General features: G+C 44.9%; 3 protein-coding genes and 1 non-coding gene across 7 annotated transcripts; all 4 read left to right on the top strand.

Annotated features, from left to right (window-relative positions):
• The first annotated feature begins 2,489 nt into the window (after window positions 1–2,489).
• Window positions 2,490–23,680, top strand: MYOZ1 (myozenin 1). Its single transcript, XM_038744140.1, has 6 exons — window positions 2,490–2,597; window positions 5,164–5,253; window positions 6,885–7,063; window positions 13,973–14,213; window positions 18,511–18,676; window positions 23,054–23,680. The coding sequence occupies exons 2-6, from the start codon at window positions 5,175–5,177 to the stop codon at window positions 23,283–23,285; spliced, it is 897 nt and encodes a 298-aa protein (XP_038600068.1). The 5' UTR covers window positions 2,490–2,597; window positions 5,164–5,174; the 3' UTR covers window positions 23,286–23,680.
• A 29,341-nt stretch (window positions 23,681–53,021) lies between these two features.
• LOC119926353 lies at window positions 53,022–53,159 on the top strand. Its single transcript, XR_005450238.1, has one exon. It is a non-coding gene; the product is annotated as a small nucleolar RNA SNORA7 (small nucleolar RNA).
• Window positions 53,160–67,860: 14,701 nt separating this feature from the next.
• USP54 (ubiquitin specific peptidase 54) lies at window positions 67,861–211,274 on the top strand. 2 transcript variants are annotated; one of them, XM_038743597.1, is made up of 23 exons: window positions 67,861–68,086; window positions 105,484–106,457; window positions 111,342–111,434; window positions 159,208–159,342; window positions 160,967–161,080; window positions 161,236–161,318; window positions 162,727–162,832; window positions 163,779–163,925; window positions 166,020–166,169; window positions 167,608–167,776; window positions 169,432–169,602; window positions 171,208–171,339; window positions 171,563–171,946; window positions 173,469–173,700; window positions 179,903–180,039; window positions 182,762–182,935; window positions 187,519–187,638; window positions 188,559–188,748; window positions 195,561–196,936; window positions 200,200–200,318; window positions 201,511–201,651; window positions 207,057–207,216; window positions 209,995–211,274. In XM_038743597.1, the coding sequence occupies exons 2-23, from the start codon at window positions 106,311–106,313 to the stop codon at window positions 210,630–210,632; spliced, it is 5,118 nt and encodes a 1,705-aa protein (XP_038599525.1). In that variant the 5' UTR covers window positions 67,861–68,086; window positions 105,484–106,310; the 3' UTR covers window positions 210,633–211,274. The 2 variants fall into 2 exon arrangements, with proteins under 2 accessions (XP_038599525.1, XP_038599524.1); XM_038743596.1 differs by lacking the exons at window positions 67,861–68,086; window positions 105,484–106,457; window positions 207,057–207,216 and having other exon boundaries at window positions 111,350–111,434; window positions 209,995–210,290.
• Window positions 211,275–230,168: 18,894 nt separating this feature from the next.
• PPP3CB (protein phosphatase 3 catalytic subunit beta) lies at window positions 230,169–284,752 on the top strand. 3 transcript variants are annotated; one of them, XM_038744419.1, is made up of 14 exons: window positions 230,169–230,204; window positions 250,854–251,054; window positions 257,483–257,607; window positions 259,446–259,557; window positions 261,481–261,626; window positions 261,930–262,069; window positions 262,166–262,243; window positions 262,350–262,444; window positions 265,205–265,330; window positions 268,365–268,442; window positions 273,375–273,456; window positions 276,964–277,061; window positions 281,620–281,649; window positions 283,124–284,752. In XM_038744419.1, the coding sequence occupies exons 2-14, from the start codon at window positions 251,027–251,029 to the stop codon at window positions 283,303–283,305; spliced, it is 1,320 nt and encodes a 439-aa protein (XP_038600347.1). In that variant the 5' UTR covers window positions 230,169–230,204; window positions 250,854–251,026; the 3' UTR covers window positions 283,306–284,752. The 3 variants fall into 3 exon arrangements, with proteins under 3 accessions (XP_038600347.1, XP_038600346.1, XP_038600345.1); XM_038744418.1 differs by having other exon boundaries at window positions 273,372–273,456; XM_038744417.1 differs by lacking the exon at window positions 230,169–230,204 and having other exon boundaries at window positions 250,927–251,054; window positions 262,356–262,444; window positions 273,372–273,456.
• Window positions 284,753–288,358: the final 3,606 nt, after the last annotated feature.

The following is a 288,358-nucleotide window of genomic DNA, read 5'->3' as shown; positions in this document are numbered from 1 at the left end:
AAAGAAACATTCCAGGTTTGGGGGTTCAAATGACATCCTACAGGACATTGCATGGGTGATGATGACACTGTAGGGAATGGGAAAGGGTGGCAAATCATTCCCCATCTCCATGGGGGGTTAAGAATAAAGGTCTGAAACCGGCCTTCCCGCCAACTCCTAGGTGAAGAGAGAACAGGGAAAACAATTTAAACAGGGTAAAGGCTCTAGTCTGGCTGTACTACCCCACCTCCAATGCCCGGCTACAAGTGGAGCACGGCCTAGTGGAAAGAGCACGGGCCTGAAAGTCAGAGGACCTGGGTTCTAATCCCGACTCTGTCAAATGCTTGCTGTGTGACCTTGGGCAAGTCACCTCATGACTCTTTGCCTCAGTTTTTGAAAGTGTAAAGTGGGGATTCAATACCTGTTCTCCTCCTAAACTGGGAGCAGGGCTGGGAGTGTTGAGTATGAATCTGTGTCTGACCTAAGTAACTTATACCTCTCCCGGCTTTTAGAGCTGTGTTTGACACATAGTAAACGCTATCTAAAACTCAATATGTCCAAGACTGAACTCCTTATCTTCCCTCCCAAGCCCTGCCCTCTCCCTGACTTTCCCGTCACTGTAGATGGCACTACCATCCTTCCCGTCTCACAAGCCCGCAACCTTGGTGTCATCCTCGACTCTGCTGTCTCTCGTTCACCCCTCACATCCAATCCGTCACCAAAACCTGCCAGTCTCACCTCCGCGACATCACCAAGATCCACCCTTTCCTCTCCATCCAAACCGATATCTTGCTGGTTCAATCTCTCATCCTATCCCAACTGGATTACTGCATCAGCCTCGTCTCTGATCTCCCATCCTCCTGTCTCTCCCCACTTCAGTCTATACTTCACGCTGCTGCCTGGATCATTTTGGGCAGAAACGCTCTAGGCATGTTACTCCCCTCCTCAGAAATCTCCAGTGGCTGTCAGTCAACCTATGCATCAAGCAAAAACTCCTCCCTCTCGACTTCAAGGCTGTCCATCACTTTGCCCACTCCTATCTCACCTCCCTTCTCTCCTTCTCCAGCCCAGCCCGCACCCTCCGCTCCTGTGCTGCTAACCTCCTCACTGTATCTCGTTCTTGCCTCTCCCACTGTCGACCCCCGGCCCACGTCCTCCCCCTGGCCCGGAATGCCCTCCCTCCACACATCCACCAAGCTAGCTCTCTTCCTCCCTTCAAAGCCCTACTGAGAGCTCACCTCCTCCAGGAGGCCTTCCCAGACTAAGCCCCCACCTTTCCTCTTCTTCCACTTCCTTCTGCATTGCCCTGACTTGCTTCCTCTGTCCTTCCCTACTCCCAGCCCTACAGCACTTCTGTGAACATCTGTAATTTATTTATTTTTTTATTAATAAGTGTCTCCCCGACCCCCAGACTGTAAGCTCATTTTGGGCAGGGAATGTGTCTGTTAGGAAATGTTTCTATTTATTGTTGTACTGTACTCTCCCAAGCACTTAGTACAGTGCTCTGTACCGTAAGAGAAGCAGTGTGGCTTAGTGGAAAGAGCCTGGGCTTGAGAGTCAGAGGTCCTGGGTTCTAATCCCGGCTCCACCACTTATCAGCTGTGTGACTTTGGACAAGTCATTTCAATTCTCTGTGCCTCAGTTCCCTCATCTATGAAGTGGGGATTAAGTCTGTGAGCCTCACGTGGGACAACCTGATTACCTTTTATCTACCCCAGTGCTTAGAACAGTGCTTGGCACGAAGTAAGAACTTAACAAATGCCAATATTATTATTATTATTATTGTTATGCACTCAATAAATTTGAGTGAATGAATGAATCTCCTTCAGGGCTTTCCTGGAGCTGTTCTTTGTTGATTTCTTTGTTCGTTTGGTATTTGTTAAGTGCTTACTATGTGTCAAGCACATAGATACTAGTTAATCAGGTCGGACATCCAGTCCTTGTCCCACATGGGGCTCATGGTCTTTGTAATTGTCCCAGAGGATAGTTCCCTCTCTAGGTTTCAGTGCTTCCCTCATGGAGCTTCCCCTCAGGACATTTATTTCCCTTTCCACTGAGACTAGTGGGGTCAGCTGCCCCAGCCCTGCTTCGGACAAAGCTCTGATCACCGTCCTCGACTTACCCTCCAGACTGCAAGCTCGTTGTGGGCTGGGTATGTGTCTTATTTTTCTGTCGTACTCTTCCAAGCACTTAGTATAGTGCTCTGCACACAGTTTAGAGCTCAATAAGTACAACTGACTGAGTGACCGACTGATTTACCAGAGAACGGGGCCTCGTGGGCCCTCTCCCGAGGTGGGAGCCTGGAGGTGTCACCTTCTGGGAGTCGTTTGGAAGGAGGGGGTCTCTGCTCCCGCCCCTCTGCTCAGGGTAGGGTTGGTGCTATCTGAGACACTGAGCTACATCCCACAGTCTACTATTAATAACCCCGGATGCCTGTGGGAGCAGCCCCAGGGGTCAGATTCGCGGCATTCGCATCTGCGCTCTGTGCCGGGCAGAACCCTGGGCTCCAGGGGCCCTGGGCTACCTTACAGAGGGACCCGGGCCACTCAGCTCCGCTTCCCGCTGCCGGCCCGAAGACGTGGACAGCAGCGGCTCTGTGCTGCAGCTGTGACATCGTGGTAAGTTGGACTCTCCATACAGACTTTTTATGGGGGAGCTTGGTAGGGTGGAAGAAAATGGCGCTCCATGGAAGTCCTCCGCTCAGGGGTGCAACACCGACAGGAGACTAATTTTGAGAAGTTAGCAAAAGCTGCAGTTGAACGGGCGGATAGAGATTGTGCTGAGTGGCCATTTTTTTACCAGGGCGAGGTACTGCCAGCTTGTGGCTCCGCGCCCAGAGTGAGGGGAGGGAGGAGATATCTCCGGAATAGGGAGAAGAGGAGGCCTGGAAGCTTCCCAGCTCATCCCGTCCCTCCTCCCTGCCTGTCTGAGAGCTCCAGTTACTGTGGATTCCTTCCTCTGTCCAGGAACCCCCAGATCTCCCGAGAGCCTGTCTCCTTAACCCAACTCTCTCCATCCAGAGGTTTGGGGTTCCCTGTTCCCTCTGGGATTAGTAAAGTCTGCTGGGGACAGGTGCAGCCCAACCAGCTCAGTATTTATTCTGGAGACCATTCAAAGTGGGTTAGCTACCTTTTTTTATGGTATTTGTAAAGCGCTTACTATGTGCTAGGCACTATACTAAGCGCTGGGGTAGATACAAGCTAATCAGGTTGGACACAGTCTCTCTGTCCTGCGTGGGACTCATTGTATTAACCCCCATTTTACAGATGAGGTAACTAAGGCACAGAGAAGTGAAGTGATTTGCCTGAGGTCACACAGTAGACAAGTGACGGAGGCAGGATTAGAACCTAGGTCTTCCTGACTTCTAGTCCTGCGCACTATCCATTAGGCCATGCTGCTTCTCTGCTGGGGAATCACATCTGCTTCAGTGTACGTGGCTCAGTGGAAAGAACACTGGCTTTGGAGTCAGTGATCATGGGTTCAAATCCCAGCTCTGCCAATTGTCAGCTGTGTGACTTTGGGCAAGTCACTTCACTTCTTTTAGACTGTGAGCCCACTGTTGGGCAGGGACTGTCTCTATGTGATGCCAATTTGTACTTCCCAAGCGCTTAGTACAGTGCTCTGCACATAGTAAGCGCTCAATAAATACGATTGATTGATTGATTGATTGATTCTCTGCGCCTCAGTTACCTCATCTGTAAAATGGGGATTGACTGTGAGCCCCCCGTGGGACAACCTGATCACCTTGTAACCTCCCCAGCGCTTAGAACAGTGCTGTGCACATAGTAAGCGCTTAATAAATGCCATTATTATTATTATTATCTCCCGCAGAAAGGCGAATCACACAGAAATGATTCGGCCAACTATTTTGCCAAGAGAAGGGGCCACTGTTTCTCTCCCGGAATGAGTCCCCAGTAAGTCTCTGGAAGGGTGTGAAACTCCCCCTGATTTTCCCTCCCAACGAGGGTGACACAAGAGTGAAAAGCGCTGGCCTTGGCCTTTGTGCACAGGGGCCTAGGTGACCCTCCCTCTCCCCAGGTGACCCTTGCCAGCTATGAGTGTTAAGTTATAAATAGTGTGGTATAGGTCGTGTTTTCCTGGGATCCTTAACCTGGGCATTCCCGGGGCCCAAACTCACAGGGTTTAGTAGCTGCCTGGCCACCCTGCTGAGTCCGGAGGAGCGGTGTGATGCAGTGAGGGTAAGTTCCTTGAGGATTGAGATCGGGTCTACTAATCCTATTGTCCTCTCCTGGGTGCTTGGTACAGTGATCTGCACAGAGAAAGCACTCAGTTAATAATGAAGATTGATTGCTTGATTCACTCCCTGAATTATGGGCAGAAATGGGTCATCCCTGCCAACTTGTACTTCCCAAGCGCTTAGTACAGTGCTCTGCACACAGTAAGCGGTCAATAAATATGACTGATTGATTGATTGATTGATTCTCGGCACCATTTCCCTCCCTTCCCTTCTTCGCTGACCACTCGGGGCAGCCCAAGACTAGGTGTGATGACCTTGTATACAATCTTCTATCAGATTTTCTTAAGACACTGAGTCATGCCAGTGGAAAGAACATGGGCTTTGGAGTCAGAGGTCATGGGTTCAAACCCCGGCTCTGCCAATTGTCAGCTGTGTGACACTGGGCAAGTCACTTAACTTCTCTGTGCCTCGGTTACCTCATCTGTAAAATGAGGGTTAAGATTGTGAGCCCCGTGTGGGACAAGCTGATCACCTTGTAACCTCCCTAGCGTTTAGAACAATGCTTTGCACATAGTAAGCACTTAATAAATCCATTATTATTATTATTCCCTATTTGCCTGAGCTTTTAAACCAGTGGTTGGCAACCTTCTTATGTGTAAGAGACAAACTAAATGAAACTTTTGAGCAGTTAGTGTGTAGCTACCCTGTAGCCCTGAGCATCCTGTAAAGTGTCTACTCTGCCCCTCTGCCCCTTATCTTTCCTTCTCTTCCCTTATATGTAGGGGAAAAGATTGTTTTGGAGGTAAGAGAGGTTCCTAAGTGAGCTGAGCTGTGCTGAGCTGAGCTGTCTTTGGGGAGAGTCAAAGGGAGGAGGTGATGAGCTGGAAGGGAAGGATGCAATGTAGCTTGCATATATCTAACCCTCACATGGTTTTTCCTTTGTTCCCTCCTGTTTTGTTTCCCTCTCTTCCTCCCCCCAAACCGAGATTCCCTGCCCATGATGCCTCTCGCAGGAACTCCAGCTCCTAACAAGAGGAAAAAGTCCACAAAAATCATCATGGAGCTGAACCGAGATGGTAAGATGCTTTGGAATTCCAGAATTATCCTGTTCTGGCTTCCTGGTTTAGAGACATATACATATATATATATAGAGAGAGAGAGAGAGAGAGAGAGAGAGAGAGAGAGAGAGAGAGAGAGAGAGAGAGAGAGAGAGAGACAAGTAGTGTGTGTGTGATAGATATATATAGAGAGAGAGAGAGAAAAAGAAAGAGAGAGAGAGAGAGAGAGAGGGAGATGTAATGTGTGTGTGTATATGTGTGTGTGTGTGTGTGTGTGTGTGTGTGTGTGTGTGTGTGTAATGCTTCTCAGAACAGTATCAGGGCTGAGTGAGTTTTGGTTAAGCCAAACACTGAAATCCCCCCCCTCTTGCCTTTCTAGCCCCTCCAGGGACAAAGGATTCTCACCCTAAGCCCAAAAGATGGGCTTCTTGGCCTATCCCTGATGGGGAAAGAGGGGATTTATTCATTCAATCGTATTTATTGAGCAATTACGGTGTGAAGAGCACTATACTGAGTGCTTGGGAAAGTACAACACAACTATAAAGAGCCAAAGGCTGTCTTAGAAAACACATCGTCTTTCAGAACTGAAGCGAAGAAGAGTCCAGCTAATCTCGTTTTCCACAAGGAAGCAGCAGGTTGGATGGCCAGGGCCCAGTTGACCAGGGAGGGAAAGGGTAAAGCGAAGGGCATGGACTCCCTTTCAGCTATTCGAGAGTCCAATCCTGGGTCTGAGGGTGGCAGGGAACCACTGGTTAGGAGCAGTTTGGGAAGCAAGGCGAAGGGGCAATTTCCTCTTTAAGCAAAATCCCCTTCTGATACTTGCAGCCTTCTGACTACGGTTCTGCTTGGCAAACACATCCAGTCCCTCTGACCTCCTTAAATGCAACTCTTCTTTGAGCCTAAATCCAGAACCAGAGATAGGAAAGCACAGAGGGGACAGAGAAGTATGCCTGCATCTCAGAGGCTGAGTGAAGAAGGATTCTGATTCTTGTGTGCAGGGAACATGTCTACAACTCGGTTATATTGTACTCTCCCAAGCACTTAGTACAGGGCTCTGCACACAGTAAGCGCTCAATAAATATGATTGATTTATTGACTGATTGGTTGATTGTTCATTCTTCCCTGGTACTGTGGATTAGATCAGTCTCAAAATGTTCGCGTCTTCCCCTGTCCCATCAATGAGGGTGTGAGCAGCCCTGGGGCAGTCCCGTGCTGGGTACGACCACAGCGGCTCCCAGTCAAAAGGAAAGATGTTGCCTAGTGATAGAGCATGGCCCTGGAAGTCGGAAGAACCTGGGTTCTAATCTTGGCTCTGCCACTTGTCTGCTGTGTGACTTCACTTGACTGCACCTTAGTTCCCTCATCTGTAAAATGGAGATTAAGACTGTGAGCCCCATGTGGGACATGGACTATATCCAATCTGATTAACTTTTATCTACCCCAGTACTCAGTACAGTGCCTGACACATAATAAGTGCCTAACAAATACCATTTAAAAAATAGTCTCCATTCTTAATGTAGATGCTGCCCTGTCCATACCTAATTTCTTTTAGGTCTGCTTGAATGGCTTAACTTCTCTCTCTCTTTCTTTCTCTCTCTCTCATCTCCTCTCTCTTTCCCTCTCTCTCCTTACCCTGGGTCTGTTTCCAGGTGGGCAGGAGGGGTCCCGTCTGAACCTGGGGAAGAAGATCAGCATCCCTAGAGATGTGATGCTGGAGGAACTCTCCCTCCTCACTAACCGTGGCTCCAAGATGTTCAAGCTCCGTAAGAAGCGGGTGGAGAAGTTTATCTACGAGAACAACCCCGATGTCTTTACTGACAGCTCCCTGGTGGGTCCCAGCTTTACCCCAAACCCCAACTCAAACCTGCAAACCATTACCCTGTCCTCTCTAGGAGGGGAGAACTCCTTGCCCTGTGGAGACTGGGTCTAGACCAAGATGCCCAGGATGTCGTCCTTCCCAGTGAATTATTATGGACTGAAACATGTCAAAGAGGGACCAGGCCTCCTGACAGGACCCTTGGGATCAGAGTATTGGGTCTTATTCCTATGTAGTAAGAGGACCATTAAGGTTCTGGAGTAAAGTGTCCCTTTCCCCTGTGGGATTCAGTGAGGGCTGAATGGTGGGCTGATATTCCCAGATTAATTTGGCTCTTCACGCTGTGACTGAGGAGCTGAGTGGAGATGATCCCTTCATTCCCGTTGACCAAAGACAGGGGGTGAGGAAGATACTAGGTGACCCTAGGATTTCCCCAGAACTCCTTCAGTTGTTCTGAAATCCTACCTGTACTTTGGACCAGCTGAGCAGGCTAGGAACAGGCAGGCAGACAAAGTGAGGGATAGACTGGAACCTGGGGCTCAAACAGATCTAGGTCAGAGGATGAGTAGAGCTGGGCCACGTTTGTAAAACGTTAAAAAAATCCGTACATGTGGGGTGATCTCATGGAATTAGGCTGTCTGGTCAACTTCTGCCAGAGCCAACTCAGCAAAGACATTATTTGGCAGAGAAGCCTAGCACAGGCCAGGAATCATGGTGTTCGCCTTTGGACCTGGTGGCGCTGAGCAGGGCTCTCGGCCTCACTTCCAGGAGGTGCAGCCACTTATGTGCGATATTTATTTGCAAGGGTAGCTGTCCCACAGGGATGGTTGGACCTGTGGTTCCTGCGACCTCCATGGAACAGATGTTAATGGGTGAGGCCCTGTTCAGGTATGGTAGAACTCCTGCTTTCCCAGCCATTGATTTCCAGTCCTCATCCCAGTCTGAAATGCTTGCCAAGTAGAGGATTGTTAAGGAATCCGATGTTGACTTTCAACTGGTCCGATCCTGCTCACAGGAATGTGCTCTGGGAAAATCCAATCCAGCGTTCACCATTTTGAACCTTTATAGTTCTGCCCTGATTCTGCAATACATTGCCCAGAAAGCTTGCCTCCTACTCACTTCTCAATGATGGGGGAAGAATCTCTTAGTCTGGGCTCCTTTAATCTGCCCTTAGAAAACAGGCTGGAGATACTGAGAAAAGGTCTTAAAAAAAGGAACAGTCCTTAAAAAGGATGCATCCCATCACTCCTGCTCCTGGGTCACAAAGCTTTCCAGCTGCTGTAGCTTCTCGGGGGTTTTGCCAGGAGATTGGTCCCTGTGAGAGCAGAATAGATGAGAAGAAGGAGATCTAAGAGATTTGGTGGCAAGGATGAGTGGGGAGGAGACTCAGGGAGTGGGGATTGGACCCTGTTTTGGGGTTTAAGGGCCTTACTCACTACCCCCGAGCACTTCACTATCTCTAAGTCCTTAGTTATGGAGACTGCCTTTCCTTCTCCTCGTTCCCAAGCTCTCCCACTGAGCTGCAGGGGTGCTGATTGCCAAGTTCCTTCTCTAAGGAAAAATGAGAACCCAGTGAGGGGTGGGAGAGGCTCACACCCATCTCTGAGAACCTGTCCAGAGGCACCGCTGGCGTTCCTGGGGTGGAAATAGCAGTCCAGGTGGTGGTTTCAATCATTATCCCCTTTTGGATGCAGCCAAGAACGGCCTTCAGCTTCCCTGCTGTGACCTTACTGAGCTCAGCAGGCCCAGGCTCACGGATCATCTTTCACTGACTCTGTCACAGAAGGGAGAGGAAAAAGGACCTAGCTGAGGTCTGAAGGCTGTGTCCCCACCATCTGCCTCACCTTCTCCATCTTGGCTCTGTGTCTCCTCACAGAACGTTGGTCAGGCTTTCCTCTCATAATCAATCAATCAATCAATCGTATTTATTGAGCGCTTACTATGTGCAGAGCACTGTACTAAGCGCTTGGGAAGTACAAATTGGCATCACATAGAGACAGTCCCTACCCGATAGTGGGCTCACAGTCTAAAATAATAATAATAATAATAATAATAATAATAATAACAATAATAATAATAATGGCATTTGTTAAGCGCTTACTATGTGTGAGGCACTGTTCTAAGCACTGGGGGGGATACAGAGTAATCAGGTTGTCCCACATGGGGGTCACAGTCTTAATCCCCACTTTACAGATGAGGTAACTGAAGCACGGAGAAGTTAAGTGACTTACCCAAAATCACACAGCTGACAAGTGGCGGAGCCAGAATTAGAACCCATGACCCCTGGCTCCCAAGCCTGTGCTCTTTCCACTGGGCCACGCTGCTCTCATCATCACCAGCGATGGGCTGAGCATCCTTTGTGTATCTGATCCTATGTTTGACACTTTGGGATCGGAGTTCAGTCAGACACATTAAAGAATTAGGGTGAGAAAGTGGTTCCGGTATCCCTGCAGGGATAGGGGACCGACTCTGAGGGGACAGGAATACGGTCTTGGAGTATTATCATCTTGGTCCAAAAAGTGCCATTTATTATGGGGCATGTGGTTTGTTCCCAGAGTTCCTCTCCATCCCAGGATCCCCAAGGAGTGTGGGATACAGCGAGGGCAGGGCAGTGGGCTGATTTCCCACATTAATCTGGCTCTTCACCCTGTGACCGAGGAGGCGAGTTGGAGATGATCCCCTTGTTCCCGTTGACCAGACAAAAGCAGGCTGTGTACTGAGTACCGAGTACTAGGTGACCCTAGGATTTTCCGAGAGCTCCTTTAGCTGTTCTGAGACCCTACTTGTACTTTGGGCCCACTGGACTAAGGCAGGCTGGAAAGAGGCAGGTAGACAAAGTGACGGACAGTCGAGTAGAAGCCAAAGCCATTTCGACCAGACGTTGGTTTAGAGAAGCAGCTTGGCCTAGTGGACAGAACGCAAGCTTGGGAGTCAGAAGGACCTGGGTTCTGATCCCAACTCCACCACTTGTATGCTGTACGACCTTGGCCAAGTCACTTCGCTTCTCTGGGCCTCGGTTCCTTCATCTATAAAATGGGGATTAAGACTGTGAACCCCACGTAGGACATGGACCGTGTCCAACCTGATAAGCTTGTCCAACCCCAGTGCTTAGTATGTGCCTGGCTTAATAAATATCATTTAAAAAAAAGACAGGGTGGGGTGGAGCAGATGATTGGGTAAAGTTCTCCAGAATCAATTAATCAATCAATCAACTAATTAATCGATGGTATTTATTGAGGGTTTTTGGACAGGGAATGTGCCTGCTAAATCTGCTGTACTCTCCCAAGTGCTGAGTACATGCTCTGCATTGAGTAAGGGCTCAATAAATACCATTGATTGATTGATTGATTGATTGAAGGGCACTGTACTAAGCCCTTGAAGAGTCAGAAGCTGAAACTCACCTCACTGGTGACTCAGCCTCAGTCAAAACTTGGACCAGAAATAAAAGTTAGGGTCACTGGTTCCCCTGATTCCAACCCCCCATGATTTTGGAGACTATCCTCCCCCTTAAGACCATTTGAGGGTTGCTCTGTTCTTCTGCTTAGATCAAGTGTGTCAGTGTGAGGGATTAAAATAAGGCTCTGGGCACTGGCTGTACCATGAGTTCTCTGCCTCAGCTTCCATGTCTGCCTTCCAACAGTCGAGAGAGAGAGGGAGACGAGCAGGCCTCTGTGCTCTACAGACCCGGGTGCTTGAGACCAACTTGGAACTGGGGGAAGGTTGAAAAAAAACCCTATAAAATGCCAGCTCAGGATCTGATTACGAGGGAGGAGGCAAGGAGACCAGGGAAGGCACTGAGACTCTTCTGAAGGCTCAGGCTCAAGGTTATTTTTAAGACAAGTGTCTGTGCCACGTGCTACCCTTTTTGCTGACGCCGCCCATTTCTTTGCCGACACAGGGCCGGTCCCAATGCCACTGCTGGGGCGTTCCCAGGAGGACCTCTTCCAGCTGAGAGATCACTGTTCTCCATCCCAGGGCTTCCCCGCTGGCTTCCAACTCCTCCAAGGACCGGCCCTGAGACCCGGCCCGGTCGCCGGCTCTAGTCTGGGCTTCCCGGTCAGGGGAGAGGGAGTCACTCTTCTGGCTCTCTGAAGTGGGAGGCCTCAATCAATCTTTTTTATGTCTTGTCTAAATTTAGTTGAGGAAACAGGTGTCTCAAAGGCCTGTTTACAAACTTGGCAGGGCCGCCTTGCTTGAAGGGTAGGGACAGGAATGGTGCAAACCTTTAACCTTTTGTAGGACAGGACAATCCCGAAAGGCCCCTTTTCAACAACTTGTACAAATTCTGCTGGGTCAATCAATCAGTGGTATTTATTGCGCACTTACTGTGTGCGGAGCACTGTACTAAACGTTTGAGAGAGTACTATACGAATAGAGTTGATGGACAAGATCCCTGTCTATAAGGAGCTTACAATCTAGAGAGTCACCTTCATCTCTGTGCTGTCGGGCAGCAATCAATCAAAGATACTTACCAAGTATTTGCTGTGTGCAGAGCACTGAACTAAGCGCTTGGGAAAGTACAATACGATAGAGTGGGTGTTGATGCAATCCCTGCCCTCAAGGAACTTACACTCTAGAGAGGGAGACAAATATTAAAATAAATTACAGATAGGGGAAATGATAGAGGGTAAGGGTATGTATGTAAGTGCTGGGGGGATGAGGGTGGGGTGAATACCAAATTTTTACTTGGTTGGATGAATATCAAGTGCCCAGGGAGTACAGCCCCTTGCTCGACAGAGGTGTTTGCTCCCTCGAATAGTGATCAAGCTAGAGAAAACATGTAGAGCAGGGGAAACAGACATGGTGTTTGCATCTCCCTCTAGCCTGGGGAGCCACTTGTCCTAAGGTGAACGGACGTCTCAATTTTTGTAGGTTAGTCCTGGAATTTATGGTTATGTCCCACTGCCCTCTTGAAGTTTTTCAGGACATGTCTACGTCTGGAAAAACTAAAGCTTACCGAGGACACCGTCACCCGGTTAAAAAAAAAAAGGTCTACTAAGACTCAAGTGCATTTCAGCGAGTAGTAGCGGTATTTTAGGAGGGAGATGTGTGCTCACTTTAGCATGAATCAATCTCCCTCATTGCTTGATGGAAAAGAAGAAGGGAGGGAGGAAAGAGGGAAATCTCCACTGCCCGGGGCAACCACTGGCCGGGAGAAGGGCAGAGTGGTCCTCCCTAAATCAAGCAATAGTGAGTTGATTAATTTAATGAGGCCTACTAAGTGCAGAGCACTGTACTAAATGTTTAGGAGGAAACAGTAGAATTAGAAAACACTGTACCTGCCCTCGAGTAGCTTTCGATCCAGTAGGGATTGACAAACACAAAATAATGTATAGGAAAAATGGATACATCGAAGAGCAAGTGTTTAAATAGTAGGGTAGGTAAATCAACATAGACAGAAGTGCTCTGAGTGGGTGTGAGTGGGTAAGGGCATACAAAGTTGGCCCCCAAGTGCCAAGGTGGTAGATGGGGGACTATGACCTGGGGAAATAAATATTACTCTGAGAGAAAGTGGTAACTGCACAGGTTCAACTTGCCCACCATGGTGGGTCAGGCCAATGTAGGAATTATTCCTGGGATGGTGAGAACAGGGGCGGAAGTTGGCAATAGTAACTGAAGATGAGCACCATTGTCCCCTTTCCCCTCCCTCCTCCTAGTGGAAAGAGCATGGGCCTTTTAGACTGTGAGCCCACTGTTGGGTAGGGACTGTCTCTATATGTTGCCAATTTGTACTTTCCAAGCGCTTAGTACAGTGCTCTGCACATAGCAAGCGCTCAATAAATACGATTGATGATGATGATGATGATGATGGGGTCAGAGGACCAGGGCTCTAATCCGGGCTCCGCCACGTTTTTTAAAATGGTATTTGTTAAACTCCTATCACGTGCCGGGCAATGTACAAAGCACTGGAGAAGATACATAATAATTACGTTGGACCCGTCTGTGTCCCAGATGGGACTTACAGCATTACTCCCCATTTTATAGATGAGATAACTGAGGCACAGAAAAGTTAGGTGATTTGCCCAAGGTCACCCAGCATACAAGTGGCAGAGCCCGGATTAGAACCCAAGTCCTCTGACTCCAAGGCCTATGCTCTTTCCACTCAACCACGCTGCTTGTCGCCTCTGTGTGACCTTGAACAACTCACTTAACTTCTCTGTGCCTCGGTTTTCTCATTAGAATGGGGATTAAATCCTACTCTCTCCTGCTTAGACTTTGTGCCCCATGTGGGGCAGGGACTGTGCTTGACCTGATTATTTTGTATGTACCCCATCTCGTAGCACAGTGCTTGCCATTGAGTATGCACTTATCAAGCATCATCATTCAGCGCTTAGAACAGTGCTTTGCACATAGTAAGCGCTTAATAAATGCCATTATTATTATTATAGTCATCATTATTATTGTTATTATTATATTCCCCTTCTTTACTACGCTTTCTTCCTCTCGGCCCCCTCCAGGCCCAACTACCTTAGGTCTCCCTGCAATTTTAAAGCCCACCCCATCCTGCCTAAAACGGCCAGAATTTGATATGGGAAATGGAGTTCTGACTTCACTGTTGGCAGAATGGACTCTGGAACCTCCCTCGAATGTGGGACGACTCTTCAGAGAGAGAGTGAGAGACAGAAAGAGAGAGAGAGGATGATGATACTTGATAAGTGCATACTCAGTGGCAAGCACTGTACTACGAGATGGGGTAGATACAAAATAATCAGGTCAAGCACAGTCCCTGCCCCACATGGGGCACAAAGTCTAAGCAGGAGAGAGTAGGATTTAATCCCCATTCTAATGAGAAAACCGAAGCACAGAGAAGAAAGAGAGCTGAAGGAAGCTCTCTCCTAGTCTCTACTCACAGGTCTGGTCTCAGGGGATTTGTTGAGCCCAAAACATGCCTCGTTCTGTCCTTTCTTATGTTTGCCTCAGGATCACTTCCAGAAATTCATCCCCACCACGGGAGGCCAGCTGGGAGGAGGTGGCCGCCAGGGTATCTCGTACGCCAGTGGACGGATGGTCGGCGGCGTTTCAGCAGGGCAGTATGGATCTGACCAGCAGCAACAGAATCTCCACGGGCATTCTGCTACGCTGGCAGGCCACGGAGGGTCCGGTGGCAAATCCGGTGAAGGGGAAGGGGTTGGAACAGGAAGCAACAGCGCACCAGGAACAGGCAAGTAACTCTGTCCTCCTGGGGGCTTTGGGTATCACTGTCGGGAACTGAGGATAGTGGAAAGGCAATCACCTGTGGGGGAAATGATCAGTCCTCTACAGCTCCTGCCTCAGGGGGATCAAGACATTCCCCAGACTTCCTAGGGGAAGGGAGTTGAAAGCCTAGGAGCTTATCCTTAGAGAAGCACTGTGGCTTAGTGGAAAGACCACGGACTTGGAAGTCAGAGGACATGGGTTCTAATCCTGGCTCCACCATTTGTCTGCTGCGTGACCTTGGGAAAGCCATTTAACTTCTCTGTGCCTCATCTATAAAATGGGGATTAAGATTGTGAGCCCCGCGTGGGACAACCTGATTACCTCATATCTACCCCAGCGCTTACAACAGTGCTTGGCACATAGCAAATGCTTAACAAATGCCATTATTACTATTATCTTTCAAAAATTCCCATGACACAGGGGTTTTTTTTAAAGGGTATTTTTAAGTGCATACTAGGTGTCAAGCATCGTCGCTGCCCCGCATGAGGCTTACAGACTTAGGGAGAGGGGAAACGGGTATTTTACCCCCAGTTTACAGATGAGGAAATTGAAATACAGAGAAGTGAAGTGAATTTCCTCAGACCACACAGCAGGCAAGTGGTGGATGAGGGATCAGAACCCAGGGCCTCTGATTTCTCTACTCTTTCCACTAAGCCATGCTGATTCCCCAGATTTGAGAGACAGCACATAGACCAAACTTACTCTGGAAATCATGTAAGATCATCTTCAGAAGTCTAACAGCCATTGCTGTTTATGAGAGGGTTGATGTATCATTTTCCTGACCCTGGTCACCCATTGCCCGCAGTCTCTCTCTGGCCTAAAATTCCTTCCCCCTTCCAATCCACTGGACCACCACTCTCCCCACCTTCCAAGCCTTATTAAAATCTTATCTCCTCCAAGAGGTCTTCCCTGATTAAGTCCTCATTTCCTCTCCCTGCCTTCCCCTGTACATCACTGTGGCCTTGGATCTGTACTCCTTAAGCATTTGATATTCACCCCACCCTCAGCCCCACAGCATTTATGTGCATACCCTTATTCTCTCCCCATTGCCTTTACCTGTAAATTATTTTAATATCTGTCTTCCCCTGAAGACTGTAAGATGCCCCCCTTTCTGTGATATTTGTTAAACACTTACTATGTACCAGGCAATTTACTAAGCTCTGGGGTAGATACAAGGTGAGTGGACCAGACACAGTCCATGTCCCATATGGGGGTTCACAGTCTTAATCCCCATTTTACAGATAACTGAGGCACAGAGAAGTTATGCGACTTGCCCAAGGTCACACAGCAGACAAGTGGTGGAGCTGGGTTTAGAACCCAGTCCTTCATACTCCAATTCATTCATTCATTCAATCGTATTTATTGAGCGCTTACTGTGTGCAGAGCACTGGACTAAGCGCTTGGGAAGTACAAGTTGGCAACATATAGAGACGGTCCCTACCCAAAAGCGGGCTCGCAGTCTAGAAGGGAGAGACAGAGAACAAAACAAAACATATTAACAAAATAAAATAGGTAGAATAAATATGTACAAGTAAAATAAATAAATAAATGGAGTAATAAATACGTACCAACATATATACATATATACAGGTGCTGTGGGGAAGGGAAGGAGGTAAGGCGGGGGGGATGAAGAGGGGGAGGAGGGGGAGAGGAAGGAGGGAGCTCAGTGTGGGAAGGCCTCCTGGAGGAGGTGAGCTCTCAGTAGGGCCTTGAAGGGAGGAAGAGAGCTAGCTTGGTGGATTCATTCATTCATTCAATCGTATTTATTGAGCGCTTACTGTGTGCAGAGCACTGTACTAAGCGCTTGGGAAGTACAAGTTGACGGTCCCTACCCAACAGTGGGCTCACAGTCTAGAAAGGCCGGTGTTCTATCCATTAGGCCCCCGTTGCTTTCCTTTCCCCATTCCCTTTCCCAGGCCCACCTGACTACTGCCAGAGGGTCAAGATAGCAGCGCCTTTCCAAATCCCCAATGATCCTCTTCTTTATGGTTACTGTCTGGATTCTGAACTCCTTATCCTCTGGGTGGATTGGCAGAGGGAGGGCATTCCAGGCCAGGGGGATTACATGGGCAGGGGGTCGACGACGGGACAGGCGAGAATGAGGCACGGTGAGGAGATTAGCGGCAGAGGAGCGGAGGGTGCGGGCTGGGCTGGAGAAGGAGAGAAAGGAGGTGAGGTAGGAGGGGGTGAGGGGATGAAGAGCCTTGAAGCCGTGATGCGTAGCTTGATTGGTAGCCACTGAAGATTTTTGAGGAGGGGAGTAACATGCCCAGAGCGTTTCTGGACAAAGACAATCCGGGCAGCGGCGTAAAGTATGGATTGAAGTGGGGAGAGACAGGAGCTCCCAGGCCCAAGCTCTATCTACTAAGGGATCTTGCCTACCAACTCGATTATATTGTACTCTCAAGCACCTAGTACAGTCCTCTCCCTGACTTCCCATCACTGTGGATGGCACTACCATCCTTCCCATCGCACAAGCCCGCAACCTTGATGTCATCCTTGACTCCGCTCTCTCATTCACCCCAAACACCCAATCCGTCACCTTCACAACATCACCAAGATCCGCCCTCTCCTCTCCATCCAAACTGCTACCACGTTCCAAGCGCTTAGTACACTGCTCTGCACACATTAAGCGCTCAGTAAATATGATTGAATGAATGAATGAATAAATACAATCACTCATCTCATCCCGACTGGTTTACTGCATCGGCGTCCTTTTCTGATCTCCCAACCTTCTGTCTCTCCCCACTTCCATCTATACTTCCCTCTGCTGCCTGGATTATCTTTCTACAGAAACATTCTGGGCATATCACCCCCCCCTCCTCAAAAATCTCCAGTGGTTGCCTATCAGCCTCCATATCGAGCAAAAACTCCTCACTATTGGCTTCAAAGCTCTCCATCACCTTGCCCCCTCCTACCTCACCTCCCTTCCCTCCTTCTACAGCCCAGGCCACACACTTCATTCCTCTGGTGCTAACCTTCTCACTGTGCCTCATTCTTACCTGTCCCACTGTCGACCCCTGGCCCAAGTCCTACCTCTGGCCTGGAATGCCCTCCCTCCTCAAATCCACCAAACAATCACACTTGCCCCCTTCAAAGCCCTACTGAAGGCTCACCTCCTCCAAGAGGCCTTCCCAGACTAAGCCCCCCTTTTCCTTAGCTCCCCCTTCCCTCCCCATCATCCTGACTCACTCCCTTTGCTATATCTCCTCTCCGCCCCACAGCACTTGTCTATATATGTGCATATCTATAATTCCATTTATTTATATTGATGCTATTGATGCCCGTTTACTTGTTTTGATGACTATCTCCCCCCTTCTAGACCGTAGGCCCATTGTGGGCAGGAATTGTCTCTCTTTATTGCTGAACTGTACTTTCCAAGAGCTTAGTACAGTGCTCTGCACACAGTATGTGCTCAATAAATATGATTGAATACCACTGATTTACTGATTGATTGATTCAGATCACACCTGCCAAATCTCAGAATTTCTCTTACTGCTCAAACTCCTCCTAGGAAATTAGACAATCAAGTGTGGGACAAGAGTGAATTTTGAGTGGTGGGTGTGGAATGAATAGACCACAAGGCCCACTCGTCCTAGGGGTAAGGATGACACCCAGCCTGAAACAATGAAACAACAACAGTCAGTCCCAGGTGTGATCTCAAACACACAAATCCGCAATTTTAGGCATACAGGCACCAGACTGCCGTATGGTCCCATATAAGCAGTCTCAGTCAATTAACCAATCAACCAGATTTATTGAGCACTTACTGTGTGCAGAACACTGCACTAAGCACTTCGGAGAGTACGTTGCAATAGAACTGGTAGACACGACTGCTGCCCTCAAGGAATTTACTCAAGTGTGTCTGCACGTTCCTAATCCACACTTTCTTCCTCCTCCTTTTGGGTTAAGGGTGAGAAGAGTGGTGTCCACTAGCTCCTGCCCTCTTGCCTTTTGGCATGCCTGATGGTATACTTTTTTTTTTTATGGTATTTGCTAAGTGCTTACTATGTGTCAGTCACCATACTAAGCGCTGGGGTAGATACAAGATAATCAGGTTGGACACGGTGTCTGTCCTGTGTGGGGCTCACGGTCTTAATCCTCATTTTACAGATGAGGACACTGAGGCCTAGAGAAGTAAAGTGATTTGCCCAAGGTTGCGCATCTGACAAGTGGAGGAGCCAGGATTAGAACCCAGGTCCACCTCACTCCCAGGCCCTTGCTCTATCCACTATCCATTTCTTTCTCTCCCGTGTCTCCAGGAGATAACGCAGGAGGAGAAGGAAAACACATCACCATCTTTAAGACCTACATTTCCCCTTGGGAGCGAGCCATGGGGGTCAATGCCCAGCAGAAAGTTGAACTCGGTGTTGACTTGCTGGCCTATGGGGCCAAAGCCGATCTTCCCCACTACAAGTCCTTCAACAGGTAAGAATCTGTGGGAACGACAGCAAGGACTGAAGGGGGACTTGGAAAGGTGAAGTGGACTGGGTTGAGTCAGCAAGAGGCAATGTGTTCTCAGCTGGAGTAGAAGCTGAGGGCTAATACTTTGGATTGTGGATTTTGGTCAAATGGAGGCCAGGAGGAGAAAACCTAGGAAGCCCTGGTCTAAGTAAAGACATGTAGACATAAATAGATATATCTATATGTCTATGCTTCTATATATTATATACTTATTTAATATAGTATATATTATAAGTATATATAATAATATATACTATATTATATAAGTATAAAACATATACTTATATACGTATATACTTATACTTATATATATTATAAGTATAATATATATTTTATATTATAAGTATACATAGTTATATATATACTTATGTATATAAGTACGTATACTTATAATATATACTTATATAAGTATACATACTTATATACATGTAAGTATGTATACTTATAATATATACTTATATAAGCATATACTTATACTCCTATATAAGTGTAATATATATTATATAACTATATATACTATATATACTATACTATATACTATATATGCATATATATACTATATATACTCCTATATATTATAAGAATAATATATATTATATAACTATATATACTTATATATAAGTATAAGTATATACTTATATAAGCATATATTATATAAGTATATAATATATTATATATTGTAAGTATATACACATCTATACTTATTATATATATGCTTATGATATATACATGTCATATTATAAGTATACATACTTATATTATTATAAGTATACATACTTATATATGTATATAAGTATACATACATATATACATATATAAGTATGTATACTTATAATATATACTTATATAAGTATATACTCATATATATTATAAGCATAATATATATTATATATTATAACTGTATATACTTATAATATATAGAAGTATAAGTATATATTATATAAGTATATTATATATTATATATTATAAGTGTATATACCTATATATTATTACGTATATATACTTATAGTATATACATGTCATTATAGTTCATGTTTGAACTAAATTGTCAAAACCTGGATGACTGAGGCTTTAGGGCCAGTGACCCCTCTTTTCCAGAAAGGCCTTATACTTAATAATAATAATAATAATAATAATAATAATAATAATAACAATAATAATAATAATGGCATTTGTTAAGCGCTTACTATGTGCAAAGCACTGTTCTAAGCACTGGGAGGGATACAAGGTGATCAGGTTGTCCCACTTGGGGCTCACAGTTTTAATCCCCATTTTCCAGATGAGGTAACTGAGGCTCAGAGAAGTTAAGTGACTTGCCCAAGGTCACACAGCAGACATGTGGTGGAGCCGGGATTCAAACCCATGACCTCTGACTCCAAAGCCTGGGCTCTTTCCACTGAGCCACGCTGTTCACAAGATATTGTATCTTGTGAAGCATTTGTTAAGGGCTTACCTTGTGCCAAGCACTGTACTAAGTCCTGGGGTAGATACAAAAGACAATCAGGTCCCACATGGGGCTCACAGTCTAACTAATCAATCAATCAATCGCATTTATTGAGCGCTTACTGTGTGCAGAGCACTGTACTAAGCGCTTGGGAAGTACAAGTTGGCAACATATAGAGACAGTCCCTACCCAACAGTGGGCTCACAGTCTAAGTAGGAAGGAGAACAGGTACGGAATCCCCATTTTGCAGATGAGGGAACTGAGGCGCAGAGAAGTGAAGTGACTTGCCCAAGGTCACACGGCAGACAAATGGCAGAGCTGGGATTAGAACCCAGGTCCCCTGACTCCCAGTCCCAAGGTCTTTCACTACGCCACACCGTCTTGTGGCCACCCCACAATCTGCCCTTCCTAGGGCTCATATCCTTGCTGACAGAGTTCTGTCATCTTGAACCAGAAGTGAGGATCATCATCATCATCATCAATCGTATTTATTGAGCGCTTACTATGTGCAGAGCACTGTACGAAGCGCTTGGGAAGTACAAATTGGCAACATATAGAGACAGTCCCTACCCAACAGTGGGCTCACAGTCTAAAAGGGGGAGACAGAGAACAAAACCAAACATAGTAACAAAATAAAATAAATAGAATAGATATGTACAAGTAGAATAAATAAATAAATAAATAGAGTAATAAATCTGTACAAACATATATACATATATAGAGGTGCTGTGGGGAAGGGAAGGAGGTAAGATGGGGGTGATGGAGAGGGGGACGAGGGGGAGAGGAAGGAAGGGGCTCAGTTTGGGAAGGCCTCCTGGAGGAGGTGAGCTCTCAGCAGGGCCTTGAAGGGAGGAAGAGAGGATGCCTGTTGAGGCTGACGGGGGCCCCTATGGCCGCAGCTCCCTTCTGACTTTCACTTCTATTTTGTTTATTGGGTATTTGCCCTGGTCCCTTAGGCTGTTCTAATGTTTTAATGTTTCACTGCTCCCATCATCATCATCAATCGTATTTATTGAGCGCTTACTATGTGCAGAGCACTGTACTAAGCGCTTGGGAAGTACAAATTGGCAACATATAGAGACAGTCCCTACCCAACAGTGGGCTCACAGTCTAAAAGGGGGAGACAGAGAACAAAACCAAACATACTAACAAAATAAAATAAATAGAATAGATATGTACAAGTAGAATAAATAAATAAATAAATAGAGTAATAAATCTGTACAAACATATATACATATATACAGGGGCTGTGGGGAAGGGAAGGAGGTAAGATGGGGGTGATGGAGAGGGGGACGAGGGGGAGAGGAAGGAAGGGGCTCAGTTTGGGAAGGCCTCCTGGAGGAGGTGAGCTCTCAGCAGGGCCTTGAAGGGAGGAAGAGAGGATGCCTGTTGAGGCTGACGGGGGCCCCTATGGCCGCAGCTCCCTTCTGACTTTCACTTCTATTTTGTTTATTGGGTATTTGCCCTGGTCCCTTAGGCTGTTTTAATGTTTTAATGTTTCACTGCTCCCAGTGTGTCTCTCTCCAGTCCTCCCCAACCACACTCACCTATTGATAGATTGTGAGTCCCTTGAGGGACGGAGTGCATGTCTAATATCAATCAATCAATCAATCATATTTATTGAGCGCTTACTGTGTGCAGAGCACTGTACTAAGCGCTTGGGAAGTACAAGTTGGCAACATATGTACAAGTAAAATAAATGAATGAATGAACTTGTCGTTCCCCCAAGCGCTTAGTCCAGTGCACACAGTCAGCGCTCAATAAATACAATTGAATGAATGAATGAATGAATTCAATCGTATTTATTGAGCGCTGACTGTGTGCAGAGCACTGGACTAATCAATCAATCATATTTATTGAGCGCTTACTGTGTGCAGAGCACTGTACTAAGCGCTTGGGAAGTCCAAGTTGGAAACATATAGAGACAGTCCATACCCAACAGTGGGCTCACAATCTAGAAGGGGGAGACAGACAACAAAACCAAACATACTAACAAAATAAAATAAATAGAATAGATATGTACAAGTAAAGTAAATAAATAAATAGAGTAATAAATATCCACCTGTATACTCTTTTCCAGCACTCAGTTCAGCATTCTACACATGCCAAACACTTACTGAATGCTATTACTGCCACTACTACTGGAGTCAGATGGTCATGGGTTCACCTCCTGGCTCTGCTGTGTGACCCTGGACAAGTCACTTCACTTCTCGATGCTTCAGTTACCTCATCTGTAAAGTTGGCATTGAGACTGTGAGCCCAACCCAATTCATTCAGTCGTATTTATTGAGCGCTTAATGTGTGCAGAGCACTGTACAGTCACATTTATTAAGTGCTTAATGTGCGCAGAGCACTGTACTAAGCGCTTGGGAAGTACAAATCGGCAACATATAGAGATGGTCCCTTCCCAACAACAGGCTCATAGTCTAGAAGGGGGAGACAGACAACAAAACAAAACATCGATTCCAGTGTTTATTAAAGTGCATGGCACCTAGCAAGCACTTAACACATACCACAATTATTATTATTATTACAGCTTTTACTACTTATACTACTACTGTCAGACCAGAACATAAATATACCTTAACTTCTAACACTGGGGACACCCATGACTCTCCTTCCTCTCCCGCCCGACCCGCTATTGGGGAGGCTCTGCCTGCGGCAGCCAGGAGAAATAAGGGGAAATCACCGTTCCACCTTGGCTATTCACTCTGGAGGTCTGTTGGAATAAATACCTCAAACACCATCCTCAGCCCCACTCGTTTCCGTGGTAGGAGAGCAACAATTGACTCTATTTCCTGAATCTCTTTCCCCTCTAAATCTCCCTTTACTCCTCCTTTGTCAGATGCTGTTTCCATGTGAATAACTTAGGCTTCTCCTCCCCTTTGCTTTCACAGGACCGCGATGCCATATGGTGGGTACGAGAAGGCATCCAAAAGAATGACCTTCCAGATGCCCAAGCTTGATATCGGGCCCCTGCTGCCCGAGCCCCTCTTTCTCTTGAATCAAAGCATCTCCAACAGACCCTCCTTCAACCGGACCCCAGTCCCCTGGCTGGGCTCGGGGGAGCCCAACGAGTACCACATCGAGGTCAACATCCCTCTGGATGGTGAAACGGAGGAGCTGTGATGTGCTTCCCACCTTCCACTCCTCATGCTCTCCCTGAACCTCTGCCTCTGCCTGCCCTGCTCATCAGGGAGGAGTTGACTTGCTGACCACCGTTCCCCCAAATTCCTCCTCTTCTTTTACTTTATATCAGCTGCAAGGCCAGTAGTTCCTAGCTGGAGCTGGATTGACTTGTGTGTTTTCACCAAGAGTGGGAGCGAGGCTGTGCAGGAAAGGAGAGGGGCAGAAACGAGGAGAGTGTATTATTTGGCAGGAGGGGAGAGGGACAGAAAGAGGGAGAGTGCATTTGTCTCATACCCTGCGGGCCGCTCTATGTATGGTGCTTTTAGTAAAGACATGGGGCTGACTGCCTGCTTGTTCCCCTAGCCTGCCTGCTCCACATGGCATCGCCTCTGTTTTTTCGGTAATGTTCAATAAACTTCCTGAAGGAAACAAAATCACATTCTTCTTTCCTGTTTCGAAACGAAAAAGTTCCTTTTGGGGATTTTCAGAAACTGATCAGAGCCAAATAACAGATGACAGTATGAGCTACATGTCTAGGACTTGTGACCACATGCCCTGAAAGAAAACACACACACACACACGCACACACACACACACACGCACACACACACACCGCACCACCCCCAACAGACATTTGCACCAATGCTGCTAGCTTACCCACCACTTGACTTGAGGTTGGAAATTCTGGGTGTTGGATGAATCTGTTGTTGGGGTCAATTCAGTTGGGAGGTAAGTCAGCTCCAACAGCCTGTTGGATCTGGAAGATGACCCTGCACAGTTACCGCTTTGACTCTCCTTTACAGATAATAGGCAGAGCAGGTCGCTGAGAATTAAGAAAATGAATTAACATTCCTGAAAGAGAGGTTGCCTTATTTCTGAAAGGAACCCTGCACTGTGGGCCCTGGTTCCGATTTTCCTAACTCTCATTCACTCATTCATTCATTCACTCATTCAATCGTATTTATTAAGTATTGAGTAGGTGGGTTGAATGAAAGATCCTGGGCAAGTCCCTTCCTTCCACACACTGCCCATTTTTCCACTGGTAAAATGGAATAAACAGTGCCTCTTCTTTGCCCTGGTTCCAATTTTCCTAACTTTTATTCACTCATTCATTCATTCACTCATTCAATCGTATTTATTAAGTATTGAGTAGGTGGGTTGAATGAAAGATCCTGGGCAAGTCCCTTCCTTCCACACACTGCCCATTTTTCCACTGGTAAAATGGAATAAACAGTGCCTCTTCTTTGCCCTGGTTCCAATTTTCTTAACTCTTATTCACTCATTCATTCATTCACTCTTTCAATCGTATTTATTAAGTGCTTACTGTATGCAGAGCACTGCACCAAATTGTTGGGAAAGTACAACACAACAATAACCAGTGACAATCCCTGCCGACAATGAGCTCACAGTCTGGAGGAGGGGAGACCGACATCAACACAAATAAATAAAATTACAGATATATAGAGAAGTGCTCTGGGGCTGAGGAGGGGAGAATTAGCAAAGGGAGCAAGTCAGGGCAATGGGGAAGGGAGTGGGAGATGAGGAAGACTGGGACTTGGACTGGGAAGCCCTCTTGGAGGAGATGTGCCTTCATTAAGGCTTTGAAAGGGCGGAAGAGAAATTGTCTGGTAGATTTGAGGAGGCAGGGTGTTCCAGACCAGGGGCAGGATATGGGCCAGGGGTCGGCGGCGAGACAGGCAAGATCAAGGCACAGTGAGGAGGTTAGCACTAGAGGAGCGAAGTGCGCAAGCTGGGTTGTAGGGGAGAAGCGAGGTGAGATACAAGGCGGCAAGGTGATAGAGTGCTTTAACGCCAATGGTGAGGAGTTTTTGTTTGATATGGAGCTGGATGGGCAACCACTGGAGATTTTTGAGGACATGGGTAACGTCTTGAACATTTTTGTAGACAGATGATCCTGACGGCGGAGTGAAGTATGGACTGGAGTGGGGAGAAGCAGGATGTTGGGAGGTCAGCAAGGGGTCTGATGTAGTAATCTAGTCAGGATAGGATGTGTGATTGTATTAACGTGGTAGCAGTTTAGATGGAGACGAAAGGGCGTATTTTAGCCATGTCGTGAAGGTGGGATCAACAGGATTTGGTGACAGATTGACTAGGTGGGTTGAATGAAAGATCCTGGGCAAGTCCCTTCCTTCCACACACTGCCCATTTTTCCACTGGTAAAATGGAATAAACAGTGCCTCTTCTTTGCCTAATAGGGACATTGTGGGACCTAGAGAGCTTGTATAAATATTTTTATTATTAACTGCAGGATGAAACAGGGAGCATGACAATTCGCAGACAGTGCCAGGCCGGAGCTGGTGGGCAGATCCTGGAGATGATTAATTAAAAATGATTTTGACACACTGGGAGGGTCACCAGAAACCAAGGTTAAAAAGGACGAGACTATTCCTGTTATTTCCATAGGAAAAGACATTACTAAAGTACAGCTGGGCTGAGGTATGGCGACTGTGAATATCCGCTGGGAGAAGTTGCCATTTTATTTCAAACACTCTGATCTCTTTGCTCTGAGGGAAAATCTCCATGTGGCAGATCAGAAGTGATACTGAGTTGAACTGGAAGGGAGCTTGGTCTCATTTCTACAAGGCACTGCCATGCATATGCACTGCCTTTTTACAGCTGTTCCCTTAGTAAGATGGGCAGATGAAGAAATTGAAGCGCAAAGAAGTTGAGACCTTGAGAAGCAGCATGGCCTAGTTGAAAGAGCACGGGCCTGGGTGGTCCTGGGTTCTAATCCCTGCTCTGCCACTTACATGCCATGTAACCTTGGGCAAGCCACTTAATTTCTCAGTGCCTCAGTTCCCTCATCTGCAAAATGGAAATTCAAATAAGTGTTCTCCCTACTACTTAGGCTGTGAACCCCATGTAGGACCTGATTATCTAATATCTATTCTAGCACTTAGTAAAGTGCTTAACAAATACCATAAGTATTATTATTAATAAAGTGCTTGGCACATAGTAAGTGCTTAACAAATACTACAATTACTATTACCTCCCCAAGATCAAACAGCAGGCATTCATTCAATCATATTTATTGAGCGCTTACTGTGTGCAGAGCACTGTACTAAGCGCTTGGGAAGTACAAGTTGGCAACATATAGGGATGGTCCCTACCCGACAACGGGCTCACAGTCTAGAAGACCTTTTGTTTGTCACTGTAGATCACACTGCTTCCACCTTTATCAAGAGTGCTCTACAGGTTGAATTTGAGTCAAAAATGTAGTAATTTTCCTAAAAATGAATATTCTTGGAGGCCTATGGAGGAAGTGCCGTGTAAACCCTCCCAGGACATGCAGTCTCAGTCAGGCCATTAACATTGGATTCAGTCAATCAACCAGTGGTTTTTATTGAGCACTTACTGTGTGCAGAGCATTGTATTAGGGCACGTGGGAGAGTACAGTACAATAGAGTTGGTAGACACAATCCCTGCCCTCAAGGAACTTCCAGTCTGTCTAGACAGAAATTCAAAATAAATTACAGGTAGGAAAAATGGCAAGGTATGAGGATATTTACCTAAGTGCTAAGTTCCCTCTGGGTGGGCGGTGAATATCAAAGTCCTTTAAGAGACACAGTGCACACTGTGTTGAAGGGAGGGTGAATTGTGTGGGGAAATGAGGGGTTTGTCAAGGATTCTTGGAGAAGACATCATCATCATCATCAATCGTATTTATTGAGCGCTTACTATGTGCAGAGCACTGTACTAAGCGCTTGGGAAGTACAAATTGGCAACATATTAGAGATATGATTTTAATAGGGCTTTGAAGATGGGGAGAGCGGTGGTCTGAAGATATTCCTTCATTCATTCAATATGAATTCAGTCAAGATATGAAGGGAGAGGGTGTTCCAGACCAGAGGGAGGATGTGGGCAATTAAATCGGCAGCAAGACAGAGGAGATCAAGGTACAGGGAGTAGGATGAACTTACGTGCTATTACGTACTCTACTATTTATCCATTTCTCCAGTTGAATTTCTCTTTCAATCAATCAATCAATCATATTTATTGAGTGTTTACTGTGTGCAGAGCACTGTACTAAGCGCTTGGGAAGTACAAGTTGGCAACATATAGAGACAGTCCCTACCCAACAGTGGGCTCACAGTCTAAAAGATTTCCTAATCCAATAATTCTGGGTCTGTCCATTTCCCCCGTGAGACTGTAAACTCCTTAGGGGTAAGGACCGTGTCTTGCCTCTATTACACTCTCCTAAACAATTGGCACAGTGCCCTGTAGAGACCGCTCAGTACATAGCTGGCTTACTTTTTCTTTCAGGTGATCCTTCGGTTTCCATTTCTGATCCTACTCTGGCACTCTTCAGGGACAGCTTGGAGAACCTGCTCTGTGCTCTGCACACAGTAAGCGCTCAATAAATATGATTGAATGAATGCCTGCTGTTTGATCTTGGGGAGGTAGTAATAATTATAGTATTTGTTAAGCACTTACTATGTGCCAAGCACTTTATTAATAATAATTATTATGGTATTTGTTAAGCACTACGAGATAGAAATTGGGGAGAAAGCCTGAGTTTCCACCCAGATGTTTCAGTTTCTTAAGATTACAGTATCTCTCTCAAAAAAAACTCTTCCCCAGATGTTGAGCTAGCTCATTCTTCATCACTGGTATTTATTAGGTGCTTACTGGATGCAAAGCACTGTTCTAAGCTCTTGGACAATTCAACCGAGTTGATAGCCACATTCTGGCCCACGAGGGGTTTACAGTCTAGAGAGCGTGGCTTGGTGGAAAGAGCCCGGGTTTGGGAGTCAGAGGACTTGGGTTCTAATCCTGGCTCCGCCAACTGTCAGCTGTGTGACTTTGGGCAAGTCACTTAACTTCTCTGTGCCTCAGTTACCTCATCTGGAAAATGGTGATTAAGACTGTCAGCCCAACGTGGGACAACCTGATCACCTTGTATCTATCCCAGCTCTTAGAACAGTGCTTGACATATAGTAAGCACTTAACAAATACCATCATTTATTATTCTAGACTGTGAGCCCGTTGTTGTGCAGGGATTGTCTCTGTTGCTGAATTGTACTTTACAAGTGCTTAGTACAGTGCTCTGCACACAGTAAGCGTTCAATAAATACGATGAAATGAATGATTATTAAAATTGATGGACATTGTCTTAAATATCAAAAAAAAGTGACAAGACAGTCTGGGTCCTAGTTTCTCCACATAATAATAATAATAATAATAATAGTAATAATGGTATTTGTTATGTGCTTATTATATGCCAAGCACTGTTCTAAGTGCTGGGGGAGATACAGGGTGATCAGGTTGTCCCAGGTGGGGCTCACAGTCTTAATTCCCATTTTACAGATGAGGTAATGGAGACACCGGTAAGTTAGGTGAGTTGCCCAAAGTCACACAGCTGACAAGTGGTGGAGGCGGTGTTAGAACCCACAACCTTTTAGACTGTGAGCCCACTGTTGGGTAGGGACTGTCTCTATATGTTGCCAACTTGTACTTCCCAAGTGCTTAGTACAGTGCTCTGCACATAGTAAGCACTCAATAAATACGATTGATTGACCTCTGACTCTCAAGCCCGTGCTCTTTCCACTAAGCCACCCATGCTGCAGGGAAATAGTGGCTCTGCTCCCACCTTTAAAGCTGCTGCATTCCCCTGTTGTTGTTGGCACTGCTCTCTGATTTGCCCCACTTTCATTCATTCATTCAATCATCATCATCATCATCATCAATCGTATTTATTGAGCGCTTACTGTGTGCAGAGCACTGTACTAAGCGCTTGGGATGTACAAATTGGCAATATATAGAGACAGTCCCTACCCAACAGTGGGCTCACAGTCTAAAAGGGGGAGACAAAACCAAGCATACTAACAAAATAAAATAAATAGAATAGATATGTACAAGTAAAATAAATAAATAAATAGAGTAATGAATATGTACTAACATATATACATATATACAGGTGCTGTCGGGAAGGGAAGGAGGTAAGATGGGGGGATGGAGAAGGGGACAAGGGGGAGAGGAAGGAAGGGGCTCAGTTTGGGAAGGCCTCCTGGAGGAGGTGAGCTCTCAGTAGGGCCTTGAAGGGAGGAAGAGAGCTAGCTTGGCGGGTCTGATAAATGCACGCATCCCCCCACCACCGCCAATCATATTTATTGAGCACTTACTACTACTACTACACTACTACTACTACTAATGGTATTTGTTAAGTGCTTACTGTGTGCGAAGCACAGTTCTAAGTGCTGGGGGGGAATACAAGGAGATCAGGTTGTCCCACGTGGGGCTCACAATCTTAATCTCCATTTTGCAGGTGAGGTAACTGAGGCACAGAGAAGTGACTTGCCCGAGGTCACACAGCTGACAGGCGGCAGAGCCTGGATCCGAACCCATGACCTCTGACTCCCAAGCCCGTGCTCTTTCCACTGAGCCACGCTGCTTCTCGATGCTTACTGTGTGCAGAGCACTGTACTAAGCACTTGGGAAGTACAAATCGGCAACATATAGAGATGATTCCTAACCAACAACAGGCTCACAGTCTAGAATGGGGAGACAGATAACAAAGCAAAACATTCATTCATTCATTCAATCATACTTATTGAGCGCTTACTGTTGCAGAGCACTGTACTAAGCGCTTGGGAAGTACAAGTTGGCAACATCTAGAGATGGTCCCTACCCAACAATGGGCTCACAGTCTTGGAGTTAGGTGTCAATACCATCAGAATAAATTGAATTACAGCTATAGATACACATGATTAATAATGATATTTTAATAATATAGTAATAAGTATGTACAAATGTAATAATAATAATAATGGCATTTATTAAGCACTTACTCTGTGCAAAGCACTGTTCTAAGTGCCTGGGAGATTACAAGGTAATCAGGTTGTCCCACGGGGGGCTCATAGTCTTAATCCCCATTTTCCAGATGAGGTAACTGAGACCCAGAGAAGTGGAGTGACTTTCCCAAAGTCACACAGCTGACAATTGGCGGAGCAGGGATTTGAACCCACGACCTCTGACTCCAAAGCACGTGCTCTGTCCACTGAGCCACGCTGCTTCCCTTAATATACACAAGCCTGTGGTATGTACACAACTACACAAGTGTTGTGGGGAAGGGGGTGGGGCCGATGGGGAGGGGAGGAATAGATGAAAAGGAAGGCTCAGTCTGGGAAGGCCTCCTGGAGGAGGTGAGCTCTCAGAAGGGCTTTGAAGGGAGGAAGAGAGCTAGTCTGGCGGATGTGTGGAGGGAGGGCATTCCAGGCCAGAGGTAAGATGTGGACCAGGGGTCGAGAGCTCATCTCCTCCAGGAGGCCTTCCCAGACTGAGCCCCCTTTTCCTTCTCCTCCTCCCTCCTATCCCCCCCACCTCCTTCCCCTCCCCACAGCACTTGTATATATTTGTCCAGATTTATTACTTTATTTATTTTACATGTACATATTTACTCTTCCATGTATTTTGCTAATGATGTGCATATAGCTATACTTCTATTTGTTCCGACGATTTTAACCCGTCTCTGTTTTTTGTTGTCTGTCTCCCCCTTCTAGACTGTGAGCCCGTTGTTGGATAGGGACACCTGTCCCCCCGTCGACCCCCGGCCCACGTCCTCCCCGGGGCCTGGAATGCCCTCCCTCCGCACATCCGCCAAGCTAGCTCTCTTCCTCCCTTCAAGGCCCTGCTGAGAGCTCACCTCCTCCAGGAAGCCTTCCCAGACTGAGCCCCTTCCTTCCTCTCCCCCTTCTCCCCCTCCCCATCCCCACCGCCTTACCTCCTTCCCCTCCCCACAGCACCTGTATATATGTATATATGCTTGTACGTATTTATTACTCTATTTATTTATTTTACTTGTACATATTTATTCTATTTATTTTATTTGGTTTATATGTTTTGTTTTGTTGTCGGTCTCCCCCTTCTAGACTGTGAGCCCACTGTTGGGTAGGGACTGTCTCTATATGTTGTCAACGTGTACTTCCCGAGTGCTTAGTACAGTGCTCTGCACACAGTAAGCGCTCAATAAATATGATTGAATGAATGAATAGGGACCGTCTCTAGATGTTGCCAGCTTGTAGTTCCCAAGCGCTTAGTCCAGTGCTCTGCACACAGTAGGATCTCAATAAATGCGACTGAATGAATGAGTGAGTGAGTGAATGAATGAATGAATGAATGGATGAGTGAATGGTTGAATGAATGAATGGATGAGTGAGAGATGAATGAATGAATGAGGGAATGAATGGATGAGTGAATGAATGAGTGAGTGAGTGATGAATGAATGAGGGAATGAATGGATGAATGAGGGAATGAATGGATGAGTGAGTGAATGAATGAATGAGTTCAGTGAGTGATGAATGAATGAGGGAATGAATGGATGAGGGAATGGATGAATGAATGAATGAGTGAATGAATGAGTGATATATGAATGAATGGATGAGTGAATGAAAGAGTGAGTGATGAATGAATGAGTGACTGATGAATGAATGAATGAATGGATGAGTGGATGAATGAGTGATGAATGAATGAGTGAGTGATGAATGAATGAGGGAAGGAATGGATGAATGGATGAGTGAATGAATGAGTGAGTGATTAATGAATGAGTGAGGGAATGAATTGAATGAATGGATGAGTGAGTGAATGAGTGAGTGATGAATGAATGAATTAGCGAGTGATGAATGAATGAGGGAATGAATGGATGAGTGAGTGATGAATGAATGAGCGAGTGATGAATGAATGAATGAATGAGCGAGTGATGAATGAATGAGGGAATGAATGGATGAGTGAGTGATGAATGAATGAATGAGTGATGAATGAATGAGCGAGTGATGAATGAATGAGGGAATGAATGGATGAGTGAGTGATGAATGAATGAATGAGCGAGTGATGAATGAATGAATGAGCGAGTGATGAACGAATGAGGGAATGAATGAATGAGTGAGTGATGGATGGATGGATGGATGAATGATGAATGAATGACAGGCCACCCCTCGTCCTGTGAGGCCGCCATTTCGCCTCGCCCCTTCGCCTCGCTTCTCCAACTTCTCGCGAGCGTTCGCGCGGGAGGCTACGGCGCGGAGCCCTCCCCCTCCCGGGGGAGAGAGAGCGAGCGCGAGCGAGAGCGCAAATCTCGCGATAGCTGGTTGCCCTGGCTCCCCGTCGCTATAGCAGCGGCTTGCGGGCGGGGAGGAGGCGTCGGGGCCGGCCGAGGCGGGGAGCGGACGGGGCGGCCGGGACGGCGGAGGCAAGTCGGGGGGGCGGGGGGGGCGGGGGGCCCGGGCTCCGGGGAGGGGACGGGACGGGAGAGGACCAGCCGCACCATCGATCGTATTGATTGAGCGCTTACTGTGCGCAGAGCGCTGTGCTAACCGCTTGGGAAGTCCAAGTTGGCAATCAATCAATCAATCGTATTGATTGAGCGCTTACTATATGCAGAGCACTGTACTAAGCGCTTGGGAAGTACAAATTGGCATCACATAGAGACAGTCCCTACCCAACTGTGGGCTCACAGTCTAAAAGGGGGAGACGGAGAACAAAACCAAGCATACTAACAAAATAAAATAAATGGGATAGATGTGTACAAGTAAAATAAATAAATAACTAGAGTAATAAATCTGTACAAACATATCAATCAATCAATCGTATTTATTGAGCGCTTACTGTGTGCAGAGCACTGTGCTAACCGCTTGGGAAGTCCAAGTTGGTAACATCTAGAGACAGTCCCTACCCAACAGTGGGTTCACAGTCTAGAAGGGGGAGACGGAGAACAAAACCAAACATACTAACAAAATAAAATAAATGGGATAGATGTGTACAAGTAAAATAAATAAATAACTAGAGTAATAAATCTGTACAAACATATCAATCAATCCATCAGTCGTATTTATTGAGCGCTTACTGTATGCAGAGCACTGGACTAAGCGCCTGGGAAGTCCAAGTTGGCAACATCTAGAGACAGTCCCTACCCAGCAGTAGGCTGTCAGTCTAAAAGGGGGAGACGGAGAACAAAACCAAACATACTAACAAAATAAAATAAATAGAATAGATACGTACAGGTAAAATAAATAACTAGAGTAATAAATCTGTACAAACATATCAATCAATCAATCAGTCGTATTTATTGAGCGCTTACTGTATGCAGAGCACTGGACTAAGCGCTTGGGAAGTACAAGCTGGCAACATATAGAGACCGTCCCTACCCACCAGTGGGCTCACAGTCTAGAAGGGGGAGACGGAGAACAAAACCAAACATACTAACAAAATAAAATAAATAGGATAGATGTGTACAAGTAAAATAAATAAATAACTAGAGTAATAAATCTGTACAAACATATCAATCGTATTTATTGAGCGCTTACTGTATGCAGAGCACTGTACTAAGCGCTTGGGAAGTACAAGCTGGCAACGTATAGAGACGGTCCCTACCCAACAGTGGGCTCACAGTCTAGAAGGGGGAGACAGACAACAAAACAAAATAAAATAAATAGAATAGATAGGTACAAGTAAAATAAATAAATAAATAGAGTAATAAATATGTACAAACATATATACATATATACAGGTGCTGTGGGGAAGGGAAGGAGAGGGGGACGAAGGGGATAGGAAGGAGGGGGCTCAGTCTGGGAAGGCCTCCTGGAGGAGGTGAGCTCTCAGCAGGGCCTTGAAGGGACCAGCGGGCTCCAGGCGGACACGCTTGGGACGGCAGACATCAGGGGGAGAGCCAACTTTGGCTTCAAACATCATCATCAATCGTATTTATTGAGCGCTTATTGTGTGCAGAGCACTGTACTAAGCGCTTGGGAAGTACAAGTTGGCGACATATAGAGACGGTCCCTACCCGACAGTGGGCTCACAGTCTAAAAGGGGGAGACGGAGAACAAAACCATACTATCAAAATAAAATAAATAGAATAGATATGTACAAGTAAAATAAATAAATAACTAAATAGAGTAATAAATATGTACAAACATATATACAGACCGTCTTCAAACAGTATCTGCCAAGCGCTTACCAGGTGCCAGGCACTGCACTGATTGCACTTCCCAAGCCCTTAGTACGGTGCTCTGCACACAGTGCTCAATAATAATAACATTTATTAAGCGCTTACTAAATGCAAAGCACTGTTCTAAGCGCTGGGGAGGTCACAAGGCGATCAGGTTGACCCACGGGGGGCTCGCAGTCCTAATCCCCATTTTCCAGATGAGGGAACTACTGAGGCCCAGAGAAGTGAAGCGACTTGCCCTAATAATAATAATAATAATAATGGCATTTGTTAAGCGCTTACTATGTGCAAAGCACTGTTCTAAGCGCTGGGTCACCCAGCTGACAATTGGCGGAGCCGGGATTTGAACCCCTGACCTCTGACTCCAAAGCCCGGGCCCTTTCCACTGAGCCACGCTGCTTCCATAAATACGGTTGAATGAATGCCCTAAATGCTGGGGGAGATAGCACATATCATAATAATAATAGTGATGATGCTTATTAAGCACTTACTATGTGCAGTCCTAGTACAGTGCTAAACGCTTAGTACAGTGCTCTGCACACAGTAAGCGCTCAATAAATACGATTGATGATGATGCAGTTCTAAGCGCTGGGGAGGTTAACAGCAGCTTGTACTTCCCAAGCGCTTAGTACAGTGCTCTGCACACAGTAAGCGCTCAATAAATACGATTGATTGATGGAGCATGGAGAAGCAGCATGGCTTGGTGGAAAGAGCCCGGGCTTTGGAGTCAGAGGTCGTGGATTCATTCATTCATTCATTCATTCATTCATTCATTCAATCGTATTTATTGAGCGCTTACTGTGTGCAGAGCACTGTACTAAGCGCTTGGGAAGTACAAGTTGGCAACATATAGAGACGGTCCCTACCCCACAGCGGGCTCACAGTCTAGTAGGATTCCGACTCCGCCAATTGCCAGCTGTGTGCCTTTTTTTTTTTTTAATGGCATTTGTTAAGCGCTTACTATGTGCAAAGCACTGTTCTAAGCGCTGGGGGGGATACAAGGTGATCAGGTTGTCCCACGTGGGGCTCAGAGTCTTAATACCCATTTTACAGATGAGGTAACTGGGGGCGCAGAGAAGTTAAGTGGAGGAGCTGGGATTCGAACCCATGACCTCTAACTCCAAAGCCCGTGCTCTTTCCATTGAGCCACACTGCTTCTCTTACTTTCGGCAAGTAAGTCTGGGCCTCAGTTCCCTCATCCGTAAAATGGGGATGAAGATTGTGAGCCCCCCCGTGGGACAACCTGATCACCTTGCAACCTCCCCAGCACTTAGAACAGTGCTTTGCACATAGTAAGCGCTCAATAAAATGCCATTATTATTATTATCAGTGCTTGGCACATAGTAAGCACTTAGCAAACACCTTCATTATTAGTATTACAAGGTGATCAGGTTGTCCCACGTGGGGCTCACAGTCTTAATCCCCATATTACAGATGAGGGAACTGAGGCAGAGAGAAGCAAAGTGACTTGCCCAAAGGCACACAGCTGGCAATTGGCGGAGTCGGGATTTGAACCCATGACCTCTGACTCCAAAGCCCGGGCTCTTTCCACTGGGCCACGCTGCTTCAGGTTGGCACAGCCCTTGCCCCACGTGGGGCTCACAAACTTAACCCCCGTTTTACAGATGAGATAACTTTTATTTATTATTTATTCTTTTGGGGGGTTAATGTCTGGGTCACCCCCCTGGACTGTAAGCTCGTTGTGGACAGGGAATGCGTCTGTTCATTGCTATATTGTACACCCCCAAGTACTTAGTACAGTGCTCTGCACATAGTAAGCGCTCAATAAAAACAATTTTCAAAAAAGGGCAGAGAAGTGAGGTGACTTTCCCAAGGTCACTCAGCAGACAAGTGGGGGAAGTGGGATTCGCACCCAAGTCCTTCTGACTCCCTGGACCGGGCTCTGTCCACTAGGCCTAGATGCTTCTGTTTAGAGCCCGGGCTTGGGAGTCAGAGGTCATGGGTTCTAATCCCGCTCCGCCATATGTCTCCCGTGTGACCTTGGGAAAGTCACTTAAATTCTCCAAGCCTCAGTTACCTCCTCTATACAATGGGGATGAAGACTGTGAGCCCCATGTGGGACAACCTGAGCACCTTTTATCCCCCCCAGCAATTAGAACAGTGTTTGGTATATAGTAAGCGCTTAACAAGTGCCATTATTATTATTATTATTATTATTACTGGAGAAACTCTCGGGGTGTTAATGGGTTTTTAGGTTGGGGTGAGGGGAAGGACGATGTAAATTACTTGTTTAGGTTTTTCTAATGGAAAAATATACTGCATTTTAACAGAGGTGAGGGGATGGGGGTGGTACGGCATCTTGGGTTGGGCCTGCCCCTGGGGGGTGAGGGGCCATGGATGGAGTGGCGGGAATGGAATTAAAGGCCTTTTTACCAAAAAAAAAAAAAATCCTAAAAAATGAATTTCCCAATGCTTTGACAAATAGTAGTAGGGAGATAGTGCCCGGAATTGTAGAATACCGAGATGTATCAGTGAAATTTATTTCACTCGTGGAATACCGCTGGAGGGGAAATGAAAGATATGGGGCTCATAAAGAAAAAAGGATTACAGAAATGGTCCCAGTGCGTTTGTAGTTGGGTGCGAAAAACGGGAGGTATAGTAATAATAATTCATTCATTCAATCGTATCTAATGCGTGCTTACTGTGTGCAGAGCACTGTACTAAGCGCTTGGAAGTCCAAGTTGGCAACATCTAGAGACGGTCCCTACCCAACAGCGGGCTCACAGTCTAGAAGGGGGAGACAGACAGCAAAACAAAACATAAATAAAATAAATAGAATAAATATGTACAAATAAAGTAATAAATACGTACAAACATATATACATATATACAGGTGCTGTGGGGAGGGGAAGGAGGGGACTCATTCATTTATTCATTCATTCGTATTGAGTGCTTACTGTGTGCGGAGCACTGTACTAAGCGCTTGGGAAGTCCAAGTTGGCAACATATAGAGACGGTCCCTACCCAACAGAGGGCTCACAGTGTAGAAGGGGGAGACAGACAAGAAAGCAAAACATATTAACAACATAAATAGAATAAATGTGTACAAATAAAATAAATAAATAGAGCAATAAATACGTACAAACATATATACATCTATACAGGTGCTGTGGGGAGGGGAAGGAGGTAAGGTGGGGGGGATGGGGAGGGGAGGAGGGGGAGAGGAAGGAGGGGGCTCAGTCTGGGAAAGCTGTTGATGATGATGATAATGATAATGGTATTTAAGTGCTTACTATGTGCAAAGCACTATTCTAAGCGCTGATGGCCTTTCCTGGGTAATTCTCCTGCAGACACACTGTATATCAGTAGATGCACTATATCATCATCAATAGTATTTATTGAGCGCTTACTATGTGCAGAGTACTGTACTAAGCGCTTGGGAAGTACAAATTGGCAACATATAGAGACAGTCGCTACCCAGCAGTGGGGATATAATAATAATAATGATGGTATTTGTTAAGCGCTTACTATGTGCCAAGCACTGTTCTAAGCACAGAGGGGGATATGAGGTCATCAGGTTGTCCCACGTGGGGGTCACAGTCTTGATCCCCATTTTACAGATGAGGTAACTGAGGCACAGAGAAGTTAAGTGACTTGCCCAAAGTCACACAGCTGATAAGCGGCGGAACTGGGATTCAAACCCCGGACTTCCGACTCCCAAGCCCATGCTCTTGCCACTAAGCCACGCTGCTTTTCTATATATCAGTTTAAAAAGATCACATGGATCAGGTGGTGCATTTCTAATAATAATAATAGTAATAATAATGGCATTTATTAAGCGCTTACTATGTGCCAAGCACTGTTCTAAGCACTGGAGAGGTTACAAGGTGATCAGGTTGTCCCACGGGGGGCTCACAGTCTTCATCCCCATTTTGCAGATGAGGGAACCGAGGCCCAGAGAAGTGAAGTGACTTTCCCAAAGTCACACAGCTGGCAATTGGCAGAGCTGGGGTTTGAACCCATGACCTCTGACTCCAAAGCCCGGGCTCTTTCCACTTAGCTGGCTCTATTTGTACAATACTTACCTAAGAAAACCTTAAGTGTTTATCACCGCAAAGAGAAGAAAAATGTTTGCGTTATTCGATAGGAATTTGAATCGTTTCATAAATTCTAGGTTTAAATCATGGAAAAAAAACCTTTTAAAATCACTGGCGCTTTTTACTGGGTTGAATTTAGTTCGTCAAAGCAGTGAGTAAGAAGGTTGTAAGGCAATGTGGGCCGTGAACACTTTTAATTTGAGACAAAACAAGTTGTGAATGTACTTTTCTGATTGTTCCGCCTACAGATTTGTAAGACTCCCCTCCCTTTTGATTATGTAAGACTAGTATTCCGTTTTGATGAGCACTCTACGTGTCTCTTAGAGTAATGGAAATTGAAACCATTCTCCAATCTTGAGTGGGAATTTTACTTTCCTGGGAAGCATTAAATAAAGATCGTTGTTCCCTTTTTCAGGTTCCCAAATCAGATTTGGTTTTTGAGGGGTTGGAAAAAGATCCCGTCTGTTGTCTATCTCCCTTGTTTTCTTCCCCCTCTTCCCCCCTCCACCTCCCGCCTTACCTCTTTCCCTTCCCCACAGCACCTGTATATATGTATATATGTTTGCACGTATTTATTACTCTATTTATTTTACTTGTACATATCTATTCTATTTATTTTATTTTGTTAATATGTTTTGTTTTGTTCTCTGTCTGCCCCTTCTAGACTGTGAGCCCACTGTTAGGTAGGGACCGTCTCTATGTGTTGCCAACTTGTACTTCCCAAGCTCTTAGTACAGTGCTCTGCACACAGTAAGTGCTCAATAAATACGATTGATTGATTCTGCTCTCAGGCATTTTTAAATATCCTTTAAGTACTTACTATGTGCCAGACACCGTACTAAGCACTGGGGTCGATACAACTTAATAAGGTTGGACTCAGTCCCCGTCCCAGTGGGGCTCAAAGTATTAATCCCATTTTAGAGATGAGGTAATTGAGGCACGGAGAAGTGAAGTGACTTGCCCAGGGTCACAAGCAGACAGGTGGTGGAGCTGGGTTTAGAACTAAAAGCAGTGTGGTCTAGTGGATAGAAGTGGAAGTCAGAAGGATCTGGTCCTAATTCTGGCTTCACCAAGTGTCTGCTGTATGACCTTGAGAGAATCACTTCAATTCTCCGTGCCTCAGTTACCTCATCTGTAAAATGGAGATGAAGACTGTGAGCCCCACGTGGGATATGGACTGTGTCCGACCTAATTAACTTGTGCCTGAACGTAGCAAGCACTTAAAAATACCATGAACCAAACAAAAAATCCCTTACATCGTCTGACTCCCAAACCAATGCTTTTTCCACGAGGCCATGCTGCTTCTCGATTCATTCATTCATTCATTCGTATTTATTGAGCGCTTGCTGTGTGCAGAGCACTGTACTAAGCGCTTAGAAAGTACAATTCGGCAACAGATAGAGACAGTCCCTTCCCAACAATGGGCTCACAGTCTAGAAGGGGGAGACAGACAACAAAACAAAACAAGTAGACAGGCATCAATACCACCAGAATAAATAGAATTATAGAAATATAAACATCATTAATTCATTCATTCAATCGTATTTATTGAGCACTTACTGTGTGCAGGGCACTGTACTCGATCATTCTAATTAATAATAGTAACAATAATAATAATGATAATTGTGGTATTTGTTAACGCTCACTACGTGCCAGGCACTGTACTGGCACACTGGGATGGATACAAGCAAATTGGGCTGGACACTGGCCCTAATTCCAAGTGGAACTAAAAGTTCCGTACCAAGAAGGGGTGGATTTGTGGTTGAAATTGAACTTGGATCCTCCTTCAAGGTTATTTGGGACAATGTAGGTCACATTCTGCGAGAGCCAGAAGAAAGGGGGAGTGCTGAAAGGCGGCATTCTGGATCAGTTACTGACAGTTTCCAGGGATTAGAATAATAATAATAATAATATTATTATTATTGCAGTGTGCCTTATTCTAATCTCTGGCCACAGACTTCTTGTTCTTGCCCCCTCCCTCCACTCTGCTCAGGACGTCCTCTTCACATCTGTGAGATGTGTGAGAATCCCCTTCTAATCAATCCGTAAATCAATTAATCGTATTTACTGAGCGCTTACTATGTGCAGAGCACTGTACTAAGCACTTGGGAAGTACAAATTGGCAACATATACAGTCCCTACCCAACAGTGGGCTCACAGTCTAAAAGGGGGAGACAGAGAACAAAACCAAACATACTAACAAAATAAAATAAATAGAATAGATATGTACAAGTAAAATTAATGAATAAATCAATAGAGTAATAAATATGTACAAACATATATGCATATATACAGGTGCTGTGGGGAAGGGAAGGAGGTAAGATGGGGGGGATGGAGAGGGGGACGAGGGGGAGAGGAAGAAAGGGGCTCAGTCTAGGAAGGCCTCTTGGAGGAGGTGAGCTCTCAGCAGGGCCTTCTAGACTGTGAGCCCACTGTTGGGTAGGGACCATCTCTATATGTTGCCAACTTGTACTTCCCAAGCGCTTAGTACAGTGCTCTGCACACAGTAAGCGCTCAATAAATAAATTGAGAAGCAGCGTGGCTCAGTGGAAAGAGCCCGGGCTTTGGAGTTAGAGTTCATGGGTTCAAATCCCGGCTCCGCCAATTGTCAGCTGTGTGACTTTGGGCAAGTCACTTCACTTCTCTGGGCCTCAGTTACCTCAACTGTAAAATGGGGATTAAGACTGTGAGCCCCCGTGGGACAACCTGATCACCTTGTAACCTCCCCAGCGCTTAGAACAGTGCTTTGCACATAGTAAGCGCTTAATAAATGCCATTAAAAAAAAATAAATGCGATTGAATGAACGAATAGAAAGGGCACAGGCCTGGGCGTCATAAGGACTTGGGTTCCAACCCTGGCTCCGCCATATGTCTGCTGTGTGACCTTGGGCAAATCTCTCAATTTCTCTGGGCTTCAGTTACCTCATCTGTAAAATGGGGATTAAGACTGTGAACCCCTTGTGGGGCAGGGACCGTGTCCAACCTGATTAGCTTGTATCTACCCCAGCGCTTAGACCAGCGTTTGGAACCTAGGAAGTGCTTAACAAGTAATTATTCTTCTCAAGCGCCATCGACTCGTTTCCGATTCATAGTGACTCTATGGGCTTATTTTCTCCAGAACGTCCTATCTTCTGCCATAATTCATAATTATTATTATCTGGTAGATCCCTGCTCTCCCCACCTCATCTTCAGAGCCCTTCTGAAATAACATCTCCTTCAGGAGGCCTTCCCTCATTAATCATCATCATCATCAATCGTATTTATTGAGCACTTACTGTGTGCAGAGCACTGTACTAAGCGCTTGGGAAGTACAAGTTTGCAACATATAGAGACAGTCCCTACCCAAGAGTGGGCTCACAGTCTAGAAGGGGGAGACAGAGAACAAAACCAAACATACTAACAAAATAAAATAGAATAGATATGTACAAGTAAAATAAATAAATAAATAGAGTAATAAATATGTACAAGCATATATACATATATACAGGTGCTGTGGGAAAGGGATGGGGGGGATGGAGAGGGGGACGAGGGGGAGAGGAAGGAAGGGGCTCAGTCTAGGAAGGCCTCCTGGAGGAGGTGAGCTCTCAGATTAATCTTACATCTTTCCACCTTATTTCCCCTCAACTGCCACTTTTTAGCACTTTCTCATCACCTAAGCACTTGGGTACTCAACCCCAGTCACCCACTCCAGCATTTTCGTACTTATCTTTAAAAACTCCTGCTTCCCCCTACCTGTAATTTATTTTAGTGTTTATGTCCCCGGCTAGATTATAAACTCCTGAAAGGGTAGGAATTGTGAGTAGTGCAACGCCCTGCAGATAATAAGTGTCCAATAAATACTATTGATTTTGAATTTGCATGGATCATTTACAATTTCGGCTTATTTTACTTATTTGTAAAATGAGGATAGTGATTCCAGTTCTCCCCGGGTGTAAAGTTGCTCTTTGTTAGCAAACAGCACTATACAGGTATCCTTCCAATTTAAGGAAGACAACACTGATGATCTTTGGGAAGGAGATTGCAGAAAATTGTTTAGTGCAGAGGCCGTCACCGTTTTTTTTTGTGACTATCTTTGGAATCTCATGGTTTAGCTTGCGTTTATCTTCCCCTCCCCAAATTATCATCAGCGGCATTTATTGAGCAGTTATTAGTGTTCTCATCTACCTACCTCACTGGGTTAATTGGAACTGCTTCCCATTAGTGGATAGAGCACAGGCCTGGGAAGTCAGAAGGACCCGGGTTCTCGTCCTGGTCCGCCACTTGTCTGCTGTATGACCTTGGGTAAGTCATTTCACTTCTCTGGGCCTCAGTTCCTTCATCTGCAAAATGGGGATTAAGACTCTGAACCCTGTGTGGGGCGGGACCGTGTCCAGTCTGATGAACTTGTATCCAGCCAAGTGTTTAGAACAGTGCGTCACACATAGTAAGCGCTTAACACCCCTCCCAGCCATGTAGCCCTTTGGTACGTATCTGTAATTTTATTTATTTGACTGATGTATTTGACTAGATGGTAATATCGTTCTGGCCAGGGAATGTGTCTGCTAATTCTGTTGTATTGTACCCTCCCAAGCATTCAGCGCTTAGAACAGTGCCAGCGCTTAGAATAGTGCTCTGCACATAGTCAGCGCCTAACAAATGCCATTATTATTATTATTATTATTTAGTACAGTGCTCTGCACATAGTAAGCACTCAATAAATGCCACTGATTGATTGATTGATTGACAAGGACTGTGTCCAACCTGATTAGTTTGTATCTATCACTGTGCTTAGTACAATGACACATAGTAAATGCTTGATAAAAACCATTAGTAAACTTTTTTTAAGCACTTAATACAGTGCTCTGCACACAGTAAGCGCTCAATAAATACGATTGATTGATTGATTGATTGACTGATTGGAAAAAAGTGGACCAACCGGCCAGATGGAGCCAGATATCTAGGCCTGGCCTGCCTTGGTTCCTGCTTGGGCCTGCTGCTCTCTACAGAACCAGTTTTCTGCCTGGGCTCGCTCTGAAACAGTAGCAGAAGTTCTGCCAACCTGGAAATGAAGTAGGTCAAACTGGAACCGTCCCAGATCCCCTGTGGCTTTAGAGAACTCTAGCACATACCTCACTGGGGAATTGAGCCAGAAACTTGATTATCTTGTACTCCAGTGCTTAGTACAATGCTTGGCACATAATGAGTACTTAATCAATCAATTAATCAATCGTATTTATTATAGAGCGCTTACTGTGTGCAGAGCACTGGACTAAGCACTTGGGAAGTACAAGTTGGCAACATATAGAGACAGTCCCTACCCAACAGTGGGCTCACAGTCTAGAAGGGGGAGACAGAGAACAAAACCATCATCATCATCAATCGTATTTATTGAGCGCTTACTATGTGCAGAGCACTGTACTAAGCGCTTGGGAAGTACAAATTGGCAACATATAGAGACAGTCCCTACCCAACAGTGGGCTCACAGTCTAAAAGGGGGAGACAGAGAACAAAACCAAACATACTAACAAAATAAAATAAATAGAATAGATATGTACAAGTAAAATAAATAAATAAATGGAGTAATAAATATGTACAAACATATATACATATATACAGGTGCTGTGGGGAACGGAAGGAGGTAAGATGGGGGGATGGAGAGGGAGATGAGGGGGAGAGGAAGGAGGGGGCTCAGTCTGGGAAGGCCTCCTGGAGGAGGTGAGCTCTCACTAGGGCCTTGAAGGGAGGAAGAGAGCTAGCTTGGCGGATGCTGGGAGGGAGGGCTTAACAAGCATTATTATTATTATTAATGTGGAAATGCAGAAAGGAAGCTGGCGGCCCCTTCTCTCCTCCCCCTCCGCGCCCCAAGAACATCATCTTCGATGACGAGGAGATGTCCAAGGTGAGGGGATGACGGGCCAGGAGCGGCTGTGATTGAGTGGGGACAGAGCATTCTTTTCGGGCCTGGGGGGAAAATGAACGCGTTCCCACCCTCAAGGAGCATACAATCTAAGCAGGGAGACTTGGCTGACACAGACCGGAGCAAAAGTAACAACAAAGACAAAACAGGGTGGAACTGTGGTGAGGGCGCTGTCCTGGGATAGTCTATTTATTTTATTTTGTTAATGTGTTTTGTTTTGTTGTCTGTCTCCCCCTTCTAGACTGTGAGCCCACTGTTGGGTAGGGACCGTCTCTATATGTTGCCAGCTTGTACTGCCCAAGTGCTTAGTACATTGCTCTGCACACAGTAAGCGCTCAGTAAATATGATTGAATGAATGAATGACTTGGAAGACCGTGAAAGTACCATCAACTCTGATCGTAGTCTCAAATGATAACTGGCTTTTATTATATAAGACCATAAGAATCAGGGAAACAGTGGGTCCGAGGGCACAGGCTTGGGAATCAGAGAACCCACGTTCTAATGCCAGCTCTGCCACTCTTTTTTATGTCGTTTGTTAACACTTTCTACGTATCAAGTACTGTTCTAAGCACTGCAACAGATACAAGCTCATCAGGTTGGATGCGATCCATGTCCCAAATTTACAGATGTGGTAACTAAGGCCCAGAGAAGTTAAGCGACCTGCCCAAAGTCACACAGTAGACGTGTGGTGGAGCTGGTTAGAATCCAAGTCCTCTGACTTCCAAGCCCTTGCCCTTTCCACTAGGCTACTCTGCTTTTCATTAGGCCATGCTGCTCCTCACTTGTCTGCTGTGTGACCTTAGGCAAGTCACTTACATTTTCAGTGCCTTAGTTTCCTCATTTGCAAAATGGGTATTAAATCCCAGTCCCTCCTATTTAGACTGTGAGGCCCATTTGGCACATTGACTGTTAATATGTTTTGTTTTGTTCCCTGTCTCCCCGTTCTAGCCCACTGTTGGGTAGGGACTGTATATGTTGCCAACTTGTACTTCCCAAGCGCTTAGTACAGTGCTCTGCACACAGTAAGCGCTCAATAAATACGATTGATTGATTGACTGTGTCCAATCTGTTTATCTCGTATCTACCCAGTGCTTAGTACCATGCGAGGCACGTACTAAGCATTTAACAAATATAACAATGATAAGATTGATAATGCAAGAAATCAGGGTAGTGAGTTGCATCGTCTCTACCCGTTATGCATATTTGTTATTTATGATGTGTATGATCTCTGAAGAAATAAAACTCTGGAACTGTGGTTTGGGCAGGGAAAACCAAAAGTATTTGCCCAGGGCAAATTTTAACCTTTATCCAAGGGTATAGTTTTCCTTTTAATCATACAAAGAACAATGGGCATTCTTCAGTCTTTTTATTCTCCATTTTTTGCGGAGAGGCTGGAGGAGTATAGTTGTGTGAGCTATTTTTGTTTTCTTCCAGTATTTACATGTTTGGAACTACTTTAAGTGTTGGCTTGAATGCTAAATGCAAGGTATATATTTTTCTATACAGAAGTGAATGACCTGGCATATTCATGCTGTTTGTGCTTTTACAGGAAGCTTTGCTTTTAATCAATCATGTGTATTTATGAAGTGTTTATGGTTTGCACAGTCCTCCTTTCCTAAGCCCTTGGGAGAGTATAGTCGAGTAGGTAAACATAGTTCCTGCCCTCGAAGATTTACCTTCTAGTAGGGGTAGACAGATATTAAAATAAATTACAGGTAGTTCACAGGGTGAATAGAATGCAAGAATATGTACAAAACAAGTGATGTTGCGGTGGTGAGTACCAAAATGTTTTAGAGGTACAGACTTAACTGTATAGATAATGCAGAAGGGAGGGGAAATAAGGTAGGTAGATGCTTTTGTAAATAGAATTGCTGTATTGTACTCTACCAAGGGCTTAATACAGTGCCCTGCACATAGTAGGTGCTCAATAAATACCATTGATATTTGCGTAGCTTTTCACAGGCTTATTTAACAGTGAAAGGGAGATGTTTTTTCCCTTGTGTGAAAGTCTGAATTCTGATCTGTACCTTAATTTTTTTGTGTGTGCTTTTTATCAGGAGGGATTAGATGAAAGTAAATGCAGCTAGTAGCACGGCCTAGTGACAAGAGCCTGGGCTTGGGAGACAGAGGATGTGGGTTCTAATCCTGGCTCTGCCATTTGTCTGCTGTGTGACCTTGGGCAATTCACTTCACTTCTCTGTGTCTCAGTTGCCTCATCTGTAAAATGAGGATTAAGACTGTGAGCCCAACACGGGACAACCTGATTACCTTGTATGAACCCCAGGGCTTAGAACAGTGCTTGGCACATAGTAAGCACTTAACAAATACCATAATAATAATAATAATATTCTGAGGGGTAGTGTATGGAGTATGCCTTGCTAGGCTTAGTGCCCATTGACACATCCAAGTGGATGTTTAATCAATTTGGTAATGTGATGCCCCTGCTGTGTAATATAACTTAAGATAGTTTGGGAAGTCCAGGGAGATATTCATTCATTCAGTTGTATTTATTCATTCAGTCGTATTTACTGAGCGCTTACTGTGTGCAGAGTACTGTACTAAGCGCTTGGGAAGTTCAAGTTGGCAACATATAGAGATGGTCCCTACCCAACAACGGGCTCACAGTCTAGAAGGGGCTTTATTGAGCGCTTACTGTGTGCAGAGCACTGTACTAAGCACTTGGTAAGTACAAGATATGTAAAGGTAAATGCTACTGACAGCTCATTTTTGTTTTTTTTACATACAATTTCATTTTCCCCATCATCATATTTCGAAATCACTTGGAAGGGGTGTTGTCATTAAATACCCGTCAGACGGTATTAGCATACTCTTTTTTAGAAAACTAGTGCAAACTCCCATTGAGTCAGCCGGATTTCTTTCATTCATCTAGTTATATTTGCGTTCAGTCTGTGAATGTTATATCAACTTGCCTACTAGGCAGATTCTAACTGGAGCAGAACCTGGGTGTGAAGATGATTCTCATTCAAGTAGGTATTCTCAGCTCGCCTACTGCTTGACAGATTACTTTTGAGTCACTTGCTGAGTACTCTCTTTGAAGATATTTCCATTTGCTCACCTGTGTCAGAGAAATAACTTGGTTTTATTTTATTTTATTTTATTTTATTTTGTTAGTATGTTTGGTTTTGTTCTCTGTCTCCCCCTTTTAGACTGTGAGCCCACTGTTGGGTAGGGACTGTCTCTATATGTTGCCAATTTGTACTTCCCAAGCGCTTAGTACAGTGCTCTGCACATAGTAAGCGCTCAATAAATACGATTGATTGATTGATTGATTGGAAAAAGAGAGGGGAAGCCCCGCTCTAGCCTGTAAGCTCATGTGGGCAGGGAACGTGTCGACCAACTTGGTTGTATTGTACTCGACCAAGTGCTTAGGGACAGTGCTGTGCACAAAGCAAATCAATCAATCAATCGTATTTATTGAGCGCTTACTGTGTGCAGAGCACTGTACTAAGCGCTTGGGAAGTCCAAGTTGGCAACATATAGAGACAGTCCCTACCCAACAGTGGGCTCACAGTCTAAAAGGGGAGACAGAGAACAAAACCAAACATACAACAAAATAAAATAAATAGAATAGATATGTACAGGCAAAATAAATAAATAAATAGAGTAATAAATATGTGCAAACATGTATACATATATACAGGTGCTGTGGCGAAGGGAAGGAGGTGAGATGGGGGGCTGGAGAGGGGGACAAGGGGGAGAGGAAGGAAGGGGCTCAGTCTGGGAAGGCCTCCTGGAAGAGGTGATAAATGATCGACTGAGTGACTCCAAAAGGGAATGTCAGTACAGGCTATTTGAACAGTGCTTTGCACATAGTAAGCGCTTAACAAATACCATCATTATTATTTTTGCCTCTGTTCCTTATCAGCTAGAATGAGGACACAAGCTACCTGTGTTACTTTTCGAATTGGTGTGTTTATGTAAGATCTGGTATTTTGTAGAACGGAAACTTTTTGAGGGCAGGGATACTCTCCTCAGGATGATAATTTTGTGTCAGGTATTGAGTGGATCTTGCATTCATGGTTTCTGGGTTTTGCGGACAGGGATTATGTCTACCAACTCTATTGTATTGTACAGTGTTCTACACACATTAAGTGCTCACTAAATACCATTGATTGATATCTAACATTGAATTGTAAGCACACAGACATATATAGATATAAGGACAGATATGGGATTCTACACTCTAATAATAATAATAATAATAGTAATAATAATAATAATAATAATAATAATAATAATCCCACTGTTGGGTAGGGACTGTCTCTATATGTTGCCAACTTGTACTTCCCAAGCACACAGTAAGCGCTCAATAAATATGACTGATGATGATGTATGGTATTTGCCAAGCACTCTTCTAAGTGCTGGGGGTAGATTCAGTGCAATCGGTTCAGACACAGTTTCTGCCCCTATTGGGGCTCGAAGTCTAAGTAGGAGGGAGAACAGATATTTAATCCCTATTTTACAGATGAAGAAATTGAGGCACAGAGAAGTCAAGTGACTTGCTCAAGGTCACACACCAGGCAAGTACGTAGTACCAAGCACTTAGTACAGTGCTCTGCACACAGTAAGCGCTCAATAAATACGACTGATGAAGTAGCAGAGCAGAATTAGAACCCAGATTTCCTGACTCTCAGTCCTGTGCTGTTTCCACTAAGCCATGCTGCTTCTCTCTCCTGGGTGTTCTTAAAGTTTTTGGGGAAGTTGAGGTGGACACAGCCTCTCGTGACTTACTTCTAAGTTCTGAAGGCAGATTTTCACGACTTTCCCCCACAGGTGGTGGTTCCTCAGGGGGTCATTTTTTTTCTGTGTATCTTTTTCGTATGAGGAACTGGTTCCTGAGAGAACTTCCTTGAGAATTAACTTTATATCTAGAAGCAAATTACTGAAAGCTGCAGTCCCACCTGTACTTGAATTCACTACCCCCCAAAGATGGGCAATAATATATATACACACAGTATATATATACACAGTAAGCACTCAAATACAGTTGATAATATATCAAGGACTTACATTTATGTGAGCCCCACGTGGGACAACCTGATCACCTTGTATCCTCCCCAGCGCTTACTTGCACCTAGTAAGTGCTTAACAAATGCCATTATTATTATTAGAGAAGCAGCGTGGCTCAGTGGAAAGAGCACGGGCTTTGGCGTCAGAGGTCATGGGTTCAAATCCCGGCTCCGCCACTTATCAGCTGTGTGACTTTGGGCAAGTCACTTAACTTCTCTGTGCCTCAGTTACCTCATCTGTAAAATGGGGATTAAGACTGTGAGCCCCCCTTGGGACAACCTGATCACCTTGTGACCTCTCCAGCGCTTAGAACAGTGCTTTGCACAAAGTAAGCGCTTAATAAATGCTATTATTATTATTATTATTATTATTATTATTATGTACGGGCATCCTGTCTTCCATTTGTGCTGCAAGTCCTCTAGATTGTAAGCTCATTGTGGGCAGGGAACGGGTCTACCAATTCTGTTATATTGTACCCTCCCAAGCGCTTAGTACAGTGCTCTGCACACAGTAAGAGCTCAGTAAATAGGATTGATTGGCTGATTGCTGTAGAAAGGTGGCTTCTTGTTGGGCAGTTATGGTCATTTCATTCTAGTCTTACTAAACATCTTCAGGACAGTCTCTCTACAGTGAACAAAGATAGCTGTTGAACAGAGCTGATAGAACATGTAATGCTCCCTGCGGTTTTAGGTAGAGATACCATATGTGTCATGTGTTAGAACATATGTGGGCCAGAGAGAGGGGAAATAGAACTCACGCTTTTATCCTTGGCCTTATCCTTGACTCATCTCTTTCATTCAAACTACATATTCAATCTGTCACCAAATCCTGTTGGTTCTACTTTCACAACGTTGATAAAACCTGTCTTTTCCTCTCCGTCCAGACTGCTACTAAGTTGATCCAAGCACTTATCCTATCCTGCCTTGACTAGTGCATCAGCCTTCTTGCTGCCGTCCCCGTCTCCTGTCTCTCCTCGCTCCAGCCCATACTTAACTCTGCTGCCCGGATCATTTTTCTAGTAAAAGTTCAGCCTATGTTTCTGTACTCCTCCAGAACCTCCAGTGGTTGCCCATCTGCTGCTGCATCAAACAGAAACTCCTTACCATCAGCTTTAAATCACTCAATCACCCTCCTGTCTTTCGTACTGCGACCCAGCCTGCTCACTTTGCTCTTCTAACACCAACCTATTCATTGTACCTCGAGCTCGTCTATTTTGCCACTGACCCCTCGCCCATTCCTGGCCTGGAACTCCATTCCCCCTTTGTACCCGTCAGACGATCACTCTCCCCACCTTCAAAGCCTTATTAAAATCCCGTCTCCTCCAAGAGGCCTTCCTCAACTAACCCCTCATTTCCCCTACTCTCTGTCCCTTCTGTGTCGCCCTTGCATTTGGATTTGTACCCTTTAAGCACTTGATATTCACCCCACTCTCTACCTGCAAGTAATCCCAGCTCTGCCACTTAGTAATAATAAAAATAATAATAATAGCATTTATTAATCGCTTATTTTGTGCAAAACACTGTTGTAAGCGCTGGGGAGGTCACAAGGTGATCAGGTTGTCCCACGGGGGGCTCACAGTCTTAATAGTGCTTTGCACATAGTAAGCACTTAATAAATGCCATCCTTATTGTTAACAATACCTTCATCATAGTATTTACTGAGTGCTTACTCTTTTTAGAGCACTATACTAACTGCTTGGGAAGTCCACAGTTATTTCAGTAGACATGGTCTCTTACCTCAGAATACTGTCCTATAACGAAAGAAATTAAAATTAGACAGACAGACCCACACGTGTGAACAGAGACTCTCCTTGGGCTGGAAATATCCATAGTTGATTTTAACGTCTGCCTTCCCCTCTAGACTGTAAGCTCGTTATGGGCAGGAAATGTGCCTGCTAATTCTGTTGTATTTTGCTCTCCCATGTGCTTAGTACAGTGCTTTGCACATAATAAGCACTCAATAAATACCACTGATTGGAAGTCCCTCCTGAATGATCTGGGACCAAACCAAATCTGTCCAGGAGACTTCCTTAACATCTATCAGGTGATGCCGACCGGTGGAATACTTCATATACAAGTTGGAACTCCAGACAATGAACATATCACTTTATTTATTTATTTTACTTGTACATATCTATTCTATTTTATTTTGTTAATATGTTTGGTTTTGTTCTCTGTCTCCCCCTTCTAGACTGTGAGCCCACTGTTGGGTAGGGACTGTCGCTATATGTTGCCAACTTGTACTTCCCAAGCGCTTAGTACAGTGCTCTGCACACTCAAGATGTGGTAACTAAGGTCCAGAGAAGTTAAGCGACCTGCCCAAAGTCACACAGTAGACGTGTGGTGGAGCTGGTTAGAATCCAAGTCCTCTGACTTCCAAGCCCTTGCTCTTTCCACTAGGCTACTCTGCCTTTCATTAGGCCATGCTGCTCTTCACTTGTCTGCTGTGTGACCTTAGGCAAGTCACTTACAGTCTCAATGCCTTAGTTTCCTCATTTGCAAAATGGGTATTAAATCCCAGTCCCTCCTATTTAGACTGTGAGGCCCATTCGGCACATTGACTGTTAAAATGTTTTGTTTTGCTCCCTGTCTTCCCCCTTCTAGACTGTGAGCCCACTGTTGGGTAGGGACTGTCTCTATATGTTGCCAACTTGGACTTCCCAAGCGCTCTGTGCTCTGCACACAGTAAGCGCTCAATAAATACGATTGATTGATTGTAAGCACTCAATAAATACGATTGATTGATTGATTTATATCAGTAGCCCTGAGCTACAGGGTTCTTTCCCACTACAATCAGTAGGGGAACCAGAGTTTGAGGATGCCGGCTGAAAGCCTCAGTTTGCGTGATCAGAAGCAGAGGCAAGTCCTAAGCAGCACCGCACATTTCCGATGAAATTTGAAGCAGTGTGGCCTAGTAAAAAGAGCACAGGCCTGGGAGTTGGAGGGCCTAATGGAGGTTCAAATTCCGGCTGTGTTGCTTCACTTCTCTGTGCCTCAGTTGCCTCATCTGCAAAATGGGGATTTAAGACTGTGAGCCCCACTTGGGACAGGGACTGTGACAGTCGGGCCATCAATCGGTGGTATTTATTGAATGCTTACTGTGTGCAGAACATTCTACCAAGTGCTTAGGAGAGTATAATACTGTGAGCCCACTGTTGGGTAGGGACTGTCTCTATGTGTACTTGTACTTCCCAAGCGCTTAGTACAGTGCTCTCCACACAGTAAGCGCTCAATAAATACGATTGATTGATTGATTGATAATACACAGAGATGGTAGACAGATTAAGATTTGCTTGTCATAAATGGTACACACCCTCAGCATATGGCTGTTTATGAGTCTGTTTTAGACCAAACTATTTTATCCCTTCATTTACAATTTTTGGCATCAATGAAATCCAAACACTTTCAATCTGTCAAGCGAAATTTGTGAAACTGAATAAACAAGTGCTGGGTTTATTTCTCCTGTTGACTGAAACAAATGAAACAGTGTGGTTCACGATTACCTAACACTTCCAGTGTTTAACGGTAGCAAAAGCCTGTCACTATATCACTTCCTCTGGAAAGTAAGCAATGTTACCTTATTCCATAGGACGCATCCTTTTAAAACATCATTTAAATACAGAAGCTGCAAAAGCAACGCCATATGGCCCAGGAAATTTGAGCAAGCAATATGTAAGGTCCTTAGATTGTTTTAGAATTTTTTTGGGGGGGGTTTATTTAAATCTCAGGTTGATTTCTGCTCCTTTATGGGAACAGTGCTTCTAATTTGAAGGTAGTACTACTAAATTCTCCTCTCAGGATCGTATCTGGAGAGTTTTCAGCAGTCTACCAGTCTTGGCAATGGGAGGGAGAGTCAAGCAGAGGTATTCCCATTCCATTCCTCGTTTAGGCAGTGGCTAGCGACTAGAAGGCAATCTGCTACAAATCCCGGCTCCGCCACTTGTCAGCTGTGTGACTCTGGGCAAGTCACTTAACTTCTCTGTGCCTCAGTCTCCTCATCTGGAAAATGGGGATGAAGACTGTGAGCCCCATGAGGGACAACCTGATCACTTTGTGCTCAGTGCTCAGCTTTGCACATAGTGAGTGCTTAATAAATGCCGTCATTACAAGCCAAAACTCACCTGTGCTGGGCAGCAGAGGCGTGAGGGAGAGTCGAGGGTATAGAGACTCAAGTTTACTGTGCGGAAGAAGGCGATGATAGAGCACTTTGTATTTTTACCCAGAAAACTCAATGGCCACACTACCAGCATGATTGCACATAGAGGTGGGGGCATTCTAGGAGAGATGTGTCCATGGAGTCGCTATGGGTCGGAGACGACTTGACAGCATCATCATCATCATCAATCGTATTTGTTGAGCGCTGACTGTGTGCAGAGCACTGTACTAAGCGCTTGGGAAGTCCAAGTTGGCAACATATAGAGACAGTCCCTACCCAACAGTGGGCTCACAGTCTAAAAGGGGGAGACAGAGAACAAAACCAAACATACTAACAAAATAAATAGAATAGATATGTACAAGTAAAATAAATAAATAAATAGAGTGACAAATATGTACAAACATATATACATATATACAGGTGCTGTGGGGAAGGGAAGGAGGTAAGATGGGGGGGATGGAGAGGGGCACGAGGGGGAGAGCATAAGACGCGACAAGGCTACCAAACTACCTGCAGGTAGTTCTTCAGAGTTTTTCAGAGTATTTAAGTTCCTATTGTGATTTCTGTAAAGAAGTGAGCAATCACATCTGACAGCTCTGTTGGTGTGGGCAGGAGAGTGAGCCTTTTGACTCCTTTCACCTCCCGTGCTTCCACTGCCATAGAGGAGCTGGAATAATCCATGACACCGTGACATTTTGAGTATTTCGTAACCACTTTTTATGGCATAAATCGCCTAGCTGAGTCATCCAGATGTTATGGGCCGAACATAAGTCTAGAGAAAAGCCAGATGAAATGTATCTACACCAGGAAAGCTGTTCACGCAACCAAAAATTTTTATTGACCGACAGAGAGCTAAATTTTTGAGCAGAAACCGCGACAACACACTGACCAATAAAATGATAGACCAGGAGGTAAATATTGAATCTGTCCAAGGGCAGGCTGCCCAACAGGGAGCAGTCTGCCTTCAGGCTTCAGACCAAATTAAGTATCTGTAATATTACATTGCTGGCTGACTTTCTTTTAGAGGCTAACTTTCTTTGAGAAGCAGCATGGCTCAGTGGAAAGAGCACAGGCTTTGGAGTCAGAGGTCATGGGTTCAGATCCCAGCCCTGCCAGTTGTCAGCTGTGTGACTTTGGGCAAGTCACTTAACTTCTCTGGGCCTCAGTTACCTCATCTGTAAAATGGGGATGAAGACTGTGAGCCCCCGTAGGACAACCTGATCAACTTGTAACCTCCTTAGTGCTTAGAACAGTGTTTTGCACATAGTAAGTGCTTAATAAATGCCGTTATTATTATTATTGGTTTTGAGACCAGGGCTCTCCCCATCTGATTCCATAAGCAGATCTGCCAGCATCCCTTACAACATTAAAGCGCTTAGTACAGTGCTCTGCACATAGTAAGCGCTCAATAAATACGATTGATGATTAAATAGCCAGACAGGACAAGAAAGCAATGAAGCTAGTCAGTCTCCTAGCACTGAAACTATCTGTGCTTACTGCAGCTTATTGCTAGGTGGGACATGTGAGAGAGTGGTTGGCAGTGAGATAGCCGGACAGCTGCTGAACATATTAACTGTTCTATTTATTTTGTTAATGATGTGCCTGTAGCTTTCTATTTATTCTGATGACTTGACACCTGTCCACATGTTTTGTTTTGTTGTCTGTCTCCCCCTTCTAGACTGTGAGCCCGTTGTTGAGTAGGGACCGTCTCTATATGTTGCCAACTTATACTTCCCAAGAGCTTAGTACAGTGCTCTTCACACAGTAAGCGCTCAATAAATATGATTGAATGAATGAATGAATGAAATAACTGAAAGTAATCAATTGGTGGTATTTTTTTGTGCTGTTTTTTAAGTGCTTACTGTCGTGAGCCCCCGGTTCGTACCAACAAGGACTCTCCTGGCCCTGGGGAGCCTCGGTGACACGTATTAGTCATCAAGCCACGCTTTTGATCACCAGGTTACTGTGGCAAGTTTTTTTACTTAGTTTTACCAGCATGAAAGGGAATGCCACATTCATTCATTCAGTCGTATTTATTGAGCGCTTACTGTGTTCAGAGCACTGTACTAAGGACTTGGGAAGTACAAGTTGGCAACATATAGAGACGGTCCCTACCCAACAGTGGGCTCACAGTCTAGAAGGGGGAGACAGAGAACAAAACCAAACATATTAACAAAATAAAATAAATAGAATAGATATGTACAAGTAAAATAAATAGAGTAATAAATACGTGCAAACATATATACATATATACAGGTGCTGTGGGGAAGGGAAGGAGGTAAGGTGGGTGGTGGAGAGGGGGAAGAGGGGGAAGAAAACAAGAGAGATAGACAACGGACAGGATCTTTTTCCGACCCCTCAGAAACCAAATCTGATTTGGGAACCTGAAAAAGGGAACAACGATCTTTATTTAATGCTTCCCAGAAAAGTCTAGAAGGGGGAGACAGAGGACAAAACAAAACATATTAACCAAATAAAATAAATAGAATAAATATGTACAAATAAAATAGAGTAATAAATATTAAGAGCTTACTATGAGCCAAGCACTACGGTGGATACAAGCAAATCAGGTTGGACACAGGCTGTCATTCATTCAGTGGTATTTATTGAGTGCTTACTGTGTGCAAAGCACTGGACTAAGCGCTTGGGAAGTACAAGTCGGCAACATATAGAGACGGTCCCTACCCGACAACGGGCTCACAGTCTAGAAGGGGGAGACAGACAACAAAACAAAACATGGAGACCGGTGTCATAATCGTCCCATGTGGGGCTCACAGTCTCAACCCCCACTTTACAAGATGAGGCAACTGAGGCAGAGAAGTGACTTGCCTAAGGTCACACAGCAGACAAAAGTGACCTTGGGCGTTGACTCCCTAGCCTAGGCTCCTTCCACTAGGTCATGCAGACTGTCTAAACTATGAGCTCCTTGTGGGCAGGGAACACTTCTACCAGCTCGGCTGTATCGTTTCATCCCAGATACCTAGTCCTAGTTACCCTGTAAACACTCCAGTTCCACGAGCCAGTTCCATTGCCTGATTGATTCCAGTTCCGAGCAGAACCATTCCCACTCTGCAATGGGCCCAGCTGTTCCATCTCCAAGGGTGCCAAGCATGGACAGGAAACTAATAGTCCTGGTGCCTGTTAGGCGCTTTCAGCTCGAGTGTAGAACCAGTTCTCATCATAAGGCGCCAATTCTTTGTGTTTGGCTAGCTTGACTGTGTCCACCCATGCGGGGACCTTTAGCTTCCCTGACTTTTTGAGGAAGGCAGCCAGTCCACCAAGGGTCCAATACCAGTCTGTGGTCAAAGGAGCCCGTTCTGCCAATGCTTCTCTTTTGCTTGCTTCTCTCTCTGCGTCTCAGCATGCCTCTGCTGCTTCTTGCTTTCCGTGTGCCTCCTCGGGATTCAAAACCAGCGCCTTTTCTCTGCTTTAGGCGTCACAGCTGTGGCTCTACGTGGCAGTCATTGATCGGTCCAGGCCCGTTACTGGGTAGAACACGCTCTGTGCTCCACATCCACAGGCCAGCCGTCACCTGGCCTCAAGTAGAGCCCATCCATGTCCTCGCCAGCTTATTCCCTGTTGTTGTTCGTGGACTCACAGACAGTCACTAACAAGGCAGCTTGTTGTGGGCTCACCACACTTACTTTGTGTCACGCACTGTTCTAAGCGCTCAGGTGGATACACGTTATTCAGGTTGGACACGGTCCCTGTTCTACATGGGACTCATCGAATTCCTCAACAACAACTCTCTCCTCGACCCCCTCCAGTCTGGCTTCCATCCCGTACATTCCACGGAAACTGCCCTCTCAAAGGTCACCAATGACCTCCTGCTTGCCAAATCCAACGGCTCATACTCTGTCCTAATCCTCCTCGACCTCTCAGCTGCCTTCGACACTGTGGACCACCCCCTTCTCCTCAACACGCTATCTGACCTTGGCTTCACAGACTCCGTCCTCTCCTGGTTCTCCTCTTATCTCTCCGGTTGTTCTTTCTCAGTCTCTTTTGCAGGCTCCCCCTCCCCCTCCCATCCCCTTACTGTGGGGGTTCCCCAAGGTTCAGTGCTTGGTCCCCTTCTGTTCTCAATCTACACGCACTCCCTTGGTGACCTCATTCGCTCCCACGGCTTCAACTATCATCTCTACGCTGATGACACCCAGGTCTACATCTCTGCCCCTGCTCTCTTCCCCTCTCTCCAGGCTCGCATCTCCTCCTGCCTTCAGGACATCTCCATCTGGATGTCTGCCCGCCACCTAAAACTCAACATGTCAAAGACTGAACTCCTTGTCTTCCCTCCCAAACCCTGTCCTCTCCCTGACTTTCCCATCTCTGTTGACGGCACTACCATCCTTCCCGTCTCACAAGCCCGCAACCTTGGTGTCATCCTCGACTCCGCTCTCTCATTCACCCCTCACATCCAAGCCGTCACCAAAACCTGCCGGTCTCAGCTGCGCAACATTGCCAAGATCCGCCCTTTCCTCTCCATCCCAACTGCTACCCTGCTCGTTCAAGCTCTCATCCTATCCCGTCTGGACTACTGCATCAGCCTTCTCTCTGATCTCCCATCCTCTTGTCTCTCCCCACTTCAATCCATGCTTCATGCCGCTGCCCGGATTGTCTTTGCCCAGAAATGCTCTGGGCATGTTACTCCCCTCCTCAAAAATCTCCAGTGGCTCCCAATCAATCTGCGCATCAGGCAGAAACTCCTCACCCTGGGCTTCAAGGCTGTCCATCCCCTCGCCCCCTCCTACCTCACCTCCCTTCTCTCCTCCTACAGCCCAGCCCGCACCCTCCGCTCCTCCACCACTAATCTCCTCACTGTACCTCGCTCTCGCCTGTCCCGCCATCGACCCCCGGTCCACGTCATCCCCCGGACCTGGAATGCCCTCCCTCTGCCCATCCGCCAAGCCAGCTCTCTTCCTCCCTTCAAGGCCCTGCTGAGAGCTCACCTCCTCCAGGAGGCCTTCCCAGACTGAGCCCCTTCCTTCCTCTCCCCCTCGTCCCCCTCTCCATCCCCCCATCTTACCTCCTTCCCTTCCCCACAGCACCTGTATATATGTATATATGCTTGTACATATTTATTACTCTACTTATTTATTTATTTATTTTGTACATATCTATTCTATTTATTTTATTTTGTTAATATGTTTGGTTTTGTTCTCTATCTCCCCCTTTCAGACTGTGAGCCCACTGTCGGGTAGGGACTGTCTCTGTATGTTGCTAACTTGTAGTTCCCAAGCACTTAGTACAGTGCTCTGCACACAGTAAGCGCTCAATAAATACGATTGATGATGATGATATTCTAAGCTCTGGGGTAGATACAAGATAATCAGGTTGGACACAATCTCCGTTCCACATGAGGTTCACAATCTTAATTCCCGTTTTACAGATGAGGTAACCGAGGCCCAGAGAAATGAAATGACTTGCCCAAGGTCACACGGCGGGCAGGTGGTGGAGCCGGGATTAGTACCCAGGTCCCTCTGACTCCTAGGTCCGTGCTGTATCCACTAAGCCAGGCTGCTTCTCTTATTTGCACCCCTTACTCACCCCCCCTGCCCCCGTAGGCCTCACAGCATTTAATAATAATTGTGGTATTTATTAAGCACTTACTATGTCCCAGGCACTGTACTGTCATTATAGTAGCTGTCATCTACCGCTTCCCAGGTCCCATTTCCAACTTCTTTAACCATTTTGATCCCTTTCTCACTTTCCTTCTCTCTTTGATCCACTTTGATCCTTGGGGACTTCAATATTCACATAAATGTTCCTGATGACCCTTTTGCTGCCCACCTTCTATCACTCCTCAACTCCACTGGCCTCTGCTCCACCCCACCTCGCCTCCTCACCAACTCGGACACACACTCAAGCTCATCATCTCTAACCAGTGCACAATCTCTCCCCTCAGCAACTCTGAAATCCCTCTGACCATAACCTCCTGTCCCAAACTCCTCCTTTCCGTAAATCTGTACTCTTTCCCCACAGAATCTTCCGATTTCTGGACCCCATCCGATTTTCTCAACTCATCATGCCTCACCTCGCCTCCTTACCCGAACTACCCTCCTTGATGACCAAATAAACATTTTCAACACCACCCTCTCTACTGAACTCAATTAGGTCACTCCCCTATCCCTTTGTCGATCTCATACCTCTAACCCAGAGCCCTGGATCACCCGCTCAGTCTGCCTCCTTCACTCTTGTGCTTAAGCTGCGGAGCGCTGCTGGCGGAAATCTAAGTATCAGGCTGACTTTGTCCACTTTAAGTTTATCCTTGCGTTCTTCAACTCTGCCCTCTCCTCTGACCAGTGAAACTATTTCTCCACCCTGGTTGACACCCATGCCTGTTGCCCTCACCAGTTGTTCCAGTCATTTAACACCCGTCTCAGGCTCCCTGTTCCTCCGCTTCCCTCAACCCTTGCTCCCAATGACCTGGCCACCTACTTCATTCAGAAAATTGGCACCACCAGGTGTGAGTTCCCTAAAATTGCCCCCGCCCCTCCTCATTCCCTCCCACTTCCGGCACCCTCTTCAACTCTCCCATCCTTCCCAACAGTATCTCTGGAAGAGATCTCCTGCCTCCTCTCAAAAGCCACCCCCTCCACCTGCACATCTGACCCCATTCCTTCACACCTTATCAAAACGCCCCCTCCCTTCTACCCTCCCTAACAGCCGTCTTCAATTTTTCGCTCTCCAATGGCTTCTTCCCCACTGCTTTCAAACACGCCCATGTCTCCCCATCCTAAAAAAAAAACCCCTCCCTTGACCCCACGGCTCCCTCCAGTTATTGCCCCATCTCCCTCCTACCATTCCTCTCCAGACTGCTTGAGCGAGTTGTCCTCACCCTCTGTCTCAAATTCTTCTCCTCCAAATCTCTCCTTGACCCCCTCCAATCTGGCTTCTGTATCCTTCACGCCACAGAAACTGCCCTCTCAGAGGTCGTCATTGTTCTCCTCTTGCCAAATCCAGCGGCCTCTACTCCATCCTAATATTCCTCAACCACTGAGCTGCCTTCAACGCTGTGGACCACCCCCCCTTCTCTTGGAAACGTTATCCAACCCTGGCTTCACTGACTCTGTCCTCTTCTGATTCTCCTCTTATCTCTGGCCGTTCATTCTCAGTCTTCTTTTTGGGCTCATCTTCTACCTCCCACTCCCTAACTGTGGGGGGTCTCTCAAGGTAGAGTTCTGGGTCCCCTTCTATTTTCCATCTACACTCATTCCCTTGGAGAACTCCTTCACTCCCATGGCTGTAACTACTGTTTTAATAATAATAATAATAATAATAATAATAATAATAATAATAATAATAATAATAATAATAATGTTGGTATTTGTTAAGCGCTTACTATGTGCCAAGCACTGTTCTAAGTGCTGGAGTAGGTACAGGGTAATCAGCTTGCCAGTCAATCAATCAATCATATTTATTGAGCGCTTACTGTGTGCAGAGCACTGTACTAAGCGCTTGGGAAGTACAAGTTGGCAACCTATAGAGACGGTCCCTACCCAACAGCGGGCTCACAGTCTAGAAGGGGGAGATGGAAAACAAAACCAAACATATTAACAAAATAAAATAAATAGAATAGATATGTACAAGTAAAATAAATAGAGTAATAAATATGTACAAACATATAGACATATATCCAGGTGCTGTGGGGAAGGGAAGGAGGTAAGGTGAAGGGGATGGAAAGGGGGAGGAGGGGGAGAGGAAGGAGGGGGCTCAGTCTGGGAAGGCATCCTGGAGGAGGTGAGCTCTCAGTAGGGCCTTGTCCCACGTGGGGCTCACAGTTTTAATCCCCATTTTCCAGATGAGGTAACTGAGGCCCAGAGAAGTGAAGTGCCTTGCCCAAAGTCAAACAGCAGACAAGTGGCGGAGGCAGGATTAGAACCCACAACCTCTGACTCCCAAACCCAGGCTCTTGCCACTAAGCCATGCTGCTTCACTTATGCACTTATGTACATATCTGTCATTTATTCATATATTGGAGAAGCAGTGTGGCTCAGTGGAAAGAGCTTGGGAGTCAGAGGTCATGGGTTCAAATGCTGGCTCTGCCAACTGTCAGCTGTGTGACTTAGGGCAAGTCACTTAACTTCTCTGTGCCTCAGTTACCTCATCTGTAAAATGGGGATTAAAACTGTGAGCCCCCCATGGGACAACCTGATCACCTTGTAATAATAATAATAATGATGATGGCAATTATTAAGCGCTTACTATGTGCAAAGCACTGTTCTAAGCGCTGGGCACTGTTCTAAGCGCTTGTAACCTCCCCAGTGCTTTGCACATAGTAAGCGCTTAACAAATACTTTTAGACTGTGAGCCCACTGTTGGGTAGGGACTGTCTCTATATGTTGCCAACTTGTACTCCCCAAGCGCTTAGTACAGTGCTCTGCACACAGTAAGCGCTCAATAAATACGATTGATTGAAATACCATCATTATTATTAATGTCTGTTTCCCCCTCTAGACTGTAAGCTTGTTGTGGGCAGGGAATGTATCTGTTTATTGTTATATTGTACTCTCCCAAAGGCTTAGAACAGTGCTTTGCACACAGTAAGCGCTCAATTAATACGATTGAATTTAGGGGCCAGTGGCCTCCAGCCAGCAGGGCCAAGACTACTGTTCCCCTGGACCCCTATTATGCCCTTCCAACTTTCCTTGCCCCTCCCTGCTTCCTCCCGAAAATGGGCATCCTCGGCTCTGACATCACTCTGGGTGGTCTGGGACATTCCTGAGAGGGGCCTGCAATCAATCAATCAATCAATCGTATTTATTGAGCGCTTACTGTGTGCAGAGCACTGTACCAAGCGCTTGGGAAGTACAAGTTGGCAACACATAGAGACAGTCCCTACCCAACAGCGGGCTCACAGTCTAGAAGGGGGAGACAGAGAACAAAACCAAACATACTAACAAAATAAAATAAATAGAATAGATATGTACAAGTAAGATAAATAAATAAATAGAGTAATAAATATGTACAAAAATATATACATATATACAGGTGCTGTGGGGAAGGGAAGGAGGTAAGATGGGGTAAGATGCATACTTTCAGAAGTCTCCAGGTTGGGGATCTGCACAGCTCTTGCAAAAGAGTCCTGGCTGGGTCAGTTAATATGGCCTTTTTGGGCTGATCCATCTAGGATACGCTTCCCTGCCCCTTTAAATATTGCCAAACTTTCCCGGTGGTGATAGGATTATCCATTCTTTGTTGTAGCCCCTATTGTCCCTTCTCCCAGTGTCCTGATAACTGCTGGAACCCATCCACCCTTCCTCCTCTTGTCTTCTGTTTACTATTGTGTGGCTCCTGGTACCCGCCTTTTGTGTTGTTGTTAATCATAATAATAATACTGATAGTATTTGTTAAGCACTTACTATCTGCCAAGCACCAGGAGTAGATACAAGGTTGGACACAGCCTCTGTCCCACATGGGGCTCACAGTCTAAGTAAAAGGAGTGGGATTTAACCCCCCACTTTTTTTTTTGATGGTATTTGTTAAGGGCTTACTGTGTTCCAAGCACTATTCTAAGTGCCAGGGGAGATACAAGATAATCAGGTTGTCCCACGTGGGGCTCACAGTCTTAATCCCCATTTCACAGATGAGGTAACTGAGGCGCAGAGAAGTTAAGCGACTTGCCCAAAGTCACCCGGCTGACAAGTGGCGGAGTTGGGATTCGAACCATGACCCCCGGCTCCCAAGCCCAGGCTCTTGCCACTGAGCCAAGCTGAGGCCCAGAGAAGTGAAGTGACTTGGCCAAGGTCACACTCATCCATTCATTCCGTCATATTTATTGAGTGCTTACTGTGTGCAGAGCCCTGTACTAAGTGCTTGGGAGAGTACAATATAACAATTACCACACTGCCTGCCCACAATGAGTTTATCATCCAGAGGACAGCAGACAAGTGGCAGGGCTGGGATTAGAACCCAGGTCTTCTGACTCCTAAGCCCGAGCTCTTTCCGCTAGGCTATGCTGCTTCTATGTTTGGGACTGCCAGCAATTGCCTTCTTCCAGTGTTTCCTGTAAATATCATCATCAATCGTATTTACTGAGCGCTTACTGTGTGCAGAGCACTGTACTAAGCGCTTGGGAAGTACAAGTTGGCAACATATAGAGACAGTCCCTACCCAGTAGTGGGCTCACAGTCTAAAAGGGGAAGACAGAGAACAAAACCAAACATACTAACAAAATAAAATAAATAGAATAGGTATGTACAAGTAAAATAAATAAATAAATAGAGTAATAAATATGTACAAACATATATACATATATACAGGTGCTGTGGGAAAGGGAAGGAGGTAAGATGGGGGGATGGAGAGGGGGACGAGGGGGAGAGGAAGGAAGGGGCTCAGTCTGGGAAGGCCTCCTGGAGGAGGTGAGCTCTCAGTAGGGCCTTGAAGGGAGGAAGAGAGCTAGCTTGGCGGATGGGCAGAGGGAGGGCATTCCAGGCCCGGGGGAGGACGGGGGCCGGGGGTCGACGGCGGGACAGGCGAGAACGAGGCCTAACGGTGAGGAGGTGAGCGGCAGAGGAGTGGAGGGTGCGGGCTGGGCTGGAGAAGGAGAGAAGGGAGGGGAGGTAGGAGGGGGCGAGGGGATGGACAGCCTTGAAGCCCAGGGTGAGGAGTTTCTGCCTGATGCGCAGATTGATTGGGAGCCACTGGAGATTTTTGAGGAGGGGAGTAACATGCCCAGAGCGTTTCTGGACAAAGACAATCCGGGCAGCAGCATGAGGTATGGATTGAAGTGTAAATATAGTTTGAGTACCCCAACATTGGCCATAGGACACCTCAACCTTCATGCCTAGCCTGTATAACAGCTAGTCCTTGGACTGTTGGACTTCACCACAAAATAACACTGCTCTAAGCACTGCTCTATGTGAAGCTTCATAATAACCGGTCTCCTATCCCGAGGGTTAGTGTTCTCGACTGACCTTGCTGTAAGGTGCCTTTTTGTACGCACCCCTTGACTCATGCCACGTGTAAACGCCCCGTTTCTTCCAACAGTGCATTACATTTCTCTCTCCAGATGGGTATGCATCGGTGACGTATGTTCCCTAACTTCCCAGCTGTGTTCTCTTCGATATTTGTAGAGGAAGCACACTTTATGGAAGAACGGTGCTTTTTCCTATTTCCAGAGTACAGAGACGTCTATGAAACATTATTTTTAATTCTTCATTAGTTTGGAACTGAACAGGTGAAGTGATCACTAGATCTCTTGCATGGGGTACCCCGTTTTTTATCGAGGGAGGCTCACTGGGAGGACAGTTGACCAAGTGAGGAAACCAGCAGACGGTTCTTTTTTTGAATCCATGTAGATTTCAAATGGGTCACATGAGAAGCCTTTAAAGTCACTGGACTTTAACCAGCTTTGATGACATTTATGATTGATGAGATATTATTGCATCAGGAGTCCAACTGTACAGTTCTGATTGAAGCTGGTTGATCCATTCATTCATTCATTCAGTCGTATTTATTAAGCACTTACTGTGTGCAGAGCACTGTACTAAGCGCTTGGGAAGTACAAGTCGGCAACATGTAGAGACGGTCCCTACCCAACAACGGGCTCACAGGCTAGAAGGGGGAGATGGACAACAAAACAAAACGTGTAGACAGGTGTCAAAATTGTCAGAACAGATAGAATTAAGGCTCTATGCACATTATTAACAAAATAAATAGAATAGTAAATATGTGCAAGTAAAATAGAGTAATAAATCTGAACAAATATATATACAAGTGCTGTGGGGAGGGGAAGGAGGTAGGGCAGGGGGATAGGGAGGAGGAGAGGAAAAAGGGGGCTGAGTCTGGGAAGGCCTCCTGGAGGAGGTGAGCTATAGCAGATGTGCATAATTGTAAATTGTAAAAGGGCTTTCAATTCAGGATTACGGTATTCCACGACAAGCAGATTAAAGATAGGGTCTTGTAGGGAAACTGAGATTTACTCTAAAGCTCTATGCAGTAACTTTCATAGAGCCCAGGATGAGAATAGTGTGAATGCAAGCGCTTAATAAATACGATTGATGATGATGATGATGAATGGTGGCAGAACCTATGTGGCCCAGGAAGGGGGGAACCAGGGTCCCAAAACCCCAGGTAGGGGGAGAGTGCAATCAATAATCAATCAGTGGCATTTACTGAGCACTTTCTTTGTGTGGAGCACCTTGTACTAAGCACTTACGGTATAGTAAGTGCTGTAAGTACAGTACTTACAATATAGTAGTGCTGGGAGAGTGTAGTATAACACCGTTGGTAGACGCATTCCCTGCCCCAAGAAGCGGCATGGCCCAGTGGAAAGAGCATAGCCTGGGGGCCAGGAGGACCTGGGTTCTAATTCTGGCTCCACCACTTGCCTGCTGCTTGACCTTAGTCAAGCACTTACTACAGTGCTCTGCACACAGTAAGCTCTCAATAATAATAATGATGGTATTTGTTAAGCGCTTACTATCATCAATCGTATTTATTGAGCGCTTACTGTGTGCAGAGCACTGTACTATGCTATGTGCAAAGCACTTTTCTAAGCGCTGGGGAGTTTACAAGGTTGTCCCACGGGGGTCTCACAGTTTTAGCCCCCATTTTACAGATGAGGTAACTGAGGCCCAGAGAAGATAAGCGACTTGCCCAAAGTCACACAGCTGACAGTTGGCGGAGCTGGAATTTGAACCCATGACCTCTGACTCCAAAGCCTGTGCTCTTTCCACTGAGTGACGCTGCTTCTCAATAAATATGACTGACTGAATGAATGACCTCGAGCAAGTCACTTCAATTCTCTATGCCTCCGTTGCCTCATCTGAAAAATGGGGATTAAGACCGGGCCCCATTTGGGACACGGGCTGTGTCCAACCTGATTTTCTCGTACCTACCCCAGCGCTTAGTACAGTGCCTGACACATAGTAAGCACTTAGCAAGTACCATAAAGAAAATCTCAAGGCTTTTACAGTCTCATGGGGGAGACAGACATTAATATAGATAAATACATTACGGATGTGTACATAGTGCTGAGGGTGGGGCAAATAAGGGGTACAAATCCAAGTGCAAGGATGACACAGAAGGGAGTGGGATTCTGGAATCGTAGATGGGAGCCAGATCCGGGTTCCTAGAGAGTGGAACTACAATTGGAGCAAGCTTGAGATATAGTGTGGCTCAGTGGAAAGAGCCCGGGTTTTGGAGTCAGAGGTCATGGGTTCAAATCCCAGCTCCGCCACGTGTCAGCTGTGTGACTTTGGGCAAGTCACTTCACTTCTCTGTGACTCAGTTACCTCATCTGTAAAATGGGAATTAAGACTGTGAGCCCCCCGTGGGACAACCTGATCACCTTGTAACCTCCCCAGGGCTTAGAACAGTGCTTTGTGCATAGTAAGCGCTTAATAAATGCCATCATTATTATTATTATATAGAAATAGGGCAAGAGGAGTAGGACCAGTGGTAAGTCTTGGGGCCCAGGAGGTAGCTGGAGGTGGTGATTCATTCATTCACTCATTCAATCGTATTTATTGAGCGCTTAAGGTGTGCCGAGCACTGTACTAAGTGCTTGGGAAGTACAGGTTGGCAGCATTTAGAGACGGTCCCTACCCAACAGTGGGCTCACAGTCTAGAAGCGGGAGACAGAGAACAAAACAAAACATATTAACAAAATAAAATAATTAGAATAAATATGTACAAATAAAATAATCATGTTTATTGAGCGCTTACTGTGTGCAGAGCACTGTACTAAGCGCTTAATGGTAGTAATGCCAGAGATGGTACCTGTTTAGTATATTTTACTTGTACATATCTATTCTATTTATTTTATTTTGTTAGTATGTTTGGTTTTGTTCTCTGTCTCCCCCTTTTAGACTGTGAGCGCACTGTTGGGTAGGGACTGTCTCTATATGTTGCCAACTTGTATTTCCCAAGCGCTTAGTACGGTGCTCTGCACACAGTAAGCGCTCAATAAATATGATTGATTGATTAGTACAGTGCTCTGCACACAGTAAGCGCTCAATAAATACGATTGATTGATTGATTGATCCCAGAACTCACCTTGGGGCTGAAAGGGTTTCCCAAATCAGAGCTTCTTTCAGTAGAGCCTGGTTCTTTTGCAAAGGGCTATTCCAGTCTAGTTGAAGGAAGAGCTATTAAGCGGATACCATCCTCCAAGCACCCTAATTAAAAGTAAGCAGAGGACCCTCTCCCTTCCCCCTTTCCCGCTCCCCCTTAAAGATGGCACTGTTTCCGCCTTCTGTCAAATCCCCCCGGAGAAAGAGGCAAATGGGCGATGGTCACGAAGTTGCCGCTTGATCAAGTGAGCTGTAAATGGAGAAAGTGGTCCTTTTCTCGTTTAAACCTAGAGAAGGAAGGCAAAGACGAAGGGTTTCCGGGGCATCACTTCCCATTCGACATGGATCTGACCCACATTAGTCCGTTACAGAAGACGGCATGGCAACGGCGGCTTAAGCGGCTTTAACGGTCTGTCGCTAAGTAGAAAAGGGGACATTTAGGAGTGGAGTAATCTCCAGAGAGGCTGGCGATGGCAATAGTGGAGTAGCGCTGGCAGTGTGTGTCGCTTTAAGGATATAATGCTGGAGGAGGGGCAGCTTCCTGGGAATCAGGTGCATGTTTGAAGGGATGAGCTCATCTTTCCTACTCCACCTGCCCGAGACGCAGAGCTAGTCACTGTTTTCCCACTTGCAGGCCTTCCAGCTGGGAGGAGGCGGAAGCGGACGGAACTCCAGGCACTTTGTGAGTAGCAAAAGATAGAACCACGGCCAGAATCTTTGGGAATTTCCAGCTGCGATTTACAGGTTGAAGGTGACACATACTGGCATATCCATCTTTCATTTTTCCGAGTTGACGAGCTCTCCGCCGACGGAGGGGGAGAGCCTGCGGTCTGGGGTTCAAGTTCCATGTCGGAGGTTCCCCTGGCAGTCCCTTTATATAGTCTGTTTACCTGAGTGTCGTGTTGGCCTCATTTCCTCCGTAAAACCGCCGGTCTCGGGCCTTTTCGTATTTTCAAAGAGCCAGCGAGGGACTGGGAACATTTGAAGCTTCTCAGAATTGGCTGACGGAGCTTGGTTTTTCTTAATTCACCCCAGATTTTTCGATTAGTGGAAGTGAAGGTTTTGGGAAGGAAATCATTGATTCAATCAAATTTATCGAGCGCTTACTGTGTGCAGAGCACTGAACTAAGTGCTTGGGAGAGTACAATACAACAATTAACTGACACATTCCCTGTCAATGGTGGTGACTGGTGGAGAAATACTCTTGTTTTAATCCAGGGAGTTTTGAGGTGTGCCTTTTCTCTGGCATGTCATTGGCACTCTGATGCTTGTGGTCTGTGGGTAACTGATTGGGTGGGGACAGTGTGGAGATCATATTTGTATATGCCTTTTAATCAATCAATCAATCGTATTTATTGAGCGCTTACTGTGTGCAGAGCACTGTACTAAGCGCTTGGGAAGTACAATTTGGCAACATATAGAGAGGGTCCCTACCCAACAGTGGGCTCACAGTCTAAAAGGAAAACCCAGTGTGTGCTAAGTTATAAGATGCTCCAAGCTATCGGTTGGAAGATTGTAGAGAAGCTGTGAGTTTGTTATGAAGTCACATTTACAGCTTCTTTTTACCCCCTCATTTCCCTTTCTCTCGTCTCTAAATTAATTCCCTTCCAGGATTTCCTTTTTGAAAGAATTCCCTGGAGTGTCTCTTTGTAAGTCAGTCTTTCAGTTCAAGCTTGGGAATTGTTAGCAGTGTCGGTTAAAACTAAATACGGTAGAAATAGCTCTCCTCTGTGTTAGTCTGAATCATTCCTTTTGAAAAATTAGGGGTAGGCTTCAGTTAGTCTGAAGAAGAGTTTCACATTTTTACTGAGTCTTAAGAGGAAGGCTTACTATAATAATAATAATAATAATGGCATTTGTTAAGCGCTTACTTTGTGCAACGCACTGTTCTAAGCGCTGAAGGGGGATGCATCGTGGTGAGGTTGTCCCTCGTGGGGCTCACAGTCAATCCCCGTTTTACAGATGAGGGAACTGAGGCTCAGAGAAGTTAAGTGACTTGCCCAAGGTCATACAGCAGACATGCGGCGGAGCCGGGATTCGAACCCATGACCTCTGACTCCAAAGCCCATGCTCTTTCCACTGAGCCACGCTGCCTCCCTGCTACTATTCACATATAAATTTTACGGTCTCCCGACTAATAATAATAACAATAATAATGATGGTATTTGTTACGTGCTTACTCTGTGCCAAGCACTGTTCTAAGCGCTGGGGGAGATGATACAAGTTTATCAGGTTGTCCCAAGTGGGGCTCACAGTCCATTTTACAGATGAGGGAACTGAGGCACAGAGAAGTGAAGTGACTTGCCCAAGGTCACAAAGCTCACATGTTTTGTTGTCTGTCTCCCCCTTCTAGACTGTGAGCCCGTTGTTGGGTAGGGACCATCTCGATGTGTTGCCAACTTGTACTTCCCAAGCGCTGGCTCTGCTGAGAGCTCACCTCCTCCAGGAGGCCTTCCCAGACTGAGCCCCTTCCTTCCTCTCCCCCTCGTCCCCCTCTACATCCCCCATCTTACCTCCTTCCCTTCCCCACAGCACCTGTATACATGTATATATGGTTGTACATATTTATTACTCTATTTTATTTGTACATGTCTATTCTATTTATTTTATTTTGTTAGTATGTTTGGTTTTGTTCTCCGTCTCCCCCTTTTAGACTGTGAGCCCACTGTTGGGTAGGGACTGTCTCTATATGTTGCCAATTTGTACTTCCCAAGCGCTTAGTACAGTGCTCTGCACATAGTAAGCGCTCAATAAATACGATTGATTGATTGATTGATTAGTACAGTGCTCTGACACAGTAAGCCCTCAATAAATACGATTGAATGAATGAATGAATGAATGTGGTAGAGGCGGGATTAGAACCCATGACCTCTGACTCCCAAGCCCTGCTCTTTCCACTAAGCCATGCTGTTTCTCTCACTACTATTGTTAGTGTGAAATTCAAAGGCTGGGTGAAGGGGTTGTCATAGTGGGAGACATCTGCAGCTGAATCTTAAGGAAGAGCCAAAAAAAAAAAGTGTCGCGGAAGAGAGCATGCCTCAAAGTTGGAATCAAATCTCCGCCAAGAGGCCTTCCCTGACTGAGTGCTCATTTCCTCTTCCCCCTCTCTCTTCTTTTTTTAAAAATGGTATTTGTTAAGTACTTTGTGCGAGGCACTGTACTAAGTTCTGGGGTAGATAACTGTCCTGTCCTGCACAGGACTCACAGTCTAATCCTCATTTTACAGTTGAGGGAACTGAGGCCCAGAGAATAATAATAATAATAATAATGGCATTTATTAAGCGCTTACTATGTGCAAAGCACTGTTCTAAGCACTGGGGAGGTTACGAGGTGATCAGGTTGTCCTACAGGGGGCTCACAGTCTTCATCCCCATTTTACAGATGAGGGAACTGAGGCCCAGAGAAGTGAAGTGACTTGCCCAAAGTCACACAGCTGACATTGGGCAGAGCCGGGATTTGAACCCATGACCTCTGACTCCAAAGCCCGGGCTCTTCTCCACTGAGCCACGCTGCTTCTCAAGCGACTGGCCCAAGGTCACACAGCAGATGAGTGGCAGAGCCGGGATTAGAACCCAGGTCCTCCTGACTTCAAGCCTGTGCTCTATTTATCAGGCCACATTCCTTCTCTTCTGTGTCATATGTGCACTGGGGTATCCTTTATGCACTTAATATTCATTCATTCATTCAATCGCATTTATTGAGCGCTTAGTGGGTGCAGAACGCTGTACTAAGCGCTTGGAAAGTACAAATCGGCAACGTATAGAGACGATCCCGACCCAACAACGGGCTCACAGACTAAAAGGGGGAGAAAGACAACAAAACAAAACAGAACAAGTAAACAGGTGTCATTACCATCAGAATAAATATCCACCCCACCCTCAGCCCCAGAGCACTTCTGTACTATATATGGATATATCCGTAATTTTTTAATGTCTGTAATAATAATAATAATGATGATGGTATTTGTTAAGCGCTTACTATGTGCAAAGCACTGTTCTAAGTGCTGGGGAGGTTACAAGGTGATCAGGTTGTCCCATGGGGGGGGCTCACAGTTTCAGTCCCCATTTTACAGATGAGGTAACTGAGGCACAGAGAAGTTAAGTGACTTGCCCAAAGTCGCACAGCTGACAGTTGGTGGAACCGGGATTTGAACCCATGACGTCTGACTCCAAAGCCTGTGCTCTTTCCACTGAGCCACACTGCTTCTCGGTATTCCTCTGCGGACTGTAAGCTTGTTGCGGCCGGGGAATGTGTGTGCCAACTCTGTTATATTGTACTCTCCCAAGTGTACTAAGCACAGTGCTCCGCACACAGTAAGCACTCAATAAATACCATCGGTGATGTAGACTGTAAACTCCTTGAGTTTTCAGGGCAGGTAACGTGTCCGTCGACTGTTGCCAACTTGTACTTCCCAAGCGTTTAGTACAGTGCTCTGCACACAGTAAGCGCTCAGTAAATATGATTGAATGAATGAATCATCATCATCATCATCAATCGTATTTATTGAGCGCTTACTGTGTGCAGAACACTGTACTAAGCGCTTGGGAAGTACAAGTTGGCAACGTATAGAGACAGTCCCTACCCAACAGTGGGCTCACAGTCTAAAAGGGGGAGGCAGAGAATGAATGACTGTATTGTACTCTCCCAAGTGCTTAGTAGTCCTCTGCACACAATAAGTGCTCAATAGAGCACTGTGTGACTGTGCTGTGTGACTTTGGGCAAGTCACTTCATCATCATCATCATCATCATCATCATCAATCGTATTTATTGAGCGCTTACTATGTGCAGAGCACTGTACTAAGCGCTTGGGAAGTACAAGTTGGCAACATATAGAGACAGTCCCTACCCAACAGTGGGCTCACAGTCTAAAAGGGGGAGACAGAGAACAAAACCAAATATACTAACAAAATAAAATAAATAGAATGGCTATGTACAGGTAAAATAAATAAATAAATAAATAGAGTAATAAATATGTACAAACTTCACTTCTCTGTGCCTCAGTTACCTCATCTGTAAAATGGGGATGAAGACTGTGAGCCCCCCGTGGGACAACCTGATCACCTTGTAACCTCCCCAGAGCTTAGAACAGTGCTTTGCACATAGTAAGCGCTTAATAAATGCTATAAATTAAAGATACCCTTGATCGATTGGGCCTGGGAACTCGGAAAGACTGCCAGATGGCCTGCCGCTCCCCTTTCCTGCCCTTAATAAAGTCAAATCCCACAGGCCGGCCGGCTCAGCCCCATCTGTCCTGTTTGGGTCGGACCCTTCCAGCTGTTGGGTCCCGGGGGGATCTCGGCCTGGTGGAGGAGAGCTCCCAGACCCCTGGGGGGCCTGAGGAGAGGGGGACGGGGAACATTTTCCAGAGGGTGAGGTCCTGGAGACAAGAATCTGAGCGGGGATGGCCTCCGGGAGAGCATTCTGGTTATTATCCGCCAAGCTCGCTCTCTTCCTCCCTTCAAGGCCCTGCTGAGAGCTCACCTCCTCCAGGAGGCCTTCCCAGACTGAGCCCCTTCCTTCCTCTCCCCCTCGTCCCCCTCTCCATCCCCCCCACCTTACCTCCTTCCCTTCCCCACAGCACCTGTATATATGTATATATGTTTGTACATATTTATTACTCTATTTATTTATTTATTCTACTTGTACATATCTGTTCTATTTATTTTATTTTGTTAGTATGTTTGGTTTTGTTCTCCGTCTCCCCCTTTTAGACTGTGAGCCCACTGTTGGGTAGGGACTGTCTCTATATGTTGCCAATTTGTACTTCCCAAGCGCTTAGTACAGTGCTCTGCACATAGTAAGCGCTCAATAAATACGATTGATGATGATGATGATGATGTTGGGTCCCGGGGGGATCTTGGCCTGGTGGTCGAGAGCTCCCAGACCCCTGGGGGGCCTGAGGAGAGGGGGACGGGGAACATTTTCCAGAGGGTGAGGTCCTGGAGACAAGAATCTGAGCGGGGATGGCCTCCAGGAGAGCATTCTGGTTATTATTATTTGGGAGTAGAACACCAATTTACCAATCAGTGGTGTTTAGTGAGTGCTTACTATGCAGAGTACTAGTCTGAGAAAAGCCATTAATTGATCGGTGGTATTTATTGGGCACTTCCTGTGCACTGAGCACTGCTCTAAGCACTTGGGAGATGACATTGGAGTTCATGTACCTGATCCCTTTTAGACTGTGAGCCCACTGTTGGGTAGGGACGGTCTCTATATATTGCCAACTTGGACTTCCCCAAGCGCTTAGTACAGTGCTCTGCACACAGTAAGCGCTCAATAAATATGATTGATGATGATGATGATTCTGGTTGCCAAGTGTTGGGGACGGGAGCGCAAAACTGCACCTTCTCCTTTCTGTAAGACCTCAGCCTCCTCCCCGGTGACTGGCCACCAGACCCACTGGCCAAAGGCACCTCAGCAAACGCCAACACGGTTTTGACCCCTGTCTACTTGTTTTGTTGTTGTCTGTCTCCCCCTTCTAGACTGTGAGCCTGTTGTTGGCTGGGGACCGTCTCTAGATGTTGCCGACTTGGACTTCCCAAGTGCTTAGTACAGTGCTCTGCACACAGTAAGCGCTCAGTAAATAGGATTGAATGAATGATGGAGAAGCAGCGTGGCTCAGTGGCAAGAGCCCGGGCTTTGGAGTCAGAGGTCATGGGTTCGAATCCCGACTCCGCCACATGTCTGCTGTGTGATCTTAGGCAAGTCACTTAACTTCTCTGGGCCTCAGTTACCCCATCTGTAAAATGGGGATTAAGACTGTGAGCCCCACGTGGGACAACCTGATCACCCTGTACCCTCCCCAGCGCTTAGAACAGTGCTTTGCACATAGTAAGCGCTTAATAAATGCCATTAAAAAAAAAATGATGGGCCAATTTTGGCTTCTACGGAAATCTAACTTTCCACAAGAGTGCTCTAGAACGAGGAGGAAGTGGTCAAAGTAATGAACACATGGCCGCTGCACAAACCGAGCCTTCTGACACCCCAGAGTCCTCTGTGGGGTCTGCTGCACCCCAAAGTCCTCTAGACTGTGAGCCTGTTGTGGGCAGGGATTGTCTCTATTGCTGTATTGTACTTTCCAAACGCTTAGAACAGTGCTCTGCCCACAGTAAGTGCTCAATGAATACAATTGGATGAATGAATGAATGAATGAATGTTGAGCCACCCCAGTAGGGCAGGATAGGCAGGGCTTGCTGCTAATGAAATAGCCTGGGGCAGCTTCTTGCCCTGCCTTGAGGTTGCCACTGTTCTATACCCTTTCCCTCCCCCTGGAATTAATAATAATAATGATGGCATTTGTTAAGTGCTTATTATGTGCAAAGCACTGTTCTAAGCGCCGGGGGGGATACAAGGTGATCAGGTTGTCCCACGTGGGGCTCACAGTCTTTATCCCAATTTTACAGATGAGGTCACTGAGGGTCAGAGAAGCTAAGTGACTTGCCTAAGGTCACACAGCAGACATGTGGCGGAGCTGGGATTCGAACCCATGACCTCTGACTCCCAAGCCCGGGCTCTTTCCACTGAGCCAAGCTGCTTCTCGAATTAGCTCCTCAAATCGGCCTTCCCAGACTGAGCCCCTTCCTTCCTCTCCCCCTCGTCCCCCTCTCCATCCCCTCCATCTCACCTCCTTCCCCTCGCCACAACACCTGGATATATGTATATATGTTTGTACAGATTTATTACTCTATTGATTTATTTTACTTGTACATATGTATTCTATTTATTTTATTTTGTTAGTATGTTTGGCTTTGTTCTCTGTCTCCCCCTTTTAGACTGTGAGCCCACTGCTGGGTAGGGACTGTCTCTATATGTTACCAACTTGTACTTCCCAAGCGCTTAGTACAGTGCTCTGCACACAGTAAGCGCTCAATAAATACGATTGATGATGATGATGATGATTAGCAGGCGTTTGTTCTCGATTCAGCTCCCTGCCCTGTCCGAGTCTGACGTCTGCTGCTGCTGCCCCCGCCACGGGCACTCCGTTGTTTGCCAGTTGGCAGCCGCAGCTACTGTGGCTGGAGATGAGTAAGAATTATGGTACATGTGAAGTGCTTACAGCCCGTAAGTTAGTGGACAACCAAGTCAATGATAAAATTCGACTCTTGTCAACCAGAAAGACAAAGATGATCATTGGTATTGTTGAGGCGGGCATGAACCATAGCAAGCAGCATCCTAACCCCTAGAGCTTTGTCAAGCATGTAACAGGTACATGGTACTTAAAGCATTGGCGTCACTGTGCTTCGATCATGTCTGTCCCGCCGTCGACCCCTGGTTCGCGTCCTACCTGTGGCTTGGAACGCCCTCCCTCTTTAAATCTGCCAAGCAACGACTCTTCCCCACCTCAAAGCCCTATCGAAGGCTCACCTCCTCCAAGAGGCCTTCCCAGACTAAGCCCCCCCTTTCCTCAGCTCCCCCCGCTTCTGCATCACCTCAACTCTCTCCCTTTGCTCTTCCCCCCACAGCACTCTTGTATATATGTATATATCTATAATTCTATTTATATTGATGCCCGTTCACTTGTTTTTGATGTCTGTCTTCCCCCTTCTAGACTGTAAGCCTGGTGTGGGCAGGGATTGTCTCTCTTGCTGGATTATACTTTCCAAACGCTTCGTACAGTCCCCTGCACACAGTAAGCACTCGGTACGATCGAGTGAATCCAAATTTATCTAGTCCTTGTCCCACATGGGACATACTAAGCGCTTAGTACAGTGCTCTGCACATAGTAAGCGCTCAATAAATACGATTGATGATGATGATGATGATGTGTTGGCGGGGGGGGGGTGTGGCGGTGACAGCATCCTAAGCTTTTGCGGCTGTTATGATGGCATTTATTAAGCGCCTACTATTTATTTATTTTATTTGTACATATTTATTCTATTTGTTTTATTTTATTTTGTTAATATGTTTTGTTTTGTTGTCTGTCTCCCCTTTCTAGACTGTGAGCCCGCTGTTGGGTAGGGACCGTCTCTCTATGTTGCCAACTTGTACTTCCCAAGCGCTTAGTACAGTGCCCTGCACACAGTAAGCACTCAATAAATACGATTGAATGAATGAATGAATGAATGAACATGGGGCTCACAGTCTGTAGGAGGGAGTGTAGGACTTAATCGTCATTTTCCAGATGAGGGAACTGAGGCACAGAGAAGTTTAGCGAGGTGCCCCCCCCCCCCCGTAGACGTGCGTCAGAGCTGGGATTAGAACCTGGGCCCTTACTCCCAGGACCGTGTTCTAACCATTAGACCACCCTGCTTCAGTGCTCTGCACACAGTAAGCGCTCAATAAATACGATTGATTGATTTATTCTCTATTGAGATTTCATTGGGTTGGAAGCTGTAGCCGGGCCAGTTTCGGGGTCACGGTGCGTGGCTGTTGTGCCACTCAATCGTGGATCTTTGTGTGGAGCCCGGAAGGCACTGGTGCCTTTGTACCCCTAAATCTCCACCTCACCAGCCTGACACCTACTACCAAGCACTTAGAACAGTGCTCTGCGCACAGTAAGTGCTCAATAATCAATCAATCATATTTCTTGAGCGCTTACTATGTGCAGAGCACTGTACTAAGCGCTTGGGAAGTACAAATCGGCAACATATACAGTCCCTACCCAACATTGGGCTCACAGTCTAAAAGGGGGAGACAGAGGACAAAACCAAACATACTAACAAAATAAAATAAATAGAATAGATATGTACAAATAAATATATGCTCAATAAATAGATATGCTCAATAAATACGATTGATTGATTGACACAGTCTTCACAGCTCCACCCTGGCAGGAGCTGAAGACGAGCAGCAAGAGATACTTGCGACCGCAAACTCTGGAGCAGATCTGTGGGTTGGCGCGTATGTCTGCGCTTGTGTCCGTGCCTCGGGGAAAGCTGTGTGTGGGAGCATGTTTTTTGTGGATTTTACAGACACAGAGGAGACAAGTAAATTGTGCAAAAAGATGATTCAGACGTCATCATTAGGTAACGAAGACAGGAGAGTGAGAATTACGTGGCGAGTGCAGAAAGTGATTGGTAAGCCTTAACGAAGAGTAATTTACAGATGACGTACTTAAAACCTGTGACCTTCACAGATCTCAAATAATGTCAAAAGGTATTCCTTAAGCGATTTACTTAATCACACCCTGTGCTTGTGATTGCGCACACCCGGACCTACAGACAACGCCACCGTCCTTCCTGTCTCACAAGCCCGTAACCTCGGCATTACCTCATCTCATCTCTGTCAGCCCATGTACTGAATTGTCACCAAATACCATCGGCGCTACCTTCACAGCGTCTCTAAAATCTGCCCTTTCATTCATTCAATCATATTTATTGAGGGAAGCAGCATGGCTCAGTGGAAAAGAGCATAATAAATATGTACAACCATATATACAGGTGCTGTGGGGAAGGGAAGATCACGGACTTTGGAGTCAGAGGTCATGGGTTCAAATCCCGGCTCCGCCAATTGTCAGCTGTGTGACTTTGGGCAAGTCACTTAACTTCTCTGTGCCTCAGTTCCCTCATCTGTAAAATGGGGATGATGACTGTGAGCCCCCCGCGGGACAACCTGATCACCTTGTAACCTCCCCAGCGCTTAGAACAGTGCTTTGCACATAGTAAGCGCTTAATAAATGTCATTGTTATTTATTGAGCGCTTACTGTGTGCAGAGCACTGTACTAAGCGCTTGGGAAGTACAAGTTGGCAACATATAGAGACGGTCCCTACCCAAAAGTGGGCTCACGGTCTTTCCTCTCCATCCGAGCTGCGACAAGCATCAGCCTCCTCGCTGACCTCCCTTACTCCTGTCTCTTCCCTCTCCAGTTCAGACTTCACCTTGCTGCCTGAATCATTTTTCTGGAAAACGTTCAGTCGATGTCTCCCCACTCCTTCGAAACCTCCGGTGGTTGTCCATCCACCTCTACAGCAAAGGGAAACTCTTTACCATCAGCTTTAAGGCACTCAATCAACTCTCTCCCTCCTAACTTACCTCGATGATCTACTACGACTCAGTCTATACACTTTATTCCAACCTAATGCCAACCTGCACTCGACAATTTGCCCGCATCCTCCTTGGGCGCGGAACTCTCTCCCCCTTCGAATCCAACAGTCCGTCATTCTCTCTACGTTCAAAACCCTAATAAGGGAAGCAGCGTGGCTCAGTGGAAAGAGCCCGGGCTTGAGAGTCAGAGGTTGTGGGTTCTAATCCCGGCTCCGTCACTTGTATCCACATGTTTTGTTGTCTGTCTCCCCCTTCTAGACTGTGAGCACGTTGGTGGGAAGGGACCGTCTCTATATTTTGCCAACTTGTACTTCCCAAGCGCTTAGTACAGTGCTCTGCACACAGTAAGCGCTCAGTAAATACAATTGAATGAATGAATGAAGTGTGACCTTAGGCAAGCCACTTTACTTCTCTGAGCCTCAGTTACCTCATCTATTAAATGGGGATTAAGACTGTGAGCCCCATATGGGACAACCTGATTACCTTGTATCTACCCCAGTGCTTAGAACAGTGCTTGGCACATTGTAAGTGCTTAACAAATACCGTAATTATTATCATTGATAGCCCCTTCTAGACTGTGAGCACGTTGTTGGGTAGGGACCGTCTCTATATGTTGCTAACTTGTACTTCCCAAGCGCTTAGTACAGTGCTCTGCACACAGTAAGCACTCAGTAAATACAATTGAATGAATGAATGAAGTGTGACCTTAGGCAAGTCACTTTACTTCTCTGAGCCTCAGTTACCTCATCTATTAATTGGGGATTAAGACTGTGAGCCCCATGTGGGACAACCTGATTACCTTGTATCTACCCCAGTTCTTAGAACAGTGCTTGGCACATAGTAAGTGCTTAACAAATACCACAATTATTATCACTGATAGCCCCTTCTAGACTGTGAGCCCACTGTTGGGTAGGGACCATCTCTATATGTTGCCAACTTGTACTTCCCAAGCGCTTAGTACAGTGCTCTGTACACAGTAAGCACTCAATAAATACGATAGAATGAATGAATGAATGAATGAATGAAACCACATCTCCTCCAATAGGTCTTCCCTGATTAAATTCTCATTTCCCTCTCTTCCCTTCTCTTTACACTTAGCTGAGTACCCCTTAAGCACTAAGCTTCATCTCTTAGCCCTACAGCTCTTATATGCATATCCTTAGACTCTTCTATTTCACTATCTATAATTTGTTTTAATATGTGCCCCCCTTTAGGCAGCAAGCTCCTTGTGGGCAGGGATCATGTCTACCAACTCGATTGTACTCTCCCTAGCTCTTATTACAGTGCCCTGCCCACAGTAAATCATCATCATCAATCGTATTTATTGAGCGCTTACTATGTGCAGAGCACTGTACTAAGCGCTTGGGAAGTACAAATTGGCAACATATAGAGACAGTCCCTACCCAACAGTGGGCTCACAGTCTAAAAGGGGGAGACAGAGAACAAAACCAAACATACTAACAAAATAAAATAAATAGAATAGATATGTACAAGTAAAATAAATAAATAAATAGAGTAATAAATATGTACAAACATATATACATATATACAGGTGCTGTGGGGAAGGGAAGGAGGTAAGATGGTAAGGAGGTAAATGCTCAGAAAATACCAATGATTGATTAATAATGACTGGTATTCGTTAAGCCTATTCTCTGTGTCAAGCACTGTACTGGGATAGATACGAGGTAAGAAGATCAAACAGTCCTGTCCCAAACAGTGCTTATAGCCTAGGGGGAGGGAGAACAGGTATTTAACCTCCATTTAACAGATGAGGAAACTGAGGCCCAGAAGAGTTGTGACTTGCCCAACTTCACAAAGCACACAAGTGACAGAGCCTGTATTAGAACTCAGTCCTTCGGAATCCCAGCCCTGTTCTCTTTGCCCAAGGCCATGCTGTTTCTCCAGTTTCTCTAATGTAATTAGGAGTGATTAGGAGTGTTTTTTGCTCAGAGTAAGTATTTGGGAATGGGAAACTTGTAAATTTGACATAGTCCTTTTCAAGTGAAACAGATTTTTGGTAGAAAAGATTTCTTGTTTTACTGGTTCCCTGCATCTATTTTTAGCTTTTCCAATCAGTGTGAGCTGCAATTTTTCTCACTCCTATGTAGGTAGTATTTGCTGGCCTGTGTGCCTCTGTCTTACAGAGGTATTGAAGGGAATCGGCTTTTTGTTTTAAAATTTTGCAAGTATATAATGCCAAAGAAATTCCACTAAGCTTCTTGAGGTTAGGGATTGGGCCTACCTACTTCACTTTCCTCTCCCAAGTCCTTAATATAGTGTTTTGCATCTACTAAGCACTCAAATATCATTGATTGCACCAAATCTTCCTTTGTAAAAGTGGTTTGAGTATTTAGGAGGAAATTGTATGTAATTATCATTATTTCCAGGACTCAAGTGTTGTCCTATTTGACCACCCGAAGACATTTACTCCTTCAGATTCTTTTTGGCCCTTCCTGGCAGAATCTGAATTTTGTTTGCCACCTCTTCACCAATATCATTGGCTCTTGCTGATGTTTTTGCTACTTAGGGTAAGATTAAAGGGACAGTTTATCGTTAACCTTAATTGAGTACAGTGCTCCGCGCACAGTAAGCGCTCAATAAATACAGCTGAATGAATGAAAAATGTGTTTCCCTTTTGATTAGTTTTACTCTTCCCTTCTTCCCTGCTCTCTTCTAGGTCTTTGTGTCTTCATCTTTTAGGAGCAAGTCCATTTCTCAACTTTGCAGAACTAAATCTGGAATCTGGGAGGAGTGAAAGGACGGTGGCAAGGGAGAGGGAGGAATTGTGGAGGAGTGGGATTGTTATATCAAAGGGATAAAGTTGGACAGCTGTGTATGCATGGGGGAGGCGACTGACTGGTGGAACCTCCCACCCAAAGTTCAATAACTTTAATACTACTAATAATGGCATTTGTTAAGCACTTACTATGTGCAAAGCACTGTTCTAACTTTCATCTTTGGGCCTGGATAAGTTACTGTTAAAGTTTAGAAATGCCTGTTTTTGTTAGTTCGGGATTAGTTTCTTGGTCTTTGATTTTTTGATGTGTTTTTACAGTTGGGATTAGGTTCACTAGACTGCATTTCTGTTTAGTATGGATGGATAAATGGTTTGAGAGAAATCATGTGGTCAGTGTTAAACTCATTTATTTTCACATTCTATTAAATTTCTTATGGGTCAGGGTGATTTGCCTCATTAGTTTGGCCAGAATCAGTCGCTGGTATTTATTTTACTGTGTGCAGAACGCTGAATTAAATAATTAGAAGCAGCATGGCGTAGTGGATTGAGCATGGGCCTGGGGAGTCAGAAGGTCCTGGGTTCTAATCCCACCCCCACCACTTTTCTGCTGTGTGACCTCGGGCAAGTCACTTGACTTCTCTGTGCCTCATTTACCTCATCTGTAAAATGGGGATTGAGACTGGGAGCCCCATGTGGGACAGGGACTGTGTCCAACCTGATTTGCTTGTATCCACCCCAGCGCTTAGTACAGTGCCTGCCACATAGTAATCGCTTAACAAATGCCACCATCATTGTTATAGTTACTTCTGTGCCTCAGTTTCCCTTTCTGTAAAATGGGGATTAAGACTGTGAGCTCTGTGGGGCATGGACTGTGTCCAACCTGATTACCTTGTATCTACCTCAGTGCTTAGAGTGCAGGGCACAAAGTAAGCACTTAACAAATACCATTTGGAAAAAAAGAAAGCGCTTGGGAAAGTACAATACAATAACAATAATAATGATGGTATTTATTAAGCGCTTATTATGTGCAAAGCACTGTTCTAAGCACTGGGGAGGTTACAAGGTGATCAGGTTGTCCCACACGTTCCCAGCCCAGAAGGAACCTCCAGTCTAGAGGGGGAGACAGATATTAAAAGCAAATAAATATGCATACATAATTGGGGAGGGTGATGTAAAAGGGGATGGATCTAAGTGTATAGGTGACACAGAAGAGAGAGGGAGTATGGGAAAAGAGGGTTTAACCTGGGAAGACCTCTTGGAGGAGTGTGACTTTAATCAGCTCAACAAATACGATTGAATGAATGAATGAGTGGAGAGAGACAGGAGGCAGGGAGGTCAGTGAGGAGACTGTTGCAGAAGTCAAGGCGGGATAGGATAAGTGATTGGATCAGAGAGCTCTTAGAGGTCACATTCTCCTTCTCTAATTTCTGTCGAATGTTCCCAGTGGGCTCTCATCATCATCATCATCAATCGTATTTATTGAGCGCTTACTGTGTGCAGAGCACTGTACTAAGCGCTTGGGAAGTACAAGCTGGCAACATATAGAGACAGTCCCTACCCAACAGTGGGCTCACAGTCTAAAAGGGGGAGACAGAGAACAAAACCAAACATACTAACAAAATAAAATAAATAGAATAGATAGGTACAAGTCAAATAAATAAATAAATAGAGTAACAAATATGTACAAACATATACATATATACAGGTGCTGTGGGGAAGGGAAGGAGGTAAGATGGGGGGATGGAGAGGGGGACGAGGGGGAGAGGAAGGAAGGGGCTCAGTCTGGGAAGGCCTCCTGGAGGAGGTGAGCTCTCAGCAGGGCCTTGAAGGAAGGAAGAGAGCTAGCTTGACGGATGGGCAGAGGGAGGGCATTCCGGGCCGGGGGATGACGTGGGCCGGGGGTCGATGGCGGGACAGGCGAGAACGAGGCCTAACGGTGAGGAGATTAGCGGCAGAGGAGCGGAGGGTGCGGGCTGGGCTGGAGAAGGACAGAAGGGAGGTGAGGTAGGAGGGGGCGAGGGGATGGACAGCCTGGAAGCCCAGGGTGAGAAGTTTCTGCCTGATGCGCAGATTGATTGGGAGCCACTGGAGATTTTTGAGGAGGGGAGTAACATGCCCAGAGCGTTTCTGGACAAAGACAGTCCGGGCAGCAGCATGAAGTAGGGATTGAAGTGGGGAGAGACACGAGGATGGGAGATCAGAGAGAAGGCTGATGCAGTAGTCCAGACGAGATAGGATGAGAGCTTGAATGAGAAGAGTAGCGGTGTGGATGGAGAGGAAAGGGCGGATCTTGCCGATGATGTTGATAACAGCCTTGTTGCTCCTTATTTTCACTTTTCAAATGAGGATGGCAAATAAAGAGAATCATTGTCAAAGGAGGAAGCCATTTATCATCCACTTGCTTCCTTTCCTTTCGGGAGCAAACTTAATGATGACTGTATGAATTTTATGAGTGTCTATTCAGCATTATTTTGGCAAAATGAGGGATCTTTTCCTCCCCCAGATCTCCTTTGTCATTGTTTTCTCAGCACTTTTGTACCCTCAACTTCCTGTTGCAGTTTTGTACGTGTCAATTTATATGGTCTACTATTTGAGCATTGAGAACATTATGAGGCTAGGGTACCTGTGGCTTCCTTGACTGAGCCCTCTTCTTTTCCCACTCGCTTCTGCATCACCCTGACTTGCTCTCTTTATTTTCCTTCCCCCCGCCTAGCCCCACAGCACTTGTTTCTGTATCTGTAATTTATTTATTTGCATTAATGTCTGTCTCCCCCTCTAGACTGTAAATTCATCGTGGACAGGGAATGGGTCCTTTTTTTTTTGTTATTTTGTATTCTCCCAAACGCTTTATACAGTGCTGTGCACACAGTAAGCGTTCAAAAAACATGATTGACTATTGCTCACTGGTGAATTCTGTAAACTCCAGCTGCTTGGAGAGGAACGTGAAGTTCTCCCCGTAGCTGGAATGTTTTGCAACTCTTACTGTACTCATTGTTATCCTTGCATTTTTCTTTTCAATGTAATTTTTAGCGCTTCACCTCTCAACATGTGACCATTGCCAGTCCTTCCCCCAGTCCTTATTCTTAGATCGTGAGCTCTTTGGAGGGCAGTGAACCTGTCTAATTTTCATCTCATCTGTAAATTCCATTGCTATGACCACGACTATTACTGCTACCACTGGTAATGCTACCCTCAATCCTCAGTGGGACCAGAGTAGGTCCTAGATGTTCATCTCGTAAACATCCTTACTCTGGGCTGCTGAAAGGGAGAGTAGGCTCTTTTCTGGTTTAATCCGGGCTTTTTTTCTTATCTGGTTTTTGTTTCAAGCTCTGGCTGCATTTCCAGCCTGTGCAGAGCTCCAAATTGGGATTGATGCAAACATGGAGTCCATGCCAGACCACTGAAATTTGGTCAGAAAAGTACTGTAATAATAACGTCTTTTATTTGTAGAACACTTGTTATTATACTAAAGCACTTTCACATTGATTATCTCGTTCTATCCTCACAATATCACTGGGAGGTAAGGAGAGGTAGGTATTTTTATCTCTATGTTACTGCCTATTTTGGGAATGAATATTATTTGCTTATCAAAGGTGTTGTTTTCTTAGGCGGTTTTCCTGAGCCTCTTTGTTTTGGGATTGACTCTTGTGATTGTAAAGGGGGTAGCAATAGTAAATGATTTATGATCTTTTCCCTCAGTACTGTCTTCAAAATGCTTCTTTTTTCTTGAATCAAATGTGTACATTAGCTATTATCCACAGAGGCTAAGCAGCTTATTTTCTCATGTGGGGCGCTTTGCAGTCACCAAATTACGTCATCTCTAGGATTTACTGTACGATCAGTCAGTCTGTCATATTTATTGAGAATGTATTGTGTGCACAGTGCTGTACTATGGGCTTGGGAAAGTACAGTATAACAGAGTTGGTAGACACATTCCCTGCCCACAACCAGCTTACAGTCTAGAGGGGAAGACAGACATTAATAGAAATATGTATGGCTATATACGTATGTGCTGTGGGGCTGAGGGAGGGATTTAACTGAAAAATAGAATGGTATGGTGCTGCACCTTGATTGCAGTCTCTCTCATTCCTTCTTTCCTTATTTATTTAAGTCCTGAATGTTCAAAAAACACAACCCCACATGAGCATGACTACCGAGCGAATATAGATGTGATCTTGGGTCTTGTTGCTCATGAACTCAGTTATCACCCTCGTATAAGGAAAATGGGTATATGTACTAGATTTCATTGTTTTTTAGGGGGCTTTAAAATTGTGCAAGTTAGGCATAGTCCTTATTTTCTTGACTTCAAGATTTATATTCATAGATTTGTGGGAGATACTTTCTTAAAAAAATGGTATTTTTCTTCCCTCCCAAACCCTGTCCTCTCCCTAACTTTCCCATCACTGTGGACGGCACTGCCACCCTTCCTGTCTCACAAGCCTGTAACCTTGGTGCTATCCTTGACTCCGCTCTCTCATTCAGCTCACATATCCATTCCGTCACCAAAGCCTGCCCGTCTCATCTTCACAACATCACCAAGATCCGCCCTTTCCTCTCCATCCAAACCGCTATCACCTTAGTACAATCACTTATCCTATCCCGACTGGATTACTGCGTCAGCACCCTTTCTGACCTCCCAACCTCCTGCCTCTCCCCACTTCGGTCTGTACTTCACTCTGCTGTCCAGATTATCTTTCTACAGAAGCGTTCTGGGCATGTCACCCCCCTCCTCAAAAATCTCCGGTGGTTGCTCATCAACCTCTGTATCAAGCAAAAACTTCTCACTGTTGGCTTCAAAGCTCTCCATCACCTTGCCCCTCCTACCTCACCTCCCTTCTCTCCTTCTACATCCCAGCCCACACATTCCGCTCCTCCACTGCTAACCTTCTCACTGTGCCTCGTTCTCACCTGTCCCGCCATCGATCCCTGGCCCATTTCCTACCTCTGGCCTGGAACGCCCTCCCTCCTCAAATCTGCCAAACAATCACACTTCCCCCCTTCAAAGCCCTACTGAAGGCTCACCTCCTCCAAGAGGGCTTCCCAGACTAAGCCCCCCTTTTCCTCAGCTCCCCGTCTCAATCCCTTCACTCTGCCCTCTCCCCACTCCGCAGCACTTGTGTATATATGTACCTATCTATAATTCTATTTATTTATATTAATTCCTGTCTACTTGTTTTGATGTGTATAAATCTATAATTCCATTTATTTATATTGATGCTATTGATGCCTGTTTACTTGGTTTGAAGTTTGTCTCCCCCCTTCTTGACTGTAAGCTCGTTGTGGGCAGGGATTGTCTCTTTAGTGCTAAATTGTACTTTCCAAGCGCTTAGTACAGTGCTCTGCCCACAGTAAGCCCTCAATAAATTTGATTGAATGAATGAATATTTAAGTGCTTACTATGTGCCAGGCACTGTATTAAGCTCTGGGGTAGGTACAAGCTAATCAGGTTGGACACAGTCTGTGTCCCTCACAAGACTCACAGTCTTAATCTCATTTTACAGATGAGGTAACTGAGGCACAGGGAAGTTGTGACTTGTTCTGGTTAGGTACTTATTCTGAGTTTTTTGCTTTCACTGTTTTTATTCTTATGTACCAATTCCATTGCATATTTTACTTTCCTAAGTACTTAGTACAATGCTGTGCACGTAATAAATGCCCAATAAATGCCGCTGATTGGCTGAAGAAGAATCTTGAAATTCAGGATCCTGTAACCTAGATTTGTTTACATTGTTTTAGCTGTAAGTGGCGTTACTGCCGCCAGTTCTCAGGGTGATTGGGTTCTAGAATTTTTGTCCGACGTTTGCTTCCAGAGCAGGGATGAGTAAAATCCATCCTGCCAAGTGATTCACTCTGGCCTGCAGGCTGGATCTTAGCCGCCAATTGGCTCCAAACTTTTGAGCCTGCCACGGATGCTGCCAGCAACTGCCCCCCTCATCCCTAGCTATTCCCCCCCAAATTGGTGGACAGAGTGGGACCGCGGTGTCGCTATGACAGACTTAAAGTTGGTTCGTGCCGCCGTGGGCAAAAGTGCGGCCATTTCACCTCTCAAATCATCTGTCTCCTATCATCAATCGTATTTATTGAGCGCTTACTATGTGCAGAGCACTGTACTAAGCGCTTGGGAAGTACAAATTGGCAACATATAGAGACAGTCCCTACCCAACAGTGGGCTCACAGTCTAAAAGAGCCCACAGAACCTACCACTCTCTCCTGTGATAACTGGAATAGTTTGGGCGCGGGGCACGTTTAGTTGGAAAATTCAATCGGTGAATTGTACAATCTTGCCCAAATAACAGTACAGTCCTTTTCCAGAGCAGAGTGGCCAGCTGACACTCCTCAGTCTCACAGGCCCCCCATCCCCTAATGGGATATCCAGCAAAACCCTAGTGTGGGTCCCTGACTTTTCTCACACTCCCTTCATTCTCTTGGGAAGTTTTTCCACTGACAAGGCTCTAAATATGTGAATGACTCCTAAGTCTACCTCTCCAGGCTCATTCCAAGAATCAGAATTGTCCATCGCCAATGGAGAAAAGAGCGTGTGTGTGTGTAATACGTCGAGTCATATTCAGTTTTGCACAGCCACAATGAGCATACAAAAGGAACCTACCAACACACATGAAAGAGAATAGAATATAATTTCAGTGGTGGTATTAATTTTGTTAGGCCTTTATTTCTGATTCAGGAAGAAAACGGACAGTAAAGTTTAGTTTCCTGTACCGACTGAAAGAATCTGCCGCTAAGGTGGTATGGGTTGTTATTGTTATTACTGTTATTATCATTTATATGATCATGCCACTATTATTAGTGAAGCAGCGTGGCTCAGTGGAAGGAGCCCGGGCTTTGGAGTCGGAGGTCGTGGGTTCAAATCCCGGCTCCGCTAACTGTCAGCTGTGTGACTTTGGGCAAGTCACTTAACTTCTTTGGGCCTCAGTTCCCTCATCTGTAAAATGGGGATGAAGACTGTGAGCCCCCCATGGGACAACCTGATCACCTTGTAACCCCCCAGTGCTTAGAACAGTGCTTTACACATAGTAAGCGCTTAATAAATGCTATCATTATTATTATTAACAGCAATAGTGGTATTTGTTAAGTGCTTCCTGTTGCCAAGCACTGTGCTAAGATCTGGAGTAAATGCAAGATAAACAGGCCGAACACATAATAATAATGATGGTATTTAAGCGCTTACTATGTGTGAAGCACTGTTCTAAGCACTGGGGGGGGGGGGGAATACAAGGTAATCAGCTTGTCCCACTTGGGGCTCACAGTCTTCATCCCCATTTTCCAGATGAGGGAACTGAGGTCCAGAGAAGTGTCTTGCCCAAAGTCACCCAGCTGACAAGTGGTGGAGCCGGGATTAGAACCCATGACCTCTGACTCCCAAGCCGAACACATCCCCTGTCCCACTTGGGGCTCACTGTGAAAGGGGAGGGAGTGTTATTTTCTTTTCACTTTAAAGCTTACCCCAGCCTTCTTGGTAAAAATAGTAATTATTAAGGCATTTATTAAGCCTCTTATGCTCAAGTGAGCTTGGAGCCCTGGTTTGTCACTAAATTTCGATATTCCTTTCTTTGGTTCAGGCCTGTGAATTATGTGGTGAAAATGGCAGTAGTTTGGCACCAACTTGCTGAGATGGAAAATAGAGGTCTGATAATGGAAGCTGGAGCAGATCCCAAAATGCTGTCTTTTGGTCATTGTTTAGAAAGCAGAAGTCTTATTTTGCTTGAACCATAGGGTCATTCAGCAGTGCTTCTTTTTTCCCTTCTGTTGCTCTTTGTGGCAGTTATCCTTTCCTTGCCATCGTACAAGCTCCGGGAATATCCAGACTCCGTTCCAGTCATGTGCTTGATGTATGCACTGGTACCACTCAGTACTGCTCGGCTAGTGTCCTGGCAGAAGCGCACGACAAAGCTGTTGGCATTCTCCTCCCCTCCAAACTGAATCATCATCATCATCGATCGTATTTATTGAGCACTTACTGTGTGCAGAGCACTGTACTAAGCGCTTGGGAAGTACAAATTGGCAACATTGAATCCCACCATGAACCTTTGTATTCGTTGCAGTTGAGATTTGGTTTTTTGAGTGAGACTAGTTACATTTAACAGTTGCAAATGTTGCCGGTCATCTCTGGCTTTGGAAAAGCTCTTGTTTAAAACGGTAAAGACAGAGGGGGGAAACGCCCCAATTGTCTGCTGCGTGACCGTGGGCAAGTCACTTCTCTGTGCCTCAGTTCCCTCATCTGTAAAATGGGGATTGAGACTGTGAACCCCACAAGGGGCAAGGACTGTGTCCAACCTGATTTGCTTGTATCCACCTCAGCGCTTAGCACAGTGCCCGGAACATAGTATGCACTTAACAATTACCACAGATATTGTACTCTCTCTCATCAGCCTCTGTTAGGGGAAAGTGCATTCTTGGTGGCAATGGGTCCCACACTTTTTGTCATGCGACCCATTCATTCACTCAGTCAGTCATATTTATTCATCATCATCATCAATCGTATTTATTGAGTGCTTACTGTGTGCAGAGCACCGTACTAAGCGCTTGGGAAGTACAAGTTGGCAACATATAGAGACAGTCCCTACCCAACAGAACTTACTGTGTGCAGAGCACTGAAGTAGCGCTTTGGAAAGAATAATACAACACTAAACAGTGACATTCCCTTGCCCACAAGATCCTCGCCACCCAAGCTAGTTGTCGGCAATAGGAAATAATAATAATAATTATGGTATCTGTTTAAGAACTTACTATGTGCCAAGCATTGTACTAAGGCTCCTCCACTTGTCTGCTGTGTGACCTTGGGCAAGCCACTTAACTTCGCTTAGTGCTCTGCACACAGTAAGCCCTCAATAAATACAATTGAATGCATGAGCTTCGCTGTGCCTCAGTTACCTCATCTGTAAAATGGGGATGAAGACCGTGAGCCCACGTGGGACAACCTGATTACCTTGTATCCACCCCAGCGCTTAGAACAGTGATCGGCATATAGTAAGCGGTTAACAAATCCAAATGCCGTAATTATTATACAAGCAAATCGGGTTGGATGCAGTGTACTGAGGCAGAACTCCCTCTCACTGGTGGTACTAAATGGTGCTTTCAGTAAGCGCTCAATAAATACGATTGATTGATTGATTGATTGATTGCTGGGATCCCGAAATCCCATGCTCTGGAGGGTCTGGGCAGTATCTGGGGAAAGGGAAGGAAAGGAAAGCCCGATGGGAAGGGGCTCCCTGTTTTTGTTGCCAGTGATGGTCAGTGTTTGGAAGCTCTTGGTGCCCAGTTAGGCTGGACTATAAAATGGTGGGACCAGGCTAGAGCAAGCCTATAGGGCCTCCATTCCAGACCTACTTGGGTAATAATAATAATAATAAAAATAAAATAATAATAATAATAATAATAATAATAATAATAATTTTGGTATTTGTTAAGCGCTTACTATGTGCCAAACACTGTTTTAAGCGCTGGGAGAGATACAAGGTAATAATAATATGGCATTTATTAAGCGCTTACCATGTGCAAAGCACTGTTCTAAGCGCTGGGGATGTTACAAGGTAATCAGGTTGTCCCACATGGGGCTCACAGACTTAATCCCCATTTTCCAGATGAGGGAACTGAGGCCCAGAGAAGTGAAGTGACTTGCCCAAAGTCACCCAGCCGATTAAGTGGCGGAGCTGGGATTAGAACCCATGACCTCTGACTCCAAAGCCCGTGCTCTTTCCACCGAGCCACGCTGCTTCTCTATAGACAGTGAGTGTTGGCAGGTATGGTGTCTTTGGCACCGCCATACCCAATTCCTGCTTCATCCGACCACCGAGACCTGCCGCATGGGAAAGGGGCTGCCTATCCTCCGTGCCACCTGGAAAATGGGGATTAGGGGTCTGTGGGTGACCTTGGGGCACTGAGGAATCGGGCGACAGCACTGTCGTGCTCACTATTTTTATTGCTGCCCTGCTTTTCTTACGTTGCTTTGTTTTCATTGCTCTTTTACAATGTTTCTTTGTGTATTCATTCCCTGCTTCCTCTAGCCTTTTCTCGTGGGCGCTCTGTGGGCCAGGGACCATTTCTGAACTTATCCCCTTTTGACCTTTGCCCACCACCTCCACACAGTGCTCTTCCTTCCCTGGTCCTCTGTGCCCACGGTGCACGTGACTGACTGAATGAATGAAGTTACTGTTCCGGGTCTCGCCAACGCCACGGGGACTGTAGTGTATGTGCCACCCACCCCTGGCAGTGAAGCCAGGGCCACCAGAGCCACAAGGCTTAGAAACCTTGTGTTCTAGAAGCTGCAAAAGTTGTCTGAGTGGTAGGGCAAGGGCCTGGCCAACAAAGAAGCAGCGTGGCTCGGTGGAAATAATAATAATAATGGCATTTGTTAAGCGCTTACTATGTGCAAAGCACTGTTCTGAGCGCTGGGGAAATACAAGGTGATCAGGTTGTCCCACGTGGGGCTCACAGTCTTAATCCCCATTTTACAGATGAGGTAACTGAGGCCCAGAGAAGTGAAGTGACTTGCCCAAAGTCACCCAGCAGACATGTGGTGGAGCCGGGATTCGAACCCTTGACCTCTGACTCCAAAGCCCGGGCTCTTTCCACTGAGCCAAGCTGCTTCGGCTTTGGAGTCAGAGGTCGTGGATTCAAATCCCGGCTCCGCCAACTGTTAGCTTTGTGACTTTGGGCAAGTCACTTAACTTCTCTGGGCCTCAGTTCCCTCATCTGTAAAATGGGGATTAAGATTGTGAGCCCCACGTGGGACAACCTGATCACCTTGTATCCCCCCAGCGCTTAGAACAGTGTTTTGCGCATAGTAAGCGCTTAACAAACACCATTACTATTATTATTATTATTATTATTATTAAAGAAGGGATCCTTTTTCTCTTTCCCTCTCAGAATGATTGTCCTGTATTGTCACCTGAGAGCCTGCATAACAAGCACTGCTGTCCCTTTTCAATCAATCAATCAATCAATTGTATTTATTGAGCGCTTACTGTGTGCAGAGCACTGTACTAAGCGCTTGGGAAGTACAAGTTGGCAACTAGCTCTCTTCCTCCCTTCAAGGCCCTACTGAGAGCTCACCTCCTCCAGGAGGCCTTCCCACACTGAGCCCCTTCCTTCCTCTCCCCCTCGTCCCCCTCTCCATCCCCCCCATCTTACCTCCTTGCCTTCCCCACTGCACCTGTATAGGTGTATATATGTTTGTACATATTTGTTACTCTATTAATTAATTTATTTATTTTACTTGTACATATCTATTCTATTTTATTTTGTTAGTATGTTTGGTTTTGTTCTCTGTCTCCCCCTTTTAGACTGTGAGCCCACTGTTGGGTAGGGACTGTCTCTATATGCTGCCGACTTGTACTTCCCAAGCGCTTAGTACAGTGCTCTGCACACAGTAAGCGCTCAATAAATACGATTGATGATGATGATGATGATTCAGCACATGTATGATGCCTATAGGCCATCTGCCTGCCTAAGTTTGAAAAATACCCATCTGTGGTCTCACTTATTGAAGTCTTATTTCCCAGGAGGACCAGTGACCACGATGGCTTTTATCTCCTCCCTTTCTGAACTTGTAAGAAGTTTGTCTCCCCCACTCTAGACTGTAAGCTTGTTGTGGGCAGGGACTGTCACTGTTTGCTGTTGAATTCTACTTTCCCAAACACTTAGTACAGTGCTCTGTACACAGTAAGCGCTTAATAAATGCAATTGAATGAATGAATGTAGGTAATGAGAGGGTTATCAGTGAAGGGACAAAGAGTGAAAGATGAAGGCAGTTTTCCAAGTGCTCTAAATCTCTTGCTGAATTGTACTTTCCAAGCGCTTAATACATTGCTCTGCACGCAGTAAGCGCTCAATAAATAAAACTGAATGAATGAAAGTTTGCTGATTATTGGCATCGCAGAGAAGGATAGTTGACTTTTCCCTCTGTGGTCAGAACAGTATTGGCTTTTCCCCGAGAGTCCTTCCTGAAGCATGAAGTGGCTAAGATGGTTACACCTATTTAAAAAATTAGTATTATAGTAATTTTTGATATTCACCCCACCCGTAGCCTCATAGCCTTACGTACACATCGTAATTTATTTTGATGTCTGTCTTCCCTTCTAGATTGTATGTTTATAGTGAGAAGGGAGTTTTTCTACCCACTCTGTTGTATTTTACCCTTCCAAGCTCTTAGTAATAATAATAATGATGGCATTTGTTAAGCATTTACTATGTGCAAAGCACTGTTCTAAGCACTGGGGAGGATACAAGGTGATCGGGTTGTCCCACGTGGGGCTCACGGTCTTGATCCCCATTTTCCAGATGAGGTAACTGAGGCCCAGAGAAGTGACTTGCCCAAGGTCACACAGCTAATTGGCAGAGTCGGGATTAGAACCCATGACCTCTGACTCCCAAGCCTGGGCTCTTTCCATTGAGCCACCTGCACACATTAAACGGTCAGTAAATATCATTGATTGATTGACTGAAGAGTTACAGTTAGAGGAAGGAGCTACGTACCAAGCACTTGGGAATGCACAACAGAAGCGCTCAATAAATATAATAATAATAATAATAATAATAATGATGATGGCATTTACTAAGCGCTTACTATGTGCAAAGCACTGTTCTAAGCGCTTGGGGAGGTTATAAGGTGATCAGGTTGTCCCGCGTGGGGCTCACAGTCATCATCCCCCTTTTACAGATGAGGTAACTGAGGCTCCGAGAAGTTAAGTGACTTTCCCAGGGTCACCCAGCAGGCACGTGGTGGAGCCGGGATTCGAACCCATGATATCTGACTCCAAAGCCCGTGCTCTTTCCACTGAGCCACGCTGCTTCTAGACTAAATATGACTGAATGAAAAAGAATGAATGAATATGCTCCCTGACCACAGGAGCAGACACTCTAATGTGGGAGAGAAAGGCATTAAAACATTTACTAGTAGAGTTTTCTGAAGTAATAATTGAGTGCACATTTGAATAAGCACATGTACATAAAGGCTGAGGATGGGAATAAATAGGTATACAAATACTAAAAAAATTAAAAAAAAATATTGGTAGTATTTACTATGGGCCAGGCACTGCTCTAAGTGCTGGTGTATATATGCTTGTACACATTTATTACTCTATTTATTTATTTATTTATTTTACTTGTACATATCTATTCTATTTTATTTTGTAGTATGTTTGGTTTTGTCTCCCCCTTTTAGACTGTGAGCCCACTGTTGGGTAGGGACTGTCTCTATATGTTGCCAATTTGTACTTCCCAAGTGCTTAGTACAGTGCTCTGCACACAGTAAGCGCTCAATAAGTATGATTGATGATGATGATAAAAGATAATCGGGTTGGAGGCAGTCCCTGTCTCACATGGGGCTCAAAGCCTTAATCCCCATTGTACAGATGAGGGAACTGAGGCCCAGAGAAGTTAAGTAAATTGCCCAAGGTCACACAGCAGACAACTGGCAGAGTCGGAATTAGAACCCAGTTCTTTCTGACTCTCAGTCCTCTGCTTTATCCGTTAGGCCACACTGCTTCTGTAGAGCTGGCTGGTTAGCTGATACTATTCAGGATGCTGGGAATTAACTGGGAAAGGCTTGCTGAAGGAAGTGAGATTTCAGAAGGATTTTGAACATGGAAAGAGCTGTGGTCTGTGGGATTTTGCTGTGGAAAGCCGGAGGGGACCGGGGAGGGAATGGGAGAGCTTTATTTCAAGCTCATGGAAGTAACAAGTCCTGATGATAGAGGATGAGAACCAGTTTTGCTTTTCATTCCCCTTCCCCTCTCTTTTCAGATACAAAACTAGCTTGAGCCTGTATATATGTATATATGTTTGTACATATTTATTACTGTATTTATTTTACTTGTACATATCTATTCTATTTATTTTATTTTGTTAGTATGTGTGGTTTTGTTCTCTGTCTCCCCCATTTAGATTGTGAGCCCACTGTTGGGTAGGGACTGTCTCTATATGTTGCCAATTTGTACTTCCCAAGCGCTTAGTACAGTGCTCTGCACACAGTAAGCGCTCAATAAATATGATTGATGATGATGATGACGATGATAGAGGATGAGAACCAGTTTTGCCTTTCATTCCCCTTCCCCTCTCTATTCAGATACAAAACTAGCTTGAGCCTGTATATATGTATATCACCTGTATATATGTATATATGTTTGTACATATTACTCTATTTTACTTGTACATATCTATTCTATTTATTTTATTTTGTTAGTATGTTTGGTTTTATTCTTTGTCTCCCCCTTTTAGACTGTGAGCCCACTGTTGGGTAGGTACTGTCTCTATATGTTGCCAACTTGGACTTCCCAAGCGCTTAGTACAGTGCTCTGCACACAGTAAGCGCTCAATAAATACGATTGATTGATTGATTGAGCCGCATAGTTCCTGTGATGGGAAAACCGAGTAATTTTTATACCTCTGATCACAAATCTACATGAAATTCTTCCTGTTGTGCTTGAGAGTTGGAAACTACCAAAGTCCCATGCTCAGGAAACCATACAGAGTTGAGGAACTCTGTCTGATGGAGAGTTGTTTATCAATCAATCAATCAATCGTATTTATTGAGCGCTTACTGTGTGCAGAGCACTGTACTAAGCGCTTGGGAAGTACAAGTTGGCAACATATAGAGACGGTCCCTACCCAACAGTGGGCTCACAGTCTAGAAAGTCAAGTGTGAAGCAGTGGGAGTGGAGAAAGAACAATCAATCAATCAATCAATCATATTGATTGAGCGCTTACTGTGTGCAGAGCACTGTACTAAGCGCTTGGGAAGTACAAGTTGGCAACATATGTACAAGTAAAATAAATAAATGAATGAATGAACTTGTCGTTCCCCCAAGCACGTAGTCCAGAACAAAGAAATCTGTAACTGACTGTGATCAATTAATTATAAATTCCACCGCACTCCGATAACCAGCCCATAAATCAGCAAAAGGCTGTTGGGGTTATGAACTGTTATCTTGCATTTTCAAACTTAAATCAAAAGCAAATATTGTGTGACGCTTTAATCAGGAGTGTTCTATCACTTAGAGGAACACCACTGAAGGAATCTCAAGCCCGATAAACTTTAAAAAGAAAGTAAGAAAAATGCAGACCATTACCACGAATGTTGCTCAGTATTTTGCCCCTTTCATCATTATGTTTGGCACGCGATTTGGCCTCCTTCCTCATTTCCCATTCCTTTAATCCGAAAAATTATCCCCCGCAGGTCCTGGCCGTCTCTCTCATTATATATAAAGGCAAGTTTATATAAATTTACATATAAACTGTGTATATAAAGGCAAGAAGCAGTATGTTCTAATGGATAGAGAACGGGTCTGGGAATCAGAGGACCTGGGTTTTTATTCCGGCCACGGCATTTGTCTGCTGTGTGACCCTGGGCAAGTCACTTAACTTCCGTGCCTCAGTTACCTCATCTGTAAAATGGGGATTGAGATTGTAAACTCCATGTGTGCATGGATTGGGTCCAACCTGATTATCTTGTATCTATCCAGCGCTTAGTACAGTGCCTGGCACATAGCAAGCACTTAACAAAAACCATTACTATTGCTAAAATGGGGATTAAAACTATGAGCCCCATGTGGGATATGGACTGTGTCCAACCTTATTAGCTTGTAACCACACCAGCACTTAGAATCATCATCATCATCATAATCATAATGGCATTTGTTAAGCACTTACTATGTGCAAAGCACTGTTCTAAGCGCTGGGGGGGGGGGATACAAGGTGATCGGGTTGTCCCGCGTGGGGCTCACAGTCACCATCCCCATTTTACAGATGAGGTAACTGAGGCTCCGACAAGTGAAGTGACTTGCCCAAGGTCACACAGCAGACATGCGGCCGGAGATGGGATTCGAACCCACGACCTCCGACTCCAAATCCCGGGCTTTTTCCACTGAGCCACGCTGCTTCTCTACAAGGTGATGAGGTTGTCCCACGTGGGGCTCACAGTCTTAATCCCCATTTTATAGATGAGGGAACTGAGGCAGAGAGAAGTTAAGTGACTTGCCCAAGGTCACACAGCAGACATGTGGGGGTGGGTGGGATTCGAACCCATGACCTCTGACTCCCAAGCCTGCGCTCTTTCCACTGAGCCACGCTTAGAACAGTGCCTGGCGTGTGGTAAATGCGTAACAAATACCCAAAAAAGAAAGAGAAAGAAAAGTTTTATAGTTTTAGGTTACTCCCAGTCCAAAAAAGTTAGGCAGACGATTGAGGCAGCGTGGCCCGGTGGATAAAGCATGGGCCGGACCTGGGTTCTAATCCTGCTTCTGACACTTCCCCGCTCTCAGACCTTGGGCAAGAAGCCTCTTAACTTCTCTTTGCCTTGGCTTTCTCTACTGCAAAATGGGAATTCAGTACCGGTTCCCCCTCCTACTTAGATTGTGAGTGTGATGTGAGTCAGGGATTCTAATTAGCTTGATTAATTTATATCTACCCCAGCACTTGGGAGAGTGGTTGACACATACTAAGCACTTCGTAAGCACAATTGAAAAAAAAAAAAAACAAGAGTTTAAGCAAAGGCTGAATTTTGTAAGCTCATTCTAAGCAAAATTCTAATTTTGTAAGCTCATTCTACAGAAAGTGACGGTCTTCACTATTTCAAACCGTCTCACAAACATTTTGTGGGTTCAAAATTGAGGGGGCATACTTGGCGGCTGCTGCTGCCTCCGTCATCTCCAGTAAGGAGGCCGTATTGCTTTAAGGCCAGGTTGTTGTCTGTTTTATTTTCAAAGAACTATAGAATTCATATTTGTACTTCCCAAGCGCTTAGTACAGTGCTCTGCACATAGTAAGCGCTCAATAAATGCGATTGATGATATTATTGGACTAGTTTGTAATTTTATTCCAGCGCTTAGAACAGTGCTTTGCACATAGTAAGCACTTAATAAATGCCATCATTATTATTATTACTTGATAAATGATAAATTGCCATTATTGTTATTATTATTAGATAAATGATAAATAATACACACTTTCAAGGAATTTTTACTCTACCTTCCTTTGTAGCAGTGTGTGACCACTGGCTTTAAAATTGTTGTACCCATGTGATCCCAGATTACCTCACTGATGTCAGTAAAACCCAGTTTCAGGTTAGCAAGGAAATGGGGTGCACAGCTCAGCAGCTGTATTCCTTAAGAAGGAGAAAAATAAATGGGAATTGGCATCCCACTTGTTTATGTCTGGCCCAGGAAAAATTTAATATAAATAATAATAATAATAATAATAATGATGGCATTTATTAAGCGCTTACTATGTGGAAAGCACTGTTCTAAGCGCTGGGGAGGATACAAAGTGATTAGGTTGTCCCACGTGGGGGCTTACAGACTTAATCCCCGTTTTACAGATGAGGGAACTGAGGCACAGAGAAGTCAAGTAACTTGCCCAAAGTCACACAGCTATAAATGACATTGCAGCATTGTATAAAGCCTTGGCCAAGTAAGTAGCATGGCTTAGTGGATAGAGCATAGGCTTGGGAGTCAGGAGGACCTGGGTTCTACTGCTGGCTCCGCCACGTGTCTGCTGTGTGACCTTGGGCCAGTCACTTCACTACTCTGTGCCTGTTACCTGCTCTGTAAAATGGGGATAAGAGTGTGAGCCCCAATTGGGACGGGGGACTGTGTCCAACCTGATTAACTTGTATATCCCAGTGCTTAGAGTCAATCAATCAATCAATCATATTTATTGAGCGCTTACTATGTGCAGAGCACTGTACTAAGCGCTTGGGAAGTACAAATTGGCAACATATAGAGACAGTCCCTACCCAACATTGGGCTCACAGTCTAAAAGGGGGAGACAGAGAAAAAAAAAAAACAGTGCTTGGCACATAGTAAGCGCTTAACAAGCACCGTAATTATTTGTTATTTAAGTAAAAATGATCAATTAAACGAGAATAGGACGGGGACTCCTCTGATTGGTGGCTGTCCATCTTCTTCAAATGCTGTCAAGTCGTTTCCAACCCCTAATGACTCTGTGGACCCACCTGCTTCAGAATGTCCCATCTTCTGTCATAAAGTCATTTTGGTATGTGTATCCAGAGAGTTTTCTTGGTAGAGATATGGAGGTGGTTTACCGTTGCCTTCTTCCACGCGGTGAAACCCCGAGTCTCTGCCGTTGTCTTTGATCCGCGTTTTGATCGCCTTTCATCTGCCTTTGACTGTTTCCCACACCACTGCTCACCAGTACAGGTGAATCCTGCCTCTGCCACTTGTCTGCTGTGTAACCTTGGGCAAGTCACTTAACTTCTCTGAGCCTCAGTCACCTCACCTGTAAAATGGGCATTAAGACTGTGAGCCCCACGTGGGACAACCTGATCACTTTGTATCCCCCCAAGCGCTTAGAACAGTGCTTTGCACATAGTAAGCGCTTAACAAATGCCAACATTATCATTATTATTATTATTAATCCATTACCCATAGGACTCATTTTATGCACGTAAATTATATCCTCCCTTCAAAGCCCTACTGAGAGCTCACCTCCTCCAGGAGGCCTTCCCAGACTGAGCCCCCTTTTTCCTCTCAATCAATCAATCAATCAGTCGTATTTATTGAGCGCTTACTATGTCCTCCCCATCCCCCCTGCCCTGCCTCCTTCCCCCCGCCACAGCACTTGTATATATAGTTGTACAGATTTATTATTCTATTTATTTTACTTGCACATATTTAATATTCTGTTTATGTTAATGATTTGCATATAACTTTAATTCTGTTTGTTCTGACGATTTTGACACCTGGCTCCATGTTTTGTTTTGTTGTCTGTCTCCCCCTTCTAGACTGTGAGCCCGCTGTTAGGTAGGGACCGTCTCTATATGTTGCCGACTTGTACTTCCCAAGCGCTTAGTCCAGTGCTCTGCACACAGCAAGCGCTCAATAAATACGATTGATTGAATGAATGAATGAATATCATACAAATGACTTTATTTGCCCTTTGGGGTTTTTGGTTATCATCTTTTTGAGTGGAGAGTGAAAGAGTGGGTGGGCAGATGGGCACCGGTAAAGGACCCATTATATTTTCTTGCTAGAATACGGGGGAGAAGCAGAGCACAACTCTGACCACCCCTGCATTTAGAATTTGGGTAGTGTGTCTTAGAATATTTTTTGCTGGGATGCAGCAAGCTCTCAAAAGGTTGAGCCCGCCACCCCGGCACGTAAGGATTTATATCCATCCTCAGCACTTGGGAACATATACGGTTTTTACATTCTATTATTCCAATTGCTCTATTTTAAACTGGTTTTATGTCTGTTTACAAGTCTCTTGTGGGCAGGGAATGTCTCGTATAGTTTTATTGGACGTCTCTTGAGTACGGTGCATTGAACCCAGTGGGAGATGAATCAATCAATCAGTCTGTGGTATCTGTTGAGCACTTTCTGTGTGCAGGTAGTAGTAGTAGCGGGTTTATTATGGATATTTCTGAGGCTGTTTTGGGGGGCACAGATCGGGCATTAGTGAGTACAGTTTACCGAGGAAGCTCCTTTTCGTCCTTTCGTTAGCTGATATGATCATTGTTGTTCATGACCAGCAGCTTTTAATTAATGCCTGTTGGGGGACTCAGCACAATAAGATTGCTCCTGAGGGATTGCTAATACCATTTGGTTCAGTATCATCTGCTAACTTGGTGAACACAGACTCCTTTATTTAAAGTACAGTGCTATAACCTGAAAGGCAACTGCTGACTTTTCTATGAGAATACATTCCTTGCTCTCTCGTACTGAAGTGAACAAAAAGGAGCGGGAGGCAGAGTTGATTAGGAATCCTTACATGGGATCATAATTTCTTTTCTCAGAAGTCTTTAGGAGACGGACAATGTGAAGAGTTATTTGGGACTAAGCTTTTCTTGGCTCTGAAACCAGAATTTCAGGCTATCGAGATTATGGAACTCTTCTCTTGACACTTCTCTGGGTTATTTGCTTCTGATTGCCTTGGCTTTGTTTCCTTTGGTTTTCCTCTTCCAGTTTCTGACACACCTAGGTTTGGTAGAAAGGACACTTGCCCGACCTTATCCTATTCAACTAGGTAAAGTCTTGGAATCTTTACCTGCCATCAAACTCCTTTTCCTCCCGATTGCTCCTTAGTCCTGAGAGTGCTTCACAGGGCGACGTGACTTTAGAAAAATCCCCAAGTGGATACTGGAAACGGCACCCATCTGCCTGAGAACAAAGGGGAGTGTTGTTGCAAGAAATTCCTGTGCTTTTAGTTCTTCAGGAATGCGGCTTGGCCAGTCCAGTGATGTTCAGAGGACTTGAAAAGGGGCGTGTATTTGGGTGTGTTCTTAGAGTTGGGGTCTTGTGGTCTCTGTGAGTAACCTCGGGTAATTGAAATTGTGGTTTCGTCTCTCACTGTGATTCTGGGGTAGCTAGGGCGTAATTTAAGATAACATGTTTCTTAACCAAGGCTGCAGAACATTAATGTCATTGGCAGAGGGTAATGAAGCTTCACCAGGGCCTAGCAGAAAAAGCACACGACTTGTGAAAGCGGTCCAATCATTTAACCTCCCTGGGCCTCATCATCATCATCAATCGTATTTATTGAGCGCTTACTATGTGCAGAGCACTGTACTAAGCGCTTGGGAAGTACAAATTGGCAACATATAGAGACAGTCCCTACCCAACAGTGGGCTCACAGTCTAAAAGGGGGAGACAGAGAACAAAACCAAACATACTAACAAAATACAATAAATAGAATAGATATGTACAAGTAAAATAAGTAAATAGAGTAATAAATATGTACAAAAATATATACATATATACAGCTGCTGTGGGGAAGGGAAGGAGGTAGGATGGGGGGATGGAGAGGGGGACGAGGGGGAGAGGAAGGAAGGGGCTCAGTCTGGGAAGGCCTCCTGGAGGAGGTGAGCTCTCAGTAGGGCCTCGAAGGGAGGAAGAGAGGTAGCTTGGCGGATGGGCAGAGGGAGGGCCTCAGTTTCCTCATCTTCCATTCATCATCATCATCATCATCAATCATATTTATTGAGCGCTTACTGTGTGCAGAGCACTGTACTAAGCGCTTGGGAAGTACAAGTTGGTAACATATAGAAACAGAAATACCTATAGAGGTATGGGCAACATATAGAGACAGAAATAGAAATATAGAGACAAAAATAGAGAATGAAATACCTTCATTTGTTCATTGTCGTATTTATTAAGCGCATTTATTCAGCGCTTACTCTGTGCAGATTACTGTACTCAGTGCTTGGAGAGTACAATTCGGCAACAGATAAGAGACAACCCCTACCCAACAACGGCTCACAATCTAGAAGGGGGAGACAGACAACAAAACAAAACAAGTAGACAGGCATCAATAGCATCAAAAATAGATAGAATTATAGATATATACAAATCATTAATAAAATAAATTGAGTAATAAATATGAGCAAATATGTCACCTGTAAAATGGGGGTAAGATTCCTGCTCTCTTCACCTCTTAGAGCGTGGGACAGGGAGTATTCAAAGTGATTATCTTGTATCTACCCCATTGCTTAGCATAGTGCTTTGCAGCACAGGGAGCACTTTAAAAATGCTATTAGCCTGGCATCATGGTTAGAACAAAGGCTGGGAATCAGGAGACCTGAATTCTGAGCCTGGGCTCGGCTACTCTCCTGCCGTGTGAGCTTGGGTAAGTCATTTAACTTCTGTACCTCGATTTCCTCATCTGTAAATTGGGGATTTGATGCCTGTTCTCCTTCCCGCTTAGAGCTTGAGCCCCTTGTAGGACAGGGGTCGGGGCCAATCTGATTATCCCGTATCCACCCCAAGGTTTTGCTCAGTGCTTGGCACTTAGTAAGCACAGAACAAATACCTTATTATTATAGAATTAGGTTATGATGCCATAGGAGTGGCTCTTGTGATCAGAAGGCTGTTTGAAGAAATCTAAGGGCTCTCTCAAAGACTGGGAGTTGAAAGGGACTTGGCAGAGCTACTGGTGATGGGGAAGGCCGAGAGGCTTGTGGAGAGGGAGAAGAGCTAGAGGGAGAGTTAACCTAGAAAAACTTGGAAGGGAGAGACAGATGGGTCAGTGAGAGACCTCCAGCCCCCTTGAAGCATCTCTCCAAAGCGCGCGTGCGCTCGCTCGCTCTCTCACCGACTTCCTCCCCAATCTTCCTGCCATTTCTTTAATGGGAGCAAGAAACCCTTGACATATGCTGGAGGTCCTGCTACTAACCAACATCCTTGTTGGGTTGTTTTGGTAGACCGTAGGAGCATATATGTTGCCAATTTGTACTTCCCAAGCGCTTAGTACAGTGCTCTGCACATAGTAAGCGCTCAATAAATACGATTGATGATGATGATGATGATGAGCATAAAGCAGCATGTAACCATATAAGCTAGATCTGACAAGAAGGAACAGATAGGTGACTCTTCCTGGGAAGATCCTTTTTTGCCCTACATGCAAGGCGGGCCCATTTTGAAGGAGGGTTCCCTTTGTATTAGCAATGAAAATGTCGCAGTCGCTCGAAGGAATCGAGTGCTTACTGTATGCAGAGCATTTTGAAGCGCCTTATGAACTCAGGGTGTGAAAAGGACATGCAATATTCACAGGCCTACATTAGTTCCCGAGCCAATTCCCCCGTCCTCCCTGAGTTTTAGTCTCAGAGTTTGGGCCCAGGAGACTATTCCCTTTGAAGTGGTCTGCTCACGGTATATTGCACGTGCAATGAATACGACTGAAGAAGGGGCCCCTAGAATCTGGGAATAGCTGTGCTTTGTGCCCTTGACTATATTCATCCTTTCCCTTTGAAGAAGGGTCCCTTTCAAAACCCAAAGTATTGGCTGTATTGAGGAGGTACAGATTTCGCAGTTTTCTAAAGGGTGTCTTTAGGGATGGAATCCGACTTTTCTTCTGCTATTTTGTTTTCTCCTTCCTCCACCTACCAGAGTATTTGTCTCAGTTTAGAATCCTCATTCGCTACCTTGTCACTGGAGTGAACTTCTTGAAGATTCTCCTTTAAATCACTTTCAGCGAATTGCTTTTTCCTAGCTAGTTTTCCTTTATCCGTGAAAGGAAAATGCCTTTGTTTACAATTATAGGAACTGTAGTCTTAATGCTTGAGAACTTGACTCCCATGGGTTTGCTGTTTAAATCTCAGAGCCAGGTTCCTTGAGTGTTTTGAAGTTTGGATGAGAGAAGGGCTTAGTGGTAAGAGCCTGGGCTTGGGAGTCGGAGGTTGTGGGTTCTAATCCCGGTTCCGCCACTTGTCAGCTGTGTGATTTAGGGCAAGTCATGTGTATATGTTTGTATGTATTTATTATTCTATTTATTTTTTATTTGTACATATTCTTCTATTTATTTTATTTTGTTAATATGTTCTGTTTTGTTCTCTGTCTCCCCCTTGTAGACTGTGAGCCCACTGTTCAGTAGGGACCGTCTCTATATGTTGCCAACTTGTACTTCCCAAGCGCTTAGTACAGTGCTCTGCACACAGTAAGCGCTCAATAAATACGATTGAATGAATGAATGAATGAAAAGTCACTTAACTTCTCCGTGCCTCAGTTCCCTCATCTATAAAGTGGGGATTAAAACTGTGAGCCCCACGTGGAACAACCTAATTACGTTGTATCTCCCCCAGCACTTAGAACAGTGCTTGGCACATAGTAAGCGCTTAACATACTTTCGTTATTATCAATCAATCAGTTGTATTTATTGAGCGCTTACTGTGTGCAGAGCACTGTACTAAGCGCTTGGGAAGTACAAGTTGGCAACATAAGTGTTATTATAATACTGTTAACTGGTTGGGAGGAATGGAATTCTTAAAAGATGACTTGCTGTTTTTGATATAGTTTGAAATGCTGCCTGCTTCAGTTCCTGTGAAGGAATTTGGGCACCTTTAGATAGGGGATTTTGAGTTATTTTTGTAGGGGAACCTTTTGATATAGAATTTGGTGTTATTTTTGTAGATTTCGGATGCTCTTTTTTCAAGAATGAGGCCTAACATCTGTGGGTTCAGGGATGTGGTACAGCAAATCGTCATCAAATTATTTGGATAAGAAGGCAAGGGGATATTTTGCTGTGACCCAAATCTGCTCTCAAACTCCAAATCTGAGGAAATGCAAGCACATCCATGGGATGTTTCTCACAGATGTAACACTTCTGCTAAGAACAAAATCCAGGCAATAAACCTGTGTGTATAATTATTCATATTTAATATACTCATTTGAAAAATGATCACCAGATACTAAGTTAAAGGTTGTGGATGAGTGTTTCCAAGGAGATATTTTGAGGTTTGTTCCTGAAAAGTTGTGTTTTTATTTTTTTAAATTCATCTAGATTAATTTAATTCTCAAATTGAGTAGAGTCCCCAGAATACATGCTTGAGGTTTTTTCCCCCGTCTTTGGTATGATCGTTTCAGGTTTTTTTTTGTTTGTTTGTTTCCCCAGGTTTCAGGTTTATAATGGGAGGTGAGGCAGTCATCAATGGTTTTGGCAGAACACTACAAAGCCAGCAGAGTCATTAAGTGACGCAAGCTTTTGATTATTTTTTTTTCCCCCTTCTCTCTGAAGTACTTTGGCAAGGCTGGCCGTCCCAGTCGCCGAAGAGAAGCAACAACTTCTGAAGATCTGTATGGGATGTTAGAAGAATTTATTGGCAAGGTTAAAAAAGAAAAAAAAAATCCCGAAGCACTCTAATTCCGGAGCTGTTGTGGAATCTTCTTTTGTCAATCTGTCAGAACTTAAGTTGCCACTCAGACTGCACATAATGGAACAGACCACCAACCAGCAGGAAAGGTTTTGTTTGATTCCTGTTCCTTCGCTGGTCACTTCGACTCGTGGATTTTTTTCATCCATCCAAGGGGAGCATTTCAAAAGGCACTGACAGAGAGGGAGGGAAGGACCCTTTTGGATCCTGGATGCTGCTGGATTTGAGGATTACAATATCTTCACAAATCCTCTGTGGGAGCTGCTGCTTGAACTGGGAAAGGAGGTAATATCAAAACATCACATTCAGAAGAATATGGCTTTCCTCTTTGTGCATTCCTTCTGCGTGGATGTAAGATTCGTGCCGGCAATTGGAGCCGTCGAGTGAACGTTTCGTCAGCTGAATTTAGAAGACTGCATTTCTCTCCCTGGACTGCACGTGCACGGATAGGGCAGGTATAAACACTTCAAATCACGTTCAAGAACATTGGACTACTCTCAGCTGGAATAAAACGTTCAAGCACTGAAAGACATTTAACCAAACGGATATAAAGCTGATCTTGGAAAAAATGTCTTGGAAGAGGAATTATTTTTCAGTGGGGCGAGGGAATGTTCAGGGAATGTTCACCCCTCGCAGTATGACCTCCATAGCCCCCAGTAAGGGCCTGATTAATGAGCCAGGACAGAACAGCTGTTTTCTGAACAGCGCCCTGCAGGTAAGGAACCCACCCATAGTCTCCTCGATAAACTCAATTTTCTTATTGCTGTTGTCACATTTCAGTCGCTTCATTTCAGTTTAAAGCTGTCAGAGTTCCGATCGTCCCTTTGGTCGGCGTAATAAAAACAACATGTTCTTAAGTCTGTGTAATTGAAGTTTTACTGGATTATGATGTGTTCGGCCCCTAGTTCCACATTCTGTTTTGTAAAAACCAAGATCAGTTGTTTATCAAATTGTCTTTCTCCAAAACGGGTGGAGAACAGGTCAGAGGGACTCGATCTGGGCGTCCGGAGTGTAAGAGAACCTCTCAATTCACTGGAGCCTTTTAGCGTATCCCTCTGCACAAGCTCAGTGTTCATCATCATCATCATCAATCGTACTTATTGAGCGCTTACTATGTGCAGAGCACTGTACTAAGCGCTTGGGAAGTACAAATTGGCAACATATAGAGACAGTCCCTACCCAACAGTGGGCTCACAGTCTAAAAGGGGGAGACAGAGAACAAAACCAAACATACTAATGAAATAAAATAAATAGAATAGATATGCACAAATGTTCAAGCGGTTAGCTTGGTGTTTTGCTCATTCCCTCCAAACATTCTCATCTGTATTGGTTCATCGGTCAATCGGGTCAGACCTTCCTAAAAGTAGGGAGTGAAGTAACTTTTTTAGAGGTGATTATCCACAGCGCATTATCATTTTATCGTGTTCCTCGTCGGGAGGACCGAGAACTATGAAGTTTGAGCACTCTTAGGTTTGAGCAGCTGTAGAATTTCCTGGTTACACCCTCCTGGGGCTGTCCCAACGATTTCCCCTCCCCCTCTTCTCAATTCCTTTCAGTTCTTCAGAATGAAAGGAAATGAAGTCTGTTCTGTCCTCTCAGGAAGAGGGATATACCTAGCCTAAATGTTAACTTTACTGTACTCTTAAAAATTAAATGAGGAAGTAAAGTGTGGCCATGACTTTTTTTTTTGGTAGTGTTCGACAGACTGAAGGAAAGGCAATCGGTTGATCAGTGAATGGTATTGAGCACTTGGTGTGTGCAGAACACTGTACTAAGCACTTAGGAGAGTACAGCAGAATTGTTAGGCGTGCTTCCTTTCCACAGTGAGAGTAAAGTCGAGAGGGTGAGCTTACAGTCTAGAGGAAATGACATACAAAATACAAAATGAGAAGAATATTTCAAGAACAAATCTACCAACTCTGTTATAATGTGCTCTCCCATGCACTTGGTGCTCTGCTCTGTGCACAGTAAGCATTCAATAAATACGGTGGATTGATTTCAAAGAATAGTCCTAAACTTATAGAGATGATCTTTCTAAACATGTTCCTTTTTTGCTAACATCCCCAATGTGATGCATTTCAAACTAGCCCCCCCCGCCCCCTGCAAAAAAAGGAAAAAAGAAAAAAAAACAGCCTCTTGGCGAGGTGTTGGAGATGCAGGCCGAGACAGATAGGCAGGTGCAGGGAGTGAAACGCAGCTCTTACTGTTCCTCTTTCCTCGCTGTCGTAGTTGCCACAATAATAATAATAATGATGGTATTTGTTAAGTGCTTACTGTGTGCTGAGAACTGCGCTAAACGCTGGGGTAGATACAAGGAAATCAGATTGTCCCACGTGGGGCTAACAGTCTTAATACCCATTTTCCAGATGAGGGAACTGAGGCACAGAGAAGTTAAGTGGCTTGCCCAAGGTCACAGAGCAGACAAGGGGCAGAGCCTGTGTTGACTTCATGATTTTCTGACAGTTGTTTTCTTTCCCAAAAGCTTTTGGTTTTCTTTTAATAACCATAAAATGTGAGTTTTCTTGTAAGACCTCTACTCAGAGTAAAGCAACAGTTTGGCCACTTTCTGACAGTTATTTTTGTTACGGTCACCATGGCTGAAATAAGGACTAGCGGGAGCCTTAATGATGATGATCATCATCGTCATCATCAATCGTATTTATTGAGCGCTTACCATGTTCAGAGCACTGTACTAAGCGCTTGGGAAGTACAAATTGGCAACATATAGAGACAGTCCCTACCCAGCAGTGGGCTCACAGTCTAAAAGGGGGAGACAGAGAACAAAACCAAACATACTAACAAAATAAAATAAATAGAATAGATATGTACAAGTAAAATAAATAAATAAATAAATAAATAGAGTAATAAATTTGTACAAACATATATACATATATACAGGTGCTGTGGGGAAGGGAAGGAGGTAAGATGGGGGGGATGGAGAGGGGGGATAATAATTGCGATATTTAAGGCACATAGTAAACACTGGGATAGATACAAGATCATCATCATCATCATCATCAATCGTATTTATTGAGCGCTTACTATGTGCAGAGCACTGTACTAAGCGCTTGGGAAGTACAAATTGGCAACACATAGAGACAGTCCCTACCCAACAGTGGGCTCAGGTCCCACGCGGGGCTCCCAGTTTAATTAGGAGGGAGAACAGGTTTTGAATTTCCATTTTGCAGATGAGGGAACGGATGCACAGAGAAATTAAGTGACCTACCCAAGGTCTCCTAGTAAGTAAGTGATGGAGCTAGGATTGGAACTCAGGTCCTCTGATTCCCAGGCTCATGCTGTTTCTACTAGGCCATGCTGCTTCCCCTATGAGGGTCTCTTCTCCTCCAGACCCTGAAGCCTGCCTTGGGAATGAGGGCATGCTCTCCATCCCCTCGCCCCCTCCTACCTCCCCTCCCTTCTGTCCTTCTCCAGCCCAGCCCGCACCCTCCGCTCCTCCGCCGCTAATCTCCTCCCTGTTAGGCCTCGCTCTCGCCTGTCCCGCCATCGACCCCCGGCCCACGTCCTCCCCCGGGCCTGGAATGCCCTCCCTCTGCCCATCCGCCAAGCTCGCTCTCTTCCTCCCTTCAAGGCCCTACTGAGAGCTCACCTCCTCCAGGAGGCCTTCCCACACTCAGCCCCTTCCTTCCTCCCCCCCTCAATCCCCTCTCCATCCCCCCATCTTACCTCCTTCCCTTCCCCACAGCACCTGTATATATGTATATATGTTTGTACATATTTATTACTCTATTTATTTATTTATTTATTTATTTTACTTGTACATATCTATTCTATTTATTTTATTTTGTTAGTATGTTTGGTTTCATCTCCCCCTTTTAGACTGTGAGCCCACTGTTGGGTAGGGACTATCTCTATATGTTGCCAATTTGTACTTCCCAAGTGCTTAGTACAGTGCTCTGCACACAGTAAGCGCTCAATAAATACGATTGATTGATTGATTGATTGATTGGGCCGTCTGTGCCCCCTGAAGACATTCCTGTTCCCTGAGGACCTGGACCTCTTTTCAGGAGGCATTGCAGAAGAAACCTGCTGGTGGGGCAGCTCTTCATACATGGTGCACCTGAGAAGCAGCAAGGCTCAGTGGAAAGAGCCCGGGCTTGGAAGTCTGAGGTCGTGGATTCAAATCCCAGCTCTGCCAATTGTCAGCTGTGGGACTTTGGGCTAGTCACTTAAATTATCTGTGCCTCAGTTACCTCATCTGTAAAATGGGGATTAAGACTGTGAGCCCCACGTGGGACAACCTGATCACCTTGTATCCCCCCCAGCGCTTAGAACAGTGCTTTGCACATAGTAAGCGCTTAATAAATGCCAAGCAGCGTGGCTCAGGGGAAAGAGGCCGGGCTTGGGAGTCAGAGGTCGTGGGTTCAAATCCCAGCTCTGCCTATTGTCAGCTGTGGGACTTTGGGCTAGTCACTTAAATTATCTGTGCCTCAGTTACCTCATCTGTAAAATGGGGATTAAGATTGTGAGCCCCACGTGGGACAACCTGATCACCTTGTACCCCTCCAGCGCTTAGAACAGTGCTATGCACATAGTAAGCGCTTAATAAATGCCATCATTATTATTATTATTATTATTATTATTGTTAATGAAACTGACCGGCCCCCACTCAGCTGCTATCTCCACCATCTTGTTAGCCACCCCATCTGTCAGTTTACATTTTCTACTTCAGTTTCCTTTCTAAATGAATTTTGCTAGGTGACCGGACCTCCCACAGCCAAGCACTGCCAAAACTGCCCCATTCCCACCCAAGTCCCTCATATCTGCCCCTGCCTAGGACATTTCTACTTCCGAGTTGTTGGCTGCTCATCTTAAGGAACAGGTAGGATGATGAACTTCTTGAGTTCACAACTCTGGGTAGGATGGAGAGCCCTGCACCTAAGGTGGTGAAAATTGGCTGGTCTTGAGATGAGACCCAGCTAGATACTCAGTAATTCCATATTCTAATTCTATAAAATATTTATTTTATTTTGTTAGTATGTTTGGTTTTGTTCTCTGTCTCCCTCTTTTAGACTGTGAGCCCACTGTTGGGCAGGGACTGTCTCTATATGTTGCCAATTTGTACTTCCCAAGCGCTTAGTACAGTGCTCTGCACACAGTAAGTGCTCAATAAATACGATTGATGATGATTCTCCTTCCCTTTCCAGGGAAAAGAGAGCAGCAAAGAGAAGGTAAGAAGGAGGGAGAAGGAAAGGCCTTCTTGCCTCCTCATCCTGTTCTTTGCTGCCCTGTTCCCCTGTTCCTTCTCTCATCTTGTTGGGATCACCGTCCTGTTAGCAATTGGCGGTTCTCTCCTTTAGGGAAAGATAAAATAAACCTGGATTTTCTTTTTATGCCTTATCTTTTTCCTCCCCTGTCAAACGGCTTTCCAGACAAGATGGATCTCTTGCCCGTTTTGACTCTCAAGTTGGAAAAAAAACCCCTCACATCAACTCTGTAGGGTTGAGTAGGTCAACACTATTCATTTTGGGTATTTTCTACTGAAAAGAGCATCTTCTACTCCATTTTCTGAAGCGAGTTGATAGAAATGTGTGAATTTGTTTCTGTGCAGGCTGACAATTGTTTCCTGTTGGATTTTTAGGTTTTGTGGCACTTGGATATTTTTCGACGCAGTTTTAGGCAACTCACAACCCACAAGTGTATGGGAGATTCCTGCATCTTCTGTGCTCTCAAGGTGAGTGCTTTGAATTCTCCCTCCATCTTCTGATTCCCTAAGAAAACTTACCAAATGACAGATATCAGAATGGTGTGGTGACTTGTTTTGGTTAATCTGCATTTTGTTAGAGAATCTAATCAATCATACTGAATAGATTAGCATGCAAATTAGTAAAAGAACAATAAAATTGCTTAGTCTTTAACTCATCTAGAAAGCGTTTCTTGTTCCAGGCTGGTTGTTAGAGCTTTTCAAACTTCATTTGTATGCCTTTTTTGCCTAGAATCTTTCAAACAAAATTTAACTGCTGTTTATTTTTTTGTCGATGTTGCTGTTCATTCAGCCATATTTATTGAGTGTTTATTGTGTGTAAAGCTGTGTACCAAATGCTTGGGAGAGTACGATATAACAATATATAGACACAGTCCCTACCCAGAATGAGCTCACAGTCTGGGAGGGAGACAGACATTAACACACACACATAAATAATAAATAAATTACAGATACATATATTAAGTGCTGAGGGATTGGGAGTGGGGAATTAATGAAGGGAGTAAGTCAGGGCGAGGCAGAATATAATGGGAGAAGAGAGGAGGGCTTAGGGAAGGCTTCTTGGCGGAGGTGTGCCTTCGATAAAGTTTTGAAGGGAGGAGAGCAGTTGTCTGCTGTAAATGGTGATTTCAGTCAACTGTTAACTGTTCAGATCCTGAGGTATAGATAGTTCATTCATTCAGTAGTATTTATTGAGCGCTTACTGTACTAAGCACTTGGAAAGTACAATTCGGCAACAGAGACAATCCCTACCCATCACTGGGCTCACAGTCTAGAAGGGGGAGACAGACAACAAAAGAAGTAGATAATCAATCAGTCAATCAATCAATCAATCAATCGTATTTATTGAGCGCTTACTTTGTGCAGAGCACTGAACTAAGCGCTTGGGAAGTACAAGTTGGCAACATATAGAGACAGTCCCCACCCAACAGTGGGCTCACAGTCTAAAAGGGGGAGACAGAGAACAAAACCAAACATACTAACAAAATAAAATAAATAGATATGTACAAGTAAAATAAATAAATAAATAAATAGAGTAATAAATATGTACAAACATATATACATATATACAGGTGCTGTGGGGAAGGGAAGGAGGTAAGATGGGGAGATGGAGAGGGGGACGAGGGGGAGAGGAAGGAAGGGGCTCAGTCTGGGAAGGCCTCCTGGAGGAGGTGAGCTCTCAGTAGGGCCTTGAAGGGAGGAAGAGAGCTAGCTACAGATAGCATACAGATAGTATGCTGTATTCCGTAAAACCACCAAGACAGTACATCTCTTGTCCGAGCCAACGTTTCAGAATAAAGTGAAAGCTTATTTAATGACTGAAAGAAAACTGATTTTGTAGGGCTGCCTTAGATTTTCCAAAGTGTTTCTAGAGGCAGACATTTTGAGTAACTGGAAAAGTCAGCGGGAGACAAGATGATGAAACATTCAGCTTGGGTTTGCTCTTATTCAGCTGCTAAAAATTTCTGGGAAATTATAAAATTTAAGGGACGGTTTGGGACCTTCTCAGAGCCTCTGGGGCTTAGGGCCCACTGGAGCACCTGCCCCACTTGCCCTAGCGAGTGGGTCTCTGAATACTAGTCAGAGAGCAGTGATCGCATACGCTGCCCTGAGTCACCCCTGCTTCCTAGGTGGGGCTTCCCCACGCTGGCTGGCTCCCTGCCTCCTGTCTCTCCCCACTCCAGTCCATTATGTTGCCAATTTGTACTTCCTAAGCGCTTAGTACAGGGCTCTGCACACAGTAAGCGCTCAATAAATACGATTGATGATGATACATTACTCCGCTGCCCGGATCATTTTTCTCCCCAAGACATTCAGGACACGTTTTCCCCTCCCATTCTCATTCACCTCCGCGCGAAACGTTAAATCCATCGTTCTGCCTCTGGCCTGGAATGCCCTCCCACTTCATATAACAATAATAGTAATAATGATGGCGTTTGTTAAGCGCTTACTATGTGGAAAGTACTGTTCTAAGCGCCAGGGAGGATACAAGGTGATCAGGTTGTCCCCCGGGGGGCTCACAGTCTTCACCCACATTTTACAGATGAGGGAACTGAGGCAAAGAGGAGTTAGGTGACTTGCCCAAGGTCACACAGCTGACAATTGGTGTAGCCGGGATCTGAACCCATGACCTCTGACTCCCAAGCCCGGGCTCTTTCCATTGAGCCATGGTTACCTCCCCAATTGTCTGACAGACAATGACTCTCCCCACCTTCAAAGCCTTACTGAAGGCACATCTCCTAGAGGCCTTCCCTGGCTAAGCCCTCATTTCATTTTCTCCCACTCCCTTCTACTTGCCACCTTTATTCTCCACCCCGGCTCAGTCCGTAATTTATTTATATATATATATGTCTAAATATAAATATATTTATATTATATTATATACTATAATATATATTTATATTAATGTCTGTCACCTCCCTGTCGACTTTAAGCTCACTGTGGGCAGGGAACATAATAATGATAATGATGGCATTTATTAAGCGCTTACTATGTGCAAAGCACTGTTCTAAGCGCCAGGGAGGATACAAGGTGATCAGGTTGCCCCACATGGGGCTCACAGTCTTCAGCCACATTTTACAGATGAGGGAACTGAGGCAAAGAGGAGTTAAGTGACTTGCCCAAGGTCACACAGCTGACAATTGGCAGAGCCGGGATTTGAACCCATGACCTCTGACTCCCAAGCCCGGGCTCTTTCCATTGAGCCACGGTTACCTCCCAATTGTCTGACAAACAATTGTCTAACAGACAGTGACTCTTCCCACCTTCAAAGCCTTACTGAAGGCACATCTCCTAGAGGCCTTCCCTGGCTAAGCCCTCATTTCATTTTCTCCCACTCCCTTCTACGTCTCCCTGATTTGCCACCTTTATTCTCCACCCCGGCTCAGTCCGTAATTTATATATATATAAATATAAGTATATTTATATTATATACTGTAATATATATTTATATTAATGTCTGTCTCCTCCCTCTCGACTTTAAGCTCGCTGTGGGCAGGGAACATAATAATGATAATGATGGCATTTATGAAGTGCTTACTATGTGCAAAGCACTGTTCTAATAATAATAATAATGTTGGCATTTGTTAAGCGCTTGCTGTGTGCAGAGCACTGTTCTAAGCGCTGGGGAGGATGCAAAGTGATCAGGTTGTCCCATGTGGAGCTCCCAGTCTTAATCCCCATTTTACAGATGAGGTAACTGAGGCTCAGAGAAGTGAAGTGACTTGCCCAAGGTCACACAGCAGATAGGTGGCAGAGCGGGAATTCGAACCCACGACCTCTGACTCCAAAGCCCGTGCTCTTTCCACTGAGCCACGCTGCTTCTCTAAACACTGCTTCTGTAAGCGCTGGGGAGGTTACAAGGTGATCAGGTTGTCCCACCGGGGGCTCACAGTCTTAATCCCCATTTTACAGATGAGGTAACTGAGACCCAGAGAAGTGAAGTTACGTGCCCAAAGTCACCCAGCTGACAATTAGCGGAGCTGGGATTTGAACCCATGACCTCTGACTCCAAAGCCCGGGCTCTTTCCACTGAGCCATGCTGCTTCTCAGTGTGTTCTATTATTATATTGTACTCTACCAAGCACTTAGTACAGTGCTCTGCACACAGTAATCGCTCAATAAATATGATTGATTGGTTGATTGATTGGGGTTTGGGGCTGTTGGGAAGGATCGGGACTGGGTGGCCTAAACTGAAACTCAACTTAAACTCTGAAGAGATGCCTCCATGCAGGATGGTGGGGGGAAAGAAATAGCAAGGGGGCTTGAATTAGGATATATGATTGCTTCCACAATTCTCCTACTTTATCCTGGGAATGTGTCTGTTAATATTGTACTCTCCCAAGTGCTTACTACAGTGCTCTGCACACAGTAAGTGCTCAATAAATACGATTGACTAACAGACTGGTGACCGGGTAAGTGTCACCCTAAGGAAGAATACCTCTTGCTGCAAGGTACAGGAAGGCAAAGTCAAAGCAGCGTAGCTTGTACTTCCCAAGCGTTTAGTACAGTGCTCTGCACACAGTAAGCGCTCAATAAATACGATTGATTGATTGATTGATTGAGAGCCAGGTGCTGGGAGTCAGGTGACGTGGGTTCTAATCCCGGATCCACCACTTGTCTCCTGTGTTACCTTGGGCAATCCACGGAGCCTCAGCCTCTGTGCCTCAGTTACCTCATCTGGAAAATGGGGATTAAGATTGTGAGCCCCACGTGGGACAACCTGATTACCTTGTATCTAACCCAGCGCTTAGAACAGTGCTTGGCAAATAGGAGGTGCTTAACAAATACAATTATTCTTATTAGTAGTAGTATTAGTAGTATATTATTAGTAGTTTAATGTTAGTTAGAAGATGGTAGCGGAATTGTAAGAGATTTAAGTGTGGCACATCTACTTATTAAGCCAGTTCCCTAGTTTGAAAAGCCCCACACCAGACTAATTGCCCTGGGCCCCTTAATCCCTTACTGATCACTCTACATTTTGGCAGTTGACACAACAAAGTTTCTTCCTCACCTGAATAGAATATCTTGAGAAGCAGCATAGCTCAGAGGTCATGGGTTCTAATCCTGGCTCCCCCACATGTCCGCTGTGTGACCTTGGACAAGTCACTTAACTTCTCTGAGCCTCAGTTACCTCATCTGTAAAATGGGGATTAAGACTGTGAGCCCCACGGGGGACAACCTGATCACCTTGTATCCCCTCCGTGCTTAGAACAGTGTTTTGCACTTAGTAGGTACTTAACAAATGCCATCATTATTGTTATTATTATTGAAATATAAGGATTGAGCTAATGAAAGCGAGTCTTTTTTTTTTTCCAGGAGTCAGATTGGCTTTCTTGGGTTTTTTTTGCTGCACTGACAAGGAGCACTCTTTGTCCCTAACTTGTGTATTTATAGCTCCTTGCCAATTTTAATAAATGATTAATTTTGGCGAAGTTGGAATCAAGATGATGAACTGCATCATTAAATTCTGTCAAGAGCAATTTGTTATTAAGGCCCTGTATAATTAAGTCACGCTCGTTTTGGGGATGACTTCCTAACATCTCCCGTGACCCTCCTCCTCTGAAAGTCAGCAAAATCAGCAAGCGAGCAGTGCCCTGAAAATCAAGTAATAGCTCATCATTATCCTGGAGAGCAGATGCCCTAGGATGGATCTAACAAGAGTGACCCTGAAATCAAGTGGCAAATTGCAGCACAATAAGATGCCCGCTGGAATATTGTAGTCTTTTACTCAGTTGCAAGTAAAGGAGCAGCATGGCCTAGTGGATAGAGCAGCCTGGATCCCGGGCTCCATCACTTGGGCAAGTCACTTCATTTTCTGTGCCTCAGTTACCGCTATGTCAAACGGGGATTGATTGTGAGCCCCACGTGTGACATGGACTGTGTCCAACCTGATTTGCTTATATCTCCCCCGGCACCGAGTACAGTACCTGACACATAGCGAGCGCTTAACAAATGCCATAAAAAAAATGAATATGTTAGTATTATCTGTGTATTTTTCAAGTATTCTGAACACACATTTTGAAGCAGTGAAATGCTCACGCAGCAGCTCAAGCTTACTTGGTTTACGAAAACAATGTGCAAATTGGATCGGCTCACTCTTTCTGGACTTCAAACTGTTTCTCTAAGAGTAAGAGAACAAAGAAAACTTGAACCCGAGATGTTGGTGATGGCTTGTGCTTAAAGCCCACACTTTTATTTTCATTTGTTTTAGCCTGTGAGCCCACTGTTGGGTAGGGACTGTCTCTATATGTTGCCAATTTGTACTTCCCAAGCGCTTAGTACAGTGCTCTGCACATAGTAAGCGCTCAATAAATATGATTGATGATGATGATATTTGTAGGCTACAAAGTCTGGAAGTCCAAGTGGACTGTATTCAGATCATAGATCCTCTGCTGGGAAGAATTGATAAACCATCCCATTTTATCAGTATTTATTGAGCACCTCATGGGAAAGCACAGAAGTGGTGAAAGTTCTCTAGAGTCATACGTTGTAATGGGGGAGGCATACAAAATTAGTTCCAGCTATGAATACCGAAGAACTAGAGAAGATCGTATAATTTGGGCTGCTGAAATAGGAAGGCCTGTTATTGGAGGATATGGGATTCTTGGAGGGTTTTGAATCTAGGCCAGAGAAAATCAATCAATCAATCATATTTATTGAGGCTTACTGTGTGCAGAGCACTGTACTAAGCACTTGGGAAGTACAAGTTGGCAACACATAGAGACAGTCCCTACCCAACAGCGGGCTCACAGTCTAAAAGGGGGAGACAGAGAACAAAACCAAACATACTAACAAAATAAAATAAATAGAATAGATATGTACAAGTAAAATAAATAAATAGAGTAATAAATATGTACAAACATATATACATATATACAGGTATGAGCAATGGAATGGAGGCGGGAAAGTCAAGAGAAAGATACAGGTAGGTTTACTAGGAAGGAACAAAGGGAGGAAGTTGGGGAGTAGTGAAAGGGAGAAGTATATAGGGTGGGGAAATTGGTGGAGAGCCCTGAAGCTGATTGTGAGGAGTTTTTGCTTGATATGGAAGGAAATATGTTGCCAACTTGTACTTCCCAAGCGCTTAGTACAGTGCTCTGCACACAGTAAGCGCTCAGTAAATACGATTGATGATGATGAAATGGGAAGCTCAAAGGCATTTTTGATGAACAAAGAGATGTGCGCTATATGATGTTTCTAGAAGATGGTGACCCCTCTAGATGAGAGGCTCCTTACGGGCAACGAACGTGTCTACCAATTCTTTCAATCGGTCAGTGGTATTTATTGAGCCCTACTATGTGCTGAGCACTGTACTGAACGCTTGGGAAAGTACAATACAACAGAATTAGCAGACATGTTCCCTGCCTACGGTGAGCATATAGTCTAGAAGGACTTTGTATTGTACACTCTCCCAAGTGCTCAGCTCAGTAGTCTGCACACAGTAAGTGCTTGATAAATACACTCGATTGTAGGAGCAGGTTGTATAGATTGGATGGGGGAGAGGCACAGGCAGGAAGACCAGTAAAAGGAGGCCGACTGAACAATCTAGCTGCAAAACTAGAAGCCAAAACTTGAAGCCGGATGGAAGCTGTTTAGGTTGCCATTAGAGGTTTTTGAGGGACGAAGATATGAACAGAACAACGTATTAGTGAGATGGTACAGGCTGGAGAGTAGAGTATAAACTGAAGAAGGGAGAGGGTGGAGAGAGGGAGACCAGTGAGTAGGCTGGCACATTCCTATCATGCTTCTTCCAAGCCAATGCTACTCCGGTCATTTCCTTTCCACTTCATTCTGAAAAGATTGTTGTCCACACACTTTGACATACTTTCACGTTGGAAAACGATCTGCTAGGAGGTGACCCTAGGTTCATTGACGCAACTCTTATAGCTGCTATCTAATCAGTTAATCATTCGGCCAGATTTACTGAGTGCTTACTGTGTGTAGAGCACTGTACTAAGCACTTGGGAGATACGTTAGTAGGCACATCCCTTATAAAAACTCTCACCCCTTCCCTTCTCCCCTCCTTAACTTCCGTCTTCAACTGCTCGCTCTCCAACGGCTTCTTTCCCTCTGGCTTCAAACATGCCCATATCTCCCCCATCCTTAAAAAAAAAAACCCTCCCTTGACCCCACTGCCCCTCCAGCTATCAGCCTATCTCCCTCCTATCCTTCCTTTCCAAATTCGTAGAGCGAGTCGTCTACACTCGCTGCCTCGAATTCCTCAACTTCCGTCCCCTCCACTCCACCGAAACTGACCTCTCAATGACCTCCTTCTTGCCAAATCCAGTGTTTCCGACTCTATCCTAATCTTCCTCGACCTCTCAGCTGCCTTTAACACTTTCGACCATCCCCTTCTCCTAAACCCTTTATCCAACCTTGCCTTCACGGCTCCGTCCTCTCCTGGTTCTCCTCTTATCTCTCTGGCTGTTCATTCTCAATCTCCTTCGTGGGCTCCTCCTCCCCGTCCCATCCCCTAACTGTAGCGGTTCCTCAAGGATCAGTTCTTGGTCTCCGTCTGTTCTCCAGCTACACGCACTCCCTTGGTGAATTCATTTGCTCCCACAGCTTCAACTATCGTCTCTACTCAGATGATACCAAAATCTCCATCTCTGCCCCTGCTCTCTCCCCCTCCCTCCAGGCTCGCATCTCCTCCTGCCTTCAGGACATCTCCATCTGGATGTCTGCCCGCCTCCTAAAACTCAACATGTCCAAGACTGAACTCCTTGTCTTCCCTCCCAAACGTCTGTTGACGGCACTACCATCCTTCCCGTCTCACAAACCCGCAACCTTGGTGTCATCCTTTGACTCCGCTCTCTCATTCACCCCACACACCCGATCTGTCACCAAAACTTGCCGATCTCACCTTCATAACATCGCTAAGATCCGCCCTTTCCTCTCCATCAAACCGCTACCTCGTTCATACAATCACTCATCCTATTCAGACTGAATTACTGAATTAGAGAAGCAGCGGGGCTCAATGGAAAGAGCCCAGGCTTTGGAGTCAGAGGTCATGGGTTCAAATCCCGGCTCCACCAACTGTCAGCTGTGTAACTTTGGGCAAGTCACTTCACTTCTCTGTGCCTCAGTTACCTTATCTGGAAAATGGGGATTAAGACTGTGAGCCCCCCCGTGGGACAACCTGATCGCCTTGTAACCTCCCCAGTGCTTAGAACAGTGTTTTGCACATAGTAAGCGTTTAATAAATGCCATTATTATTATTATTACTGCATCAGCCTCCTTTCTGGTCTCCCAACCTTCTGTCTCTCCCCACTTTAGTCTATACTTCACTCTGCTGCCCGGATTATCTTTCTACAGGAACGCTCTGGGCATGTCACCCCCCTTAAAAATCTCCAGTGGTTGCCTATCAAGCTTTGAATCAAGCAAAAACTCCTCATTATTGGCTTCAAAGCTCGGTGCAGGATGGAGGACTGAGCCCCCCTTTTCCTCTGCTCCTCCTTCCCTCCCCATCGCCCCTACTCCCTCCCTCTCCTCTACCCCCCTCCCCACCCCACAGCACTTATCTATATATATATATATATATACATATTTATTATTCTATTTATTTTATTAATGATGTGTGTGTATCTATAATTCTGTTTATTTTCATTGATGCTGTTGATGCCCGTTACCCTTGCTTTGTTTTGTTGTCTGTCTCCCCCCTTCTAGACTGTGAGTCCGTTGGGAAGGGATTGTCCCTATTTGTTCATTCATTCAATCGTATTTATTGAGCACTTACTGTGTGCAGAGCACTGTACTAAGCAGTTGGGAAGTACAAGTTGGCAAGAGAAGCAGCGTGGCTCAGTGGAAGGAGCACGGGCTTTGGAGCCAGAGGTCAGGGGTTCAAATCCCGACTCCACCACATGTCTGCTGTGTGATCTTGGGCAAATCACTTCATCATCATCATCATCATTCGTATTTATTGAGCGCTTACTCTGTGCAGAGCACTGTACTAAGTGCTTGGGAAGTACAAGTTGGCAACATATAATCACTTAACTTCTCTGGGCCTCAGTTACCTCATCTGTAAAATGGGGATTAAGACTGTGAACCCCACGTGGGACAACCTGATCACCCTGTATCCTCCCCAGCGCTTAGAACAGTGCTTTGCACATAGGAAGCGCTTAACAAATGCCAATTATTATTATTATTATTATTATATGGAAATGGACCCTACCCAACATTGGGCTCACAGTCTAGAAGGGGGAGACAGAGAACAAAACAAAACATATTAACAAAATAAAATAAATAGAATAAATATGAACAAATAAAATAGATAGAGTAATAAAATGTGCAAACATATATACATATATACAGGTATGTATACAATATATACATATATTTGTTGATGAATTGTACTTTCCAAGCGTTTAGTACAGTGCTCTGCTCACAGTATGTGCTCAAAAAAATACAAATGAATGAATGAATGAATGCCCACAAAAAGCTTATAGTCTAGAGGAGGAACTTACATTCAAAAAGTGATGAAGTTCATAGATTTTCCAGATGTAATAACATATATGTTGAGATACTCCAAAGAAGGAAGATTACTTTTATAATTTAGGGGAAATGCCTTATGACTTGTTTAAAGGGATTGCCATCCTGCCTTCTTTCATAGAAGCAGCATGGCCTAGTGAAAGGAGCACAGGCTTGGTTGTCAGAGGACCTGGGTTCTAATTCTGGCTCTGCCACTTGCCTGCTGTGTGTGACTTTGAGCAAGTCACTTCTCTGCCTCAGTTACCTCATCTGCAGAATGGTGATTCAATACCCATTCTCCCTTGTATTTAGACTGCAAGGCCCATGTGGGACCAGATTATCTTCTATCTACCTTGCGTTTAGTATAGTGCTTGGCACATAGGTAAGCACTTAATAAAACTGCTATTATCGTTATTATTATTATCATGGCAGTTAATGCTGTCTTGGGGTGTGTTGATGTGTTCTTCTTGCATTGCTTTAGCAAACCTGGCCAAATCTAGGCTAGTCACCATGCAAAACTTTAATCTAGGTAGACTTTTGGGATTTTTTATTTTGTTTATGATTTCTTTACCTGTATAAGTGATGCTATGAAAGATATGAAATTTTATTTTCAAAGTGGTTAGCTGCTAATAAGTGTTGCATAATGCTAAACCATTATGTTGTGGTTTGTATGCTGTCCAGGTCTTGACAATAGTATTGTTTATAAAATGTAATTTATAGAGCTTAAAGAAAAGGAGTAGAACTTGGAATAAAAATTGACACATCAAATCTGTAGGTGTGAAAGTGTTGCAGTTAGCCCTGAGAGGTGGCCAGTGTGGCTGAACTCTGATGTAAATATATTTTTGTAGTGCAGTTGTCATATGAGTCTACTTACTGTTTTGCAGTACCATCCACTACTCATTTAATTTGAACCATTTGTATGGAAAGAATGGTGGTCTTCAGCAACTTCAAGGAAATTGTTTCTTTGCCAGTATTTATTAAGCTTTATAAAGGAGGGAGTCCTTTTCAGTCAATCCGTGGTATTTATTGAGCCCTTACTGTTTGCAGGGCACTGTACTAAGCACCCGGGATAGTGCAATACAATAGAGTTGGTAGACATGTCCCCTGCCCACAGTGATCTTACAGTTTAGAGGGGGAGGCAGACATTAACATAATTAAATAATAAATTTAGGAGTTGAGCTCCATGCTCATTTGGGCTTTCCTCGAATAGTTGTTCTAGAGGCCTGCAAGTGTTTCATCGTGCGTTGCATGCAATATTTACTGAATCTGAATATATGCACCTGTATATATGTATATATGTTTGTACATATTTATTACTCTATTTATTTATTTATTTTACTTGTACATATCTATTCTATTTATTTTATTTTGTTAGTATGTTTGGTTTTGTTCTCTGTCTCCCCCTTTTAGACTGTGAGCCCACTGTTGGGTAGGGACTGTCTCTATATGTTGCCAATTTGTACTTCCCAAGCGCTTAGTACAGTGCTCTGCACATAGTAAGTGCTCAATAAATACAATTGATGATGATGATGATCTGAATGGATAAATAGAAGCCCATGGTGCAGTTTACCACCATCTAAACTTGTACTTCCCAAGCACTTAGTACAGTGCCCTGCACACAGTAAGCGCTCAATAAATACGATTGATTGATTGATTGATCTAAACTCCCAGATTACCTTACTTGTGAGGCCGCCGATTTTTAATCCTGGCCGTCACATGCTCAAAGTACAGAACTCACATTCATTATTCATCATGAATCTGATGTTTTTCTCCCCTAGTGCTTGACTTTACTTTGGTCTTGGCTTATTTATTTATCTCGGTTCAAAGGAGGAAATCCGTTCTCTGTACTTAGTATGCCACAAAGATTTTGTTCTCCTTCCAGGGATTGTACTGGAGGGTTAGCGGTGCCAGGATGTGGGACAGAATGTTTTTTGTTCCATGGAAGAAGAATGCAGCATTGATGGATTCAGTTCATCAAGACCTCTCAATTAATGATATTTCTTTGGTGTATGTGAGTTTAAGGCCACAAAAGCAGGAAGAATTCACATTTTGTAAAGGTAAAATGTATAAGCATTTGACTTAAATAAGCCTAATTGGGCAGGAAGAATGTGGCTCTGATTGCTCTTCGTCAAGGCGGTGAAAAATTCTAGCTGAGAGTAGGGTTTTTCAGATTTCAGACCTCTCGCCAACCCTACCATAGCATAATTTACTGTTTGTGAATGTGAGTGGAGAAGAAAAACACATAGAGTTAATATGAGCACTCCTATGTTACGGCATATGACAAACAAAAAGGATAATAATGATAATAATCATGATATTTAAGTGCTTACTATGTGCCAAGCACTGTTCTAAGTGCTGGGGGAGACACAACGTTATTAGGCTGTCCCAGGTGGGGCTCACGGTCTTCATCCCCATTTTCCAGATGAGGTGACTGAGGCCCAGAGAAGTGAAGTGGCCTAGAGGGAAAGTACCAGCCTTGAAAGGCTGGAGACCTGAGTTCTAATCCCCCCTCTGCTATGAAAACTAAAAAAAAATTGTAAGTATACCAGAGTGTTTAAAATAAATCACCTAAGAGGGGTGAGATAAAATTTTAAGCACTTAGTACAGTGCTCTGCACATAGTAAGCGCTCAATAAATACGATTGATGATGATGAAGTGACTTGTCCAAAGTCACCCAGCTGACAAGTGGCAGAGCCGGGATTAGAGCCCACCGCCTCTGACTCCCAAGGCCGGGCTCTTTCCACTAAGCCACGCTGAGATACTACAGTAGATACAGTACGGTGCTTGGCACATAGTGCTGAACAAGTATACAATTATTGTTACTACTATTATTAAAAGTGCACTTTTTTACCGATTAAAAATTGGGTGACATGATAGTAGTAGGAGTAGAAGTGACGGTACTTATTGAGTTGCCCTAGGGTTATAATACACTGTACCAAAGCCCTGGGAAAATATAACACAAACGAATCAGTTGTACTTGTTGAGTGCTTACTATAATAATAATAATAATGATGATGGCATTAATTAAGCGCTTACTATGTGCAAAGCACTGTTCTAAGCGCTGGGGAGGTTACAATAATACTAATAATAATGGCATTTATTAAGCGTTTACTGTGTGCAAAGCACTGCTCTAAGCGCTGGGGAGGTTACAAGATGATCAGGTTATCCCATGGGGGGCTCACAGTCTTAATCCCCATTTTTCAGATGAGGTAACTGAGGCACAGAGAAGTTAAATGACTTGCCCAAAGTCACACAGCTGACAAGTGGCGGAGCCGGAATTTGAACCCGTGACCTCTGACTCCAAAGTCCATGCTCTTTCCACTGAACCATGCTGCTTCTGCTATGTGCAAAGCACTGTTCATTCATTCAGCTCATTCAATCGTATTTATTGAGCGCTTACTGTGTACAGAGCACTGTACTAAGCGCTTGGGAAGTACAACTCGGCAACAGATAGAGTTCTCAGCGCTCGGTAGAATACGTGACAGCCAAGTTGGCATGCATATTCCCTGCCCACAGAGAGTTTATAGTCCAAAGGAATAACACATTCCTTGCCCACAAGGAACTTGAAATCTAATGGGGGGGTAGAGAGACAAGCATAATATTTACAGGTAGAATGATAAGAATAAATAGGGCTGAGGCTAGGCATAGATATATTTATGAGTCCTGGAGATGGCTGATGAATTGGTATACTTTGAGCCAGGGGCAAGAGGCTGGACAATCAAGAGCATGCTTTTTTGGGACCTTTTTGGGGGGAGGGGTGGGGATATGTTTTTTAATAGAATTTGTTAAGCATTAGAACGAATCTGTAATTTATCTATATTAATCTCTGTCTCCCCCTTTAGACTGTGAGCTCGTTGTGGGCAGGGGATATGTCTGCCAATTCTGTGGTATTATACTCTCTCAGGTGCTTAGTACAGTGCTCTGCACACAGTAAGCACTCAGTACTATTGAATGATTAATTACTATGTGCTAAGCACTGGGGTTGAAACAAGCTAATCAGGTTGGACACGGTCCCTGTCCCGCATAGGGCTCACAGTCTTAATCCCCATTTTACAGATGAGGTAACTTTTTTTTTTTAAATGGTATATGTTAAGTGCTTACTATGTGCCAGCCACTGTACTAAGCGCTGAAGTCGCTGTACTTGTATTAAGCGCTTGACTGACTGTGTCAGCACTCGAGGTGATGTTACAAGGAGTTCTAGACAGAAATGGCAACATTGGAAAGCGATTAAAAACGTCTGAAGCATGGGGAGGAATCTTCAAGAATAAAATGATACATCTAGTACCTAAAACTTTCCTTTTTCAGAAGGTTCCTCATTCTTTACAAACGATCTCTCATTCATCCTCCTTGAACTGTGAGGACTCTGAAGTTGTCATTCCCATTTTACAGAAGGAACTTGAGGCCCAGAGAGGGTGACGTGCCGAAGGTCACACAGCAAGTCAGGCCCGGGAACGGAACTTAGAGAGTCTATCAATTCATCAATCAATCGTATTTATTGAGCGCTTACTGTGTGCAGAGCACTGGACTAAGTGCTTGGGAAGTACAAGTTGGCAACATATATCATCTATCAGCTTCAGGGTCTAAGCTGCTTCTCCAAGCAGAGAAAGGACTGAGGCCCAGAGAAGTGAAGTGACTCGCCCAGGTTCACAGAGCAGAGAAGTGGCGGAGCTGGGATTAGAACCCGGGTCATCATCATCATCATCATCAATCGTATTTATTGAGCGCTTACTATGTGCAGAGCACTGTACTAAGCGCTTGGGAAGTACAAATTGGCAACATATAGAGACAGTCCGTACCCAACAGTGGGCTCACAGTCTAAAAGGGGGAGACAGAGAACAAAACCAAGCATACTAACAAGATAAAATAAATAGAATAGATATGTACAAATAAAATAAATAAATAAATAAAGAGTAAAAAAATATGTACAAACATATATACATATATACAGGTGGTGTGGGGAAGGGAAGGAGGTAAGATGGGGGGGATGGAGAGGGGGACGATGGGGAGAGGAAGGAAGGGGCTCAGTCTGGGAAGGCCTCCTGGAGGAGGTGAGCTCTCAGCAGGGCCTTGAAGGGAGGAAGAGAGCTAGCTTGGCGGATGAAAAATATGGAACGCTTCACGAATTTGCGTGTCATCCTTGCGCGGGGATGTCAGGTCTTTCTGACACCCAGGCTCTTGCTGTATCCACTAGACCATGGTTGAAGATTAACTAGAGAGGAAAGAAGAAAGTCAGCTGAGGAGTAGCAGATGTGGCAAGCAGATGCATAAATTGGGGACAGTTGATGGATAACTTTGAAACCAACTGGAAGGAAAGTTTGCTCGATGCGGAGGGAGAGGGCAGGCCAATGAAGGGCTATAGGAAGTGGAAAATCGGTGCTGAATGGCGCTTCAAGAAGATTGGTGTAGCAGCACATAACGTAGTTTGAAGAGTCAGGGAGACCAGTGGGGAGACAGATGTGGTATTCTAGCTGGGATATCATCATCATCATCAATCGTATTTATTGAGCGCTTAGTGTGTGCAGAGCACTATACTAAGCGCTTGGGAAGTACAGATTGGCAACATGTAGAGAGACAGTCCCTACCCAACAGTGGGCTCACAGTCTAAACGGGGGAGACAAAACCAAACATACTAACAAAATAAAATAAATAGATATGTACAAGTAAAATAAATAAATAAATAGAGTAATAAATATGTACAAACATGTATACATATATCCAGGTGCTGTGGGGAAGGGAAGGAGGTAAGATGGGGGGGGATGGAGAGGGGGACGAGGGGGAGAGGAAGGAAGGGGCTCAGTCTGAGAAGGCCTCCCAAAATCATGCATCCTCCAGTCCATAAGCTCACTGTGGGCAGGGAATGGTTCTACCAATTCTGTTACATTGTACTCTCCCAGTCCTTAGTACGGGGCTCTGCAAAGAGTAAGTGCTCGATTAATCGATTGATTGATACATCACACTACCAACTGGCAATTGGAGATAAAAATCAGATATTTTAAGAGTCACCCTTCTGCAAATTCTTAGACCACTGCTTTATATCACTAATCCTTCTGAAAATGCCTATTCTTCCCTAGAAGATGCATCTTTTGATTCTGTCTTTCTGATTTTTCCCTGTTTCTGTATTAGCGATCTCTATCGTTCTCCTCCAGCTTTGTATTCTTGTTGCCCTGTTATTTCCTCTGGGTGTGTGTTTGTGAGTGTGTGTATGCCTTGGTGAATGTTTGTTGATGCGACCGTCTGTGTGTTCCTCTGTCTTTGGATATGCCCTCTGTTTTATATGTTTAAACTTGAGGTCATTGCTGATGAGCTATCTTTCCCCTCATCTTCCCGTAAGGAACCAGGGTGTCTGGCTGAGCTCAGAACCGTAGGCAATGGGGAGAAAGGTTGGGAGCACAGATGAAGGAAGTAAATTTTGCCAAAAAAAACCTATTGATTGACCAGAGCAGGGTTTGTTCTCTTTCCCAGTTGTGGCAGGGGGTTTTCTTTCTGCTAGCTTAGGAGTCCGCAACCTTTTTTTGTGCGGAAGCGTCAGACGCAATGAAACCTTCGGGCAGGGAACGTATCTACCAACTCTGTTACTGTACTCTCCCTAGCGCTTAGTACAGGGCCCTGCATACAGTAAGTGCTCAATAAATGCAATTGATTGATTGAAGTTAGTGTTCAATAAAGGGGAGGAAAGGGAGAGGGTGGAAAGGTAGGAGAGGGAGGAGAAGAGAGGGAAAGATGGAGAGAACAGGCGTATTTGGGACTTGGGGAAGAGTAAGTGTCAGAGTGGGAGCACATGGTGCCTGCTGTTGTTACATAATAATAATAATAATCTTACCTCCTTCCCTTCCCCACAGCACCTGTATATATGTATATATGTTTGTACATATTTATTACTCTATTTATTTATTTATTTATTTTGCTTGTACATCTCTATTCTATTTATTTTATTTTGTTAGTATGTTTGGTTTTGTTCTCTGTCTCCCCCTTTTAGACTGTGAGCCCACTGTTGGGTAGGGACTGTCTCTATATGTTGCCAACTTGTACTTCCCAAGTGCTTAGTACAGTGCTCTGCACACAGTAAGCACTCAGTAAATATGATTGATTGATTGATTGATTAAGGGCTTACTATGTGCCGAACACTGTTCTAAGTGCTGGAGTAGATTCATTCATTCATTCATTCAATCGTATTTATTGAGCGCTTACTGTGTGCAGAGCACTGTACTAAGCTCTTGGGAAGTCCAAGTGGGCAACATATAGAGACAGTCCCTACCCAACAGTGGGCTCACAGTCTAGAAGGGGGATCAAAACCACGGCCTGAAGCAGATATAAGTTAGTCAGGATGGACACAGTCCTTGTCTCACATAGGATTTATACTATTAATCCCCATTTTGCAGATGAGGAAACTGAGGCACAGAGAAGTTAAGTGACTAGCCTAAGGTCACACAGCAGGCAATTGACAGAGCCAGGATTAGAACTCAGGTCCTCTAACTCCCAGGCCCAAGCTCTTTTCCACAAGGCCATGCTGCCTATGTATTAGCCTACATTTGCTTGGTTTTTTTCCAGTAAATCAAAGCTTTAAGGACAGGGCTAATTTCTCTCTGTTTCCTAAACAACTAAAACAGTGCTTGACCCAAGAATAGACATTTCTTACATACTTCTGACTTAACCACTTCCAAGGCTCACCTACTCCTCCCCGGCTACTCATTGCCGATGAAGCCCCAGCTGGACTGAGAATCAATCAATCAATCAATCGTATTTATTGAGCACTTACTGTGTGCAGAGCACTGTACTAAGTGCTTGGGAAGTACAAGTTGGCAACATATAGAGACAGTCCCTACCCAACAGTGGGCTCACAGTCTAAAAGGGGGAAGGAGAAGGAGGGTGTCGTAGTGAAAAGAGCTCGTGCCTGGGGGGTGGTCCGAGGACCTGAGTTCTAATTCCACCTCTGCCGCTTGTCTGCTGTGTGATCTTGGACAAGTCACTTAACTTCTCTGTGCCTTGGCTACCTCATCTGTAAAATGGGGATTACATTCTACTCCCTCCTTACTTAGACTGTGAACCCCATGTGGGACAGGGATTGTGACTGACCGGATTATCTTGCATCTACTCCAGTGCTAGGGTAGTAGAGTGCCTGGCACATAGTAAGTGCCTAACAGATTAAAAACAAAACAATCCTCACAGATAGTATCTTCTGTTGTGATTTCTTTTCTAATTTTCTACCATCACTTCTCAGTCAGTGTGTCCCGAAGCAGCTGCCTCTCTCTGCGTACTGTCTGAAACTGGCCGTGGTATGGAGGAAGAGCAGGGGAGGGGAACTTTGGGTTCTTGAGCCACGTGTGGATTTTCATAATACCAGATGTGGCTCGTCCCTGTGAAGGCAACCACGCTAATTCTTCATCACAACTTTCTGGCCACTCGCCGCCAAGCTAGAAAGGGACTATGGGGGAGTCAAGACGGAAGCTCTAGTCCTTGACCCTGGCTGGCATGATGAGGCCACTGCCTAAGGAATGATGGGAGACCCCATTGTCTTCCCCTAATTCATTCAGTCATTCAATCGTATTTATTGAACGCTTACTGTGTGCAGAGCACTGTACTAAGCACTTGGGAAGTACAAGTTGGCAACGTATAGAGACGGTCCCGACCCAACAACGGACTCACAGTCTAGAAAGGGGAGACAGACAGCAAAACAAAACATGTGGACACGTGCCATGTCGTCAGAACAAATAGAATTAAAGCTAAATGCCCATCATTAACAAAATAAATAGACTAGTAAATCATCATCATCAATCGTATTTATTGAGCGCTTGCTGTGTGCAGAGCACTGTACTAAGCACTTGAGAAGTACAAGTTGGCAACGTACAGAGACGGTCCTGACCCAACAACGGGCTCACAGTCTAGAAAGGGGAGACAGACAGCATAACAAAACATGTGGACACGTGCCATGTCGTCAGAACAAATAGAATTAAAGCTAAATGCACATCATTAACAAAATAAATAGAATAGTAAATATGTACAAGTAAAATAAATAATTACAGGGCAAGCTGCAACTGCTCCTCCCCTCTCTCTCCCATCTCCCAAAACAGCAGCGACACCAAAGCCAGCCAAGCTGGGCAGCAGTGTGGCCTTTTAGACTGTGAGCCCACTGCTGGGTAGGGACTGTCTCTATATGTTGCCAATTTGTGCTTCCCAAGCGCTTAGTCCAGTGCTCTGCACACAGTAAGCGCTCAATAAATACGATTGATGATGATGATAGAGCATGGGCCCGGGTGTCAGAAGGACCTGGGTTCTAATCCCAGCTCCGCCACTTGTCTGCTGGGTGACCTCGGGCCGATCACTTCACTTCTCTTTACCTCATTACCTCATCTGTCAAATGGGGATTAAGACTCCGAGCCCCGGGTGGGACAGGGACTGTGTTCAAATTTATTATCTTGTATCCACTCCGGCCCTTTCCCCTCTCAGGATGGCACCCGGAGAGTTTCCAGTCCTCTACCAGTCTCCGCTACAGGAGGGAGAGTCGAGCAGAGGCCTACCCATTCCATCATCATCATCATCATCAATCGTATTTATTGAGCGCTTACTATGTGCAGAGCACTGTGCTAAGCGCTTGGGAAGTACAAATTGGCAACATATAGAGACAGTCCCTACCCAACAGTGGGCTCACAGTCACAGTCTATTCCATCCCTAGCTTGGGCAGGGGCTAGTGAGTGGAAGGGAATCTGCTACAAGTCAAAACTCATCCATGCTGGGCAGCAGAGGCATAGGAGAGAGTCAAGGGCGGAGACTGCGGGGACGAAGGCAATGGTAAACAACTTCTGTATTTTTGCCAAGAAAATTCTGTGGATCCACTACCATCATCATCATCAATCGTATTTATTGAGCGCTTACTGTGTGCAGAGCACTGTATGAAGCGCTTGGGAAGTACAAGTTGGCAACATACAGAGACGGTCCCTACCCAACAGTGGGCTCACAGTCTAAAAGGGGGAGACAGAGAACAAAATCAAACATACTAACAAAATAAAATAAATAGAATAGGTATGTACAAGTACCAGAATGATTGCAGATGGAGGTGGGGCGTTCTGGGAGAGATGTGTCCGTGGCGATGACTTGACAGCATAAAATATGACTCCAGCACTTAGTACAGTGCCAGACCTAGTTGGTGCTTAACAAATACCATAAAAAGGGGGCAACACTGTACCCTCGTCATCATCATCAATCGTATTTATTGAGCACTTACTGTGTGCAGAGCACTGTACTAAGCGCTTGGGAAGTACAAGTACACCTCCCAAAAGTGCTGTGCTTTGAAACTAAAGTTGGCAGCAGCAGTGGTTAGCTGCGTGCCGGGCAGATAGAGTGGAGGGGAAGGACCTTATTATCTTGTATCTATCCCAGCGCTTGGCCCATAGTATCAATACCCCAATCATTATTAGTTCTGCCATAACAAGTGTTTTCACTGTTAGTTTGGGTAGACTATTGTGAGTCCTGCCTCTGGCCTGGAACTCTCTCCTTACCTTACAGACTATCATCATCAATCGTATTTATTGAGCGCTACTGTGTGCAGAGCACTGTACTAAGCACTTGGGAAGTACAAATTGGCAACATCTAGAGACAGTCCCTACCCAACAGTGGGCTCACAGTCTAAAAGGGGGAGACGGAGAACAAAACCAAACATTCTAACAAAATAAAATAAATAGAATGGATATGTACAAGTAAAATAAATAAATAAATAAATAAATAAATAAATAAATAAATAGAGTAATAAATATGTACAAACATATATACATATATACAGGTGCTGTGGGGAAGGGAAGGAGGTAAGTTGGGGGGGATGGAGGGGGGACGAGGGGGAGAGGAAGGAAGGGGCTCAGTCTGGGAAGGCCTCCTGGAGGAGGTGAAAAAATGTGGAACGCTTCACGAATTTGCGTGTCATCCTTGCGGTGGATCTCTCTCCCCACCTTCAAAGCCCTATTAAAATTACATCTGCAAGAGGCCTTCCCCTGCTAAATCCGCATTTCCTCTACTCCCTCTCCCTTCTGCATCACTCTTGCACTTGGATTTTTACCCGTTATTCACCCCACCATCGGCCCCATGACACTTATGTACGTATCCGTAATTTATTTTAATGTCTGTCTCCCTCTGTAGACTATAAGCTCCTTCTGGGCAGGGAACATGTTTCCCAAGCACTTAGTACAGTGCTCTGCACACACTAAGCACTCAATAATTACAATTGATAGTCTGATGGGGAAATTCTGGCTTTTAGAAAAGGAAGAAGAAATGGTTTGGACACCTGTCTCCAAGTTTTGTTTTGTTGTCTGTCTCCCCCTTCTAGACTGTGAGCCCGTTGTCGGGTAGGGACCGTCTCTATATGTTGCCGACTTGTACCTCCCAAGCGCTTAGTACAGTGCTCCGCACACAGTAAGCGCTCAATAAATACGATTGAATGAATGAATCTGCCCGACATTGGACACTTTAACTGTTACAGCACAATTTTTCCTTTTCAGTGGGTTTTGCAAGAGCACAAATCTATATTTTGCTAGAAGTAGATGTCACTTTGAAAAGATGTTTGATTTATATTTATTCATTTAATATGGTATACTTGTGAATTGATTTGCCCAAATAATTATGGTGCTTTATGTGGGTTAATCCATGGAAGTTTTTTTCCTGTCAGTCTGACTTTGCTGTAAGACCCATCCTATCAGTATATCTAAGTACATCTTACAGTATATCTTTTAGACTGTGAGCCCACTGTTGGGTAGAGACTGTCTCTATATGTTGCCAATTTGTACTTCCCAAGCGCTTAGTACAGTGCTCTGCACATAGTAAGCGCTCAATAGATACGATTGATGATGAAGTACAGTTACTTCTGCCACAATGTGGAATTAGCAGTCAGCCCACATCTGATGCTGCACACATATTCCTAACAGTCTCTTCCAACACTATGCCATAGTCTATCCAGAAAGGGGCCTGCCGTCAGATTCCCTAATCCTGCCATCATATCCTATCCAAAACACATAGTGAAAGTACATCCTAGAGCAGAACTAACAATCCCTTTGCTTACCAACCTCAAATTTAGAGACATGTATATGGTTATAGACAAAGGTATGGTTATATGGGAGTAAAAGAGGCAGAACTCTACCTTTTTTGGCCAGTGCTTTTCAGAGATTCCCTCTTTCAATATTGCCGGCTCTTTTTATTAACGGTATTTCATTCGGTGGTGTTTACTGGGTGCTTACTTTGTGCAGAGCACTGTACTAAGCACTTGGGAGGGTACAGTATAACAATCAGCACACTCATTCTGAAGGGTTGGCGGCGAGATAGACGAGATCGAAGAACAGTGAGAAGGTTAGCATGGGAGGAGTGAAGGGTTCTGGCTGGGTTTTAGTAGGAGAGTAGCCAGGTGAGAAGGAGGGGGCAAAGTGATTTGAGTGCTTAAAAGCCAACGGTGAGGAGTTTTTGTTTGATGTGGAAGTGGTTGGGCAGCCACTGGAGTTTCTTGAGGAATCAATCAATCAATCAATCGTATTTATTGAGCGCTTACTGTGTGCAGAGCACTGTACTTAGCGCTTGGGAAGTCCAAGTCGGCAACACATAGAGACAGTCCCTACCCAACAGCGGGCTCACAGTCTAGAAGGGGGAGACGGAGAACAAAACCAAACATACTAACAAAATAAAATAAATAGAATAGATATGTACAAGTAAGATAAATAAATAGAGTAATAAATATGTACAAACATATATACAGGAATGGGGAAACATGGCCTGAACATTTTTATAGAAAAATGATCCAGGCAGCAGAGTGAAGTATGGGCTGGAGTGGGGAGAGACAGGAGGCTGGGAGGTCAGTTATCAGGGCAGGATAGGATAAGTGATTGGATTAATATGGTAGCAGTTTGGTATTATAAAGCGCTTACTATGTACCAGGCACTGTACTATGTGCTGGAGTTAATCAGGTTGGACCACAATCCCTGTTCCACAGGGGACTCACAGTCTTAATCCCCGCTTTACAGATGTGGTAACTGAGGCCCAGAAAGTTAAATGACTTGCCCAAGGTCACCCCGCTGGCATTCATTCAGTCAGTCATATTTGTTGAGCTCTTACTGTGTGCAGAGCACTGTACTAAGCGCTGGGGAAGCACAAGTCGGCAACATACGACGTGAGGCGGAGGCAGGTTTAGAACCCAAGTTGTAATATAGACTAGACTGTGAGCCCGCTGTTGGGTAGGGACTGTCTCTATGTGTTGCCGACTTGTACTTCCCAAGCGCTTAGTACAGTGCTCTGCACACAGTAAGCACTCCATAAATACGATTGATTGATTAATATGTGCCCAGATTCCCCCTGAAAGGGACTATCAAGTACAGGTCTCCAGGGGTCAATCTGATCCTGGACACCATGTGCACATCATCCCCCTTGCTTATCATTTAATTTATAGCGAGGAAAGCATGGTCCAATTTTAGGCTGCTGCTTCTAGAAGTTTGTACATATTTATTACTCTATTTATTTTACTTGTACATATCTATTCTATTTATTTTATTTTGTTAGTATGTTTGGTTTTGTTCTCTGTCTCCCCCTTTTAGACTGTGAGCCCACTGTTGGGTAGGGACCGTCTCTAGATGTTGCCACCTTGTACTTCCCAAGCGCTTAGTACAGTGCTCTGCACACAGTAAGCGCTCAATAAATACGATTGATGATGATGATGATGATGTTGGGTAGGGACTGACTGAATGAATGAGCTTATTCCTGTATTTTATTTGTACATATCTATTATTTTATTTATTTTGTTAATGATGTGCATCTAGCTTTATTTCTATTTATTCTGCCGACACCAGTCCACACGTTTTGTGTTGTTGTCTGTCTCCCCCATCTAGCCTGTGAGCCCGTTGTTGGGTAGGGACCGGCTCTATATGTTGCCAACCTGGACTTCCCAAGCGCTTAGTACAGTGCTCTGCACACAGTAAGCGCTCAGTAAATATGATTGATTGATTGATTCTAAAATACCATAGACTTTAGAACCAATTAAAAAAGTAGCCAAAACTGTGAAAGAAATAAAATGGGGTCCATATGAAAAAGGAGCCTAGGTAGAAATGATTTTAAATGATAATAATAATACCAGCAACAATGATGGTGGTATTTGTTAATAATACTAATAATACTAATTATTTGAAAAGCAGCATGTCATAGTGGAAAGAGCACGGGCTTAGGAGTAAGAGGATGTGGTGTCTAATTCTGACTCCGCCACTGGTCTGATGTGTGACCTTGGGCAAGCCACTTAACTTCTCTGTGCCTCAGTTCCCTCATCTGTAAAATGGGGCTTAAGATTGTGAACCTCACGTGGGACAACCTGATCACCTGTATCTACCCCAGCGCTTAGAACAGTGCTTGGCACATAGAAAGTGCTTAACAAATACCAATATTATTATTATTATTATTATTATTAATTGGTAAGTGCTTACAAAATGCTGAACACTGTACGCAGCGCTGGGGTAGATAGAAGACGATCGGGTCCAACTTGGTTTTCACAGCCTAAGCAGAAGGGAAAACAGAATTTTGAAGATGTGGGAACTGAGGCATAGAGAAGCTAAGTGGTGGAGCTGGCATTAGAGAAGCAGCGTGGCTCAGTGGAAAGAGCCTGGGCTTTGGAGTCAGAGGTCGTGGGTTCAAATCCCGGCCCCGCCACTTGTCAGCTGGGTGACTTTGGGCCAGTCACTTCACTTCTCGGCCTCAGTTACTTCATCTGGAAAATGGGGATTAAGACCGTTAGCCCCACGTGGGACAACCTGATCACCTTGTAACCTCCCCAGCGCTTAGAACAGTGCTTGGCACATAGTAAGCGCTTAATCAATCAATCAATCGTATTTATTGAGCGCTTACTGTGTGCAGAGCACTGTACTAAGCGCTTGGGAAGTACAAGTCGGCAACATATAGAGACAGTCCCTACCCAACAGTGGGCTCACAGTCTAGAAAGGGGAGACAGAGAACAAAACCAAACATATTAACAAAATAAAATAAATAGAATAGATATGTACAAGTAAAATAAATAAATAAATAGAGTAATAAATATGTACAAACATATGTACATATATACAGGTGCTGTGGGGAAGGGAAGGAGGTAAGACGGGTGGGATGGGGGGGGTGAGGGGGAGAGGAAGGAGGGGGCTCAGTCTAGGAAGGCCTCCTGGAGGAGGTGAGCTCTCAGTAGGGCCTTGAAGGGAGGAAGAGAGTTAGCTTGGCAGATGGGCAGAGGGAGGGCATTATTATTAGAACCCAGGCCCTTGTAATAATAATAATAATGATGGCATTTATTAAGCGCTTACTATGTGCAAAGCACTGTTCTAAGCGCTGGGGAGGTTACAAGGTAATCAGGTTGTCCCCCGTGGGGCTCACAGTCTTCATCCCCATTTTACAGATGAGGTAACTGAGGCACAGAGAAGTTAAGTGACTTGCCCAAAGTCACACAGCTGACAATTGGCAGAGCCGGGATTTGAACCCATGACCTCTGACTCCATAGCCCGGGCTCTTTCCCATTGAGCCATGCTGCTTGTACTCCAGGGCCCATGCTCTATTGTTGTCACAACGACTGAGCCCCCTCCTTCCTCCCCCCCTCCTCATCCCCTCCGCCCTACCTCCTTCCCCTCCCCACAGCACCTGTATATATGTTTGTACAGATTTATTATTCTATTTATTGTACTTGTACATATTTACTATTCTATTGATTTTATTTTGTTAATATGTGTTGTTTTGTTGTCTGTCTCCCCCTTCTAGACTGTGAGCCCACTGTTGGGTAGGGACCGGCTCTAGATGTTACCAACCGGTACTTCCCAAGCGCTTAGTCCAGTGCTCTGCACACAGTCAGCGCTCAATAAATACGATTGAATGAATGAATGAAGGAGGTGCAGCCTGGCAGAAAGTTCAGGAGCCTGGGAGTCAGAGGACCTGGGTTCTAATCCCAGTTAGTTGCCTGCTGGTGACCTTGAGCAAGTCATTTAACTTCTCTGTGCCTCAGTTTCCTCATCTGGAAAATGGGGATTAAATCTGTGAGCCCCACGAGGGACAACCTGATCACCTTGTAACCTCCCCAGCGCTTAGAACAGTGCTTTGCACATAGTAAGTGCTTAATAAATGCCATTATTATTATTATAAAATGGGGATTCAGTATCTGTCCTCCCAACTATTTAGATAGTGAGCCCCATGTGAGACAGGTACTGTGTTCAACATCTAATTAACTAGTACCTACCCCAGCTCTTAGTGCTTGACACTTAGTAAGTGCTCCACAAATACCATCATTAAGGAATGACATGATTATATCAATTGATCAATCAGTACTATCTATTGAGCATTCATTCATTCAATCAACCGTATTTACTGAGCGCTTACTGTGTGCGGAGCACTGGACTAAGCGCTTGGGAAGGACAAGTTGGCAACATATAGAGACGGTCCCCACCCAACAACGGGCTGAGCACTTACTGTGCTCAACAAATACCATCATTAAGGAATGACATGATTATATCAATTGATCAGTCAGTACTATCTATTGAGCATTCATTCAGTCAGTCAACCGTATTTACTGAGCACTTACTGTGTGCGGAGCACTGGACTAAGCACTTGGGAAGTACAAGTTGGCAACATATAGAGACGGTCCCCACCCAACAACGGGCTGAGCACTTACTGTGCTCAAAGCACTGTACAAATCGATTAGAAGAGTGCAGTATAACTGATAGACCTGTTCCTTGCCCACAACAAGCTTCCAGTCTAGAGGGGATGAGAGACATTGAAGTAAATTATGAATATGTACATAAGGGCTATGGGGTAGAGAAGCAGCGTGGCTCAGTGGAAAGAGCCCGGGCTTGAGAGTCAGAGGTTATGGGTTCTAATCCCGACTCCGCCACTTCAATCAATCAATCAGTCGTATTTATTGAGCGCTTACTGTGTGCAGAGCACTGTACTACGTGCTTGGGAAGTACAAGTTGGCAACATATAGAGGCAGTCCCTACCCCACAGTGGGCTCACAGTCTCTGGGCCTCAGTTACCTCAGCTGTAAAATAGGGATTGAGCCTCTGAGCCCCATGGAGGACAACCTGATCACCATGTGTCCCCCAGCACTTAGAACAGTGCTTTGCAAATAGTAAGCACTTAACGAATACCATCATTGTTATTATTATTATTATCTAGGGTGGGGTGAATAAGCAGTAAATACGATTGAATGAATGAATCAGTGGGTAAATTGGAACAGGCCAAATGCTTAGTTAACACAGAAGGAGGGGCAGTGGCTCAGTGGAAAGAGCCCGGGCTTTGGAGTCAGAGGTATTGCAGAAACGGCGGCTTCATATCCATCTCCTCTCATAATAATAATAATAATAATAATAATAGTGGTGGCATTTATTAAGCACTTACTATGTGCAAAGCACTGTTCTAAGCGCTGGGGAGGTTACAAGGTGATCAGGTTGTCCCACATGGGGCTCACAGTCTTCACCCCCATTTTACAGATGAGGTCACTGAGGCACAGAGAAGTGAAGTGACTTGCCCAAAGTCACCCAGCTGACAAGTGGCAGAGCCGGGATTTGAACCCACGACCTCTGACTCCAAAGCCCGGGCTCTTTCCACTGAGCCACGCTGCTTCTCTCACGGTATAGGCCATATCCCTTCCCCACAGCACCTGTATATATGTATATATGTTTGTACATATTTATTACTCTATTTATTTATTTATTTATTTTATTTGTACGCATCTATTCTAGTTATTTTATTTTGTTAGTATGTTTGGTTTTGTTCTCTGTCTCCCCCTTTTAGACTGCGAGCCCGCTGTTGGGTAGGGACTGTCTCTATATGTTGCCAATTTGTACTTCCCAAGCGCTTAGTACAACTCTCTCCTTGACCCCCTCCAGCCTGGCTTCCGTCCCCTTCATTCCACGGAAACTGCGCTCTCAAAGGTCACCAATGACCTCCTGCTTGCCAAATCCAACGGCTCATACTCTGTCCTAATCCTCCTCGACCTCTCAGCTGCCTTTGACACTGTGGACCACCCCCTTCTCCTCCACACGTTATCTGACCTTGGCTTCACAGACTCCGTCCTCTCCTGGTTCTCCTCTTATCTCTCCGGTCGTTCTTTCTCAGTCTCTTTTGCAGGCTCCTCCTCCCCCTCCCATCCTCTTACGGTGGGGGTTCCCCAAGGTTCAGTGCTTGGTCCCCTTCTGTTCTCAATCTACACTCACTCCCTTGGTGACCTCATTCGCTCCCACGGCTTCAACTATCATCTCTACGCTGATGACACCCAGATCTACATCTCTGCCCCTGCTCTCTCCCCCTCTCTCCAGGCTCGCATCTCCTCCTGCCTTCAGGACATCTCCATCTGGATGTCTGCCCGCCACCTAAAGCTCAACATGTCGAAGACTGAGCTCCTTGTCTTCCCTCCCAAACCTTGTCCTCTCCCTGACTTTCCCATCTCTGTTGACGGCACTACCATCCTTCCCGTCTCACAAGCCCGCAACCTTGGTGTCATCCTCGACTCCGCTCTCTCATTCACCCCTCACATCCAAGCCGTCACCAAAACCTGCCGGTCTCAGCTCCGCAACATTGCCAAGATTGGCCCTTTCCTCTCCATCCAAACCGCTACCCTGCTAATTCAAGCTCTCATCCTATCCCGTCTGGACTACTGCACTAGCCTTCTCTCTGATCTCCCATCCTCGTGTCTCTCTCCACTTCAATCCATACTTCATGCTGCTGCCCGGATTATCTTTGTCCAGAAACGCTCTGGACATATTACTCCCCTCCTCAAAAACCTCCAATGGCTACCGATCAATCTGCGCATCAGGCAGAAACTCCTCACCCTGGGCTTCAAGGCTGTCCATCACCTCGCCCCCTCCTACCTCACCTCCCTTCTCTCCTTCTACTGCCCAGCCCGCACCCTCCGCTCCTCCACCACTAATCTCCTCACCGTACCTCGCTCTCGCCTGTCCCGCCATCGACCCCCAGCCCACGTCATCCCCCGGGCCTGGAATGCCCTCCCTCTGCCCATCCGCCAAGCCAGCTCTCTTCCTCCCTTCAAGGCCCTGCTGAGAGCTCACCTCCTCCAGGAGGCCTTCCCAGACTGAGCCCCTTCCTTCCTCTCCCCCTCGTCCCCCTCTCCATCCCCCCGTCTTACCTCCTTCCCTTCCCCACAGCACCTGTATATATGTATATATGGTTGTACATATTTATGACTCTATTTATTTATTTATTTATTTATTTTACTTGTACATTTCTATCCTACTTATTTTATTTTGTTGGTATGTTTGGTTCTGTTCTCTGTCTCCCCCTTTTAGACTGTGAGCCCACTGTTGGGTAGGGACTGTCTCTATGTGATGCCAATTTGTACTTCCCAAGCGCTTAGTACAGTGCTCTGCACATAGTAAGCGCTCAATAAATACGATTGATTGATTGATTGATTGATTGCTCTGCACATAGTAAGCGCTTAATAAATACGATTGATGATTGATGATGATGATATAATGGCCAGCACCCACCCTTTCCCAAGGGTCTGAAGGGTCCAGAATACAGTGAGGCCAAAGAAGAGTTTCTTTTTTAAAAGGGACACATGCCGGGGTAGAAAAAGGACAATGCGAAGGGGAAAGGGAGTTGTTTCTTTAAAATGGGAGGGAGCCAGGGCCTGGGGGAAGGGGCGGGGTGGGAGTTGTCTATTGAATAGCCAACTCAATTCAGTTGCCTAGTTTCTGCAGCACTTGGGAGAGTGCAATAGCAGACAATCAGCCCCAAGTACCATCTTATCGGTCCTTCTCCCCTCTTTTTCTTTTTCCTTTCCCCCTTACTCTTCCTGTTGCTTTGTTTAAGTCTTTGGGGTAGTAGCCTCACCCCTGTTTGCTATTTGGAGATTGCGACACTTATGCAAAAAAGAGGGGCAGTTTATGCAAGTCGATATGGTAGTTGTAAACGGGGACACGAACTGATCTGTTTTTTGTAGATGTAATGTTTTCTAAGACTAAAGATAGATTGGACAATTCAGTAAAAAGAGAGGCAAGTGATTTGAATTTCAAAGACGTCAGTGATAGAAAAGAAATCGAATATAAGCTTTCATTTCTTGAAACTCAGTCCCTGCCAAAGTTAAAGAATTTTAGAATTCCAGAGAGGTTACTCAGCCTGTTGAGGCCTTGATGTAGACTTTTCTCTGGTATCCACCTTTTTTCACTCTCCTGAGGCTTATCTCTTACAAGGTCTCCTGTCACCTCCTCCTTGCCAAATCTAATGTACTCTATTAATCAGACAGTGGTATTTATTGACTACTTACTCTGTGCTGAGCATCGTACTGAACACTTAGGAAGGAAGGTACATTACAGCGGAGGTTTTTTTTTATAATGGCATTTATTAAGCGCTTACTATGTGCAAAGCACTGTTTGGTAGACAGGTTCCCTGCCCACAACAAGCTTAAAGTCAGTTCTACTCTATCTTAATCCTCCTCAACCTCTTGGCTGTCTTTGACACGGTGGATCATCATCATCAATCGTATTTATTGAGCGCTTACTGTGTGCAGAGCACTGCACTAAGCGCTTTGGAAGTACAAGTTGGCAACATATAGAGACAGTCCCTGCCCAACAGTGGGCTCACAGTCTAAAAGATGATGGATCATTCCCCTGTCCTGGAAACACTACCTAAACTTGATTTTACCACCACGGTTCTCTTGTTACCTCACTGGCTGCTGTTTTTCCATCAGTCAGTGGCATTTATTGAGCCACTTGCTGGGCACAGAACACTGTACTAAGCACTCAGAAAAGTACAGTACCGTGCTGCTTCTGATGGGTTACACGTTGGCAGTAGAGGGTCACAGTACTTAGTGAGTGTTGGAGACAACGGGACCGCAAAAATAGTAGATTTTGCCCTACCAAGGAATGCCCGCTCTACCAGAGATCACGACAGGGATAGAAGGATCAGAGGCGACCAGAACATGTCTACCAGCAGCGTGGCTCAATGGAAAGAGCACGGGCTGTTGAGTCAGAGGTCATGGGTTCAGATCCCGGCTCTGCCACTTGTCAGCTTTGTGACTTTGGGCAAGTCACTTCACTTCTCTGTGCCTCAGTGACCTCATCTGTAAAATGGGGATTAAGACTGTGAGCCCCCCGGGGGACAAGCTGATCACCTTGTAACCTCCCCAGTGCTTAGAACAGTGCTTTGCACATAGTAAGCACTTAATAAATGCCATTATTATTATTATTATTACAGTAAATGGAGTTGGTATATGTGATCCCTGTCCACAAGGAATTTACAGCGTATGGGGGAGACAAGACATTAAAATAAGTTTCAGATAAGAGTGCTAGAAGAGTATCAGAATATTTGCACATTTATGGCAGTGCTGTGGCACTGGGGTTTTTCTGCCCCTTTCGCCAGTTCTTCCTTGGCCTCACCCACTAATGGTTGCTGTTCCCAGACTGAGCCCCTTCCCAAACTGAGCCCCTTCCTTCCTCTCCCCCTCGTCTCCCTCTCCATCCCCCACATCTTACCTCCTTCCCTTCCCCACAGCACCTGTATATATGTATATATATTTGTACATATTTATTACTCTATTTATTTATTTATTTTACTTGTACATATCTATCCTATTTATTTTATTTTTGTTAGTATGTTTGGTTTTGTTCTCTGTCTCCCCCTTTTAGACTGTGAGCCCACTGTTGGGTAGGGACTGTCTCTATATGTTGCCAATTTGTACTTCCCAAGCGCTTAGTACAGTGCTCTGCACATAGTAAGCACTCAATAAATACGATTGATTGATTGATTGATTGATGGATTGATTGATTGTTCCACCAGGCCCTATTCCAGAACCCTGTATTCTTCTCTCTGTACATTTACTTTTCCCAGAAGCTCATCTGCTTGCAAACTTTCCACTTCCACCGATTTGTAGATGATTTCCAAATCTACCTCTCCAACCCCTCTCTCACCTAATCTACAATTCCACATTTCCTCTTGCTCACCAGCACCTCAAATTCAACACGACTAATTCTGAACTCAAACTGATTCACTCAACATGTCTAATTCGTGTCTAATTATCGTCTATCTCACCTCTGACCCCTCGCCCTCCTCAAATCTGACATTCTCCCCACCCTTCAAAGCCTTATTGAAGGGGCATCTCCCCCGAGAGGTCTTCCCTGACAACACTCCCCTTTCCTCTTTTCCTACTTCCTTCTGCATCACCCTGACTTGCTCCCTTTATTCATCCCCCTTCCCGTCCCCACAGCATTCATGTACGTGTCTGTAATGTATTTATATTAATATCTGCCTCCCCCTCTAGACTGTAAACTCACTGTGTGCAGGGAATGTGCCTACCAACTCTGTTCATTCATTAAATCATCTTTATTGAGCACTTACTGTGTGCAGAGCACTGTACTAAGCACTTGGGAAGTACAAGTTGGCAACATATGGAGATGGTCCCTACCCAGCAATGTGCTCACAGTCTAGAAAGGGGAGTATTGTACTTTATTACTCTATTTATTTATTACTCTATTTATTTATTACTCTATTTATTTTACTTGCACATATCTATTCTAATTATTTTATTTTGTTAATATGTTTGGTTTTGTTCTCTGTCTCCCCCTTCTAGACTGTGAGCCCACTGTTGGGTAGGGACTGTCTCTATATGTTGCCAACTTGTGCTTCCCAAGCGCTTAGTACAGTGCTCTGCACACAGTAAGCGCTCAATAAATATGATTGATGATGATGATTTATCACTCTATTTATTTATTTATTTTGCTTGTATATATCTATTCTAATTATTTTATTTTGTTAGTATGTTTGGTTTTGTTCTCTGTCTCCCCCTTCTAGCCTGTGAGCCCACTGGTGGGTAGGGACCGTCTCTATATGTTGCCAACTTGTACTTCCCAGGCACTTAGTACAGTGCTCTGCACACAGTAAGCGCTCAAGAAATACGATTGCTTGATTGATTGATTGCTCTGCACACAGTAAGCGCTCAATAAATTCGATTGATCCTAGACATTTCCCTATCTTTCAACTCTCACATTCAGTCACATGTTAAATTCTGCCCATTTTGCCCATATCCACCCGAAAAGGTACTACCTTGTTGAGATGGAACTGCACTTCCCATCTTCGTCTTACCTCACGGCACACTGATGCCCAGATCATCTTTAAGAATGAGCTTGGCTTACATCTTGCCCCTCTTCTACAACTTCCAGTAGCCGCCCTTCTACCTCCACATCAGGCAAAAACTCTTCAAAGATGGCCTCAAAGCCAACTATCAGCTTTCTCCATTTTACATATAAGCTCTTTTGACCTGGGACCTCGGTTCTCCTCACCGTACCTCGTTCTCACCTGTCCCGCCATCGAACCCCGGCCCACGTCCTCCCCCGGGCCTGGAATGCCCTCCCTCTGCCCCTCTGCCAAGCTAGCTCTCTTCCTCCCTTCAAGGCCCTACTGAGAGCTCACCTCCTCCAGGAGGCCTTCCCAGACTGAGCCCCTTCCTTCCTCTCCCCCTCGTCCCTCTCTCCATCCCCCCCATCTTACCTCCTTCCCTTCCCCACAGCACCTGTATATATGTATATATGTTTGTACATATTTATCACTCTATTTATTTATTTATTTTACTTGTACATATCTATTCTATTTATTTTATTTTGTTAGTATGTTTGGTTTTGTTCTCTGTCTCCCCCTTTTAGACTGTGAGCCCACTGTTGGGTAGGGACTCTCTCTATATGTTGCCAACTTGTACTTCCCAAGCGCTTAGTACAGTGCTCTGCACACAGTAAGCGCTCAATAAATACGATTGATGATGATGATGATGGGTGCATACCTCACTTCCTACTTTCTTCTCTAGCTAATCTTCCAGAGGTTGCATTTTCCAATCCTCCCAAACTCTACTATCTATACCAACAATTCCAACTCATCACTGAAAGGGTCTCTCCAGCAAAGAACTCCCGTATCAAATGTGCCAAACCACAGCTCTTCCCATCTTTAAAGCCCATCTAAAATCTCACCCCTTTTAGGAAGTCTCCCCTGATTATTTGGCAACACCCTAGTCGAGTATAGCCAACAGCCATCTTTAGCTTTTAAATATTTAATTCCAATCCTCAGCACTTATGTGCATATACATAGTCATTTGTATATTCAATTATGTATTCCTGTATTTCATCCTGACCTTTATGTTACTCCCCATTAGACCAATGTTCTTTCTCACGTTCCCACTATTTATAATTAGATTGTAATCTCCTTTTTAAAATGTACGGTATTTGTCAAGAGTTTACCATGTGCCAGGCACTGTACTAAGCTCTGGGTTAGATGCAAGTTAGTCAGATTGGACACACATGGGCTCGCAGTCCTAATCCCCATTTTACAGGTAAGGTAACTGAGGCGTGGAGAAATGAAGCGACTTGCCCAGGGTTATGCAGCTCCTTGAGGGCTGGGGAACTTGTGCTTTGACTTTCTTGTACTCTCCCAAGGAACTGATACAAATGCATTGTAATCAGTAATATTCACTAGGTATCATTGGTTTGAAAGAGCGGGACATGGCATGTAACTCTGTCCTGGTGGTCTTTCACATGAACACAGCTGCTTTAGGATTAGCTTCGGTCCATGAAAAACTTTCTAAATTTCTTTTAAGAACAGAAATATAAAGAAGTGTTTGCAATAAACTTCAGAAGAAGAACCCTCTCTTGACCCCACCTCACCTTCTAGTTATCGTCCCATATCCCTCCTACCATTCCTTTCCAAACTCCTTGAACGAGTTGTCTACACGCGCTGCCTAGAATTCCTCAACAACAACTCTCTCCTCGACCCCCTCCAGTCTGGCTTCCGTCCCCTTCATTCCACGGAAACTGCGCTCTCAAAGGTCACCAATGACCTCCTGCTTGCCAAATCCAACGGCTCATACTCTGTCCTAATCCTCCTCGACCTCTCAGCTGCCTTTGACACTGTGGACCACCCCCTTCTCCTCAACACGTTATCTGACCTTGGCTTCACAGACTCCGTCCTCTCCTGGTTCTCCTCTTATCTCTCCAGTCGTTCTTTCTCAGTCTCTTTTGCAGGCTCCTCCTCCCCCTCCCATCCTCTTACTGTGGGGGTTCCCCAAGGTTCAGTGCTTGGTCCCCTTCTGTTCTCAATCTACACTCACTCCCTTGGTGACCTCATTCGCTCCCACGGCTTCAACTATCACCTCTACGCTGATGACACCCAGATCTACATCTCTGCCCCTGCTCTCTCCCCCTCCCTCCAGGCTCGCATCTCCTCCTGCCTTCAGGACATCTCCATCTGGATGTCCGCCCGCCACCTAAAGCTCAACATGTCGAAGACTGAGCTCCTTGTCTTCCCTCCCAAACCTTGTCCTCTCCCTGACTTTCCCATCTCTGTTGACGGCACTACCATCCTTCCCGTCTCACAAGCCCGCAACCTTGGTGTCATCCTCGACTCCGCTCTCTCATTCACCCCTCACATCCAAGCCGTCACCAAAACCTGCCGGTCTCAGCTCCGCAACATTGCCAAGATCCGCCCTTTCCTCTCCATCCAAACCGCGACCCTGCTAATTCAAGCTCTCATCCTATCCCGTCTGGACTACTGCACTAGCCTTCTCTCTGATTTCCCATCCTCGTGTCTCTCTCCACTTCAATCCATACTTCATGCTGCTGCCCGGATTATCTTTGTCCAGAAACGCTCTGGACATATCACTCCCCTCCTCAAAAACCTCCAATGGCTACCGATCAATCTGCGCATCAGGCAGAAACTCCTCCCCCTGGGCTTCAAGGCTCTCCATCACCTCGCCCCCTCCTACCTCACCTCCCTTCTCTCCTTCTACTGCCCAGCCCGCACCCTCCGCTCCTCCACCACTAATCTCCTCACTGTACCTCGCTCTCGCCTGTCCCGCCATCGACCCCCGGCCCACGTCATCCCCCGGGCCTGGAATGCCCTCCCTCTGCCCATCCGCCAAGCTAGCTCTCTTCCTCCCTTCAAGGCCCTGCTGAGAGCTCACCTCCTCCAGGAGGCCTTCCCAGATTGAGCCCCTTCTTTCCTCTCCCCCTCGTCCCCCTCTCCATCCCCCCGCCTTACCGCCTTCCCCTCCCCACAGCACCTGTATATATGTATATATGGTTGTACATATTTATTACTCTGTTTATTTATTTATTTATTTATTTTACTTGTACATTTCTATCCTACTTATTTTATTTTGTTGGTATGTTTGGTTCTGTTCTCTGTCTCCCCCTTTTAGACTGTGAGCCCACTATCGGGTAGGGACTGTCTCTATGTGATGCCAATTTGTACTTCCCAAGCGCTTAGTACAGTGCTCTGCACATAGTAAGCGCTCAATAAATACGATTGATTGATTGATTGATTTATAAAAATGAATGTGTTCTAAAATAGGGCATTTACACAGTCTCTCAAGTCTGTGGAGGACAAATATACAATAATAATAATAATGGCATTTATTAAGCGCTTACTATGTGCAAAGCACTGTTGTAAGCGCTGGGGAGGTTACAAGGTGATCAGGTGGTCCCACAGGGGGCTCACAGTCTTAATCCCCATTTTACAGATGAGGTAACTGAGGCACAGAGAAGTGAAGTGACTTGCCCAAAGTCACCCAGCTGACAATGGGCGGAGCCGGGATTTGAACCCATGACCTCTGACTCCAAAGCCCGGGCTCTTTTCCACTGAGCCACGGCAGCCAACAATCCCTATGAGCCCACTGTTGGGTAGGGACCATCTCTATATGTTGCCAACTTGTACTTCCCAAGTGCTTAGTACAGTGCTCTGCACACAGTAAGTGCTCAATAAATACGATTGATTGATTGGGAAAGAGTAACGGGGAAGGGGGATGAAGTGCCTCAATCACTTCATCTGTAAAATGGGGAATCAAAAGACTGTGAGCCCCACATGGGACATGGCAACAGGTTTTAGAGATAACAGGGATTAGTACAGTGCTCTGCACACAGTAAGCGCTTAATAAATACGATTGAATGAATGAATCATCAGTGGTATTAATGAGCGCTTATAGGAGAGACTTAACACTTCTTTTCCAGTCCCCAAACCTGAAATCATTCCGAAAATATAATCACCCTGGGCTTTGAAGAGCATGGCGGCTTTTTCAGTTTTATTTCATGTAATAGGGATGTAACAGTGCAGGAGCTTTCTGTTGTCTGCTACTCTAAGATACGATTGAATGAATGAGGTAAGAGCAGCCCAGAGAATAATAATAATGGAGAAGCAGCATGGCTCAATGGAAAGAGCCCGGGCTTTGGAGTCAGAGGTCACGGGTTCATATCCCAGCTCTGCCAACTGTCAGCTGTGTGACTTCGGACAAGTCACTTCACTTCTCTGGGCCTCAGTTGACTCATCTGTAAAAATGGGGATTGAAACTGTGAGCCCCCCATGGGACAACCTGATCACCTTGTGATATCCCCAGCGCTTGGAACAGTGCTTTGCACATTGTAAGTGCTTAATAAATGCCATAATTAATTGGAACAGTGCTTTGCACATGGTAAGCGCTTAATAAATGCCATTACTAATTAATAGTAATAATGGCATTTATTATGCCCTTACTATGTGCAAAGCACTGTTCTAGGCGCTGGGGTAGATACAAGGTTATGTGGTTGTCCCACGTGGGGCTCACAGTCTTGATCCCCATTTTGCACTGAGGTAACTGAGGCCCAGAGCTGTTAAGCGGCTTGTCCGAGGTCACACATCAGAAGCAGTGTGGCTCAATGGAAATAATAATAATAATAATAATAATAATAGTAATAATGGCATTTATTAAGCGCTTACTATGTGCAAAGCACTGTTCTAAGCTCTGGGGAGGTTACAAGGTGATCAGGTTGTCCCACGGGGGGCTCACAATCTTAATCCCCATTTTACAGATGAGGTAACTGAGGCACAGGGAAGTGAAGTGACTTGCCCAAAGTCACCCAGCTGACAATTGGCGGAGCCGGGATTCGAACCCATGAACTCTGACTCCAAAGCCCGGGTTCTTTCCATTGAGCCACGCTGCTTCCCCTTTCCCGGGAAAGAGCCCGGGCTTTGGAGTCAGAGGTCAGGGGTTCAAATCCCGGCTCCTCCACTTGTCAGCTGTGGGACTTTGGGCCAGTCACTTCGCTTCTCTGGGCCTCAGTTCCCTCATCTGTAAAATGGGGGTTAAGACTGTGAGCCCCACATGGGACAACCTGATCACCTTGTAACCTCCCCAGCACTTAGAACAGTGCTTTGCACATAGTAAGCGCTTAATAAATGCCATTATTATTATTACTATTATTATTATAACAGTGCAGGAGCTTTTTGTCGTCTGCTACTCTAAGTCCTTCTGGGAACTTGCAGGGAGAAGTGCCTTGCCACTCCTACTTGCTCTCATTCTTGCTCGTGGAGCTCTGCAGTCGGAGGACTCCCAGTTGTTAATCTTTGTCTGAACTGCCACCTGTTCTGACTTCCGAACAAAGTGTTCTTGCCTTTTTATGGTGTGCCAAGCATCACCCCTCTGGGAAAGGTGGGAGGGGGAAAAAAGACAAAAATGAGGCCGGTTCAAAGCTCTTGCATTCTGTCTGAGTGACACACAGGCGTCAGTGTGCTGGTTCAACAGAGGGGCTTTGTGCCTCAGCGACTCCGTACGCTACAACCTCGTAGACTGTGAGACATAAGCGGCTTTAGCCCTAGTCATCATCATCATCATCATCAGTCGTATTTATTGAGCGCTTACCCTTCCCATCAAAAGCCGAGCAAGACCAGCAGCAGCGATTCAATAAGAAAACTAAGATGTTGCCGAAAGAGGTATTTAAGATCGTCTCGTTCGGGATAAAAAATTGCCAGCAGTTATAGACCAGCGGCTGTGAAGGGACCGAGGTAATTTCGGAGCCTCATTAGATCCCTGCAGCTGCTGCTTCGGCTGCAGACTTCAGGACAGGGACCAGTCGGTCAATCAACCAGGTGTGTTATTGAACGCTTACTATGTGCAAAGCACTGTAGTAATAATAATAATGATGATGGCATTTGTGAAGCGCTTACTATGTGCAAAGCACTGTAATGATAATAATAATGATGATGGCATTTGTTAAGCGCTTACTGTGGGCAAAGCACTGTTCTAAGCGCTGGGAGGATGCAAGGTCATCAGGTTGTCCCACGTGGGGCTCACAAGTCTTAATCCCTGTTTTACAGATGAGGGAACTGAGGCTCAGAGAAGTGAAGTGGCTTGCGCAAGGTCACACAGCAGACATGTGGTAGAGCCGGGATTCGAACCCGTGACCCCTGACTCCAAAGCCCGGGCTTTTTCCACTGAGCCACGCTGCTTCCTGTACTAAGCACTTGGGAGAGTACAGTATAACAAAGTACCCGTCCCCGGCCCACAACAAGCTCACAGACTAGAGCGGGAGACAGACATTAATATAAATACATATATTTATGTATAATGTATAATATTCATTCATTCATTCAGTCGTATTTATTGAGTGCTTACTGTGTGCAGAGCACTGTACTAAGTGCTTGGGAAGTCCAAGTTGGCAACATCTAGAGACGGTCCCTACGCAACAGCGGGCTCACAGTCTAGAAGCAGGAGACAGACAACCAAAGAACATATTAATAAAATAAATAGAATAAATAAGTACAAGTAAAATAAATAAATAAATAGAGTAGAAGCAGCATGGCTCAGTGGAAAGATCCCAGGCTTTGGAGTCAGAGGTCATGGGTTCAAATCCCGGCTCCGCCAGTTGTCAGCTGTGTGACTTTGGGCAAGTCATTTAACTTCTCTGTGCCTCGGTTACCTCATCTGGAAAATGGGGATGAAGACTGTGGGCCCCCATGTGGGACAACCTGATCACCTTGTAACCTCTCCAGCGCTTAAAACAGTGCTTTGCACATAGTAAGCGCTTAATAAATGCCATCATTTGTACTCCCCAAGCGCTTAGTACAGTGATCTGCACACAGTAAGCGCTCAGTAAATACAATTGATTGATTGATTGATTGATCATTATTATAAATGACATAAATTGCAGGTTCAGTGCTGTGGGGCTGAGGAAGGGGTGGATAAAGGGTGCAAATAATAATAATAATAATAATAATAATAATAATGGCATTTATTAAGTGCTTACTATGTACAAAGCACTGTTCTAAGCACTGGGGGGCTACAAGGTGATCAGGGTGTCCCACGTGGGGCTCACAGTCTTCATCCCCATTTTCCAGATGAGGTAACTGAGGCCCAGAGAAGTGAAGTGAGTTGCCCAGAGTCACAAAGCAGACAAGTGGCGGAGCCGGGATTTGAACCCATGACCTCTGACTCCAAAGCACGGGTTCGTTCCATTGAACCACGCTGCTTCTGGAAGTGCACGCTGGAAGTGCAAGAACCGTGCAGAAGGTAGTGGGAAAAGAGGAAATGAGGGCTTAGTCCGGGAAGGCCTCCTGGAAGAGATGTGCCTTCAATCAGGCTTTGAAGGTGGAGAGACGGAGAAGGACCTGGGTTCTGATGGCGGCTCCACCACCTGTCTGCTGTGCGACCTTGGGCCTCCGTTCCCTCATCTGCAAAATCATCATCATCAATCGTATTTATTGAGCGCTTACTATGTGCAGAGCACTGTACTAAGTGCTTGGGAAGTACAAATTGGCAACATCTAGAGACAGTCCCTACCCAACAGTGGGCTCACAGTCTAAAAGGGGGAGACAGAGAACAAAACCAAACATACTAACAAAATAAAATAAATAGAATAGATATGTACAAATAAAATAAATAAATAAATAAATAGAGTAAAAAATATGTACAAACATATATACATATATACAGGTGCTGTGGGGAAGGGAAGGAGGTAAGATGGGGGGGATGGAGAGGGGGACGAGGGGGAGAGGAAGGAAGGGGCTAAATGGGGATTAATAATAATAATAATAATAATAATGATGGCATTTGTTAAGCGCTTACTATGTGCAAAGCACTGTTCTAAGCGCCGGGGGTGGGGGGGGGGGATGCAAGGTGATCAGGTTGTCCCATGTGGGGCTCACAGTCTTAATCCCCATTTTACAGATGAGGTAACCGAGGCGCAGAGAAGTTAAGTGACTTGCCCAAGGTCACACAGCAGACAAGTGGCGGAGCTAGGATTCGAACCCTTGACCTCTGACTCCAAAGCCCGGGCTCTTTCCACTGAGCCACGCTGCGTGAGCCCCATGTGGGACAGGGACCGTGTCCAACCCGATTGACTTGTATCCACCCCAACACGTAGAACAGTGCTTGGCACACAGTAATTATGACGCTCGTTGAGTACTGACTATTATTACTAGGTCCTCGGACACCTAGGCCTGTGCCCTCTCCACTAGGTCACACCGCTTGTTGATGGCTGGGTTGTTTAACTTGCTTCCAGATCATTTTGAATAGCACTGTCGTGTTTTAGAGAAGCAGCGTGGCTCAGTGGAAAGAGCCCGGGCTTGGGAGTCAGAGGTCATGGGTTCAAATCCCGCCCCTGCCGCTTGTCAGCTGTGTGACTCTGGGGAAGTCACTTCACTTCTCTGGGCCTCAGTTACCTCATCTGTAAAAGATTGTGAGTCCCACATGGGACAACCTGATCACCTTGTATCCTCCCCGGCGCTTAGAACAGTGCTTTGCACATAGTAAGCGCTTAACAAATACCAAAATTATTATTATTATTGTTATTATTATTGGGAAGCAGCGTGGCTCAGTGGAAAGAGCCCGGGCTTGGGAGGCAGAGGTCGTGGGTTCAAATCCCGGCTCCGCCACTTGTCAGCTGGGTGACTTTGGGGAAGTCACTTCACTTCTCTGGGCCTCAGTTCCCTCATCTGGAAAATGGGGATGAAGACTGTGAGCCCCTCGTGGGACAACCTGATTACCTTGTATCTACCCCAGCGCTTAGAACAGTGCTTTGCACATAGTACGCGCTTAACAAATACCAACATTATTATTATTATTTCCATCCCCCCATCTTACCTCCTTCCCTTCCGCACAGCACCTGTATATCATCATCAATCGTATGTATTGAGAGCTTACTATGTGCAGAGCACTGTACTAAGCACTTAGTATGTTTGTACATATTTATTACTCTATTTATTGATTTATTTATTTTACTTGTACATATCTGTTCTATTTATTTTATTTTGTTAGTATGTTTGGTTTTGTTCTCTGTCTCCCTCTTTTAGACTGTGAGCCCACTGTTGGGTAGGGACTGTCTCTAGATGTTCCCAACTTGTACTTCCCAAGCGCTTAGTCCAGTGCTCTGCACACAGCACTCAATAAATACGATTGATGATGATGATGACGATGATTATTTCCCCAGGCTAGATCTAGGCCTAGGGGTGCATTGGAGAATATTGGCTGGCACTCCAGGAGGCTCTATATATGCGTGCCCCGCCACCTCTATACCTTGTAGCCTCCCCCTGATCGTGCTGCAGCCTGGGAGAGCATACTGAACCAAGTTTTATCCAGATTGATTTGATTAGACAAAATGCGGTATTCACATCCAGTCCAACTCCTAGAGAGTCCGCCACAGTTTCTACCTCATCCGAGGAGGGTTGAGGCTACACTTGAAGATTAAATTGAGTTTTGTCGGCCTAGGGTGGGAGTCGGCTGTAATGGACTGAGCCCGTGGTAAAGCTGCTCGCCCATTCGGGAGCTGGCAGAATGTGGAGCGGCCCACTTGGGTCTTCTGCTCCGTTTGGGAACACGGGAGACTCTCTTGGCCCTCCTTCTTTTCCCCATCAGTACCTCCCTTCAATCCCTCTCAGGGTCGCACCTGGAGAGTTTCCAGTACTCCTTCAGTCTCGACTACGGGAGGGAGAGTCAAGCAGAGGCATTTCCATTCCTCGCTTGGGCGGTGGCTAGCGAGTGGGAGGCAATCAGCTACAAGTCAGAGCTCACCTGGGCCGCAGAGGCATGGGAGAGAGTCGAGGGCAGAGGCTCAAGTTTACTGAGTGGAAGGAGGCAATGGAAACCACTTCTGTATTTTCACCAAGAAAACTCTTCAGACGCACTACCAGAACGATGGCAGGTGGAAGTGGGGAGTGGAAGCGGCGTTCTGGGAGAGATGTGTCCATGGCGTTGCTATCATCATCATCATCATCAATCGTATTTATTGAGCGCTTACTATGTGCAGAGCACTGTACTAAGCGCTTGGGAAATACAAATTGGCAACATATAGAGACAGTCCCTACCCAACAGTGGGCTCACAGTCTAAAAGGGGAAGACAGAGAACAAAACCAAACATACTAACAAAATAAAATAGAATAGGTGTGTACAAGTAAAATAAATAAATAGAGTAATAAATATGTACAAACATATATACATATATACAGGTGCTGTGGGGAAGGGAAGGAGGTAAAATGGGGGGATGGAGAGGGGGACGAGGGGGAGAGGAAGGAAGGGGCTCAGTGTGGGAAGGCCTCCTGGAGGAGGTGAGCTCTCAGTAGGGCCTTGAAGGGAGGAAGAGAGCTAGCTTGGCGGATGGGCAGAGGGAGGCCATTCCAGGCCCCGGGGGAGGACGTGGGCTGGGGGTCGATGGCGGGACAGGCGAGAACGAGGTACGGTGAGGAGATTAGCGGCGGAGGAGCGGAGGGTGCGGGCTGGGAAACAACTTGAGGTGCCGTGCACAGACCAGGCCGTCTCCCCCGTTGTTCCCGGGACCACACAAGACCAGGACGGTGGGGGGGGCTGCTGGGGAAGGAGTCAGGGGGGTAGGCCTTGGCGATGGCCGTGGCACAACTCAGTCCAGCAAGCTCCATCAGCTGGTCCACACTGAACCGGTATTCGGTGAACAGGTCCTGGTCCACTGCCTGCGCCTCTTGCTGGTTGCTATGGGGTGGAGACGACTCAACAGCATAAAACAATCAATCGATCGTATTTATTGAGCGCTTACTGTGTGCAGAGCACTTTACTAAGCGCTTGGGAAGTACAAGCCTTCCCTTCAGGTGGCATCCCTTGTTCCCTGACCATGCCCACCCTCCCACTGCGCATGAAGCAGGAGAAGCCCAGCCTAAGCCATGCGTATTAGCACTTCCTTAGAAATGCCTTCTTGGAGTGGTCAGCCTGAAGCGGCTTTAGCTGGGGCTTTGAAAAGTCTGGAGACAGGAGATGAGCAGCAGTAGTATTTATTGAGCACCTAAATTGTGTAGGGGATTGTTCTAGGTAGTGGCAGAATAGGGAACACTCCCTGCCTTTAAGGAGTTTACAGCCTGAAGGATGAAGAAAAGGAGATATGAATGGTCAGAAATTCAATATTTTATAGGAGGGGGATAAATCTGGTGATTATAATGAGCTAGGGGAATGGCAGGACTGACAAAAGCAGCGAGATTGATCTGATTATACTGTCTGGAGGAGGTGGTGGGTTTTGGAGGAGGGAAGGGACAGGATGAGGAGAGGTTGAAGTGAGTGGATATTACAGACCTGGAGAGGAAAAGCATAAGCAATCAATCAATCAATCAGTCAATCGTATTTATTGAGTGCTTACTGTGTGCAGAGCACTGTACTAAGCGCTTGAGAAGGACAAGTTGGCAACATGTAGAGACAGTCCCTACCCAACAGTGGGCTCACAGTCTAGAAGGGGGAGACGGAGAACAAAACCAAACATATCAACAAAATAAAATAAATAGAATAGATATGTACAAGTAAAATAAATAGAGTAATAAATATGTACAAACATATATACATATATACAGGTGCTGTGGGGAAGGGAAGGAGGTAAGACGGGGGGATGGAGGGGGGTGAGGGGGAGAGGAAGGAAGGGGGCTCAGTGTTGGAAGGCTTCCTGGAGGAGGTGAGCTCTCAGCAGGGCCTTGAAGGGAGGAAGAGAGCTAGCTTGGCGGATGGGCAGAGGGAGGGCATTCCAGGCCAGGGGGAGGACGTGGGCCGGGGGTCGACGGTGGGGCAGGCGGAGGTTGGAGGTAAGGAAAACTGAGCTGGGGAAGACTGGAAGGTGGATTATTCAATCGTATTTATTGAGCGCTTACTGTGTGCAGAGCACTGTACTAAGCACTTGGGAAGTACAAGTTGGCAACATCTAGAGGCGGTCCCTATCCAACAGTGGGCTCACGGTCTAGAAGGGGGAGACAAAGAACAAAACATATTAACAAAATAAAATAAATAGAATAAATATGTACAAATAAAATAAATACATAAATATTCATTCATTCAGTCAGTCATATTTATTGAGTGCTTACTGTGTGCAGAGCACTGTACTAAGTGCTTGGGAAGTACAAGTTGGCAACATCTAGAGACGGGCCCTACCCAACAGTGGGCTCACAGTCTAGAAGGGGGAGACAGAGAACAAAACATATGAACAAAATAAAATAAATAGAATAAATATGTACAAATAAAATAAATACATAAATATTCATTCATTCAATCATATTTATTGCGCGCTTACTGTGTGCAGAGCACTGTACTAAGCGCTTGGGAAGTACAAGTTGGCAACATCTAGAGACGGTCCCTCCCCAACAGTGGGCTCACGGTCTAGAAGGGGGAGACAGAGAACAAAACATATGAACAAAATAAAATAAATAGAATAAATACGTACAAATAAAATAAATACATAGAGTAATAAATACGTACAAACATATATACATATATACAGGTGCTGTGGGGAGAGGAAGGAGGTAAGGCAGGGAGAGGGAGGAGAGGATTATGAAGGGAGGAGAGGAGGAGAGGAGAGGATTAAGAAGAATAAAGAATGAAGTGAAAGAAGAGAGTATCTATCTATATGTATGTGCACTGGAGTTCACTGAGAAGTGGAGTGACGTGCCCCAGTTTGCATTTTAGAAAATTGATACCGGTTTTGAAAAATGATACAGGCAGAACTGTAGGCCTCTCGGTTATGTAACGTCTGCTCTGCACAAACCCAAGCCAGACCATATCCTGAAGCCTAAACCCATCCATTCGCGGCACTTGGTTTCCTGCTCAGTCTCAAAGCCAAGAAAGACCAGGTTTCCCTCATACTAAGGACACTAGGTTTATTGAGGCAGTGGGGCCTGGCCTCCGCTAAACCAGTGCACACCTCTTAGCCAGGCCCCACTGGGTACACTGGGGGGAAGGCCCAAACATGGTGTATTCTGGCTTTGCCTGGCTCCGTTTTCACTTCTTGGAGCCCCCTAAATGAGGCTGTTCAAAGCTGGGGCAGCCTTGAGGCCTGAGATGGCTCTGGAGAGGCCTCACTCTGCTCGTTCCAAGGAACTGGTCTTGATTCCTCCTCACCCTCCTCACCCTGGGCTTCAAGGCTGTTAATCCCCTCGCCCCCTCCTACCTCACCTCCCTTCTCTCCTTCTCCAGCCCAGCCCGCACCCTCCGCTCCTCTGCCGCTAATCTCCTCACCGTTAGGCCTCGTTCTCTCCTGTCCCACCGTCGACCCCCGGCCCACGTCATCCCCCTGGCCTGGAATGCCCTCCCTCCGCCCATCCGCCAAGCTAGCTCTCTTCCTCCCTTCAAAGCCCTGCTGAGAGCTCACCTCCTCCAGGAGGCCTTCCCAGACTGAGCCCCTTCCCTCCTCTCCCCCTCGTCCCCCTCTCCATCCCCCCATCTTACCTCCTTCCCCTCCCCACAGCACCTGTATAAATGTATATATGTTTGTACGTATTTATTACTCTATGTATTTATTTTATTTGTACGTATTTATTCTATTTATTTTATTTTGTTCATATGTTTTGTTCTCTGTCTCCCCCTTCTAGACGGTGAGCCCACTGTTGGGGAGGGACCGTCTCTAGATGTTGCCAACTTGTACTTCCCAAGCGCTTAGTACAGTGCTCTGCACACAGTAAGCGCTCAATAAATATGATTGAATGAATGAATATTTATGTATTTATTTTATTTGTACATATTTATTCTATTTATTTTATTTTTTTCATATGTTTTGTTCTCTGTCTCCGCCTTCTAGACTGTGAGCCCACTGTTGGGTAGGGACCGTCTCTCTATGTTGCCAACTTGTACTTCCCAAGCGGTTAGTACAGTGCTCTGCACACAGTAAGCGCTCAATAAATACGATTGAAAGAATGAATGAATGATTTTGACAGGATTTGACTTGGGCCGAGAGTACGAGCTCTGGATTGATGGATGAAGACTTTGCAATTTCAAGTTAATATGAATATAAAATTAAGTTAATTTTAACCTTCCGTTTTGCAAGGTTTCCCTTTCCTGTCTCACCCCTTCCTCTCACCCACTTTTCTTTTTCTCCAGTTTGAGAACCATGCGAATCTCTGGAGGGACAGAAATCGGAAGCTTCCTTCCAGCAGAGTTTCCCTGAACTTGGGACAAGTGGCACTGTGGGGTGGAGAACAGCCTTGAGCTTCAGGATAATAATAATAATAATAATGATAATGGCATTTATTAAGCGCTTACTATGTGCAAAGCACTGTTCTAAGTGCTGGGACTAAGCTAAGCTAAGGATCTTCCCCAACCTCTTGGCAAGCTCAGTCCCAGAAGTCCCTTCTGTCCATGAATCAGTCACTTAACTTCTCTGGGCCTCAGTTCCCTCATCTGTAAATTGGGGTTTAAGACTGTGAGTCCTATGTCGGACACGGTCTGCGTCCAACCCAACTATCTTGTATCTACCTCAGTGCTTAGAACGGTGCCTGGCACACAGCAAGTGCCTAACAAATACTAGAATTATTACTATTAACCACTGGTATTTATTGAGTGCCTACTGTGTACCGTTGGGAGAGTACAATACAACAGAATTAGCCGACACATTCCCTGCCCAGAAGGAGCTTACAGTCTTCAAGCTTTTTAGTAGAACTACAGGCTTATTTTTAGTATGAAGCTGATTTCCTCCACTTGGTCAAAGCGCACTGCACATACACCATCTATGGGTATTGCTTAAAGGAATCAAAACTTTATTCTCTCCCCTTTTTCTTCTCCTCCCAAAAGGGTATCTTCAACCAGTTTCAGTGTAGCAGTGAGAAAGTGCTGCCCTCTGACACACTCCGCAGTGCCCTGGCAAAGACCTTTCAGGATGAGCAGCGGTTCCAGTTGGGAATCATGGATGATGCAGCCGAGTGCTTTGTGAGTATCCCAGTGCAGTCTCTCTTTGGCGTGGGGTCCACGTCACTGACTTGGAAAGCGCAGAGTCTCTCTGCCGTCTCTTCCCAAGAACGTACTTCAGTTGTTGTAGGGGAAAGAGGCTTTCTGGAAGATAATGTTTATGAATCATCATGTCAGAGGTGCCAGAGTCTGTGACCCAACCCACAACGGAGATGGGGGAAGTGATTGTGAAATGTTGGCTGTAGAGAATGCCCATTTGGACTCATTCCTGGAGAGAACAGCTCACCAGGCCCCACGGGACAGGTGTGGCATTCTTACTACATGCTGACTTTTAGACTGTGAGTCCACTGTTGGGTAGGGACTGTCCCTATATGTTGCCAACTTGTACTTCCCAAGCGCTTAGTACAGTGCTCTGCACACAGTAAGCGCTCAATAAATACCATTGATTGATTGATTGACACCTAGGAGTGACTCTCGGTGGTTACAGTCTGAGAGACTTTGGAGGTGGTCATTGACCTTGGACAGAAGTGATTGTAAAACAGTGCCATAATTCTCCTTTATTAGAGGGCCAGAAGGAGACGTACAGGCTGTTTGAAAGTGTCATCTTTAATGGGCTTCATTCTTTAGCTAATGGCTCATCTCTGTATTAGTAAGTAGGGGAACCTGCGGATCTGGGCGTGCAAAGCGACTCTCCAATATCCAACAAATGGGGGATCAGTGGGCGTCGTACTGGCTTTTATGATGTGCTGTCTAAGAGATCGATTCATTTGCGTATGGACTCCTTAGCTAATTATGCCTTTATACTTTAGTAGCCGTAGCAAGAGTGCTGCCTGCCGATCTGAGCATATGCAGTTATTGCAGTTTGCCATTTGGTATGAGATTTGCCTAGGTCAGCAGCGACAGACAGCATAAGAAAAGATGACCTCAACAATGCCAGCCTCACCAAACTCAAGCGTGACTCACCAAAGAACCTTTTTCTTGACACAGGGATAGGATCTTATCATCTGTAGCGTCCTCCTCAAAAGCAAAGAACGGCAATGTGTATGTGACAGTAAAGGAAGGGGATGTTTAGGAGTAGGGGTAAATAGAGACTGAGATAGGGTCTTCCCCTGCCTCTCCTCCCTATCACAGAGATTGTACCAGTGACGAAATTCATTTCAGCAGCGGCATCAGACCCTCCTTGTCAGTTCCACTGCCTCTGATGCTGCAACCCCATCATTTCAGAGGTGGAAAGAAGGAAGTAGAAAATGCTAAATGTCGCCGTTGCAAAAAAGAACAGGAATGATGGGTACGGATGGAAGAAAGTGGCAAAAAGGGAAAAGAAGAAGATGAGGGAGGTGGAGAAAAGAGTAAGGAAGGCAGGTGCCGGGAAGAAAGTTGGGTGACAGGAGGGAGATGGGGGTTAGAACAAGGGAGAGAAAGAAACCAGAGAGTGCTGGGAAGTGATTGTGTGCAGAGAGGTAGGGGAGAGAAGTGGATAAAGAGCGTGACAGAAAGGGAAAAGTGGCAGTTGGGGGGTTTCAGTAGGAAGGCAGGGGAAGTGTAAAAATCCCAAAGACCTCCTGAAGACCCCTAGTAGTTCATTTGTACATTTTTTTCTACTTCACAAGTTGTGTAATCAGCGCTACATTTACTTCCCTGGCAGGAGAACCTCCTGATGCGGATTCACTTCCATATCGCAGATGAGACCAAAGAAGACATCTGCACTGCTCATCACTGTATTTCTCACCAGAAGTTTGCTATGACCTTGTTTGAGCAGGTGAGATGCTGCCGCCTCATCCTCCTCCTCAAAGGCCTGGCCCTCAAGATTTTTATAACTGTTTATGATGATTCGGAGAGTTGACCAAGGGGCATTATTTTAAGGTTCCAGTAATAATAATGGCTGCTTTGTTGTGCTTTCCTTTTCCTATTCAGTGTGTGTGTACTAGTTGTGGTGCTACCTCTGATCCACTGCCTTTTATCCAGATGGTACATTACATCTCCACCACTTCCCTTTGGTGAGTTTCAGAAGGTTTATTGGGGTAGGGTGTTGGCCCTCATTGATGCAATTGGTTTTGGATCTATCCTGTTCTAAGTAACTTGGGCCCTGCTGTCAGGAGACATTGCTACATTATAGGTGGGCCTTAAATATTACGAAAGAAAGGATGGTTTCTTGCCTCAGCCCTCCTCTCTATCGTAAGGCTCTTGATTGTATTCCCTAGTACTTCATTACAGAGGAGTTGTAGAATGGGAGCTCTCCCAAAGAGGCAGAGTTTGGGGTTGATTCTGAACCATCCTGACTGTTAGAAAAAATCAGTTTTGGAAGAAGTGAAGATTGATGCTAGGAATGGGCCGATTGAGTTTCAAAAGGAATATGGGTAGCCCGAGTCACTTGTATAAGAAACCCCAGTTTCAGAGTGCCTGGCCTTTTGGTACCAAGTAGTAGACAGAACATCCTCAGATAGTATGCCCCCACAATTTCCTTTTATCTGTATCTCCTTCTAGCTGAGACCTAGGGAAGGAGAGAGAAGGAGTTCTCTTCCCCAGCAGCAGAGTCCTCCGAGTTCACCATCTTTCCTTCTCAGCTCCACGGCTCAGCTAAAAAGTTTGGGGCTGGAATCCCTAGATCCTCAGGTTGCAGTGTCAGGGTGAAGCTAGGTATCCTCCCTGTAATAATAATAATAATAATGATAATGGTATTTGTTAAGCACTTACTATGTGCCAAGCACTGTTCTAAGCACTGGGATACAAGGGAGTCAGCCATGTGGGGCTCACAGTCTTAGTCCCATTTTACCGATGAGGTAACTGAGACACAGAGAAGTTAAGTGACTTGCCCAAAGTCACACAGCTGCCAAGTGGCAGAGCCAGGATTCGAACCCATAATCTCTGACTCCCAAGCCCGGGCTCTTTCCACTAAGCCACGCTTCTTTGTAGACTGTAAGCTCGTTGTGGGCCGGGCACATACCTACCATAATTTATTCATTTATATTAATGTCTTTCTCCCCTCTATACTGTAAGCTGTTGTGGCCAGGAAATATGTCTACCAACTCTGTTAGATTTTACTCCCAAGCCCTTGTACAGTGCTGTGCACTCAGTAAGCGCCCAGTAAACAAGATTGATTAATTGATAAGTTATTCAGTCAAATTTCTCTAGTGAGAGTTCACCTATTTATGTCTTGAGCTCCAAGACTGTGCAGAGAGCCCAGAAAATAAGTGAATACAAAGATTGGATCAAACTTGTTGGATGAATAACTTGACATATTTTTCCCTCCATAGCTCGTTATGGGCAGGGATTGTGTCTACTAATTCTGCTGAATTATAGGCTCCCAAGCACTTAGTACAGTGCTCTGCACATAAAAAGGGCTCAGTGAATACCATCGATTGATTGATTGATTGATTCCAACCTCCTCCATTTTCTACCCTGAAGCAATCAGGCGATTTGCATGCTGGAAAGACGAGAGAAGCCTTCCCCGGGCATGTTTGGAGAACTGCTTCAGAATGCCAGTACCATGGGAGATTTGCGGAACTGTCCGGTTAGTAAATCGATGGAGAGGGCGCGGCTCTGAGGGAGTATGAGAGAGGCAGAAGATTGGGGTGGAGGTAAGCGGGACAGAGTACTAAGGACGTAGTAGGAATGAGTCAGGGGTAGTAGGCTTGATAGTGCTGGGTGTGTGGGGCCCTGAAGAATTTGCACGAGGATCGGGAAGTGAGAATGGGAGAGGCAGGAGTTGGGCGGTCATTCACCCTGTAATTATCTAGAGTATAAGCTCATTGTGGGCAGGGAGTGTGTCTGTTTATTGTTATATTGTAATCTCCCAAGCTCTTAGTTCAGTGCCCTCAACACGCTAAGCGCTCAATAAATACAATTAACTGACTGACTAAATCTGCGAGGTTTTTTTTCTGCCCAGACTTGCCAGCCTTTATTTTCAGACTTTGGAGTTAATTAACATGTCGGTGGACTCACGTGGAAACAGGATAGTAAAAAGTAGGAAAGAACAGCTCGTCTGCCGCCTGACAAGATGGTCCTTCTTTTCCTTCTTGATTCTTTATTCTCCCTCTCAATCTTCCCACTTTCTATTCCACCCTCATGGTCTTTTCCGTTAGTAACAGAGGCATCTCCTTCAGCATCTTAATTCCCAGTAGGCAGAAGAGATCCACTGATGCAGTTGGGACAGTGGTCCTCCCTTTCACTTTAAACCCCTCTTCCACTTAGAACCAAACGCTTCAAAGGGGAAAAGGGAAAGAGGAAGCGAACAGAGTGGAATGATGAACATATTTACTATACTATTTATTTTATTTTGTTAATATGTTTTGTTGTCTGTCTCCCCCTTCTAGACTGTGAGCCCACTGTTGGGTAGGGACTGTCTCTATATGTTGCCAACTTGTAATTCCCAAGCACTTAGTACAGTGCTCTGCACACAGTAAGCGCTTAATAAATACGATTGAATGAATGAATGAATGATGGCACATGTTTTTCAGAGCAACTGCGGAGAAAAGATCCGAATTCGCCGGGTCCTGATGAACGCTCCACAGATCATCACCATTGGACTGGTGTGGGACTCGGGCCACTCAGATCTGGCGGAAGATGTCATTCACAGTCTGGGCACCTGTCTCAAACTTGGAGATGTGAGTCTAATAAATTAGTCATTTGTATTAATGTCTGTCTTCCCCTGCCCCGAAGACTGTAAAGACATCGTGAGCAAGGAATGTGTCTACCAACTCTGTTGTATCAGACTCTCTCAAGCACTTAGGACAGTGCTCGGCACACAGCAAACTTTCAGTAAATACCATTGAATGATTATTTATCCATTAAATGAACATAGATCATTTAAGAGCCATGCACTGTACTAGGTGTTGCAAATTTAGGGTTGAGGTGAGAGTTCAAAAAACAAAAGAGACACAGTCTCTCTTCAGAGCGTTAGAGTTTCAGCAGTAATTTATTTGATTGCCGACTGTTGCGGACTAGATGCCTGTGGATCGTGCAGAGTAAATAAAAGACAAGATCCCTGACCATTGAGAATCACCTTGGAGACAATAGATGAATGCTATAATTAAGAGTGAGAGAAGTGGGGGCAGTAATACATAAACAAAAACATAAATATATGTAATATTAATAATGATGGTATTTGTTGAACACTTACTGTGTGCCAAGCGCTGTACTAAAAGCTGAGGTAGATACAAGGTAAGCAGGTCCCACTTGGGGCTCACAATCTAAGCAAGAGAGAGAACAGGTACTGAATTCCCGTTTTGCAGATGAAGGAGGGACTGAGGCACAGAGAAGGTAAGTGATTCGCCCAAAGGCACGCAGCAGGCAAGTGGTAGAGCTTTGCCATTTCTCTTGGCTCTAACAATGTGGTGGCTGTATTAAGTGTTGAAATGTAAAGCTGTTTTTGAGTTTTGGCAGATTGCCTTGTCCTTCTTAGAGTTTTCCTTAGTTGTAGGAGATCTGCAAATTTTTTATGGTATTTAAGTGCCCACTGTGTGCCGGGCCCTGTACTAAGCTCTGGGGTATATACGAGTTAATCAGGTTGGACACAGTCTTTGTCCTACACGGGGTGCACAGTCATGAGCCCCATTTTCCAGATGAGGAAACTGAGGCCAAGAGAAGTGAAGTGATTTGCCCAAGGACACACAGCAGACAGGTAGCAGAGCTGGGATCAGAACCCAGGTCCTTCTGACCTCCAGGCCTGTGGTCTAGGGGATTCGAGATTCAATCACTGTTCTCCCTCCCTCTTAGACTGTGGGACAGAGACCATCTACCCATTGCTTAGTACAGTGTTTGGCACAAAGTAGGTGCTTAACAAATGCCATCACGACTATATATTAAGAAGGGGGCAGTAGCAGGTGATGAAGGTTCGATAGGACTGTGTTTGAAAGACTTGGGAGCCTGTGGAGGAAGATCATCAGAACTTCCTCTTCAAGTGTGTTTGTCTTTCTAATTATCTATGCCCTTAATTTTTGATTCTTGCATTTTTAAAATGCTCTCGTTTTCTGGGATTCATTTCTCTTGTCTTTCGGTCCTCTCCCATCTAGGTTTTGAGTCCCTTGTAGGACTGGGACTGCGTCTGAACTGCTTATCTTGAATTTTCCTCAGCACTTTGCACATTGTATGGGGCACAGTAAGCATTCAATAAATACCATAACTCTAACCAGCAGTCAGAAGGTGATAAATATTTGACTAAAGTGATAGACATGGGTAATGACTTTTGTGGAGAATTCTAAGCCAACTGTAGAGTTGGCCACGGAGGTTTCAGATAACCCTAACTCAGTTACCACAACAAGACTGTTTCTGGAGAAAGAATATTCTGGAAAATAGGTGTATCTTTGAGACAACTGGCATGTAACTTGGAGGGGCGGGACAGAAGGAATATATTGATGTGAAAGGTGGCAGACAATGACATCAGTTTGTCCCTGCAGTAGACATCTAGTTTGTGCCAGGGTGCCCAAAACAGAAAGAAAACTGGGTTAGAGAGGGGCATACTGTGGTTATGTCCTTCCCATCTTCTTTACTGCCCCATATGCAGTTTCCACTTACACACAAACCAGGTGAAAATCACTAGCTCTGTACCTTTTCAAGCCAGTCGGATAATTTTGTTTTAGCTACGGGAGAGGATTCAGAGAATTAACAATTTAATTTAGGACTATTCATGAAATAAAATGAGATTCTCTGATGGAATGCTATATCTAAGTGAATTATTTTTCCTCCTCCTTTTTCCACAGTTGTTTTTTAGAGTGACAGATGACCGGGCTAAACAGTCTGAACTCTATTTAGTGGGAATGATCTGTTACTACGGCAAACATTACTCCACTTTCTTCTTCCAAACAAAGATCCGCAAGTGGATGTATTTTGATGATGCCCATGTCAAAGAGGTAAGAAACTGTAAAAGTAAAAAGAAGTATTCAAAATGATACCTAGAACTAAGATTCATTCATTCATTCAATTGTATTTATTGAGTGCTTACTGTGTGCAGAGCACTGTACTTAAGCGCTTGGGAAGTACAAGTTGGCAACATCTAGAGACGGTCCCTACCCAACAGTGGGCTCACAGTCTAGAAGGGGGAGACAGAGAACAAAACAAAACATATTAATAAAATAAATAGAATAAATATGTACAAATAAAATAAATAAATAAATAGAGTAATAATAATTCACCTGTCAGCAGATGGGCCTCCTGCTTAGCTTGTGAGCCCTACCTGGGACATGGTCAGTGTCCAACCTAGTTATCGTGTATCTACCCTGTGTGTAGTGCAGTGCTTGGCACATCATAAGTGCCAAACAAATAGCATAATTATCATTATTTTTATTGTGCTTAGAACAGTGCTGCACACAGTAAGTGCTCAATAAATACGATTGAATGAGTGAATGACCAGATCTATGTGAGGAGTGCCTTTGTTGGTGCTATATTTTGATGTCTCATAACAAACCCATCTCCAGGTCAGACAGTTGGTCCAGGCCAAGAGATCAGCAGAGGAGAAGAAATTTCAGATGCTAGAACTTTCCATTGTAATACCCAGAATTTCACAGCAAAATCCTCAGTGGGGAATAAGGTGACCAATACTTGCCTCATCCAGCCCCTTTGTCCAAAATTGAGCAGCCTCTAAGGTTTCTTTATATTCAGGGACTTTTAAATGGCACCTGGGAAATCGGAATCCAAGACATGTCAACTTCTGACCTCAGGGAAGGCTAGCATGGTTTGGGTGGCCTCAATAAATGAACCTTTTTTTCCCAGCATTAGCTGAAGCTGTTGGATCTTTCTACCTAAATAACATGGAATCAATCAATCAGTCAGTGGTGTTCACTGAGCACTTACTATGTGCCGAATACTGTACTATGCACTTGGGAGAGTCCAATACAACACGAATTAGCAGAACTGTTCCCTGTCCCTAACCAGTTTACAGACTAGAGGGGGAGGTGGACATTAATGTAAATAATTTATAATATATAATTTAAAGCGGTGTACATAAATGCCGTGGGGTTGAGGGTGGGGTGAATATCAATTACCCAGAGGTCACAGATAGAGGTGCATAGACGGGAGAGCAAGCTGGGGAAAAGAGACCCAAGATAGTAGGGTCATTTGGATCCTGAGGTTCATTATCTTTCACCCATCCTTCACCAAATTTTCAAAGTGTTAGTTCCCCTGCATGAGATTGCCATGGAAGCATGAAATAGAAATATTATTTTTTTCCCTTTCCTATTCTACTCCAACAGTAAGTGTAATGCCAGTTAGAGGCCAGATGAAAGCAGGTAAAATTTGTTGAAAACAAAAATGTAACTAGAGTATGGATTTTTGCGGGGGGTTCGGGTTTAGATTGGACCAAAGTGGAAGGATGTGGTCACCAAGTGCATCAAGGGACATTATCAGCCTTTGCTGCTGCTCTATGCAGACCCCAGGGGAACCCCTGTTTCCACTCAGGACCTTCCTCAACAAGTGGATCTTCAACAGTTGAGCAAGACATGTTATGACAGCGAGGATTCAGGTGAGCTGGCCGACTCTTTTCCTTTCCCCTACAGTGTGGAGAGGCCAGGAGAACTCGGTAGGTAAGGCTCCTGTTCAGTGGTAACGTGACCCAACTTGGGCCAGAAAGATCTTTAGAAAATGAGAAATGGAAACCACTAGAGATGCTGTCATCAAGTGCGATTCTGGACCCAAAGCGTTGTGCCAGTGTCCTTGGGGAATGTTCTTATCTGCATGGGAGTTCAAATGGCCCTTGTCGATCTCTAAAAGCATTGGGCAGCCTGTCCTTTCACTCCATTCAGAGGAAATACAAAGCCAAATGGGGTTTATCTAAGGAAGCAGACCTATTTTAAAAAAACAACCTTTTAGAATAACAGTAGGTAAAAGATAATCTTCAATAAAGAGTTGATGTGCAGTGGGTAATTAGATTTGGCAGGGTGCAGCAGAGTCAGATTGTAAGTAATGTCAATAGATAAAGGGTGCTTCCCATCGGTAGTAGAGACCATGTTAATTTGTGTTAGGTAATAAAGAATAGGGAAGCTTTACATATAGATATGTATGTAAATGCTGAGTGTCGAGGGAGGGGTGAATAAAGTGAATACAATCACTTCTCCTATCCTGTCTTGATTATTGTATCAGCCTCTTGCTGACCTCCCAGCCTCCTGTCTCTCTCCACTCCAGTCCATGCTTCACTCTGCTGCCTGGATCATTTTGTACAAAAACGTTCAGAACATGTTTCCCCACTCCTCAAGAAACTCCAGTGGTTGCCCATCCACCTCCACATCAAACAAAAACTCTTCACCATACTCAATCACCTTGCTCCCTCCTAATTCACCTCACTACTCTCCTATTACTACAAGCCAGCCTGCACATTTCGCTCCTCTAGCTGTTCCTCGATCTGGTCTATCTCGCCGCCGACCCCTCATCCCCATCGTTCCTCTGGCCTCGAACTCCCTCCCTCCTCAAATCTGACAGACAATTTCTCTTCCCCCCTTCAAAGCCCTATTAAAGGCACCTCTCTTCCAAGTGGCCTTCCCTTACTAAGCCCCCCTTTCCTCTTCTCCCACTCCCTTCTGCGTCACCCTGGCTTGCTCCCTTTATTCATCTCCCCTCCCAGCTCCACAGCATTTATGTACGTATCTGTAATTTATTTATTTTTATTAATATCTGTCTCCTTAAAGTAGTGAAGGGATGTAAGGAAGCTAAATGGGACATGATGACTTGGAAATTTGGATGAGGTCAAAAGATCAGAGGCCTCTATCAGGGAGTAACACAGATTTACGGGGAAGAGGCTTGTGAGAGATAAGGCAGTTGAGGTTGTGGTCAGCTAGAGGGATTTCAGAATAGATGAGGGTAGAGATTGTATAGTGACAAGAGAGGATGAGATTGACTGTGTGTCCAAGTTGGTGAGTGGGCGAGTGGAGTGGAGCAGGAGGTCAGAGGAGTCGAGGAGTAATAGAAAGCAGGCAGCAGAAGGGTCAGCAGGAACATCCATGTGGATACTGAAGTCCCCAAAGATCAGTGGAGGGATGGAGAAAGAGAAAGAAGGAATGTGAAAAAAGGATCCAAATGGTTCAAAATGTTGGAGGCGGGGCCTGTGGGCCTTAGCTGACCGTGGGACCTCTCCTTCCTTTCTTCCCCTTCTGTTTCCTGATTTGCCTGATCACCTTCTTCCAGGGAGGGAACCCTCCATCTCGAGTGACACCCGTACGGACTCCTCAACTGAAAGCTATCCATACAGACACACTCATCATGAGTCTGTGGTCAGCCACTTCTCCTCTGACTCCCAGGGGACAGTCATCTATAATGTGGAGAATGATTCTGCCTCCCAGAGTAGCCGGGACACAGGTAAGACTCCTTTCGAAGAGATGTACGCTGAATATGCTTCCCCCAAATTCTCAGAAGAGGAACACAACCATATAACTTTCTGACAACCTTGGCTTCACTGGCACAATCCTCTCTTGCTTCTCCTATCTCTCAGGCTGCTCATTCCTATTTGTAAATTATTATTTTATCTCTCTCTCGTTCTCACTCTCTCTCTCTCCCTCATATTGTAAGCTCCTTGTGGGCAGGGAGAATATCTTCTACTTCGAATGCAGTCTCCCAAAAAATTAGAGCAGGGCCCTGCGGAAAGTACTTCGCACATAGTAAGCACTTAACAAATGCCATCATAAAAAAAGAAAAGTAAGCACCCAATCCATACTACTGATTGGTTAATTGTAACACTATGGAATATCACAGGTAGAGAATTTAGGCTGTGGTTGGCATGTGCTACATCATTCTCCTATAACACAGGGTTATATTCTTGAAAAACCCCATGTTAAGAAAAATGTGTAGTATTGTATGCTCAGGTGTTGCACTAAAACCATTTCTTCTGACACTGCAGTGCACTGTATCCAAACAAGTTTGCATTTTAAGGGGAACACTTCCTAACACTCTAGCAACTTTCTAGCATAGATGTGTAGTGAAATCAAATCATATTGTAGAACTAAGTGTCCTGTTTTATTGTTTCATTCGTAATATAAGCTATGTCACAGGAAAGAGAAGAGGAGAGCAAAATGCAGAAACAATAGAGTAGACAAACTTAGTGGAAAGAGCACGGTCTTGGGAATCAGAGGATGTGGGTTCTAATGATGATGGCGTTTATTAAGCGCTTAACTATGTGCAAAGCACTGTTCTAAGCGCTGTGGAGTTTACAAGGTGATCAGGTTTTCCCATGGGGGGCTCACAGTCTTCATCCCCATTTTACAGATGAGGGAACTGAGGCACAGAGAAGTGAAGTGACTTGCCCAAAGTCACACAGCTGACAGTTGGCGGAGCTGGGATTTGAACCCATGACCTGTGACTCCAAAGCCTGTGCTCTTTCCACTGAGCCACACTGCTTCTCTAATCCCTTCTCTTCTAATCCCACCTCCGCCACATGCGACCTCGGGCAAGGCGCGTAACGTCTTTGTTCCCAAGCACTTAGTACAGTGCTTTGCACACAGTAAGCGCTCAATAAATACGATTGATTGATTGATTGTCCCTCAGTTTGCCTCATCTGTCAAATGGGGATTAAGACTGTGAGCCCCACGTGGGACAACCTGATTGCCTTGCCTCTACCCCAGCGTTAGAACACTGCTTGGCACATAGTAAGCGCTTAACAAATGCCATCATTATTGTCATTATTCCCTGCCCGATTTTAAGGAGAGGTGCTTGTCCGCCTATTGGGAAGCCTCACAGAGCACAGGTCTCCATCAGGTGTGGGTTCCCAGAGATTGTCAGTCTAGAGATCTTCTGTGGGTCTTTTGGCAAGTTGTTTGTTGTTTCAATTAGATCGCCAAGAACCATCCGTGTACTAGGCGTGCTAGTAAGCTGCTGAGAATTGGAGCACGTTTGATTTGATCTCCGGATGTAGACTGACTCATCTGAGAGCACCAGGTGCCTGACCTACTTACTTTCCTCTTCTTTCAGGCCACTTGACTGACAGCGAGTGTAATCAGAGGCACATTTCCAAAAAAAGCTCCCTGATGGACCGCAAGAGGAGTACAAGCCGGCCCAGGAGGAAAGGCGATGAGGCACAGTCGTCTGGATATCACAGTGAAGGCAAGGGCTTTCCGTTTTCCTTCTTTTTATCTCTTGCTTATTGATGGATTATTACTGATTGATTCATTGCCACTTTCTCTGCTCACTGACTCTGGACCTTCTCGAGCTTGGCTTGCCTTGCACGGTAGAGGGTTTGAAGGATTGGCAGAGGGAAAATTTCTGCACTGCAGGGGTAACCTTAGGTCGTCTGTGTATGTGTGTGTGTTTTTTCTGGGATCACTAGGAGAAACCCTGAAGGAAAAACAAGCCCCTAGGAATGCCCCCAAACCACCCAACAGCAGCAGCAGCAGGCTGAAGGAACTGAAAGAGACCGTCAGCAATATGATCCATCATAGACCAGCCTTGCCCTCCCCGAACCAGCAGGGCCCGCTTCTTGGAGGGAGAAGAGGGGATCAGACGGAGAAACTCCCTCCCAGAAACCTGACCTTGCCCGTTCAGGACTGGGAATTGGAGAATAACAGAAGCGAGTCCCGATCCGGCTCATCGGGCAAACACCGCCCAACTTGGAGACCTAAAAGGGAATCTTTGAACATCGATAGCATCTTCAGTAAGGATAAGAGGAAGCACTGCGGCTATACGCAGCTCAGTCCCTTCTCTGAAGACTCGGGTGAGAGGGGATTTATGTATTTATACTTTTTATTTATTATTTATTCTTTTTGGGGGTGTTAATGTCTGGGTCCCCCCGCTAGACTGCAAGTTCGTTGTGGGCGGGGAATGTATCTGTTTATTGTTACATTGTGCACCCCAAGTGCTTAGTACAGTGTTCTGCAGGCAGTAAGTGCTCAATAAATATGATTAAAAAAAAGAGAGAAGAGGCGGCGTGGGGATCATCGGTACAAGGTTACCAAATCAGATGGGCAACCTGATGATTCTATTGTTTCCCCTACTCATCATCATCATCAATCGTATTTATTGAGCGCTTACTATGTGCAGAGCACTGTACTAAGCGCTTGGGAAGTACAAATTGGCAACACATAGAGACAGTCCCTATCCAACAGTGGGCTCACAGTCTAAAAGGGGGAGACAGAAAACAAAACCAAACATACCAACAAAATAAAATAAATAGGGTAGATATGTACAAGTAAAATAAATAAATAAATAAATAGAGTAATAAATACTCCCTCTCCATTCTGTGTCACCCTTGCACTTGGATTTGTACCCCGTAAGCGCTTGATGATATTCACTCCACACTCCGCGCTACAGCACTTAAGTACATATCCCCTAATTTATTTTAATGTTTGTCTCCCCATCTACACTGTAAGATCTTTGTGGGCAGGGAATAGATCTACCAATTATATTGCATTGTGGTCTCCCGAGCACTTAGTGCAGGGCAGTGCACACAGTTAGTGCTCAGTTAAATACCATTAATTGATTGATTGATTTGTCAAGAGCTTCCTATGTGTCAAGAAGCATTCCAAGGGCCGGGATTGATACAAGTCAGTCGGGTCGGACACAGTCCCTGTCCCAAATGGGGCTCACAGTCTACGTAGAAGTAGTAGTAATGGTAGTAATGGTGTTTATTAAATGCTTATGGGGACAGGGACTGTGTCCGACCTGATTGACTTGTTTCTACCCCAGAGCTTAGGATGGTTCTTGAACAAGGGCAAGAACGATCTTCCGTAGTGTAGTGGTTATCACATTCGCCTCACACGTGAAAGGTCCCTGTTTCGAAACCGGGCCGAAATACTAGATTTTCTTCCAGACTGTGAGCCCGTTGTTGGGTAGGGACCGTCTCTATATGTTGCCAACTTGTACTTCCCAAGCGCTTAGTCCGGTGCTCTGCACACAGTAAGCGCTCAATAAATACTATTGAATGAATGAATGAAAGTAGGGGAAATACCTCCTGGAGGAGATGTGGTTTTAATAAGATTTCGAAGATGGGGAGAATAGTGGTCTGTCGTATATGTAAGGGGAGGGAGGATTTGGGCAAGGAGTTGGCAGCAAGACAGAACCAAGATGCAGTGGGTAGGGTGGTGTTAGAGAAATGAAGCGTGCGGGCTGGGTTGTAGTAAGAAATCAGCCAAGTAAAATAGGCATACATATGTAACTGAGCTGTGCCAAAGGCTATTCTCTTCTGAAATGAGATGGAACTAAGTCAACTCCGATATCCTCATTCCTTATTTTTGTAGCCACTGAGCCTGCCCAGAATAAACTGAATGAACCGGTTACCCGAGAAACCAGAAACAACCAACCAAATATGCAGTACAAGAACTGGAGTCTGGGTCGGACAGCTCCAAACGCGATGGACCAGCATCCTCGACTGATTCAAAGGATGGAATCAGGTTATGAGAGCAGTGAGAGGAACAGCAGCAGCCCAGTCAGCCTGGATGTAGCCTTGTCAGAAAGCTCCAGCACTTACAGGTACAGTTCCATCTTCCAAGTACTGACTATCAGGTGATATCTCTGAGGTGGCTTTCGTGTGAGTCTGTGACCCAGAACCGGGACCTCTTTAATAATAATAAAAACCAGTAACAACAATGGTAATGATGTTTGTGAAGCACTTACTACGGGCCGAGCACTGTTCTAAGCACTGGGATAGACTCAGCATATGCAGGTCAAACTCAGTCCTGGTCCCACATGGTGGGACTTACAGTGGAAAAAGGGGAAGGAAAGCAAATATTGAACCCATATTTTACAGATGAGGAAGCTGAGGCACAGAGAAGTAAAGCGACTTGCCCAAGGTTACACATCAGTCCAGTGGTAGAGTTGGGAGCTATAACCACCATCCGAACCCCCCACCCGGCCCGCCCCGAGTCTGAGAGCCCTTGGGATTCATCATTAATTAATTAATTAAGAGCTGGGAACCATAACCATTTTAGTCTGTGAGCCCACTGTTGGGTAGGGACTGTCTCTATATGTTGCCAATTTGTACTTCCCAAGCGCTTAGTACAGTGCTCTGCACACAGTAAGCGCTCAATAAATACGATTGATGATGATGATAACCCACCCCCGAGTCTGCGAGCCCTTGGAATTAGCTGTTAATTAATTAATTAATTATGGGATTTGTTAAGCGCTTACTATGAGCCACACACTGTACTAAGCGCTGGGGTGGATACAAGTGAATCGGGTTGCACATAGCCCCATGGGGCTCACAGTCTCAATCCTCATTTTCCAGATGAGGGAACTGAGGCCCAGAGAAGTGAAACGACTTGCCCAAGGTCACACAGTAGACAAGTGGCAGAGTCGTGATTAGAACCCGTGACCTTCTGATTCCCAGGCCCGGGCTCTATCCACTGCGCCACGCTGCTTCGCTTGGGTTGCTGGAGCTAGTTCACCCATTAATCTCAGATCTTTGGCCAGAAAAATCCAAAGCAGAAGCAGCACGGCCTAGTAGAAAGAGCACAGGCCTGGGACTCAGAGGACTTGGATTCTAATCCTGGTGCTGCCAGTTGCTTTGCTGTGTAACCTGTGCCTGGTTCTTCAACTGTAAAATGGGGATTCAGTACCAGTTCTTTCTCCTATTTAGACTGTGAGCCCATGTGGGATAGAGACCCTGTCATCATCATCATCAGTCGTATTTATTGAGCGCTTGCTGTGTGCAGAGCACTGCACTAAGCGCTGTCAACTTGATTAATCTGTTCCTATTCCAGCACAGTGCTTGGCATATACTAAGGGCTTAACAAATAGAATAGCAGTCATCATCATTCATTCAGTCGTATTTATTGAGCGCTTACTGTGTGCGCAACACTGTACTAAGCGCTTGGGAAGTCCAAGTTGGCACCATATAGAGCCGGTCCCTACCCAACAGCGGGCTCACAGTCTAGAAGGGGGAGACAGACAACAAAGCAAAACGTATTCACAAAATAAAATAAATTGAATAAATATGTACAAGTAGAATAAATCATCATCATATTAAAAGACATCCAACTTCTTGAGAGTTTCTTATTTAGCAGTACCCTCTGCTGGCTGGCCAAGAAAATGATTAAATATAAGAAAACTCACACTTTTATGGGGTAAGCAGAATTTGCAGTTGAGAAGCAAAGTGGCCTAGTGGAAAGAGCACGAGCTGTATTTACCCCAGTGCTTAGTACAGTGCCTGGCATATAATAAGTGCCTAACAAACACCATTTAAAAGGGGCAGTAAAGGAAGCAGCATGGCCCAGAGGATAGAGCACGGGTTTGGAAGTCAGAAGGACCCGGGTTTTAATCTGTGTGACCTTGGGCAAAGTCACTTCACTTCTCTGAGCCTCAGTTCCCTCATCTGTAAAATGGGGATCAAGACTGAGCCCCAGCTGGGATAAGGACTGTGTCCAAACCCGATTCACTTGTATCCACTCCAGTGCGTAGTGGACAGTGCCCGGCCCAAAGGAAGCGCTGAACAAATACTATAGTTAATTGTTATTATTCAGTAGAAAAAAATCCAACCCCAGACACCATCTTGCTGGAATGTCAGTTGCAACTCAGAAAGATTCCCAAGAAATTTCATTTTACTCGGTGTTAATGATGGTGATGATGACAGTGATATAGTCTCTCATCAGCCTTGATCCCAAGAAAAATTGAGTAATAATAATAATAATAATAATGGCATTTGTTAAGATTGTGGTTGTTGTTGTTTCTAGACTGTGAGCCCACTGTTGGATAGGGACCGTCTCTATGTGTTGCCAACTTGTACTTCCCAAGCGCTTAGTACAGTGCTCTGCACACAGTAAGCGCTCAATAAATACGATTGATTGATTGATTAAGTGCTTACCATGTGCAAAGCACTGTTCTACGTGCTGGAGTACCTGCACTGGGTCTTTATTATAGTGGTAGTGGCTTGCTCAGCCCCACTGTCACTGTCATCCCTCCCAGGCATGTCCCTGCTGGAACATGAAGTGCAACAAGTACATTAGTACAGCTCTCTGCACACAGTAAGTGCTCAATAAATACGATTGAATGAATGAATAAATGGACAGGGCACAGCACATCGTAGTCTTGGTCCGAGTTTGCCAGCTACTACTAGAACCAGGACTAGAATCCAGAACTCCTGATTTCCAAACTAATTACCATTAATGTTGTGATTATTAGCTTGAGGGTGGGCTCACTGAGGCCTTGACTTGGTTAAAAGGGCACTGGCAATTGTGTGGGTTTTAATTTTTCCTTTCCTTCCCTGACTCCCGTCTTCCCTTACCTCCAGCTGTCCTTTCATTACCATTGTCACTTCATTACTTCTGATTTCCAGCGACATGAATGATGATTCTCCTCTAGACTGTAAGCTCATTGTGGGCGGGGAATGTGTCTGTTTACTGTTGTATTGTACCCTCTCAAGTGCTCAGTACAATGGTCTGCACACAGTAAGCGCTCACTAAATAGTACTGAATGAATTTCAGTAATTTCACAGAACAATTTGTTCCGTGGCTGAATGTACCTCAGTGAACTGCAAATGCAGCAGTAAAGAACAGCAGCTGTTGGCTGCTGAGGGCATATGGGTATGACTTTGGGCAAGTCACTTCACTTCTCTGGGCCTCAGTTCCCTCAACTGCAAAATGGGGATGAAGACTGTGAGACCCCCGTGGGACAACCTGATCACCTTGTATCTATCCCAGTGCTTAGAGCAGTGCTTTGCACATAGTAAGCGCTTAACAAATGCCATCATCATCATCATATTCTTTACAGTCGTGGACCCTGCCTCACCTTCCCAAAACATGGGAAAAAGCTAATGAGACCACATGGAACTACTTAGGTAACATCTGTGGTCTACTGTTTCTCAGTGAATGAGGCAAGCATCACAATAAGAAATATCATTATCGGGTCACAACAATGATCCTTCCTATCCAGTATTCTGTCTCCTTTAACAGCAACAGGATCAGTCAATCAATGGTATTTATTGAGCACTTACTAGGTACAGAGCAGTGCACTAAGCACTTGGGACAGTACAATACAACAGAGTTAGCAGGGATGTTCCTTGCCCACAGTGAGCCTACAATCTAGAGAAAGTTGGAGAAGGAGCCCACTTTTAGACTGTGAGCCCACTGTTGGGTAGGGACTGTCTCTATATGTTGCCAATTTGTACTTCCCAAGCACTTAGTACAGTGCTCTGCATATAGTAAGCGCTCAATAAATACGATTGATGATGATGATGAAGGAGATTACTCTCCTTGCCATCCATCCTAATGGTGTGGGATGTATCACCTAGCATCCCTAATTGTTTCATCTAATAACTCATTCAATCAGTGAGTCATATTAGAGTGCTTAGTACTACTACTAATAATCAATAATTTTGTTATTTGTTAAGTGCTTACTATGTGCAAAGCACTGTTCTAAGCACTGGGGAGGATACAAAGTGATCAGGTTGTCCCATTTCAATCAGTCAATCATTTTAGAGTGCTTACTACTAATAATAATAATTAATAATTTTGTTATTTGTTAAGCGCTTATTATGTGCAAAGCACTGTTCTAACCACTGGGGAGGATACAAAGTGATCAGGTTGTCCCATGTGGGGCTCACAATCTTAATCCCCATTTTACAGATGAGGTAACTGAGTGCAGAGCATTGTACTAAGGGTTTGGGAGAGTACGATAAAACCATATAACAGAGTTGGTAGAAACAGTCCCTGCCCACAGTGAGCTTACAGTCTAGAGGGGGAGAAAGACATCAATATAAATAAATAATGGATATGTACATGTGTTCAAAAGTGCTGTACGTAACCCATTATGAACTTCTTGTTATTTTGCTCTTCCCAAAGGATCTAAGTTTCTACCAGAGATTCATTTTATGCAATGGGATTATTAAAATGCAAAAAATAGGAAGGACATAACCCTTGACCTTTGCTACTCTCTTCACCTCAATACTCCCTTAGTGTCTATGTTGCATAAAATAAAGCCTAAATAATTACTCCTCCTCCTACTGCTGCTGCTGCAACTACTGCTACTATTACCTCCACCGCTACCTATCCTTTTTCCCAAGTGGTTGTACAAGAGAGGTAATTAAGTGTCTGGGTTAGAAGGTATGAATTCAGTGTGTGGGAGGGTGAGGGTGGGTTCACCGAAACGTTATGAATCATTTAGCTTTCAGTACTAATTAGGAGTGGTTGCCGCGCCGACTCCTTATGTCGTCAGAGTGGTACTATAATTGAGGAATCCTTAGTAAGGCAATTTCTTTCAATAGAGCTCTACCTCCCTCTAGATTGTAAACTCGTCTTTAGACAGTAAGCTCATTATGGGCAAGTAATATGTCTGCTCTATTGTTCTATCGTACCCTCCCAAACGCTTAGTAATAATAATAATAATAATGATGGCATGTATTAAGCGCTTACTATGTGCAAAGCACTGTTCTAATTGCTGGGGAGGTTACAAGGTGATCAGGTTGTCCCACGGGGGGCTCACAGTCTTAATCCCCATTTTACAGATGAGGTAATTGAGGCCCAGAGAAGTGAAGTGACTTGCCCAAAGTCACACAGCTGACAACTGGTGGAGCCGGGATTTGAACCCCTGACCTTTCATTCATTCATTCAACTGTATTTGAGTGCTTACTGTGTGCAGAGCACTGTACTAAGCACTTGGGAAGTACAAGTTGGCAACATATAGAGACGGTCCCTACCCAACAGCGGACCACAGTCTAGAAGGGGGAGACAGAGAACAAAACAAAACATATTAACAAAATAAAATAAATAGAATAAATATGTACAAATAAAATAAATAAGTAGAGTAATAAATACGTACAAACATATATACATCTATACAGGTGCTGTGGGGAGGGGAAGGAGGTAAGGTGAGGGGGAGGAAGGGGAGAGGAAGGAGGTGGCTCAGTCTGGGAAGGCCTCCTGGAGGAGGTGAGCTCTCAGTAGGGCTTTGAAGGGAGATACATCACTTCTCTGGGCCTCAGTTTCCTCATCTGTAATATGGGGATTCAATACCTGTTCTCCCTCCTGCTTAGCCTGCAAAGTGTGTCCGATCTGAGAAACGGCGTGGCTTGGCAGAAAGAGCCCGGGCTTGGGATTCAGAGGTCGTGGGTTCTAACCCCGCCTCCGCCACTGGTCAGCTGTGTGACTTTGGGCAGGCCACGTAACTTCTCGGTGCCTCAGTTCCCTCATCTGTAAAAGGGGGGTTAAGACCTCTGACTCCAGAGCCCGTGCTCTTTCCGCTGAGCAACACTGCTTCTAAAATAATGATGATGGCATTTATTAAGCGCTTACTATGTGCAAAGCACTGTTCTAAGCATGGGGAGGTTACAAGACGATCAGGTTGTCCCACGTGGGGCTCACAGTCCTCATCCCCACGCTGCTTCTCTGAGCCATGCTGCTAGCGTGGCTCAGTGGAAAGAGCCTTGGCTTTGGAGTCAGAGGTCATGGGTTCGAATCCCGGCTCCGCCACTTGTCAGCTCTGTGACTTTGGGCAAGTCGCTTCACTTCTCTGGGCCTCAGTTCCCTCATCTGGAAAATGGGGATTACGCCTGTGAGCCCCACGTGGGACAACTTGATTACCTTGTATCTACCCCAGCGCTTAGAACAGTGCTTTGCACATAGTAAGCGCTTAATAAATGCCATCATTATTATTATTATTATTCTCTGCACACAGTGAGTGCTCCATAAATATGATTGACTGACTGACTAACTCCTAATCATCTGACTTGTGTCTTTTTCAGAGATCCTAATGTGAAGAGAGCTGCTGGGATGATTCCGGCCTGGCGAAACATCCCCAAGTCACAAAGCAGCAGCAGCGTCCTGGAGGTGGAGTCTACCCCATCTTCACGGGGCTGGACAAAGAGCCAGCAAAGAACCAGTAAGAGAGAGAGAGCTTAAAATACAATGTGTTTTTCAATATAGATATCAGTCTGGAAAGACCAAAGCTGAGAGGAGACACGAGTAAAGTTTAAAGAGTCGTGAAAGATCTCATTACTCAGAAAATGAAGTTTCTGTTCACCAGAGCCATCAAAATGTAGACTAAGGGACGTCCATTGAAGATTGAAGTTAGCCTATTTAAAGCAAATAATGATAAATTGGAAATGGTATGGAATTTCCCAAGAGGTTGGGTAGTGAAACAATGTCAGGGTTTGAATAAATTCATGGACAAGTGATTTCTGGTGGGAAAATTGGTCCGTTAGATGGTGTCCATAACTAGGATAGTTTTCAACCCCCAAGCAGAAACAGTACAGCTCTGGGCTGGATCACCAATTAGTCTGACCGAGAATGGTGTTTCCTATGTACTTAAGCATAATGTTTTGGAGTAGATTATTGCAGGGTGTTTGCAAGGGAGAGAATCAGAGTGCAAACCAAAGTGGGGCTCCAGGTTGCCTTTACTACAATCCTGTTCTGGTCTTGGAATGCAGATGTGGAAAAACATTTTAACAGAATGAACTTGTCTTTCGCAGTTGAAAACCTGGTAAAGACAACCCACCCCTTCTCAACAGGGCCATCGTTGACCTAAGTGTTAGCCATGCAGGGTTGTAAGTTACAAATGTTTGGGTCTAAGTGCTGAACTTAGCTTTTTGAAAGTGAGAAGGAAGCAAAGAGGCAATTTGATTTAAAAAACAAACAACCACCAAAAAATCCCAGTTGAAAAGAGAAGGTGGTTCTCAGTCATGAGAAGGGTCACTTAAAACCTGCTTTTCTGAAGGAGAAACTTCTAGGATAGATTCATTCAATCATATTTATTGAGCGCTTACTGTGTGCAGAGCACTGGACTAAGCGCTTGGAAAATACAGTTCAGCAATAGAGACAATCCCTGCCCACAGCGGGCTTACAGATGTGTGCCCTAGTAAAATTAATCAGTTTGTTGAGCACCTTCTCTGCAGTTCTCTATACTGTGTTATTGGGAGAGTACACTAGAAGTAATAGATGTGACCCAGATCTAACCTTGGCTTCACAGACTCCGTCCTCTCCTGGTTCTCCTCTTATCTCTCTGGCCGTACATTCTCCATCTCCTTTGCGGGCTCCTCCTCCCCCTCCCATCCCCTTACTGTAGGGGTTCCTCAAGGATCAGTTCTTGGTCCCCTACTCTTCCCCAACTATACTCACTCCCTTGAACTCATTCACTCCCATGGCTTCAGCTATCATCTCTATACAGATGACAGACAAATCTGCATCTCCTCCCCTGCTTTCTCTCCCTCCCTCCAGTCTCGTATCTCCTCCTGCCTTCAGGACATCTCCACTTGGATGTCCGCCCACCCCCTAAAGCTCATGTCCAAGAATGAGCTCCTTATCTTCCCTCCCAAACCCTGTCCTTCCCTTGACTTCCCATCACTGTGGACGGCACTACCATCCTTCCCATTTCACAAGCCCACAACCTTGGTGTCATCCTTGTCTCCACTCTGTCATTCACCCCACACATCAAATCCATCACCGAAACCTGCCGGTCTCACCTTCGCAACATCGCCAAGATCCACCCTTTCCTGTCCTTCCAAACTGCTACCTTGTTGGTTCAATCTCTCATCCCATCCTGACTGGATTACTACATCAGCCTCCTTTCTAATCTCCCATCCTCCTGTCTCTCCCCACTTCAGTCTATACTTCACTCTGCTGCCCGGATTATCTTTGTACAGAAAAGGTCTGGGCAAGTCACTCTCCTCCTCAAAAATCTCCAGTGGTTGCCTATCAAGCTTCGAATCAAGCAAAAACTCCTCTCTTTCGGCTTCAAAGCTCTCCATCACCTCAGCCCCTCCTCTCTCACCTCCCTTCTCTCCTTCTCCAGCCCAGCCCGCACCCTCCGCTCCTCTGCTGCTGACCTCCTCACTGTGCCTCGTTCTTGCCTGTCCCGCCATCGACCCCCGGACCACATCCTACCTCTGGCCTGGAATGCCCTCCCTCCACACATCCACCAAGCTAGCTCTCTTCCTCCCTTCAAAGCCCTACAGAGAGCTCACCTCCTCCAGGAGGCCTTCCCAGACTGAGCCCCCTCCTTTTCCTCTGCTCCTCCCCCCCATCACCCCCACTCCCTCCCTCTGCCCTACCCCCTAACCCCTCCCCACAGCACTTATGTATATTTGTACATATCTATTACTCTATTTTATTAATGATGTGTATATATCTATAATTCTATTCATCTCTTCTAATTGTATTGACACCTGTCTACTTGTTTTGTTTTGCTGTCTGTCTCCCCGTTCTAGACTGTGAGCCTGTTGTTGGGTAGGGACTGTCTCTATCTGTTGCCGAATTGTACTTTCCAAGCGCTTAGTACAGTGCTCTGCACACAGTAAGTGCTCAATAAATACAATTGAATGAATGACTGTACCCCTGCCCTCAAGGAGTTTACAGTCTTTTCAGATATTCTTTATGAAAACAGTTACCCCCACGGTGCTTCCCGAGTAACAGAATGCAATCAGCAGGCCAAGAAATATAACATTGGATTTACTGGATACTTTACATTGGAGATGGGGTCAATTGATTTTCATCCATTTGTGACGTAGGTGGGAAGGTGTCTTTCCCCCAAGAAATATAACATTGGATTTACTGGATACTTTACATTGGAAATGGGGTCAATTGATTTTCATCCATTTGTGACATAGGTGGGAAGGTGTCTTTCCCCTTGAAGAGCGAGTTGGATGAGCTCCAGGAGGAAGTAGCGAGGAGGGCCCAGGAGCAGGAATTACGCAGGAAACGAGAGAAAGAATTAGAGGCAGCCAAGGGCTTCAATCCGCATCCCAGCCGCTTCATGGACCTGGATGAGCTGCAGAATCAGGGTAACTGTGGTACACTTTTGACTGGTGGCGGGGAGGACTTGGAGAGGTGAGGAAAGCGACTGGGAATCAACCAGGCTCTGCTTTTTCCCTGTCGCGTCTTTCTAACTTTCTTTGTCAACCCAGTTCTCATCAAACAGGCAATTGAGTTTCCTCATTGGGGAGGCACAAAGGGTGAGAGTATTGGCATTAATGACCCAAAATGTAGGGAGAAGCCCCAGTGGTAGCTAGGATCAGTTTTCATGGCAAGAACCTCTCATAGTTAATTCTAAAACAGGAACTGAGCTACAGAAAAGAGAAGCACACAGCAGGGTAGTGAGGTTTAGTTCCTAATTTTACGACAATTAAAAGCTGTGGGTGTTTTGAGCTGAACAAGTTTTCTTTTGTCTCCATGTTGTTCAGCAATGTGGAAACTGGTTCTAATGTACCCATGGGCTTTCTATCAGGATTATTATTATTGTTATCAGTAGGAATAATAACAATAATAATATTGTTCTACTTGTTAAGCACTTCCTATGTGCCAAGGGCTGAGATAGATACAAGTTAATCAGGTTGGACACAGTCCCTGTCCCACATGAGGCTCACACTCTTAATCCCCATTTTACAGATGAAGTCACTGAGGTTCAGAGGTTAGTGACTTGCCCAAGGTGACACAATAGACAAGTGGCAGAGCTGGGATTAGAACCCAGGTCTCTCTGATTCCTAGCCACACTGCTTCTGGACGTCCCCTTGAGCAGATCCGCACCAGTCAACACATTTGGGATTGGAATCTTTAACAAGAAGTCTGTGCTTTCCTTTTGTCTTCAACCAGTCAATCCGTGGTATTTGTTGAGCGCTTACTGTGTGCAGAGCACTGTTCTAAGCACTTAGGAGAGTCCAATATAACAGGGTTGGTAGACATGTTTCCAACCCACAATGGGCTTAATTAAGTCTAGAGTCTTGACTTCCTGTTTTGGTTCCTGTTTTGTATACTGTTGGGGACGGTTCTACCAGTGTTGTGCCCACCAGGTGAGATGATATATTGGTATATAATCTAATATTAATAATGATAACTGTGGCATTTCTCAAGCACCAAGCGCTGTTCTAAGTGCTGGAGTAGATACAAGTTAATCAGGTTGTATAACTGTACAACTGTTGTACAACCGTACAACTGTACAAGGTTATACAGTCACAATAGGAGGGAAAAGAGGGATTTAACCCCCACTTAACAGATGAGGAAAAGGAGTCACAGAGAAGCTAAGTGATTTGCCCAAAGTCACACAGCAGGCAAATGGCCGTGCTTCTCCAAGTTCAAAGTTGGAAATTGAGATTTATAGAATGAGTGCTCTGGGCTTCATTCGTTCATTCATTCAATCGTATTTATTGAGCGCTTACTGTGTGCAGAGCACTGTACTAAGCGCTTGGGAAGTACAAGTTGGCAACATGTAGAGACGGTCCCTACCCAACAACGGGCTCACAGTCTAGAAGGGGTAGACGGACAACAAAACTAGAATGGATTCAAGTCAGGCAGTTGCTTTGGTGATCTTTCCTTAATTTTCAGATCAACTTGGGGATGATAATAATGATGGCATTTGTTAAGCGCTTACAATGTGTGATACACTGTTGTAAGCGCTGAGGGGGATACAAGGTGATCAGGTTGTCCCACATGGGGCTCACAGTCTTAGTCCCCATTTTACTGATGAGGTAACTGAGGTTCAGTGAAGTGACTTGCCCAAAGTCACACAGCTGACAAGTGGCGGAGCCGGGATTAGAACCCATGACCTCTGACTCCCAAGCCCGGGCTCTTTCCACTGAGCCACACTGCTTCTCCTGTGTGGATGTAGGTGATAGGTAGAGAAGCAGCCTGGCCTAGTGGATAAAGCACCGGCCTGGGAGTGAGAAAGACCTGGGTTCTAATCCCAGCTCCGCCACTTGTCTGCTGCGTGACTCTGGGCAAGTCACCTAACTTCTCTGTGCCTCAGTTACCTCTAAGAGACTCTGTCCATCCCGATTTGCCGTTACCCACCCCAGCGCTTAGGACAAGGCCTGGCACGTAGTAGGTGCTTAACAAATACCGCAATTATTAATTATTGTAATTAAATGCACAATACCAGAAATAAGAAAACCCATTTGAAGAGCTATTTTAATTGCCTCGTTCACCCCATTTCATGTGATGTTACCTGAGCACAATTCTCTCAGGTGCCACTTTATCTTGTTTTGTAGAAACACTTGGGAGAAACACATTGCATACATTTGTAACCCACTTTGAAGAAGAACATCCAGAACTGGAGCTCAGGAGACCTGAGTGATATACCTTCATCTTACTAGGGGAATTCATGGGGCCTCAGTTTCTCTTTCTGTAAAGGCTGTTATTCATGATTGCCGTGGCATAACCAAACCCTTGTGTGAAACTTTCTGCCTCAGAAATGCAGTTTTATTTTAATGGTGCTCTACAGGCTCCTCCATTCACCAGTAAATACTCAGAAGCAAGCAGGCCCAGAGAGTAACATTTTCCCGCTTTTCCACCTCGTTAGTTCACATCATTTAATCTCTCACATTTCTAAAAATATCAGTCAGCTTGTCCCATTCTTCCCTTCTGACTGCTAGCCATAGAACTATTTAACACCCTTATTTCAGTCTGCCTCCTTAGAAGAGATCCTGGTCCATTTTTTCTTCACTAAATTTGGCATCAGAAAAATACGAGGGGTAGGGACATGGTAATTCCGGTGATACTCATAAGCCATTCTTGACAGTGGTATTCAGCCAAAATTTTCCCAGATTTGATGCGTAGGCTATTTGATCACAATCCTATCGTTTTAAAATTTTATTCCCGGCCTGCTGTTTCCAGTTATCTATTATTACCTTGATTTATTCACCCCGTTAAAAGGGCAGGCAAGCCGCAGTCTCTGGCATACACTGAATCAATTCAGTTGAAACATAGAAAACCCTGAGATCCTGCAAGGAGAGCCCTTGGGAATAATCTGAAGAATGGAAGTGGTGGGAGCTTTTGTTCCCAGAGCCTTGGTGTTTATCTTATTATAGGCTCCTTCTAACTGCCAGGGTTCTGCTTTTAGTTGGGGAGTAAGGTTTCGGGGCTTAGGTGAAATGCTCCTTCCCTTCCCCACAGCACCTGTATATATGTATATATGTTTGTACATATTTATTACTCTACTTATTTATTTCTTTATTTTACTTGTACATATCTATTCTATTTTGTTAATATGTTTGGTTTTGTTCTCTGTCTCCCCCTTCTAGACTGTGAGCCCACTGTTGGGTAGGGACTGTCTCTATATGTTGCCAACTTGTACTTCCCAAGAGCTTAGTACAGTGCTCTGCACACAGTAAGCGCTCAATAAATACGATTGATTGATTGATTGATTGCTAGGATGTTTCTCTTGGGACTCTGTTTTTCCATATCATGATAAGAGATGCAAATTGCACGTGGCGAATATCCAAGAGACTGGGACAGCAACCGTTCAACTCTGGAGCCTCAGAGCAGAGCCAGTCCTTACGAGTAGTGTGGCCTAGTGGAAAGGGCACAGACCTGGGGACCAGCTGTCTGCTGTGTGGCTTTGGGCAAGTCACTCCCTTTCCTCTGCCTCTACTTCATCTGTAGAAGGGGGATTAAAATTGTGAACCCCATGTGGACATAGACTGAGCCCAACCCGAGTAGCTTGCCCAGTACACAGTAAGTGCTTTTTTATGGTATTGACTGAGTGCTTACTATGTGCCAGGCACTGTAGATACAAGCTAATCAGGTCAGGCACAGTCCGTGTCCCAGGTGGGCCTCACAGTCTTAATCCACATTTCACGGATGAGGTAACTGAGGCACAGGCAAGTGGCGGTGCCAAGATTAGAACTCAGGTCCTTCTGACTTCCAGCCCTGTGCTGTATCTACTAGGCCACACTGCTTCAAGCTGCTACTTGGACCCCAGTTGTCCCCACAATAAGTTCATTCATTCATTCATTCAATCGTATTTATTGAGCGCTTACTGTGCACAGAGCACTGTACTAAGCGCTTGGGAAGTAGAAGTTGGCAGCATATAGAAACGGTCCCTACCCAGCAGCGGGCTCACAGTCTAGAAGGGGGAGACAGACAACAAAACAAAACATATCGACAAAATAAAATAAATAGGATAGTAAATATGTACAAGTAATTTGTGATGTCAACCAGCTCCAGCTGCAATGTGACTTTGACATTTGCAGGCAAATCGTGTGAGTTAGAAAATGAATCTGGGATCCCTTTCTGTGACCTCTTCCCTACCTGCTCTTCTACAGGGTCGAAAACCCATAAACAAGTGAAGCTGTCTTTACACGGTCTTTTCCTCCTTAAACAACCCTGCCTGGAGTCTGGACAGCTGATGGCCGCGGCATAAACCTTGCTCGTGTCATCAGTGGTGGGGTTCATTGCGGGAAGACTTGCTCGTTAAGTCTGCTCCAACGGTTGCTTAACAACCAATGAGGTGCATACCAGAAAAGGTACAGCCTCCTCTCCCATTTCCCGTAGCTCAGTAGCAGGCATCCTCTCGTCATCGAAAACCAAGAGGAAAAGTAGGACAAGCCAAGCCCCAAAAGTAAGTGGAAATGCTAAGTGCTGGCCATTGCAGGGAGGAGCGATGGCTTTGAGAGGTCCATGCAGGAGGCAGACGCGGTCTTCGAAGAATCGCTGCACCTGGAGCAGAGGGGAGATTGTGCTGCTGCTTTGGCTCTCTGTAATGAAGCTATCTGTAAGTAACTCTAACCGCTTCAGCTATCGGGCTTTAGACCGTTTACTAATTTCACAGGAGATACTTTAATGTCAACACTTAACGGGTTTAAGAGTCGTAATCATGACTTCGAGAGAAGCCACCTTCCCCTTGCCCAGCTCCCCCTGGCTTTCTTCTCTGCTCTGGAGCCTGGGCTACCAGCATGACTCTCTGACCTCCAAGATCCAGAGAACGACTTTTCCCCAGGCAGTTATCGTAAATGCCATAATTAGACCAGAGCACGTGAACAGCCAGCTCTGTCTTCCCGACCTAATTTCCCGATTCGAATTTTCTGCAGAGAGAACGTTAGGACATAGAAGAAAAAGAATCTCTGCTATCGGGGCACAGAAACACTTCTGCGACCGAGGGGAATCGCTAGGGCCGCAAATGTGTGTCTCTTTGCAGCTTTGGCGGGACCTTATCCGCACCCCTCCAGCCTTCCGGATGAATATGGTCACGAGAGGGCTCGGAATACAGAACAAAGCTGATCCCATAATGCGGAGAAAGACCACGTCCTCAGCTGAGGTGGTCATGATTGGGTTTAGATCTGCCCTTCTACCGAGGGAAAGGAAAATTGGGGACCGTGCTGTAGAGGCCAAAGTCTAATGACCCAGCCGAGCTGGAGTGCACAGAGGGGCGAGCTAAAGGGAAGAAGGCTTCAAACTGAATTAATTTGGGTTTTCTTTATTTGAAGTAACATGTTTGGCCACCTGGCTCCCATGAATGTGCCTTCGTAGCGGGAGCCCAGCTCTCAGCATGGTCTGCGTCCTTTGTCCCCGCTACATTTTGCGTTTCATTTATTGCATTTCGTTGCGCATTTTTGGTTCAATTTTATTCTTTTTTTTTTTGTTTTTCGTGTGTGTGTGTGTGTTGTTTCTGCTATGTTTTCTTTTGCATTTTAGCTAAACTAAGACTTGCCATGCATGGCGCCAGCTCTAGCACTCACAGCAGAGCCCTAGTCGATAAGAAGCTGCAAATCAGTGTCCGAAAAGCCCGGAGCCTCCAGGAGCGCATGCAGCAACAGCAGTCATCGCTGCCACCGCCATCGGCCAGCTTGCCGCCTCAGGGGGGGCCCCCGACTCAATCAACAAGGTAGTCCCTGTGAGTTGCCGTTAGCCCACTGGCTAGCAGTGGAGGTAGCGACTGTGTGGTTGTTCAACAGAAGACGTTGAGAAGGAGCGTAGCTTAGTGGAAAGAGCACAAGCTTGGAAGTGAGGTTGTGGGTTCTAATCCTGGCTCCAACCCTTGTCAGATGTGTGACTTTGGGCAAGTCGCTGAACTTCTCTGTGCCTCGGTTACCTCATCTGTGAAATGGGGATTAAGACTGTGAGCCCCGTGTGGGACAACCTGATTACCGTGTATCTACCCCAGTGCTTGGCACATAGAAAGTGCTGAACAAATACCACTATTATAATTATTATTAGTTTCCCTGGTGCCTTCAAGGAGGAGAGACCAATGAGGAAAAAAACCCTCTTCTAGTTGATCGCTGAGTGAAAGAGCACGTTAAAGGTAGTAAACGTGTGGTTCCGAGGCGAGAATAGAAAAAGAGTGCACCCAGTAGGAGAGTCAGTAAATTTGTTTCTAATTTAGAGGTTGGGAGGTAAAGATTTCTGCAAATGAACTAATCGCAAATTTAAAAGAACAGCCAATTGGCGAAATTATCAATCAGTCTGTGGTATTTATTGAGTGCTCTGTGTGCAGAGCTCTTTATTGAGTGCTTGGGAGAGGCAGTACAACAGAGTTGCTAGAAACATTCCTTGCCCTTAAGGAACTTACGCCGCAGAGGGGGAGACAGACATTAAAATGCATGACTGATATTTACGTAAGTGCTAGGAAGGAGAGGGTGGGGTGAATGTCAACATATATAAGAATTCTAGCAGACTCTTTTAAAGCCTGCTTGGTTTATTTGTCAGGTCTACAATTCAAGAATTGTTTCGGCATCAATGAGAATAGTCATCCTGATGAAACAAGCTGTTAGCGTTGGTTAATTTTGAGGGGCCTGATGAACTGACAGTCACTACCCTGCTACACAGTTGCATTAGTCATCCCTTTTTAAGTGGGTAGGGATTGCCTCCATTTATTGCCGAACTGTGCTTTCCAAGCACTTAGTACAGTGCTCTGCTTACTGTGTACTGCACACAGTAAGCGCTCAATAAATACGATTGAATGAGTGAACGAATATTTGTCTTTTACCGTAGCAAAATGAACTTTATTTAGGAGTTTGATGTTCAAAGACTCTTAAACAAGCTACAGGCTTCTTTAACGAGTTTCTGCTGTAACAGCTAAAGCTTAATAGGCGAGCTTGTAATAGTGCAGGGATTTTCATTCTTTTTATAAAACTGGACCATGACTGCAGGGGTTAACCTGCAATAGCCCTTTCCCTCTGAACCTTCTAACCCCCTCCCCCCTCCCCCCAACACACACACACACACACACACACACACACACACACACACACACACACACACACACACACATATTCAAGGTGGTAAAGTTGGGCCCAGGCCTTGTCCCACATGAGACTCACAATCTAAGTGACTCTGTGCCCACACATCCCCTACACATAATATTTATGGTATTTGTTAATAATAATAATAATAATAATAATTTTGGTATTTGTTAAGCACTTACTATGTGCACAGCACTGTTCTAAGCGCTGGGGGGATACAAGGTGATCGGGTTGTCCCATGTGGGGCTCATGGTCTTAATCCCCATTTTACAGATGAGGTCACTGAGGCCCAGAGAAGTGAAGTGACTTGGCCAAAGTCACACAGCTGACAAGTGGCTGAGCCGGGATTTGAACCCATGACCTCTGACTCCCAAGCCCTTGCTCTTTCCACTGAGCCACACAAGCACTTACTATGTGGCAGACAATGTACTAAGACACATTGTGGGCGTTAGGGGGGACATAGTGGATAGAGCATGGGCCTGGTCATGGATTCCAATCCTGGCTCCACCATTTGTCTCCTGAGTGACCGTGGGCAAATCACTTCACTTTTCTGGACCTCACTTACCTCATCTGTAAAATGGGTATTAAGATTGTGAGCCCCATGTGGAACAGTGTGGCTTAGTGGAAAGAGCACAAGCTTGGGAGTCAGAGGACATGAGTTCTAATCCCAGCTCCTCCACTTGTCTGCTGTGTGACCTTGGGCAAGCCACTTAACTTCTCTGTGCCTCAGTTCCCTCATCTGTAAAAAGGGGATTAAGACTGTGAGCCCCATGTGGGACAACCGGATTACCTTGTATCTACCCCAGTGCTTAGCAAATACCATAATTATTATTATTATTATTAACAGGGACTGTGTCCAACCTGATTACCTTGGACCTACCCCAGTGCATAGTACAATGCTTGGCACATAGCACTTACAAATACCATAATAATAATAATTATTATTACATGGCTCCAAACACATTCCCAGCCGCATATACTCAGTCTCTTCATCTCTCCATTCCTCGGCCTCTTCAAATATAAAATGAGAAAATATAATTCCTGTCTCTTCCTACTTCAGAGATGTGAAACTGTCTGAGACAATTAGAAATAAATACATTCAGGGCATTATACTCACCATCAAAACAACGTTATTGTTGTCATCAGAATAATTACTGATCATAAGAAATCCCATTCATTTTGAACACCTCAGCTAACGAAAGAGAAATCCACCTGTAGACCTCACTTGTTGCCCCCATTGCCCCAAAGAGAGAGAGTATGTGTGCTGCTGTATTATCAGTTGGAACTGTAATCAGTTCTTTCTTGCAGGTACTTAGTTCCAAACTCTTCATTATTAGACCAAAACTTGTCAGTCATTTCACGAGAAGCAGCGTGGCTCGGTGGAAAGAGCATGGGCTTTGGAGTCAGAGGTCATGGGTTCGAATCCCAGCTCCGCCCCATGTCTGCTGTGTGACCTTGGGCAAGTCACTTCACTTCTCTGAGCCTCAGTGACCTCCTCTGTAAAATGGGGGTTAAGACTGTAAGCCCCACGGGGGACAACCTGATCACCTTGTATCCCCCCAGCGCTTAGAACAGTGCTCTGCACATAGTAAGCGCTTAACAAATGTCATTATTATTATTATTATTGTTATTAGGACATAGTAAGCGCTTAACAAATGCCATTATTATTATTATTATTTATGACGGGAGTCTCCCTCCTGGCCCCCTGCATTGCACGTTTAATAATAGTAGTACTGTTACTACTACTAATAATGATAATTTGAGATGGGGCAGTCAGATCAGACAGAGCCCGTCTTCCACATGGGGTTTACAGTCTCGGGGAAGGAGAACAGGTATTTATTTCCATTTGACAGCCGAGTTACGTGACGTGCCCAACATCGTACAGCAGGCAAGTGATAGAGCTGGCTGTAGTAGCCGAATCTTCAGACTCCCGTCCTCTTTTCCACTAGGCTGCTCTGCCTCACTTTGGAGAGGGGCCCGCAGAAGGTTGCAGTCATGTCTTGCTACTCACTCATGTGAAATAGGAAACACAGGTATTTGTAACGTTAAGACCTTGATTTTGGAAGACAGACTCAGAGATTCCCTCAGCGTGGCTCAGTGGAAAGAGCCCGGGCTTTGGAGTCAGCGGTCATGGGTTCAAATCCCAGCTCCGCCACTTGTCAGCTGGGTGACTCTGGGCAAGTCACTTCACTTCTCTGGGCCTCAGTTCCCTCATCTGTAAAACGGGGATTAAGACTGTGAACCCCCCGTGGGACAACCTGATCACCTTGTAACCTCCCCAGCGCTTAGAACAGTGCTTTGCACATAGTAAGCACTTAATAAATGCCATTATTATTATTATTATTACTGTGTGCCGGGCACTGGACTAAGAGTTTGGGAGAGTACAACTCAATGTTGTCACAGGCACATTCCCTGCCCACGGTGAGCGTTCAGTCTAGAGGGGGAGACGGACTTTAATAACAATAACTAAATTACATGTATGTACATAAGTGCTGTGGGGCTGGGAATAGGGGTGTGAATGAAGGGAGCAAGTGGGGGTGACACAGAAGGGAGTGGGAAAATAGGAGTCAGGGAAGGACTCCTGGAGGAGACGTGCCTTATTGGCTTTGAAGATGGGAAAAGTAGTTGTCTGTCGGATATGAAAAGGGAGGATGAGCCAAGCCAGAGGCAGGGCGTGGGCGAGAGGTCAGTGACAAGGTAGACGAGATCAAGGTATTATTGTTTGTATGTTTTATTCTAATTTGAAGTGAACAGGTAACTTTTAGCTGCAGAGGTTGAAGGTCTAAAGGCCAACATCCTATGGTTAGCTTCCATTCTTAGCACTTGAAACGGACAGTGTTAAGCAGAACACCTGTTTATAGTTTGCTCTGCATGAAAGTGAGTAAGCTGTTCAGAAGCCATGAACAAATTTGCTTTCTAGGTGAACAGTTCTTATTTCTTGCTTAGTCGTAGAGTGGCGACGGTCATAGCCATAATAAAGCACAAAGGTATTACAGATATTTTATCTTTTATTTAGCCCTGAACTCTTTTCTTTAGCCCCTTTATCCAGAATAGTAATCGTACCGTCTACTTGATAGTCTTGTTTTTAAAATCAAAATTACTAAGCAGAATATAGGGTAACTTGCAGTCACTTAAAAAATGAGTATATAATAATAATAATAATAACGATCGCATTTATTAAGCACTATGTGCAAAGCACTGTTCTAAGTGCTGGGGGGATACAAGTTGTCCCACACGGGGCTCACAGTCTTCATCCCCATTTTACAGATGAGGGAACTGAGGCCCAGAGAAGTTAAGTGACTTGCCCAAAGTCACACAGCTGACAAGTGGTGGAGCCGGGATTTGAACCCATGACCTCTGACTCCAAAGCCCGGGCTCTTTCCACTGAACCATGCTGCTTCTATATGATGATAGTTAAATTGTTTATAACATATTCTTAAACTCTTGAGTATTAGAGTGAGTGACGTCTTGAGTGTTCATAAAATGGAGTTGATTAGTATTAGGTCAAAGGTACAAAACAGTAAGCGATTAAATACAAATGGCTTATTTGTATATACAATTTGCATATACAAATAAGCCATTAAAAAATATTGGTAGCTAATAGGAGAGATCCATCAAAGGACCGTAAATAAGACTACCAACCCCATATTTAATAAGAAAATCTCACTTTAAATGTAACAGGAATATGAAAGTTATGCCTTCTATTTTATTTCTCACTCAAACATCATTCCAGTGAAAATACATAAAATATGTATTCGTTCGTAGCAACTGTGAAGTTTTTCCACATAGTTTTTCCATCTTTTCTAGCGCACCTCTGACAGTGATGATGATGGTATTTATTAAGCGCTTACAATCTGGAAGCAAGCCCTGAATTTCAGCATTGTAAAACTCCATGGGACAAAATTGCAATCAGTCCCCAGCCTCCTTCACAGCAATGCATTCCTCAAAATATTGTCATCACAGTCCATTCTTTAGCTGTCCAAGGAGATGGTTATCCAAGGGAGCAAAATCTAGACACTACCCAAAGTGGGGAAAGGCATTCCACATCAAGCCTGCAACACATCTGATGTGTGCTGACTGACTGGTCTGAGGCTGGACATTATAAAACAGGACAAGTGTCTTCATATTCATGGCTTTTCAGTTTCCTTAATAATGCCTTGATGTACGTTTTACGCTTACGGTAGCACCTATTGGCAGAAATTTCACCAACAGGACACAACTCAGCAGGCCACAATTTTATTGGCAGAGGGCTGCATCCTCAACTGGCGATATTTAATAATGGTGAATCCAGATTTCTCACTGTCAGCCGTGTGGCATATGAAGAGTTGCAAACAGATGGACGTTTGATTTTCTTTGGGCTCAACCATCAGCCTTCTTTGGAGCCTAAAAACGCAAATCCTGGGAGTGTGTGAGTCCTAGATGGATAGCTGCCTCTGGTTCTCCAGCACTCAGTGCCTTACAGCTCGTGTATTATGAGGTTGTAGTACTGTTTAATAAGTGCAACAATTTGTAGTGCTGTTTAAAAGTGCAACAATCCCACCTTTGTTTTCCACGATCATTACTGTCACAAGCAGACTATAATCTAGGCTTCTCATCTATATCAGTATACTCACTCTTGAAACTCACTGCCAACAACTAAAGTTGCCAATGTCAACAACAGTATGTCTTCATATTCGCTGGAGAAACTCTTCCCCAGAAGTCACTTTAATAGTTGTTCTTTGCTTCGCAACAAGCACATCTAGCAAGGAACTGATTTTTAACATGTCATAAGAAGTTTCCCCTTAATAATAGTGTTACACTGCTAAGAAAGGCTGGGCCTCACACACAATGCGAGATTACATTGCTTTTCTATGACCCTTGGGTTATGAGGTTTAAAACAGAGGCATTACTTTCATACCAGTCTTCATAGTGTACTTACATTGAATTACAACAACTGACTTCCTTCTCTACTGTTCGTCGCCATGAGCCACTGTGGTCAGTCACTTCAAGTGCGAACCTCTTCCTGAATATTAGCCTAGGTTCTGTTTGATGCGAGTCATTTCTAGGCCTCGCTTTCCCTTCATGTCTTGTGCACGTGAGCTCAGCGATCTTTTTTTTTTTAATTTGCAGGCTGATAGTAAAACTTATCTGTAGCATTATTGTGGAGGGTCCTTGGAGCTATTGTCGAAGCGAGTATGTGTATGTGCTTCTGCAAGTGCTATCTTCATCTGATGAAAATGTGACAAGGGAAAACAATTTGAGCAGGGAAAAATGCCTGAGTTTGTCCTGTGTCTTTGCTTCTCCTTGAGGCTCCTTAAACTGTTTCCTCTTTCTGTGCTTCTTTATTCCTGGGTAAACTTTGGAAGTGTCGTGGCTGTCTTAATAATGAGGGAGGAATTTGCCCTTCTCTTTGTGATCAGATTTCCCTGTCAGTCAGAGACTGCTGATGACTGTTTCTTCTTCGCGTGTGTTTCAGTGAACAGCCTGTCCCGCTCCAAGTACTGCTGAGCCAGGAGGTGCCTCTGGAGCCCGGCACAGAAGCAGAATCTGGGGCCAGTTCTTTGTGCCACCCACCACCTTCCTGCCACGATTCATGCTCTTTTTTGTACTCAGATTCAGCCTCCCCTTCTGCCTCCCAACACAGTCTCCCCCCCGAAACCGTTCGTAGCATTCGAATTTCCTCCGTTGATTTCGGTGGCCCTGCTCCCAAGGCCCTCCACAGGCAGGGCTATCCGGAGGGATCCGAGAGGAATGCTCCCGGCTTACAGCTAACCGGGGCCCCTGGCCAAGGTGGGAAGGGCGGTAGCCGTCAGCCGCAAGTCCAGAATGGGAGGGCCGCTTCCCAGCAGACGAAGCCCGGGCCTGCGGCTCTGCGGCCACCGAATCTGCCCCAGCTGCAGTCAGCCCAACCGGCCTCCCCGGGCACGGGAGAATCCCGCAGTCCCGAGTTCATACCGACCAACTCTCCAGTGTGGCCCGGTGTCCCCGCTCCAGGGACCTATCACCCCGTCAGCCCTGCTGCTTCCTCCCCGTTACCTCCCCGCCCTCCTAATCCTGTGCGGAAAACGAACAGGTACCTCCGAGCCCCCGGCCACGAGACTTTGCTACCCCCGCGAGAGGCCCAGGGTGGGGAGGAACCCGGCAGGCCGGCGGCCCCGGTCTCCAAAGGACTCGTCCGCTCCTTGACGGAGCAGTTCCAGAGACTGCAGAGGGAGGGTACTTCTGAGAGGAGCTGCACGGATTCAGGCCCACGGGAGAAGAAGCTGCCACCAAGAATGACCAAGGAGACCTCCCCTTCCGGCTACAAGCCACTTCTGAGTGCAGGGAATGGAATTGGGTCCTCGGAAAAGCTGCCTTCCTCTTTGAACAGTCGAGACGGACTGGTTTCTGGACGGGGTCTGACCGGCCATCACAACCTCCCCAGGAACACCGACAACCCCGGCGATGAGATTGCCAGAAGTGGAGGGCGCGTTATTCCAGATCGATTCCAGTATCAAGGAAGACATATCGAAGGCGATGGGAAGCAGATGGAGCCCGGCAGCAGCGTCAACTTGGCCGCTTCCCTGCCTGTGGGAGACAAGACCGCAAGACTTTATGCATCTCATCCAGACTGCAGGAACGTCGAGTGGCTCCCCGTGTTAGCCAGGAATCCGTCCCCTTGTGATCCTCACGCAATCCCGGCCTTCTCAGAGCGGAGCCATATCCTCCTCCACCCACAGTGGAATCAGGATACCGAGCAGGAGGCATCTGAGCTTGAGTCTCTTTATCAGGCCAGTCTGCAGAAATCTCAGGCCAGCCGGCCTGGATGGGGAAAGCTGGACGGGCCCCAGCAGCTGCTGCTCAACCAGCCAGGTGACAACAATAATAATAATAATAATAAAAATAATAATAACAATAATAATAATAATGGTATTTGCTAAGCACTTAGTACATGCCAAGCACTCTTCTAAGCACTGGGGTAGATACAAGGTAATCAGGTTGCCCCACGTGGGGCTCACAGTCTTGATCCCCATTTTACAGATGAGGCAACGGAGGCCGAGGAGAAGTGAAGTGACTTACGCAAGGTCACACAGCAGACAAGTGGCAGAGCCGGGATTAGAACCCACGTCCTCTGACTCCCAAACCCGGGCTCTTGCCACTAGAGCATGCTGCTTCTTTAAGAACAGTGGGATTTGTTAAGCGCTTACTATGTGCTGAGCACAGTGCTAAGTGCTGGAGTCGATACAAAACCATCCGGTCCCTTAAGGGGCTCACAGTCTAAGGAAGAAGGAGAACAGTTATTGAATCCCCATTTTGCAGATGAGGAAACTGAGGTCACACAGCAGGCAATTGATGGAACCGGGATTAGAACCCACCTTCTCTGACCCCCAAGCCCACGTTCTTTCCACTAGGCCACCCTGCTTCAGCCATTGGTAGGGGAACCAAAGCATTACTGGGTGGTTAGGGACAGCTTCTGAAACTTGGGCTTATCAAGGAAAATGAGAATGGAAAAGGTCCAGTATCATCATTCGTATTTACTGAGTGCTTACTGTGTGCAGAGCTCTGTACTAAGCGCTTGGGAAGTACAAGTTGGCAACATATAGAGACAGTCCCTACCCAACAGTGGGCTCACAGTCTAAAAGGAGCAAGCTTGGCACTGCTCTGCTGTTGCTTGTAATTGTGATATGAAGTAGGAAATGGTGAAATTTCCGAGGTGGAGACATCCTCTAGACAAGTCTCAGTTTCCCCCTCCTGCTTGGGTGAGATAGGAGAATCCTAAGAGGAGTGTACCTACGGAAAGGCTCAGAGCTTCCAGTTTCTTATAGAGACGGGGGAGTCTGCTGCAAGCTGAGGGCTTGGGATTCTGTCATGCAGTTGATTCCTATTTTACACAAAGTTCATTTCTGATCTCTAAAGTGTGGTACATAGAGAACGGAATCGCTGTGGACTGTCAACTTCTTGTAGGGAGCGATAGTGTCTACAACTCTGTTATACTTTCCCAAGCGCGTAGTACAGTGCTTTACAGGCAGTAGGTGCCCAATAAACACCCCTAATCGATTGATTGGAATCTCAGGCACTTCAAGAGGGTATACTTTGGCAGAAGTTTCAAACTCTGTAATTCACCCAATTTAAAAACAAAACATGTTTTTACTACATGTTTTGGATAGAATGCTGTTCAGGAATTGGGGGAACTTTCTTCCAAAATACTTGGAGAGAAAACCCAATTGTGATGTTGGAGAGAACAGTTTTCATTCATTCATTCATTCAGTCGTATTTATTGAGCGCTTACTGTGTGCAGAGCACTGTACTAAGCGCTTGGGAAGAACAAGGTGGCAACATATAGAGACGGTCCCTACCCAACAACGGGCTCACAGTCTAGAAGTTTTGCCCACCTGGCACAGGCCAAGGCATGTACTATAGAGTGAGTTTTCCTTAATACAAGTTTTGACAGGGGTGTAATCCCAGACAATAGGAGAATTGAGTATACCCTTTCTAGATCGGGGACATGGGTACAGTAGCCAGTAGTGGACTGCCCTTGTGTGGCCAGTGCCTTCAGAAACTGTCAGGTTCAAAGCCAGTAGGTGTTTTTTTGTTGGGGGATGAAGGTGGGATTTTTATTTTCCAAAAGAGTTTTACATTTCCCAAGTCAATGAAACTGCAGAGTTTGATTTTTCCACTTAGGTCTTTCCTTTTAAAAATGTGTTTGGTCTACCCTTAATCAATCAATCAGTCAATCAATCGTATTTATTGAGCCCTTACTGTGTGCAGAGCACTGTACTAAGCGCTTGGGAAGTACAAGGTGGCAACATATAGAGACAGTCCCTACCCAACAGTGGGCTCACAGTCTCAAAGGGGGAGACAGAGAACAAAACCAAACATACAACAAAATAAAATAAATAGAATAGATATGAGCAGGTAAAATAAATAAATAGAGTAATAAATATGTACAAACATAAATACATATATACAGGTGCTGTGGCGAAGGGAAGGAGGTAAGATGGGGGGATGGAGAGGGGGACGAGGGGGAGAGGAAGGAAGGGGCTCAGTCTGGGAAGGCCTCCTGGAGGAGGTGAGCTCTCAGTAGGGCCTTAAGGACTTGCAATGTGAGAAGGGAATTACAAAAATGAATATACCTGCTATTCAAGAGTTCCATCCGAGACCTTCTGATTGCACAGATGGTTAAAAAGATTAGATATGGATAGATTTGAACTGGGGGCTTATCAGTCAATGGTATTGAGTGCTTACTATATGCAGAGCTCTGTACTAATTGCTTGGGAGAGTATGATACAACAGAAGTCTGGGGTTGACCTCAAAATTGACTTCTCTTAGGTCGAATCGGAGCAGGCTCCTCGCTTGTGGTTCCCTTCTTCCTCAACTCTTATTTTTCAGGAGCTGGAACCTGAATCTCCTTCCTTTGAATCTCCCACAAACGATACGCCCCAGGCCTCGGTCTCCTGGCCGTGGGTGGGAGGGCTGGTTGCCATTTGGTTCGAGGACTTCTGTAGTATTTGTCAGAGTTCCAACTTCTTAGTAACTTCAGAATCCAGGTGACCCAGATTTGGAGGTTTGGTTGACCTCATGTGAGTGGGTTTTGCTCCTTTTGCTATTATACTCCAGAAAGCAGACTTGTGTGAGTGTTGCATATTTGTATTTGGGGTCCAAAGATTCTTAACAATGTTCGGCATGTTTCCAGAAATCAAATGAAATGAAAAATGAGTTGGCAAAGCACAAGGTTTAGAGGAAGTAAATTCTCCTCTTATACGACATTGTGTTCTTTTGAGAGTCTCGTGTCCTGGGAACTTCATTGTCCTCAGTTTTCTGGCTGGGCCAACTGGTTCCTGCGATAATAAACAATTCCTAATAGGCACTGGGAAGCATCTTGCTTTGGTTCTAAAGCAGAAGGAGACTTTTCTCCTGACATCATCATCATCATCAATCGTATTTATTGAGCGCTTACTGTGTGCAGAGCACTGTACTAAGCACTTGGGAAGTACAAATTGGCAACATAAGCGCCCATTTGTCATAAACATAATGACATCATTAATCAAAGTGAAGAAAGCTCACAAATGTGTACTTTCCACTGAGAGGAAATGTGGGATTTAGTCTGTCGGTTTTTGGGTATTTTTTCCCCCCAGGTTTCATGCACCCAGCTGGGCGGAAGCTGCACTCAGCCCCCGGCCTCAATCTCTCCAAAACACCAACGTCGGAGCTGGAGCACATTCTCTGTGGAACATCTGTGTCTTCTTATTCCAAGGTAGCAGCTGGAGAAAAGAGGGGAGGTTGGGCACTTGGGAGAAGTGATTCTTCTAGCTAAAAGGGACAGGCAAGAGACGTATTTAGTGAATCCCTTTGGACCTAGAAAAAGTTGGAATCCAAGTGAGGGCTCTCATGAAGTGCCAAGGAAACCAGAAGAGTCAGAAGGACCTGGGTTCTGTTTCCAGCTCTGCCCCTGCCTGCTTTGTGACCTTGGGCAAGTCGCTTAACTTCTCTGTGCCTCGGTTACCTCATCTGTGAACGGGAGTAAGACTGTGAGCCCCATGTGGACTGTGTCCAACCTGATGTGCCCCCTTTTAGACTGAGAGCCCACTGTTGGGTAGGGACTGTCTCTATATGTTGCCAATTTGTACTTCCCAAGCGCTTAGTACAGTGCTCTGCACATAGTAAGTGCTCAATAAATACGATTGATGATGATGATGATGATGAGCATGTATCGACCGCAGTGCTTAGTACAGCGTCTGGCACGCTGTGAGCGCTTAAAAAATACCATTTAAAAAAACCGAAAAGAAATAAACAAAAAAACCCCAACTGCTTGGATACCTTTAAGTGAGGATTTCAGTGGGGAGAAACCCTGTAGGTGCAGATCCCACCCCCCGTCTTTTTTTAAAAAAATAATGATATTTATTTAGCGCTTACTATGTGTCAAGCAATGTTCTAAGCGCCGGGTTAAGCTCCCCCCTTTTAGACTGTGAGCCCACTTTTGGGTAGGGACTGTCTCTATATGTTGCCAATTTGTACTTCCCAAGCGCTTAGGACAGTGCTCTGCACATAGTAAGCGCTCAGTAAATACGATTGATGATGATGATGATGGGGTAGATGCAAGTTAATCAGGCTGGATACAGTCCGTGTCCCACCTGGGGCTCACAGTCTAGTAGGAGGAAGAACAGGTATTGAATCTCCCCTTGGAAGTGGAGAAAACCAAGGCACATAGAAGTTAAAGTACTTACCCAGGGTCACACAGCAGTTAAGTAGCGGAGCCAAGATTAGAACTCAGGCCCTCCGGCTCCATCCGGGGCCCGTGCTTTGTCCACTTGGCCACGCCGCTTCCCTTTTCCTGGTATCCTCTACCCTTCCATCCCCAGGCCTCAGGGAGCGTGGTCGGAAGGACGAAACTGTGCTTGTGGAGCAGCCCTCCAGTCTGATGCCGTCTGTCTCTCGTTTATCCGAAGGCTGACCAGAGCAGGGACCCCAGCAGGGAGCGTGAAGAAGAAGAGCTGTACAGTGCGGAGAACTTCCGTCGGATTGCCCGCAGTCTCAGTGGAACTGTCAGCTCCAGTAGAGAAGAGGCCCTCGTTGTGTCTCAGAGCTTTGTAAGTAGGATGAGCCGCTGCACTTTGACGGGCAGGTTGAATGGAATCTCTCCCCTACTCTCCTCTCCCCTAATAATAATAATAATAATCGCATTTATTAAGCGCTTACTATGTGCAAAGCATGTTCTAACTGTACAAGGTGGGTACAAGGTGATCAGGTTGTCCCACAGGGAGCATCTCAGTCAATCCCCATTTTACAGATGAGAAGCAGCGTGCAGCGTGGCTCGGTGGAAAGAGCCCGGGCTTTGGAGTCAGAAGTCATGGGGTCAAATCCCCGCTCTGCCAATTGTCAGCTGGGTGACTTGGGGCCAGTCACTTCACTTCTCTGGGCCTCAGGTACCTCATCTGGAAAATGGGGATTAAGACTGCGAGCCTGATGACCTTGTAACCTCCCCAGCGCTTAGAACAGTGCTTTGCACATAGTAAGCGCTTAATAAATGCCATAATTATTATTATTATTATTATTATTAGATGAGGCAACTGAGGCCCAGAGAAGTGAAGTGATTTGCCCAAAGTCACACAGCTGACAATTGGCAGGGTTGGGATTTGAACCCATGACCTCTGACTCCAAAGCCCGGGCTCTTTCCACTGAGCCACGCTGCTTCTTGCTGCTTCCCCTGCTCTTAGAGAGGAATATTCAACATATATGTGGGTGTGCTTATGTCCTGTATGTGAACGCGCGCGTGCGTGCGCGCGCGCGCGCGTGTGCGCGCACACACACACACACACACACACACACACACAATCTTCCCAAGGTAAATTAAGTTTTGCCCTTGGAGTGTATTTCTCCTTGGCTTGTGTAATGCTCGTGCTATGATTTCCCCAAGGAGAGGGCCAGAGACGAAGCTCCTTGTGGGCAAGGTACATGTCATTTCTTCATTTTGAACTTCCTGAGTGCCTGGTAAAAATAATAATAATGATGGCATTTATTAAGCTCTTACTATGTGCAAAGCACTGGTCTAAGCACTGGGGAGGTTACGAGGTGATCAGGTTGTCCCACGGGGGGCTCACAGTCTTAATCCCCATTTTCCAGATGAGGGAACTGAGGCCCAGAGAAGTGAAGTGACTTGCCCACAGTCACACAGCGGACAATTGGCTGAGCCAGGAATCGAACCCATGACCTCTGACTCCAAAGCCCGGGCTCTTTCCACTGAGCCACGCTGCTTCTCTGCTGTACAGTGCTCTGTGCAAGTGGGTACTCAATATTCAATATATACTATTAGTCGGTCAGTCAACCGTATTTATTGAGCGCCTACTGTGTGCAGAGCATTGTACTAAGCCCTTGGGAGAGTACAATATATAACAGACACATTCCGTGCCCACAAGAAACATACAGGCCTGCCCGGGGGGGTGGGTTAGGGGGTGGACAGACATTCATAGAAGTAATTAAATTACTACTAGTTACGCGACCCCCCCGAGCTCACCTCCTCCAGGAGGCCTTCCCAGACTGAGCCCCTTCCTTCCTCTCCCCCTTGTCCCCCTCTCCATCCCCCCATCTTACCTCCTTCCATTCCCCACAGCACCTGTATATATGTATATATGTTTGTACAGATTTATTACTCTATTTATTTATCTTATACATATCTACTCTATTTTATTTTGTCAGTATGTTTGGTTTTATTCTCTGTCTCCCCCTTCTAGACTGTGAGCCCACTGTTGGGTAGGGACTGTCTCTATATGTTGCCAATTTGTAGTTCCCAAGCGCTTAGTACAGTGCTCTGCACACAGTAAGCGCTCAGTAAATACGATTGATGATGATGATAATGATGATAAAAAAGGGAGCAAGTCAGGATGACACAGAAGGGAGCTGAGGAAAAGGAAAAGAGGGCTTAGGGAAGGCCTCTTGGAGGAGGTGTGCCTTCAATAAGGCTTCGAAGGTGGGGAGAAGTAACTGTCCGTCAGGTAGTACCAGCGTGGCTCAGTGGAAAGAGCCCGGGCTTTGGAGTCAGAGGTCTTGGGTTCAAATCCCGGCTCCACCCCAAGTCTGCTGTGTGACCTTGGGCAAGTCACTTCACTTCTCTGAGCCTCAGTTCCCTCATCTGTAGAAATGGGGATTAAGACTGTGAACCCCACGTGGGACAACTTGATCACATTGTATCCCCCCCAGCACTTAGAACAGTGCTTTGCACATAGTAAGCGCTTAACAAATGCCATCATTATTATCGTTATTATTATTACCACAGTACTATTAGTACTATACTACTGCTATTACTAATCTTCTTACTTCTGCTACCTGTGTGGTATTGTAAACGTCTTTGGTCAGAAAACCTCAATTCAGGAAACTTGAGCGAAGGAACCCTGAGATGCCAGGATAGTCAGGGTGATAACTATTCCTCCAGACAAACAGTGATAATAATAATAATAATAATAATAATAATGGCATTTATTGAGCACTTACTATGTGCGAAGCACTGTTCCAAGTGCTGGGGAGATTACAAGAAAAGCAGCGTGACTCAATGGAAAGAGCACGGGCTCTGGAGTCAGTGGTCATGGGTTCAAATCCTGGCTCCACCAATTGCCAGCTGTGTGACCTTGGGCAAGTCACTTAACTTCTCTGGGCCTCAGTACCCTCATCTGGAAAATGGGGATTGACTGTGAGCCCCCTGTGGGGCATCCTGATCACCTTGTATCCCCCCCAGCGCTTAGAACAGTGCTTTACACATAGTAAGCGCTTAATAAATGCCATTATTATTATTATTACAAGGTGATCAGGTTGTCCCACGGGGGGCTCGCAGTCTTCATTCCCATTTTCCAGATGGGGGAACTGAGGCCCAGAGAATCAATCAATCATATTTATTGAGCGCTTACTATGTGCAGAGCACTGTACTAAGCACTTGGGAAGTACAAATTGGCAACAGAGCAGTGAAGTGACTTGCCCAGAGTCACACAGCTGACAAGTGGCGGAGCCAGGATTAGAACCCATGACCTCTGGCTCCCAAGCCTGGGCTCTTTCCACTGTTGCCAACTTGTCCTTCCCAAGCGCTTAGTACAGTGCTCTGAAGACAGTAAGCGCTCAATAAATACGATTGACGACGACTGAGCCACACTGCTTCCCGGGAAGTCTTCTTCGGGAATTTGGCCAACAGAGGACCGACTCTGACCGTGTTGAGGAGGGACGGTGTGTTGTCGACAAGGCCATGTTGTCTGACCTCAAATCTCCCACAGAAAGACTCCAACTGACGGCCAGTATTTGTTTTAGGGAAAAATGGTGGGGTTTTGGTTTAAAATTCTCACTTCCCACCGGCTTTTCACGGCTGAAGAATTGAGAACCCCACTTGATGACGGAAGTGGAGTGCTGAGACATAATGGAAGAGGTGGGGGGGCTAGGGGCAGGTCTGCGCTCCTTCGCATTCGTGCCAGAGTAAGGCAAAAAATAAAACATAGTGCAGAAAATAATAATAATAATGTTGGCATTTGTTAAGCACTTACTATGTGCAGAGCACTGTTCTAAGCGCTGGGGGGGACACAGGCTGATCAAGTTGTCCCCCGTGGGGCTCACAGTCTTCATCCCCATTTTGCAGATGAGGTAAATGAGGCTCAGAGAAGTGAAGTGACTTGCCCAAGGTCACACAGCAGACATGTGGCGGAGTCAGGATTCGAACCCGTGACCTCTGACTCCAAGGCTCGGGCTCTTTCCATCAAGTCTGGCATAGAAAGTCAGAGGTCCCGAGTTCTAGCCCTGGCTCTGCCACCTGGCTACTGTATGGCCTTGGGCAAGTCTCTTTTCTGCCCCATGCCTCAGTTTCCCCATCCGTAAAATGGGGATAATAATGCCTGAACCCGACCTCACAGGATGTTTTGGCAGTTTCAGCGCTTTGTACAGTGCCTGGCACATAGTAAGCGCTTAACCAATACCATAGTTGGGTTTTTTTTTTAATATACCTGGGGATGGAGGATTGATTCTCTATGGGGTTTTAAATCAATCAATCAGTAATAATTATGATGGCATTTATTAAGCGCTTACTATGTGCAAAGCACTGTTCTAAGCACTGGGGAGGTTACAAGGTGATCAGGTTGTCCCACGGGGGGCTCACAGTTTTAATCCCCATTTTACAGATGAGGGAACTGAGGCCCAGAGAAGTGAAGTGACTTGCCCAAAGTCACCCAGCCGACAATTGGCGGAGCCGGGATTTGAACCCCTGACCTCTGACTCCAAAGCCCAGGCTCTTTCCACTGAGCCACGCTGCTTCTCTATCAGTCGTATTTATTGAGCGCTTACTGTGTGCAGAGCGCTGTACTAAGCGCTTGGGAAGTACAAGCTGGTAACATATAGAGACAGTCCCTACCCAACAGTGGGCTCCCAATCTAGAAGTTTAAAGTTTTGGAGTATCTTGTTAAGACTAGCTGTGGAGCAGTTAAGACAGTCCCTTCTGGTTCATCAAATATTTTTTTTTCCAACTTGGAAAATAACTTAATCATGGAATATTTTATTTGCTAGCTGCAGAGGCACTTTGCAATTGAGCTAGCAGATGGTTCCAAATAACAGCCAAGCTGAAGGCATCTAGTACATTCAAGACTCACTGGAATGAGCAATGTTATCATCATCATCAATCGTATTTATTGAGCGCTTACTGTGTGCAGAGCACTGGACTAAGCGCTTGGGAAGTACAAATTGGCAACGTATAGAGACAGTCCCTACCCAACAGTGGGCTCACAGTAGAAAAGTTTAATGTTATTAATATAAAATACTATGTGCTCTGCACATAGTAAGCGCTCAATAAATATGATTGATTGACAAAATAAATATTATGAGGATGCTTCTGAGACCAGTCATACTTCTCTGGGAGTACAATCCAATTAAAGTTCTAATATTCTTGTAAATGTCTCTTTAGGACGATTTAGGGGCAGTGATGCTTGGGAAAAGCTTATCTAAGTGTTCTGGCCAAAATGAAGGATGATAATCTAGCCTAATACTGTTCTAAAATGTTGAGAATGCTTCCTCCTAAGCTCCTTGTATAAGCTCCTAGTACATATCTATTCTATTTATTTTATTTTGTTAGTATGTTTGGTTTTGTTCTCTGTCTCCCCCTTCTAGACTGTGAGCCCACTGCTGGGTAGGGACCGTCCCCATATGTTGCCAATTTGTACTTCCCAAGCGCTTAGTACAGTGCTCTGCACATAGTAAGCGCTCAATAAATACGATTGATGATGATGATGTTTGTATTGAGAAAAGGCCTTTGAATATATTCCACTTCCAAGTGTGCTTGGGATTCCAAATACCCTTGCGTGTCAGGGAAAACGTACGTCTGAAACTTTCCGCATCTCTTTTCCTGGAGCAGTAACGTATACTCCTTCCAATTCCTCCTTCCCTGAATCCTGTAGTCCTTGCTGTATTTGCCCGACTGTAACCAGCTGTACGTTAACCGGCAATTTTGTGGCTTTCTTTTGTCTCGTTAAATTATAAGGAAGCGTCAAATGTGAGGAGAAAGCCGGCGGAAACAAGGCACCGTTCTTCCAGCTCCTCTTCCCTCTCTGTCTCCCGCGATCCTCCTGTGTTTTCCTTTGACCCCACCCAGCTGCAGCACCTGTCCCGGGATGTTGTTGGGGAGATCCCTAAGCGCACAGGTAAATCAGGATGCTCCAACCTCACGTGGGCTGGAGAGGCTCCTGCTGCCAGATCCTTTTTGGATCTTGGAACGTTGTCCGGAGCGCTGCGTGAAGAAGTCCAAGGAAACCGAGAAATCCAGGGAAGCAGCATTGCCTAGCGGATAGATCCCGAATCCGGGAGGCGCAGAGTGCCTGGGTTCTGATTCCGGCTCCACCGATCGTCTGCCGTGGGATTTTGGGAAAGTCGCATCACCTCTAATAATAATGGCGGCATTTGTTAAGCGCTTACTATGTGCTAAGCACTGTTCTAAGCGCTGGGGGGGATGCAAGGTGATCCCACGTGGGGCTCACAGTCTTCATCCCCATTTTACAGATGAGGGAACTGGGGCCCAGAGATGTGAAGTGACTTTCCCACGGTCACACAGCAGACATGTGGTGGAGCCGGGATTCGAACCCATGACCTCTGACTCCAAAGCCCGGGCTCTTTCCCCTGAGCCACGCTGCTTCTCGGTGCCTTGGTTACCTCACCTGTAATGTGGGAATTGAGGCTGAGTCCAGTGTATCTGATTAGCTTGTATCTACTCCAGCACTTAGTACAGTGCCTTCCACATAGTAGGCGCTTAACAAATACCATAAAGTGGGTTGATTTTTCTGGAATTGGACATCGGACAGCCCAGTTTATTTGGACATTTCTGGGGGCTTCAGCCTGTATATCTGGTGGTAGGAAGCTTAGCTGTATATATGTGTATATATATATGTGTATACATATGTATATATGGTTGTACATATTTATTACTCTATTTATTTATTTATTTATTTTACTTGTACATATCTATCCTATTTATTTTATTTTGTTGGTATGTTTGGTTCTGTTCTCTGTCTCCCCCTTTTAGACTGTGAGCCCACTGTTGGGTAGGGACTGTCTCTGTGTGTTGCCAATTTGTACTTCCCAAGCGCTTAGTACAGTGCTCTGCACATAGTAAGCGCTCAATAAATACGATTGATTGATTGATTGATTGATTGATTAGCTGACTCTATAGAAAGGGAGTAAGTATCTAGGAATCCTCCAACTTCTACTCTCGCAGCAGCAACTGAGGGCATGGGGGTGGGAGGGAGAGAAGAACCGAACAAAATGCTCCAGGAGAGGAAGCAGATCTATCGACGGCCTGCCGGTTGGGAACACTGAATTCATTTTTCATTTATTGTAACGGAGAGCTTGTGAGGTCAACTGGGCTCCGTAAGATCAATCATAAGCGTGGTGTTTAGGAGGCCAGAAGGATGTTCTCATCAGTCAGTGACACTGCCAGTTGAGTTTCTAAATAATTTCGTGTCCCTGTCTGCTATTCTAGCAGATCACAGTGTACTTGCCTGTAAGACATGACTCAGAAATGGTCTTTACATGGGTCCCCATCAGGGTGTAGGGGTTAGTTTCTGGGTAGTTTGGGTGGAATGATTTATTGAAGTGAAAGGCCCGATCATGTCCCTCCTCTTTCCTTGCCTCACTCCACTCCCTCAATCAATCAATCAATCAATCGTATTTATTGAGCGCTTACTGTGTGCAGAGCACTGTGCTAAGTGCTTGGGAAGTCCAAGTTGGCAACATATAGAGACAGTCCCTACCCAACAGTGGGCCCACAGTCTAGAAGGGGGAGACGGAGAACCAAACCAAACATACTAACAAAATAAAATAGAATAGATATGTACAAGTAAAATAAATATGTACAAACATATATACATATATACAGGTGCTGTCCAATCCCACAGGTCTGGAGCGCAGCTGAATAGGAGCCAGAGCCCTAAAAGGGCCAGGTCATAATAACAGGGCCCGATTTGAGCCTCCTCTAGCCAAAGGTGTGGCCATTCCCACCAAGCGCAACAACTGTGGCTGTGCCAAGGGCTTGCAAACATTCCTTTTTTGTGTGTGTGTGTGTGGTATTTGTAAAGTGCTTTCTACATGCCAGGCACCCCCGGGGGAGATACAAGCTGATTAGACTTTTAGACTGTGAGCCCACTGTTGGGTAGGGACTGTCTCTATAGGTTGCCAATTTGTACTTCCCAAGCGCTTAGTACAGTGCTCTGCACACAGTAAGCGCTCAATAAATGCGATTGATTGATTACGTTAGAGTCTGAGGTAACTGAGGCCCAGAGAAGTGAAGTGACTTGCTCAAGGTCACACAGCAGGCAGCAGGTGAGGAGGAGCCGGGCTTAGAACCCAGGTCCTTCTCATCATCATCATCATCATCAATCGTATTTATTGAGCGCTTACTATGTGCAGAGCACTGTACTAAGCGCTTGGGAAGTACAAATTGGCAACATATAGAGACAGTCCCTACCCAACAGTGGGCTCGCAGTCTAAAAGGGGGAGACAGAGAACAAAACCAAACATACTAACAAAATAAAATAAATAGAATAGATATGTACAAATAAAATAAATAGAGTAAAAAATATGTACAAACATATATACATATATACAGGTGCTGTGGGGAAGGGAAGGAGGTAAGATGGGGGGGGATGGAGAGGGGGACGAGGGGGAGAGGCTCCCTGGCCGGTGCTCTACCCACTAGGCCAAGCTGCTTCTCCTGTTCCAGGTTCGAGGAATCACTATCGTGTGCATGCGCAGTTGTGCCCTTACTCGGAGTTGACTCTTTGGACCGGGGTGGGTCGGCATTCCCGGGGCTCCGCTCGGTCCAAGTTGGGACCGGGGATTCCGGTGCTGCCGAGGGCATCTGCCGTCCGCGGGGTTATGAGGAATGGGGAAGCAGGACGTGTTCAACCGTGGCTTACTTCCCTCCCCAGGAGATCGGGACGGTGTCCGGAAACTCGCGGCCGTGTCTGACGGGGACGAAACGTCCCGAAGCGAAGAGCTCGCCTCCGTGGCCCCGAACTACAGGAGCCTGCCGCATTCCCGGAGAGTCCCCTCCTCCGGACAGCTGCAGCCCCTTGACGGCCCGTCCGTGGGAGGAGGGATCCGGAGTAACCCAGACCACTGGCTGCAGCAGGTGAAGCCCACCTCCCGAGAAACGGCCACGCTGCCCGAGAGGCGGCAGGGGCACCGGCGTTACCATCCCCAGCCCCGCAGTGGGCCCTGGGAGAGTCCCAACTTCCAGCAACGCAAGTATGAGGACTTTCCGGCCCAACCCAAAGCCCCCGCACCCCCCAGCTTAAACTCGTGTCGCACGCAAATGCGCCAGGAGCCGCCTTGGGATTCCGGGGCCCCTCAGAGCTATTTGGGGCACCCCCTAGCCCGGACCCCAGGCCCCCGGAGAGTGGATATGCCCCCAGATGATGACTGGAGGCAGAACAGTTACATCCCGCAACCTGGCCGGAGCAGGACGCTGCCTGGGACTACGGCAGAGGGGCCTCTGACTGCCGCCTCCGATTCCCATCGCAGGATGCTAGCCCGGACGGCGGCCCTGCAGAACAGCGGATGGTGACGGGGTCGGAGGCCACGGCCGGGATTCTTCCCTCACGGCTGACCGGGTGCAGGAGCATCCTCGAACACCGCCGCCAGAACCCCTTTTAATACCTGGGCCGTCTTCGTCTAAACGTACAGCCGGGTGTGAGACGCGGGCCCCGCGTCCCGGTACCAGTGAGGCGCTCCCGCTGGTTTCCGGGAGGGAGCCAGCCTGGCTGTCGGGACGATGCTTCAAAATCTGTTCCGTCTCCCCCAGCAGAAGGTCGTCAGAGACAGTGAGATCCAGGCCAGATTCTCCACTCATACAGTGATGAGTTTGAGGACTACCCCGGAATGTCCCACTGGCAGTTCCTCAGTTTCCCCAAGTCCCCTGCCCCACGATGGAGCCCGTGGGGAGCCCCCCCGCCGTCCGGAGGGCTGGAATTCGTTAAAAGACCTGTTCTGTGAACTGTGAAAAATCGCTTCTTTATGAGGTACCCAGGGCCCCCCACACCCGTTAACCACGCTGACCCTTCACGACCAGGCAAGCTAACACTACTCACAGCAGCAGACGTCATTGTTATTGTTCCGTGCTCAACTCACCGTTGGAAACACACAGAGTAAGTTGAACTATTTTAGGCCAAATGTGTTTTGTAAGTATTTTTCAAATAAATCTATGAAATCCGTGAAATAAGTCTATGTAGTCACCTCTAGCTCTGCAACGCGCTTCCGTCTTAGGTTTGTCTTAACCGTGGTGGGTGCCCATCTCTGAGCCTTCCTTCCTTCTGCCGGGGCCGGCGAGAGAAGCAGCTCCCGCCAAGCTGGTGCTGCCCTGTGCAGGCGTTAGCCAAGGTAATGTAAACCGGTGATGACCCGTTGTTGGGTAGGGACCATCTCTATCTGTTGCCAGCTTGTACTTCCCAAGCGCTTAGTCCAGTGCTCTGCACACAGTAAGCGCTCAATAAATACGATTGAATGACTACGGGAGCTAGGGGCACAAACCCAGCAAGCCCCGCAACCTTGGCATTATCCGCAACTCAGCCGTCTTTTCAACCCACCGATCCAGTCCGTCACCAGATCCTGTCAGTTTCAGTCAATCAATAGTATTTATTGAGTGCTTACTGTGTGCAGAGCACTGTACTAAGCGCTTGAAGGTGAAGTTTCACCTTCACAACATCTAGGATCTGCCCCTTCCTCTCCATCCAAACTGCATTATGCCGTTCATTCATTCAATCGTATTTATTGAGCACTTCCTGTGTGCAGAGCACTGTACTAAGCGCTTGGGAAGTACAAGTTGGCAACAGATAGAGACGGTCCCTACCCAACAGTGGGATCACAGCCATTCCAAGCACTCGTCATCCCCCACCTCGACTCTAAATACGATTGAATGAATGAATGAATTACCTCTTTCCCCTCCGCGCATCGTCAATCGTATTTATTGAGCGCTTACTATGTGCAGAGCATTGTACTAAGCGCATCACCTGTATATATGTATATATGTTTGTGCATATTTACTACTCTATTTTATTTGTACATATTCTATTTATTTTATTTTGTTAATATGTTTGGTTTTGTTCTCTGTCTCCCCCTTCTAGACTGTGAGCCCACTGTTGGGTAGGGACTGTCTCTCTATGTTGCCAACTTGTCCTTCCCAAGTGCTTAGTACAGTGCTCTGCACACAGTAAGCGCTCAATAAATACAGTTGAATGAATGAATGACTTCTGGCATTAGCCTCCTCACTGGCCTCTCTGCCTCCAGCCTTTCTCCTGTGCGATCCACTCAGATCATTTTTCTGAATCGCACGCTTCGAAAGCCACCAAAGTTTGTCCCTCCCTCTCCGCATGAAGCAGAAACTCTTCAGCACTGGTTGTGAAACATTTAGTTGGCTCTCTCCCTCCTACATTCATTCATTCAATCATATTTATTGAGCGCTTACTGTGTGCAGAGCACTGTACTAAGCGCTTGGGAAGTACAAGTTGGCAACATACAGAGATGGTCCCTACCCAGCAGCGGGCTCACAGTCTAGAAGGGGGAGACAGACAAGAAAACAAAACATATAAAACATATAAACATAAACAAAAACATAAAACAAATAAAACAATAAATAAAATAAAATAAAACAAATAAAACAAAAAATATAAACAAAACAAAACAAAACAAAACATGTATCCCATGAGGGGCTCACAGTCTTAATCCTCATTTTACAGATGAGGGAACTGAGGTGCAGAGAAGTGAAGTGACTTGCCGAAAGTCACACAGCCGACAAGTGGCGAAGCAGGATTTGAACCCATGACCTCTGACTCTTTCCGCTGAGCCACGCTGCTTCTCTATCAAGGACTTAGGGGTCTTGGACTTAAATGGGGAGGTGATGCAGAAGCAGGGGATTAGGTTGGGAGGATAATAATAATGATGATTTTTTAAAAAATGTCATGGGGGGACACAGTTCGCTCCTTTTAGCAAGGGGAAGACTTTGTTGTATTCTCCCAAGCGCTTAGTACAGTGCTCTACACACAGAAAGTGCTTAATAAATGTGGCTGAATGAATGAAGGCGTGAATAAATGAAGCAGGGCATAGAATCTAGCACCACTGATGAATCAATGGTATTTATGGGCTGCCTACTGTAGACAGGTCACGGCACTAAGATTTTTTTTAATTTGATGACATTTGTGAAGCGCTTACTATGTGCAAAGCACTGGTCCGAGCGCTGGGGAGGTTACAGGGTGATCAGGTTGTCCCACGGGGGCCTCGCAGTCTTCATCCCCATTTTACAGATGAGGGAACTGAGGCCCAGAGAAGTGAAGTGACTTGCCCAAAGTCACACAGCCGACAAGTGGCGAATCAGGATTTGAACCCATGACCTCCGACTCTTTCCACTGAGCCACGCTGCTTCTCTATCAGGGACTTAGGGGTCTTGGACTTAATTGGGGAGGTGATGCAGAAGCAGGGGATTAGGTTGGGAGGATAATAATAATGATGATTTAAAAAAAAATAAGTCATGGGGGACATAGTTCGCTCCTTTTAGCCAGGGGAAGACTTCGGAAGTTTTGCTGGTGGAGAGGGAGGGAGGGGCCTCTAGGGAGTGAGGGGTTAAAAACGGCAGCGAGGGAGGGCAAGGGAGTGGGAGCAAATGCCTCTAGAATGGAAATCCCCCCCCATCTTACCTCCTTCCCTTCCCCACAGCACCTGTATATATGTATATATGTTTGTACAGATTTATTACTCTATTTATTTATTTATTTATTTATTTTACTTGTACATATCTATCCTATTTATTTTATTTTGTTGGTATGTTTGGTTTTGTTCTCCGTCTCCCCCTTTTAGACTGTGAGCCCACTGTTGGGTAGGGACCGTCTCTCTATGTTGCCAATTTGTACTTCCCAAGCGCTTAGTCCAGTGCTCTGCACATAGTAAGCGCTCAATAAATACGATTGATGATGGTGATTGATGATGATGAAATCTGCCCCACTCTAGATTCATTCAATCGTATTTATTGAGCGCTTACTGTGTGCAGAGCACTGTACTAAAAGCTTGGGAAGTACAAGTTGGCAACATATAGAGTTGGTCCTTACCCAACAACGGGGATCCTGTCTACCCATTCTGATGTATTGAACTGTCCTGAGCACTTAGTATAGTGCTAATCTCCTCACCGTACCTCGCTCTCGCCTGTCCCGCCATCGACCCCCGGCCCACGTCCTCTCCCGGGCCCGGAATGCCCCCAATCCCTCTGCCCATCCGCCAAGCTCGCTCTCTTCCTCCCTTCAAGGCCCTACTGAGAGCTCACCTCCTCCAGGAGGCCTCCCAGACTGAGCCCCAACCTTCCTCTCTGCCTCGTCCCCCTCTCCATCCCCCTCATCTTACCTCCTTCCCTTCCCCAAAGCCCCTGTAAATATGTATATATATATTTGTACATATTTATTACTCTATTTATTTTACTTCTAAATATCTATTCTTTTTTTTTATTTAGTTCGTATGTTTGGTTTCGTCTCCCCCTTTTAGACTGTGAGCCCACTGTTGGGTAAGGACTGTCTCTATATGTTGCCAATTTGTACTTCCCAAGTGCTTAGTCCAGTGCTCTGCACACAGTAAGCGCTCAATAAATATGATTGATGATGATGATGATGCTCTGCACACGGTAAGTGCTCAGGGGCTCAGCCTGGGCACCATCCCACATTTCGAACCTTTACTTCCCTCTCAGTTACTAAGTGAGCCAGAGGAGGGGTGGGGAGGAAATGTGGATTTCAAAGTCCCCGACCTCCCTTGTTGAGTCAGAGGTGCCAGATTTTTATTTTGAACACGTGGAAATCAGTCAATCAATCAATCGTATTTATTGAGCGCTTACTGTGTGAAAGTCCCTGTCCCACAGGAGGCTCACAACTGACCCTTGGTATAATCCCGGAGACTTTGGGACTCAGAGCCTGTGTGAAAGAATTGATTTTAGTGTTAATGGTTTTGCCCTACGCCACTTACCCTGCCCCGTCTTTGCCCGTCATGGCCCCACTGGGACACAGGGTGTGAACAGTATCATCAATCGTATTTATTGAGCGCTTACTGTGTGCAGAGCACTGTATTAAGCGCTTAACAGCATATAACGACAAGCAAAGATGCTGTGTATTACAAAGTGCACACCAAGGTTTTTTCATGTTTAGGACTCATTTATGGCCCAGGTGACCTCGCACTAGTGCCGGTACTGGGTCATTCATTCATTTAATCGTATTTATTGAGCGCTTACTGTGTGCAGAGCACTGGACTAAGCGCTTGGAAAGTACTCCCCCTTCTCCCCCTCTCCATCCCCCCCGCCTTACCTCTTTCCCCTCCCCACAGCACCTGTATATGTGTATATATCATCATCATCGTCAATCATATTTATTGAGCGCTTACTGTGTGCAGAGCACTGGACTAAGCGCTTGGGAAGTACAAGTTGGCAACATATAGAGGCAGTCCCTACCCAACAGTGGGCTCACAGTCTAAAAGACTGTTTGTACATATTTATTACATATTTATTACTCTAGTTATTTTATTTGTACATATTTATTCTATTTATTTTATTTTGTTAATATGTTTTGTTCTCCGTCTCCCCCTTCTAGACTGTGAGCCCACTGTTGGGTAGGGACCGTCTCTAGATGTTGGCAACTTGGACTTCCCAAGCGCTTAGTCCAGTGCTCTGCACACAGTAAGCGCTCAATAAATACGATTGAATGAATGAATGAAAGTACAAGTCAGCAATAGAGACAATCCTTGCACACACTGGGCTCCGTAAACAGTAAGTGCTCAATAAATACGATTGAATGAATGAATGAATGAATGAATGAATGAAAGTACAAGTCAGCAATAGAGACAATCCCTGCACACACTGGGCTCCGCACACAGTAAGCGCTCAATAAATACGATTGAATGAATGAATGAATGAAAGTACAAGTCAGCAATAGAGACAATCCCTGCACACAGTAAGCGCTCAATAAATACGATTGAATGAATGAATGAAAGTACAAGTCAGCAATGGAGACAATCCCTGCACACACTGGGCTCCGCACACAGTAAGCGTTCAATAAATACGATTGAATGAATGAATGGAAGTACAAGTCAGCAATAGAGACAATCCCTGCACACACTGGGCTCTGCACACAGTAAGCGCTCAATAAATACGATTGAATGAATGAATGAATGAAAGTACAAGGCAGCAATAGAGACAATCCCTGCACACACTGGGCTCCGCACACAGTAAGCAATCAATCAATCAATCAATTGTATTTATTGAGCTCTTACTGTGTGCAGAGCACTGTACTAAGCACTTGGGAAGTACAAGTTGGCAACATATACAGACAGTCCCTACCCAACAGTGGGCTCACAGTCTAGAAGGGGGAGACAGAGAACAAATAGATACGATTGAATGAATGAATGAATGAATGAATGGGCTTACAGTCTAGAAGGGGGGAGACACATTAAAACAAGTAAACAGGCATCAATATAAATAAACAGAATTATAGATAAATACATAAGTGATGTGGGGCAGGGATGGGGGGTAGAGCAAAGCGAGTCAGTCGAGGTGACGCGGAGAGGAAAGGGAGTTGAGGAAAAGGGGGGCTTGGTCAGTGAAGACCTCCTGGAGGAGGTGAGCCCTCAGTTGGGCTTTGAAGGGAGGGGGGAGCGATTGGTAGATTTGAGGACATTCGGGGCCAGAGGTAGGATATCGGCCGGGCGAGAATGAGGCACAGTGAGAAGTTTAGCACCAGAGGAGCAAAGTGTTCGAGCTGGGCTGTAGAAGGAGAGAAGGGAATTGAGGTAAGAGGGGACGAGGAGATGGAGAGCTCTGAAGCCAATAGTGAGGTGTTTTGGCTTGATACGGAGGTTGATAGGCCACCACCGGAGATTTTTGAGGGGTGGGCCGACACGCCCAGAGCATTTCTGTCAAAAGATAATCCGGCCAGCAGAGAAGTATGGACCGAAGTGGGGAGGGACAGGAGGTTGGGAGGTCAGAAAGGATGCTAGTGCAGTAATCCGGTCGGGATAGGATGAGCGATTGTACTAACGTGGTAGCGGTTTGGATGGAGAGGAAAGGGTGGATCTTAGGGATGTCGTGAAGGTGAGACCGGCGGGCTTCGGTGATGGCTAGGAGCCGGAAGACAGATGCCTTGCTTGTAGATGCTGAATCTTCCATGCCTCTATTAGCCAACTGAGTTCTCCTGAGTCCTGCTGGGCCTGTCTGCCAATAATAATAATAATAATAATATTTATTATTAATAATTATTATCATTACTATTAATTATTAATAGTATTTATTTATTAAGTATTTATTAAGTACTTACTATGTGCCAAGCATTGTACTAAGCACTGCGGTAAATACAAGATAAGTTTTTTTGATGGTATTAGTTAAGCGCTTACTAGGTGCAAAGCACTGTTCTAAGCACTGGGGAGTTTACGAGGTGATCAGGTTGTCCCACGGGGGGCTCACAGTTTTAATCCCCATTTTCCAGATGAGGTAACTGAGGCACAGAGAAGTGAAGTGACTTGCCCAGAGTCACACAGCTGACAGCTGGTGGAGCCGGGATTTGAACCCATGACCTCTGACTCCAAAGCCCGGGCTCTTTTCACTGAGCCACGCTGCTTCTCAATTAGTTGTGCACAGTCCCTGTCCCACATGAGGCTCACAGTCTCAATAGGAGGGAGAAAAGGAATGAATCCCCATTTTACGGATGGGGAAACTGAGGCACCGGTAAACTGAGTGGCTTGCCCAAGGCCACGCAACAGGCAGGTGACAGAGCTGGGATTAGAATTCAGGTCCTGGACGCCCAGGCCCGTGTTCGAAAGATTGTCACACTGCTTCTAAATCTAATTCCCAGTAAGAGCTAATTCGATTTTCCAGTCAAATTCTCAGGGCGACTTACAGGGGCGAGCCACCGATTCTCTTGCGCAGTGATGATAATAATAATAATAATAATAATAATAATAATAATAATAATAATAATAATAATAATGGCATTTGTTAAGCGCTTACTATGTGCCAAGCACTGTTCTAAGCGCTGGGGGGAGGATACAAAGTGATCAGCTTGTCCCACGTGGGGCTTCCAGTCTTCATCCCCATTTTAATTATTATTATTATTATAATGGCATTTGTTAAGCGCTTACTATGTGCAAAGCACTGTTCTAAGCGCTGGGGGGGATACAGGGTGATCAGGTTGTCCCACGGGGGGCTCACAGTCATCATCCCCATTTTACAGATGAGGTAACTGAGGCTCAGAGAAGTTAAGTGACTTGCCCAAGGTCACACAGCAGACATGTGGCGGAGCCGGGATTCGAACCCATGACCTCGGACTCCAAAGCCCGGGCTCTTTCCACTGAGCCACGCTGCTTCTCTGCATAGAATAACAATAACAATTTTAATAATAATAATGCTTTCTTTCAAAGGTAGGAATGGGTATTGTTCTCTTGTTCACTCGACGTCTGCAGATGCCAGAAGATTCGTAATTCAGTGGTTTCAGGACGAAACGACTGGAGATTGAGGGGGATCTCAGAAAAGATTTAAAAAGGAAATCAATCAATCATCATATTTATTGAGCGCTTACTATGTGCAGAGCACTGTACTAAGCGCTTGGGAAGTACGAATTGGCAACATATAGAGACAGTCCCTACCCAACATTGGGCTCACAGTCTAAAAGGAAAGGAAAGGAAAGGTTGATATGATCCAGATCCTAATTTAGAGGGCCAAAGGATGCAGCATGAACCCATATAGACTGTCTCTTACCCTGGGTGGGCGCATATTGACTTTACTATTCAATTTTTCACCCCACTCTCAGCCTCACATCAGTCGTATTTATTGAGCGCTTACTCTATGGAGAGACTGTACTAAGCACTTGGGAGAGTTCAACATACCAGTGTTGGTCAATATGTTCCCTGCCTAATAATAATAATGGTATTTGTTAAGCTCCTACTATGTGCCAGGCACTGTACTAAGTGCTGGGGGTGGATACAAGCAAATTGAGTTGAACACACTCCCTGTCCCCTGTGGGGCTCACAGTCTCCATCCATCCCCATTTTACAGATGAGGTAACTGAGGCACAGAAAAGTAAAGTGACTTGCCTACAAGGAGCTTACGGTCTAGAGGGGGAAACAGACGTTAAAATAACGGATTGTAGACTTGTGCCGAGAAACAGTGTGGCCTGGTGGAAAGAGCACAGGCCCAGGAGTCCGAGAACCTGGATTCTAAACCCGGTTCTTCCACTTACTTGCTGTGTGAGCTTGGACTTGTCACCTAACTTCTCTGTGCCTCGGTTTCCTCATCTGCAAAACGGGGATTCAATACCTGTTCTCTCTCCTACTTAGACTGTGAGCCCCGTGTGGGACCTGATTATCTTGTATCTACCCCAGTGCTAAGCAAGCGTGGCTCAGTGGAAAGAGCACGGGCTTCGGAGTCAGAGGTCATGGGTTCAAATTCCGGCTCCGCCACTTGTCAGCTGTGTGACTTTGGGCTAGTCTTGTACTTGTACTTCCCAAGCGCTTAGTACAGTGCTCTGCACAAAGTAAGTGCTCAATAAATACAACTGATGATTGATTAGTCACTTCTTTGTGCTTCAGTTACCTCATCTGTAAAATGGGGATGAAGACAGTGAGCCCCCCGTGGGACAACCTGATCACCTTGTAACCTCCCCAGCACTTAGAACAGTGCTTTGCATATAGTAAGTGCTTAATAAATACCATCATTATTATTACAGTAGTTGGTCCAAAGTATGTACTCAACAAATACCACAAGGATCATCATTATTATCCTTTAGTAATGGTTAGCACTCTGGACTCTGAATACAGCGATCCGAGTTCAAATCTCGGTGGGACCTGAATCTTAGGGTAGAGAAGCAGCATGGCTCAATGGAAAAGAGCCCGGGCTTTGGAGTCAGAGGCCGTGGGTTCAAATCCCGGCTCCGCCAATTATCAGCTATGTGACTTTGGGCAAGTCACTTAACTTCTCTGTGCCTCAGTTCCCTCAACTGTAAAATGGGGATGAAGACTGTGAGCCCCACATGGGACAACCTGATCACCTTGTATCCCCCCCAGCGCTTAGAACAGTGCTTGGCACATAGTAAGCACTTAACAAATACCATCATTAGTATTATTGTCTCCCCCTTTTAGACTGTGAGCCCATTGTTGGGTAGGGACTGTCTCTATATGTTGCCAATTTGTACTTCCCAAGCGCTTAGTACAGTGCTCTGCACACAGTAAGCGCTCAATAAATACGATTGATGATGATTTTGGAAAGGTTAAACAGGCCCGCGGGCCCCTCTTGGATCCCCAAGGCCCAGCGTGGGAAAACTGGGAAGAAAGTGTGCAGCAGTTTGGTCGAGGAGGTATTGGAGGGACAAAGGGAAGAAGCTCAACTATTCCTGGCCTCATTTCTGAGGGATTTCATCCACTTCCTTTGGACACATCCCTTGGTCCTCCAGAGAATCAGGCAGATGGTCACGACATCTTCCGCCCAGATGGTCTCGGACAAGAACCTATCTCCGTTCTTTAGGCTTGCGAGGTTGACCTGCAGCTGTTGAATGATCTCGGCCCAGTCCGGGGCCAGAGACGGAAAGCAGCTGGACCCCGGGAGGGCAAACAGAGGTAAGTGGTTGGGGGTTGTCTGGCTCCACGTGCGAAGACTGCGGTGACTGCAGAGCTGCGTCAGAGTGGCTGAAACCTGGGGCCTGCTTTAGTCTTTTCTTATGTGGTAGGGTATTTGTTACGCGCTTACTATGTGCCAAGTACTATATCAAGCGCTGGGTTAAATTCTCCTCCTAGGGCTCCTTTTCTGCCTCCCACCCCCTAACTGCGGGGGTCTCTCAAGGCTCAGTTCTGGGTCCCCTTCTGTTCTCCATCCCACTCCCTTGGAGAATTCGTTGGATCCTCTATGAGGATGATACCCAAATCTACATCTCCACCCCTAATCTCTCTCCCTCTGCAGTCTGGCGTTTCCTCCTGCCTTCAAGACATCTCTATTTGGATGTCCTCCCGTCACCTCAAGCTTAACCTAGACTGTGAGCCCACTGTTGGGTAGGGACTGTCCCTATATTTTTTTTTTCATAATGGTATTTGTTAAGCACTCACTACGTGCCAGGCACTGTACTAAGCCCTAGGGTAGTTAAAGAGAAGCAGCATGGCTCAGTGGAAAGAGCATGGGCTTTGGAGTCAGAGGTCATGGGTTCAAATTCTGGCTCTGCCAACTGCCCGCTGTGTGACTTTGGCCAAGTCACTTCACTTCTCTGGGCCTCAGTTACCTCATCTGTAAAATGGGGATTAAGACTGTAAGCCCCCCATGGGACAACCTGATCACCTTGTAACCTCCACAGCGCTTAGAACAGTGCTTTGCACATAGTAAGCGCTTAATAAATGCTATTATTATTATTATATGTTGCCAACTTGTACTTCCCAAGCACTTAGTACAGTGCTCTGCACACAGTAAGCGCTCAATAAATACGATTGATTAACCTGTCCAAAACAGAACTCCTTATCTTCCCACCCAAACCCTGTCCTCCCCCTGACTTTTCCATCACTGTAGACAGCCCCACCATCCTTCTTGTCTCACAAGCCCATAACGTTGGCGTTATCCTTGACTCCTCTCTCTCATTCAAGACACATATCCAATCCATCACTAAATCCTGTCAGTTCCAACCTCACATCGCCAAAATCCACCCTTTCCTCTCCATCCAAACTGCTACCATCTTAATGCAATCATCATCATCATCAATACTATTTATTGAGCACTTACTGTGTGCAGAGTACTGTACTAAGCACTTGGGAAGTACAAGTTGGCGACATAAGTTGACAATCACTTATCCTATCCTACCTGATTACTGTATTGGCCTCCTTGCTGACCTCCCTGCCTCCTGTCTCTCCGCCCTCCAGTCCATACTTCACTCTGCTGCCCAGATCACTTTTCTACAAAAACACTCAGGACAGGTTTCCTCACTCCTCAAGAAACTCTAGTGGTTGCCCATCCACCTTCACATCAAATGAAAACTCTACACCATTGCCTTCAAAGCACCTAATCACCTTTCCCCCTCCTACCTCCATACTACTCCTATAATAATGGCATTTATTATAATAATGGCATTTATTAAGCGCTTACTATGTGCAAAGCACTGTTCTAAGTGCTGGGGAGGTTACAAGGTGATCAGGTTGTCCCACGGGGGGCTTATAGTCTTCATCCCCATTTTACATTTTTCATCCTACTCTCTACTCTTCTAATACAGCACACGCATGCACATGTGTGCACATCCCAGCCATCACACTTCGCTCCACTATTCCTAACTTTTTCACTGTTCCTCGGTTCGTCTATATCTTGCCACCAGCCTTTTGCCCACATCCTGCCTCTGCCCTGGAACTCCCTCCTCCTTCCTCAAACCCAACAGACAATTACTCTCCCCCCTGCTCAAAGCCTTAATGAAGGTACATCTCCAAGTGGCCTTTCCTAAACCCTCCTTTCCTCTTCTTCCACTCCCTTCTGAGTCACCTTGGTTTGCTCCCCTTATTCATCCCCCGTCTCAGCCCCTCAGCACTTAGGTACATATCTGTTATATATCTATTTACATTAATGTCTGTTTCCCCCTCTAGACTGTAAAGCTCACTGTGGGCAAGGAATGAGTCTGCTTATTGTTTTACTGTACTCTCCCAAGTGTTTAGTACAGTGCTTTCCACACACTAAGCACTCCATACATACAATTGAATGGATCATCATCAATCGTATTTATTGAGCGCTTACTATGTGCAGAGCACTGTACTAAGCGCTTGGGAAGTACAAATTGGCAACATCTGGAGACAGTCCCTACCCAACAGTGGGCTCACAGTCTAAAAGGGGGAGACAGAGAACAAAACCAAACATACTAACAAAATACAATAAATAGGATAGATATGTACAAGTAAAATAAATAGAGTAATAAATATGTACAACCATATATACATATATACAGGTGCTGTGGGGAAGGGAAGGAGGTAACATCATCATCATCAATCGTATTTATTGAGCGCTTACTATGTGCAGAGCACTGTACTAAGCGCTTGGGAAGTACAAATTGGCAACATATAGAGACAGTCCCTACCCAACAGTGGGCTCACAGTCTAAAAGGGGGAGATAGAGAACAAAACCAAACATACTAACAAAATAAAATAAATAGGATAGATATGTAGAAGTAAAATAAATAATAAATAGAGTAATAAATATGTACAACCATATATACATATATACAGGTGCTGTGGGGAAGGGAAGGAGGTAAGATGGGGGGGATGGAGAGGGGGACGAGGGGGAGAATGGATGAATAAATGAATGAAGGTAGATACGAGTTAATCAGGTCAGACACAGTCCCCTTCCCACCTGAGGGTCACAGTCTAAGCAGGAGAGAGAACAGGTATTGAAGCCCCATTTTCCAGATGAGCAAACTGAGACCCAGAAAAGTTGTGACTTGTCCAAAGCCACACAGCAGGCAAGTGTGGCAGAGCTGGAATTAGAGCCTGACACCCAGGCCCATGGTCTCTCCACTAGGCCTCACTGCTCCTCTAATAGCTCAGTAGAAAATCCTCCAACACGTGGACTGAATACATATTTGAGGAACATTATAGTTCTTCCGATATTTCCTAGGGTGTCTATTCATCATCATCATCACCATCATCATCAATAGTACTCGTTGAGTGCTTAGTATGTGCAGAGCACTGCACTATGTGCTTGGGAGAGTATAGCACTTAGCTGAAATGTTTTCTGCCCAGAATGAGCTTACATTCTAGGAGGTGGAGACAGACATTAAGATAAATAAAGGCTTCGTATCTTTCCACCGATTATATTAGAATGTACAAGATAGAAAGTGTGTAATGAGCCCACTGTTGGGTAGGGACTGTCTCTATATGTTGCCAACTTGTACTTCCCAAGCGCTTAGTACAGTGCTCTGCACACAGTAAGCGCTCAATAAATACGATTGACGATGATAATGCAGTACCCTGATTCTTCTGGATTGATTTGCTCTCCATGAATTAAAATGTGGGTTTTTTTGTCTTTTGTTTCCTTCACTCTAGTTGGGTTTGAAATCCTAAATAGAAAGACAGAGGGTGTCAAAAAAACTGCCAATTTTGGCCATCTTTGCTGAGAGAAAATGAATGTCTACAGCAGGGGTGGCCAAACTTTGGTTCTTCTCCCCTTGCTGTCTCTTGCTGTGTAGCTTGTTCATTCATTCATTCATTCAATCGTATTTATTGAGCGCTCACTGTGTGCAGAGCACTGTACTAAGCGCTTGGGAAGCAGCGTGGCTCAGTGGAAAGAGCCCGGGCTTTGGAGTCACAGATCATAGGTTCGAATCCCGGCTCCGCCACATGTCTGCTGTGACCTTGGGTAAGTCAATCAATCAATCAATCGTATTTACTGAGCGCTTACTGTGTGCCGAGCACTGTACTAAGCGCTTGGGAAGTACAAGTTGGCAACATATAGAGACAGTCCCTACCCAACAGTGGGCTCATAGTCTAAAGGGGGAGACAGAGAACAAAACCAAACATACTAACAAAATAAAATAGTAGAATAGATATGTACAAGTAAAATAGAGTAATAAATAAGTACAAACATATACATATATACAGGTGCTGTGGGGAAGGGAAGGAGGTAAGATGGGGGGATGGAGAGGGGGACGAGGGGGAGAGGAAGGAAGGGGCTCAGCCTGGGAAGGCCTCCTGGAGGAGGTGAGCTCTCAGTAGGGCCTTGAAGGGAGGAAGAGAGCGAGCTTGGCGGATGGGCAGAGGGAGGGCATTCCGGGCCCGGGGGAGGACGTGGGCCGGGGGGTCGATGGACAGGATGAGGGGAGGAGAATGGGGGTGTGAAAAAGGGGAGGGAGGAAGGGGGTAAAGAAAGCCTGGGAGAGGAGAAAGGGGTGTGTGAAAGAATAATGGGGTGTAAAAAAAACTGAGGAGAAGAGGGTGTGAAAAGGAACTGGGGGAGAGGGGAATGGGGGTGTGAAAAGGGGCTGAAGAGAGGGGAATAGGGGTGTGGAAAGGAGCTGGGGGAGAGGGGAATGGGGGTGTGAAAAAGGGCTGGGGAAAGAGGGGAATGGGGGTGTGAAACGGGGCTGGGGAAAGAGGGGACTGGGAGGGTGAAAAGGGGCTGGGGAAAGAGGGGAATAGGGGTGTGAAAAGGGGCTGGGGGAGAGGGAAATGGAGGGGCGAAAAGGGGCTGGGGGAGAGGGGAATGGGGGTGTGAAAAGGGGCTGGGGAGGAAGAAGGCGGTGGTGCGGGGATCGGGGGTCTAGGTGCCTGGGTGCGCTCCCCGGGCCCTTTCCTTGCGCACATGTGGGCATCTAGCTTTCATTCTATTTGTTCTGACGATTTTGACCCCTGTCTACTTGTTTTGTTTTGTTGTCTGCCTCCCCCTTCTAGCCTGTGAGCCCGCTGTTGGGTAGGGACCGGCTCTAGATGTTGCCGACTTGGACTTCCCAAGCGCTTAGTCCAGCGCTCTGCACACAGTAAGTGCTCAATAAATACGATTGAATGCGCTTTGCACATAGTATGCGCTTAATAGATGCCATTATCATTATTATTTGTTATTATTATTAACACCATCATCATTATTATTATTGTTAGTTGCGGAGGGTGCACCCAGCTCTCAGAACAGTGCTTTGCATATAGTATGCACTTAATAGATGCCGTCGTCCTTATTATTTATGATTATTATTATTAACAAACACCATCATTATTATTATTGTTCGTTATGGAGGGTGTGCCCCGCGCTTAGAACAGTGCTTTGCACATAGTATGCGCTTAATGGATGCCGTCATTATTATTATTATTATTATTATTATTATTATTAACACCGTCATTATTATTGTTCGTTATGGAGGGTGCGCCCCGCGCTTAGAACAGTGCTTTGCACATAGTATGCGCTTAATAGATGTCATCATCATTATTATTATTTATTATTATTATTAACAAACACCACCATTATCATCATTATCATTGTTAGTTACGGAGGGTGTGCCCAGCGTTTAGAACAGTGCTTTGCACATAGTATGCGCTTAATGGATGCCGTCATTCTTATTATTTATTATTATTATTATTAACAAACACCATCATTATTATTATTCTTGTTCGTTATGGAGGGTGCACCCAGCGCTTAGAACAGTGCTTTGAACAATTATTGTTAGCTTTGCACATAGCGTGCGCTTAATGGATGCCGTCATTCTTATTATTTATTATTATTATTATTAACAAACACCATCATTATTATTATTCTTGTTCGTTATGGAGGGTGCACCCAGCGCTTAGAACAGTGCTTTGAACAATTATTGTTAGCTTTGCACATAGCGTGCGCTTAATAGATGTCGTCATTATTATTATTATTATTTATTATCATTGTTAACAAACACCATCATTATTATTATGATGATTATTCTTATTTTTTACGGAGGGTGCGCCCAGCGCTTAGAACAGTGCTTTGCACAATTATTGTTAGCTTTGCACATAGCGTGCGCTTAATAGATGTCGTCATTATTATTATTATTATTATTATTATTAATTATTAACAAACACCATCATTATTATGATGATGATTATTCTTGTTCGTTATGCAGGGTGAGCTCAAGAACAGTGCTTTGCACATAGCATGCGCTTAATAGATGTCGTCATCATTATTATTTATTATTATTATTATTAACAAACACCATCATTAGGATTATTCTTGTTAGCTTTGCACATAGCGTGCGCTTAATAGATGGCGTCGTTATTATTATTATTTATTATTATTATTATTATTATTAACAAACACCATCATTATGATTATTGTTAGCTTTGCACATAGCGTGCGCTTAATAGATGTCGTCATTATTATTATTTATTATTATTATTAACAAACACCATCATTATGATTATTGTTAGCTTTGCACATAGCGTGCGCTTAATAGATGTCATCATTATTATTATTTATTATTATCATTATTAACAAACACCATCATTATGATTATTATTGTTAGCTTTGCACATAGCGTGCGCTTAATAGATGTCGTCGTTATTATTATTTATTATTATTATTTTTATTAACAAACACTATCATTATGATTATTATTGTTAGCTTTGCACATAGCGTGCGCTTAATAGATGTCGTCATTATTATTATTTATTATCATTATTAACAAACACCATCATTAGGATTATTATTGTTAGCTTTGCACATAGCGTGTGCTTAATAGATGTCGTCGTTATTATTATTTATTATTATTATTATTAACAAACACCATCATTATGATTATTATTGTTAGCTTTGCACATAGCGTGCGCTTAATAGATGTCGTCATTATTATTATTTATTATTATTATTAACAAACACCATCATTATGATTATTGTTAGCTTTGCACATAGCGTGCGCTTAATAGATGTCGTCATTATTATTATTTATTATCATTATTAACAAACACCATCATTAGGATTATTCTTGTTAGCTTTGCACATAGCGTGCGCTTAATAGATGTCGTCGTTATTATTATTTATTATTATTATTTTTATTAACAAACACTATCATTATGATTATTATTGTTAGCTTTGCACATAGCGTGCGCTTAATAGATGTCGTCATTATTATTATTTATTATTATTATTATTAACAAACACCATCATTAGGATTATTATTGTTAGCTTTGCACATAGCGTGTGCTTAATAGATGTCGTCATTATTATTATTATTTATTATCATTATTAACAAACACCATCATTATGATTATTGTTAGCTTTGCACATAGCGTGCGCTTAATAGATGTCGTCGTTATTATTATTTATTATTATTATTATTAACAAACACCATCATTATGATTATTGTTAGGTATGCACTTAGCGTGCGCTTAATAGATGTCGTCATTATTATTATTTATTATCATTATTAACAAACACCATCATTAGGATTATTATTGTTAGCTTTGCACATAGCGTGCGCTTAATAGATGCCGTCATTATTATTGTCATTAACAAACACCATCGTTATGATGATTATTCTTGTTCGTTACGGAGGGTACGCCCAGCGTTTAGGACAGTGCTGTGCACATAGTATGCTCTTAGTAGATGTCGTCATTATTATTATTAATTATGATGATGATGACGATGATGATTATCGTTCGTCAGGGAGGGTGCGGCCGGCTCCTCGGGCTGAGGGGAGGAGGCGGCCGTGAGGGGAGGGCGCGCGCGCGCGCCCGCACGCCCTCAAGCACGCGCACGCCCTCAAGCACGCGCACGCCCTCGAGCACGCCCTCAAGCACGCGCACCCGCCCGCCCACGCGCACGCCCTCAGGCTGAGGGGAGGCGGCCGTGAGGGGAGGGCGCTCGCGCGCACGCCCTCGAGCACGCGCACGCCCTCAAGCACGCCCACCCGCCCTCAGGCTGAGGGGAGGTGGCCGTGAGGGGAGGGCACGCGCGCCCGCCCGCCCTGAAGCACGCGCACGCCCTCAAGCCCGCCCGCCCGCCCGCCCTCAAGCACGCGCACCCGGCCTCGCGCACGCGGCCTCGCGCACGCGCCTGCCTTCGCGCCCCCGCCCGCCCACGCGCACGCCCTCAAGCACGCGCACCCGCCGTCAAGCACGCCCGCCCGCCCTCAAGCACGCACACGCCCTGAAGCACGCGCACGCCCTCAAGCCCGCCCGCCCTCAAGCACGCGCACCCGGCCTCGCGCACGCGCCTGCCTTCGCGCACCCGCCCGCCCACGCGCACGCCCTCAAGCACTAGCACCAGGCCCCCGGGCCCGGAATGCCCTGCTCTCTCTGCCCATCCGCCAAGCTAGCTCTCTTCCTCCCTTCAAGGCCCTGCTGAGAGCTCACCTCCTCCAGGAGGCCTTCCCACACTGAGCCCCTTCTTTCCTCTCCCCCTCGTCCCCCTCTCCATCCCCCCGTCTTACCTCCTTCCCTTCCCCACAGCACCTGTATATATGTCTATATGGTTGTACATATTTATTACTCTATTTATTTATTTATTTTACTTGTACATTCCTATCCTACTTATTTTATTTTGTTGGTATGTTTGGTTCTGTTCTCTGTCTCCCCCTTTTAGACTGTGCGCCCACTGTGGGGTAGGGACTGTCTCTATGTGATGCCAACTTGTACTTCCCAAGCGCTTAGTACAGTGCTCTGCACATAGTAAGCGCTCAATACGATTGATTGATTGATTGATTGATAGCACCCGCCCTCAAGCCCGCGCGCACGCCCTCTCGCACGCGCCTGCCCTCGCGCCCCCGCGCATGCCCTCAAGCCCGCCCTCAAGCACGCGTGCCCTGAAGCCCTCGCGCCCACGCCCACAAGCCCGCCCGCCCTCAAGCACGCGCGCACGCCCTCGCGCACGCGCCTGCCCTCGCGCCCACGCCCGCCCACTGCCTCAAGCTCGCCCGCCCGCTCTCGCGCACGCGCCTGCCCTCGCGCCCCCGCCCGCCCGCGCGCACGCCCTCAAGCCCGCGCGCCCTCAAGCCCGCGCGCCCGCCCTCGCGTACGCGCCTGCCCTCGCGCCCCCGCCCGCCCGCGCGCACGCCCTCAAGCCCGCCCGCCCTCAAGCCCGCGCGCACGCCCTCAAGCACGCGCCTGCCCTCGCGCCCCCCGCCCGCCCACGCCCTCAAGCCCGCCCGCCCTCAAGCCCGCGCACCCGCCCTCAAGCACGCGCCTGCCCTCGCGCCCCCCGCCCGCCCACTGCCGCAAGCACGCCCGCCCGCCCTCAAGCACGCACGCGCACGCGCGCCCGCCCTCCCTCGCGCCCGCCCTCCCTCGCGCACGCGCGCCCGCCCTCCCTCGCGCCCGCCCTCCCTCGCGCCCGCGCGCCCGCCCTCCCTCGCGCATGCGCGGCCTCCCCCCCGGCCCCCCCCCCCCCGCGGCGTCGCGGTGCACGCCGGTCGTCGCGGCGCGGTGAGGAGAAGGCGGAGGGGGCCTCCGCCATGTTGTCCGGCGGTCCCGTCCCCCCGCGCCCCCCGCGCCCCCCGCGCCCCCCGCGCCCCCGGACCCGCGGCCGCTGTAACTGCTCCCGCCCCCGGCATGGCCGCCCCGGACCCGGGCCCGGGCCCCGCCGCCGCCGCCCCCGCCGCCCCCGCGCCGCCGCTCCCTCCTCCGCCTCCTCCGCCGCCGCCGCCGCCCCCGGCCGGCCCGGACCGCGTCGTTAAAGGTGAGAGCGCCGGGCGGGGCCCACCCGGGGGCCTCAGGGGAAGGGGGGGGGGGGGGGGCTCCCGCCTTCATTCATTCATCCACCCATTCATTCATTCAGTCGTATTGATCGAGCGCTTACACTGTGCTGAGCGCTCATTCAATCGGATTGATTGAGCGCCCACTGTGTGCGGAGCGCTGGGCTGAGCGCTTGGGAACGACAGGTGGGCCACAGAGAGAGACGGTCCCGACCCGACATGGGGCTCACAGGCTACAAGGGGGAGACAGGCCACAAAACGAGACATATTGAAAAAATAAAATCATTCATCTGTCCATCCATTCATTCATTCATTCATTCGTGTTTATTGAGCGCTTACTGTGTGCGGAGCACTGGGCTGAGCGCTTGGGAAGGACAGGTGGGCCACATAGAGAGACGGTCCCTGCCCGACAGCGGGCTCACAGGCTAGAAGGGGGAGATAGACATCAAGACAAGACATATTAGCAAAATAAAATCATCCATTTATTCATTCAATCGTATTTATTGAGCGCTTACTGTGTGCGGAGCACTGGGCTGAGCGCTTGGGAAGGACAGGTTGGCAACAGAGAGAGACGGCCCCTACCCGACAGCGGGCTCACAGGCTAGAAGGGGGAGACAGACAACAAAACAAGACATATTAGCAAAATAAAATCACCCGTTTGTTCATTCAATCGTATTTATTGAGCGCTTACAGTGTGCAGAGCGTTCCTTCAATCGTATTGATTGAGCGCTTACTGTGCGCGGAGCACTGGGCTGAGCACTTGGGAAGGACAGGTTGGCAACATATGGAGACGATCCCTACCCGACAGCGGGCCCACGGGCTAGAAGGGGGAGACAGACCACAGAACGAGACATATTAGCAAAATAAAATCATCCATTTGTTCATTCAGTCGTATTGATTGAGCGCTTACTGTGTGCGGAGCACTGGACTGAGCGCTTGGGAAGGACAGGTGGGCCACATAGAGAGCCGGTCCCTACCCGACAGCGGGCTCACAGGCTAGAAGGGGGTGACAGACAACAAAACAAGACATATTAGCAAAATAAAATCACCCGTTTGTTCATTCAATCGTATTTATTGAGCGCTTACAGTGTGCAGAGTGTTCCTTCAATCGTATTGATTGAGTGCTTACTGTGCGCGGAGCACTGGGCTGAGCACTTGGGAAGGACAGGTTGGCAACATATGGAGACGATCCCTACCCGACAGCGGGCCCACAGGCTAGAAGGGGGAGACAGACCACAGAACGAGACATATTAGCAAAATAAAATCATCCATTTGTTCATTCAATCGTATTGATTGAGCGCTTACTGTGTGCGGAGCACTGGACTGAGCGCTTGGGAAGGACAGGTGGGCCACATAGAGAGCCGGTCCCTACCCGACAGCGGGCTCACAGGCTAGAAGGGGGTGACAGACAACAAAACAAGACATATTAGCGAAATAAAATCACCCATTTGTTCATTCAATCGTACTGATCACTTACAGTGTGCAGAGCGTTCATTCAATCGTATTGATTGAGCGCTTACTGTGTGCGGAGCACTGGACTGAGCGCTTGGGAAGGACAGGTTGGCCACATAGAGAGCCGGTCCCTACCCAACATGGGCCTCACAGGCTAGAAGCGGGAGACAGGCAACAAAACGAGACATATTGAAAAAATAAAATCATTCATCTATCCATCCATTAATTTATTCAATCGTATTTATTGAGCGCTTACAGTGTGCAGAGCGTTCCTTCAGTTGTATTTATTGAGCGCTTACTGTGTGCAGAGCACTGGACTAAGCGCTTGGGAAGGACAAGTTGGCAACATCTAGAGCCGGTCCCTACCCAACATGGGGCTCAAAGGCTAGAAGGGGGAGACGGGCAACAATACAAGACACATTAACAAAATAAAATCATTCATTCATTCATTCAATCGTATTTATTGAGTGCTTACTGTGTGCGGAGCACTGGACTGAACGCTTGGGAAGGACAGGTTGGACACATAGAGAGCCGGTCCCTACCCGACAGTGGGCTCACAGGCTAGAAGGGGGAGACAGACCACAGAACAAGACATATTAGCAAAATAAAATCATCCATTTGTTCATTCAATCGTATTGATTGAGCGCTTACTGTGTGCAGAGCACTGGACTGAGCGCTTGGGAAGGACAAGTTGGCAACATCTAGAGCCAGTCCCTACCCGACAGCGGGCTCACAGGCTAGAAGGGGGAGACAGACCACAGAACAAGACATATTAGCAAAATAAAATCATCCATTTGTTCAATCGTATTGATTGAGCGCTTACTGTGTGCGGAGCACTGGACTGAGCGCTTGGGAAGGACAGGTTGGCCACATCGAGAGCCGGTCCCTGCCCGACATTGGGCTCACAGGCTAGAAGGGGGAGACAGACCACAGAACAAGACATATTAACAAAATAAAATCATCCATTTGTTCATTCAGTCGTATTGATTGAGCGCTTACAGTGTGCAGAGCGTTCATTCAATCGGATTGATTGAGTGCTTACTGTGCGCGGAGCACTGGACTGAGCACTTGGGAAGGACAGGTTGGCAACATATGGAGACGATCCCTACCCAACAGCGGGCCCACAGGCTAGAAGGGGGAGACAGGGAACAGAACAAGACATATTAGCAAAATAAATTCATCCATTCGTTCATTCAGTCGTATTTATTGAGCGCTTACTGTGTGAGGAGCACTGGGCTGAGCGCTTGGGAAGGACAGGTTGGCAACATCCAGAAACGGTCCCTGCCCTACAGCGGGCTCACAGGCTAGAAGGGGGAGACAGACCACAGAGCAAGACATATTAGCGAAATAAAATCACCCATTTGTTCATTCAATTGTATTTATTGAGTGCTTACAGTGTGCAGAGCACTGGACTGAGTGCTTGGGAAGGGCAGGTTGGCCACATAGAGAGACGGTTCCGACCCAACAGCGGGCTCACAGGCTAGAAGGGGGAGACAGACAACAAAACAAGACATATTAACAAAATAAAATCATCCATTCATTCATTCAATCTTATTTATTGAGCGCTTACAGTGTGCAGAGTGTTCATTCAGTCGTATTGATTGAGCGCTTACTGTGTACGGAGCACTGGACTGAGCGCTTGGGAAGGACAGGTGGGCCACATAGAGAGCCGGTCCCTACCCAACAGCGGGCTCACAGGCTAGAAGGGGGAGACAGATCACAAAACAAGACATATTAGTGAAATAAAATCACCCATTTGTTCATTCAATCGTATTGATTGAGCGCTTACAGTGTGCAGAGCGTTCATTCAATCGTATTGAGCGCTTACTGTGTGCGGAGCAGTGGACTGAGCGCTTGGGAAGGACAGGTTGGCAACATCTAGAGCCGGTCCCTACCCGACAGGGGGCTCACAGGCTAGAAGGGGGAGACAGACAACACAAGAAGACATTAACAAATAAAATCATCCATTCATTCATTCAGTCGTATTTATTGAGCGATTACAGTGTGCAGAGCGTTCATTCAATCGTATTGATTGAGCGCTTGCAGTGTGCAGAGCGTTCATTCAATCGGATTGATTGAGCGCTTACTGTGTGCGGAGCACTGGACTGAGCACTTGGGAAGGACAGGTTGGCAACATCTAGAGCCGGTCCCTACCCTACAGCGGGCTCACAGTCTTGAAAGGGTAGACAGACAACAAAACAAGACATATTAACAAAATAAAATCATTCATCGATACATTCAGTTGTATTTATTGAGCGCTGATTGTGTGCGGAGCACTGGACTGAGCACTTGGGAAGGACAAGTTGGCAACATCTAGAGCCGGACCCTACCCAGCAGCGGGCTCACAGGCTAGAAGGGGGAGACAGACAACAAAACAAGACATATTAACAGAATAAAAGCATTCATCCATCCATCCATTCATTCATTCAATCGTATTTATTGAGCGCTGACTGTGTGCGGAGCACTGGACTAAGCGCTTGGGAAGGACAGGTTGGCAGCATATAGAGACGGTCTCTACCCAACAGCGGGCTCACAGTCTAGAAGGGGGAGACAGACAACAAAACAAAACATATTAAAATAAAATCATCCATTCAGTTGTATTTATTGAGCGCTTACAGTGTGCAGAGCATTCATTCAGTCGTATTTATTGAGCACTTACTGTGTGCGGAGCACTGGACTAAGCGCTTGGGAAGGACAAGTTGGCAACATAGAGAGACGGTCCCTACCCAACAGTGGGCTCACAGGCTAGAATCCCAAAAATCCTCAAAAATCTCCAGTGGCTCCCAGTCATCCTGCACATCAGGCAGAAACTCCTCACCCTGGGCTTCAAGGCTGTCCATCCCCTCGCCCCCTCCTACCTCACCTCCCTTCTCTCCTTCTACTGCCCAGCCCGCACCCTCCGCTCCTCCACCACTAATCTCCTCACCATACCTCGCTCTCGCCTGTCCCGCCATCGACCCCCGGCCCACGTCCTCCCCCGGGCCTGGAATGCCCTCCCTCTGCCCATCCGCCAAGCCAGCTCTCTTCCTCCCTTCAAGGCCCTACTGAGAGCTCACCTCCTCCAGGAGGCCTTCCCACACTGAGCCCCTTCCTTCCTCTCCCCCTCGTCCCCCTCTCGATCCTCCCATCTCACCTCCTTCCCTTCCCTTCCCCACAGCACCTGTATATATGTATATATGTTTGTACATATTTATTACTCTATTTATTTTACTTGTACATATCTATTCTATTTTATTTTGTTAGTATGTTTGGTTTTGTTGTCTGTCTCTCCCTTCTAGACTGTGAGCCCACTGTTGGGTAGGGACTGTCTCTATATGTTGCCAGCTTGTACTTCCCAAGCGCTTAGTACCGTGCTCTGCACACAGTAAGCGCTCAATAAATACGATTGATTGATTGATTGAATGGGGAGACAGACAACAAAACAAGACATATTTACAAAATAAAATCATTCATCCATCCATCCATTCATTCAATCGTATTTATTGAGCGCTTACCTGTGTGCGGAGCACTGGACTGAGTGCTTGGTAAGGACAAGTTGGCAACATAGAGAGACGGTCCCTACCCAACAGTGGGCTCACAGTCTAGAAGGGGGAGACAGACAACAAAACAAGACATATTAACAAAATAAAGTCATTCATCCATCCATCCATTCATTCATTCAGTCGTGTTTATTGAGCGCTTACTGTGTGCAGAGCACTGGACTAAGCGCTTGGGAAGGACAAGTTGGCAACATAGATGGTCCCTGCCCAACAGCGGGCTCACAGTTTAGAAGCAGGAGACAGACAGCAAAACAAGACATAGTAACAAAATAAAATCATTCATTCATTCAATCATATTTATTGAGCGCTTACTGTGTGCTGAGCGTTCATTCAATCGTATTTATTAAGTGCTTACTGTGCGCAGAACACTGGACTAAGCGCTTGGGAAGGACAAGTTGGCAACATAGAGAGACGGTCCCTACCCAACAGTGGGCTCACAGGCTAGAAGGGGGAGACAGACAACAAAACAAGACATATTAACAAAATAAAATCATCCGTTCATTCATTCAATCGTATTTACTGAGCGCTAACTGTGCAGAGCATTCATTCAGTTGTATTTATTGAGTGCTTACTGTGTGCAGAACACTGGACTAAGCGCTTGGGAAGGACAAGGTGGCAACATAGAGAGACGGTCCCTGCCCAGCAGCGGGCTCACAGTCTAGAAGGGGGAGACAGACCACAAGACATACTAACAAAATAAAATCATCCATTCATTCATTCGTATTTATTGAGTGCTTACAGTGTGCAGAGCATTCATTCAGTCATATTGAGCACTTACTGTGTGCAGAGCACTACTAAGCGCTTGGGAAGGACAAGTTGGCAACATATAGAGACGGTCCCTACCCAACAGCGGGCTCACAGTCTAGAAGGGGGAGACAGACAACAAAACAAGACATATTAACAAAATAAAATCATCCATTCATTCATTGTCGTATTTATTGAGCGCTTACAGTGTGCAGAGCGTTCATTCAATTGTATTTATTGAGCGCTTACAGTGTGCAGAGCGTTCATTCAGTTGTATTTATTGAGCGCTTACAGTGTGCAGAGCGTTCATTCAGTTTGATTGAGTGCTTACTGTGTGCGGAGCACTGGGCTGAGCGCTTGGGAAGGACAAGTTGGCAACATCTAGAGCCAGTCCCTACCCAACAGCGGGCTCACAGGCTAGAAGGGGGAGACAGACAACAAAACAAGACATATTAAGAAAATAAAATCATCCATCCATCCATCCATCCATGCATTCATTCAATCGTATTTATTGAGCGCCTACTGTGTGCGGAGCACTGGACTGAGCGCTGGGGAAGGACAGGTTGGCAACATCTAGAGCTGGTCCCTACCCGACAGTGGGCTCACAGGCTAGACGGGGGAGACAGACAACAAAACAAGACATATTAACAAAATAAAATAGAGTAGTAAATATGTACAAGTACAATAAATGAGTAATAAATATGTATAAACATATACAGGTGCTGTGGGGAGGGGAAGGAGATAGGGTGGGGGCGATGGGGAGGGGAAGGAGAGGGCTCAGTCTGGGAAGGCCTCCTGGAGGAGGTGAGCTCTCAGTAGGGCACTGGACTAAGCGCTTGGGAACAACAAATCGTCAATAGATAGAGGTGGTCCGTACCCAGCAACTCACAGTCTAGAAGGGGGAGACGGACGACAAAAAACATGGAGACGGGTCAAAATCGTCAGAATAAATAGAATTGTAGCTCTAGGCACATCGTTAAATAAAATAGATAAAATAAAAAGGTAATTTTAAAATAATAAAATAAAAAGTAGTAAATATTCATTCAATCGTATTTATTGAGCGCTGACTGTGTGCAGAGCACTGGACTCAGCGCTTGGGAAGGACAAATCGGCAACGTCTAGAGCCGGTCCTGACCCGACAGCGGGCTCACAGTCTAGAAGGGGAAGACGGGTGACAAGAATCATGGAGATGGGTCAAAATCGTCAGAATAAATAGAATTGTAGCTCTAGGCGCATCATTAATAAAATAAAATGTAGTAAATATTTATTCAATCATATGTATTGAGCGCTGACTGTGTGCAGAGCACTGGACTAAGCGCTTGGGAAGGACAAGTCGTCAACATCTAGAGCCGGTCCCGACCCGACAGCGGGCTCACAGTCTAGAAGGGGGAGACAGATGACAAAAAACATGGAGACGGGTCAAAATCGTCAGAATAAGTAGAATTGTAGCTCTAGGCACATCATTAATAAAATAAAAAGTAGTAAATATTCATTCATTCAATCATATTTATTGAGCGCTGACTGCGTGCAGAGCACTGGACTAAGCGCTTGGGAAGGACAAGTCGGCAACATCTAGAGCCGGTCCCGACCCGACAGCGGGCTCACAGTCTAGAAGGGGGAGACAGACCACAAAACAAAGCAAATTAACAAAATAAAATAGAATAGTAAATATGTACAAGTCAAATAAATAGAGTAATAAATCTGTACAAACATTTATGCAGGTGCTGTGGGGAGAGGAAGGAGGAGCCCCCTTCCCTCACGGCTGCCTGGGGCTCCGGGCTGAAACCCAGCGCTCCCGGTTCGGCCTCCCTGCCTTCTCCGGAAAGGAGCCCCATCACACTGCTCATAATAAGAATAATAATAATGTTGGTATTTGTTAAGCGCTTACTATGTGCCGAGCACTGTTCTAAGCTCTGGGGGAGGTGCAAAAGTCATCAGGTTGCCCCCCTCCCTCGTGGGGCACAGAGTCTTCATCCCCATTTGACAGATGAGGGAATAATAATAATGATGGCATTTGTTAAGCGCTTACTATGTGCCAAGCACTGTTTTAAGCACTGGGGAGGTTACAAGGTGATCAGGTTCCCAGACTGAGCCCCCTCCTTCCTCTCCCCCTCCCCCCCCCGCCCTACCTCCTTCCCCTCCCCACAACACCTGTATATATGTTTGTACAGATTTATTACTCTACTTATTTGACTTGTACATATTTACTATTCTATTTATTTTATTTTGTTAATATGTTTTGTTTTGTCGTCTGTCTCCCTCTTCTAGACTGTGAGCCCGCTGTTGGGTAGGGACCGTCCCTATATGTTGCCAATTTGTACTTCCCAAGCGCTTAGTCCAGTGCTCTGCACACAGTAAGTGCTCAATAAATACGATTGAATGAATGAATCAGGTTGTCCCATGGTGGGGGCTCACAGTCTTCATCCCCATTTGACAGTTGAGGTCACTGAGGCCCAGAGAAGTGAAGTGACAGATGAGGGAATGATAATAATTATGATATTTATTAAGCGCTATGTGCCAAGCACTGTTCTAAGCACCAGGGAGGTTACAAGGTGATCAGGTTGTCCCATGGGTGGCTCGCAGTCTTCATCCCCATTTGACAGATGAGGTTACTGAGGCCCAGAGAAGTGAAGTGACTTGCCCAAAATCACACAGCTGACAAGCAGTGGAGTTGGGATTAGAACTCACGACCTCTGAGTCCCAAGCCCAGGCTCTTTTCACTGAGCCACGTTGCTTCTCTCACAGCTCACAGTCGTCACCCCCCATTTTAATAATGATAATAATAATAATGTTGGTATTTGTTAAGCGCTTACTGTGGGCAAAGCACTTCTAAGCACTGGGTCAGGTTGTCCCACGGGGGGCTCACAGTTGTCACCCCCATTTTAATAACAATAATGGTGGTATTTGTTAAGTGCTTACTATGAGCAAAGCACTGTTCTAAGCGCTGGGGAGGTTACAGGGTGATCAGGTTGTCCCACGGGGGGCTCACAGTTTGAATCCCCATTTCACAGATGAGGATACTGAGGCCCAGAGAAGTGAAGTGACTTGCCCAAAGTCACCCAGCTGACAGTTGGCAGAGTCGGGATTTGAACCCATGACCTCTGACTCCAAAGCCCGGGCTCTTTCCACTGAGCTACGCTGCTTCTCGAGAAAGGAGCCCCATCAGACCGCTCATAATAAGAGTAATAATAATGATGGTATTTGTTAAGCGCTTACTATGGGCCAAGCACTGTTCTAAGCGCTGGGGGGGATACAAGGTCAGCAGGTTGTCCCACAGGGTGCTCACAGTCGTCATCCCCAATTTAATAATAATGTTGGTATTTGTTCATTCAGTCGTATTTATTGAGCGCTTACTGTGTGCAGAGTAGCGCTTACTATGCGCAAAGCACTGTTCGAAGCGCTCGGTAGGGTAAAAGGTGATCAGGTTGTCCCATGTAGGGTTCACAGTCATCATCCCCATTTTAATAATAATAATAATGTTGGTATTCGTTAAGCGCCTACCGTGGGCAAACCACTGTTCTAAGCAATGGGGAGGATACAAGGTGATTAGGTTGTCCCACGTGGGACTCACAGTCGTCATCCCCATTTTAATAATAATTATAATAATAATGTTGGTATTTGTTAAGTGCTTACTATGGGCAAAGCACTGTTCTAAGCACTGGGGAGAATACAAGGTGATCACGTTGTCCCATGTGGGGCTCACAGTCTTAATCCCCATTTTAATAATAATAATAATAATAATATTGGTATTTATTAAGCACTCACTATATGCCAAACACTGATCTAAGCGCTGGGGGAGATACAAGGTGATCAGGTTGTCCCATGTGGGGCTCACAGTCGTCATCCCCATTTTAATAATAATAATAATGTTGGTATTTGTTAAGTGCTTACTATGGGCAAAGCACTGGGGAGGATACAAGGTGATCAGGTTGTCCCATGTGGGGCTCACCGTCTTAGTCCCCATTTTAATAATAATAATAATAATGTTGGTATTTAAGTGCTTACGATATGCCAAGCACTGTTGTAAGTGCTGGGGGAGATACAAGGTAATCAGGTTGTCCCACGTGGGGCTCACAGTCTTAATCAATCATATTTATTGAGCGCTTACTGTGTGCAGAGCACTGTACTAAGCGCTTGGGAATTTCAAGTCGGCAACACATAGAGACAGTCCCTACCCAACAGCGGGCTCACAGTCTAGAATCCCCATTTTAATAATAATAATAATAATGTTTGTATTAAGCGCTCACTATATGCCAAGCACTGTTCTAAGCGCTGGGGGAGATACAAGGTGACCAGATTGTCCCACGTGGGGCGCACAGTCTTCATCCCCATTTTTCAGATGAGGGAACTGAGGCACAGAGAAGTGAAGTGAGCCTACCTTGTAGACTGTGAGCCTGTTGTTGGGCCCGTTGTTGTCTCTCTATGTTGCCGACTTGTGCTTCCCAAGCGCTTAGTACAGCGCTCTGCACACAGTAAGCGCTCAATAAATACGATTGAATGAATGGAGTGACTTGCCCAAAGTCACACAGCTGACAAGTGGTAGAGCCGGAATTAGAACCCATGACCTCTGACTCCCAAGCCTGGGCTCTTTCCACCGAGCCACGCTGGTTCTCTGATGCCGCCTCAGTCATCTCAGAGCTGCCCAGCCCGCGCCCTCCAAGCCCTACTGAGAGCTCACCTCCTCCAGGAGGCCTTTCATTCATTCATTCAATCGTATTTATTGAGCACTTACTGCGTGCGGAGCACTGTACTAAGCGCCTGGGAAGTACAAGTCAGCAACGTATCGAAACGGTCCCTACCCAGCAACGGGCTCACAGTCTAGAAGGGGGAGACAGACAACAAGAGAAGACGTATAGACACGTGTCAAAATCGTCAGAACAAATAGAATTAAAGTTATATGCACATCATTAACAAAATAAATAGAATAGTAAGTATGTACAAGTAAAATAAATAGAGTAATAAATCTGTACAAATATATATACAAGTGCTGTGGGGAGGGGAAGGAGGTAGGGCGGGGGGGGTGAGGAGGAGAGGGAAAAGGGGGCTCAGTCTGGGAAGGCCTCTTGGAGAAGGTGAGCTCTCAGTATGTATATACGTATAATTCTGTTTATATTGATGCCTGTGTACTTGTTTTGATGTGTATGTATCTGTAATTTCATTTATATTGAGGCCTATTTACTTGTTTTGATGCGTATGTATCAGTAATTTTATTTCTAGTGAGGCCTGCTTATTAGTTTTGATGTGTATGTCTATAATTTTATTTATTTATATTGAGGACTGTTTACTTGTTTTAATGTGTACATATCTCTAAGTTTATTTATAATGAGGCCTCTTTACTTGTTTGATGTGTACGTATCTATATAATAATAATGGCATTTATTCAGCGCTTACTATGTGCAAAGCACTGTTCTAAGCGCTGGGAGGCTACAAGGTGATCAGGTTGTCCCACGGGGGGGCTCACAGTCTTCATCCCCATTTTCCAGATGAGGTACCTGAGGCCCAGAGAAGTGAAGTGACTTGCCCAAAGTCACACAGCTGACAGCAGAGTCGGGATTTGAACCCATGACCTCTGCCTCCAAAGCCCAGGCTCTTTCCACTGAGCCACGCTGCTTCTCTTTATAGTGAGGCCTATTTCCCTGTTTTAATGTCTGCCTTCCTCTTCTAGACTGTAAGCCCTGTGTGGGCAGGAATTGTCTCTGCTGAGACAATTCGGTATTGCTGAATTGTACTTTCCAAGCGCCTAGTACAGTGCTTTGCCCACAGTAAGTGCTCAATAAATACGATTGAATAAATATCAGCCGGGGCCCCAGCCGGGAAGGAAGCGTTGGCCCGCCCCAGGGAGCTCCCGTGCGGCCACTGGGCCTTCCCACCTGGATGTCCTCATGCCCTGCCCCGGGGGGAGGGAAGAATATTCATCATCATCATCATCATGATATTTGTTAAGCGCTTACTATGTGCCAAGCGCTGGGGGAGATACAAGGTCATCAGGTTGGCCCACGAAGCAGCGTGGCTTAGTGGAAAGAGCCTGGGTTTTAGGAGTCAAAGGTTGTGGGTTCTAATCCCGGCTCCACCACTTGTCAGCTGGGTGACTCTGGGCAAGTCACTTCATTTGTTCATTCAGTTGAATTTATTGAGCGCTTACTGTGTGCAGAGCACTGTACTAAGTGCTTGGGAAGTACAAGTCGGCAACATATAGGGACGGTCCCTACCCAACAACGGGCTCACAGTCTAGAAACAGGCTCACAGTGTCTGTGCCTCAGTTACCTCATCTGGAAAATGGGGATTAAGACTGTGAGCCCCCCCGTGGGACAACCTGATTACCCCGTATCTACCCCAGTGCTTAGAACAGTGCTCATCAATCAATCAATCAGTCGTATTTATTGAGCGCTTACTGTGTGCAGAGCACTGTACTAAGCTCTTGGGAAGTACAAGTTGGCAACATATAGAGACAGTCCCTACCCAAGCACTTAACAAATACCAACATTATTATTATTATTACTGTGTGCAGAGCGCTGTATTAAGCACTTGGAAAGTACAGTTCGGCAACAGATAGAGACAGTCCCTACCCAACAACGGACTCAGTCTAGAAGGGGGAAAAAATAACGATGGAATTTGTTAATAGCTTAATGTGTACCAAGTACTGCTGTAAGCGCTGGGGGAGATACAAGGTCATCAAGTTGTCCCACCTGGGGCTCACAGTCCTCATCCCCATTTGACAGATTAGGTAACTGAGGCACAGAGAAGTGAAGTGACTTACCCAAAGTCACACAGCTGATAAATGGCAGAGGCGGGATTAGAACTCAAGACCTCTGACTCCTAAATCCTGGCTCCTTCCACTAAGCCACAAAGGAAGGGGCAGGGCCGCTCGCGGTTCAGGTCCTAAGCAGATCGCTGTGGGCAGGGAATGTGCCCGTCGCTTCTTGTATTGTACTCTCCCCAGCTCTTAGTACGGTGCTTTGCACCCAGTAAGCACTCAGTAAATGCAATTCAATCAATCAATCAATCAATCATATTTATTGAGCGCTTACTGTGTGCAGAGCACTGTACTAAGCACTTGGGAAGTACAAGTTGGCAACATATAGAGACGGTCCCTACCCAACAGGGGGCTCACAGTAAATGAAATCCTTCTATAATCTTTATTATTGTTACTACTGTAAAAATAATAATAATAATGGTACTTGTTAAGCACTTATTCTGTGCGAAGCACTGTTCTAAGCGCTGGGAGGGGGATACAAGGTGATCAGGTTGTCCCACATGGGGCTCACAGTCTTAATCCCCATTTTACAGATGAGGGAGCTGAAGCACAGAGAAGTGAAGTGACTTGCCCAAAGTCACACAGCTGGCAAGCGGCGGAGTCGGGATTAGAACCCATGACCTCTGACTCCCAAGCCCGGGCTCTTTCCACTGAGCCATGCTACTGACCAAGTTTGTGGTCACGGCTCAGGTACTATCAAACAGTTGCATTTATTGAGTGCTTAGTTTGTGCCATACTAGCCAAATACCATTATTATTATTACTACTATTATACTGTGAAGGATACTATAATTTTAAAGCTGATTTTTATAGCATCATACTGTAATAATGGTGCTTGGTTAGTACCTGAGCTGTGACCACAAACTTGGTTGTTAATAGTAGGAATAGGGCCGGGTGAATGGAGGAAAGTAGGAAAGGGCAAATGAACTAGACTAGGGGGTTTTATTGGTGGTTCTTACCCAATGCACACCAAGCAGTTAATTCTAGATATTTCTGAAGATTTCTTGACAGCGATTTAAGGCTTTCAGAGATCCTTGGGAAAGCCCGTAGGCTTTTAAATAGTATCATTTTAATGGCCTAAATCTTTCCTCAGTAGGTCGAGAACAGTTTATGAAAATAATTTCTGTCACTTGATCAGTCCACTTAAAGACTCTTGAAGGGATCATTTACCCTGCTTATTTGATTACTTTTAGGGAGTCATTTTCACTTTTGTTGCTTCACTCGCACGCTGAAACAGGTATTCCACACTAAATACTGCTATTATTAGTATTTAAGTGCTCCCAAGCAAAGCTCTAAGCAGTGAGGTAGATAAGAGGTAATAAGGTCAGACGGAGTCCCAATCAGTGATAGTGAGTGCTTACTTTGTGCAGGGCACTGTACTGAGCATTTAAGGGAATACAACAGAATTGGTAGACGTGATCTTTGCTGTCAAGGCTCTTACATACTGGTGGAGCTGGACAACAGGTATTTCGTTCCCATTTTACAGCTAAGGAAACAGATACAGAGAAGTTAAATGACTTACCCAAGGTCACGAAGCAGGCAGGTGGTGGAGCTCAAATTCGAACCCAGCTCTTCTGACCCCCAGGCCATTGCCCTTTCCATTAGGCCATACTGCTTCTCTAGGGAAAAAAAATACTGCTTTTATTTACAAATAATAATATGAACGTTTCAGGATCTGCAATTAAAAAGATGTTAGGTTTCCCTCAGATCTGCAGTTTTTTAGGATTTTTTTGTACTTTTAAAAATCTCCACTCTGAGTTTTGGATCACCTAACGACTTCATTAGGGATGATTCTGGACTAATATATGCGGGAAGATTATATTACTCCAAGTTGTTAGAAATGCACTTAGAGTCTTATGCGTTTTCCACCTTTTCTCCCTCCACTGGAGATCGTGTTCATTTTTGCTTTCTCTACTCATGCATTAGTGCGTGAGCCCGGGCTTTGGAGTCAGAGGTCATGGGTTCAAGTCCCGGCTCCGCCAGTTGTCAGCTGTGTGACTTTGGGCAAGTCACTTAACTCCTCTGTGCCTCAATCACCTCATCTGTAAAACGGGGATGAAGACTGTGAGCCCCCGTGGGACAATCTGATCACCCTGTAACCTCCCCAGTGCTTAGAACAGTGCTTTGCACATAGTAAGCGCTTAATAAATGCCATTATTATTATTATTAGTAGTAGTAGTAGTAGTAGTAGTAGTAGTAGTTTGGACACTGCTATTATCCCTCAGAAAGAAGAGCCTAAGCTTGTGAAAGTAACTGGTACAAAAAGTGAACATTTCTTAAACTACTGCCGCTGCATTTTTGTACCACCTGTATTCACCCCACGCTCAACCCCATGGCATTTATGTACATAGCTATAAATTATATATTATAAATGATTTATTTATCTTAATGTGTCTCCCTCTATAGACTGTAAGCTCGTTGTGGGCTGGGAACATGTCCACCAGCTCTGTTGTAGGGTACTCTCCAAAGTGCTTAGCCTAGTGCTCCGTATGCAGTAAGTGCCCAATAAATACCATTGGCTGATTTCTTGATTGAGACCTTTGGTCACTTAAAGATACTACATTGAGTTGACCATGTACAGTTTTGTACACTTGGTCTGTCTTTAGTCTTGCAAATCTTAGTATCCCATAGAAGGAGCGTGGTGAAACTGCCCATCTTTTCCATACTGGTGTTGAGAAAGGCCAGGTCTCTGGGAGCCAATTTGTTAAGTCCATTCTGTGTCTTTCCTCTTCCTTGGTGAAAGCTAAAGTCTAATTTGAATGAATGCCACTTCCCCAAAGACTTGTGCAGTAGGGTCTAAGGCTACTGGATTTCTGATACTGAAGTAACCCCCCATGGCAGAACAGCCCTTCCAGTTTATTTTTCGGATGAGCTGCCCATCCTTTGTGGAGGTAGGCAACTGGAATTACTTATTGACTTCTGGCTCACCTAATCATAAATCTAATCAGTGTAGTGTGCCTTATTCTGGAGTGGACAGCCTAGCTGATGGAGGAATTCAGTCTTATAAGTAGACTTGGTTGGAAAACTCCTTATTCTGGAGTGGACAGCCTAGCTGATGGAGGAATTCAGTCTTATAAGCGGACTTGGTTGGAAAACTGCTTAGGTTTTTCTTTCCCAGGATTTTCTTTCTAATGTCTGTTGATGAGTTTGATGGCAGGAAGTATCAGAAGCCTAAGGTCCACACCATACTAATTGAAGTATATATAGTTCCCTTAATTTCATGGCTCCAAACACTTTATAATAGGAAATTTGGGGCAAGTATGGGAGATATCAAGTGTGAGTGGCCCTTAACTTTCATTTTAATTTTTCCTTCTTTGCCATGTCTACTATAGTACTCTGGTTATATAGGTCTTCTAGTCTTCTAGACTATGAGCCCGCTGTTGGTTAGGGACCGTCTCTATATGTTGCCAAATTGTACTTCCCAAGCGCTTAGTCCAGTGCTCTGCACACAGTAAGCACTCAATAAATATGATTGAATGAAGGAATGTAGGTATAAGCTTCCATATTTGTGGCACTGATGGGCAAAGCCATTCATTCTTTGGGAAGGACAGAAAGCCCCAGCCTGCTGCCCCAACCCCTGGGAGCTGGATGATGATGATGATGATGGTATTTTTTAAGCGCTTACTATGTGCAAAGCACTGTTCTAAGCGCTGGGGGGGATACAAGGTGATCAAGGTGTCCCACGTGGGGCTTACAGTCTTCATCCCCATTTTACAGATAGGGAAACTGAGGCTCTGAGAATTTAAGTGACTTGCCCAAGGTCACACAGCAGACATGTGGCGGAGTCGGGATTCGAACCCATGACCTCTGGCTCCAAAGCCCGTGCTCTTGCCACTGAGCCACGCTGCTTAGCTGGAGAAAGGCTAGAGGTGAAGTGGAGATTTTGGTTTAACTCTTGCCCCTGCCAGCAGGAAGGAGGAGTCCATTACAGCTGCTTTTCTAGGACTGGGCATGGGAAACTCCTTTCGTCTCTGCCCCAAACTCTCTGAGGAGGAACTGTCTGTCCACCTCACCTGTGCCCAATCTGCCTAGAAAGAAAAGAGACCACTGGGGTCTGGGCAGGGGTCGGAGCTCCAAGGCCGAACTTTTGCATTACTTTCTGGCTAGCAGGCAGAGAGCCACGGCAGTGGAATCAGCGTACTTGTGGCAATAGATGAGGCCATGGGCTGCTAATCCTGTTTGGAGAGCAGCATCGTGACTGTATGGCACTGTAGACATCTCCACTGGCACCAGGTGAGAAGAATTTCTCCAGAGAATGCTAGGAAAATAGTGGCAGAGGTGGAAGAGAAGTGTTCCTTAATTATTACTGGGTGCAGAACACTGTACAAAGTATTTGGGAGAGTACAGTAGAACAATAAACAGACACATTTCCTGCCCACAATGAGCTTACAGTCCAGAGGGGGAGACATGTTAATATAAATAAATTACGGATATGTACTGTGGGGCTGGGAGTGGGGATGAAAAAAGGAGGAAGCAGTGCAAAGGGGAGAGGAAGAAAAAGAAAAGGGAAGGGAAGGTCTCTTGGAGGAGATGTGCCTTCAATAAGGCTTTGAATGAGGGAAGAGTAATTGTCTGCCAGATATGAAGAGGGAGGGTGTCCCAGGCCAGAGGCGGGACGTGGGCGAGAGATCGGCCGCGAAAAATAGACAAGATCGAGGTACAGTGAGTAGGTCGTCATTAGAAGAGTGAAACAAGGAAAGTTAACGGTTCAGAATCCCTAATGCCTGTGGTCCCAGATGTGGCGTGTCTGTTAAAAAAAAAAAGTTAATATTTATTAAGCTGTACTATGTTCCATGCACTGTGCTCAGTCCTGGGGTAGATACAAGATAATTTGATCAGATGCAGTCGCTGTTTTACATAGGGCTGACAGTTTTAAGAGGGAAGAAAACAGGAATCTTATCGACATTTTAATAATAAAGAAACGGAGGCATAAAGTGTTTGGGTGCCTTGCCCTAGGTGACAAAACAGTCAAGTGACAGAGCTTGGATAAGAACCCAAGTCTCCTGACTCCGAATCCTGTGCCCTTTTTTTCTAGGCCATGCTTCCATATCCCTTGTGTCTAGCTATCTATATGGAGGACACCATTAAAATTCTTGAAAAACTCTATTTACTAGAAATATTTCAATATTTAATGAACATTACACTTTAGGAAACCTTTAGGTTATTTATGCTGAATTAAGCCAAGAACAAAGTATTCCTTGCACTTCTCGGTGTATTTGTGCAATTTAATTTATGATTCATTCAGTTTACAAGCTCATTTCCTATTGTCTATACGTTTAAACTATGCGTTGGTGCAATATTTGTGTGTACTTGGATTCAGTACAAGTTAAACGTATTTCCTGTTCAGATATATTTGAGTTCTGACTAGCATTCTATGGACATTGAACATTAGGAATAATTGAAGCTAACTAATTCTTGTGTATGGTGATCTATATAGGGCTATTTTGAAATTATGAAAGAAGCACGAGACCTATACCTTGTCCACAAGGAACTCTGAGGAAAGTCAGACGTAAAAATATTCACAAACCATAGAATCAGAATAAAATTGAATGTTCAGTCAACTATATACATGAGTAAGTACTAAGGATGGGCATAAACAAACGCATAAATGCAAGAGGAAGCTGAGGGATTGCTAAGAATTGGGGTATTTATGATGTAGTTGGAGAATGTTTATTGGAAGAGTTGAAATTTTAGGAACCTTTGAAGATGCAGGGAGTTACGGTCTGGTGGATTTGTGCATAAGGGAAGCAGTGTGGCCTGGTGGAGAGTGGTGTTTATTAGGTGCTTACTATGTGCCAAACACTATACTAAGTGCTGGGATAGATATGAGATAATCAGGTCCCACATGGGGCTCACAGTCCAAAGTAGGAGGGAAAACAGGTACTGAATCCCCATTTTGCAGCTGAAGAAACTGAGGTACAGAGCAGTTAAGTGACTTGCCCAAGGTCAAACAGCCGGTACGTGGTGGACTCCGGATTAGATCCCAGGTCCTCTTGCTCCCAGGTCCTCTTGCTCTCCTTTCAGTCAGATTTATTGAGCGCTTACTGTGTGCAGAGTACTGTACTAAGCCCTTGGAAAGTACAGTTCGGCAACAGATAGAGACAATCCCTACCCAACAATGGGCTCACAGTCTAGAAAGACTTTGGAGGAGGCCATACCATTTTCACAGTACCAGCAGTGTGACCTTGGACCAATCACTTAATTTTTGTGCACCCCACTTACCTCATCTGTAAAATGGAGATTAAATCCTTCTCCCTTATGTGTAGACTATGGGCCCCATATGGAACGGGGATCGTTTCCAACCTGATGCATCCACCCCAGCACTTAGTAAAGTGCCTGGCCTGTAGAAAGCACATAACAAATACCATTTAAATTAAAAATAAAAAATAAAAAAGGAAGTTCCAGGCCCCAGGGATGACTCAAGCAAATGCTTAGAGACTGAGAACTCAAGTGTATAGTGACATAATAGTAGGGAAAATAATAATGATGGCATTTGTTAAGCGCTTACCATGTGCCAAGCACTGCTCTAAGCGCTGGGGTAGATACAGAATAATCAGGTTGTTCAATGTGGGGCTCACAGTCTTCATCTCCATTCTACAGATGAGGCAGCTGAGGCCCAGCGAAGTGAAATGACTAAGGTCGTCTGCTTTTTCATACACTTTGGAAATACCAGAATGGCCGCACCAGCATTTATCGATTTATTGGTGTGTTATTCTGGTGGTTCCTCCTTACTTTCACTAAAGATTGAATCAAGGAGAGTATGACAAAACACTGGAAGATGATCTTACTGCCGATAGTCAATCCATCAGTGGTATTTATTGAGCACTCTCAATATTTATTTATTGAGAGTACACATTATTGTGTACTCTCCCAAGAGCTGATTACAGTGCTGTGCACACAGTTAAGCCTCAGTGAATATGAGTGATTACAGAGCACTGTACTAAGTGATTGGGAGAGTAAAATAAAATGGAGTTGGTAGAGAATTCCTGTCCTCAAGGAGATGACAGTCTAGTTGGGGAGACTGACATTAAAATAAATTACAGACAGGAGAATTAGAGTATTAGGATATGTACCTAAGTGTGGTAGTGCTGGGGTAGGGAAAGCATTAATGCTTTATGAGTGATTTGTATAAAATATTGTGTCCAGTTTTTGCTCATTGCGATTGAAAAGGTAAATAGGGCGACTGGAGCAGAAAATAGGCCATTAGAAGTATAGGCTAAATAAATTGTGTTTGTCTAGAGAAGGCTTTGAGGGGTTCTAAGTGGTTCTACTTAATGTCTAGTGAGAACTGAATAAAAAGAAATTAATTCAATTAAAGTATGAGAGATTTTGGGTGAGCATAAGGAAGAACTACTTCTGGATAGGAGATAAAATACTGGTATAGTCTACTACTGTGGGAGGTTGTAGAGCCACTGTCCTTAAAGGTAATTCAGGGTCTATCATGAATGGTTTAGACATTCACATACATCTGTTTTCATAATCTTAGAAATGCCTTTTTATGTCTCATCCACTAGATTTTTGAAAGTCCTTTTTGGCAGGAATCTATTGTACTCTCTCAAATCCTTAGTACAACGTTGTGCGCACAGTAAGCCTTTGATACCATTGATTATCATTTCTCTCTTAACATGTGATATTTTAGTCTCATATAAGATTATAGTGAGCTCTTTAGGGGCAGGGATTGTCATTGTTTATTGTTGTATTGTTCTTTCCCAAGCACTTAGTACAGTGCTGTGCACACAGTAAGTGCTTAATAAATACAATTGAATGAATTTTCCTTTTACTAAACATTAAAATACAGTAACTTTGTTATTTGTATTTTTTAAAGTTTTACATATTTTATCACCGTCTATTAGCATTGAGCTCTGATATTGCCAATTGTGCTGTGCTGGTTTCTGTGTGAGTCACGTTAGACACAGTCCCCGTCCTCTAGAATAGACTGTAAGCTTTTTGTGGGCAGGGTATGTGTCTGTTATATAGTTATATTGTATTCTCCCAAGCACTTAATACAGTGCTCTGCACACAGTAGGCGCTCAGCAAATATGATTGATTGATTGTCTTTTGTGATGACTTGATGGTTAATTTTTCTAGCGCAATTGCCTGTTTTCCTGAAATACATTCCTGATAAAATTTTTCTTCTTGTTCCAGCTGTCCCTTTTCCCCCAACACATCGCTTGACGTCCGAAGAAGTGTTTGACGTAAACGGAGTACCTAGGGTTGACATTTTGAAAAATCATTTAGTAAAAGAAGGTCGGGTAGATGAAGAAATTGCACTTAGAATTATCAATGAAGGTGCTGCCATCCTGCGAAGAGAGAAAACAATGATAGAAGTAGAAGCTCCAATTACAGGTACTGTCCCTTGTTTGTGTTTGAGGCACTACATTTGGCTCAAGAGCTTTTCTTCTATATTGTGTTAGATTAAGACGAATGGGCCCTAAGAGGATTGTATTAAATTAATTGATTTGGGTGAAAATTGCAACTAACTCTCCTGGAAGCGCTTAGTCCAGTGCTCTGCACACAGTAAGCGCTCAATAAATACGATTGAATGAATGAATGTTTTATAATTTTTGCATGGCATTTCCTTAATCACAATTGCTTGGCTCAACAGCTTGATTTGTAGGACAGTGATCTTATTGCAGAACTTCCATCCTAAAATACAGTTAGTCCAATTATAATGAGCTCCCTCAAAGAAAGTTTCTCTTCAGTCTTATCATAGCTGGGGCCCGCTGAATGTATTTTCTATCCGGAATTTATGTGCTCTTACCATTTGAAAAGGAGTAGAGATGTCACTGCGTTGGTTGCCACCCGCTGTGTGATTTGCTGGGAAGCACTACCTAGATGGTGGTTAACTGTGGAGCGTGGTATTTACTTCTGAGATCAGTCGAGTTAGAAGAGCTGGGTGGGTGTGTGGCAGTTTTCGTGGCAGTTATATGTCATAGAAACCACTATGACAGTGGGCCAAATAAAGCCATTGGGCTTTTAGATCAGTCAACGTGAAAGAAGGTAGAAGGGGATTGGCTGCTAACACTATAGTCATGATTAGACCTGAAGGTGGTCACTGAAGGCATGCAAAGATACTGGTCCTCCTTGGATGTATCATGGCATCCCTTTCACAGGTTATGCAACTTAATTTAATGATATCTTAAGGAAACTTTTGTGGGAATTTAGGAAACCTAGAGAGTTTCACTTGGGGAAACCCTGACTCCCTCCTCTCACCCTCCTGGAAACACAGGCTCCACTTGCGAGGCACAGGACTTGGCGTAGGAGGCACGGCGGAGAGAGGCAGGTCATTTCAAGTCGAAATTCCAGACAAAAATGCATCCAGTGTGGTATTCATACTGGAGCGTGGCTCAGTGGAAAGAGCACGGGCTTTGGAGTCAGAGGGCATGGGTTCGAATTCTGACTCCACCACATGACTGCTGTGTGACCTTGGGCAAGTCACTTAACTTCTCTGAACCTTAGTTACCTCATCTGTAAAATGGGGATTAAGATTGTGAGCCCCACATGGGGCAACTTGATCCCCTTGTATCCCCCCCATCCCTTAGAACAGTGCTCTGCACATAGTAAGCGCTTAACAAATGCCATTATTATTATTATTATTTGCCACCTTATTTGCCCCATAACCTCTCTCTTTAATGAACTGCCAAACGAAACCACTGACCATCCTGTGGCCTTCCAATCGTGGCAGCCAGGCTCCTGCCCCAGACATATCCCACGCATGCCTGTGGGCCTCAGGGATTTAAGCCGCAGCAGCCAGTTCCTCAGGGCTTCTTTCTCCACCAGACTGCCAAGTGAAACCCCCGGTAACTCTTCCCACCTTTCCATCGTGACATTCAGGGTCCCACTATACTGACACGCCTTGTGCATGCCAGGCCGTGGGCATTTAAGCTGTAGCAGCGGCACCCTCAGCTCTTTACATCAAGCAGCCAAATGAAACCACTTGTAAATAACTTGCTGTTTTCTCACGAGATCTAGGGCCTTTGCCCCTGACATCCCCACCGTGCCTGCAGGGCCTTGGGAGATTTAAGCAGTGGCAGCAAGCAGCCTCTGTAAATTGTAGAAGACTCCTAGAGGTCCCCTTTACCACTCTTCTAGTTGAACTTTGTATTTTTACATTGCCTTTATGTTTATATTTATATTCATCTCCGACTATCTGTCGCCAAACCCTACCCCATCTTATTTTTGGATTGCGAGGCTCTGGAGGGCCAGGGTGTGTGTTTAGCTCTCACCTGGGTATTTTTCCCAACATTTAGTGCCATGCTGCACACACTGTAAGTGCTTAATGAATAGTATTACCATTACTGTACCCTCAGAGCTTGCATCGTTTGGTAAACAGTTGAAACAATTGCCTCAAGTCATCATCAATTGTATTTATTGAGCGCTTACTATGTGCAGAGCACTGTACTAAGTGCTTAGCACTGTACTAAGCACTTAGCACTGTACTAAGCGCTTAGCACTGTACTAAGCGCTTGTCAAGTCATGTCACCATAGGGGTAGAGGTAGAGGGCAGCAGGGACACAGCAGCAGGATGGTGTTGGTGGTTAAAAATTTTAAAGGGCTCCATATTGGGAGCAGAACCTATGTGAACAGAGGCTTGGGATAGGGGATAATAATAATAATAATAGTAGCATTTGTTAAGTGCTTACTATGTGCAAAGCACTGTTCTAAGCACTGGTGGGGGAATACAAAGTGATCAGGTTGTCCCACGTGGGGCTCACAGTCTTGATCCCCATTTTACAGATGAAGTAACTCTGAGTCACAGAGAAGTGAAGTGACTTGCCCAAGATCACACAGCAGACATGTGGTGGAGTTGGAATTAGAACCCATGACCTCTGACTCCCAAGCCCGTTCTCTTTCCAATGAGCCACGCTGCTTCCAATGCATCCCACCTTACCTGGCCCGGCAACTGTGCCTCAGTTTCTTAGTCTGTAAAATGGGGATGAAATGCTTGTTCTCCTTTCCTTCCTTAGACCGTGTTGACTCTGGAGCAAAGTTGGGGTGGTCCAGGAGTTCCCCTGGAGAAACATGCTAGGGCTTTGAAAGGACTTCCGTATGACATTGTTATAGAGTGTTGGGAGTACACAGAGTATAAATTAAAGGTGTAATATGGGGAAGGCATTTATTCCCTTGTCTCAGGGGCTGAGGCTGGCCCTGCATGACATCAGGGCAATTTCCAAGGCTACCAGTTACTTGCATTTCATAATAATAATAATAATAATAATGTTGGTATTTGTTAAGCGCTTACTATGTGCAAAGCACTGTTCTAAGCGCTGGGGTAGATACAAGGTAATCGGGTTGTCCCACGTGGGGCTCACAGTCTTCATCCCCATTTTCCAGATGAGGTAACTGAGGCCCAGAGAAGTGAAGTGACTTGCCCAAAGTCACACAGCTGACAAGTGGCGGAGCCGGGATTTGAACCCGCGACCTCTGACTCTTTCCACTGAGCCACGCTACTTCTCTGTGATGCCATAAGAACTGTGGGCCAGCCGAACCACTGCAGCTCTCTGACCCTTAACCCAACCAAAATCTTCTTCATTTGCAAGGCCTTTAGGTAGGACTCAGGGACTATTCATTCAGTCAGTCAGTCATATTTATTGAGCGCTTACTGTGTGCAGAGCACTGTACTTAGCGCTTGGGAAGTACAAGTTGGCAACATATAGAGACGGTCCCTACCCAACAGCGGGCTCACAGTCTAGAAGACTCACATGTACTATAATGGGAAGTTTTCCTTAATACATTCATTCATTCATTCATTCAATCGCATTTATTGAGTGCTTACTGTGTGCAGAGCACTGTACTAAGCGCTTGGGAAGTCCAAGTTGGCAACATATAGAGACGGTCCCTACCCAACAGTGGGCTCACAGTCTAGAAGACATGATTTGTCAGGAACAATAACTCTGATACAAAAAGAGAACTGAGTATACTTTTGGAAAAAATGCACTCCACATCTCCCAACACCATTAAGGGCTACGGAAATCTTAGAAAGGAAGTGTGGCCTCGTGGATTAGAGTACCGGCCTTGGAGTCAGAAGGACCTGGATTCTAATTCCGGCTCTGCCACTCCTCTGCTATGTGATCTTGGACAAGTCGCTTCACTTCTCTGTGCCTCAGGCTACCTCATCTGTAAAAATGGGGATTAAGACGGTGAGCCCCACGTGGGACAAGGACTGTGTCCAACTTCATTTAGCTTGTATTGACCCCAGTGCGTAGTGTAGTGCGTGGCACATAGTAAGGGCTTGACAAATACCATTAAAAAAATCTTAAATGAACTGCATACATAATAAACTGGGAAAAGGTGTCACCTTTAAGTGATCCACTGGACTGACTTAAATTTGGCAGTTTTGTGCAGTATGGGGCAGGAGAGATTGATTTTTAACATATATCAAGAACACCTATGCATTCCCATAGGGTGTCCCTAGGGAACACCTAGGCTTTCCCAGAGTGAGCCCCCTCCATCCCCCCCCACCTTACCTCCTTCCCTTCCCCACAGCACCTGTATATATGTATATATGTTTGTACAGATTTATTACTCTATTTATTTATTTTCCTTGTACATATCTATTCTATTTATTTTATTTTGTTAGTATGTTTGGTTTTGTTCTCTGTCTCCCCCTTTTAGACTGTGAGCCCACTGTTGGGTAGGGACCGTCTCTATATGTTGCCAATTTGTACTTCCCAAGCTCTTAGTACAGTGCTCTGCACACAGTAAGCGCTCAATAAATACGATTGATGATGATGATGATGATGATGACGACCATCTCTATATGTTGCCAACTTGTACTTCCCAAGTGCTTAGTGCAGTGCTCTGCACACAGTAAGCACTCAATAAATACGATTGATTGAATGAATGAATGAATGAATGAATTTGTGAGTACGCGTCACTCTGCCAGAATGCATGTGTTTGTAAGCTTCTTAAGGGCAGGAAGCGATTCATCTGCCTCTCCCCTTCCACCCAAAATGCTTTACTGCTGCTCTGGGATATATTGACTCCGGTGAATAACTGTGTACGATTATCCCAGCTGGCTGTTCCGGCAGGCTGGTTCAGTAGGCATGTGTGGAGCATGGACCGGGTGGCTGGAAAAGTTTGAAAGAGAAAAGATGGCTTGGAAGACAGTAGGAGGCAGCTGAATGGAGTCTTTGTTGTGGAGTTGCTAAATCTGGATATGGGGCGGCTTGGTTGGGAAGATGTGTATGTGGTTGAGGGTTGCCTTAGTGAAGGAGTATGGGAGTGACTAAGTGGGATGTATATGGGAGATTTTGAGGAGGTGTGGCCATGTGAGAAGGCAAATGGTTTAGTGAATAAATTTGAGTTGTAGAGGGGCTTAGTGAGTGAGAATAGGTACTGACTGACTTGGCATGGCGTGCATGGGTTTGGAATCTATAGAAATAATCAATCGATGGTATTTATTGAGCACTTACCGTGTGCAGAGCACTGCACTAAGCTGTTGGGGAGTACAATACAAAAGTCTTGGTAAGCACGATTCCTGTCCACAAAGAGCTTACAGTCTAGAGGGATCAGTCAGTGGTATTTCAGTGAGTGGTATTTATTGAGTGCTTACTGTGTGCAGTGCAATGGACTAAGCGCTTGGGAGAGTAAAATACATCAGAGTTGGCAGACACGATCCCTGCCCACAATTAGCTTACGGCCTAGATAATAATAATTGTCGTATTTAAGCATTTGCTGTCTTATACATTGTACTAAATGCTGGAGTAGGTACAATAATGATAATAATAATGATGGCATTTATTAAGCGCTTACTATGTGCAAAGCACCGTTCTAAGCGCTGGGAGGTTACAAGGTGATCAAGTTGTCCCACTGGAGGCTCACAGTCTTAATCCCCATTTTACAGATGAGGTATCCGAGGCACAGAGAAGTTAAGTGACTTGCTCAAAGTCACACAGCTGACAATTGGTGGAGCCGGGGTTTGAACCCATGACCTCTGCCCCCAAAGCCCGTGCTCTTTCCACTGAACCAGTTGGACACAGACTTCTGGTCTAAGTAGGAGGGAGAATAGGCACAGAGAAATGAAGTGACTTGCCCCAAATCACTCAGCAGGTCAGTGGCAAAGCCGAGATTAGAACTCAGGTCCTCGGGCTTCCAGACCTGTGCTCTTTCCACCAGAGCATATTGCTTCTCATCATCTGTGCCTGTCACCATCTCCCTCACCATAGGTAAAACCAGTCATTCCACTAGGATGCTTTATAATTGACAAATTAGAAGGTATAGTATTAGAAATGTTTAAAGTTAAGATTAAAGTGAGAACTGTAAAGTCCAGCACGGACCTTTACAATATTTGAAATTAGCGGTCAATGTAGATGTTTTTGTGGGAAAGTTCTGTCACTATTTTTAAGTCTTGGTCACTTCTTTGGGTCACCTATCACCCGACCTTTTGGTTTGTTCATTAAGAAGGCTTAGTGTGAATTTGTTTATCCTTCTGTTTTAAACTATCTTCACAGAAACTCTATCTTAATATAAAAATGCCATTTTAATACAATATAGTAATACTCAAAAATAAGCCCTTTCCTGATTTCTCTTTGAGATAAACTCCTAGGAAACACACCACAGGTTTTTCCTTTTTTATCCTTTGAATGTCGGCTTGAGACACAGGGTTTATCTGTGAAATTTGATGCCTGTATGATCTTGTGCTTGAAGAAACATGATGATAATTCTTATCACAACCCTTTGTAGACCAATTTCCTTCTCAAACTTGACCGTCATACATGAACATTAGGCATTTTTTTTCAGTTTGGGGGTAAATAATTGTCTTCTTTCCGCAGTTTGTGGTGACATTCACGGTCAGTTCTTTGATCTGATGAAGCTATTTGAAGTGGGAGGATCACCTGCAAACACAAGATACCTCTTCCTTGGTGACTATGTGGACAGAGGTTATTTTAGTATAGAGGTAACCGTATTTGTTCATTCGTGTTAAGTCTTACCATTTCTGTTTTATTCATTGCTGGGTAAAATACATGTCATAAAATATTTGAGCCCTGACTTTCCTTCTTCATCATGAAGTTTGGTTTAAACAGGAACATTAAGTGTTATTTTTGCTGCCTGCGAATTGGTCAAAACATTTTTTTCTCCAGATTCATATGCCCACTTGCCCATAACTGCTGTTTTTGAAAATAGAAAATTTGAACTGCATGATCAGCCATCGTCTTTGCTACCAGATTGCCCTAGCGTTCTGAGAGGGCTAATTTTGTTCATTTCTCCTGCCTCTCTGGATTCCTGTGAGCGAGTGGTCTGAATTTCAAGATTACTGCGAAGGGCAACTGCCCTCTTTGGGAGTCAGCTGGATTGATCTCAGTAAAATTGTATCCCCATCATTAGAAAGTGTTATAGTAATTTTTGTCATTAAGTGCTTGGAACCTATCTGGAAACTCTGAGTGGTTTGGGTTTTACTGATTGCAGTGGCTGAGAGACAAGCTGGAAATTCTGTACCTTCTGAATCAAGCCTGTAATGGGAGAGTGTTGCTCTCTCATTTTGGGAAGTGTAGCAGTAACCAAACAGAAAGGTGTCAAATCTGTTGACCATTACCTCTTTTGGCACATACAGCCCTGATCTAGGAAATTTGGCAGAGTGGTTTCCTACTGGTGTGTGTGGGCTCTCATTAAAGGACTTCACAGCTGTCCCTTAAAACAGCATTGGCTAAGTTTGGGAAGGAAGATCGTGAAAAAGGCTCAAAGTAGAAATAGGGTAGATTAACACCAAGGCTTTCAAAAATAACCTTAATTCTTTGGGGTTTTTTGTATCTTTTTAAGCCATTTTTTTTGCGGGGGGATAAGAATTCTTTGAATATTTTGGTAGATCCGTCCTTCCTCAAAAATAAGTTATCTATTTGTTCGTCATTACTGCATTCAAACTAGTGTTTCAAAAAGGGGAAAAAAACATCCCTTGCCAAGAGCCTATAAAAACTTCTTGGTGAAGATTGTCATCTTCAAAAATCAGATAAGAGCAGAGAAAGAAGTAGAATTTTGCCATTAATCAACAGCCAGTTTTCTTTGTCAGTCCATCAAAATTTACTAGACCCTCTTTTGCTTGAAATTCTCCTAAGCACTGTGAGTGTTACAAAGAATGTGCAGATCTCTTCCACATATTTGGCCGCTTTCTACTTAGTCTTGGATTTACATTTGTTTTAATTGGGGGAGGTTGGGGAGGACTAAAACTTTGAGCATGCCTTGTTACGTAGTTTGGCCATTGCCCTACTGTGCCTTGAACATGTGCAAAGTCTGTTCATCTGTGGCCCAGGGAGACTCAGAAAGGATTGGGGTGGGCTTCTGAAGGTTTGGTGAAGTCAGACTTTTGTAAACGCTGTCAAACCTTGGTCGAACAGTGCGTATTCATCAGCAGGTCTGCCTAGATTCCTGAAACCTAAGGTGGGCTGTGGCCAATTTAGCCAACTACCCAAACACTCTCTACAGATAGTCCTACCCCAGAAGGACTTGGCTCAGCTCAATCCGGAGAATTCTGGACTTTAGCTCCTAACCTTTTTAATCGCTATGTAAAGCTAGGGACTATTAGGTGTTTTTTCTGCTTCCAGTGAGCTCAGAATTTAAAGAGATAAAGTAGGTGTATTTACTTGATTTTGCAATAGACGATCTTCGGTGCAGTAAAACTGCAGAAGGGGCAGGGTAGAGTAAGCAGGGGGACAGTTCATTTGAAAGGGAATTATTTTGTTTGAACAGGTATAAAATGCTGATTTGTAAAGATTGTATTGAAACTATTCTTATTTTTAATAGTGTGTCCTGTATTTGTGGGTCTTGAAGATTCTCTATCCAAGTACATTATTTCTTCTGAGAGGAAATCATGAATGCAGGCACCTCACAGAGTATTTCACCTTTAAACAAGAATGTGAGTACTGCCCTAAAATTAGGAACTTTAGTAATTGTGGTATTTGTTAAGTGTTTATTATATGCCAAGCCCTGTATTAAGCGCTGAGGTAGATACAAGATAACTGGGTCCCACAGTGGGCTCACAGTCTAAGTAGAAGGGAGAAAAGGTTTTGAATCACCATTTTGCAGACGAGGGAACTGAGATGCAGAGAAGTGATGTTCCTAAGGTCACAAAGCAGACAAGTCACAGAGTTAGGATTAGAACCCAGGTCCTCTGACTCCCAGGCTTGTGCTCTTTCCACTCCTGCAAATTTTCCCTTTTGAATAACCTGGATGATGTTGTGAAGAATTTACTATATACTGTCTCCAAAGATGCTAACCCTGTGTGGGCTTATGAAGAACCCTGTTGTAATGTTGACAACAGTTTGACATTTATTTTTTCAAAATTGTAGAGAACGTATTAGGAGGAAAATTTCACTTATTTTAAAATTCATTTAACAGTTATTTTCTATGAAAACAGAATCAAAGTTCATAAGCAAAAAGCACCCCCCCCCCCAAAAAAAAAATAAAATAAAAGGAAAAGTATCTTCAGAAAGTCCTTTTTATGTTCAGGAGTTTCTTACCGGTCAAATCTAGAGCTGGGGAAAGAGGAGGAGTTTAAGGGAGAGAAGGCAAGAGGACTTAATAAGAGATCCGGCTTCCCCTTCCTAACTGCATTTCTCCTCTGCCTCTTCTTCAGGTTTATCTGTTCACTGCGGCTTCTCTCTCAACTCTCCCTAATGGTGCTTTTTGCAACCTCTCATGTGATGAGGTCTTTCAGGGTTTTGATTAAAATCTTAAAAGTTACAATTCTGTAATGTTATTAGCAAATTAGCTCCTGTAAATTAGCCATTGGTGTGGATTCAAACCACCAACATTTTTGTAGTCTGAGATATTTTCTTTAGACCTCTGATGCATAAATGAGTTATCTAATGGCTGTAAACACTGTTCTAAATAAATACAAGTCTAATGCCAAGGGTTATAGTGGTAGTTTTTATTGAAATTCTCATTTGCCCACAGCCTGATTTCTTTTTTTAGGCCTGGCCTTATTTCTCTCAGGCCTTGGACCTGTGGGCCTGTGCTAATTTTCATGGCTGCTTTAAATCTTGGAATTAATACCTTCAGGTAGAAGTGATTTCAGAATGTTTGATATGCTACAGAATCCCCAGGTAATAGAAAAAGAGCTATTTTTGTGACCATCACTTGTGGATAGGGTTTCAAAGGAGAAAACATAGCACAGTAGTAAGATATTGTTTATAACTTTCCTTGTGTTTGTGAAATAGTTTGCTTGATGAAAGTGTCTGTCGGAGTGTCTTATTGAGCTACTGGTGTATCTGATAGTCTTGTTCTACTGGGGATAGTTGACTTCTACCAGAAAAGTTGGAACAATATGTGCAGAGTTGAAGCACGGGTTCTTCTTCCTCCCTGATGAGATCAGGAATGGCCTAGTTATTGAGCCTTCTTTGGGGTAGACCAAAATCATTTTGTCTGAAAGGATTGGTCTGTTCTTTTACAATGATCACTAACTCAAGGGTCAAGATGGAAAACAGTTCTCAAGTTATGTATATTCTACAGTCTTAAATGGGGGATATTAAGGGCTATGGCTGAGGGTTTTTACAAATACTTTTTTGCAAATACACTTACTCTACCTCAGCTAACATTTTCTGTGAAACCAACGTAAACTACAAAAAAATTAGAAATTTTGTCTAAACGTGATTCATTTCTTTGCCATAAATTATATTTTCTAGTTGGGGCCTCATAAAACAATCCTTTCTTGTAAATTAAAAATGTACCTCAAAGTATTTAATTCTTGTTGTCTATGTTGCTTTTACATTGAGTGCAGATTGTTTTAATTTTAATTTCTGGTAATTAAATTTCTAAGGCATTGTATTTTTTCCTTCAGGTAAAATTAAGTATTCAGAAAGAGTCTATGAAGCGTGTATGGAAGCTTTTGATAGCCTGCCTCTTGCTGCACTTTTAAATCAACAGTTTCTTTGTGTTCATGGTGGGCTTTCACCTGAAATACACACTCTGGATGATATTAGAAGAGTGAGTATGCTCTATAGTTCCAAGATGTTTGCGGGTGGGATCTTTATAACTGATATTTATCAGTTTCTTTGCATTGTGAGAAGAGGCCATTAGTATTATTATGGTATTTAAGCACTTACAATGCGTCAAGCATTGTTTTAAGTGCCAGGGTGCAAAAACAGACTATGATAAAGTCCATGTTGTGTTATCAAAATTCTTTCAAACAACTTGGAAAAAATGTTGGGGCAGACCTGAGATGGAATAGGATTTCCTTTTCTACTCTATTGATACTGTTTGGAGAGTAACTTCTTTTTCTCTTCTCAGTTAGATAGATTCAAAGAGCCCCCTGCGTTTGGACCAATGTGTGACTTGTTGTGGTCTGACCCCTCAGAAGACTTTGGAAATGAAAAATCACAGGAACACTTTAGTCACAATACAGTTCGAGGATGCTCTTATTTTTATAGGTAAGAAAAAAATTTAGGATTTAGTACTGCCCATAAAAAATAATACTTTTCTTAAAGAAAAGCATTTCTGCACTTACAGTTCTTTTCTCTTCTCAGCTATCCAGCAGTTTGTGAATTTTTGCAAAACAATAATTTGTTATCAATTATTAGAGCTCATGAAGCTCAAGATGCAGGGTAAGAATTTTTCTTTCTTTACCAAAATTAACACCTTAAATACAAAGTCAAACTTAGCAATCATGATTGATGCTTTACGATGCATATTAAGCTATTTGTTTTGCAGCTATAGAATGTACAGAAAAAGTCAAACTACAGGGTTCCCTTCATTAATAACAATTTTTTCGGCACCTAATTACTTAGATGTCTACAATAATAAAGGTAAGCTGTTATTGCTAAAAAATTGTTCAACCACTTAGCATTTTTTTTTAAATATGAACTATTTACTGAAAATACAAACCACCAATACACAATGTGAGGAGGGTAAAAAAACAAAGGAGAAAAAATTTTTAATATGAAGCCGTGAATTATAAATAAAACCCACTCTGGAAGTAGTTTTATGCAGTCACCTACATAAGGATAGCCAGACAGGAGTACCTGAAATTTATGTCTCTAATATTATTACTTCTTTTGCTTTTTATTCTTGTCTGCAAGCAGTCTTCCGTTTTGAATTCTCCTTTCAGTCTTTTTAATTTGAAATGCTCATTGGTTGATTATCACCTGTCTTGTATATGGCTGTGTCTAAGTTTCTGCTCTCTACCTCAGGCTCTAGTCACAATCCTCCACCAGAAATTAATACATTAGCTCTCTGATAATTAATAGTTCACTCTGAGATTCTGCCAATAGCATGTTTTTCCCCCTTTCCATGATTTTTTCCACTTTATTCCTCACTTTCTCCTCTTCTCTCTTGTTTCTTCGTCTGTTCCCTTAAACTTTCTCTGGCTTCTATTCCTCCCATCACTCTTCCCCCAAAACTTGCATACATTTATTTGGAATTTATGAAGGTTGAACACACAAGCTTGATGATTGATAATGTTGGAGAGCCATAGTCTAGTTTTGTATTACCTACTATTTCATGTAATAACCTTTTAAATTAAGAAAATCCAAAGGCTATCTTCGCTTTCAAAAAAATTCTGGAATTTAGTAGCCCATAGTACAGTTTCCTGAGTTGAGACTGGTAGGAAAAGTGGAGATTTGTGTGTGTGTGTGTGTGGTTTTTTTTTTTTTCAAGGGATATTGAGAGAGCTAATGAGGTCAGTTTCAAATGTACTCCAGGACTTACGAATAAAATCAGAGAAGTTGCCATCAAATGATTTCTGCATAATTGGTCTATGGTAATTTTAGTATCAAAAGTCTAGAATTGTGCCCACCTGATATTTTAGTTTAATTTATTATTAGAGAACTTTAAGTAGGCACAAAATCAAGCAATTCCATTCTGAAGTTACCCCAAAATATCTGCAGATGCTGATCCTTATGACAGTTTATAAAAATTGTCCCTATCTTCACTTTCTTTCCCTCTCTCCCCAATTCTCAGTCACTCACACAAACACACTTTTATCATCCATGCCCTTCTGAATGAAACATTTTAAACTGGATACAAATGGAGTTCTATTTTAAGGAGAAATAAATTCAAATTTGTAGATCTGACTGGATAGAATGCAGTAATGAACTCTGGAATTGCTCCCCAAATGGTGTTTCAGCATATACACTCAATTTTTGCAAAGATTTGCGATTTATCAGTTTTTATTATATCAGTCCAACCCTTCAGCGGTTTTAATAATAATAATAATGGCATTTGTTAAGTGCTTATTATGTACAAAGTACTGTTCTAAGCACTTGGGAGGATACACGGTTGTCCCACGGGGGGCTTACAGTCTTCATCCCCATTTTACAGATGAGGGAACTGAGGCACAGAGAAGTTAAGTGACTTGCTCAAAGTCACACAGCTGACGATTGGCAGATCTGGGATTTGAACCCATGACCTCTGACTCCCAAGCCCGTGCTCTTTCCACTGAGCCATGCTGCTTCTCTGGTTTTAAGTGATACCACTGAAAGGGACAGCCAGACCATTGAAATCAACCAAAATTTGTTGTCTTGTCAAAACTAAATGTCTGTCCACACATTTTAAGTGTTTTTTCAGTCCTTGATCATTTTGGAAAATTTTTATTTCATTTTTAAAGTTCAGGCAATTTTCTGGCTCCAGCTTTCCCCTCTGTGTTAAAGCTTTCCAATTCATCCAGAGTACCCATTGTTAGATTTAAATCACCATTCCTTCTAGAGAAAAAATGCCCAGTTATTATTAAATAATAATGTATATCATCTGGACTTGTGACACTGTGGCAGCCAGAATCACAAACATGAAAATGATATACCTGTTAAATTTATATTGTTTAGAAGTTCCATTAAGGAGTGCTGCCCAATGGATTTATCAATTTTAAGAGCCTTTAAATCTTTAAAGGGCATTTAAACAATAATATTTAAATTTTAAATATAGCCGATGGCTGAAATAGATATTTGCTTATCTATCTTATCCTCTGCAATGATATCAAAATTCTAAAACATTGGCAAGGAAATCTATAGTTAAGACTGATCCTGGTTAATATGGGGTACAGTAAGTTTGCCCCTCTTTTCCCTTTAAAGTATCCTAGGCTTGGTTTTTTCTTTTCCTCTAAATAATCTAATAAAATATGTCACTTAATTTATATTTTTATACCAATGTCTATGGTTTTAAAGTGTAGGGTTTTTTTTAGCTGAGGTACAGCTAAGCTGCTTTTTCGCATTGCCCACAATAGTTCTATCTGAAGGCAAGCTTGGCACTTTCTTGTCTATTTTACTTCAGCCTTAAATATGTAGAGAGTGGCCTGTTCTCAACTTTGCCAAAAAGTAGGGATTTTCAAATGTCAGATTTTATAGTGATATGTATACATCATTGAGACATCAATTATTACCTCAAAAATTGCTTAAAATAATTTGGGAAATTCACTGGTAGACATGAATGGGTATCTGCATGCTTTGTTTTTCTTCCAAAATGAGGATATCCCTCTACTCTGAAATTAAATTAGGGTGGGTTTTTTTTTCCACTTTATGTGATTTACATTTTCTGCTAAAGATGATATATTAATTTTAAAACTTATTTTACAGCTGCTGTATTAAAGTATGAAAATAATGTGATGAATATTCGACAGTTCAACTGCTCTCCACATCCTTATTGGTTACCAAATTTTATGGATGTCTTCACATGGTCTCTACCATTTGTTGGAGAAAAAGGTAGATCTGAAATAATGTTATTTTTTTGTTTGTTTCTGTTCCATTAACTCCAAATTACTCTGAAAGGCTGCTGTTTACTGAGGAAATGAAGTGCATTTTCTATGTCCCCATGTTCAGAAGGCACAGCTCTTCTATGGGTGTCAGTGGGGGTGGATATGAGAGCACTAAAGGATATTTTAGAAAGCTATTAACATCCCCCAAGTGAGGGTATCTGAGGGGGTGAGAGGGACCTTAAAAATAGCTCTCTGTTGACTACCAGCTGTTGGATTTTCTTTTTTATTTTAGCTTAAATCTTGTGTGAGGGAATCAAGGGTCTTCTGCATAATTAAATTCCATTTCTGCCCTCCAAAAGAGCTTGAAAAGACTAGTGATTATATGGGTACAGAGAAACACAGGCTACGCCATAAAGCTTTTATTTCATCGCCTGCTATGAAAATGCTATTTTGTGAAGTTGTAGTAGTAGTAATTTAATTCCTTGATAATTTAAGGAGTATATTGCCATAGGTACTGTCATTAAGTGTAGTTTTTAAAAAGTCCAATTAGGTTTATTTAACTTGTGTTAGGATCTTTCAGAATTCACAGAACTTTTTCAAAGATTCTCTTCTTCCCTTGAATGTTTCATTTTCCCCCCGTAGATGGGCCCCAATTTTCTCCTGTGAGGGGGAAAAAAAATTGAGAGAGATATGGTAGCAACATGTTGTCTCATTAGCCTCTGCCACTCTCCACATTTTTTCTCACCTTTTTCATGTTATACAAAGTTTTCATCTTTGCAAAATGTGTTTCTAGGATATGTTTCTTCAAAGCTGCCCTTGGCACTGTTTCCTTAATGAAACAGCTAAAGTTCAGAACTGTGTTTAATAGCCTTGTACAGATGATATCTCAGTCTTTAGTTCTCTATATCTTCAGCCTCAAGCTAAAATGAAGATAGGGTTACTTACCACGGCATGTTCGTCTGGGGCCTGTTAAGGTTATGGGATGAAAATGATACATTGCAGTTATAGTGTTCTATCTTTGGGGCAGTAAGAATAGTTCAATCATAAAATCACAGCGCTAGAAGGGATCTCAAAAAGTCATCGTCTTTCTCCTTTCTTCTAGGCAGGACTCAAACTAACTTATTTTATTCTGATTGGCTTTTTATTTACTTGAAGTTTTCTGTATAGATGTGTATGGTCAGCAGTTATTTATGTTTAAATAAATTCTGCTGTAAACAAGTATATTGCTCATGAATTTCTGCACCAACCTCTTTACCTCTTTACCAGTGTCCTGTCTCTAGTCCTTCACCTCTTCAGCCTGGCAGAGTAATGAAAATCAGTAATCATTTGTAACCATTCATCAGATTAATCTGATATCAGATTAAAACTCTTGACTATAGGTTTCCAACCTATGCTGCCTCTCATGCCTCTCTGCACCTTTCCCTCACTACCGCTTGGTTCGTGGCCTCTGGGCAAACCTATCCACTTTTCCCCTTACTAAATTATCTTGTTTCTGAGACGTTTCAAACTTGGTTTTCTCCTAAGTCTCCAGTTTCCTCCAAATCTCTTTCCCGCTTCTTCTCAGCCAAACATAACCCTTCCTTCCTTCCTTTAAACTGCTAATTAAAAACTCACTGTCTCCATGAAACCGTTTAACATGAATATTTCCTAGTGTCCCTGTCTACTCTCGCTACCTGTGCACTTAAACTTTTTTTTTATTAACTCCTTGTATTGCTCAAGAAATAATATAGTTGAGACTGCCATTAAATTGCGAGAGGGACCCAAAAGAGCTTGTAATTCAATACAGCCATTTTTAGAAGCCATACCTGTGTATTCTCAAAATTTCACTCCCGACTTCCCACCTGGCTTCCCGTGTACCACTCCCTATTAAATCTCCCTCCCTCCTCCTGACATATACATATATGCAGTGGAATGCTCACCAGAGCAGCGGCGAACAGATGAAAAGAGAAATCGCCCTCGGCTCCCCAAAGTCTCATTGTGCTTGTTCTGTTCTTTGCAGGTTTTATGTGTTGGCCTGTGTGACAGCAGCAGCTCTTCTTGGTGGGCTCTCTGAGGCCGGAATTCCAAGGAGCCCAACAAGAAGTTCCTTAGTAGCAGGAGCTGTTGCAGTTGTTTGCTAAATGGCCATATCCCTTTCCAAAATTTTGCAGTATCTCCAGGTGTTCTTTTACTCTGAAAACCTAGATCTAATGAATGATTAGTTTATGCAAGGGAGTACACAGGTCACCATCTCCTTTTATGTACTTGAAGACTCTTGCTAAGTCACATAACCTTCAAGCTAAATAGCCCCCACTTTATTTTTTTCCCCCCACATGTTCAGTGTTTTCTTATGTTGGGGTATTTTTTTCCTCATGATCTTATGAAGTGTTTGTGTAAATGGCATCTCACCCAGTCTTTCAGTCAGTCAGGTTCCAATCAAATCTCGACTACAGGTTCAAAGACCCCAAGAAGATAGGTTACTTCTGGCAGAAATCCAAGGATTTGGACCCTCTTTAGGGTAGTTCTGGGAAACGGGAGGTTCGCCCAGCGTTGGACCTGAACCTGCCCAAAGTGTCTGGGATCAGTCTGGTCTCCCGTGAGTCCCTTAGACCAGAAGTAAGCTAGTTTCAGGTTGAGGGTGAACTCTTGGGACTGGGCTTGAGTGGCCTCTCGGGGGTGGAGAGTGGAGAGGACACTTATCAAATGTAAACAGTAAGAGCAAATAGTAATTTTCAAATGGATTAAGCACTAAGAGCTAAGTACAGTAAGAGCTAAGTACGTTATCACCATTTTACAGATCGGGAAACTGAGTCCCAGAGCAGTCTAAGTGCCTTGCCTAAGGTCACTCAGCAGGTAAATTGGATCAGGAACCAGTCGTGTGCTTTCTCCACTAGACTATAACCCAGGTATCATAAAAAATATTTCTGGGTTGAAAAGCAGCCAGCAGAGCAACAGCTATCTGGGGATTGAAAATGGATTAGCTGTTTTGTATGAATGAATTACACTCTTCTTTTCATTCTTGTGCTTTGAGTAAGCATCTAATTATAATTTTTCTCTCATAGTTACAGAGATGTTGGTAAATGTTCTGAGCATTTGTTCTGATGATGAACTGATGACTGAAGGTGAAGACCAATTTGACGGTAAGAGATATTTTTATTATTTGTGGTATATTAAGTGCTCAGGCTCTGCATGCAATACAGCTATCCCTGTTACAGTCTTCTTTTAGTGATATTTCGTGATAGAGATATTGAATTTTGAATCCAGCGGGAGGTTTTTGGGGTTTTTTTGCAGCCACCCTCTCATTTTGAGATAAAGTAGTATAACTTACCGTGACTTAAACATCTCTCTTCCCCTCTCCTGATTTGGATAGAGTTCTGAAAGGCCATTTCACTGTACAGTTAGATAAAGACAGATCCAATTATTTAGCATTCATCAAGGATCTTTAGTATGTTAAGATGGCTTTTTGCTGAAAAGGTGTGAAAGATTCATCGAAAACTAAATATTTACATAAGTACACAAAAATTCAAATTTAAAATATTTCACCCCCGATACATGTTTGCATTACCATTTGATCACATAACTATATCGTGATTTTTTGCTACTTTTAAAATGTATATTTTAGACAAGTTTTTATATTTAGGAAACATTAACACAGTATATGTTATTCGCTGTAGGGGAGTTATGCTTTCAGTGCTCTTCTGCTTAATGCTATTTTCATGGGAACAAGATTGAGAATGCTAATCAAGTATGCTAGTATGTATTAAAGAACAGTTGCTGGTTTCTGGAAGCCTACACTCCCCGAAAACACCCCATGAATAAAGACAGAAAAGATGCCCTTTGCACTATTTTCCATCTGGGTGGGTTTGGGAAAGGAAGGGAGAGAAGGAGTATGGTGAACCAGGAAGGGTGAAGCATTCTGAAGGGATCATGGCGTGGCTCAAGAATGGGGACCACAAAGCCGCATTGAATGCAGTGCGTGTGATTCACAAAGAATATTGCCCTTTGTTGCCCCAGACCTGCCAAGAATCAATTTCATTTTTCCGGAAAATCATTTGTATTGGTGAGAGCTCAACAATCATATGGTCTGTTTGAAAAAAAAATATTGTTAAGACCTGTTACCTTCAGCAGTCACATTTCTATGGAACATAAAATTCTTGAATGTATGTTGGCTCTTCCTATTTTAAGTGTCAGGCAAGTGTTTTATTGCATTTTACTTGAACATAATGGTGCCCAATAAGAATTTATTAATCCAGCCCTTCTCATCCAAATTTGTCCTAATTTGGATTTATTTTTTCCCACCTCTCTATTGTTGCCAAGGAAAGATCGTCCTCAAAGAAGAATGCATTTGATCTACAGTGTAGCTTGCAAAGCCTGCTAAACAGGAGCATGGGGCAGCAGGGAGGATGAGAATAAAATGTAGGATGGCTCTTTGAAGGTATAACAGCAGAATCTCCAGTTACCCTGAGCATATTTATTGGAAGGCAATGAGGCCTAGTGGAAAGAGCAAGGGCCTGGGAATCAGAGGACCTGGGTTCTAATCTCAGCTCCGCCACTCGTCTGCTGTGTGACCTTGACTAAGTCACTTCTGGGCCTCAGTTCCCTCATTTGCAAAATGGGGACGTACCTGTTCCCCTTCCTACTGTGAGCCCCATGTGGGATCTGAGTATCTTGTTTTTTTCCTTTAGTGCTTACTACAGTGTTTGGCACGTAGTAAGCACTTAACAATTATGACTATTATTATTATTTTATTTAAAGTGCGAGTTAGAGGCAGACCAGTGTAGACATAAAGAAGTTGTACTTAAACTTACTGTACACATACACCACAGACCCACATGATATCCCTGAGCCACATACTCACAATACAGTTTTAAAGCTTCATTTTTAAAAACACTTCATATTTTTCCTAAATTCAGGTTGAACTCACCCCTCCACCTCAACCCTCTTTAGTCTAAATTAGTATGGGTTTTTGATACTTAAAGTGTAGGATTCTTTAATATCCATTGTGGTGGGGTTGTTTTTTTTATAACATTTCTACAGCTACGTAAATAACACTTGGCATTTTGGTTGGTCATTAATCTTTTTCTCCGTCATCTATTCTCTTTAATAGTACATTCTGTTTTAAGAAAAATAATCTACAAATAAGTAGTTTTTTGTTGCATGTAAAGTAGGTAACAGAATTAGACAAGAACAGTATCATTCTTTTACACCAATTTTCACAGCAATGTTGAATGCTAATTCCCTTACCCAGTCTAGAAAAGCATAACGTTTTTTGAATGTGCAAATGGTGTTAGCATAATGAAGTATTTAATAGAGGGCAGTCTTGAATAATTTAAATAATAATTTTTTGAGGGGGAGTGTGTCCATGTTTTTACAAAACTGGATTTTGGAATTGCATTGTGCTTGGGGGTCTTGAATTTCTGGACAGCCGACTGGTGGGTGTTGGAAGTTTCAGCACCATCACATCTACCCACTCTTATCAGTTTTGCTGCACGTGCCATTCTGCAACAAATGTCTCCAAATCTTCGAGAACGGGTTGTTGAATATTCAGAAAGCACATACTGTTATTCTTCATTGCAGTTAGAACTTTTGCCATTAAAGTTCAAGACAGGATGTGATTGAGATGTTTTTCTTTTGGTGGAATTTTTTTGCCCACTTTGACCAGAGTGTAAGATTTACCATTAGGAAAGAGTGATAAAGAATCTCTCCCTCTTTTTCGTGTACACCAGTTAGAACCAAAATTTTACTTGGGAGATTTTCGATCATTAGTATGTGTTCATAGTCCTATTTGTTATATTTCCTGTGAATTAAAGTGTGCTGCTAGGCTCTTATGTGTGGGGAAAATCTGATAGTTCGTGGCAGTCTTGTGCGTCTATTTTCTTGTGTCTCCTTCCCTTTAATGATTTCTTTCATCAGATATTTACTGATACCAGTTATATCATGTACATCATTGTTTGTCCTGTGATGCTAAATAAATCATCTAAATTTAAAATTTTTCTCTTCAGATTTTACATGTTAGCATCCCATTTTATTCATCAGTTTCTACAGGAAAGCATTCTTTCAAACAAGAGCTTTCCGTTTCTTCCCTTTTGATCATATTCATTCTTCAGTACCACTGACAAGTAAAATATCTATCTTATTTTTCTCACCTGTCCTTTTCTCCATCATTCACTTCCTTTTTTATGGACTGTCCATCTGAAGAACGACTCATTTATGGCAATAAAAAAGGTACAGACCAGACAGAGTAATATTGTTTTGAAATATGACTTCATAAAGGATTGTCATGGTCTTGTAAGTCAGCACATTCGCCCATTGGTGCTTATTTAGAGTTCTCTTTCTTGGAGACGTGCTAATAAACTGACCGCAGTTTGCATTTTATGATTATAGTAGTCATATTCCAAGATACCTGTCTTTCTGTGCATGGAAATATTTCTCCCTTTTTCATTCCTCTTGTATTTAGATTTCATTCCTTTACCTACATTTAATACTTTGTATTTTTACCTGCATGGATAGGGAGCTTTCAGTCATGTGACCCCAGAATAGTTCAATTGTGGATACTTATGCTTTTAGTATGCATGATAAGATTATAAACCTGCCTGAGATTCCGATCTGTTGAAATACTGTGCTTTTAGTCCAGGGAGGGTTTTTTATGTGTTTGTTGAAAGCATCTTTTCTATACAATTTTGTTTTCCAAATTTGTATATGTGAAGTTAGCAAAATTACCAATTTACTCTTTCAAAACAGGTACAGCTTCCCCAAGCTATCTCATTTCTGTTTGTCAATTAAAATTTCTAAAGCAAATTTATTTGTAGAAGATAATTTTAGTAATTAGTTACCAAATATTGCTAGTGAACTGCCTAGGTAACAACCTCATTATTTATGTTTCCGTTAAATGTTAAAGTAATAATGAAGGTGAAATAGATTATTTTGGTAATATATCTAATACACTATAGTTTTTTTATAAACACTGAATAATTTACATGAAGACAGGTCGTTTCTATTTCGGGAATCAGAATTCTTCCAAAATTTCTTTGAAAGGGCTCTGCTTTCAGCTTGAATTTTAATTATCTGGGTTCAAAAGCATTTACATTTTTCATTGAAAGGTTCTAGCTTAGAAAACGAAGGCTATTCACAACTGTACTAGCCAACCTCCTGTGCTGCTTTTGCCCCCTGAGCCTTTCTTTCCCATCTCCTCATTCACAGGTCAGAGTGAGGCCACCACTCACTTCATAATGCTGAAACATTTGGGAGTTGTGCTTTTGGAGTAGAATGTCTTTTGATTATTACATTCCTGAGGCAGGAGGGAGTTCATTTTACCAGGGTTGGGTTAAGGACAGGTTTGCCCAGAGGCAGAGGAATGGACAAGGTGACCTCTTCTCTCCCAACCAGAGAATTTGTTAATTCTGTAACATCAATTAGTAATAAGGACAACTGACCCCTGAACCAGCTGCTGTCCTCAAGTGTTGTGCGTATAGAAGTCACCTTATAAATGTCCGATAGGTCAATAAACAGTTGATCAGAGCATGTATTAAGCACTTAGCAGAGTGTTCTTGTCCACCCCATTCAGTTCACCACTAATGTAGAGAAGATGAAAATTAATCTGGTTTCTAGCTCTGGTATTGTAGAACACCAATGTTCTCTTGAGGCAGAATAGGTAACTTTTAGTTTGGTGGCGTTTAGGATCTTTTGGCCATAGAGCAGAAGTCACGACAGATGTTTTCATCTTATAAATCCCTTCATTAATTCCAGCTTGTGCTTAGTAGATCACTTTGAGACTAAGCTGGTTCTGTCATAACAAGGTGGCTGACATTGACTCTTCCTGTTGATCATTTAATTGCATGAGAGTGGGCAGGTTTATGACGTTTTCTGTTACTTTATTGAACCAGTGCTATTGTGCTGGCAGAGTTGAACCTAGAGAGAAATAGCCTCCCTACAGAATGGCATCACAGTTTGCAGTAGTCAAGAAAATATTAGGGGAATTAGCGCAGATACAGATTTGTGTTGAAAAGTTATGAATTATGGAATTATGTGGATGACCATGAGCTTGAGATTTATTTTTATTCCATTGAAAGTAGGTACAGCGGCAGCGCGAAAAGAAATAATCCGTAACAAAATCCGTGCAATTGGCAAGATGGCAAGAGTCTTTTCTGTCCTCAGGTAATGATTTATTTTCTCTGTTGCATATAGAGTATGTGATGCTCCGCTCATATTATATGTGTTAACTAAACTTGAATGTCCTAGGCTTATCTTTGAGAAGTGGCAAGGTGGCCTCTAATAATCCCAGTTGCGTGTACAGCTTAGAAATGGGCCTGGGCCACAACTCTGAGGACCGGTGGGAGCCTGCACCAGAATCCTCTGGCCTGGGGCTGTTGGGTCAGAGTGACAGCAATATTTATTTATTGTCTGCCTGCTGGGAACAGTGCACCAGACTAAGTGCTTGAGGAATGTACAATAGAAGCAAAGTATATAATGACTGCTTTCCAGTTCCTTAAAATCTAGTGGATGAGGAACTATGATCTTACAGGTTACGATAGGCAGGCTTGTGGGCTCCATCTGACATTCAAAGGATAGGGGCTGAAAAAGGAAGATTGGAGCCAGGGTGCCCTCAGGGAGATGAAGAACCCAAAAAAGTCCCAAGACACCAGAGGGCCCAATGGCAAGGCAGTGTGTTGTAGGGGAGGGGGGAGTCCAAATAGAGGAGGGAGGGACATTCACAAGGTCCTGAGACCCTAAGGTCAGCTAGGCCTTGCAGGTGCAGGCAAAAGTTGCAAGAGATACAGGGCTGGTCCTGGAGCTGAGACCAAGGGGGAAGAGAAAGAAAGGGGAGGAGCTTGAGAAGCAGAAACGAAAAGTTTCTTGACTTTGGATCTTCCTGCTTTCCTGTGGCAGGAGTAAAAACTATGGACCAAATGTGAAGCGTTGCAGAAGTGAGTTTTAGCTTTTTATATATTTTAAGATTAGGAATAATGGGTTTTTTTCGGGCCAGGTAGCCTGTTTGGTTCCGCTTGACCCCGGAATACAATAAATTACATTTGCTACTGGGAAGCCTTGCATTTCTGTATTTAAAGTGACATTTAAGTCCCATTTGGTGCCATCCTGTTTTGTGAAGGAGTTATGCGAGCTGTATTAGTAGGAGTAATAGCATTTATTTAGCACTTTATTTGCACAAAGCACTTTGCTAAGCACTGGGAACGAAGTGCATGAAAGAAGAGTAGATACGGTCCCTGGCCCCCAAGGGGCTCAGGATCTAAGAATGGTGGGGGGAAGATGGGGTAATTGGTGATAGACACATAAAGAAAGGCAAACAAAAATACAGAAGACAAATGTAATGACAAGCCTGAAAGGAGCAGCAGGATTTCAGGTTCGTCACAGTTCAGGCCCACAGTTCAGCCCCAGAAGTCACAGCTGTGGTTCACAGGGGTGACCTTCACAGTCTCAAAATATGAGGAGGCCTCACATGGCTACTGACTGAGTCTCCCTGAGCCAAAACAGGGGTTTATGTGAGGCCAGGTATCACTGGGGAAGGGCAGCGTGGACGGCTTCACGCGACAACTGACGGTCGAGCCCTTTCCTGGGGTGAAACGGGTAAATATATTCCGAGTCAATCAGTCGTATTTATTGAGCGCTTGCTGTTTGCAGAGCACTGTACTAAGTAAATGCAACAGAGTTGGTAGATACGATACCTGCCCACAACGAGCTCAAAGTCTACAGGGGGAGACAGTAATATAAAAAAATAATTGATGGATGTGTACCATCAGTGTTGGGGGGGCTGAGGGAGGGGTGAATAAAGGGAGCAAATCAGGGTGATGCAGAAGGGAGTGGGAAAATCAGGAATGGGGGGCTTAGCCAGGGAAGGTCTCCTAGAGGAGATGTGCCTTCAATAAGGCTTTGAAGGCAGGAAGAGTAAACATCTGTCGGATATGAAGAGCGAGTACACCCCGGGACAGAGGCAGGGCGAGAGGTCGGCAGCGAGAAGGACGAGATTGAGGTACAGTGAGTAGGTTGGCAGTAGAGAGTGAGATTTTGGCTTTGAGATTAATCTGTAGTATTTAGTGAGCCCCATCTCTGTGCAGAGCACTGTTCTAAGGATGTGGGAGAGTTCACTAGAATCGTTAGACACAATCCCTGCCGTAAGGAGTAGCTTACAGTGTCACAGGGTAGATTACTGTTCCTAGTCATCATTCTCATCCTTGTGGATTGAGCACTGGCACTAGACAACCTTGAGGTTTCCTGTAAAATTCTCGGTCCACCTCCCTCTGTCCACCCTCTCCCTTTTATCTGACCTTGATGCAAGCCTTTCTGTGCACTTTAGATGGGTAGGCTTGCTCAAGAGTTTACAGCTAATGGGACTTAGATTGCATTGAATGCAGTAAGAGAACTACCTAGAAGAGAAAATGTATTAGGGGTTTAAGGGCAGGGATGTCAACTTATTCCCATTTTGTTTTATTCTCTGACCTCCATTCAATTCATTGTTTTTGTGAGGCGATAAGGATATGTTTGCCCTTTTATTTTGGTGGGAGTCGTTTTGAGCCATGACTAAAGGCCCAGTGCCTCAGAGTCACAAAAGTATCACGAGCAATCATGAAAAGCAGTCTCTTCATCCCTCTCCCCTCCCAGTCAACAACCAGAATATGGCAGGTACACCCCCACCCCATCCCCCTCAGGTTTCCTGCTACTTTGATGTACTCACATAGTAAGCACTCAATAAATACGATTGATTGATTGATTGATGTACTCCTCAAGTCCTGGGATCCTAGGCAGGCTTTGATCCCACAGAAGCAGTGGAAAGAGCACTGGCCTGAGAGCCAGAGGACTTGGGGTCTAATCCCGGCTCTGCCACTTGCCTGCTGTGTGAATTTGGGCAAGTCACTTCACTTCTCTGGGCCTCAGGTTAATTATCTATAAAATGGGGATTCCCTGTTAGTCAATCAGTGGTATTTATTGAGCGCTTACTTAGTTTACTTAGCTTACTGTTAGATCGTGAGCCCTCCGAAAGACAGGGACTCTGTGAATTCCCACCTGTGTATTTTCTCCCAGCTGTTAGTACAGTTCTATGCACATAGTGGAAAGAGCCCGGGCTTTGGAGTCAGAGGTCATGGGTTCGAATCCCGCCTCCCCCACATGTCTTCTGTGTGACGCTGGGCAAGTCACTTCACTTCTCTGTGCCCCAGTTCCCTCATCTGTAAAATGGGGGTTAAGACTGTGAGCCCCACGTGGGACAACCTCATCTCCTTGTGTTCCCCCCAGCGCTTAGAACAGTGCTTTGCACATAGTAAGCGCTTAGCAAATACCAACATTATTATTATTATTATAGTAAGCACTTAATAAAAGCTATTGGAACTATTACTACTACTTGGACTTCGACTGCGAGCCCCATGTGGGACGGAGACTGCGTTTAACCCGATTACCTTGTATCTCCCAGCGTTGAGTATGGGGCCCGGCTCAAAGTAAGCCCTTAAATGCCACAATTAAATATTATTCTCATCTCCCCGTCAGGTGCAAACTGTGGATGTGCTTCCACCACCACGGGCCCTCCCATGTCGATTTAATGAGTAGAGGTTAGAAATAGTAGCACAGAGTAGTCTTTCCCTTTGAAAACGACTCAGGACCGGGAATCTGCTCTATTGGTATTTAAATGTTTTGGTGTCTGTTCTCTGCCCTTAGGGAGGAGAGTGAAAGCGTGCTGACACTCAAGGGTTTGACTCCCACAGGAATGTTGCCAAGTGGAGTGTTGGCTGGAGGACGGCAGACCCTGCAAAGTGGTAATGATGTTATGCAACTTGCTGTGCCTCAGATGGACTGGGGCACACCTCGCTGTTTTGCTAACACTACACATAATGCATGCAGGGAATTTCTTCTGCTTTTCAGTTCCTGTCTCAGCAGCTGACACAGGCACCTGGTGCTGTGTGTTTTGTCAGGCAGTGTCCGACCGATACCTGAACCAGGGTATAAAACTGAGAAGCCAGTTATTAGAACCGAGGAACCACTGTCAGCCCCTCCGACTTTTTTCAGAGGATTTAGATTAAGCTCGCGTCGTCGTCCCGGGGCCGTTTGTCATCGATGATCTTTCATGGTTTATTTATCTATTTATTTCCCTGGAGTATTAAAAGTTCGCACTGTGCTGTAGAGCCTGAGCTGTTCAATATGAAGACCAGTGCCTAGTCATTTGGGGGACATTCAGAATGCAGAAATGGAAATGTGATTCCCAGCTTTTTGTTGTTTGCTTTTAATTTATGTAACTGTATTAGACTGTGCTGCTTGTTTTTCATTGGAAAACGTCCCATGCTTCTAGTGCTGGATTCCACGCTGGGCCCTAGAGCATTACTATGCACTCCACTTGCAGACAGATTTGTGCAAGGTTTTGTACCCTGGTAAATGATACCAAAGTTTGTTTTCTGTGGTGTTTGTCGAATGTTCTATGTATAATGGACTGTCTCTGTAACATGCTGTTTCCTTCCTCTGCAGATGTAGCTGCTTTCTTAAATCTGTCTGTCTTTCTCTAGGTATAGCTGTTATGTCTGTATAAGTATGTTTAATTAAACTACTCTTTCAGATACTTGTTTGTCTCTTCATGTAGAAGCAACTCTGCAGCACCTTGTTTTGAGGTTTGCTGCATTTGCTACCGCACTTTGTGCGATCTCAACAGTTATGTAACTGAGTAGATGTTCAGTTGTTGTTATAAAGTAAGCAGAGAATAAAGGGGTTGAATTTAAATCCTGTAAGTCAAAATTAAAGGGTGTTTATTAAGTGTGCCTATATTTTTGCATGAAAATAAAAAGAATTATATATAAAGCATTCCTGTAATCTGGCTCATTGAATATCTTATCAAAACTAAATATTTTTTGAGTTGGTGAAAATACCGAATCAGCTTTTTAGACGGCCCATCACAGATTAAAATAGGTATAAGGGAAGCGATGTGAATTTTACAGGATGTATCCAGTGAGAAAGTCCAGAATTTGATTTCAGTGATTGGACAGCAGAAAAATAGATCTGGAAGAAAGTGGGCTTTCCGCCATCGGTTAGCCAACCCTGTTGCGAGATCCTGTAGGAAACATTGCTTATATTTCATTATGAAAGATAACTCTGGAAGCATTCTGCAAATTAGACGAGATTTTTAAATTTTTTCAAGTAAGAATTCGGTCCACTGATTTAGTAATCGGTTGTTTAAAAAATAAGTTATTTTCACATTTGGGTTAAATTTTTCCGTTCAATTTCATTTTCATTCTGAGACTTCCGTAATGACCCACAAATATGAAAGCTCGTTTTATGTATAAATCGTTTTTCCCCGGAACACAGTTATATGTACTCGTAGCTTGTACCTGTCCTAGTTCTGTATGTGTTTTGTCTACAACAACAGTAGTGTGTGTGATGGGTCCATCAGAGTTGTTTTGGAAAGCATACACATCTCTAATTTTAGTTGGTATTTGCATTCTGAATCATTTTTACAAGGTTGCAATATCAGTTTTCAGTAAAGTCCTCAGTTTTCTAGGACTGCGCTGTTCTGTAAATAATAGAAAAGAGCAAAGTTTTTGTGGGTTTTATGAGCTCAAAGTACGTTATAATAAGTGGAGAAGGCTTTGAACATTCAAAAATATATAATAGTAGACTGTATTTCTTCAGCTTGATTTGTATTTAGCATCTTTCCTCCTAAGCACTCTAGAAAGAGAAGCTGAAGACCAAATAAAATGAGGGAGTTGACTACCTTACTGATTAATGGATCCAGAAAATCATTTAGTAGCACCTCTTTGTAGAAATTAATTTAAAAGAGGTTTTTACATAAACCAAGTTCAAATTGAACCAATCAGTAGGTGATTTTTATTCAAGAAAAAACAAAGTAGTACTATTATTTATTTGATTTCATGTTGCAGTGCAAACTCTATCTTCACTAGAACCTCCGTTGAAGACGTGACAAAACCTTTCTCAGTAATGTCACAGTACTTCCAGTTATCCAACCATTGGGAACTTTGAGGGCCACAGTTTGATGCAGGGCTGTCTCAGGGTATATATGTGGCTTGAAAGAATAGATGATAAGTGAAAATGAGCAGAGATTAAGTGATCAGAAGAGAAACAAGAAAATTATCTTCTGGAATGTTTAATAATTATAAAGCTGTTTTCTTTTTGGCTTATTATTTACTGTCAAAATGACTGTCTCAGTTCTAAGTAGTTTGGTTCCATTATGGTTGGTGCAAGACTGCAACAAATATAATTTGATTGAGGAAACGGTGAATGTATGCAGTACAAAAATATAAAGCGATTAAGAAAATATAAAATTTCACCTTGTAAGAGTTTGACATTTTATTTACAGATTTTTATACCATCAGTATAATCTAAATAATCCATAATTCCAATAATAAATAGCACTTTGATCATTGTCATTTTTGCTTTTCTATAATGATATGACAAGTTATGGGTAGTTTTTTTTAATGGCAAGACTTCTGTTCCTCCAAGACAACTAGGAAAATAAGCCCTTTCAGAAGTTAATTGCTTGAGATTTCTGAATCTCTGGAGGACCACTTTCTGATTTCTCTCTTCAAGGGTATCCTATAAGTGGGCCACACTTCATTTTAAAATTGTAACAAATGTAAAATTAGCAGTAAGGACTATAAAGTGCCCCTCTGTTTGAAAGTCACGATTTAGCATCTAGTTTCATTTGTTTTTCATCTTTTACAGTTCAACAGTGTTCTATCCCAAGATAGTCACTCCTTTTGAGAATCCCTGTAACTCCCGGGCCTTTGCGATAACTTTTGATTTAATCTGTTACGTCTACAAAATGTTTTTCCCATCGCCAGATTGTCACTCCCAAGACTTCTGCCTATGCACCTCTGTACAAGTAGCACTAGTGAAAGACATGCTCAGAAACTGTTGTATTTTAAGCATTTGTGAACAAACTCTTGTACTAAGCAATTTCACCGAAGGTGGGTATGGTGCAACGGTCCCGGTGTTACGAGGTTGTCGGCTTTCTATAGCTTACTGCTCTAACTTGCAGCTAGACTAGCTCCTTGAAAGGGTTTTTATCACCAAAGTAATCCAGAAAAATGCCCTGAGGTAAATTGCTCAGCTCAAGTCCCCTAAAATTCTTTAAAGCTACATGCTAGGCAATGGATGTGTACTTTTTTTGGAGTGTAGATGGTGTTTCATACATCTACATCCTTAGATATGTGAAATATCTAAGAGAAGCAGCGTGGCTCAGTGGAAAGAGCCCGGGCTTTGGAGTCAGAGGTCATGGGTTCAAATCCCGGCTCCGCCAGTTGTCAGTTGTGTGACTTTGGGGAAGTCACTTCACTTCTCTGGGCCTCAGTTACCTCATCTGTAAAAATGGGGATTAAGACTGTGAGCCCCCCGTGGGACAACCTGATCACCTTGTGACCTCCCCAGCGCTTAGAACGGTGCTTGGCACATAGTAAGCGCTTAGTAAATGCCATCATCATCAAATACCCAGCCCAGATTTTCCCTGGAGAATTGTAGGAGTGGTGCAGGAACTTTTCCCTGCTCCCTCCTCCCTTCTCTTCTGAGGGAGCCAGTGAAAGAGGCAGGAATGAGCTCACAGAGCCGGGATCACAGTGACATGACCAGATAAAATGAGAGCAGGCTGTTGCAGAAATGTTTGAAACGTCTGTTTTGCTTTTGTAAAGACGGCAGGATCCTCCAGGTTTTCTCCCGGAACGCGGCTGCATGGTCAATTTTGACATATTTAGGCTTACAGTGACTTGAATGCTCCAATTTAAAGAGTGTTTTTTGCCGATAGTCTCCCTCTAACCGGGACCATCGCTACCCTTTAGAGCTGAGAGGGTGGGGCAGCCTAGTGGAAAAATTGGTATTTCACCCTGTGAACTGGGGGAGCCAGTTGGATGTGAAATAGAATGAAAAAGGAAATACCAAATTTACTGATAAAAATCCTGGCATTCGCTTTACTTGAAACTCCCATCTGGGAACCTAATGGAATCTGATATTGTCATTTAAATGGTTTGACTCTTGACACCAGATTTCAAACAGCGCTCTGCACAGAGTAAGCGCTCAATAAATACGATTGATGATGATTTCAAACGTGCAGTCGGCACTGGAGGGGGCCGGGGTGGGAGCTCAGTTGCTTCAGAGGAACGGATCTCTCTGTTTATGAACTCCCGAGCAGTGGTGTCAAAATACCGGGTGTAACTCTATGCATGTAAGAAGGGGGGGAGTGTCTTTCTCGGAGAAGCTTATTAATCGTCTAGCGTGGGGTATTGTGATATTTTTAAGTTGATCATTGCCTTTTCTGCTGTACGATATGACCCTTCTCATCTCTCTCATTCATTTTGCATGCCTCTGCTCACTTCTGTACAGCCACAGTTGAGGCAATTGAGGCTGAAAAAGGTACGATCGGAGAGTCCTTTCGAGGGGCAGAGATCTGTGGTGTTTGGGTGGGCATCAGAAATGTCCTGTGTGGGCGGGTCTTACTTTCAGCTTGCATAACCGGATGAATCACACTTGCTGGCTCATTGTCTTTACCCGTAACATTCATTTCTTTCCGTGAGGACTGTTGTCCGGGAAATGCTTTTTTTCCTTTCTTAACACCATGTGCGTTAGCGTTTAGCCCGTTGATTTGTGTTAAAGCATGATGCAGTGTACCTGGCAGTGTTTTCCATCTTTTTGTAATGTTCACGTTTCTACCAGTCCTACACACAGTTGTCCTTTTCTTGTTTTGCATGTTTCTACTTTAATTTGGAATTTACTTCAAAGTAGAATGGCCTTACATTTGAGGTTTTTCCAGAGGAAAAAAAATCACTTTTCATAACGCACCTAGTGTAGTAATCCTCACTCTGTTGGGGGTTTTTTTCCTTATTGCGGTTTGGTCTTTTGTTTGCTGATCAGTACATGTTTAACTTGAATTTTTTGAGGAGACTTAACACTGCTGAATGCATCACTGCCCCGACCGCTGCCCCAACCGTATATTTTGTTCCCAGATGTAAAGTCTGAGCCCCAATGTTTTGCATGTACAAAGTCATCCATTCCCACATGGGAGTCTATCCAGTGCACGTTGGATTTGTCTCTGAGCCTTTCAAATTAGGTCAATGAAAAATCGTCATTGGCAGAGTACTTTATTTTATTTCCATTCTGATCTCTAAACAACTCTTAGAGAATGGATTGCATGTTAAGGAGATCTGTAGCCCTTTACATGATCAGACACACTCTGGTCTTAAATTCTTCAACTGGAGGAAAAAACATTTCCCACCTCTTTCGTTACCCACGGATGGTGAGGGTTGATTATCTTCTGACATGGTGAATTTATGCCGCCTCTTCCACCTTCATTGTGGGTGCAGATAATGTGCGCAGCATTCGAAGACATCATTGTTTAACGTCCTCACTGCATCTGGCTTGCTGATGCTTTTCGTGTGTCAATTTATTGAAATTAAAGGGTTAGGACGTGCCCCACTCTAGAGGTGTTAGTGCTTCAGTGCTTAGAACAGTGCTTTGCACATAATAAGCGCTTAATAAATGCCATTATTATTATTATTATTATTACACCCAGTGAGGTGCCTTGGGAGATTTGGCCCGGGGCCCGGGGGGGGATTATCTGAGTTTTTCGAGGGGTTTTAAGGCTGCGCTAACACATGCCACATGTTTTCCATGTGAAATCTTTAAACCACCTTTTTAAAATTTAAGTTACATTTATCCCTGAATAGTTCAGGGTGGGGGAAGAGTCAAGATCCCCGGGTTACCGGGCGCAGCCGTAAACGCTCCCCGGGCTAATTTCCGTTGCTCGAAAATGGTTGTCGCCGAAAATGTAAAAACGTTCCCGGCATTTTTTTTCCCCGTCACTGACTTATCCAATTTGCATTTTATTAAGCAATACGAGGATTCTCTCCACAACACAGAATCTGCAGTTTCGAAGAGGCGAAAGGCCTGGATAGGATCAACGAGAGAATGCCACCCCGCAAAGATGCCGTGCAGCAGGATGGTTTTAATTCCCTGAACACCGCCACACACGCGACCGAAAACCACGGGACAGGCAACGGCGGTGCTCAGTGACCCCGCGGCGTCCACGGGACGCGCGTCTCAGGCCCGGGAGCGGACAGGACACCCGCGAAGCCGGAGGGCCCCATCATGCCAACCGTTTAATAAATGTGCCACAGAAAATGTCACCGGACCCTCTGGAGTAACCATTGTGCTTTTGAGACCCAGCCCGTTCCCCGGGTGGAGACCTGGACACCCCCGGACACACTCTGCAGGCTGACGAGGCGGCGTCACTGGTGGCTGAGCCAAAGAGAGATGTGGGAGTGCCAGGATTTCCAAGCTGATTCCCCAGGAGCATGCCTAGGCTGATGTTTTACGGTTCACACATTTGAGTTTACAAATGAGAATCCCCCCATCACCACCACCACCGCCGCCACCGCCACCCCTAGCCATTGAAATAACCCCAAGAGCCAGCTATTTGCCCATGGACTTTGGTTTCACGAAATCTCCTTAAAGGACAGATTAGAAAGGTCTTAAAAACAACGTTTCTGAGGTTACAAAGTTGCCGTTTACGTATCGGGGAAAATGCCAGATATCCAGTTGGCAGTTGTGCAAAATGCTGACCTCAGGTACTAGTCTTTCGATGTTTCCTAATTCTGTATTATAATCTCTCTCTGTTTTTTAGTTATGGGGTAGTGGAAGATTTCTTAAAGAACTGTTTGTTACTTGAACAAAGAGCAAAAGAGCTATTTAATTTCAAACCGTTTTGGCCCAGATTTTTGGAGATAGCCCTGAAATTTAAAAAGAAGACATCTAATCTAAAAAAAAAAAAAAAAAAAAATCACCGAACTGCTCATTTAAGGAACTTCAAGAGAAGCTTGTACATTTTATTAAAGTAAATTTTGATTCAGATCATGTCTGTAAAAGTTGATGTATTTTGTGTATGCATGTTTTCATTTTTGCAAATGTTTAATATATAGACCTACGATGTACAGGTACGATACGTAATAGGTTACCTAGATGTTACGGGAACTTTTAGTTTATTGTGGGTATTAAAGTTGCTTAAATAGCTAAGTGCCACTGAATGACTAGCTGCTGGCTTTATCATTTTTATTCTGTAAAAGGAAATGGAAAATGATCTGGAACATTTTTTTTTTTAGGCAGATGCAGCGTAGAAGCATTAGTGAAAGCCTAAAGTCAAGACTGCATGTTGAACTTTTTTTAATAGTTGCAGGACTGCTTGGTTAAAATACATGGAACCATGTGCTCATTTTTCACAACTATTGACCTGTATTGATTGCTGCTGTAGTTTGGTATCTACCTTTGCATCTGTTCCCCACTTCTCTTGGCCCCCTGGAATCCAGCTCACCGCTCCAGGCAGTGGAATCCATCTCCCTGTTGTTTGCCATAAAGTACGCCCTGTGCATTCTCCTCTCTGAGGTGGAAATTTTATGCATGTTCTGGACTTTTGAAATATTTTATAAATAGTAGCACACAATAAATTTTGTGCATGGGCCGCTGCTCTTGTTGTTGTGTTGTGTTTTCTTTGGAAGATCAGGTCTCATCTGGCTCAGTTGAATTCCGATTGTCAATTTCCATGCTGGAGGAATTATCCGGAAGGGGGATTGGGGTGGACGCTTGGTAAAAGGCATCTCTGCAGATAGAAAAGTCTGAAGAGATCCCGCAGTTCGAGGTGTCTTTTTGGAGTTTGGATTTTTTTCTGGACTTTTTTGGTACATTTGGTTGAAAATAACTGATCACAATCCCAAAACCTAAGACGTTTTCTATACTTAATTTGTCACCCTTTAGAGGTTTTCTTAAATAGGTATGTAAGGACAGTATTTTTCATTTTACTTTTTGAAAAAGCAGAGAAAAAGATCACTGTATTGGGAACATAGTTTTGTACCAGAAATTTAGTTTACCACTGATGTAAGGCAGTTAGTTCTTTAATCTTATTTGGACCTTCTTTAATCCATGCAGATACATATGGAAGTGTAAAAGTCTCAGGGTTGCCTTTGAATAATCTTTTAGACTGTGAGCCCACTGTTGGGTAGGGACTGTCTCTATATGTAGCCAACTTGTACTTCCCAAGCGCTTAGTACAGTGCTGTGCACACAGTAAGTGCTCAATAAATAAGATTGATGATGATGATAATGTAAATGGTGGCGATAGTGGAGTGGGTTAAACTCTTATTGTGTGCCAAGCACTGTACTAAGCACTGAACTGGGATAGAAACAAGCTACTCAAGACAGGTGTCGTTCCTGTCCCACATGAAACTCACAGACTAAGTAGGAGGGAGAACAGGGAGAGCAATCCCCGTTTTATAGATGAGACAACTGAGGTACTGAGAAGGTGATCAATAAAAGTTAAGCAACTGGCCCAAGGTCACACAGCAGACAAGGGCAGAACTGGAATTAAAATTCAGACCTTCTGACTCCAAGGCTCCTGCTCTTACCGCCAGGCTATTCTCTGGTTGAGTGTTGAGGTGGAAATAGGGATTACAATCTGGTATCCCTGGAAAAATGTTTAATACGTAAAAGTAACAGCAAAGACCAGGCTCATCCAGAGTGCACCCAAGAAAATCAATCAATCAATCAATCGTATCTATTGAGCGCTTACTATGTGCAGAGCACTGTACGAAGCGCTTGGGAAGTACAAATTGGCAACACATAGAGACAGTCCCTACCCAACAGTGGGCTCACAGTCTAAAAGGGGGAGACAGAGAACAGAACCAAACATACCAACAAAATAAAATAAATAGGATAGAAATGTACAAGTAAAATAAATAAATAAATAAATAAATAGAGTAATAAATATGTACTAATAAATATGTAAGTAATAAATATGTAAGAAAAGTCACGTGCGTTCTTCCAGGACCTTCCAGAAATGGGGTATGTCATTGCCGCCTAGGTCGAGTCCATTTCAGTTTGGAATCTATAACAACCGGTTAGCAAATTTTTCCACTTTTTCTCTTGCTCCCTACGTGGGCAGTCGTTAGCCTCCACCCAACTGCTCATGTCTGTCGTTTAAGGGTAAGTACTTGATAGACCGTGCCAGTTGTTTTATCCTCAGCCTCCCTTGTAGGGTAAGTATTCATGTATGGTTTCCCCATTTGCTGTTTTGGGATGGTGATAACTGTATTGGAAGCTCTTAATTCCTTTGGTTATTAACTCCTATAGTTGTAGCATATGTATTGCTAATGTTAATTATACCTATTATACCTTTTATAATTATACCTATATAATATATACCTATATAATATATATACTAATATACTAGTATATAATTAGTAATATAACATATTACATATTATAATATATAGTAATATAGTATAGTATATAGTATAGTATATAGTACTATATAGTATAGTATAGTATAGTAATATAATTAGTAATATAATATAGTAATATAACCAGTAATATATAATTACTATATATAATAATATATATATACCTATATATACCTATATAATTATACCTATTATATATATAATTATATTATATTATATTATATATATAGGTTAATATATAATTACTATATATAATAATATATATATATATACCTATATATATACCTATATAATTATACCTATTATATATATATAGGTTAATTATACCTTAAAAAGATACTTTCCGGCAAGTAGGAATTGTAAGGAGGTTCCCTCTGGACTCTGAATGGTCTCCCATGTCTTCGTCCTGCTTTGCCACCTTTGTGGTGTGGGAGAAGCCTTCCTTTTGGGGAGTACAATAATAATGATGTAGCCCACTGTTGGGTAAGGACTGTCTCTATCCGTTGCCAATTTGTACTTCCCAAGCGCTTAGTACAGTGCTCTGCACACAGTAAGCGCTCAATAAATACGATTGATGATGATGTAATAATTGTGGTATTTGTTAAGCGCTTACTGGGTACCGGGCACTGTTCTAAGCGCTGGGGTGGATACAAGCAAATCGGATGGGACCCGGTCCCTATCCCAAATGAGGCTCGCGGTCTCAATCCCTATTTTACCGATGAGGGAACTGAGGCACAGAGAAGTGAAGTGACTTGCCCGGGGTCACACAGCCAGGCAAGTGGCAGAGCTGGGATTAGAACTCATGACCCGATTTCCGGCCGGGCCACGTTCTTTCCCTTGGTGTGGTATTCAGTGCCCCTTAAGAGCACATTGTGTGTAGGCCACGGGCAGCGTCCAGCAAAAATCCATTACACAAACCTCAGGTTTTGAATTAAAACCAGCCCGCGCACCTATCCCTGAAGCAAACACAAGCAACCACAACAGGAGTGGTAGGTTTGGGTCCCGGCCTGAGGTGATTCCCCCACCGTGATACCAGTCTTTTGGCAAAGGGCAGGAACAAGAGTTATATTGTTTCAACTGGGCCGGGTCACAGGGAAATGAATTCTCCTGGCAAAGAAAAGGTAGGAATTTGTGTCTTTTGGGTGAGGGCCAGACCTCCGTGTTACTGTTACTCAAGAGTGGGAATTCTGTCTTGTCAGTCCGGCTGGCGGGGTTAGAAAGATGAGTAGGGGACAGCTGTACCCCCGAGGCAGCTCAAGCGCGAGGGGATTGAACAACCATTTCTGTGAAAGGGGAGAGAGAAGAAAGGAAACCCGGAGCTTAGTGTGGTAAGTCACTTCTTCCATCAACCTGTTCTCTTAACTTGGATCCTTGCTGAGTGAAGTGTTCATCACTCGCGGAAGTGTTTATCTCTGAAATAATTTTTGGATAGCCGTTCCTGTCGGCCTTCAGTTTCCTCTTCCTTCCTTTCGGCCGCTTTAATGAAGTAGATGATTGGCAATGTGGACCAATAGCCCTTTCTGGGACTGTAGGGGATGGTAAACTGGATGAGGAGGAAGATGCGAACGGAAATCTGACCGTGGCTAATCAGGAACTGGGATGGGAAAAAGGCTCGCGTGCGGAGCGTTTAATGGAAGTCGCTAGTTTGGAGAAGTGGGTGGGGAAAGGTCAACACTAACGGCGTGGGAGCATTTTGGGACTAGGAGCTTGCTGCTCCTAAACTGTGAACTTGTTCTGAATCCTGCTAGGTTGTAAAGATCCTCGAGTGTAGGGATCGTGTCTACTTTATTGTATTGTACCTTATATCTTAGAATGGCGCTCGGCATATAGTACACGCTT

Source organism: Tachyglossus aculeatus, chromosome 3, assembly GCF_015852505.1.
Source record: "Tachyglossus aculeatus isolate mTacAcu1 chromosome 3, mTacAcu1.pri, whole genome shotgun sequence".
Classification (NCBI taxonomy): Eukaryota; Metazoa; Chordata; class Mammalia; order Monotremata; family Tachyglossidae; genus Tachyglossus; species Tachyglossus aculeatus.
This window is presented reverse-complemented; position numbering and strand designations above follow the sequence as displayed.

Excerpts from the sequence above, each read along its gene's own strand:
- MYOZ1 (XM_038744140.1), top strand. The coding sequence starts at position 5,175 with ATGATGCCTCTCGCAGGAACTCCAGCTCCTAACAAGAGGAAAAAGTCC. Across the intron at positions 5,254-6,884 it reads CATGGAGCTGAACCGAGATG|GTGGGCAGGAGGGGTCCCGT; the intron begins GTAAGATGCTTT and ends GTCTGTTTCCAG. Across the intron at positions 14,214-18,510 it reads CAACAGCGCACCAGGAACAG|GAGATAACGCAGGAGGAGAA; the intron begins GCAAGTAACTCT and ends CCGTGTCTCCAG.
- PPP3CB (XM_038744418.1), top strand. The coding sequence starts at position 251,027 with ATGATAGAAGTAGAAGCTCCAATTACAG. Across the intron at positions 261,627-261,929 it reads CTCTGGATGATATTAGAAGA|TTAGATAGATTCAAAGAGCC; the intron begins GTGAGTATGCTC and ends TTCTCTTCTCAG. Across the intron at positions 262,070-262,165 it reads GGATGCTCTTATTTTTATAG|CTATCCAGCAGTTTGTGAAT; the intron begins GTAAGAAAAAAA and ends TTCTCTTCTCAG.
- USP54 (XM_038743597.1), top strand. The coding sequence starts at position 106,311 with ATGTCTTGGAAGAGGAATTATTTTTCAGTGGGGCGAGGGAATGTTCAG. Across the intron at positions 180,040-182,761 it reads AAAGAGCCAGCAAAGAACCA|GTGGGAAGGTGTCTTTCCCC; the intron begins GTAAGAGAGAGA and ends TTTGTGACATAG. Across the intron at positions 188,749-195,560 it reads CCCCCGACTCAATCAACAAG|TGAACAGCCTGTCCCGCTCC; the intron begins GTAGTCCCTGTG and ends CGTGTGTTTCAG.